The sequence below is a fragment of the Ovis canadensis genome, chromosome 6 (genome assembly GCF_042477335.2).
Source record: "Ovis canadensis isolate MfBH-ARS-UI-01 breed Bighorn chromosome 6, ARS-UI_OviCan_v2, whole genome shotgun sequence".
In the NCBI taxonomy this organism is placed as follows: Eukaryota; Metazoa; Chordata; class Mammalia; order Artiodactyla; family Bovidae; genus Ovis; species Ovis canadensis.
Window position 1 is genome coordinate 21,191,592 of NC_091250.1, and position 234,905 is coordinate 21,426,496.

The following is a 234,905-nucleotide window of genomic DNA, read 5'->3' on the forward strand; positions in this document are numbered from 1 at the left end:
CTCCAGTATTAATATCCGGGACATCCACAGACAGGAGCCTGACAGGCTATAGTCACGGGGTCGCATTGTTGGACACGACAGAACACATGAGCACCATACTTTTCATGGCTATACTATATATTTTTCTTGGTCACAGAGCCAACAAGAACTCTAACCCCAACCAATGTACATAACGAAAAGTCCATCTAGGCCTGAAAATAAAAGTATAGGGCTTAATGTCTATTTTGCTTTCCGACTAAGTTTATAAATGAGCTGGACGTATAGCTTTGTAGCAACAAATAGAGTTTTCTTCCTACGAATATTCTTATTAAAGCTGAACAATGAATGAATACATTTGGAATATATGCATACCTGTGGGTAGCTTAGAAATAAAAGAATCAGGTTAAGAGTAGGGAAACCAGGGTGCATAAAGCAACTCAACCCATATAAACATGTATTTTTGTTTAACATTTGTACATGTTAACTGGGAGAATCTCTTCCTGAATTTAAGAATGCATTTGCTTTCTTCATTATCTCCTTTTAAAATGATGGCAGTATCACAGTCATCAAGACAGTATGGTACTGGCACAAAGACAGACATATAGATCAATGGAACAAAATAGAAAGCCCAGAGATAAATCCACACACATATGGACACCTTATCTTTGACAAAGGAGGCAAGAATATACAATGGAGTAAAGACAATCTCTTTAACAAGTGGTGCTGGGAAAACTGGTCAACCACTTGTAAAAGAATGAAACTAGATCACTTTCTAACACCGCACACAAAAATAAACTCAAAATGGATTAAAGATCTAAATGTAAGATCAGAAACTATAAAACTCCTAGAGGAGAACATAGGCAAAACACTCTCAGACATAAATCACAGCAGGATCCTCTATGATCCACCTCCCAGAATGCTGGAAATAAAAGCAAAAATAAACAAATGGGATCTAATTAAAATTAAAAGCTTCTGCACAACAAAGGAAAATATAAGCAAGGTGAAAAGACAGCCTTCTGAATGGGAGAAAATAATAGCTAATGAAGCAACTGACAAACAACTAATCTCAAAAATATACAAGCAACTTCTGCAGCTCAACTCCAGAAAAATAAACGACCCTATCAAAAAATGGGCCAAAGAACTAAATAGACATTTCTCCAAAGAAGACACACGGATGGCTAACAAACACATGAAAAGATGCTCAACATCACTCATTATTAGAGAAATGCAAATCAAAACCACAATGAGGTACCACTTCACACCAGTCAGAATGGCTGCGATCCAAAAATCTGCAAGCAATAAATGCTGGAGAGGGTGTGGAGAAAAGGGAACCCTCCTACACTGTTGGTGGGAATGCAAACTAGTACAGCCACTATGGAGAACAGTGTGGAGATTCCTTAAAAAATTGCAAATAGAACTACCTTATGACCCAGCAATCCCACTGCTGGGCATACACACCGAGGAAACCAGAATTGAAAGAGACACATGTACCCCAATGTTCATCGCAGCACTGTTTATAATAGCCAGGACATGGAAACAACCTAGATGTCCATCAGCAGATGAATGGATAAGAAAGCTGTGGTACATATACACAATGGAGTATTACTCAGCGGTTAAAAAGAATTCATTTGAATCAGTTCTGATGAGATGGATGAAACTGGAGCCGATTATACAGAGTGAAGTAAGCCAGAAAGAAAAACACCAATACAGTATACTAACACATATATATGGAATTTAGGAAGATGGCAATGACGACCCTGTATGCAAGACAGGGAAAGAGACACAGATGTGTATAACGGACTTTTGGACTCAGAGGGAGAGGGAGAGGGTGGGATGATTTGGGAGAATGACAGTCTAACATGTATACTATCATGTGAATTGAATCGCCAGTCTATGTCTGACGCAGGATGCAGCATGCTTGGGGCTGGTGCATGGGGATGACCCAGAAAGATGTTCTGGGGAGGGAGGTGGGAGGGGGGTTCATGTTTGGGAATGCATGTAAGAATTAAAGATTTTAAAATGTAAAAAATAAAAAACTAAAAATAAAAAAATAAATAAATTAAAAAAAAAAATGATGGCAGTATGAATCGCAGGGCAGGAGGAGCCTAAGGCAAAATGATGGCATTCCTCTAGGAATGTACACCTTCTGGAGGCTGCAAAAGCAAATGGAGAATGGGGGTCGAGTCTGCTTGGGGGAAGGTGACTGATGTCTAGGCTGCCTTAGGCCCTTTCAAGGAGGGAAATTACCTTTATTAAGGCTGCTATGTGCCAAGTCTTGTGTTGAGTAGTACCTGATGTTATGTAGTCCAGTGAGGTGTAAGTAGCATCATTTCTGTTAAGTCTGAGCAAAGTGAAGCTCAAAGACTTTTAGGCAACTTATCCAATTAAGAGGCAGAATAGGAGCCTTCTAGTTCTCTCACCCAGCACCACAGTGCTTCAGTCCCTTGAAAGGACATGGTGATGTACTCTCTATGTCTCAGAACAGACAAGAGGATGGGCATTTTAAAATATTTGGTTACATTCTCCTGTTGATTTTTCTACAACTTGGCTCCTCTGTTGACTTCTTTAGCTGGATATTTAAGCAGGTTATTTAAGGAAATATTAAGCAGGTTTATTGAGCAAATACCAGGGAAACATGCTTAGCTGGGCATGAGAAACTCTGAACTCCATTTTTCATTGCTGATCACTCTTTCTTTGAAAAGCCCTTCATCTGCATTCCTTTGACAGGGGCTGTTGGTAGTTAACATTCATCTTTGGGTTAGCTGAGTAAGGTGTTACAGACAAATGGCCAACTGTAATCCTACCAAGTAGTCTGCATTTAATGACTACTTCCCAAGGACCCTGAGGGCAGGAAGTCATCCCTGGAGCTGACTGAGGTGTGTGGCCTCCCAGAGGAGAGGTCCAGAGGCTGACTGAAAAGCAGGATGAGGCAGTATGTCTCAGGAAAGGTGATTCTTTTGATGGGAGAAAATTGGGCATGACTGGTGTTCAGAAAGCCAAACAGGTCATTGAACCGAGGAAGGAAACTTACTACAAAAGTAAATGATAACCAAATGCTGCTTGATTTGAATATTAAATATTTTGGCTTTTAAAATGAGATCTGATACTGGAATCCACTGATAATAGTTACCATTAGGAAACCTGTATAACTACAGCTTAAGTGCCTCATGACACAGGGCAAAGGGAATAGATAGCACTGTCTGGGGAGTACTGTCACAGGGAGAATCACCCCTGAGTCTGATCACGCCTCTAGGTTTGCAGAATATGGGGAAGAAGAACATGTTAACACCACAAGGATGCAATTAGCCTGTTTCAGAGTGTGGGGAATTCTATATAACAAATGGTTCAGTTTCTCTCTTTCAGCCTCTGCCATGAACATGCTGCTGAAAGTAACTGGTGGAAATAGGCTAAATAAGCTCAATTACTACTACTGAAAATCTCTCTTTTACATTTGACTCAGACAAGAAGACAGTTAATAAGAGTTCTGTCAAAAACTGGGCCTTCTGGTGTCGCTCCAGGACTCGCGAGGACAACCAACACCCACCTCTCCCACCCAGAAAGCAAAAACAGCTCTTTGGAGTTGCTCTTGAGGAAGTATGTGATAATGACACCCTGCCCACCCCAATTCTGGTAGGTCTTCTTTTGGTTTTGGTAACCTTCCTGAGGAGGGGAGTTCGCAGAGATCAAGTGTTCTCTTCCCAATCTACTCCACATGAAGAAGTCTGGCTTTGTCCGATAAATTTCACAATGTTATTTCAAAGAAAAAGATCTGATTTAGGTACTGCAGAGTCAGAAGGCAAATACAAGATGAAAAGTTACTCTCATCCATTCCACCGATTTCAACAAAGACCCATCTATACCAGCTCAGACCAGTTAATGTGGGCTCTTTGAAGTAAGGCAGTTAGAGAAGGCGAGGTTGAGAAAAAGAATGAGACCTGGCACTTTACAGATCAGCTTTAATGAGGCGAGACGGGGCAGCAGTCAGATTAGGGAGCTGCTGCCCTTACCCAAGAAGAGGAAGTCTATATAGGCATGGATGTGGAAAGCTACTGTCTTAAGGGTGCCGATTCTTCTGCAAGGTTATTCAGAGTAGTTATCTCTTAAACAGCTGGGGCAAGGAATTTTGGAGCTGGGCCAGAGGCTGGGACCGGGTGGGAGCCGGGCGTAATCAACCCAATGTCCATTTTTTTCTTTGGGTGAGAGAGCTCTTGGTTTTGCATAGAATGGTGGGGAGGACCTGGAGGGGAGTTTAACTCCAGGCTATGTTGAGCCCTGTAACTTTCCTCAGACTCTGTGTGTAAGAAGCTCTGAGAGTCCACCTCATCCTCACACTGTCTCCTGGTCTCCTCCCTTGAAGTCCACACTAGTCTCAAGTCTCCTTCAGCTGAGTCTGCTCGCCCTATGACTCAAAATGTCTCACACGGATTCGATATGTAACTCAAGTGTTTAAGCATAAAGTAGGCATCCTCTGGCAAAGATGAATCCTTTGATCCTGCCAGAATGTGTCAAAAGAGAGTCACAGAGTTTGGACTGTGTATTGAACTGGAGTAGTGTATTGAAGTGTAAGCATTAACTCTTGTTCACTGTCCACTCTCTCTCCAAGCACTACACTAGATGCAGGGAATTGTATGCTATATATGGAGAAATTTATCATACCAGTTATGTGCTAGCTACTACCCCAGACCTTGGGCTTTCACAGAAAATTTAGGCGGTAGCCATGACTATCACCACCCTCACTTCATAAATGAAAAACAAAAGAGCCTCACCCAAGAATGTGCTATGCCCAAAGTCACACAGTGGATGAGGAGCATAACAGATTCCACAATCCTTGAAACACCTGGTTCCAATATCTGTTATCTCTCTAACTTTGCAGACAGCAGAGGACATGAAAATACAGGAAAAGGAACTAGAAAGGCTGATGAGAAAGGAATGAGATCAGAGGAGGAGGAGCCTGATTAAGCCTGAGGTTGAGGGGAGGGAATACAGGAAACAGGAATGAATGGGGTGGACAGTCCCTGGAAGGGGAATAAACAAATGGCGCATGAATATGGCAAAAAGATTTCCACACTCAGGGAAGAGCATCTATAATAGGGAATAATGAGAAAGCAGCGGTGAAGGAGGAGAGGGTGACTCCTCAAAGGCCTCAAAGCAGAGACAGTTAATACAGTAAATTCACTGAAACAGAAAATCTGACTACACAAGTGTTTAAAATGTTTCAGTGTATGACTCAAATCGATTGTTGGGTAGAAAATATATTTAGAGACGCTGAAGAATAAAAGTCAAATTGACTTTGGTGCTGTTCTAGAACTCTACCCTCATTTACCACAGCTCTCTCAAAACAGGAGCAAGCTTGTGCTCTGGGCTTCTAGATAGGAAATGTCCCACAGTTTTTTTCTCTTTCCTTCCCTATAGGAGATGCTTTCCTTTATCAATCAAAAAGGGCCATTCACAGAAGGCATCTTCAGAGAACCAGCCAGTATAAAATCCTGCATAGCTTTAAAGAAGAAACTCAATGCTGGACACAACGTGAACTTGGATGATGAATCCGTTCTCGTAGTATCGTCTGTCTTAAAGGTAAGGAAAGTTTGAGCATCGTCCACACACAGAGTCAGTGTAAAGCTGTATGACTGGACCTTCACTATGAATGCCCAAGAAGCATAATAGGCATAAGAGAGGAAGGATCTGAAACGTGGAAAACACTTCACAAAGTCAAAAGTGAAGGAAGGTACCTCAAATGTTATGAGCCCCATACATTAGATATTTTCCTTTTTCATTGCACGTTCGGTCCTGAACACTCCATGCAGTAGAGGAAGAATAAATTTCAAAATACCCACTTACACATTGAGCGTTTACCAAAACAAGCTTCCAGCTTTGGATGACTTCCTCATCACCTTCCTAATGAAGGCAACATTTCCAAAATAAAATTCATATGAAGCTTTTGGAAACAGTTAACAGAAGTAGCTTCCCAGGTGGCTCAGACAGTGAAGAATCTGCCTGCAATGCAAGAAACCTGGGTTTGATCCCTGGGTTGGAAGGATCCCCTGGCACAGGGACTGGCATACGACTCCAGTCGTATGGACGGAGGAGTCTGGCAGGTTATAGTTTATGAGGGGGCCCAGAACTGGACACGGCTGTGGCAAGTGAGCATGGATGCAAGACAGATGTTTACTCACTATGGTAAACTCGTGTGTGTGTCTGTGTGTGTTAGTCGCCTAGTTGCATCCGACTCTCTGTGATCCCATTGACTGTAGCCCAGCAGACTCCTCTGTCCATGCAACCCTCCAGGCAAGAATCCTAGAGTGGGTTGCCATGCTCGACTCCAGGGGATCTTCCTGCCAGGGATCGAACCTGCCTCTCTTGCATCTCCTGCATTGGCAGGCAGGTTCTTTACCACTAGCCCCACCTGGGAAGCCCATTTGTGTTACAATGAATCAAAAAATGCCTAGTGAGGCCCCCCAAATCTCTGATCACTTCATCATCCTTCCTTCCCCTGTCTCTCAATGCCTTTTATTTTAAAACTAGTGTAGGGATGACTCCAACATTTGTTCCACCTTTTCCTCCTTTTTTCTCCCTTTCCATCTTTAACAACCTTTGTAGTTAAAGGTACGTTTATATCTGTACGTTTAACCCATCACCCAAGGTTACAGTTACATGGTAACCAGTTTTAGTATATGCCCCATCTTATAAATCTATTTTTTAAAGTGAGTCCAACAGTCAAAATCAGTTTGTAATTAGGAAAAGTTCCATCAATTTATACAAAAAATAGACTGAGTTTGAAATGATACAGCTAAATCACAAGGGTATAGTTAAATATCTACCAGGGTGATAACAGAACAGAAAAAAAAATTAATCAATCCATCCTGGAACTTGTTAGCAGCTATGAAGAAAACTATATTGATACAGTAGGTTATTAAAATTATCTTAGAAGCTAAATAACATGTGGTATTTCCTTGTCCCCTGTTAATGTTCGATTGTATGATAATAGCAACAGTGCAGATATGACTTAGAGGTGAGCCCTAGAACACTTGCACCATCATAATACACACTAGGGATGCAAATAGCAAGTAGAGTGCTACCCTCTATAAGGTGCACACTTGGAACTGATTTGATTTGTGAGCAAGTGTTACCATGCTCTTGCTGGTTTCCATGCTATAAGCGTACAGGTCTTAGACAATCCCAGAGTTTTCTCTTCCTAAAGTTGATTGATCTTGGTGGGGAATCAAACTTTGCACCTTTGGCCTTGAGAATACCATATGTCCAAGCAACCACAGAGGTGGTCTAAATCAGAAGTGAATACATCATCAGAACCACATTGAGTTTTCCATTAAACTGTCTATAAACAGAGGGCCAATAGCAAATAGCCATGGCATATTCCATATGAGTCATGTCCTGGCTTAACCACAAAGGGCCTGCTGCACACCCCCAGACTCCCAGAAGCCAAAGCCAGATGAGATGGTTGAATGGCATCACCAACTCGATGGACATGAATCTGAACAAGACCCAATTGATGGACAGGAAAGCCTGGTGTGCAGTGCATGGGGTCGCAAAGAGTAGGACAGGACTGAACGGCTGAACTGAAATGGAGTGCTTCCTCCCTCCCAATACACTGTGGACACTCCATAAGAAGCATAGAGAAAACCTAACGACCATGATTGGGTACTGAATACGAATCACTAGAAAAAGTATGAGAGGACTGAGACTCTGTACGTTATCTTCATACTCTATCCTCAGTACTCAAAAGAGTGCCAGACACAAACAGCAGCTCAGTAAGTACTGAAACAAGTGAACGCTGACAGGATTATAATCATGACAGTTGCCGCAGAAACACTGCCTGAAGCAGATACTCTTCAGAGAAGTCAGGCTGTATATTAAGACCAGTGGAAGCAAGTTGTGCCTTTGAAACTGGCAAGGCAATGCAATCATTTCCCCTCAGGCTTGCACAATAGTTTACAACTTCATCCATTTTACTAGGCCCCATTCTGTCATATTAAGACTTGGTCACCAGGATAAACTTTCCAGGCCTCCACTTAGGAAGCTTACATTTGCAGATTCTATCCCACAGGTGTGAAGTTGCCATGTATGTAAATTTTCAGCTTCCTCTTTGGGGAGGATATATTCCATTCAAAGAGTTGCAAGGGTAAAGTGTAGTTTACCCATTGGGGCTTTTGGTTTATTTCTAACACCTGCTGCTTAAAGTCTGTAGAACTGAACTTTTATATGTTTTTTTTTTTAACAAAAGAATAAGATCGAAGCGATTTCGATACTAGCTTTTTCCCAAAGAGAACACATACCTCCGGTTTCTCTTAATATGTGTATAAGAGCATGTAGGGGTGTAGTCTTGTTTTATTTCAGAACTTCTCTTTCTTGAATTCAGAGCAAGCACTGTGTCTGAAGCAAACAAACAAAATGGGTATGTGCATTTCTTTTCAGGAAACGAATAGGATTTCGGGTGAGTTATCACCAGACCTTGCCAGTTTGTACTAATGTGTTAACATGTACACAAAGAGTAAGCTCCAGGTGATAGAAGGAGCTTTAGCCTCATTCTCACCACAGCCTAGACTCTACTTTTAGGCTTCCAATTTTAGCTGGGGAAAATCCAACCAGTACTTCTGAGTGTGCAAGGCTGTGGAGAATCACAGCCAAGCTCTGTGTGAATCAGTCTGCGTGGCTGTGAAGGAATTGCGGACTGAACTGAATTTTTCAACTAAATATTTTCTTTGCAATTTCTCCACTGAACTTATCATAAAATAATATATATTTTTCTGATCTACATAAGGATTTTCTTCGAAATATCCAAGGAAGTGTATTTTCAGCCCATCTCTATGATAAATGGCTTGATGTTACTGATCAAGGGAATGAGGAGGAGAAAATAACTGCGACCCAGAGGTAATGATGCAATAATTACTCAACTCTGAGAAAATGCAACCAACATACTCTTAGGAAAATATTAGCTTATAGTTTACAGCCGTGTCCTCTGAAATAATGAGCAGTATCAAGTGCTTTCACTTGAGGATACCCCTGGAAGCCAGTTTGAAAAGAGATGCATGCCTTATTGGTGACACTGTATTTTTCTCTTTATCTATTAACATGGAATGCTTGACCATTTTACACCTTCTGAATACATGAAACTGTTGGAGATGAAATCCACTGGCGTAGAAAGAGATGATAAAGAACCAATCCGCCAGGGGTATGATCTTAAATACAAACACATAACTAACCAGAGTAGGGCTTATCTGGTTCAGGAATTAAAATCAGTGAAACATTTTTGTGTGCATCCATGCCTGGCACTGTGAGAATGGACTGTGTACCTGGTAGAAAAAGGAGTACTGTGTTCTCTGTATTTCCACTTACTAAGCAAAATGACTCGCTTTATTCATAAGTGCTTTTTCTGTCATTAGGCTTGTAGACCAGCTACCAAGAGCCAATGTAGTGTTTTTGAGATACCTTTTTGGAGTGTTACACAACATTGAGCAACATTCTTCATCCAATCAGATGACACCTTATGATTTATCCGTGTGTCTCACCCCAAGCATCCTTTGTCTGCTTAATTCTGGCAGCTCAGCATTTGAAAACTTCACCAAAAAGGTAACAAGATCTCTCATTTTATGCCTTGTGGGGCAGAGTCTCCATTTTGAACCTGAAGTCTGTGGTATTAACACTGGTGAACCCATGTTTTAAAGTGCACATTTTAATTACACCGCCTTGGAGTGGCAGAGTCCTACTCTGGTTGGGCATGGGAAGGTGTCTTTTAACTGAGAACAGTTGAGTCACTTCTCCTTTGCCATCCAAGGGATTAAACAACAGAGAGGTAAGAGTAGGACGATATGATAGAAAAGAACCTGGCTTTGGAACCGGAGAGCCAAGGTTCAACTCTCAGCCTCATCACTGAGGGTGTAAGAGCCTCCAAACTGGGAGCTCATCATTACACAACGATGACAGACCCAATACATCTGGTCCCTGTCGGCACATCTTAGGCGGCCTGGGCCATACAAGCACCCGAGGCTCCACACACGCTGGCCGCACTCTGCCAGTTGTGGCTCATTCAGGAAAATACTTGGCTTCTATTGTGTCTCCGCTAGAGGATGAGCAAGCTAGTAAAATATTTCAGAACATCCTAACAGAGCCATAACATGCCTAATAAGATCACAGCTCTTCTCCAAGCTCCCCTAGACAGCAAGTGGGAGGCAAGGCAAGGTAGATAGACAGACAGACAGACAGACATGTTTTCTCTCCAGATGCTTTCTTCCTTCACAACCTCCCTCCCACCCCCCACCTCACACAGAAACCTCTGCTACCTAACTTTCAGATATTTCTTCATTGAAGTGAATTTCACAATTTGTGTGTATTTGAAACTTAATAAGTTTTAATAAGATGCTATATATAAATTCCTTATCTATAAATCTAGAAAAACTTTAATAAAACTAAATAAAACTTAAAGAGAGAATATGCACTTTTGTCCCAAATTTCCTATGTGGGCTACTTGCAGATAATCCTAGTTTTAAGCATGTAAGCATGATTAGAAAATTTTAGCTATTAAACCAGCCCACATATTATAACTTTAGCCCAATGACTAAAAGAATGTTAAAGTTGGTGCCCAATGTACTCTTGAAAGTATCAGTTATTTCTTAGAAAAAACTGATGTATATATATAATATGTATATCTATATATACATATATTTAATCGTCTGAATTTTTCTCAGACATCTTTTGCATTTTGTGTAAGAGCCCAGGTTCACGTATGAAATGTGATTTACTATTATGCCATATGTACAGTAATACACCTTTTTTTTTTTTGCCCCTTTGTGTTACAGGTTTCTCTGATACAATTCCTCATTGAAAACTGTCTCAAGATATTTGGAGAAGATATCACTTCTCTCTTTGGAGAGAACTCAGTGAGTTGTGATAACAGTGATATCACTGATAACAGTGAGATTTCAGGTAGGTGAATAATGTAACTGGCTTTCATGCAAAAGACAGCAAGGCTGCCAGGGCTCCATGGGAGATCCTAGAGCCCAAATCACATTGTAAGGGCAGTCATTTCCATCAGCTCCAAGACATGGGAAGTTTCCCACTTGTGAGATCAAAGAAAGGATAACACTGTTCTGATTTCAAGAAGCAACTAGTACAGCTTTAGGAGACATCACGGTTCAGTTGAGTTCAGTTGCTCAGTCGTGTCCGACTCTTTGTGACCCCAAGGACTACAGTGCCCCCAAGTCCTTGGGGTCGAGGACTGCAGCGTGCCAGGCCTCCCTGTGCATCACCAACTCCCGGAGCTTACTCAAACTCATGTCCATCGAATCGGTGATGCCATCCAACCATCTCATCCTCTCTCGTCCCCTTCTCCTCCTGCCTTCAATCTTTCCCAGCATCAGAGTCTTTTCCAAAGAGTCAGTTCTTCACATCAGGTGGCCAAAACAGTGGAGTTTCAGCTTCAGCTACAGTGAGATTGTTGTGTTTGGGGTGGCCTTTCTGTATTCTGGCAGCTTGTGGTTCCTCTTTATTGTGGAGGTTCCTCACTGTGGCTGGGGTTTTGCAGGCGGCTTCTCAAGGTTTCCTGGTTAGGGAAGCTTGCGTCCATGTTCTGGTGGGTGGGGCTGGATTTCTCTCTGGAGTGGAATGAAGTGTCCAGTAGTGAGTTTTGAGATGACTGTGGGTTTGGTGTGACTTAGGGCAGCCTGTATATTGATGCTCGGGGCTATGTTCTTGCATTGCTAGAGAATTTGTGTGGTATGTCTTGCTCTGGAACTTGTTGGCTCTTGGGTGGTGCTTGGTTTCAGTGTAGGTACGAAGGCTTTGGATGAGCTCTTATCCATTAATGTTCCCTGGAGTCAGGAGTTCTCTGGTGTTCTCAGGATTTGGACTTAAGCCTCCTGCCTCTGGTTTTCAGTCTTATTCTTACAGTAGCCTCGAGACTTCTCTATCTGTACAGCACCAATGATAAAACATCTAGGTTAATGATGAAAAGCTTCTCCACAGTGAGGGACACCCGGAGAGGTTCACAGAGTGAGACGGAGAAGAGAAGAGGGAGGAGGGAGATAGAGTTGACCAGGAGAAGAAGAGGGGGACTCAAACGGGGAGAGTGCAAGCTAGCCAGTAGTCAATTCCCTGTGTGCTCTCCTCGGTCTGGACCCCTCAGAGAGATTCATGGAGTTACACAGAGAAGAGAAGAGAAGTAGGAGGAAGGAGACAGAGGTGACCGGGAGGAGAATAGAGGGATTCAAAAGGAGAGAGACAGATCCAGCCAGTAATCAGCTCCCTAAGTGTTCTCCACAGCCCGGGACACACAAAGAGATTCACAGAGTTGGGTAGGGAAGAGAAGGGTGAGGTGGAGATAGAAGTTACCTGGTGGAGAAAAAGGAGAGTGAAAAGGGGGGGGGAGCCATCAAGCCAGTAATCACACTCCCAACTAAAAATGGGTAGAGAAGATTGGGTTCCTAAAGGTACAAAATTGATAACAAATACCCAAAAGCACAGATTAAAAGTCTAGAGTTAATGTGACACTCCCCAAAATACAATATTTTAAAAAAAGTCACAAAAAATGATAAAAAATATATATATGTACTTTGATTACAAATAGGGTCCTTTTTCTGGAAGATAATAGTAGGTTATAAAAATGAAAATGAAGGGAGTACTAGAGGACTTAAAAATTAAGAAAAAAAATTTTTTAATGACAATGGTAAAAATATATCTAGGAATTTTTCTGGAGCTGTTGTGGGCAGTGTGGGGTTAATTCAGTTTCAGATAGTTCCTTGATCCAGCTTATACATCTCAAGATCTATAGGCCCCTTCCAATGTAGTCAGTGCTAACTACAAGGTTTGAATCTGTTGCACCTGTCATTTGCAGAGCGGTTCCCTCTGTTTATTTTAGCTTCTTCTGTTTGCTGGTCTCTTCAGTGTCTAATTTCCGCCCTGACATAGGGGATCGAAGGTGGTCACTCATTTAGGCTAACTGATTCAGTCGTGCTCTGGGCAGGTTGGAACACTGCAAACAAATATCACTGGCATATGCTCACAAGGTCCCGGCCGCACTGGGGTTGCCAACAAGAACTCTAACACCAACCAATGTACATAACGAAAGGTCCTTCTAGACCTGAAAATAAAAGTACAGGGCTTAATGTCTATTTTGCTTTCCGTCTATGCTTATAGACGAGCTGGACATACACCTTTGTAACAACTGATAGAGCTTTCTTCCTAAGAGTATTCTTATTAAAGCTGAACAATGCATGAATACATTTGGAATATATGAATACCTGTGGGTAGCTTAGAAATAAAAGAATCAGGTTAAGAGTAGGGAAACCAGGGTGCATAAAGCAACTCACCCCATATAAACATGTATTTTTTTAAACATTTGCACATATTAATTAGGAGATTCTCTTCCTGAATTTAAGAATGCATTTGCTTTCTTCATTATCTCCTTTTAAAATGATGGCAGTATGAATCGCAGGGCAGGAGGAGCCTAATGCCATTTTGATGGCATTCCTCTAGGAATGTACACCTTCTGGAGGCTGCAAAAGCAAATGGAGAATGGGGGTCGAGTCTGCTTGGGGGGAGGTGACTGATGTCTAGGCTGCCTTAGGCCCTTTGAAGGATGGAAATGACCTTTATTAAGGCTGCTATGTGCCATGTCTTGTGATGAGTAGTACCTGATGTTATGTAGTCCAGTGAGGTGTAAGTAGCATCATTTCTGTTAAGTCTGAGCAAAGTGAAGCTCAAAGACTTTTAGGCAACTTATCCAATTAAGAGGCAGAATAGGAGCCTTCTAGTTCTCTCACCCAGCACCACAAGTGGTTCAGTCCCTTGAAAGGACATGGTGATGTACTCACTATGTCTCAGAACAGACAAGAGGATGGGCATTTTAAAATATTTGGTTACATTCTCCTGTTGATTTTTCTACAACTTGGCTCCTCTGTTGACTTCTTTAGCTGGATATTTAAGCAGGTTATTTAAGGAAATATTAAGCAGGTTTATTGAGCAAATACCAGGGAAACATGCTTAGCTGGGCATGAGAAACTCTGAACTCCATTTCTCATTGCTGATCACTCTTTCTTTGAAAAGCCCTTCATCTGCATTCCTTTGACAAGGGCTGTTGGTAGTTAACATTCATCTTTGGGTTAGCTGAGTAAGGTGTTACAGACAAATGGCCAACTGTAATCCTACCAAGTAGTCTGCATTTAATGACTACTTCCCAAGGACCCTGAGGGCAGGAAGTCATCCCTGGAGCTGACTGAGGTGTGTGGCCTCCCAGAGGAGAGGTCCAAAGACTGACTGAAAAGCAGGATGAGGCAGGATGTCTCATGAAAGGCGATTCTTTTGATGGGAGAAATTTGGGCATGACTGGTGTTCAGAAAGCCAAAGAGGTCATTGAACCGAGGAAGGAAACTTACTACAAAAGTAAATGATAACCAAATGCTGCTTGATATGAATATTAAATATTTTGCTTTTAAAATGTGATCTGATACCAGAATCCACTGATAATACTTACCATTAGGAAATCTGTATAACTACAGCTTAAGTGCCTCATGACACAGGGCAAAGGGAATAGTTAGCACTGTCTGGGGAGTACTGTCACAGGGAGAATCACCCCTGAGTCTGATCACGCCTCTAGGTTTGCAGAATATGGGGAAGAAGAACATGTTAACACCACAAGGATGCAATTAGCCTGTTTCAGAGTGTGGGGAATTCTATATAACAAATGGTTCAGTTTCTCTCTTTCAGCCTCTGCCATGAACATGCTGCTGAATGTAACTGGTGGAAATAGGCTAAATAAGCTAAAGTACTACTACTGAAAATCTCTCTTCTACATTTGATTCAGACAAGAAGACAGTTAATAAGAGTTCTGTCAAAACCTCGGCCTTTTGGTGTAGCTCCAGGACTCGCGAGGACAACCAACACCCACCTCTACCACCCAGAAAGCAAAAACAGCTCTTTGGAGCTCCTCTTGAAGCTGTATGTGATAATGACACCCTGCCCACCCCAATTCTGGTAGGTCTTCTTTTGGTTTTGGTAACCTTCCTGAGGAGGGGAGTTCGCAGAGATCAAGTGTTCTCTTCCCAATCTACTCCACATGAAGAAGTCTGGCTTTGTCCGATAAGTTTCACAATGTTATTTCAAAGAAAAAGATCTGATTTAGGTACTGCAGTGTCAGAAGGCAAATACAAGATGAAAAGTTACTCTCATCCATTCCACTGATTTCAACAAAGACCATCTATACCAGCTCAGACCAGTTAACGTGGGCTCTTTGAAGTAAGGCAGTTAGAGAAGGCGAGGCTGAGAAAAACGATGACACCTGGCACCTTACAAATCACCTTTAATGAGGCGAGACGGGGCAGCAGTCAGATTAGGGAGCTGCTGCCCTTACCCAAGAAGAGGAAGTCTATGTAGGCATGCATGTGGAAAGCTACTGTCTTAAGGGCGCCCATTCTTCTGCAAGGTTATTCAGAGTAGTTATCTCTTAAACATCTGGGGCAAGGAATTTTGGAGATCGGCCAGAGGCTGGGACCGGGTGGGAGCCGGGCATAATCAACCCTATGTCCATTTTTTTCTTTGGGTGAGAGAGCTCTTGGTTTTGCATAGAATGGTGGGGAGGACCTGGAGGGGAGTTTAACTCCAGGCTATGTTGAGCCCTGTAACTTTCCTCAGACTCTGTGTGTAAGAAGCTCTGAGAGTCCACCTCATCCTCACATTGTCTCCTGGTCTCCTCCCTTGAAATCCACACTAGTCTCAAGTCTCCTTCAGCTGAGTCTGCTCGCCCTATGACTCAAAATGTCTCACACGGATTTGATATGTAACTCAAGTGTTTAAGCATAAAGTAGGCATCCTCTGGCAAAGATGAATCCTTTGATCCTGCCAGAATGTGTCAAAAGAGAGTCACAGAGTTTGGACTGTGTATTGAACTGGAGTAGTGTATTGAAGTGTAAGCATTAACTCTTGTTCACTGTCCACTCTCTCTCCAAGCACTACACTAGATGCAGGGAATTGTATGCTATATATGGAGAAATTTATCATACCAGTTATGTGCTAGCTACTACCCCAGACCTTGCGCTTTCACAGAAAATTTAGGCAGTAGCCATGACTATCACCACCCTCACTTCATAAAAGAAAAACAAAAGAGCCTCACCCAAGAATGTGCTATGCCCACAGTCACACAGTGGATGAGGAGCATAACAGATTCCACAATCCTTGAAACACCTAGCTCCAATATCTGTTATCTCTCTAACTTTGCAGACAGCAGAGGACATGAAAATACAGGAAAAGGAACTAGAAAGGCTGATGAGAAAGGAATGAGATCAGAGGAGGAGGAGCCTGATTAAGCCTGAGGTTGAGGGGAGGGAATACAGGAAACAGGAATGAATGGGGTGGACAGTCCCTGGAAGGGGAATAAACAAATGGCGCATGAATATGGCAAAAAGATTTCCACACTCAGGGAAGAGCATCTATAATAGGGAATAATGAGAAAGCAGCGGTGAAGGAGGAGAGGGTGACTCCTCAAAGGCCTCAAAGCAGAGACAGTTAATACAGTAAATTCACTGAAACAGAAAATCTGACTACACAAGTGTTTAAAATGTTTCAGTGTATGACTCAAATCGATTGTTGGGTAGGAAATATATTTACAGACACTGAAGTAAAAATTTCAAATTGACTTGGGTGCTGTTCTAGAACTGTACCCTCATATACCACAACTCTGTCAAAACAGGAGCAAGCTTGTGCTCTGGGCTTCTAGATAGGAAATGTCCCACAGTTTTCTTCTCTTTCCTTCCCTATAGGAGATGCTTTCCTTTATCAATCAAAAAGGGCCGTTCACAGAAGGCATCTTCAGAAAACCAGCCAGTATAAAATCCGCAATAGCCCTGAAGGAGAAACTAAACGCTGGACACAAAGTTAACTTGGATGATGAATCCATTCTCGTAGTATCGTCGGTCTTAAAGGTAAGGAAAGCTTGAGCATCGTCCACACACAGAGTCAGTCTAAAGCTGTATGACTGGTCCTTCACTATGAATGCCCAAGAAGCATAATAGGCATAAGAGAGGAAGGATCTGAAACGTGGAAAACACTTCACAAAGTCAAAAGTGAAGGAAGGTACCTCAAATGTTATGAGCCCTGCCGCGGCCAGCACAAGCAAGAGTCGCACCTGCACAGGGAGAGAACGGAGCGTCCCCGCTAAGAAAATCAGAGAGAGACAAAAGATGGGGTTGAGAGGATCAGCCCCAAATGGCTGATACCTTGCTTTATTGTGCTGCGGTATATATAGGGTAAAGTACGTGACTTAAGGCACTCACAAGGTTGTTTTTTAATCTCAGGATACAATCACCAGACCCTTACCATTGTATACAGAACACAATCAGAATATCTATCTTCTATGAAATATACACAATAAGATAATCTATCTTCTATGAAATGTTGCCGAAACCAAACATCTTGGAGCCTTAAGGGTTATAAAAACTCTTGAGGGTGGCGGGACAGGGAGCTTAGGCACGTGTCCTAGGGCCCGGCATACCTGCCAGGGAGCTCCCAAGACTTAACCCTTCACGGGTCGTCCCCCGCAGCTCCCCTCTCTTTATTTTTTAAAAGCTCCATAAGATGTTGGTGTTGCAACATGTTTTTATGTATTAAAACCCTCATATGTAAAAATTCTTTAACAATGCTACGAATAAGGCAAGGAGCTAAACAAATTATGATAAGCACAACTGTCAGAACCGCGCCCATAGCAATTATACTTCGCCACAGTGAATGAAGGCTAGGAAAGTTAGAAAATAAATTTTGTAAAAAATTATCGACGGTATCAGCTATATTCAAAGTAGCTTTTGGAGAAATTTCGATGTCAAGAATTTCATTATGCAGTTGTAAAAGATCTAAAGAAACATTAGTATTAAACCAAATTCCTTGCAGATGTTTTTTCACCTTATCCCACGGAAAGTCAGAAGTATTGTAAGGCTTTTTTGTAACACAAATCCATTTATAATTAGCATGGCATTGAATTTTCACGCGAAAATTAATGCTCTGAACTTGTTCTCCTAAAACTCTAACTACATCATATAAAGCTGATAATCTATCTTCTATTTTTTTATCTATATCTTCTTGAGTTCCCATTACTTTAGTAACATTATATGACAAGGAATCTACAGTATGAGCAGCTTGAATGGATTGTGCTAAAGATACAGAAGCAGTAACAGCAGTTGCTATAAGGGTGATTAAAGACATTATACCCAGAATAATCAGGCTCAGACCTCTTTTAGGACGGCTAAGAGCCGTATTAATGCGTTGTAACAATTCTAAAGCAGTCTCATCATACCATTCTTCAGTTATTTCAACAGGTAACATTACAAAAGCAGGTTGTTTTACTATTATAACTTGTTCTCCTTTGGCTACACCTCTAATGCAATTAGTAAGTATGCAATTAGAACAATTTAAATGATAAATATTCAATGACAGTGTTATTTCCATATGGCCTTGTATCAACATGAATGGGTAAGGAACACAAGCTCGGGGATATAAAAATCCTGTAACTCCCACATCACCATATTTACTCCCACTAATATTGGGCTGTAAATATAGACTATTGCCATGACCAAAAGCAGCCAAATGTTTCCATAGTTCTGTCTGATATATAGGAGCAGTGTTTACAGAAAAAATGGGTGGATGCTGTCCTCGATATTCGGGGAAATCAGGTGTTCCTCCAGGTGCCCAGTCCCATAAAAGGGTGGTATTGGCATTGTTGATGTTATACACCGATGCAATTCGTGCTCGACATAAAGTCCAAGGAGTGTCTATTCCTATGCCGATGCTTAAATGTTTGTCACAAAACGGAATGTCGAGGGGTCCGGTTCCGTCACGGTACGATCTCTTTCCGGTTTTTTCATCAATGCCTGAAATAGTCACTCGAGGATAGGATATATCAGCTGACACCTGTATACAATGAGGATGCTGTGATTGATAAGAAAAGCACATAGGGTATTGAGTAGTAAGACCATAAAAGGAGATATTGGCTTGCTGAGGAGAAATGTGAATATCTGATTTTCCTCCTAAAAGACTTGTATCATTAACATATACAGGTACTGTTTCTTTATCCCATCCTAAGGATTGAATCATAGGCGGATCAGGAATGTATGCCCAAAAAGCCGCAGCCGCCCCGTTTTGTACCCGCTGTAACAATAATAACAAGATCAGTATATTAGTAGGTGTCACTGGAGGTTGTACATGAGCCTCATTCCAAGCATATCGCATCAGCGCCTCAATTTGCCTCTGAGTAGGCAGCTCACTCGTGGGCTCGCTCAGTGTCATGCGTTGCATTTGATGTGTCAGGGAGTTCCTCTGCCGCGCGTACCAGCCTTTCCGGAATCCAGCGCGGCGCTTCGGCATCCTGTGGAAAAACACAAACATGCCCTCGTCCCCATATTAGTACAGGGTCTGGCCCATACCACAGATTGGTAAGTGGATCCTTCCATCGTACAAGTGGTTTTTTGCATGAGGATCGTTCTCCCCAAAAACGCTGGGCTGCTGAATTGCCTTCTGCGTCTAAAGTTAAAAAATTTAAAACATAAAGAGCATGGTTTAAGGCGTTATGCGGTGAGGGGCTATACAGTTCATTCCCCTTTTTTTGTTTTAATAATTGATGTTTAAGGCGTTGATGGGCTCGTTTCACAATACCTTGTCCCTGTGGATTATAAGGAATTCCTGTTTTATGATGAATTTGGAAAGAAAGACAAAAACGTTGAAAAGAACGGCTAGTATAACCAGGTCCATTATCTGTTTTAAGGGTTTGTGGGATTCCTGAAGTAGAAAAGCAAAACAGCAAATGTTGAATACAGTGACGTGTCGATTCTCCAGTGTGAAGGGAGGCCATGAGAAAATTGGAAAAAGTGTCAATAGAGACATGAACATATTTAAGACGCCCAAATTGAGGAATGTGAGTAACATCTGTTTGCCAGAGGTGATTAGGGCGTAAACCTCGAGGGTTGACACCATATTGAGGAAGAACAAAGAATTGAGGACAAGTAGAGCAAGATTTAACAATTTGCCGTGCAGCTTCACGGGAAATTTTAAATTGCAACCGTAAAGAATGACTATTTTGGTGATGTAAATCATGGGACTTTCGGGCTGCATCAATAGCTGATTGAAAAAACACTTGTTTAGTAAGAACGTCCGCAGTGTGATTGCCTTGTACCAGGGCACCAGGAAGGGTGGAATGTGCACGAATATGTCCAAAGAAACAGGGGTGTTGGCGGCAATGGAGAACCTGTTGAATCAATGTAAATAAGTTAAGAACTTCAGGAGAGGTGGTGCCGATAATTGGAACAGTTTCAATCATCTGTAAGGCACCGACCACATAGGAGCTGTCTGTAAATAAATTGAAGGAAGTAGGTACAGTTAGCAACGCTTGGTGGACTGCAAATAATTCCACAACTTGAGCAGAAGAAAAACTGGTTTGTGCGTAATAGGTTTGATGGTTAATGATTAAAGCTGCAGTTCCATTAGAAGATCCATCTGTAAATATAAGTGTCGCTTCGGGAATAGGTTGTCGGCGAACTATTTTTGGAAAAATAAAGGCATGAGAGCTAGCAAATTGTAACAATTTATCAGAAGGGTAATGATGAGTAATCCGTCCCGGGTAATTTGCAAAAGCTATAGACCAATTATCTGAAAATTGAAAAAGCCAATCTTGTTGTTCTAAAGCATAAGGAACACAAATGAAGGGGGGTTCCATACCAAAATATTGGATGGCCTCGTGACGTCCCTTTGCTACAATTTTTGCAACAAGTTCATAGTAAGGGAGCAGATGTTTAGTTGGAGTAGCAGACAAATATATCCATCGCAAAGGTTTATCTTGATAGAGAACCCCTGTGGGTGCTCGGGGGGTAGGAAGTATATACAAACCCCATGATTGTTGGTAATCACAATAAGTAATCTGTTGTTGTCTAATAGCTTCTTCTATTGATTGTAAAGCTGTTCGTCCTTCTAAAGAAAGTGTTCGGGGTGACGCAGGATCAGAGTCACCTTTAAGGATGTCAAATAATGGCTGCAAGGTATAAGTGGGTAATTTTAAATAAGGACGTATCCAATTAATGTCTCCTAAAAGTTTTTGAAAGTCATTTAGAGTTTTTAAATGGTCAGTCTGTAATTTTACTAATTGGGTATTATAAACGCGAGGATATAAGGAGAAACCCAAATAATTATAAGGAAAATGAGTCTGAATTTTTTCATCAGCAATAACAAGACCATTAAGGCTTAAATGTTGTTTTAGAATCGAAAAAGCTTGATACAATAGATGTTCGTCAGCATGAGCTAGTAATATGTCATCCATATAATGAACCAAATATAGCTGAGGAAAACGTTGACGAACCGGAGCTATTGCTGTAGCAACAAATTTTTGGCACAGCGTAGGGCTATTAGTCATTCCTTGCGGGAGAACTCTCCATTGATAGCGTTGCATAGGCTCTTTAAAATTAACAGAGGGTAAACTGAAAGCAAATCTTTTGCAATCTTGAGGTGCAAGAGGAATAGTGTAAAAACAATCTTTTAAATCTATAACAATGATATAGGATTTATCAGGTATAGCAGAAGGAGTGGGCAACCCAGGTTGTAGGGCTCCCATATGCATCATTGTTTCATTTACCTTACGAAGATCTTGTAGCAATCTCCATTTCCCAGACTTCTTTTTAATAACAAAAATTGGGGAATTCCAAGCAGAGGTAGAGGGTTCAATATGCCCAAGTCTCAGCTGTTCCTGCACCAGCTGTTGTGCGGCAGAAAGTTTTTCCTGTGTTAGGGGCCACTGATCGACCCATACCGGTTCCTCAGATTTCCAATCAATAGGATCGGCATGTGTCACAGGAGAATCAGAGGTCCCTAGGGAAAACACCCCAAGCCTTTTCGGTCTTGATTAGATTTTAAATCAAGGGGCAAAATGATGCCTTGATGTTGTTTACCTAAACCTTGATTTGGAAGTAAGCCCTGATCTAACATCAAATCTGTCACAGTGGGTGAAGGACTATATAAATAAACACCCATTTTGCTTAATATATCACGCCCCCATAGATTAACTGGAAGATAGGGCAGAATATAAGGTTTAAATTGGCCTGTATGTCCGTCCTTATCCGTCCAAGTAAGAAGGGACGAACTTTGTTCTGGATTGGTAGTTTGGCCAATACCCTGGAGAGTGGAAATAGCCATCTGTTTTGGCCATGTAGTAGGCCAATATTTATCAGAAATAACACTAATATCGGCCCCTGTATCAAGCACTCCGCGGAAAAGCTTACCATCAATGCGTAGCTCAAGTTCTGGTCGTGCCTCGGTAACATTTTGCACCCAAAAGGCGTCAGAGGACCCGAAACCTTTATCTTGACGGTCTCGGTTAATTGTTTTTCCTTGTATGACTAATGGAACTAAAAGAAGTTGAGCTATACGCTGTCCTGCATTGATCACAATAATTTTGTTAGGAGCGGAGGCTAATATTTTTATCTCTCCTGTATAATCAGAGTCAATCACACCAGGATGAATAAGTATTCCTTTTAAAGACGCACTGCTGCGCCCTAAAAGCAGTCCAGCTGTCCCTGGAGGTAAAGGCCCAAACACTCCTGTGGCAAGGGTTTGGACCCCCATCTCGGGAGTTAATACTGTGTAGGAGGTGGCACAGAGGTCCAATCCCGCGCTGCCTCTTGTGGCTCGACAGAGGTCTGCAATGGTCCTTTTGGAACCTGCAGTGTTGCCCCATAACATTGTTTCGGGGCCAGGGGCTGGCCCCTCACCCAGTTTCCCGAAACCGGGGGCAAAGGATTACCTTGAACATCCGTTTTGGAATGGCAATCCCGCGCCCAATGCTTTCCTTTTTTACAGCGTGGGCACAAATTAGGAGTGTTAACAGGGCTTTGTTGTTTTTGAGGGCACACTGCAGCCCGATGGCCAGGCTGACCACAAACAAAGCAACCCGAATTACCTGACTTTTGAAGTCCTTTCTTGTTCCGGGCTTGCTGCTGAAAAAGTACCTCTTTTATGCTTTTTCCTTGTAATGCTGCTTCCATAGCAATGCCTTGCATGTAGGAGGGTCCAATGTCAGCACAAATGCGAATAAAATCAGACAGATCTCCTTTTTTTCGATAAGGTCTTAAAGCAGCTTGACAAGCAGAGTTAGCGTTTTCAAAAGCCAATTGTTTTGCCAATACCATCCCAGCCTTTTCATCTGACATTATCTTACCTATAGTATCTAAAAGTCGTGCCACGAAGTCCTGGTAAGGCTCATCAGGTCCCTGCCGGACTTTTGAAAGATCCTCTGTCTTAGTACTGGAGCTAGGAAGTTTTTTCCATGCCTGCCGAGCCGCATTTGATATTTGTGCATATGCACCAGGTAAGAAATTAAGTTGAGTATCAGTAGCCTGGTAAGGGCCTTCACCAATCAACATTTCATAGGAGGTCTGTATACCTTGCTGTCGGTTAACATCAGCTATACGAGCACACTGTTCAAAAAATTCAGATTTCCATAATAAATAATCTCCCCCTGAGAGACATGCCCTAGCTGTCTGCTTCCAATCATTTGGAGGTAAAGCTTGAGTACCCAAATTTTCTATCATAGCAATGGTGAATGGAGCGGTAGGACCATATTGTGAGCAAGCAATCTTTAACTCTTTCAGTTGTTTAAAAGGCAGTGATTCATAATAACGCTGGTTGTTATTTTCAAAGACAGGAAAAGCAAGAGAAAAATCAGAGACAACCTCACCAAGTCGCTGTGCCTGTCTCAATGCCTTTTGCAGCGGAGACATGTTCTCAGACGGTGGAGGGGGCCCTGGAGGGGGATCGAGACCAGCCACAACAGAAGGAGCATAAGCAGGGGGAAGAGGCGGAGCAGAAGGAGATTTGGCATTGTTACTAGGAAGCTTGATTCCTGCGTTCTGTAAAGCAATAGTGAGGTTTTTAAAACATTCAACCAATTCATCTTTAGATGTTAACGCCCCTTTTTCTTGTGCTAAAAAACCCCAATCTTCTTGATGGTATTTAGCAGCTTCTTCGTCTAATTCTGCCTCATCTGTGGATGAAAGTAAATCATCATTATCCGAAGGACGCAATAAGTTAGAAAACGGAGGGTCGCTTTTAACCCCCTCGGGAACAGCATATCTGGGTTCCGAATCAGGAACATGGAGAGGATCTTCTTCCTGTTTTAATAAATTTCCTAAACGTTTTAATTCATCATTATCAAAGTCCAGGCAGTCACGAATTAGTGTCCAAAAGGATAAAGTTTCGACAGGGATTTTTTCAGGGCCATGTAACGTATAATGAGTCCGAATTTGTTCCCCTACCTTCTTCCATGTCTCTAAATTTACTGTACCTTCTCTGGGGAACCAAGGGCAAACTTCCTCGATGAATGAAAGAAAATTGATTAATTTAGGTTTAGAAACAGTAATTCCCCTATGTTTTAACATTACAGATAACATATGCACAAACAACTGGCGACTATGCGTCTGTCCCATATTTATACTCTCAACTATATACCTTACTACTCCTCCTCAATTTAATTCACTTGTGTACTCATATACTCACTCTTTTCAATCAATAAGAGTAGTGGCGAGGAGAACTGTCGAGCTCGAGCCCCACGTTGGGCGCCACCTGCCGCGGCCAGCACAAGCAAGAGTCGCACCTGCACAGGGAGAGAACGGAGCGTCCCCGCTAAGAAAATCAGAGAGACAAAAGATGGGGTTGAGAGGATCAGCCCCAAATGGCTGATACCTTGCTTTATTGTGCTGCGGTATATATAGGGTAAAGTACGTGACTTAAGGCACTCACAAGGTTGTTTTTTAATCTCAGGATACAATCACCAGACCCTTACCATTGTATACAGAACACAATCAGAATATCTATCTTCTATGAAATATACACAATAAGATAATCTATCTTCTATGAAATGTTGCCGAAACCAAACATCTTGGAGCCTTAAGGGTTATAAAAACTCTTGAGGGTGGCGGGACAGGGAGCTTAGGCACGTGTCCTAGGGCCCGGCATACCTGCCAGGGAGCTCCCAAGACTCAACCCTTCACGGGTCGTCCCCCGCAAGCCCCATACATTAGATATATTCCTTTTTCATTGCACATCTTGGCTCCTGAACACCCCATGAAGAAGAAGAATAAATTTCAAAATACCCGCCTACCACGTTGATCGTTTACCAAACAAGCTTCCAGCTTTGGATGACTTCCTCATCAGCTTCCTAATGAAGGCAACATTTCCAAAATAAAATTCATATTAAGCTTTTGGAAACAGTTAACAGAAGTAACTTCCAGGTGGCTCAGACAGTGAAGAATCTGCCTGCGATGCAAGAAACCTGGGTTTGATCCCTGGGTTGGAAGGATCCCCTGGAACAGGGACTGGCATACGACTCCAGTCGTATGGACGGAGGAGTCTGGCAGGTTATAGTTTATGAGGGGGCCCAGAACTGGACACGGCTGTGGCAAGTGAGCATGGATGCAAGACAGATGTTTACTCACTATGGTAAACTCATGAGTGTGTGTGTTAGTCGCCTAGTCGCATCCGACTCTCTGTGATCCCATTGACTGTAGCCCAGCAGACTCCTCTGTCCATGCAACCCTCCAGGCAAGAATCCTAGAGTGGGTTGCCATGCTCGACTCCAGGGGATCTTCCTGCCAGGGATCGAACCTGCCTCTCTTGCATCTCCTGCATTGGCAGGCAGGTTCTTTACCACTAGCCCCACCTTGGAAGCCCATTTCTCTTACAATGAACCAAACAATGCTCTGATCACTTCGAAAATCTCTGATCACTTCATCATCCTTCCTTCCCCTGTCTCTCAATGGTTTTTACTTTAAAATTAGTGTAGGGATGACTCCACCATTTGTTCCCCATTTTCCTCCTTTTCTCTCCCTTCCCATCTTTAACAACCTTTGTTAATATCTGTACGTTTTATCCACCGCCCAAGGTTACAGTTACATGGTAACCAGTTTTACTATATGCCCCATCTTATAAATCTAATTTTTAAAGTGAGTCCAACAGTCAAAATCAGTTTAGAATTTGGAAAAGTTCCATCGATTTATACAAAAAATAGACTGAGGTTGAAATGATACAGCTAAATCACAAGCGTGTAGTTAAATTTCTACCAGGGCGATAACAGAACAGAAAAAAAAAATTAATCAATCCATCTTTGAATCTGTTAGCAGCTATGAACAAAAATATATTGATGTAGTAATAACTATAAACAGGTTCAAAATTATGTTAGAAACTAAATAACATGTGGTGTTTCCTTGTCCCCTGTTAATGTTCGATTGTATGATAATAGCAACAGTACAGATATGACTTAGAGGTGAGCCCTAGTACACTTGCATCATCATAATACACACTAGGGATGCAAATAGCAAGTAGAGTGCTACCCTGTATAAGGTGCACACTTGGAACTGATTTGATTTGTGAGCAGGTGTTACTAGGCTCTTGCCTGTTTCCATGCTATAAGCGTACAGGTCTTAGACAATCTCAAAGCTTTCTCTTCCTAAAGTTGATTGATCTTGGTGGGGAATCAAACTTTGCACCTTCGGCCTTGAGAATACCATATGTCCAAGCAACCACAGAGTTGCTCTGAATTAGAAGTGAATATCATCAGAACCACATTGAGTTTTCCATTAAACTATCTATAAACAGAGGGCCAATAGCAAATAGCCACGGCATATTCTGTATGAGTCATGTCCTGGCTTAAGCACAAAGGGCCTGCTGCACACCCCCAGACTCCCAGAAGCCAAAGCCAGATGAGATGGTTGAATGGCATCACCAACTCGATGGACATGAATCTGAACAAGACCCAGGTGTTGGTGATGGACAGGAAAGCCTGGTGTGCAGTGCATGGGGTCGCAAAGAGTAGGACAGGACTGAACGGCTGAACTGAAATGGAGTGCTTCCTCCCTCCCAATACACTGTGGACACTCCATAAGAAGCATAGAGAAAACCTAATGACCATGATTGGGTACTGTATACCAATCACAAGAAAAAGTATGAGAGGACTGAGACTCTGTACGTTATCTTCATACTCTATCCTCAGTACTCAAAGGAATGCCGGACAGAAACAGCAGCTCAGTAAGTACTGAAACAAGTGAACACTGACGGGATTATAATCATGACAGTTGCCGTAGAAACACTGCCTGAAGCAGATACTCTTCAGAGAAGTCAGGCTGTATATTAAGACCAGTGGAAGCAAGTTGTGCCTTTGAAACTGGCAAGGCAATGCAATCATTTCCCCTCAGGCTTGCACAACAGTTTACAACTTCATCCATTTTCATAGGCCCCATTCTATCATATTAAGACTTGGTCACCAGGATAAACTTTCCAGGCCTCCACTTAGGAAGCTTACATTTGCAGATTCTATCCCACAGGTGTGAAGTTGCCATGTATGTAAATTTTCAGCTTCCTCTTTGGGGAGGATATATTCCATTCAAAGAGTTGTAAGGGTAACGTGTAGTTTACCCATTGGGGCTTTTGGTTTATTACTAACACCTGCTGCTTAAAAGTCTGTAGAACTGAACTTTTATATGTTTTTTTTTTTTTTTAAGAAAAAGATCGAAGCGATTTCCATACTAGCTTTTTCCCAAAGAGCACACATACCTCCGGTTTCTCTTAATATGTGTATAAGAGCATGTAGGGGTGTAGTCTTGTTTTATTTCAGAACTTCTCTTTCTTGAATTCAGAGCAAGCACTGTGTCTGAAGTAAACAAACAAAATGGGTATGTGCATTTCTTTTCAGGAAACGAATAGGATTTCGGGTGAGTTATCACCAGACCTTGCCAGTTTGTACTATTGTGTTAACATGTACACAAAGAGTAAGCTCCAGGTGATAGAAGGAGCTTTAGCCTCATTCTCACCACAGCCTAGACTCTACTTTTAGGCTTCTAATTTTAGCTGGGGAAAATCCAACCAGTACTCGGAGTGTGCAAGGCTGTGGAGAGTCACAGTCAAGCTCCGTGTGAATCAGTCTGTGTGGCTGTGATGGAATTGCGGACTGAATTGAATTTTTCAACTAAATATTTTCTTTGCAATTTCTCCATTGAATTTATCATAAGAATAAAACATATTTTTCTGATCTACATAAGGATTTTCTTCGAAATATCCAAGGGAGCATCTTTTCAGCCCGTCTCTACGATAAATGGCTTGATGTTATTGATCAAGGGAATGAGGAGGAGAAAATAACTGCGACCCAGAGGTAATGATGCAATAATTACTCAACTCTGAGAAAATACAACCAACATACTCTTAGGAAAATATCAGCTTATAGTTTACAGCTGTGTCCTCTGAAATAATGAGCAGTATCAAGTGCTTTCACTTGATACCCCTGGAAGCCAGTTTGAAGAGAGATGCAGGCCTTATTGGCGACACTGTGTTTTTCTCCTAATCTTATTAACATGGAATGCTTGACCATTTTACACCTTCTGAATACATGAAACTGTTGGAGATGAAATCCACTGGCGTAGAAAGTGATGATAAAGAACCAATCCGCCAAGGGTATGATCTTAAATACAAACACATAACTAACCAGAGTAGGGCTTATCTGGTTCAGGAATTAAAATCAGTGAAACATTCTTGTATGCATTCATGCCTGGCACTGTGAGAATGGACTGTGTACCTGGTAGGAAAAGAAGTACTGTGTTCTCTGTATTTCCACTTACTAAGCAAAATGACTCGCTTTATTCATAAGTGCTTTTTCTGTCATTAGGCTTGTAGACCAGCTACCGAAAGCCAATGTAGTTTTTTTGCGACACCTTTTTGGAGTGTTACACAACATTGAGCAACATTCCTCATCCAGTCAGATGACAGCTCATGATTTATCCTTGTATCTCACCCCAAGCATCCTTTGTCTGCTTAATTCTGGCAGCTCAGCATTTGAAAACGTCAGCAAAAAGGTAACAAGATCTCTCATTTTATGCCTTGTGGGGCAGAGTCCCCATTTTGAACCTGAAGTCTATGGTATTAACGCTGGTGAATCCGTGTTTTAAAGTGCACATTTTAATTACACCGCCTTGGAGTGGCAGAGTCCTACTCTGGTTGGGCATGGGAAGGTGTATTTTAACTGAGAACAGCTGAGTCACTTCTCCCTTGCCATCCAAGGGATTAAACAACAGAGAGGTAAGAGTAGGACGATATGATAGAAAAGAACCTGGCTTTGGAACCGGAGAGCCAAGGTTCAACTCTCAGCCTCATCACTGAGGGTGTAAGAGCCTCCAAACTGGGAGCTCATCATTACACAACGATGACAGACCCAATACATCTGGTCCCTGTCGGCACATCTTAGGCGGCCTGGGCCATACAAGCACCCGAGGCTCCACACACGCTGGCCGCACTCTGCCAGTTGTGGCTCATTCAGGAAAATACTTGGCTTCTATTGTGTCTCCGCTAGAGGATGAGCAAGCTAGTAAAATATTTCAGAACATCCTAACAGAGCCATAACATGCCTAATAAGATCACAGCTCTTCTCCAAGCTCCCCTAGACAGCAAGTGGGAGGCAAGGCAAGGTAGATAGACAGACAGACAGACATGTTTTCTCTCCAGATGCTTTCTTCCTTCACAACCTCCCTCCCGCCCCCCACCTCACAGAGAAACCTCTGCTACCTAACTTTCAGATATTTCTTCACTGAAGTGAATTTCACCATTTCTGCTGTATTTGATACTTAATAAGTTTTAGTAAGATGCTATATATAAATACTATATCATTAAAACTAGAAAGATTTTAATAAAACTAAAACTTAATACGACAATATACATTTTTGTCCCAAACATCCTATGTGGGCTACTTACAAATCATCCTAGTTTTAAGCATGTAACCATCATTACAAAATTTTAGCTATTAAACCAGCCCACATATTATAACTTTAGCCCACCGATTAAAACAATTTTAATACTTGTGCCCAAAGTACTCTTGAAAGTATCAGTTATTTCTAAGAAAAAACTGATACATATATATTATATATATATATGTGTCCATATATACATATATTTAATCAAGTCTGAATTATTTTCATACCTCTTTTGGATTTTGTGTTAGAGCCCAGGTTCATCTATGAAGTGTGATTTACTATTACACCATACATACAGTAATACACCATTTTTTTTGCCCCATTGTGTTACAGGTTTCTGTGATACAATTCCTCATTGAAAACTGTCTCAAGATATTTGGAGAAGATATCACTTCTCTCTTTGGAGAGAACTCAGTGAGTTGTGATAACAGTGATATCACTGATAACAGTGAGATTTCAGGTAGGTGAATAATGTAACTGGCTTTGATGCAAAAGACAGCAAGGCTGCCAGGGCTCCATGGGAGATCCTAGAGCCCAAATCACATTGTAAGGGCAATAATTTCCATCAGCTCTAAGACATGGGAAGTTTCCCACTTGTGAGATCAAAGAAAGAATAACGCTGTTCTGATTTCAAGAAGCAACTAGTACAGCTTTAGGTGACATCACGGTTCAGTTGAGTTCAGTTGCTCAGTCGTGTCCGACTCTTTGTGACCCCAAGGACTACAGTGCCCCCGAGTCCTTGGGGTCGAGGACTGCAGCGTGCCAGGCCTCCCTGTGCATCACCAACTCCCGGAGCTTACTCAAACTCATGTCCATCGGATCGGTGATGCCATCCAACCATCTCATCCTCTCTCGTCCCCTTCTCCTCCTGCCTTCAATCTTTCCCAGCATCAGAGTCTTTTCCAAAGAGTCAGTTCTTCACATCAGGTGGCCAAAACAGTGGAGTTTCAGCTTCAGCTACAGTGAGATTGTTGTGTTTGGGGTGGCCTTTCTGTATTCTGGCAGCTTGTGGTTCCTCTTTATTGTGGAGGTTCCTCACTGTGGCTGGGGTTTTGCAGGCGGCTTCTCAAGGTTTCCTGGTTAGGGAAGCTTGCGTCCATGTTCTGGTGGGTGGGGCTGGATTTCTCTCTGGAGTGGAATGAAGTGTCCAGTAGTGAGTTTTGAGATGACTGTGGGTTTGGTGTGACTTAGGGCAGCCTGCATATTGATGCTCGGGGCTATGTTCCTGCATTGCTAGAGAAGTTGTGTGGTATGTCTTGCTCTGGAACTTGTTAGCTCTTGGGTGGTGCTTGGTTTCAGTGTAGGTACGGAGGCTTTTGGATGAGCTCTTATCCATTAATGTTCCCTGGAGTCAGGAGTTCTCTGGTGTTCTCAGGATTTGGACTTAAGCCTCCTGCCTCTGGTTTTCAGTCTTATTCTTACAGTAGCCTCGAGACTTCTCTATCTGTACAGCACCAATGATAAAACATCTAGGTTAATGATGAAAAGCTTCTCCACAGTGAGGGACACCCGGAGAGGTTCACAGAGAGACGGAGAGAGGGAGAAGGGTAGATGATAGAGTTGACCAGGTGAAGAAGAGGGGGAATCAAAAGGGGAGAGAGCAAGCTAGCCAGTAGTCAATTCCCTGTGTGCTCTCCTCGGTCTGGACCCCTCAGAGAGGTTCATGCAGTAGTTAAACAGAGAAGAGAAGAAGGAGGAAGGAGGCGGAGGTGACCGGGAGGAGAAAAGAGGGATTCAAAAGGAGAGAGACCAGATCCAGCCAGTAATCAGTTCCCTAAGTGTTCTCCACAGCCCGGAACACACAAAGAGATTCACAGAGTTGGGTAGGGAAGAGAAGGCTGAAGTGGAGATAGAAGTTACCTGGTGGAGAAAAAGGAGAGTCAAAAGAGGGAGAGAGCCATTAAGCCAGTAATCACACTTCCCAACTAAAAATGGGTAGAGAAGATTGGGTTCCTAAAGGTACAAAATTGGTAACAAATACCAAAAAGCACAGATTAAAAGTCTAGAGTTAACGTGACACTCCCCAAAATACAATATTTTTTAAAAAGTCACAATATATGATAAAATATATATATGAAGTTTACTTTTAAAATAGGGACTTTTTTTTGCAAGGTAATAGTAGATTATAAAAATGAAAATTAAAGGAGTAATAGAGGACTTAAAAATTTAAAGAAAATTTTTAAATGATAATAGTAAAAATATATCTAGGAATTTTTCTGGAGCTGTTGTGGGCAGTGTGGGGTTAGTTCGGTTTCAGATAGCTCCTAGATCCAGCTTATACTTCTCAAGATCTATAGGCCCCTTCCAATGTAGTCAGTGCTAACTACAAGGTTTGAATCCGTTGCACCTGTCATTTGCAGAGTGGTTCCCGGTGTTTATTTTAGCTTCTTCTGTTTGCTGGTCTCTTCAGTGTCTAATTTCCGCCCTGACATAGGGGATCGAAGGTGGTCACTCATTTAGGCTAACTGATTCAGTCGTGCTGTGGGCAGGTTGGAACACTGCAAACCTATATCACTGGCGTATGCTCACCAGGTCCCGGCCGCACTGGGTTTGCCCCCGCTCACGGTGTGTGTGCTTTCTCAGTCTACACTGCTCAGGCTCCAGGTTGCTCTGCCTGGAACTGTCTGAGGTGGGCCCTGGATTGCGTGCACTTCCCAGGTCTAAGCCACTCAGGTTCAGGTTGGTTCTCAGGCAGTCCTCAAAGGCTCAGACTCGGTTGGACTTAATACTTGTGCCCTTCCCCGGTCCGAGCAGCTTAGGCGGTTGGCGGGCAGAGTCACCCCCAGGTGTGGTGCGTCTTATCACGTCCTCCATCCCAGCCGCTCGGTTTACTGGGTGGCAGCAGGTGTGCCCGTCTCAGGTATGCCATGTGTCTCTTTTGGGGAGCTGACCCCTGTTGCGACGCTCTCGGTGGATGTCAACCACCCAGAATTCCAAGAAGTCTTGGTAGGCAAATGGGAGCCTGCTTGCAGTTTTGTAGAGGATGCTCCTCTGGGGCTGAGATTGCCCCTTTCTGGCTCTGGCTGTCCCCGCCTGCCTCCCTGTCTCCAGGCAGTGCACAGCCAGCTAGCACTCCTGTGCTCAGTCCTATGTTCTCTGAGGGGGCCAGGAAGTGCCTTAGGTTAGGGCTTTTCCCAGGATAATAGGGCTTTTCCCAGGATAGTTCTCTCTCTCTTTTTACTTTCTGTCTGGCTATCCCACAGTTTGGGTCAGATTGCCCTCAGGGCATTCAGGCCAGGTGCCTACAATGCAGCCCACACCTCCCTGTTCAGCCCCCTGCTTGCTGGTGGCAAATGTGAATGTCTGGACTACTTCTCTGCTGGAAGTTGCTGTTAGGCACCTAAGTGGTGGGTTTTGTTTATTTATTTAGCATTCCTCCCTGTTACGTTGCCCTCGGAGATTCCAAAACTCCCCACTGATCTGCCAGTGAGAGTGTTTCCTGGTGTTTGGAAACTTCTCCTCTTTTAAGACTCCCTTCCTGGGACAGATCTCTGTCCCTACGTCTTTTGTCTCTCTTTTTACCTTTTATATTTTTTCTTACCTCCTTTCGAAGATAATGGGCTGCCTTTCTGGGTGCCTGATGTCCTCTGCCAGCATTCAGAAGTTGTTTTGTGGAATTTGCTCAGGCTCAAAAGTTCATTCCATTAAGTTGTGGGGAGAAAGTGATCTTTCCATCCTATTCCCTCCGCCATCTTAGGACCGCCCCTGAGACTTGAACTCTGGATTCTACCTCCACAGCAAGCTCACTTTCCATCCTCTTCAGACCCAGGTTGCAAATGGAACTGGACTGAATGTTTATATGTCTGTTTGTTTGCTTTAAAATCTTTCCTCTGCAATGATCCCTGCTACCACACCAATATTGTCCCATGGACATTTCTTTATCTGAATAAAACGTCCTACTAATTTTGGAAGTATTCGGGCCAGAACAGAATTACTACTGAAAGTATTTTTCTCCTTATAGTTGTTATTCTACACCCACAACATTTCAAATTTCACTTCTTAATGTTCAAACCCTAATTTGAGCATGAGGAAACACCAACCTAAATCTTGTGAGGACTGTTTAAGAAAGATGAGGATATAAAGTTAACCTGTTTAACAGTCCCTGGCAACCAACTCCAGTTTTATTATCTGGGACATCAACGGACAGGAGCCTGACAGGCTATATTTATGGGGTCGCAAGAGTTGGACACAACTGAACAACTGAGCACCATACTTTTCATGGTTATACTGTATATTTTTATTGGTCACAGAGCCAACAAGAACTCTAACACCAACCAATGTACATAACGAATGGTCCATCTAGACCTGAAAATAAAAGTACAGGGCTTAATGTCTCTTTTGCTTTGCATCTATGCTTATAGACGAGCTGGACATACACCTTTGTAGCAACTGATAGAGCTTTCTTCCTAAGAGTATTCTTATTAAAGCTGAACAATGAATGAATACATTTGGAATATATGAATACCTGTGGGTAGCTTAGAAATAAAAGAATCAGGTTAAGACTAGGGAAACCAGGGTGCATAAAGCAACTCACCCCATATAAACATGTATTTTTTTAAACATTTGCACATATTAATTAGGAGATTCTCTTCCTGAATTTAAGAATGCATTTGCTGTCTTCATTATCTCCTTTTAAAATGATGGCAGTATGAATCGCAGGGCAGGAGGAGCCTAAGGCAAAATGATGGCATTCCTCTAGGAATGTACACCTTCTGGAGGCTGCAAAAGCAAATGGAGAATGGGGGTCGAGTCTGCTTGGGGGGAGGTGACTGATGTCTAGGCTGCCTTAGGCCCTTTCAAGGAGGGAAATGACCTTTATTAAGGCTGCTATGTGCCATGTCTTGTGATGAGTAGTACCTGATGTTATGTAGTCCAGTGAGGTGTAAGTAGCATCATTTCTGTTAAGTCTGAGCAAAGTGAAGCTCAAAGACTTTTAGGCAACTTATCCAATTAAGAGGCAGAATAGGAGCCTTCTAGTTCTCTCACCCAGCACCACAAGTGGTTCAGTCCCTTGAAAGGACATGGTGATGTACTCACTATGTCTCAGAACCGACAAGAGGATGGGCATTTTAAAATATTTGGTTACATTCTCCTGTTGATTTTTCTACAACTTGGCTCCTCTGTTGACTTCTTTAGCTGGATATTTAAGCAGGTTATTTAAGGAAATATTAAGCAGGTTTATTGAGCAAATACCAGGGAAACATGCTTAGCTGGGCATGAGAAACTCTGAACTCCATTTCTCATTGCTGATCACTCTTTCTTTGAAAAGCCCTTCATCTGCATTCCTTTGACAGGGGCTGTGGTAGTTAGAATTCATCTTTGGGTTAGCTGAGTAAGGTGTTACACAAAAATGGCCAACTGTAATCCTACCAAGTAGTCTGCATTTAATGACTACTTCCCAAGACCCTGAGGACAGGAAGTCATCCCTGGAGCTGACTGAAGTGTGTGGCCTCCCAGAGGAGAGGTCCAGAGGCTGACTGAAAAGCAGGATGAGGCAGGATGTCTCATGAAAGGCGATTCTTTTGATGGGAGAAAATTGGGCATGACTGGTGTTCAGAAAGCCAAACAGGTCATTGAACCGAGGAAGGAAACTTACTACAAAAATAAATGATAACCAAATGCGGATTGATTTGAATATTAAATACTTTGCTTTTAAAATGAGATCTGATACCAGAACTGTCTGATAATACTTACCATTAGGAAACCTGTATAACTACAGCTTAAGTGCCTCATGACACAGGGCAAAGGGAATAGATAGCACTGTCTGGGGAGAACTGTCACAGGGAGAATCACCCCTGAGTCTGATCACGCCTCTAGGTTTGCAGAATATGGGGAAGAAGAACATGTTAACACCACAAGGATGCAATTAGCCTGTTTCAGAGTGTGGGGAATTCTATATAACAAATGGTTCAGTTTCTCTCTTTCAGCCTCTGCCATGAACATGCTGCTGAATGTAACTGGTGGAAATAGGCTAAGTAAGCTAAACTACTACTACTGAAAATCTCTCTTCTACATTTGATTCAGACAAGAAGACAGTTAATAAGAGTTCTGTCAAAAACTCGGCCTTTTGGTGTAGCTCCAGGACTCGCGAGGACAACCAACACCCACCTCTACCACCCAGAAAGCAAAAACAGCTCTTTGGAGTTGCTCTTGAGGAAGTATGTGATAATGACACCCTGCCCACCCCAATTCTGGTAGGTCTTCTTTTGGTTTTGGTAACCTTCCTGAGGAGGGGAGTTCGCAGAGATCAAGTGTTCTCTTCCCAATCTACTCCACATGAAGAAGTCTGGCTTTGTCCGATAAGTTTCACAATGTTATTTGAAAGAAAATTCTGATTTAGGTACTGCAGCGTCAGAAGGCAAATACAAGATGAAAAGTTACTCTCATCCATTCCACTGATTTCAACAAAGACCCATCTATACCAGCTCAGACCAGTTAACGTGGGCTCTTTGAAGTAAGGCTGTTAGAGAAGGCGAGGCTGAGAAAAACGATGACACCTGGCACCTTACAAATCACCTTTAATGAGGCGAGACGGGGCAGCAGTCAGATTAGGGAGCTGCTGCCCTTACCCAAGAAGAGGAAGTCTATATAGGCATGGATGTGGAAAGCTACTGTCTTAAGGGCGCCCATTCTTCTGCAAGGTTATTCAGAGTAGTTATCTCTTAAGCAGCTGGGGCAAGGAATTTTGGAGATCGGCCAGAGACTGGGACCGGGTGGGAGCCGGTCGTAATCAACCCAATGTCCATTTTTTTGTTTGGGTGAGAGCTCTTGGTTTTGCATAGAATGGTGGGGAGGACCTGGAGGGGGTTTAACTCCAGGCTATGTTGAGCCCTGTAACTTTCCTCAGACTCTGTGTGTAAGAAGCTCTGAGAGTCCACCTCATCCTGACATTGTCTCCTGGTCTCCTCCCTTGAAGTCCACACTAGTCTCAAGTCTCCTTCAGCTGAGTCTGCACGCCCTATGACTCAAAATGTCTCACACGGATTTGATATGTAACTCAAGTGTTTAAGCATAAAGTAGGCATCCTCTGGCAAAGATGAATCCTTTGATCCTGCCAGAATGTGTCAAAAGAGAGTCACAGAGTTTGGACTGTGCTATATCAAGCTAGTGTATTGAAGTGTAAGCATTAACTCTTGTTCACTGTCCACTCTCTCTCCAAGCACTACACTAGATGCAGGGAATTGTATGCTATATTTGGAGAAATTTATCATACCAGTTATGTGCTAGCTACTACCCCAGACCTTGGGCTTTCACAGAAAATTTAGGCAGTAGACATTACTATCACCACCCTCACTTCATAAAAGAAAAACAAAAGAGCCTCACCCAAGAATGTGCTATGCCCAAAGTCACACAGTGGATGAGGAGCATAACAGATTCCACAATCCTTGAAACACCTGGCTCCAATATCTGTTATCTCTCTACCTTTGCAGACAGCAGAGGACATGAAAATACAGGAAAAGGAACTAGAAAGGCTGATGAGAAAGGAATGAGATCAGAGGAGGAGGAGCCTGATTAAGCCTGAGGTTGAGGGGAGGGAATACAGGAAACAGGAATGAATGGGGTGGAGAGTCCCTGGAAGGGGAATAAACAAATGGCGCATGAATATGGCAAAAAGATTTCCACACTCAGGGAAGAGCATCTATAATAGGGAATAATGAGAAAGCAGCGGTGAAGGAGGAGAGGGTGACTCCTCAAAGGCCTCAAAGCAGAGACAGTTAATACAGTAAATTCACAGAAACAGAAAATCTGACTACACAAGTGTTTAAAATGTTTCAGTGTATGACTCAAATCGATTGTTGGGTAGGAAATATATTTACAGACAGTGAAGTAAAAATTTCAAATTGACTTTGGTGCTGTTCTAGAACTATACCCTCATTTACCACAGCTCTGTCAAAACAGGAGCAAGCTTGTGCTCTGGGCTTCTAGATAGGAAATGTCCCACAGTTTTCTTCTCTTTCCTTCCCTATAGGAGATGCTTTCCTTTATCAATCAGAAAGGGCCGTTCACAGAAGGCATCTTCAGAAAACCAGCCAGTATAAAATCCGCAATAGCCCTAAAGGAGAAACTAAACGCTGGACACAAAGTTAACTTGGATGATGAATCCGTTCTCGTAGTATCGTCGGTCTTAAAGGTAAGGAAAGCTTGAGCATCGTCCACACACAGAGTCAGTCTAAAGCTGTATGACTGGTCCTTCACTATGAATGCCCAAGAAGCATAATAGGCATAAGAGAGGAAGGATCTGAAACGTGGAAATCACTTCACAAAGTCAAAAGTGAAGGAAGGTACCTCAAATGTTATGAGCCCCAAACATTAGATATTTTCCTTTTTCATTGCACATCTTGCCTCCTGAACACTCCATGAAGAAGAATAATAAATTTCAAAATAACTTCTTACCACGTTGAGGGTTTACCTAAACAAGCTTCCTGCTTTGGATGACTTCCTCATCACCTTCCTAATGAAGGCAACATTTCCAAAATAAAATTCATATTAAGCTTTTGGAAACAGTTAACAGAAGTAGCTTCCCAGGTGGCTCAGACAGTAAAGAATCTGCCTGCAATGCAAGAAACCTGGGTTCGATCCCTGGGTTGGAAGGATCCCCTGGAACAGGGAGTGGCATACGACTCCAGTCGTATGGACGGAGGAGTCTGGCAGGTTATAGTTTATGAGGGTGCCCAGAACTGGACACGGCTGTGGCAACTTAGCATGGATGCAAGACAGATGTTTACTCACTATGGTAAACTCGTGTGTGTGTGTGTGTTTGTGTGTGTGTGTGTGTTAGTCGCCTAGTCGCATCGGATTCTCTGTAATCCCATTGACTGTAGCCCAGCAGACTCCTCTGTCCATGCAACCCTCCAGGCAAGAATCCTAGAGTGGGTTGCCATGCTCGACTCCAGGGGATCTTCCTGCCAGGGATCGAACCTGCCTCTCTTGCATCTCCTGCATTGGCAGGCAGGTTCTTTACCACTAGCCCCACCTGGGAAGTCCATTTGTCTTACAATGAATCAAAAAATGCTTAGTGAGGCGACCAAAATCTCTGATCACTACATCATCCTACCTTTTCCTGTCTCACAATGCCTTTTATTTTACAATTAGTGTAGGGATGTCTCCACAATTTGTTCCCCCTTTTTCCTCTTTTTTTCTCCCTTCCCATCTTTAACAACCTTTGTTAATATCTGTAAGTTTAACCCACCAAGCAAGGGTATATTTATATGGTAACCAGTTTTACTATATGCCCCATCTAAAAATCTTATTTTTAGAGTGAGTCCAACAGTCAAAATTAGTTTGGAATTTGGAAAAGTTCCATACATTTATACAAAAATAGACTGAGTTTGAAATGATACAGCTAAATCACAAGCATGTAGTTAAATTTCTACCAGGGCGATAACAGAACAGAAACAAAAAAATTAATCAATCCATGTTGGAACTTGTTAGCAGCTATGAAGAAAACTATATTGATGTAGTAATAACTATAGACAGGTTATTAAAATTATCTTAGAAACTAAATAACATGTGGTGTTTCCTTGTCCCCTGTTAATGTTCGATTGTATGATAATAGCAACAGTGCAGATATGACTTAGAGGTGAGCCCTAGAACACTTGCACCATCATAATACACACTAGGGATGCAAATAGCAAGTAGAGTGCTACCCTCTATAAGGTGCACACTTGGAACTGATTTGATTTGTGAGCAGGTGTTACTAGGCTCTTGCCTGTTTCCATGCTATAAGCGTACAGGTCTTAGACAATCTCAAAGCTTTCTCTTCCTAAAGTTGATTGATCTTGGTGGGGAATCAAACTTCGCACCTTTGGCCTTGAGAATACCATATGTCCAAGCAACCACAGAGGTGGTCTAAATCAGAAGTGAATACATAATGAGAACCACATTGAGTTTTCCATTAAACTGTCTATAAACAGAGGGCCAATAGCAAATAGCCACGGCATATTCTGTATGAGTCATGTCCTGGCTTAACCACAAAGGGCCTGCTGCACACCCCTAGACTCCCAGAAGCCAAAGCCAGATGAGATGGTTGAATGGCATCACCAACTCGATGGACATGAATCTGAACAAGACCCAGGTGTTGGTGATGGACAGGAAAGCCTGGTGTGCAGTGCATGGGGTCGCAAAGAGTAGGACAGGACTGAACGGCTGAACTGAAATGGAGTGCTTCCTTCCTCCCAATATACTGCGGACACTCCATAAGAAGCATAGAGAAAACCTAATGACCATGATTGGGTACTGTATACCAATCACAAGAAAAAGTATGAGAGGACTGAGACTCTGTACGTTATCTTCATACTCTATCCTCAGTACTCAAAGGAATGCCGGACAGAAACAGCAGCTCAGTAAGTACTGAAACAAGTGAACGCTGACAGGATTATAAGCATGACAGTTGCCGCAGAAACACTGCCTGAAGCAGATACTCTTCAGAGAAGTCAGGCTGTATATTAAGACCAGTGGAAGCAAGTTGTGCCTTTGAAACTGGCAAGGCAATGCAATCATTTCCCCTCAGGCTTGCACAACAGTTTACAACTTCATCCATTTTCATAGGCCCCATTCTATCATATTAAGACTTGGTCACCAGGATAAACTTTCCAGGCCTCCACTTAGGAAGCTTACATTTGCAGATTCTATCCCACAGGTGTGAAGTTGCCATGTATGTAAATTTTCAGCTTCCTCTTTGGGGAGGATATATTCCATTCAAAGAGTTGCAAGGGTAACGTGTAGTTTACCCATTGGGGCTTTTGGTTTATTTCTAACACCTACTGCTTAAAACTCTGTACAACTGAACTTTTATATATATATATAGATTTTTTTTTAAGAAAAAGATCGAAGCGATTTCGATACTAGCTTTTTCCCAAAGACCACACATACCTCCGGTTTTCTCTTAATATGTGTATAAGAGCATGTAGGGGTGTAGTCTTGTTTCAGAACTTCTCTTTCTTGAATTCAGAGCAAGCACTGTGTCTGAAGTAAACAAACAAAATGGGTATGTGCATTTCTTTTCAGGAAACGAATAGGATTTCGGGTGAGTTATCACCAGACCTTGCCAGTTTGTACTATTGTGTTAACATGTACACAAAGAGTAAGCTCCAGGTGATAGAAGGAGCTTTAGCCTCATTCTCACCACAGCCTAGACTCTACTTTTAGGCTTCCAATTTTAGCTGGGGAAAATCCAACCAGTACTTCTGAGTGTGCAAGGCTGTGGAGAGTCACAGCCAAGCTCTGTGTGAATCAGTATGTGTGGCTGTGATGGAATTGCGGACTGAATTGAATTTTTCAACTAAATATTTTCTTTGCAATTTCTCCATTGAACTTATCATAAGATAATATTTATTTTTCTGATCTACATAAGGATTTTCTTCGAAATATCCAAGGAAGCATCTTTTCAGCCCGTCTCTACGATAAATGGCTTGATGTTATTGATGAAGGGAATGAGGAGGAGAAAATAACTGCGACCCAGAGGTAATGATGCAATAATTACTCAACTCTGAGAAAATGCAACCAACATACTCTTAGGAAAATATTAGCTTATAGTTTACAGCTGTGTCCTCTGAAATAATGAGCAGTATCAAGTGCTTTCACTTGAGGATACCCCTGGAAGCCAGTTTGAAAAGAGATGCATGCCTTATTGGCGACACTGTGTTTTTCTCCTAATCTTATTAACATGGAATGCTTGACCATTTTACACCTTCTGAATACATGAAACTGTTGGAGATGAAATCCACTGGCGTAGAAAGAGATGATAAAGAACCAATCCGCCAGGGGTATGATCTTAAATACAAACACATAACTAACCAGAGTAGGGCTTATCTGGTTCAGGAATTAAAATCAGTGAAACATTATTGTATGCATTCATGCCTGGCACTGTGAGAATGGACTGTGTACATGGTAGGAAAAGAAGTACTGTGTTCTCTGTATTTCCACTTACTAAGCAAAATGACTCACTTTATTCATAAGTGCTTTTTCTGTCATTAGGCTTGTAGACCAGCTACCGAAAGCCAATGTAGTTTTTTTGCGACACCTTTTTGGAGTGTTACACAACATTGAGCAACATTCCTCATCCAGTCAGATGACAGCTCATGATTTATCCTTGTATCTCACCCCAAGCATCCTTTGTCTGCTTAATTCTGGCAGCTCAGCATTTGAAAACGTCAGCAAAAAGGTAACAAGATCTCTCATTTTATGCCTTGTGGGGCAGAGTCCCCATTTTGAACCTGAAGTCTATGGTATTAACGCTGGTGAACCTGTGTTTTAAAGCGCACATTTTAATTACAGCACCTTGGAGTGGCAGAGTCCTACTCTGGTTGGGCATGGGAAGGTGTATTTTAACTGAGAACAGCTGAGTCACTTCTCCCTTGCCATCCAAGGGATTAAACAACAGAGAGGTTAGAGTAGGACGATATGATAGAAAAGAACCTGGCTTTGGAACCGGAGAGCCAAGGTTCAACTCTCAGCCTCATCACTGAGGGTGTAAGAGCCTCCAAACTGTGAGTTCACCATTACACAACGATGACAGACCCAATACATCTGGTCCCTGTTGGCACATCTTAGGCGGCCTGGGCCATACAAGCACCCGAGGCTCCACACACGCTGGCCGCACTCTGCCAATTGTGGCTCATTCAGGAAAATACTTGGCTTCTATTGTGTCTCCGCTAGAGGATGAGGAAGCTAGTAAAATATTTCAGAACATCCTAACAGAGCCATACCATGCCTAATAAGATCACAGCTCTTCTCCAAGCTCCCCTAGACAGCAAGTGTGAGGCAAGGAAATGTAGCCAGACAGACAGACATGTTTTCTCTCCAGATGCTTTCTTCCTTCACAGCCCCCCTCCCGCCCTCCACTCCACACAGAAACCTCTCCAACCTAACTTTCTGATATTTCTTCACTGAAGTGAATTTCGCAATTTGTGTTGTATTTGATACTTTATAAGTTTTAATAAGATGCTATATATAAATTGTATATCATTAAAACTAAAAAAAATTTATAAAACTAAATAAAACTCAATAAGACAATATACATCTTTTCCCAAACATCCTATGTGGGCTACTTACAAATCATCCTAGTTTTAAGCATGTAACCATCATTACAAAATTCTAGCTATTAAACCAGCCCACATATTATAACTTTAGCCCAATGACTAAAAGAATTTTAAAATTATTGCCCAATGTACTCTTGCAACTATCATTTATTTCTTAGAATAACTGATGTATATACATAATATATATATAATGTATGTATATATACATCCATATATACATATATTTAATCAAGTCTGAATTTTTCTCAGACCTCTTTTGCATTTTGTGTAAGAGCCCAGGTTCACGTATGAAATGTGATTTACTATTATGCCATATGTACAGTAATACACCTTTTTTTTTTTTTGCCCCTTTGTGTTACAGGTTTCTTTGATACAATTCCTCATTGAAAACTGTCTCAAGATATTTGGAGAAGATATCACTTCTCTCTTTGGAGAGAACTCAGTGAGTTGTGATAACAGTGATATCACTGATAACAGTGAGATTTCAGGTAGGTGAATAATGTAACTGGCTTTCATGCAAAAGACAGCAAGGCTGCCAGGGCTCCATGGGAGATCCTAGAGCCCAAATCACATTGTAAGGGCAGTCATTTCCATCTGCTCCAAGACATGGGAAGTTTCCCACTTGTGAGCTCAAAGAAAGGATAACACTCTTCTGATTTCAAGAAGCAACTAGTACAGCTTTAGGAGACATCATGGTTCAGTTGAGTTCAGTTGCTCAGTCGTGTCTGACTCTTTGTGACCCCAAGGACTACAGTGACCCCGAGTCCTTGGGGTCGAGGACTGCAGCGTGCCAGGCCTCCCTGTGCATCACCAACTCCCGGAGCTTACTCAAACTCATGTCCATCGAATCGGTGATGCCATCCAACCATCTCATCCTCTCTCGTCGCCTTCTCCTCCTGCCTTCAATCTTTCCCAGCATCAGAGTCTTTTCCATAGAGTCAGTTCTTCACATCAGGTGGCCAAAACAGTGGAGTTTCAGCTTCAGCTACAGTGAGATTGTTGTGTTTGGGGTGGCCTTTCTGTATTCTGGCAGCTTGTGGTTCCTCTTTATTGTGGAGGTTCCTCACTGTGGCTGGGGTTTTGCAGGCGGCTTCTCAAGGTTTCCTGGTTAGGGAAGCTTGCATCCATGTTCTGGTGGGTGGGGCTGGATTTCTCTCTGGAGTGGAATGAAGTGTCCGGTAGTGAGTTTTGAGATGACTGTGGGTTTGGTGTGACTTAGGGCAGCCTGTATGTTGATGCTCGGGGCTATGTGCCTGCATTGCTAGAGAATTTGTGTGGTATGTCTTGCTCTGGAACTTGTTGGCTTGTGAGTGGTGCTTATTTTCAGTGTAGGTACGGAGGCTTTTGGATGAGCTCTTATCCATTAATGTTCCCTGGAGTTAGGAGTTCTCTGGTGTTCTCAGGGTTTGGACTTAAGCCTCCTGCCTCTGGTTTTGTCTTATTCTTACAGTAGCCTCGAGACTTCTCTATCTGTACAGCACCGATGATAAAACATCTAGGTTAATGACGAAAAGCTTCTCCACAGTGAGGGACACCCGGAGAGGTTCACAGAGTGAGACGGAGAAGAGAAGAGGGAGGAGGGAGATAGAGTTGACCAGGAGAAGAAGAGGGGGAATCAAAAGGGGAGAGAGCAAGCTAGCCAGTAGTCAATTCCCTGTGTGCTCTCCACAGTCTGGACCCCTCAGAGAGGTTCATGGAGTTACACAGAGAAGAGAAGAAGGAGGAAGGAGACAGAGGTGACCGGGAGGAGAAAAGAGGGATTCAAAAGGAGAGAGACAGATCCAGCCAGTAATCAGTTCCCTAAGTGTTCTCCACAGCCCAGAACACACAAAGAGATTCACAGAGTTGGGTAGGGAAGAGAAGGCTGAGGTGGAGATAGTGGTCACCTGGTGGAGAAAAAGGAGAGTCAAAAGGGGGAGAGAGACATCAAGCCAGTAATCACTCTCCCAAATAAAAATAGGTAGAGAAGATTGGGTTCCTAAAGGTACAAATTGATCCCAAATACCAAAAAGCACAGATTAAAAGTCTAGAGTAAAGGTGACACTCCCCAAAATACAATCTTTAAAAAATGGAGAAGGAAATGGCAACCCACTCCAGTACTCTTGCCTGGAGAATCCCATGGAGGGAGGAGCCTGGTAGCCTTCAGTCCATGGGGTCGCAAAGAGTCGACACAACTGAGCGACTTCACTTTCACTTTCACTTTTCCAAGACAGGGCCTAAAATACAAAGAAAGTAAGATCCCTATCTTTAATGATCTTATGGTTCAGGTGGAGAACTCAAACAAACCTGTATTTCTCAAATTAGGATATGATTAATACCAGAGTCACACCAAGGCACAGAATAAGCATGACACATCTTTTGGGATGTCTGTTTTCTTTAGAAGTCTGGGGGACTTCTAATTCCAGGAGTAGAATGAAATAATTAAACTGGTCAACTCCTATGCGAAAAATAAAACTATGTCTATGTTGAAATTTAAAAGACCCTTTTATGAAAAATAACACAATTGTTATGTGTTTTTAAAGCAAAATATCAGCCCTCAGAGAAAGATGTAAGCCAGTAAACCAATAAGGACTATACCCTCAATACTAATAAACTGATTCTCTTCTGTTGTTTAGGGGTTCTTAGGTACAGAAGTTTGAGAAGTGTTAATGTATGTAAGTTAAATAAAATGTGTCCAAAAAAGAAACAAAAAAGTCACAATAAATGTTAAATTATATATATGAATTTTGCTTTACAAATACGGTCTTTTTTTTTTTTTGCAAGGTAATAGTAGGGCATAAAAATGAAAATTAAAGGAGTAATAGAGGACTTAAAAATTTAAAGAAAATTTTTAAATGGTAATAGTAAAAATATATCTAGGAATTTTTCTGGAGCTGTTGTGGGCAGTGTGGGGTTAGTTCAGTTTCAGATAGCTCCTTGATCCAGCTTATACTTCTCAAGATCTATAGGCCCCTTCCAATGTAGTCAGTGCTAACTACAAGGTTTGAATCTGTTGCACCTGTCATTTCCAGAGCGGTTCCCCCTGTTTATTTAGCTTCTTCTGTTTGCTGGTCTCTTCAGTGTCTAATTTCCGCCCTGACATAGGGGATCGAAGGTGGTCACTCATTTAGGCTAACTGATTCAGTCGTGCTGTGGGCAGGTTGGAACACTGCAAACAAATATCACTGGCGTATGCTCACCAGGTCCCGGCCGCACTGGGTTTGCCCCCGCTCACGGTTTGTGTGCTTTCCCAGTCTACACTGCTCAGGCTCCAGGTTGCTCTGCCTGGAACTGTCTGAGGTGGGCCCTGGATTGCGTGCACTTCCCAGGTCTAAGCCACTCTGGTTCAGGTTGGTTCTCAGGTAGTCCACAAAGGCTCAGACTCGGTTGGACCTGCCTCTTGTGCCCTTCCCCGGTCCAAGCAGCTCAGGCAACCAGGTGCTTGGCGAGCACAGTCACCCCCAGGTGTGGTGCGTCTTTTCACCTCCTCCATCCCAGCCGCTCGGTTTCCTGGGTGGCAGCAGGTGTGCCCGTCTCAGGTATGCCTTGTGTCTCTTCTGGGGAGCTGATCCCTGGCTGCAACCCTCCCTGAGAATGTCAACCACTCAGAATCCCAAGAAGTCTTGGTAGGCAAATGGGAGCCTGCTTGAGGTTTTGTAGAGGATGCTCCTCTGGGGCTGAGATTGCCCCTTTCTGGCTCTGGCTGCCCCCGCCTGCCTCCCTGTCTCCAGCCAGTGCACAGCCAGCTAGCTCTCCTGTGCTCAGTCCTTTGTTCTGTGAGTGGGCCAGGAAGTGCCTTAGGTTAGGGCTTTTCCCAGGATACTTCTGTCTCTCTCTTTTTACTTTCTGTCTGGCTATCCCACAGTTTGGGTCAGATTGCCCTCAGGGCATTCAGGCCAGGAGCTTACAATGCAGCCCACACCTCCCTGTTCAGCCCCCTGCTTGCTGGTGGCAAATGTGAGTGTCTGGACTACTTCTCTGCTGGAAGTTGCTGTTAGGCACCTAATTGGTGGGTTTTATTTATTTATTTAGTGTTCCTCCAGGTTATGTTGCCCTCTGAGGTTCCAAAACTCCCCACTGACCTGCCAGTGAGACTGTTTCCTGGTGTTTGGAAACTTCTCCTCTTTTCAGATTCCCTTCCTGGGACAGATCTCCGTCCCTACGTCTTTTGTCTCTCTTTTTATCTTTTATATTTTTTCTTACCGCCTTTCGAAGACAATGGGCTGCCTTTCTGGGTGCCCGATGTCCTCTGCCAGCATTCAGAAGTTGTTTTGTGGAATTTGCTCCGGCTCAAATGTTCTTACCATGAAGCTGTGGGGAGAAAGAGATCTTTCCTTGCTATTCCCTCCTCCGTCTTAGGACCACCCCTGAGACGTGAACTCTCCATTCTACCTCCACAGCAAGCTCACTTTCCATTCTGCTTCAGACCCAGGTTGCTAATGGAATGGGACTGAATATTTATATGTCTGTTTGTTTGTTTTAAAATCTTTCCTCTCGCAATGATACCTGCTACCACTCCAATATTGTCCCATGGACATTTCTTTATCTGAATAAAATATCCTACTAATTTAGGAAGTATTTGAGCCATAATATAACTTCTACTGAAAGTATTTGTCTTTTATAGTTGTTATTCTACACCCACAACATTTCAAAATTTCACTTCTTGATGTTTAAACCCTAATTTGAGCATGAGGAAACACTAACCTAAATCTTGCCAGGACTGTTTAAGAAAGATGAGGTTATAAAGTTAACCTTTTTAACAGTCCCTGGCAACCCATTCCAGTATTATTATCCAGGACATCCACGGACAGGAGCCTGACAGGCTATACTCCATGGGGTTGCAGGAGTTGGACATGACTGAACAACTGAGCACCATACTTTTCATGGCTGTACTGTATATTTTTATTGGTCACAGAGCCAACAAGAACTCTAACACCAACCAATGTACATAACGAAAGGTCCATCTAGACCTGAAAATTGAAGTACAGGGCTTAATGTCTATTTTGCTTTCCATCTATGCTTACAGAGGAGCTGGATGTATAGCTTTGTAGCTACTGATAGAGCTTTCTTCCTAAGAGTATGCTTATTAAAGCTGAACAATGCATGAATACATTTGGAATATATGAATACCTCTGGAAGGTTAGAAATAAAAAAATCAGGTTAAGAGTAGGGAAACCAGAGTGCGTAAAGCAACTCACCCCATATAAACATGTATTTTTTCTTAACATTTGTACATATTAATTAGGAGAATCTCTTGCTGAATTTAAGAATGCATTTGCTTTCTTCATTATCTCCTTTTAAAATGATGGCAGTATGAATCGCAGGGCAGGAGGAGCCTAAGGCAAAATGATGGCATTCCTCTAGGAATGTACACCTTCTGGACACTGCAAAAGCAAATGGAGAATGGGGGTGGAGTCTGCTTGGGGGGAGGTGACTGATGTCTAGGCTGCCTTAGGCCCTTTCAAGGAGGGAAATTACCTTTATTAAGGCTGCTATGTGCCATGTCTTGTGATGAGTAGTACCTGATGTTATGTAGTCCAGTGAGGTGTAAGTAGCATCATTTCTGTTAAGTCTGAGCAAAGTGAAGCTCAAAGACTTTTAGGCAACTTATCCAATTAAGAGGCAGAATAGGAGCCTTCTAGTTCTCTCACCCAGCCCCACAGTGCTTCAGTCCCTTGAAAGCACATGGTGATATACTCACTATGTCTCAGAACAGACAAGAGGATGGGCATTTTAAAATATTTGGTTACATTCTCCTGTTGATTTTTCTACAACTTGGCTCCTCTGTTGACTTCTTTAGCTGGTTATTTAAGCAGGTTATTTAAGGAAATATTAAGCAGGTTTATTGAGCAAATACCAGGGAAACATTCTCAGCGGGCATGAGAAACTCTGAACTCCATTTCTCATTGCTGATCACTCTTTCTTTGAAAAGCCCTTCATCTGCATTCCTTTGACAGGGGCTGTTGGTAGTTAACATTCATCTTTGGGTTAGCTGAGTAAGGTGTTACACAAAAATGGCCAACTGTAATCCTACCAAGTAGTCTGCATTTAATGACTACTTCCCAAGACCCTGAGGGCAGGAAGTCATCCTTGGAGCTGACTGAGGTGTGTGGCTGACTGAGGTCCAGAGGCTGACTGAAAAGCAGAATCAGGCAGGATGTCTCAGGAAAGGCGATTCTTTTGATGGGAGAAAATTGGGCATGACTCGTGTTCAGAAAGCCAAACAGGTAATTGAACCGAGGAAGGAAACTTACTACAAAAGTAAATGATAACCAAATGCTGCTTGATTTGAATATTAAATATTTTGGGTTTTAAAAGGAGATCTGATACCGGAATCCTCTGATAATACTTACCATTAGGAAACCTGTATAACTACAGCTTAAGTGCCTCATGACACAGGGCAAAGGGAATAGATAGCACTGTCTGGGGAGTACTGTCACAGGGAGAATCACCCCTGAGTCTGATCACGCCTCTAGGTTTGCAGAATATGGGGAAGAAGAACATGTTAACACCACAAGGATGCAATTAGCCTGTTTCTGAGTGTGGGGAATTCGATATAACAAATGGTTCAGTTTCTCTCTTTCAGCCTCTGCCATGAACATGCTGCTGAATGTAACTGGTGGAAATAGGCTAAATAAGCTAAACTACTACTACTGAAAATCTCTCTTCTACATTTGATTCAGACAAGAAGACAGTTAATAAGAATTCTGTCAAAAACTGGGCCTTCTGGTGTAGCTCCAGGACTCGCGAGGACAACCAACACCCACCTCTACCACCCAGAAAGCAAAAACAGCTTTTCGGAGCTCCTCTTGGTGATGTATGTGATAATGACACCCTGCCGACCCCAATTCTGGTAGGTCTTCTTTTGGTTTCGGTAACCTTCCTGAGGAGGGGAGTTCGCAGAGATCAAGTGTTCTCTTCCCAATCTACTCCACATGAAGAAGTCTGGCTTTGTCCGATAAATTTCACAATGTTATTTGAAAGAAAAAGATCTGATTTAGGTACTGCAGAGTCAGAAGGCAAATACAAGATGAAAAGTTACTCTCATCCATTCCACAGATTTCAACAAAGACCTATCTATACCAGCTCAGACCAGTTAACATGGACTCTGAAGAAAGGCAATCAGAGAAGGCGAGGTTGAGAAAAAGAATGAGACCTGGCACTTTACAGATCAGCTTTAATGAGGCGAGATGGGGCAGCAGTCAGATTAGGGAGCTGCTGCCCTTACCCAAGAAGAGGAAGTCTATATAGGCACGGATGTGGAAAGCTACTGTCTTAAGGGCGCCCATTCTTCTGCAAGGTTATTCAGAGTAGTTATCTCTTAAACAGCTGGGGCAAGGAATTTTGGAGATCGGCCAGAGACTGGGACCGGGTGGGAGCCGGGCGTAATCAACCCTATGTGCATTTTTTTCTTTGGGTGAGAGAGCTCTTGGTTTTGCATAGAATGGTGGGGAGGACCTGGAGGGGAATTTAACTCCAGGCTATGTTGAGCCCTGTAACTTTCCTCAGACTCTGTGTGTAAGAAGCTCTGAGAGTCCACCTCATCCTCACACTGTCTCCTGGTCTCCTCCCTTGAAGTCCACACTAGTCTCAAGTCTCCTTCAGCTGAGTCTGCTCGCCCTATGACTCAAAATGTCTCACACGGATTTGATATGTAACTCAAGTGTTTAAGCATACAGTAGGCATCCTCTGGCAAAGATGAATCCTTTGATCCTGCCAGAATGTGTCAAAAGAGAGTCACAGAGTTTGGACTGTGCTATATCCAGCTAGTGTATTGAAGTGTAAGCATTAACTCTTGTTCACTGTCCACTCTCTCTCCAAGCACTACACTAGATGCAGGGAATTGTATGCTATATATGGAGAAATTTATCATACCAGTTATGTGCTAGCTACTACCCCAGACCTTGGGCTTTCACAGAAAATTTAGGCAGTAGCCATGACTATCACCACCCTCACTTCATAAATGAAAAACAAAAGAGCCTCACCCAAGAATGTGCTATGCCCGAAGTCACACAGTGGATGAGGAGCATAACAGATTCCACAATCCTTGAAACACCTGGTTCCAATATCTGTTATCTCTCTAACTTTGCAGACAGCAGAGGACATGAAAATACAGGAAAAGGAACTAGAAAGGCTGATGAGAAAGGAATGAGATCAGAGGAGGAGGAGCCTGATTAAGCCTGAGGTTGAGGGGAGGGAATACAGGAAACAGGAATGAATGGGGTGGACAGTCCCTGGAAGGGGAATAAACAAATGGAGCATGAATATGGCAAAAAGATTTCCACACTCAGGGAAGAGCATCTATGATAGGGAATAATGAGAAAGCAGCGGTGAAGGAGGAGAGGGTGACTCCTCAAAGGCCTCAAAGCAGAGACAGTTAATACAGTAAATTCACTGAAACAGAAAATCTGACTACACAAGTGTTTAAAATGTTTCAGTGTATGACTCAAATCGATTGTTGGGTAGGAAATATATTTACAGACACTGAAGAAAAAGTTTCAAATTGACTTGGGTGCTGTTCTAGAACTGTATCCTCATAAACGCACCTCTGTCAAAACAGGAGCAAGCTTGTGCTCTGGGTTTCTAGATAGGAAATGTCCCACAGTTTTCTTCTCTTTCCTTCCCTATAGGAGATGCTTTCCTTTATCAATCAAAAAGGGCCGTTCACAGAAGGCATCTTCAGAAAACCAGCCAGCATAAAATCATGCAGAGCCCTAAAGAAGAAACTAAACGCTGGACACAAAGTTAACTTTGATGATGAATCCATTCTCGTAGTATCATCGGTCTTAAAGGTAAGGAAAGCTTGAGCATCGTCCACACACAGAGTCAGTCTAAAGCTGTATGACTGGACCTTCACTATGAATGCCCAAGAAGCATAATAGGCATAAGAGAGGAAGGATCTGAAACGTGGAAAACACTTCACAAAGTCAAAAGTGAAGGAAGGTACCTCAAATGTTATGAGCCCCAAACATTAGATATTTTCCTTTTTCATTGCACATCTTGCCTCCTGAACACTCCATGAAGAAGAAGAATAAATTTCAAAATAACTTCTTACCACGTTGAGGGTTTACCTAAACAAGCTTCCTGCTTTGGATGACTTCCTCATCACCTTCCTAATGAAGGCAACATTTCCAAAATAAAATTCATATTAAGCTTTTGGAAACAGTTAACAGAAGTAGCTTCCCAGGTGGCTCAGACAGTAAAGAATCTGCCTGCAATGCAAGAAACCTGGGTTCGATCCCTGGGTTGGAAGGATCCCCTGGAACAGGGAGTGGCATACGACTCCAGTCGTATGGACGGAGGAGTCTGGCAGGTTATAGTTTATGAGGGTGCCCAGAACTGGACACGGCTGTGGCAACTTAGCATGGATGCATGACAGATGTTTACTCACTATGGTAAACTCGTGAGTGTGTGTGTGTGAGTCGCCTAGTCGCATCCGATTCTCTGTAATCCCTTTAACTGTTGCCCAGCAGACTCCTCTGTCCATGCAACCCTCCAGGCAAGAATCCTAGAGTGGGTTGCCATGCTCGACTCCAGGGGATCTTCCTGCCAGGGATCGAACCTGCCTCTCTTGCATCTCCTGCATTGGCAGGCAGGTTCTTTACCACTAGCCCCACCTGGGAAGTCCATTTGTCTTACAATGAATCAAAAAATGCTTAGTGAGGCCCCCAAAATCTCTGATCACTTCATCATCCTTCCTTCCCCAGGCTCTCAATACCTTTTACTTTAAAATTAGTGTAGGGATGACTCCACCATTTGTTCGTCCTTTTTCCTCCTTTTTTCTCCCTTCCCATCTTTAACAACCTTTGTTAACATCTGTATGTTTAACCCATCACCCAAAGTTACAGTTACATGGTAACCAGTCTTACTACATGCCTCATCTTATAAAGCTTATTTTTTAGAGTGAGTCCAACAGTCAAAATCAGTTTGGAATTTGGAAAAACTCGATAGATTTATCCAACAGATAGACTGAGTTTGAAATGATACAGCTAAGTGACAGGCGTGTAGTTAAATTTCTACCAGTATAAAAGAAAAGAAAAAAAATTAATCAATCCATCTTAGAACTTGTTAGCAGCTATGAAGAAAAATATATTGACCCGTGGTGGATTAATGTCAATGTATGGCAAAACCAATACAGTACTGTAAACTAAAATAAAGAAAAAAAAAATTAAGAAAAAAAAGAAAACTAAAAAAAAAATTAAAATCATTTCATTAAAAATGCTATGTATCTAAACTGGAAAATATTATTCTTATATGGTAATTAAATAAAAGAAGGAAAAGCTGGGCAAAAAAAAATATATATATATAGATGTCATAATAACTATAGACAGGTTATTAAAATTATCTTAGAAACTAAATAACATGTGGTATTTCCTTGTCCCCTGTTAATGTTCGATTGTATGATAATAGCAACAGTGCAGATATGACTTAGAGGTGAGCCCTAGAACACTTGCACCATCATAATACACACTAGGGATGCAAATAGCAAGTAGAGTGCTACCCTCTATAAGGTGCACACTTGGAACTGATTTGATTTGTGAGCAGGTGTTACTAGGCTCTTGCCTGTTTCCATGCTATAAGCATACAGGTCTTAGACAATCCCAGAGTTTTCTCTTCCTAACGTTGATTGATCTTGGTGGGGAATCAAACTTCGCACCTTTGGCCTTGAGAATACCATATGTCCAAGCAACCACAGAGGTGGTCTAAATCAGAAGTGAATACATCGTCAGAACCACATTGAGTTTTCCATTAAACTGTCTATAAACAGAGGGCCAATAGCAAATAGCCATGGCATATTCCGTATGAGTCATGTCCTGGCTTAACCACAAAGGGCCTGCTGCACACCCCCAGACTCCCAGAAGCCAAAGCCAGATGAGATGGTTGAATGGCATCACCAACTCGATGGACATGAATCTGAACAAGACCCAGGTGTTGGTGATGGACAGGAAAGCCTGGTGTGCAGTGCATGGGGTCGCAAAGAGTAGGACAGGACTGAATGGCTGAACTGAAATGGAGTGCTTCCTCCCTCCCAATACACTGTGGACACTCCATAAGAAGCATAGAGAAAACCTAATGACCATGATTGGGTACTGAATACCAATCACTAGAAAAAGTATGAGAGGACTGAGACTCTGTACATTATCTTCATACTCTATCCTCAGTACTCAAAAGAGTGCCAGACACAAACAGCAGCTCAATAAGTACTGAAACAAGTGAACGCTGACAGGATTATAATCATGACAGTTGCCGCAGAAACACTGCCTGAAGCAGATACTCTTCAGAGAAGTCAGGCTGTATATTAAGACCAGTGGAAGCAAGTTGTGCCTTTGAAACTGGCAAGGCAATGCAATCATTTCCCCTCAGGCTTGCACAACAGTTTACAACTTCATCCATTTTCATAGGCCCCATTCTATCATATTAAGACTTGGTCACCAGGATAAACTTTCCAGGCCTCCACTTAGGAAGCTTACATTTGCAGATTCTATCCCAAAGGTGTGAAGTTGCCATGTATGTAAATTTTCAGCTTCCTCTTTGGGGAGGATATATTCCATTCAAAGAGTTGCAAGGGTAACGTGTAGTTTACCCATTGGGGCTTTTGGTTTATTTCTAACACCTGCTGCTTAAAACTCTGTACAACTGAACTTTTATATTTTTTTTTTTTTAAAGAAAATGATCGAAGCGATTTCGATACTAGCTTTTTCCCAAAGAGCACACATACCTCCGGTTTTCTCTTAATATGTGTATAAGAGCATGTAGGGGTGTAGTTTTGTTTTATTTCAGAACTTCTCTTTCTTGAATTCAGAGCAAGCACTGTGTCTGAAGCAAACAAACAAAATGGGTATGTGCATTTCTTTTCAGGAAACGAATAGGATTCGGGTGAGTTATCACCAGACCTTGCCAGTTTGTACTAATGTGTTAACATGTACACAAAGAGTAAGCTCCAGGTGGTAGAAGGAGCTTTAGCCTCATTCTCACCACAGCCTAGACTCTACTTTTAGGCTTCCAATTTTAGCTGGGGAAAATCCAACCAGTACTTCTGAGTGTGCAAGGCTGTGGAGAATCACAGCCAAGCTCTGTGTGAATCAGTCTGCGTGGCTGTGAAGGAGTTGCGGACTGAACTGAATTTTTCAACTAAATATTTTCTTTGCAATTTCTCCATTGAACTTATCATAAGAATAATAAACATTTTTTTGATCTACATAAGGATTTTCTTCGAAATATCCAAGGAAGCATCTTTTCAGCCCGTCTCTACGATAAATGGCTTGATGTTATTGATCAAGGGAATGAGGAGGAGAAAATAACTGCGACCCAGAGGTAATGATGCAATAATTACTCAACTCTGAGAAAATGCAACCAACATACTCTTAGGAAAATATCAGCTTATAGTTTACAGCTGTGTCCTCTGAAATAATGAGCAGTATCAAGTGCTTTCACTTGAGGATACCCCTGGAAGCCAGTTTGAAGAGAGATGCATGCCTTATTGGCGACACTGTGTTTTTCTCCTAATCTTATTAACATGGAATGCTTGACCATTTTACACCTTCTGAATACATGAAACTGTTGGAGATGAAATTCACTGGCCTAAAAAGAGATTATAAAGAACCAATCCGCCAGGGGTATGATCTTAAATACAAACACATAACTAACCAGAGTAGGGCTTATCTGGTTCAGGAATTAAAATCAGTGAAACATTCTTGTATGCATTCATGCCTGGCACTGTGAGAATGGACCGTGTACATGGTAGGAAAAGAAGTACTGTGTTCTCTGTATTTCCACTTACTAAGCAAAATGACTCGCTTTATTCATAAGTGCTTTTTCTGTCATTAGGCTTGTAGACCAGCTACCAAGAGCCAATGTAGTGTTGTTGCGATACCTTTTTGGAGTGTTACACAACATTGAGCAACATTCCTCATCCAATCAGATGACACCTTATAATTTATCCGTATGTCTCGCCCCAAGCATCCTTTGTCTGCTTAATTCTGGCAGCTCAGCATTTGAAAACTTCACCAAAAAGGTAACAAGATCTCTCATTTTATGCCTTGTGGGGCAGAGTCCCCATTTTGAACCTGAAGTCTATGGTATTAATGCTGGTGAACCTGTGTTTTAAAGTGCACATTTTAATTACACCGCCTCGGAGTGGCAGAGTCCTACTCTGGTTGGGCATGGGAAGGTGTATTTTAACTGAGAACAGTTGAGTCACTTCTCCTTTGCCATCCAAGGGATTAAACAACAGAGAGGTAAGAGTAGGACGATATGATAGAAAAGAACCTGGCTTTGGAACCGGAGAGCCAAGGTTCAACTCTCAGCCTCATCACTGAGGGTGTAAGAGCCTCCAAACTGTGAGTTCATCATTACACAACCATGACAGACCCAATACATCTGGTCCCTGTCGGCACATCTTAGGCAGCCTGGGCCATACGACCACCCGAGGCCCCACACACGCTGGGCTCACTCTGCCAGTTGTGGCTCATTCATGAAAATATTTGGCTTCTATTGTGTCTCCCGGAGAAGGCAATGGCACCCCACTCCAGTATTCTTGCCTGCAAAATCCCATGGATGGAGGAGCCAGGTAGGCTGCAGTACATGGGGTCGCTAAGAGTCAGGCATGACTGAGCGATTTCACTTTTGCTTTTCACTTTCATGCATTGGAGAAGGTAATGGCAACCCACTCCAGTGTTCTTGCCTGGAGGATCCCAGATACGGGGCGGCTGCCGTCTGTGGGGTCGCACAGAGTCGGACACGACTGAAGCGACTCAGCAGCAGCAGCAGCAGCAGCATTGTGTCTCCGCCAGAGGATGAGGAAGCTAGGTAAATATTTCAGAATATCCTAACAGAGCCATAGCATACCTAATATATCAAGCTCTTCTCAAAGCTCCCCCAGACAGCAAGTGTGAGGCAAGGCAATGTAGACAGACAGACAGACATGTTTTCTCTCCAGATGCTTTCTTCCTTCACAACCCCCATCCAGCCCCCAAACCCAGACAGAAACCTGTGCTACCCAAGTTTCAGATATTTCTTCACTGAAGTAATTTCACAATTTGTGTTGTATCTGATACTTTATAAGTTTTAATAAGATGTTATGTATAAATTATCAGTAAAACAAGAAAAATTTTAATAAAACTAAATAAAACTTAATAATATACATTTTTGTCGCAAACATCCTATGTGGGCTACTTACAAATCATCCTAGTTTTAAGCATGTAACCATCATTACAAATTTTTAGCTATTAAACCAGCCCACATATTATAACTTTAGCCGAATGACTAAAGAATTTTAAAATGTGTGCCCAAAGTACTCTTGAATGTATCAGTTATTTCTTAGAAAAAACTGATACATATATATTATATATATATACATCCATATATACATATATTTTATCAAGTCTGAATGTTTCTCAGACCTCTTTTGCATTTTGTGTAAGAGCCCAGGTTCACGTATGAAACCTGATTTACTATTACGCCATATGTACAGTAATATGCCATTTTTTTTTTGCCCCATTGTGTTACAGGTTTCTTTGATACAATTCCTCATTGAAAACTGTCTCAAGATATTTGGAGAAGATATCACTTCTCTCTTTGGAGAGAACTCAGTGAGTTGTGATAACAGTGATATCACTGATAACAGTGAGATTTCAGGTAGGTGAATAATGTAACTGGCTTTCATGCAAAAGACAGCAAGGCTGCCAGGGCTCCATGGGAGATCCTAGAGCCCAAATCACATTGTAAGGGCAGTCATTTCCATCTGCTCCAAGACATGGGAAGTTTCCCACTTGTGAGATCAAAGAAAGGATAACACTCTACTGATTTCGAGAAGCAACTAGTACAGCTTTAGGAGACATCACGGTTCAGTTGAGTTCAGTTGCTCAGTCGTGTCCGACTCTTTGTGACCCCAAGGACTACAGTGACCCCGAGTCCTTGGGGTCGAGGACTGCAGCGTGCCAGGCCTCCCCTGTGCATCACCAACTCCCGGAGCTTACTCAAACTCATGTCCATCGAATCGGTGATGCCATCCAACCATCTCATCCTCTCTCGTCCCCTTCTCCTCCTGCCTTCAATCTTTCCCAGCATCAGAGTCTTTTCCATAGAGTCAGTTCTTCACATCAGGTGGCCAAAACAGTGGAGTTTCAGCTTCAGCTACAGTGAGATTGTTGTGTTTGGGGTGGCCTTTCTGTATTCTGGCAGCTTGTGGTTCCTCTTTATTGTGGAGGTTCCTCACTGTGGCTGGGGTTTTGCAGGTGGCTTCTCAAGGTTTCCTGGTTAGGGAGGCTTGCGTCCATGTTCTGGTGGGTGGGGCTGGATTTCTCTCTGGAGTGGAATGAAGTGTCCAGTAGTGAGTTTTGAGATGACTGTGGGTTTGGTGTGACTTAGGGCAGCCTGTATATTGATGCTCGGGCCTATGTTCCTGCATTGCTAGAGAATTTGTGTGGTATGCCTTGCTCTGGAACTTGTTGGCTCTTGGGTGGTGCTTGGTTTCAGTGTAGGTACGGAGGCTTTGGATGAGCTCTTATCCATTAATGTTCCCTGGAGTCAGGAGTTCTCTGGTGTTCTCAGGATTTGGACTTAAGCCTTCTGCCTCTGGTTTTCAGTCTTATTCTTACAGTAGCCTCGAGACTTCTCTATCTATACAGCACCGATGATAAAACATCTAGGTTAATGATGAAAAGCTTCTCCACAGTGAGGGACACCCAGAGAGGTTCACAGAGTGAGACAGAGAAGGGAAGAGGGAGGAGGGATATAGAGTTGACCAGGAGAAGAAGAGGCGGACTCAAACGGGGAGAGAGCAAGCTAGCCAGTAGTCAATTCCCTGTGTGCTCTCCACAGTGTGGACCCCTCAGAGAGGTTCATGCAGTAGTTAAACAGAGAAGAGAAGAAGGAGGAAGGAGACAGAGGTGACCAGGAGGAGAAAAGAGGGATTCAAAAGGAGAGAGACCAGATCCAGCCAGTAATCAGTTCCCTAAGTGTTCTCCACAGCCCGGAACACACATAGAGATTCACAGAGTTGGGTAGGGAAGAGAAGGGTGAGGTGGTGACCTGGTGGAGAAAAAGGAGAGTGAAAAGGGGGAGAGAGCCATCAAGCCAGTAATCACACTCCCAACTAAAAATGGGTAGAGAAGATTGGGTTCCTTAAAGGTACAAAATTGATAACAAATACCAAAAAGCACAGATTAAAAGTCTAGAGTAAAGGTGATACTCCCCAAACTACAATCTTTAAAAAAAAGTCAAAATAAATGTTAAAATATATGTATGAACTTTGCTTTACAAATAGGGTTTTTTTTTTTTTGCAAGGTAATAGTAGGTTATAAAAATGAAAATTAAAGGAGTAATAGAGGACTAAAAAATTTAAAGAAAATTTTTAAATGATAATATTAAAAATATATCTCGGAATTTTTCTGGAGCTGTTGTGGGCAGTGTGGGGTTAGTTCAGTTTCAGATAGTTCCTTGATCCAGCTTATACTTCTCAAGATCTATAGGCCCCTTCCAATGTAGTCAGTGCTAACTACAAGGTTTTAAACTTTTGCACCTGTCATTTCCAGAGCGGTTCCCTCTGTTTATTTTAGCTTCTTCTGTTTGTTGGTCTCTTCAGTGTCTAATTTCTGCCCTGACATAGGGGATCGAAGGTGGTCACTCATTTAGGCTAACTGATTCAGTCGTGCTGTGGGCAGGTTGGAACACTGCAAACCAATATCACTGGCGTATGCTCACCAGGTCCCGGCCGCACTGGGTTTGCCCCTGCTCACGGTGTGTGTGCTTTCCCAGTCTACACTGCTCAGGCTCCAGGTTGCTCTGCCTGGAACTGTCTGAGGTGGGCCCTGGGTTGCAAGCACTTCCCAGGTCTAAGCCACTCAGGTTCAGGTTGCTTCTCAGGTAGTCCACAAAGGCTCTGACTCAGTTGGACCTGCCTCTTGTGCACTTCCCCGGTCCAAGCAGCTCAGGCAACCAGGTGCTTGGCGAGCACAGTCACCCCCAGGTGTGGTGCGTCTTATCACCTCCTCCATCCCAGCCACTCGGTTTCCTGGGTGGCAGCAGGTGTGCCCGTCTCAGGTATGCCTTGTGTCTCTTCTGGGGAGCTGATCCCTGGCTGCGACCCTCCCTGAGAATATCAACCACCCAGAATCCCAAGAAGCCTTGGTAGGCAAATGGGAGCCTGCTTGCGGTTTTGTACAGGATGCCCCTCTGGGGCTGAGATTGCCCCTTTCTGGCTCTGGCTGCCCCTGCCTGCCTCCCTGTCTCCAGCCAGTGCACAGCCAGCTAGCTCTCCTGTGCTCAGTCCTTTGTTCTGTGAGTGGGCCAGGAAGTGCCTTAGGTTAGGGCTTTTCCCAGGATAGTTCTCTCTCTTTTTACTTTCTGTCTGGCTATCCCACAGTTTGGGTCAGATTGCCCTCAGGGCATTCAGGCCAGGTGCCTACAATGCAGCCTGCACCTCCCTATCCAGCCCCCTGATTGCTGGTGGCAAATGTGAGTGTCTGGACTACTTCTCTGCTGGAAGTTGCTGTTAGGCAGGTAATTGGTGGGTTTTATTTATTTATTTAGCATTCCTCCCCGTTATGTTGCCCTCTGAGGTTCCAAAACTCCCCACTGATCTGCCAGTGAACTGGTGTTTGGAAACTTCTCCTGTTTTAAGACTCCCTTCTCAGGACAGATCTCCGTCCCTACCTCTTTTGTCTCTCTTTTTATCTTTTATATTTTTTCTTACCGCCTTTCGAAGACAGTGGGCTGCCTTTCTGGGTGCCCGATGTCCTCTGCCAGCATTCAGAAGTTGTTCTGTGGAATTTGCTCCGGCTCAAATGTTCTTTCCATAACGTTGTGGGGAGAAAGAGATCTTTCCATCCTATTCCCTCCGCCGTCTTAGGACCGCCCCTGAGACTTGAACTCTGGATTCTACCTCCACAGCAAGCTCACTTTCCATTCTGCTTCAGACCCAGGTTGCAAATGGAACTGGACTGAATGTTTATATGTCTGTTTGTTTGTTTTAAAATCTTTCCTCTCACAATGATCCCTGCTACCACTCCAATATTGTCCCATGGACATTTCTTTATCTGAATAAAATGTCCTACTAATTTAGGAAGTATTCGGGCCAGAATAGAATTACTACTGAAATTATTTGTCTTCTTATAGTTGTTATTCTACACCCACAACATTTGAAAATTTCACATCTTAATGTTCAAACCTTAATTTGAGCATGAGGAAACATTAACCATTGCAAGGACTGTTTAAGAAAGATGAGGATATAAAGTTAACCTGTTTAACAGTCCCTGGCAACCCACTCCAGTATTATTATCCGGGACATCCACGGACAGGAGCCTGACAGGCTATAGTCCATGGGGTCGCAAGAGCTGGACACGACTGAACACTTGAGCACCATACGTTTCATGGCTATACTGTATATTTTTATTGCTCACAGAGCCAACAAGAACTCTAACACCAACCAATGTACTTGACGAATGGTCCATCTAGACCAGAAAATAAAAGTATAGGGCTTAATGTCTATTTTCCTTTCCGTCTATTCTTCTAAACGAGCTGGACGTATAGCTTTCTATCAACTGATAGAGCTTTCTTCCTAAGAGTATGCTTATTAAAGCTGAACAATGCATGAATACATTTGGAATATATGAATACCTGTGGGTAGCTTAGAAATAAAAGAATCAGGTTAAGAGTAGGGAAACCAGGGTGCATAAAGCAACTCAACCCATATAAACGTGTATTTTTAAAAAATATTTGTACATATTAATTAGGAGAATCTCTTCCCGAATTTAAAATGCATTTGCTTTCTTCATTATCTCCTTTTAAAATGATGGCAGTATGAATCGCAGGGCAGGAGGAGCCTAAGGCAAAATGATGGCATTCCTCTAGGAATGTACACCTTCTGGAGGCTGCAAAATCAAATGGAGAATGGGGGTGGAGTCTGCTTGGGGGGAGGTGACTGATGTCTAGGCTGCCTTAGGCCCTTTGAAGGACGGAAATGACCTTTATTAAGGCTGCTATGTGCCATGTCTTGTGTTGAGTAGTACCTGATGTTATGTAGTCCAGTGAGGTGTAAGTAGCATCATTTCTGTTAAGTCTGAGCAAAGTGAAGCTCAAAGACTTTTAGGCAACTTATCCAATTAAGAGGCAGAATAGGAGCCTTCTAGTTCTCTCACCCAGCACCACAAATGCTTCAGTCCCTTGAAAGCACATGGTGATGTACTCTCTATGTCTCAGAACAGACAAGAGGATGGGCATTTTAAAACATTTGGTTACATTCTCCTGTTGATTTTTCTACAACTTGGCTCCTCTGTCGACTTCTTTAGCTGGTTATTTAAGCAGGTTATTTAAGGAAATATTAAGCAGGTTTATTGAGCAAATACCAGGGAAAAATTCTCAGCGGGCATGAGAAACTCTGAACTCCATTTCTCATTGCTGATCACTCTTTCTTTGAAAAGCCCTTCATCTGCATTCCTTTGAACATGGGCTGTTGGTAGTTAACATTCATCTTTGCGTTAGCTCAGTAAGGTGTTATACAAAAATGGCCAGCTGTAATCCTACCAAGTAGTCTGCATTTAATGACTACTTCCCAAGACCCTGAGGGCAGGAAGTCATCCTTGGAGCTGACTGAGGTGTGTGGCTGACTGAGGTCCAGAGGCTGACTGAAAAGCAGGATCAGGCAGGATGTCTCAGGAAAGGCGATTCTTTTGATGGGAGAAAACTGGGCATGACTGGTGTTCAGAAAGCCAAACAGGTCATTGAACCGAGGAAGGAAACTTACTACAAAAGTAAATGATAACCAAATGCTGCTTGATTTGAATATTAAATATTTTGGGTTTTAAAAGGAGATCTGATACCGGAATCCTCTGATAATACTTACCATTAGGAAACCTGTATAACTACAGCTTAAGTGCCTCATGACACAGGGCAAAGGGAATAGATAGCACTGTCTGGGGAGTACTGTCACAGGGAGAATCACCCCTGAGTCTGATCACGCCTGTAGGTTTGCAGAATATGGGGAAGAAGAACATGTTAACACCACAAGGATGCAATTAGCCTGTTTCAGAGTGTGGGGAATTCTATATAACAAATGGTTCAGTTTCTCTCTTTCAGCCTCTGCCATGAACATGCTGCTGAATGTAACTGGTGGAAATAGGCTAAGTAAGCTAAACTACTACTACTGAAAATCTCTCTTCTACATTTGATTCAGACAAGAAGACAGTTAGTAAGAGTTCTGTCAAAAACTGGGCCTTCTGGTGTCGCTCCAGGACTCGCGAGGACAACCAACACCCACCTCTACCACCCAGAAAGCAAAAACAGCTCTTTGGAGTTGCTCTTGAGGAAGTATGTGATAATGACACCCTGCCCACCCCAATTCTGGTAGGTCTTCTTTTGGTTTTGGTAACCTTCCTGAGGAGGGGAATTCGCAGAGATCAAGTGTTCTCTTCCCAATCTACTCCACATGAAGAAGTCTGGCTTTGTCCGATAAATTTCACAATGTTATTTCAAAGAAAAAGATCTGATTTAGGTACTGCAGAGTCAGAAGGCAAATACAAAATGAAAAGTTACTCTCATCCATTCCACCGATTTCAACAAAGACCCATCTATACCAGCTCAGACCAGTTAACATGGACTCTTTGAAGTAAGGCAGTTAGAGAAGGCGAGGTTGAGAAAAAGAATGAGACCTGGCACTTTACAGACCACCTTTAATGAGGCGAGACGGGGCAGCAGTCAGATTAGGGAGCTGCTGCCCTTACCCAAGAAGAGGAAGTCTATATAGGCATGGATGTGAAAAGCTACTGTCTTAAGGGCGCCCATTCTTCTGCAAGGTTGTTCAGAGTAGTTACCTCTTAAACAGCTGGGGCAAGGAATTTGGAGATTGGCCAGAGGCTGGGACCGGGTGGGAGCCAGTCCGTAATCAACCCAATGTCAATTTTTTTTCTTTGGGTGAGAGAGCTCTTGGTTTTGCATAGAATGGTGGGGAGGACCTGGAGGGGAGTTTTAACTCCAGGCTATTTTGAGCCCTGTAACTTTCCTCAGACTGTGTGTGTAAGAAGCTCTGAGAGTCCAACTTGACTCTTGAGTCTCCTCCCTTGAAGTCCACACTAGTCTCAAGTCTCCTTCAGCTGAGTCTGCTCGCCCTATGACTCAAAATGTCTCACACGGATTTGATATGTAACTCAAGTGTTTAAGCATAAAGTAGGCATCCTCTGGCAAAGATGAATCCTTTGATCCTGCCAGAATGTGTCAAAAGAGAGTCACAGAATTTGGACTGTGTATTGAACTGTAGTAGTGTATTGAAGTGTAAGCATTAACTCTTGTTCACTGTCCACTCTCTCTCCAAGCACTACACTAGATGCAGGGAATTGTATGCTACATATGGAGAAATTTATCATACCAGTTATGTGCTAGCTACTACCCCAGACCTTGGGCTTTCACAGAAAATTTAGGCGGTAGCCGTGACTATCACCACCCTCACTTCATAAAAGAAAAACAAAAGAGCCTCACCCAAGAATGTGCTATGCCCAAAGTCACACAGTGGATGAGGAGCATAACAGATTCCACAATCCTTGAAACACCTGGCTCCAATATCTGTTATCTCTCTACCTTTGCAGATAGCAGAGGACCTGAAAATACAGGAAAAGGAACTAGAAAGGCTGATGAGAAAGGAATGAGATCAGAGGAGGAGAAGCCTGGTTAAGCCTGAGTTTGAGGGAAGGGAATACAGGAAACAGGAATGAATGGGGTGGACAGTCGCTGGAAGGGGAATAAACTAATGGCGCATCAATACGGCAAAAAGATTTCCACACTCAGGGAAGAGCATCTATAATAGGGAATAATGAGAAAGCAGCCGTGAAGGAGGAGAGGGTGACTCCTCAAAGGCCTCAGAGCAGAGACAGTTAATACAGTAAATTCACTGAAACAGAAAATCTGACTACACAAGTGTTTAAAATGTTTCAGTGTATGACTCAAATCGATTGTTGGGTAGGAAATATATTTACAGACACTGAAGTAAAAATTTCAAATTGACTTGGGTGCTGTTCTAGAACTGTACCCTCATATACCACAGCTCTGTCAAAACAGGAGCAAGCTTGTGCTCTGGGCTTCTAGATAGGAAATGTCCCACAGTTTTCTTCTCTTTCCTTCCCTATAGGAGATGCTTTCCTTTATCAATCAAAAAGGGCCGTTCACAGAAGGCATCTTCCGAAAATCAGCCAGTATAAAATCATGCAGAGCCCTAAAGAAGAAACTAAACGCTGGACACAAAGTTAACTTTGATGATGAATCCGTTCTCGTAGTATCGTCTGTCTTAAAGGTAAGGAAAGTTTGAGCATCGTCCACACACAGAGTCAGTGTAAAGCTGTATGACTGGACCTTCACTATGAATGCCCAAGAAGCATAATAGGCATAAGAGAGGAAGGATCTGAAACGTGGAAAACACTTCACAAAGTCAAAAGTGAAGGAAGGTACCTCAAATGTTATGAGCCCCATACATTAGATATTTTCCTTTTTCATTGCACATCTTGCCTCCTGAACACTCCATGAAGAAGAATAATAAATTTCAAAATACCCACTTACACATTGAGCGTTTACCAAAACAAGCTTCCTGCTTTGGATGACTGCCTCATCACCTTCCTAATGAAGGCAACATTTCCAAAATAAAATTCATATTAAGCTTTTGGAAACAGTTAACAGAAGTAGCTTCCCAGGTGGCTCAGACAGTAAAGAATCTGCTTGCAATGCAAGAAACCTGGGTTCGATCCCTGGGTTGGAAGGATTCCCTGGAACAGGGACTGACATACGACTCCAGTCGTAAGGACACAGGAGTCTAGCAGGTTATAGTTTATGAGGGGGCCCAGAACTGGACACGGCTATGGCAGGTTAGCATGGATGCAAGACAGATGTTTACTCACTATGGTAAACTCGTGTGTGTCTTTGTGTGTGTGCGTGTGTGTTATTCACCTAGTCGCATCCGACTCTCTGTGATCCCATTGACTGTAGCCCAGCAGACTCCTCTGTCCATGCAACCCTCCAGGCAAGAATCCTAGAGTGGGTTGCAATGCTCGACTCCAGGCGATCTTCCTGCCAGGGATCGAACCTGCCTCTCTTGCATCTCCTGCATTGGCAGGCAGGTTCTTTACCACTAGCCCCACCTGGGAAGTCCATTTGTCTTACAATGAATCAAAAAATGCTTAGTGAGGCCCCCAACATCTCTGATCACTTCATCATCCTTCCTTCCCCTGTCTCTCAATACCTTTTACTTTAAAATTAGTGTAGGGATGACTCCACCATTTGTTCCTCCTTTTTCCTCCTTTTTTCTCCCTTCCCATCTTTAACAACCTTTGTTAATATCTGTACGTTTAACCCATCACCCAAGGTTACAGTTACACGGTAACCAGTCTTACTACATGCCTCATCTTAAAAGCTTATTTTCAAAGTGAGCCCAACAGTCAAAATCAGTTGGGAATTTGGAAAAATTCGATCGATTTATACAAAAAATAGACTGAGTTTGAAATGATACACCTAAATTACAAGCGTGTAGTTAAATTTCTACCAGGGCAATAATAGAACAGGAAAAAAAAAATCACTACATCTTGGAATTTAGGAGCTATGAACAAAATTATATTGATGTAGTAATAACTATAGACAGGTTATTAAAATTATCTTAGAAACTAAATAACATGTGGTATTTCCTTGTCCCCTGTTAATGTTCGATTGTATGATAATAGCAACAGTGCAGATATGACTTAGAGGTGAGCCCTAGAACGCTTGCACCATCATAATACACACTAGGGATGCAAATAGCAAGTAGAGTGCTACCCTCTATAAGGTGCACACTTGGAACTGATTTGATTTGTGAGCAGATGTTACTAGGCTCTTGCCTGTCTCCATGCTATAAGCATACAGGTCTTAGACAATCCCAGAGTTTTCTCTTCCTAAAGTTGATTGATCTTGGTGGGGAATCAAACTTCGCACCTTCGGCCTTGAGAATACCATATGTCCAAGCAACCACAGAGGTGGTCTAAATCATAAGTGAATACATCGTCAGAACCACATTGAGTTTTCCATTAAACTGTCTATAAACAGAGGGCCAATAGCAAATAGCCATGGCATATTCTGTATGAGTCATGTCCTGGCTTAACCACAAAGGGCCTGCTGCACACCCCCAGACTCCCAGAAGCCAAAGCCAGATGAGATGGTTGAATGGCATCACCAACTCGATGGACATGAATCTGAACAAGACCCAGGTGTTGGTGATGGACAGGAAAGCCTGGTGTGCAGTGCATGGGGTCGCAAAGAGTAGGACAGGACTGAATGGCTGAACTGAAATGGAGTGCTTCCTCCCTCCCAATACACTGTGGACACTCCATAAGAAGCATAGAGGAAACCTAATGACCATGATTGGGTACTGAATACCAATCACTAGAAAAAGTATGAGAGGACTGAGACTCTGTACGTTATCTTCATACTCTATCCTCAGTACTCAAAAGAGTGCCAGACACAAACAGCAGCTCAGTAAGTACTGAAACAAGTGAACGCTGACAGGATTATAATCATGACAGTTGCCGCAGAAACACTGCCTGAAGCAGATACTCTTCAGAGAAGTCATGCTGTATATTAAGACCAGTGGAAGCAAGTTGTGCCTTTGAAACTGGCAAGGCAATGCAATCATTTCCCCTCAGGCTTGCACAACAGTTTACAACTTCATCCATTTTCATAGGCCCCATTCTATCATATTAAGACTTGGTCACCAGGATAAACTTTCCAGGCCTCCACTTAGGAAGCTTACATTTGCAGATTCTATCCCACAGGTGTGAAGTTGCCATGTATGTAAATTTTCAGCTTCCTCTTTGGGGAGGATATATTCCATTCAAAGAGTTGCAAGGGTAACGTGTAGTTTACCCATTGGGGCTTTTGGTTTATTTCTAACACCTGCTGCTTAAAACTCTGTACAACTGAACTTTAATTTTTTTTTTTTTTAAAGAAAATGATCGAAGCGATTTTGATACTAGCTTTTTCCCAAAGAGCACACATACCTCCGGTTTCTCTTAATATGTGTATAAGAGCATGTAGGGGTGTAGTCTTGTTTTATTTCAGAACTTCTCTTTCTTGAATTCAGAGCAAGCACTGTGTCTGAAGTAAACAAACAAAATGGGTATGTGCATTTCTTTTCAGGAAACGAATAGGATTTCGGGTGAGTTATCACCAGACCTTGCCAGTTTGTACTAATGTGTTAACATGTACACAAAGAGTAAGCTCCAGGTGATAGAAGGAGCTTTAGCCTCATTCTCACCACAGCCTAGACTCTACTTTTAGGCTTCCAATTTTAGCTGGGGAAAATCCAACCAGTACTTCTGAGTGTGCAAGGCTGTGGAGAATCACAGCCAAGCTCTGTGTGAATCAGTCTGCGTGGCTGTGAAGGAATTGCGGACTGAACTGAATTTTTCAACTAAATATTTTCTTTGCAATTTCTCCATGGAATTTATCATAAGAATAACAAATATTTTTTTGATCTACATAAGGATTTTCTTCAAAATATCCAAGGGAGCATATTTTCAGCCCGTCTCTACGATAAATGGCTTGATGTTATTGATCAAGGGAATGAGGAGGAGAAAATAACTGCGACCCAGAGGTAATGATGCAATAATTACTCAACTCTGAGAAAATACAACCAACATACTCTTAGGAAAATATCAGCTTATAGTTTACAGCTGTGTCCTCTGAAATAATGAGCAGTATCAAGTGCTTTCACTTGAGGATACCCCTGGAAGCCAGTTTGAAAAGAGATGCATGCCTTATTGGCGACACTGTGTTTTTCTCCTAATCTTATTAACATGGAATGCTTGACCATTTTACACCTTCTGAATACATGAAACTGTTGGAGATGAAATCCACTGGCGTAGAAAGAGATGATAAAGAACCAATCCGCCAGGGGTATGATCTTAAATACAAACACATAACTAACCAGAGTAGGGCTTATCTGGTTCAGGAATTAAAATCAGTGAAACATTTTTGTGTGCATCCATGCCTGGCACTGTGAGAATGGACTGTGTACATGGTAGGAAAAGAAGTACTGTGTTCTCTGTATTTCCACTTACTAAGCAAAATGACTCGCTTTATTCATAAGTGCTTTTTCTGTCATTAGGCTTGTAGACCAGCTACCAAGAGCCAATGTAGTGCTGTTGCGATACCTTTTTGGAGTGTTACACAACATTGAGCAACATTCCTCATCCAATCAGATGACATCTTATAATTTATCCATGTGTCTCGCCCCAAGCATCCTTTGTCTGCTTAATTCTGGAAGCTCAGCATTTGAAAACGTCAGCAAAAAGGTAACAAGATCTCTCATTTTATGCCTTGTGGGGCAGAGTCCCCATTTTGAACCTGAAGTCTATGGTATTAACGCTAGTGAACCCGTGTTTTAAAGTGCACATTTTAATTACACCGCCTTGGAGTGGCAGAGTCCTACTCTGGTTGGGCATGGGAAGGTGTATTTTAACTGAGAACAGCTGAGTCACTTCTCCCTTGCCATCCAAGGGATTAAACAACAGAGAGGTAAGAGTAGGACGATATGATAGAAAAGAACCTGGCTTTGGAACCGGAGAGCCAAGGTTCAACTCTCAGCCTCATCACTGAGGGTGTAAGAGCCTCCAAACTGTGGGTTCACCATTACACAACGATGACAGACCCAATACATCTGGTCCCTGTCGGCACATCTTAGGCGGCCTGGGCCATACAACCACCCGAGGCTCCACACACGCTGGCCGCACTCTGCCAGTTGTGGCTGATTCAGGAAAATACTTGGCTTCTATTGTGTCTCTGCTAGAGGATGAGGAAGCTAGTAAAATATTTCAGAACATCCTAACAGAGCCATAACATGCCTAATAAGATCACAGCTCTTCTCCAAGCTCCCCTAGACAGCAAGTGTGAGGCAAGGCAACGTAGACAGACAGACAGACATGTTTTCTCTCCAGATGCTTTCTTCCTTCACAACCCTCCTCCCCCCACCCAGCCCACACAGAAACCTTTGCTACCTAACTTTCAGATATTTCTTCAACTGAAGTGAATTTCACAATTTGTGTTGTATTTGATACTTTATAAGTTTTAATAAGATGCTATATATAAATTCTATGTCATTAAAACTAGAAAGATTTTAACAAAACTAAATAAAACGTAGTAAGAGACTATACATTTTTGTCCCAAACATCCGATGTGAGCTACTTACAAACCATCCTAGTTTTAAGCATGTAAGCATGATTAGAAAATTTTAGCTATTAAACCAGCCCACATATTATAACTTTAGCCCACTGACTAAAAGAATTTTAAAATTTGTGCCCAAGGTACTCTTGAAAGTATCAGTTATTTCTTAGAAAAAACTGATATATATAGACTATATATACATATACACACATACATATATATATATTTAATCAAGTCTGAATTTTTCTCAGACCTCTTTTACATTTAGTATTAGAGCCCAGATTCACGTATGAAACGTGATTTACTATTACGCCATATGTACAGTAATACGCTATTTTTTTGCCCAATTGTGTTACAGGTTTCTTTGATACAATTCCTCATTGAAAACTGTCTCAAGATATTTGGAGAAGATATCACTTCTCTCTTTGGAGAGAACTCAGTGAGTTGTGATAGCAGTGATATCACTGATAACAGTGAGATTTCAGGTAGGTGAATAATGTAACTGGCTTTCATGCAAAAGACAGCAAGGCTGCCAGGGCTCCATGGGAGATCCTAGAGCCCAAATCACATTGTAAGGGCAGTCATTTCCATCTGCTCCAAGACATGGGAAGTTTCCCACTTGTGAGATCAAAGAAAGGATAAGGCTGTTCTGATTTCAAGAAGCAACTAGTACAGCTTTAGGAGACATCACGGTTCAGTTGAGTTCAGTTGCTCAGTCGTGTCTGACTCTTGTGACCCCAGGACTACAGTGACCCCGAGTCCTTGGGGTCGAGGACTGCAGCGTGCCAGGCCTCCCTGTGCATCACCAACTCCCGGAGCTTACTCAAACTCATGTCCATCGAATCAGTGATGCCATCCAACCATCTCATCCTCTCTCGTCCCCTTCTCCTCCTGCCTTCAATCTTTCCCAGCATCAGAGTCTTTTCCATAGAGTCAGTTCTTCACATCACGTGGCCAAAACCGTGGAGTTTCAGCTTCAGCTACAGTGAGATTGTGTTTGGGGTGGCCTTTCTGTATTCTGGCAGCTTGTGATTCCTCTTTATTGTGGAGGTTCCTCACTGTGGCTGGGGTTTTGCAGGTGGCTTCTCAAGGTTTCCTGGTTAGGGAAGCTTGCGTCCATGTTCTGGTGGGTGGGGCTGGATTTCTCTCTGGAGTGGAATGAAGTGTCCAGTAGTGAGTTTTGAGATGATTGTGGGTTTGGTGTGACTTAGGGCAGCCTGTATATTGATGCTCAGGGCTATGTTCCTGTATTGCTAGAGAATTTGTGTGGTATGCCTTGCTCTGGAACTTGTTGGCTCTTGGGTGGTGCTTGGTTTCAGTGTAGGTATGGAGGCTTTTGGATGAGCTCTTATCCATTAATGTTCCCTGGAGTCAGGAGTTCTCTGGTGTTCTCAGGATTTGGACTTAAGCCTCCTGCCTCTGGTTTTCAGTCTTATTCTTACAGTAGCCTCGAGACTTCTCTATCTGTACAGCACCGATGATAAAACATCTAGGTTAATGATGAAAAGCTTCTCCACAGTGAGGGACACCCAGAGAGGTTCACACAGTGAGACGGAGAAGAGAAGAGGGAGGAGGGAGATAGAGTTGACCAGGAGAAGAAGAGGGGGAATCAAAGAGGGGAGAGAGCAAGCTAGCCAGTAATCAGATTCCTATGTGCTCTCCACAGTCTGGACCCCTCAGAGATGTTCATGGAGTTACACAGAGAAGAGAAGAAGGAGGAAGGAGACAGAGGAGACCGGGAGGAGAATAGAGGGATTCAAAAGGAGAGAGACAGATCCAGCCAGTAATCAGCTCCCTAAGTGTTCTCCACAGCCCGGGACACACAAAGAGATTCACAGAGTTGGGTAGGGAAGAGAAGGGTGAGGTGGAGATAGAGGTGACCTGGTGGAGAAAAAGGAGAGTGAAAAGGGGGAGAGAGCCATCAAGCCAGTAATCACACTCCCAACTAAAAATGGGTAGAGAAGATTGGGTTCCTAAAGGTACAAAATTGATAACAAATACCAAAAAGCACAAATTAAAAGTCTAGAGTAAAGGTGACACTCCCCAAACTACAATATTTTTTAAAAAGTCACAATAAATGTTAAATTATATATATGAAGTTTGCTTTACGAATAGGATCTTTTTTCTTTTCTTTGCAAGGTAATAGTAGGTTATAAAAATGAACATTAAAGGAGTAATAGAGGACTTAAAAATTTAAAGAAAATTTTTAAATGATAATATTAAAAATATATCTAGGAATTTTTCTGGAGCTGTTGTGGGCAGTGTGGGGTTAGTTCAGTTTCAGATAGCTCCTTGATCCAGCTTATATTTCTCAAGATCTATAGGCCCCTTCCAATGTAGTCAGCGCTAACTACAAGGTTTGAATCTGTTGCACCTGTCATTTGCAGAGCGGTTCCCTCTGTTTATTTTAGCTTCTTCTGTTTGCTGGTCTCTTCAGTGTCTAATTTCCGCCCTGACATAGGGGATCGAAAGTGGTCACTCATTTAGGCTAACTGATTCAGTCGTGCTGTGGGCAGGTTGGAACACTGCAAACCAATATCACTGGCGTATGCTCACCAGGTCCCGGCCGCACTGGGTTTGCCCCCGCTCACGGTGTGTGTGCTTTCCCAGTCTACACTGCTCAGGCTCCAGGTTGCTCTGCCTGGAACTGTCTGAGGTGGGCCCTGGATTGCGTGCACCTCCCAGGTCTAAGCCACTCTGGTTCACGTTGGTTCTCAGGTAGTCCACAAAGGCTCAGACTCGGTTGGACCTGCCTCTTGTGCCCTTCCCCAGTCCGAGCAGCTCAGGCGACCAGGTGCTTGGAAAGCATAGTCACCCTCAGGTGTGGTGCGTCTTTTCACCTCCTCCATCCCAGCCGCTCAGTTTCCTGGGTGGCATCAGGTGTGCCCGGCTCAGGTATGCCTTGTGTCTCTTCTGGGGAGCTGATCCCTGGCTGCGACCCTCCCTGAGAATGTCAACCACCCAGAATCCCAAGAAGCCTTGGTAGGCAAATGGGAGCCTGCTTGCGGTTTTGTAGAGGATGCCCCTCTGGGGCTGAGATTGCCCTTTTCTGGCTCTGGCTGCCCCCACCTGCCTCCCTGTCTCCAGCCAGTGCATAGCCAGCTAGCTCTCCTGTGCTCAGTCCTTTGTTCTGTGAGTGGGCCAGGAAGTGCCTTAGGTTAGGGCTTTTCCCAGGATAGTTCTCTCTCTCTCTTTTTACTTTCTGTCTGGCTATCCCACAGTTTGGGTCAGACTGCCCTCAGGGCATTCAGTCCAGGTGCCTACAATGCAGCCCATACCTCCCTGTTCAGCCCCCTGCTTGCTGGTGGCAAATGTGAGTGTCTGGACTACTTCTGTGCCGGGGGCCAGCGTGAGGAATTCCGCCCATGGCAAAGGTCATGAGGAAGAAGGCTTGGCATACGCAAAGGCGTGATCAAGCCTCAGGAAACCCCCTGTTCCCGAGCATCTAGCCCCAAAACCAGAGTCTGTTTTATGCTCTCACCTACACCTCTGACTTTACGGGGGGCTCTCCCCCATAACAGTTTTTCTCTGAGAAGGAGTAAACGTGCAGCTCCAAGGCAATGAAAATTCTTGGGCATGACAAGAGTGTTTCAGCTTACGGACTCCTCTGAAGGTTATCTAGCCCACTTGTATAGGTTTGTCCGGCCACATGTGATTGCTTACAGCCTCCCAACCTGAGAGGCACGAGATGTTTTAGACTTACTAAAGGCAAATTCTTTTGGGGAGTTAGAAATTATTAGTATAGTTGGTTAGGAATTATATTGGTGAAGGGTCTCTTCATTTGTTGTGTCAATAATTGCTGCTAATTCCCTGCTCTGGGTGGGACAAGGATGTCTCAGGTCAAACCTCTCTGCTGACAGACTAGCTTGTGTGACAGGATTATCCTTACTGCCACCACTAGGCACATGATTGTTTACTACCTCTCAACCATAAACAGCACAGAGAGTTTTGGAGTATTTTGAGAGTCTTAATTAGCGTAGGACTTTTTCTTCTTGTTGAGTAAATGATCGCCGCCAGGCCTCTATATCCTTAGGTACCTGGGAATATATTAATCAATGTATTTGGAATATAGCAAAGGAAATATGGTAGTTTTTGATGTTAGCAATACTAGACTTTTTGAGTTAATGGATTTTCTCTTTTGTAATAGATCACTGTACTTTGTTATATATCACTGTGTCCTTGCTGTGTAAGAATGTAACTTTATCATATCTTAAGACTAAATAGATCTTAAGGGGAGCATTGGTGAAAGGATTTTCATTTGTTGGGTTGATGTTTGCTGCTAAATCTCCATGTTCCCTACCCTTATAATGAATATAACTAGCATATAGGAAGAAATAAGTATTAACCTTTAAGCATATAGGAGAAATAAGTATTAACCTCTAAGACTAATCATGTTAACCTTGGGTTGAATAAATTCCTTTCTTGATTGTAACTCACTACACCCTCACCCTATAGGAATGTAACTTTATTTGGAGGGTGGTGCCTGGTTTAAGAAAAAACACCCTTGGAAGAAATAAGTTTTTTTGGTTATCAGAAAGAAAGGATCATAAAATGTCAGCAGGTCTCACTCATGGCCAGAAGATGATGTAATATCCCTAAGACCTTTTTTTAAATACATTTATGTGAAGCACCTGATTTTGACAAAGGTCAGGACTGCTGACCCCCACGTGACTCTGTATTCATCCCTATGTGTAACAAAAGGTATATAAGCAAACCCCAAAATAAAGAAATCGGATCAGTTTCCCTTTCTTGCTCCCGTTTTTCTGGCTGAATTCCCATCTGGAGCATGGATGCTATTCCACGTAATCCAAGTTATTCAGCCTCTTTTTCTCCACTGATCTTCCTACTACACTATCCATTTCTAATCTCTCTATATCTGTGATTACATATGTATTTTTCCAAAGACGCCGACTCCGTCCCCACCTTCGAATCACCCTGGATCCACCGGGGCTGGACCCCAGCACTTCTCTGCTGGAAGTTGCTGTTAGGCACCTAAGTGGTGGGTTTTATTTATTTATTTACGGTTCCTCCCCATTATGTTGCCCTCTGAGATTCCAAAACTCCCCACTGATCTGCCAGTGAGAGTGTTTCCTGGTGTTTGGAAACTTCTCCTCTTTTAAGACTCCCTTCCCAGATCAGATCTCTGTCCCTACGTCTTTTGTCTCTCTTTTTATCTTTTATAATTTTTCTTACCTCCTTTCGAAGACAGTGGGCTGCCTTTCTGGGTGCCCGATGTCCTCTGCCAGCATTCAAAAGTTGTTTTGTGGAATTTGCCCCGGCTCAAATGTTCATTCCATAAAGTTGTGGGGAGAAAGAAATCTTTCCATCCTATACCCTCCGCCATCTTAGGACCGCCCCTGAGACTTGAACTCTGGATTCTACCTCCACAGCAAGTTCACTTTCCATTCTGCTTCAGACCCAGGTTGCAAATGGAACTGGACTGAATGTTTACATGTCTGTATGTTTATTTTAAAATCTTTCCTCTCACAATGATCCCTGCTACCACTCCAATATTGTCCCATGGACATTTCTTTATCTGAATAAAATGTCCTACTAATTTAGGAAGTATTCAGGCCAGAATAGAATTTCTACTGAAATTATTTGTCTTCTTATAGTTGTTATTCTACACCCACAACATTTCAAAATTTCACTTCTTAATGTTCAATCCCTAATTTGAGCATGAGGAAACACTAACCTAAATCTTGCCAGGACTGTTTAAGAAAGATGAGGTTATAAAGTTAACCTGTTTAACAGTCCCTGAAAACCCACTCCAGTATTATTATCTGGGACATCCACGGACAGGAGCCTGACAGGCTATAGTCCATGGGGTCGCAAGAGTTGGACACGACTGAAAAACTGAGCACCATACTTTTCATGGCTATACTATATATTTTTATTGGTCACAGAGCCAACAAGAACTCTAACACCAACCAATGTGCATGACGAATGGTCCATCTAGACCAGAAAATAAAAGTATAAGGCTTAATGTCTATTTTGCTTTCCGTCTCTGCTTCTAAATGAGCTGGACGTATAGCTTTGTAGCAACTGATAGAGCTTTCTTCCTAAGAGTATTCTTATTAAAGCTGAACAATGCATGAATACATTTGGAATATATGAATACCTGTGGGTAGCTTAGAAATAAAAGAATCAGGTTAAGAGTAGGGAAACCAGGGTGCATAAAGCAACTCCCCCAATATAAACATGTATTTTTGTTTAACATTTGTACATGTTAATTGGGAGAATCTCTTCCTGAATTTAAGAATGCATTTGCTTTCTTCATTATCTCCTTTTAAAATGATGGCAGTGGAATCTCAGGGCAGGAGGAGCCTAAGGCAAAATGATGGCATTCCTCTAGGAATGTGCACCTTCTGGAGGCTGCAAAATCAAATGGAGAATGGGGGTGGAGTCTGCTTGGGGGGAGGTGACTGATGTCTAGGCTGCCTTAGGCCCTTTCAAGGAGCGAAATTACCTTTATTAAGGCTGCTATGTGCCATGTCTTGTGATGAGTAGTACCTGATGTTATGTAGTCCAGTGAGGTGTAAGTAGCATCATTTCTGTTAAGTCTGAGCAAAGTGAAGCTCAAAGACTTTTAGGCAACTTATCCAATTAAGAGGCAGAATAGGAGCCTTCTAGTTCTCTCACCCAGCACCACAGTGCTTCAGTCCCTTGAAAGGACATGGTGATGTACTCACTATGTCTCAGAACAGACAAGAGGATGGGCATTTTAAAATATTTGGTTACATTCTCCTGTTGATTTTTCTACAACTTGGCTCCTCTGTTGACTTCTTTAGCTGGTTATTTAAGCAGGTTATTTAAGGAAATATTAAGCAGGTTTATTGAGCAAATACCAGGGAAACATTCTCAGCGGGCATGAGAAACTCTGAACTTCATTTTTCATTGCTGATCACTCTTTCTTTGAAAAGCCCTTCATCTGCATTCCTTTGACAGGGGCTGTTGGTAGTTAACATTGGTCTTTGGGTTAGCTGAGTAAGGTGTTACAGACAAAGGGCCAGCTGTAATCCTACCAAGTAGTCTGCATTTAATGACTACTTCCCAAGACCCTGAGGGCAGGAAGTCATCCTTGGAGCTGACTGAGGTGTGTGGCCTCCCAGAAGAGAGGTCCAGAGGCTGACTGAAAAGCAAAATCAGGCAGGATGTCTCATGAAAGGCGATTCTTTTGATGGGAGAAATTTGGGCATGACTGGTGTTCAGAAAGCCAAACAGGTCATTGAACCGAGGAAGGAAACTTACTACAAAAGTAAATGATAACCAAATGCTGCTTGATATGAATATTAAATATTTTGCTTTTAAAATGAGATCTGATACCCGAATCCACTGATAATACTTACCATTAGGAAACCTGTATAACTACAGCTTAAGTGCCTCATGACACAGGGCAAAGGGAATAGATAGCACTGTCTGGGGAGTACTGTCACAGGGAGAATCACCCCTGAGTCTGATCACGCCTGTAGGTTTGCAGAATATGGGGAAGAAGAACATGTTAACACCACAAGGATGCAATTAGCCTGTTTCAGAGTGTGGGGAATTCTATATAACAAATGGTTCAGTTTCTCTCTTTCAGCCTCTGCCATGAACATGCTGCTGAATGTAACTGGTGGAAATAGGCTAAGTAAGCTAAACTACTACTACTGAAAATCTCTCTTCTACATTTGATTCAGACAAGAAGACAGTTAGTAAGAGTTCTGTCAAAAACTGGGCCTTCTGGTGTCGCTCCAGGACTCGCGAGGACAACCAACACCCACCTCTACCACCCAGAAAGCAAAAACAGCTCTTTGGAGTTGCTCTTGAGGAAGTATGTGATAATGACACCCTGCCCACCCCAATTCTGGTAGGTCTTCTTTTGGTTTCGGTAACCTTCCTGAGGAGGGGAGTTCGCAGAGATCAAGTGATCTACTCCACATGAAGAAGTCTGGCTTTGTCCGATAAGTTTCACAATGTTATTTCAAAGAAAAAGATCTGATTTAGGTACTGCAGAGTCAGAAGGCAAATACAAGATGAAAAGTTACTCTCATCCATTCCACTGATTTCAACAAAGACCCATCTATACCAGCTCAGACCAGTTAACGTGGATCTTTGAAGTAAGGCAGTTAGAGAAGGCGAGGTTGAGAAAAAGAATGAGACCTGGCACTTTACAGATCACCTTTAATGAGGTGAGAAGGGGCAGCAGTCAGATTAGGGAGCTGCTGCCCTTACCCAAGAAGAGGAAGTCTATATAGGCATGGATGTGGAAAGCTACTGTCTTAAGGGCGCGGATTCTTCTGCAAGGTTGTTCAGAGTAGCTATCTCTTAAGCAGCTGGGGCAAGGAATTTTGGAGATCGGCCAGAGGCTGGGACCGGGTGGGAGCCGGGCGTAATCAACCCAATGTCCATTTTTTTCTTTGGGTGAGAGAGCTCTTGGTTTTGCATAGAATGGTGGGGAGGACCTGGAGGGGAGTTTAACTCCAGGCTATGTTGAGCCCTGTAACTTTCCTCAGACTCTGTGTGTAAGAAGCTCTGAGAGTCCACCTCATCCTCACATTGTCTCCCGGTCTCCTCCCTTGAAGTCCACACTAGTCTCAAGTCTCCTTCAGCTGAGTCTGCTCGCCCTATGACTCAAAATGTCTCACACGGATTCGATATGTAACTCAAGTGTTTAAGCATACAGTAGGCATCCTCTGGCAAAGATGAATCCTTTGATCCTGCCAGAATGTGTCAAAAGAGAGTCACAGAGTTTGGACTGTGCTATATCCAGCTAGTGTATTGAAGTGTAAGCATTAACTCTTGTTCACTGTCCACTCTCTCCAAGCACTACACTAGATGCAGGGAACTGTATGCTATATATGGAGAAATTTATCATACCAGTTATGTGCTAGCTACTACCCCAGACCTTGGGCTTTCACAGAAAATTTAGGCGGTAGCCGTGACTATCACCACCCTCACTTCATAAAAGAAAAACAAAAGAGCCTCACCCAAGAATGTGCTATGCCCAAAGTCACACAGTGGATGAGGAGCATAACAGATTCCACAATCCTTGAAACACCTGGTTCCAATATCTGTTATCTCTCTAATTTTGCAGAGAGCAGAGGACATGAAAATACAGGAAAAGGAACTAGAAAGGCTGATGAGAAAGGAATGAGATCAGAGGAGGAGAAGCCTGGTTAAGCCTGAGTTTGAGGGGAGGGAATACAGGAAACAGGAATGAATGGGGTGGACAGTCCCTGGAAGGCGAATAAACAAATGGCGCATGAATATGGCAAAAAGATTTCCACACTCAGGGAAGAGCATCTATAATAGGGAATAATGAGAAAGCAGCGGTGAAGGAGGAGAGGGTGACTCCTCAAAGGCCTCAAAGCAGAGACAGTTAATACAGTAAATTCACTGAAACAGAAAATCTGACTACACAAGTGTTTAAAATGTTTCAGTGTATGACTCAAATCGATTGTTGGGTAGGAAATATATTTACAGACACTGAAGTAAAAATTTCAAATTGACTTGGGTGCTGTTCTAGAACTGTACCCTCATTTACCACAGCTCTGTCAAAACAGGAGCAAGCTTGTGCTCTGGGCTTCTAGATAGGAAATGTCCCACAGTTTTCTTCTCTTTCCTTCCCTATAGGAGATGCTTTCCTTTATCAATCAAAAAGGGCCGTTCACAGAAGGCATCTTCCGAAAATCAGCCAGCATAAAATCATGCAGAGCCCTAAAGAAGAAACTAAACGCTGGACACAAAGTTAACTTTGATGATGAATCCGTTCTCGTAGTATCGTCTGTCTTAAAGGTAAGGAAAGTTTGAGCATCGTCCACACACAGAGTCAGTGTAAAGCTGTATGACTGGACCTTCACTATGAATGCCCAAGAAGCATAATAGGCATAAGAGAGGAAGGATCTGAAACGTGGAAAACACTTCACAAAGTCAAAAGTGAAGGAAGGTACCTCAAATGTTATGAGCCCCATACATTAGATATTTTCCTTTTTCATTGCACATCTTGCCTCCTGAACACTCCATGAAGAAGAATAATAAATTTCAAAATACCCACTTACACATTGAGCGTTTACCAAAACAAGCTTCTTGCTTTGGATGACTGCCTCATCACCTTCCTAATGAAGGCAACATTTCCAAAATAAAATTCATATTAAGCTTTTGGAAACAGTTAACAGAAGTAGCTTCCCAGGTGGCTCAGACAGTAAAGAATCTGCCTGCAATGCAAGAAACCTGGGTTCGATCCCTGGGTTGGAAGGATCCCCTGGAACAGGGACTGACATACGACTCCAGTCGTATGGACGGAGGAGTCTGGCAGGTTATAGTTTATGAGGGGGCCCAGAACTGGACTCGGCTATGGCAAGTGTGCATGGATGCAAGACAGATGTTTACTCACTATGGTAAACTCGTGTGTGTCTTTGTGCGTGTGCGTGCGTGTTATTCACCTAGTTGCATCCGACTCTCTGTGATCCCATTGACTGTAGCCCAGCAGACTCCTCTGTCCATGCAACCCTCCAGGCAAGAATCCTAGAGTGGGTTGCCATGCTCGACTCCAGGCGATCTTCCTGCCAGGGATCGAACCTGCCTCTCTTGCATCTCCTGCATTGGCAGGCAGGTTCTTTACCACTAGCCCCACCTGGGAAGTCCATTTGTCTTACAATGAATCAAAAAATGCTTAGTGAGGCCCCCAACATCTCTGATCACTTCATCATCCTTCCTTCCCCTGTCTCTCAATGCCTTTTACTTTAAAATTAGTGTAGGGATGACTCCACCATTTGTTCGTCCTTTTTCCTCCTTTTTTCTCCCTTCCCATCTTTAACAACCTTTGTTAATATCTGTACGTTTAACCCATCACCCAAGGTTACAGTTACACGGTAACCAGTTTACTACATGCCTCATCTTAAAAGCTTATTTTCAAAGTGAGCCCAACAGTCAAAATCAGTTGGGAATTTGGAAAAATTCGATAGATTTATACAAAAATAGACTGAGTTTGAAATGATACACCTAAATTACAAGCGTGTAGTTAAATTTCTACCAGGGCAATAATAGAACAGAAAAAAAAATACCTCTTGGAACTTTAGCAGCTATGAACAAAAATATATTGATGTAGTAATAACTATAGACAGGTTATTAAAATTATCTTAGAAACTAAATAACGTGGTATTTCCTTGTCCCCTGTTAATGTTCGATTGTATGATAATAGCAACAGTGCAGATATGACTTAGAGGTGAGCCCTAGAACGCTTGCACCATCATAATACACACTAGGGATGCAAATAGCAAGTAGAGTGCTACCCTCTATAAGGTGCACACTTGGAACTGACTTGATTTGTGAGCAGGTGTTACTAGGCTCTTGCCTGTTTCCATGCTATAAGCATACAGGTCTTAGACAATCCCAGAGTGTTCTCTTCCTAAAGTTGATTGATCTTGGTGGGGAATCAAACTTTGCACCTTCGGCCTTGAGAATACCATATGTCCAAGCAACCACAGAGGTGGTCTAAATCATAAGTGAATACATCGTCAGAACCACATTGAGTTTTCCATTAAACTGTCTATAAACAGAGGGCCAATAGCAAATAGCCATGGCATATTCTGTATGAGTCATGTCCTGGCTTAACCACAAAGGGCGTGCTGCACACCCCCAGGCTCCCAGAAGCCAAAGCCAGATGAGATGGTTGAATGGCATCACCAACTCGATGGACATGAATCTGAACAAGACCCAGGTGTTGGTGATGGACAGGAAAGCCTGGTGTGCAGTGCATGGGGTCGCAAAGAGTAGGACAGGACTGAACGGCTGAACTGAAATGGAGTGCTTCCTCCCTCCCAATACACTGTGGACACTCCATAAGAAGCATAGAGAAAACCTAATGACCATGATTGGGTACTGAATACCAATCACTAGAAAAAGTATGAGAGGACTGAGACTCTGTACGTTATCTTCATACTCTATCCTCAGTACTCAAAAGAGTGCCAGACACAAACAGCGGCTCAATAAGTACTGAAACAAGTGAACGCTGACAGGATTATAATCATGACAGTTGCCGCAGAAACACTGCCTGAAGCAGATACTCTTCAGAGAAGTCAGGCTGTATATTAAGACCAGTGGAAGCAAGTTGTGCCTTTGAAACTGGCAAGGCAATGCAATCATTTCCCCTCAGGCTTGCACAACAGTTTACAACTTCATCCATTTTCATAGGCCCCATTCTATCATATTAAGACTTGGTCACCAGGATAAACTTTCCAGGCCTCCACTTAGGAAGCTTACATTTGCAGATTCTATCCCACAGGTGTGAAGTTGCCATGTATGTAAATTTTCAGCTTCCTCTTTGGGGAGGATATATTCCATTCAAAGAGTTGCAAGGGTAACGTGTAGTTTACCCATTGGGGCTTTTGGTTTATTTCTAACACCTGCTGCTTAAAACTCTGTACAACTGAACTTTTATATGTTTTTTTTTTTTTAAAGAAAATGATCGAAGCGATTTCGATACTAGCTTTTTCCCAAAGAGCACACATACCTCCGGTTTCTCTTAATATGTGTATAAGAGCATGTAGGGGTGTAGTCTTGTTTTATTTCAGAACTTCTCTTGCTTGAATTCAGAGCAAGCACTGTGTCTGAAGTAAACAAACAAAATGGGTATGTGCATTTCTTTTCAGGAAACGAATAGGATTTCGGGTGAGTTATCACCAGACCTTGCCAGTTTGTACTAATGTGTTAACATGTACACAAAGAGTAAGCTCCAGGTGGTAGAAGGAGCTTTAGCCTCATTCTCACCACAGCCTAGACTCTACTTTTAGGCTTCCAATTTTAGCTGGGGAAAATCCAACCAGTACTTCTGAGTGTGCAAGGCTGTGGAGAATCACAGCCAAGCTCTGTGTGAATCAGTCTGCGTGGCTGTGAAGGAATTGTGGACTGAATTGAATTTTTCAACTAAATATTTTCTTTGCAATTTCTCCATTGAACTTATCATAAGAATAATATATATTTTTTGATCTACATAAGGATTTTCTTCAAAATATCCAAGGAAGCATCTTTTCAGCCCGTCTCTACGATAAATGGCTTGATGTTATTGATCAAGGGAATGAGGAGGAGAAAATAACTGCGACCCAGAGGTAATGATGCTATAATTACTCAACTCTGAGAAAATGCAACCAACATACTCTTAGGAAAATATCAGCTTATAGTTTACAGCTGTGTCCTCTGAAATAATGAGCAGTATCAAGTGCTTTCACTTGAGGATACCCCTGGAAGCCAGTTTGAAAAGAGATGCATGCCTTATTGGCGACACTGTATTTTTCTCCTAATCTTATTAACATGGAATGCTTGGCCATTTTACACCTTCTGAATACATGAAACTGTTGGAGATGAAATCCACTGGCGTAGAAAGAGATGATAAAGAACCAATCCGCCAGGGGTATGATCTTAAATACAAACACATAACTAACCAGAGTAGGGCTTATCTGGTTCAGGAATTAAAATCAGTGAAACATTTTTGTGTGCATCCATGCCTGGCACTGTGAGAATGGACTGTGTACCTGGTAGAAAAAGGAGTACTGTGTTCTCTGTATTTCCACTTACTAAGCAAAATGACTCGCTTTATTCATAAGTGCTTTTTCTGTCATTAGGCTTGTAGACCAGCTACCAAGAGCCAATGTAGTGCTGTTGCGATACCTTTTTGGAGTGTTACACAACATTGAGCAACATTCCTCATCCAATCAGATGACATCTTATAATTTATCCGTGTGTCTTGCCCCAAGCATCCTTTCTCTGCTTAATTCTGGAAGCTCAGCATTTGAAAAAGTCACCAAAAAGGTAACAAGATCTCTCATTTTATGCCTTGTGGGGCAGAGTCCCCATTTTGAACCTGATATCTGTGGTATTAACACTGGTGAACCCGTGTTTTAAAGTGCACATTTTAATTACACCGCCTTGGAGTGGCAGAGTCCTACTCTGGTTGGGCATGGGAAGGTGTCTTTTAACTGAGAACAGTTGAGTCACTTCTCCCTTGCCATCCAAGGGATTAAACAACAGAGAGGTAAGAGTAGGACGATATGATAGAAAAGAACCTGGCTTTGGAACCGGAGAGCCAAGGTTCAACTCTCAGCCTCATCACTGAGGGTGTAAGAGCCTCCAAACTGTGAGTTCATCATTACACAACGATGACAGACCCAATACATCTGGTCCCTGTCGGCACATCTTAGGCGGCCTGGGCCATACAACCACCCGAGGCTCCACACACGCTGGCCGCACTCTGCCATTTGGGGCTCATTCAGGAAAATACTTGGCTTCTATTGTGTCTCCGCTAGAGGATGAGGAAGCTAGTAAAATATTTCAGAACATCCTAACAGAGCCATACCATGCCTAATAAGATCACAGCTCTTCTCCAAGCTCCCCTAGACAGCAAGTGTGAGGCAAGGAAATGTAGCCAGACAGACAGACATGTTTTCTCTCCAGATGCTTTCTTCCTTCACAACCCTCCTCCCACCCCCCACCCCACACAGAAACCTCTGCTACCTAACTTTCAGATATTTCTTCACTGAAGTGAATTTCACAATTTGTGTTGTATTTGATACTTTATAAGTTTTAATAAGATGCTATACATAAATTCTATATCATTGAAACTAGAAATATTTTAATAGAACTAAATAAAACGCAATAAGAGAATATACATTTTTGTCCCAAACATCCTATGTGGGCTACTTACATACCATCCTAGTTTTAAGCATGTAAGCATCATTACAAAATTTTTGCTATTAAACCAGCCCACATATTATAACTTTAGCCCACTGACTAAAAGAATTTTAAAATTTGTGCCAAAAGTACTCTTGAAAGTATCACTTATTTCTTAGAAAAAACTGATATATATATATAATATATATATATATACACACATACATATATATATATTTAATCAAGTCTTAATTTTTCTCAGACCTCTTTTGCATTTTGTGTTAGAGCCCAGATTCACATATGAAACGTGATTTACTATTACGCCATATGTACAGTAATACGCTATTTTTCCCCCAAACTGTGTTACAGGTTTCTTTGATACAATTCCTCATTGAAAACTGTCTCAAGATATTTGGAGAAGATATCACTTCTCTCTTTGGAGAGAACTCAGTGAGTTGTGATAACAGTGATATCACTGATAACAGTGAGATTTCAGGTAGGTGAATAATGTAACTGGCTTTCATGCAAAAGACAGCAAGGCTGCCAGGGCTCCATGGGAGATCCTAGAGCCCAAATCACATTGTAAGGGCAGTCATTTCCATCTGCTCCAAGACATGGGAAGTTTCCCACTTGTGAGCTCAAAGAAAGGATAACACTCTTCTGATTTCAAGAAGCAACTAGTACAGCTTTAGGAGACATCATGGTTCAGTTGAGTTCAGTTGCTCAGTCGTGTCTGACTCTTTGTGACCCCAAGGACTACAGTGACCCCGAGTCCTTGGGGTCGAGGACTGCAGCGTGCCAGGCCTCCCTGTGCATCACCAACTCCCGGAGCTTACTCAAACTCATGTCCATCGAATCGGTGATGCCATCCAACCATCTCATCCTCTCTCGTCGCCTTCTCCTCCTGCCTTCAATCTTTCCCAGCATCAGAGTCTTTTCCATAGAGTCAGTTCTTCACATCAGGTGGCCAAAACAGTGGAGTTTCAGCTTCAGCTACAGTGAGATTGTTGTGTTTGGGGTGGCCTTTCTGTATTCTGGCAGCTTGTGGTTCCTCTTTATTGTGGAGGTTCCTCACTGTGGCTGGGGTTTTGCAGGCGGCTTCTCAAGGTTTCCTGGTTAGGGAAGCTTGCATCCATGTTCTGGTGGGTGGGGCTGGATTTCTCTCTGGAGTGGAATGAAGTGTCCGGTAGTGAGTTTTGAGATGACTGTGGGTTTGGTGTGACTTAGGGCAGCCTGTATGTTGATGCTCGGGGCTATGTGCCTGCATTGCTAGAGAATTTGTGTGGTATGTCTTGCTCTGGAACTTGTTGGCTTGTGAGTGGTGCTTATTTTCAGTGTAGGTACGGAGGCTTTTGGATGAGCTCTTATCCATTAATGTTCCCTGGAGTTAGGAGTTCTCTGGTGTTCTCAGGGTTTGGACTTAAGCCTCCTGCCTCTGGTTTTGTCTTATTCTTACAGTAGCCTCGAGACTTCTCTATCTGTACAGCACCGATGATAAAACATCTAGGTTAATGACGAAAAGCTTCTCCACAGTGAGGGACACCCGGAGAGGTTCACAGAGTGAGACGGAGAAGAGAAGAGGGAGGAGGGAGATAGAGTTGACCAGGAGAAGAAGAGGGGGAATCAAAAGGGGAGAGAGCAAGCTAGCCAGTAGTCAATTCCCTGTGTGCTCTCCACAGTCTGGACCCCTCAGAGAGGTTCATGGAGTTACACAGAGAAGAGAAGAAGGAGGAAGGAGACAGAGGTGACCGGGAGGAGAAAAGAGGGATTCAAAAGGAGAGAGACAGATCCAGCCAGTAATCAGTTCCCTAAGTGTTCTCCACAGCCCAGAACACACAAAGAGATTCACAGAGTTGGGTAGGGAAGAGAAGGCTGAGGTGGAGATAGTGGTCACCTGGTGGAGAAAAAGGAGAGTCAAAAGGGGGAGAGAGACATCAAGCCAGTAATCACTCTCCCAAATAAAAATAGGTAGAGAAGATTGGGTTCCTAAAGGTACAAATTGATCCCAAATACCAAAAAGCACAGATTAAAAGTCTAGAGTAAAGGTGACACTCCCCAAAATACAATCTTTAAAAAATGGAGAAGGAAATGGCAACCCACTCCAGTACTCTTGCCTGGAGAATCCCATGGAGGGAGGAGCCTGGTAGCCTTCAGTCCATGGGGTCGCAAAGAGTCGACACAACTGAGCGACTTCACTTTCACTTTCACTTTTCCAAGACAGGGCCTAAAATACAAAGAAAGTAAGATCCCTATCTTTAATGATCTTATGGTTCAGGTGGAGAACTCAAACAAACCTGTATTTCTCAAATTAGGATATGATTAATACCAGAGTCACACCAAGGCACAGAATAAGCATGACACATCTTTTGGGATGTCTGTTTTCTTTAGAAGTCTGGGGGACTTCTAATTCCAGGAGTAGAATGAAATAATTAAACTGGTCAACTCCTATGCGAAAAATAAAACTATGTCTATGTTGAAATTTAAAAGACCCTTTTATGAAAAATAACACAATTGTTATGTGTTTTTAAAGCAAAATATCAGCCCTCAGAGAAAGATGTAAGCCAGTAAACCAATAAGGACTATACCCTCAATACTAATAAACTGATTCTCTTCTGTTGTTTAGGGGTTCTTAGGTACAGAAGTTTGAGAAGTGTTAATGTATGTAAGTTAAATAAAATGTGTCCAAAAAAGAAACAAAAAAGTCACAATAAATGTTAAATTATATATATGAATTTTGCTTTACAAATACGGTCTTTTTTTTTTTTTGCAAGGTAATAGTAGGGCATAAAAATGAAAATTAAAGGAGTAATAGAGGACTTAAAAATTTAAAGAAAATTTTTAAATGGTAATAGTAAAAATATATCTAGGAATTTTTCTGGAGCTGTTGTGGGCAGTGTGGGGTTAGTTCAGTTTCAGATAGCTCCTTGATCCAGCTTATACTTCTCAAGATCTATAGGCCCCTTCCAATGTAGTCAGTGCTAACTACAAGGTTTGAATCTGTTGCACCTGTCATTTCCAGAGCGGTTCCCCCTGTTTATTTAGCTTCTTCTGTTTGCTGGTCTCTTCAGTGTCTAATTTCCGCCCTGACATAGGGGATCGAAGGTGGTCACTCATTTAGGCTAACTGATTCAGTCGTGCTGTGGGCAGGTTGGAACACTGCAAACAAATATCACTGGCGTATGCTCACCAGGTCCCGGCCGCACTGGGTTTGCCCCCGCTCACGGTTTGTGTGCTTTCCCAGTCTACACTGCTCAGGCTCCAGGTTGCTCTGCCTGGAACTGTCTGAGGTGGGCCCTGGATTGCGTGCACTTCCCAGGTCTAAGCCACTCTGGTTCAGGTTGGTTCTCAGGTAGTCCACAAAGGCTCAGACTCGGTTGGACCTGCCTCTTGTGCCCTTCCCCGGTCCAAGCAGCTCAGGCAACCAGGTGCTTGGCGAGCACAGTCACCCCCAGGTGTGGTGCGTCTTTTCACCTCCTCCATCCCAGCCGCTCGGTTTCCTGGGTGGCAGCAGGTGTGCCCGTCTCAGGTATGCCTTGTGTCTCTTCTGGGGAGCTGATCCCTGGCTGCAACCCTCCCTGAGAATGTCAACCACTCAGAATCCCAAGAAGTCTTGGTAGGCAAATGGGAGCCTGCTTGAGGTTTTGTAGAGGATGCTCCTCTGGGGCTGAGATTGCCCCTTTCTGGCTCTGGCTGCCCCCGCCTGCCTCCCTGTCTCCAGCCAGTGCACAGCCAGCTAGCTCTCCTGTGCTCAGTCCTTTGTTCTGTGAGTGGGCCAGGAAGTGCCTTAGGTTAGGGCTTTTCCCAGGATACTTCTGTCTCTCTCTTTTTACTTTCTGTCTGGCTATCCCACAGTTTGGGTCAGATTGCCCTCAGGGCATTCAGGCCAGGAGCTTACAATGCAGCCCACACCTCCCTGTTCAGCCCCCTGCTTGCTGGTGGCAAATGTGAGTGTCTGGACTACTTCTCTGCTGGAAGTTGCTGTTAGGCACCTAATTGGTGGGTTTTATTTATTTATTTAGTGTTCCTCCAGGTTATGTTGCCCTCTGAGGTTCCAAAACTCCCCACTGACCTGCCAGTGAGACTGTTTCCTGGTGTTTGGAAACTTCTCCTCTTTTCAGATTCCCTTCCTGGGACAGATCTCCTTCCCTACGTCTTTTGTCTCTCTTTTTATCTTTTATATTTTTTCTTACCGCCTTTCGAAGACAATGGGCTGCCTTTCTGGGTGCCCGATGTCCTCTGCCAGCATTCAGAAGTTGTTTTGTGGAATTTGCTCCGGCTCAAATGTTCTTACCATGAAGCTGTGGGGAGAAAGAGATCTTTCCTTGCTATTCCCTCCTCCGTCTTAGGACCACCCCTGAGACGTGAACTCTCCATTCTACCTCCACAGCAAGCTCACTTTCCATTCTGCTTCAGACCCAGGTTGCTAATGGAATGGGACTGAATATTTATATGTCTGTTTGTTTGTTTTAAAATCTTTCCTCTCGCAATGATACCTGCTACCACTCCAATATTGTCCCATGGACATTTCTTTATCTGAATAAAATATCCTACTAATTTAGGAAGTATTTGAGCCATAATATAACTTCTACTGAAAGTATTTGTCTTTTATAGTTGTTATTCTACACCCACAACATTTCAAAATTTCACTTCTTGATGTTTAAACCCTAATTTGAGCATGAGGAAACACTAACCTAAATCTTGCCAGGACTGTTTAAGAAAGATGAGGTTATAAAGTTAACCTTTTTAACAGTCCCTGGCAACCCATTCCAGTATTATTATCCAGGACATCCACGGACAGGAGCCTGACAGGCTATACTCCATGGGGTTGCAGGAGTTGGACATGACTGAACAACTGAGCACCATACTTTTCATGGCTGTACTGTATATTTTTATTGGTCACAGAGCCAACAAGAACTCTAACACCAACCAATGTACATAACGAAAGGTCCATCTAGACCTGAAAATTGAAGTACAGGGCTTAATGTCTATTTTGCTTTCCATCTATGCTTACAGAGGAGCTGGATGTATAGCTTTGTAGCTACTGATAGAGCTTTCTTCCTAAGAGTATGCTTATTAAAGCTGAACAATGCATGAATACATTTGGAATATATGAATACCTCTGGAAGGTTAGAAATAAAAAAATCAGGTTAAGAGTAGGGAAACCAGAGTGCGTAAAGCAACTCACCCCATATAAACATGTATTTTTTCTTAACATTTGTACATATTAATTAGGAGAATCTCTTGCTGAATTTAAGAATGCATTTGCTTTCTTCATTATCTCCTTTTAAAATGATGGCAGTATGAATCGCAGGGCAGGAGGAGCCTAAGGCAAAATGATGGCATTCCTCTAGGAATGTACACCTTCTGGACACTGCAAAAGCAAATGGAGAATGGGGGTGGAGTCTGCTTGGGGGGAGGTGACTGATGTCTAGGCTGCCTTAGGCCCTTTCAAGGAGGGAAATTACCTTTATTAAGGCTGCTATGTGCCATGTCTTGTGATGAGTAGTACCTGATGTTATGTAGTCCAGTGAGGTGTAAGTAGCATCATTTCTGTTAAGTCTGAGCAAAGTGAAGCTCAAAGACTTTTAGGCAACTTATCCAATTAAGAGGCAGAATAGGAGCCTTCTAGTTCTCTCACCCAGCCCCACAGTGCTTCAGTCCCTTGAAAGCACATGGTGATATACTCACTATGTCTCAGAACAGACAAGAGGATGGGCATTTTAAAATATTTGGTTACATTCTCCTGTTGATTTTTCTACAACTTGGCTCCTCTGTTGACTTCTTTAGCTGGTTATTTAAGCAGGTTATTTAAGGAAATATTAAGCAGGTTTATTGAGCAAATACCAGGGAAACATTCTCAGCGGGCATGAGAAACTCTGAACTCCATTTCTCATTGCTGATCACTCTTTCTTTGAAAAGCCCTTCATCTGCATTCCTTTGACAGGGGCTGTTGGTAGTTAACATTCATCTTTGGGTTAGCTGAGTAAGGTGTTACACAAAAATGGCCAACTGTAATCCTACCAAGTAGTCTGCATTTAATGACTACTTCCCAAGACCCTGAGGGCAGGAAGTCATCCTTGGAGCTGACTGAGGTGTGTGGCTGACTGAGGTCCAGAGGCTGACTGAAAAGCAGAATCAGGCAGGATGTCTCAGGAAAGGCGATTCTTTTGATGGGAGAAAATTGGGCATGACTCGTGTTCAGAAAGCCAAACAGGTAATTGAACCGAGGAAGGAAACTTACTACAAAAGTAAATGATAACCAAATGCTGCTTGATTTGAATATTAAATATTTTGGGTTTTAAAAGGAGATCTGATACCGGAATCCTCTGATAATACTTACCATTAGGAAACCTGTATAACTACAGCTTAAGTGCCTCATGACACAGGGCAAAGGGAATAGATAGCACTGTCTGGGGAGTACTGTCACAGGGAGAATCACCCCTGAGTCTGATCACGCCTCTAGGTTTGCAGAATATGGGGAAGAAGAACATGTTAACACCACAAGGATGCAATTAGCCTGTTTCTGAGTGTGGGGAATTCGATATAACAAATGGTTCAGTTTCTCTCTTTCAGCCTCTGCCATGAACATGCTGCTGAATGTAACTGGTGGAAATAGGCTAAATAAGCTAAACTACTACTACTGAAAATCTCTCTTCTACATTTGATTCAGACAAGAAGACAGTTAATAAGAATTCTGTCAAAAACTGGGCCTTCTGGTGTAGCTCCAGGACTCGCGAGGACAACCAACACCCACCTCTACCACCCAGAAAGCAAAAACAGCTTTTCGGAGCTCCTCTTGGTGATGTATGTGATAATGACACCCTGCCGACCCCAATTCTGGTAGGTCTTCTTTTGGTTTCGGTAACCTTCCTGAGGAGGGGAGTTCGCAGAGATCAAGTGTTCTCTTCCCAATCTACTCCACATGAAGAAGTCTGGCTTTGTCCGATAAATTTCACAATGTTATTTGAAAGAAAAAGATCTGATTTAGGTACTGCAGAGTCAGAAGGCAAATACAAGATGAAAAGTTACTCTCATCCATTCCACAGATTTCAACAAAGACCTATCTATACCAGCTCAGACCAGTTAACATGGACTCTGAAGAAAGGCAATCAGAGAAGGCGAGGTTGAGAAAAAGAATGAGACCTGGCACTTTACAGATCAGCTTTAATGAGGCGAGATGGGGCAGCAGTCAGATTAGGGAGCTGCTGCCCTTACCCAAGAAGAGGAAGTCTATATAGGCACGGATGTGGAAAGCTACTGTCTTAAGGGCGCCCATTCTTCTGCAAGGTTATTCAGAGTAGTTATCTCTTAAACAGCTGGGGCAAGGAATTTTGGAGATCGGCCAGAGACTGGGACCGGGTGGGAGCCGGGCGTAATCAACCCTATGTGCATTTTTTTCTTTGGGTGAGAGAGCTCTTGGTTTTGCATAGAATGGTGGGGAGGACCTGGAGGGGAATTTAACTCCAGGCTATGTTGAGCCCTGTAACTTTCCTCAGACTCTGTGTGTAAGAAGCTCTGAGAGTCCACCTCATCCTCACACTGTCTCCTGGTCTCCTCCCTTGAAGTCCACACTAGTCTCAAGTCTCCTTCAGCTGAGTCTGCTCGCCCTATGACTCAAAATGTCTCACACGGATTTGATATGTAACTCAAGTGTTTAAGCATACAGTAGGCATCCTCTGGCAAAGATGAATCCTTTGATCCTGCCAGAATGTGTCAAAAGAGAGTCACAGAGTTTGGACTGTGCTATATCCAGCTAGTGTATTGAAGTGTAAGCATTAACTCTTGTTCACTGTCCACTCTCTCTCCAAGCACTACACTAGATGCAGGGAATTGTATGCTATATATGGAGAAATTTATCATACCAGTTATGTGCTAGCTACTACCCCAGACCTTGGGCTTTCACAGAAAATTTAGGCAGTAGCCATGACTATCACCACCCTCACTTCATAAATGAAAAACAAAAGAGCCTCACCCAAGAATGTGCTATGCCCGAAGTCACACAGTGGATGAGGAGCATAACAGATTCCACAATCCTTGAAACACCTGGTTCCAATATCTGTTATCTCTCTAACTTTGCAGACAGCAGAGGACATGAAAATACAGGAAAAGGAACTAGAAAGGCTGATGAGAAAGGAATGAGATCAGAGGAGGAGGAGCCTGATTAAGCCTGAGGTTGAGGGGAGGGAATACAGGAAACAGGAATGAATGGGGTGGACAGTCCCTGGAAGGGGAATAAACAAATGGAGCATGAATATGGCAAAAAGATTTCCACACTCAGGGAAGAGCATCTATGATAGGGAATAATGAGAAAGCAGCGGTGAAGGAGGAGAGGGTGACTCCTCAAAGGCCTCAAAGCAGAGACAGTTAATACAGTAAATTCACTGAAACAGAAAATCTGACTACACAAGTGTTTAAAATGTTTCAGTGTATGACTCAAATCGATTGTTGGGTAGGAAATATATTTACAGACACTGAAGAAAAAGTTTCAAATTGACTTGGGTGCTGTTCTAGAACTGTATCCTCATAAACGCACCTCTGTCAAAACAGGAGCAAGCTTGTGCTCTGGGTTTCTAGATAGGAAATGTCCCACAGTTTTCTTCTCTTTCCTTCCCTATAGGAGATGCTTTCCTTTATCAATCAAAAAGGGCCGTTCACAGAAGGCATCTTCAGAAAACCAGCCAGCATAAAATCATGCAGAGCCCTAAAGAAGAAACTAAACGCTGGACACAAAGTTAACTTTGATGATGAATCCATTCTCGTAGTATCCTCGGTCTTAAAGGTAAGGAAAGCTTGAGCATCGTCCACACACAGAGTCAGTCTAAAGCTGTATGACTGGACCTTCACTATGAATGCCCAAGAAGCATAATAGGCATAAGAGAGGAAGGATCTGAAACGTGGAAAACACTTCACAAAGTCAAAAGTGAAGGAAGGTACCTCAAATGTTATGAGCCCCAAACATTAGATATTTTCCTTTTTCATTGCACATCTTGCCTCCTGAACACTCCATGAAGAAGAAGAATAAATTTCAAAATAACTTCTTACCACGTTGAGGGTTTACCTAAACAAGCTTCCTGCTTTGGATGACTTCCTCATCACCTTCCTAATGAAGGCAACATTTCCAAAATAAAATTCATATTAAGCTTTTGGAAACAGTTAACAGAAGTAGCTTCCCAGGTGGCTCAGACAGTAAAGAATCTGCCTGCAATGCAAGAAACCTGGGTTCGATCCCTGGGTTGGAAGGATCCCCTGGAACAGGGAGTGGCATACGACTCCAGTCGTATGGACGGAGGAGTCTGGCAGGTTATAGTTTATGAGGGTGCCCAGAACTGGACACGGCTGTGGCAACTTAGCATGGATGCATGACAGATGTTTACTCACTATGGTAAACTCGTGAGTGTGTGTGTGTGAGTCGCCTAGTCGCATCCGATTCTCTGTAATCCCTTTAACTGTTGCCCAGCAGACTCCTCTGTCCATGCAACCCTCCAGGCAAGAATCCTAGAGTGGGTTGCCATGCTCGACTCCAGGGGATCTTCCTGCCAGGGATCGAACCTGCCTCTCTTGCATCTCCTGCATTGGCAGGCAGGTTCTTTACCACTAGCCCCACCTGGGAAGTCCATTTGTCTTACAATGAATCAAAAAATGCTTAGTGAGGCCCCCAAAATCTCTGATCACTTCATCATCCTTCCTTCCCCAGGCTCTCAATACCTTTTACTTTAAAATTAGTGTAGGGATGACTCCACCATTTGTTCGTCCTTTTTCCTCCTTTTTCTCCCTTCCCATCTTTAACAACCTTTGTTAACATCTGTATGTTTAACCCATCACCCAAAGTTACAGTTACATGGTAACCAGTCTTACTACATGCCTCATCTTAAAAGCTTATTTTTTAGAGTGAGTCCAACAGTCAAAATCAGTTTGGAATTTGGAAAAACTCGATAGATTTATCCAACAGATAGACTGAGTTTGAAATGATACAGCTAAGTGACAGGCGTGTAGTTAAATTTCTACCAGTATAAAAGAAAAGAAAAAAAATTAATCAATCCATCTTAGAACTTGTTAGCAGCTATGAAGAAAAATATATTGACCCGTGGTGGATTAATGTCAATGTATGGCAAAACCAATACAGTACTGTAAACTAAAATAAAGAAAAAAAAAATTAAGAAAAAAAAGAAAACTAAAAAAAAAATTAAAATCATTTCATTAAAAATGCTATGTATCTAAACTGGAAAATATTATTCTTATATGGTAATTAAATAAAAGAAGGAAAAGCTGGGCAAAAAAAAATATATATATATAGATGTCATAATAACTATAGACAGGTTATTAAAATTATCTTAGAAACTAAATAACATGTGGTATTTCCTTGTCCCCTGTTAATGTTCGATTGTATGATAATAGCAACAGTGCAGATATGACTTAGAGGTGAGCCCTAGAACACTTGCACCATCATAATACACACTAGGGATGCAAATAGCAAGTAGAGTGCTACCCTCTATAAGGTGCACACTTGGAACTGATTTGATTTGTGAGCAGGTGTTACTAGGCTCTTGCCTGTTTCCATGCTATAAGCATACAGGTCTTAGACAATCCCAGAGTTTTCTCTTCCTAACGTTGATTGATCTTGGTGGGGAATCAAACTTCGCACCTTTGGCCTTGAGAATACCATATGTCCAAGCAACCACAGAGGTGGTCTAAATCAGAAGTGAATACATCGTCAGAACCACATTGAGTTTTCCATTAAACTGTCTATAAACAGAGGGCCAATAGCAAATAGCCATGGCATATTCCGTATGAGTCATGTCCTGGCTTAACCACAAAGGGCCTGCTGCACACCCCCAGACTCCCAGAAGCCAAAGCCAGATGAGATGGTTGAATGGCATCACCAACTCGATGGACATGAATCTGAACAAGACCCAGGTGTTGGTGATGGACAGGAAAGCCTGGTGTGCAGTGCATGGGGTCGCAAAGAGTAGGACAGGACTGAATGGCTGAACTGAAATGGAGTGCTTCCTCCCTCCCAATACACTGTGGACACTCCATAAGAAGCATAGAGGAAACCTAATGACCATGATTGGGTACTGAATACCAATCACTAGAAAAAGTATGAGAGGACTGAGACTCTGTACATTATCTTCATACTCTATCCTCAGTACTCAAAAGAGTGCCAGACACAAACAGCAGCTCAATAAGTACTGAAACAAGTGAACGCTGACAGGATTATAATCATGACAGTTGCCGCAGAAACACTGCCTGAAGCAGATACTCTTCAGAGAAGTCAGGCTGTATATTAAGACCAGTGGAAGCAAGTTGTGCCTTTGAAACTGGCAAGGCAATGCAATCATTTCCCCTCAGGCTTGCACAACAGTTTACAACTTCATCCATTTTCATAGGCCCCATTCTATCATATTAAGACTTGGTCACCAGGATAAACTTTCCAGGCCTCCACTTAGGAAGCTTACATTTGCAGATTCTATCCCAAAGGTGTGAAGTTGCCATGTATGTAAATTTTCAGCTTCCTCTTTGGGGAGGATATATTCCATTCAAAGAGTTGCAAGGGTAACGTGTAGTTTACCCATTGGGGCTTTTGGTTTATTTCTAACACCTGCTGCTTAAAACTCTGTACAACTGAACTTTTATATTTTTTTTTTTTTAAAGAAAATGATCGAAGCGATTTCGATACTAGCTTTTTCCCAAAGAGCACACATACCTCCGGTTTTCTCTTAATATGTGTATAAGAGCATGTAGGGGTGTAGTTTTGTTTTATTTCAGAACTTCTCTTTCTTGAATTCAGAGCAAGCACTGTGTCTGAAGCAAACAAACAAAATGGGTATGTGCATTTCTTTTCAGGAAACGAATAGGATTCGGGTGAGTTATCACCAGACCTTGCCAGTTTGTACTAATGTGTTAACATGTACACAAAGAGTAAGCTCCAGGTGGTAGAAGGAGCTTTAGCCTCATTCTCACCACAGCCTAGACTCTACTTTTAGGCTTCCAATTTTAGCTGGGGAAAATCCAACCAGTACTTCTGAGTGTGCAAGGCTGTGGAGAATCACAGCCAAGCTCTGTGTGAATCAGTCTGCGTGGCTGTGAAGGAGTTGCGGACTGAACTGAATTTTTCAACTAAATATTTTCTTTGCAATTTCTCCATTGAACTTATCATAAGAATAATAAACATTTTTTTGATCTACATAAGGATTTTCTTCGAAATATCCAAGGAAGCATCTTTTCAGCCCGTCTCTACGATAAATGGCTTGATGTTATTGATCAAGGGAATGAGGAGGAGAAAATAACTGCGACCCAGAGGTAATGATGCAATAATTACTCAACTCTGAGAAAATGCAACCAACATACTCTTAGGAAAATATCAGCTTATAGTTTACAGCTGTGTCCTCTGAAATAATGAGCAGTATCAAGTGCTTTCACTTGAGGATACCCCTGGAAGCCAGTTTGAAGAGAGATGCATGCCTTATTGGCGACACTGTGTTTTTCTCCTAATCTTATTAACATGGAATGCTTGACCATTTTACACCTTCTGAATACATGAAACTGTTGGAGATGAAATTCACTGGCCTAAAAAGAGATTATAAAGAACCAATCCGCCAGGGGTATGATCTTAAATACAAACACATAACTAACCAGAGTAGGGCTTATCTGGTTCAGGAATTAAAATCAGTGAAACATTCTTGTATGCATTCATGCCTGGCACTGTGAGAATGGACCGTGTACATGGTAGGAAAAGAAGTACTGTGTTCTCTGTATTTCCACTTACTAAGCAAAATGACTCGCTTTATTCATAAGTGCTTTTTCTGTCATTAGGCTTGTAGACCAGCTACCAAGAGCCAATGTAGTGTTGTTGCGATACCTTTTTGGAGTGTTACACAACATTGAGCAACATTCCTCATCCAATCAGATGACACCTTATAATTTATCCGTATGTCTCGCCCCAAGCATCCTTTGTCTGCTTAATTCTGGCAGCTCAGCATTTGAAAACTTCACCAAAAAGGTAACAAGATCTCTCATTTTATGCCTTGTGGGGCAGAGTCCCCATTTTGAACCTGAAGTCTATGGTATTAATGCTGGTGAACCTGTGTTTTAAAGTGCACATTTTAATTACACCGCCTCGGAGTGGCAGAGTCCTACTCTGGTTGGGCATGGGAAGGTGTATTTTAACTGAGAACAGTTGAGTCACTTCTCCTTTGCCATCCAAGGGATTAAACAACAGAGAGGTAAGAGTAGGACGATATGATAGAAAAGAACCTGGCTTTGGAACCGGAGAGCCAAGGTTCAACTCTCAGCCTCATCACTGAGGGTGTAAGAGCCTCCAAACTGTGAGTTCATCATTACACAACCATGACAGACCCAATACATCTGGTCCCTGTCGGCACATCTTAGGCAGCCTGGGCCATACGACCACCCGAGGCCCCACACACGCTGGGCTCACTCTGCCAGTTGTGGCTCATTCATGAAAATATTTGGCTTCTATTGTGTCTCCCGGAGAAGGCAATGGCACCCCACTCCAGTATTCTTGCCTGCAAAATCCCATGGATGGAGGAGCCAGGTAGGCTGCAGTACATGGGGTCGCTAAGAGTCAGGCATGACTGAGCGATTTCACTTTTGCTTTTCACTTTCATGCATTGGAGAAGGTAATGGCAACCCACTCCAGTGTTCTTGCCTGGAGGATCCCAGATACGGGGCGGCTGCCGTCTGTGGGGTCGCACAGAGTCGGACACGACTGAAGCGACTCAGCAGCAGCAGCAGCAGCAGCATTGTGTCTCCGCCAGAGGATGAGGAAGCTAGGTAAATATTTCAGAATATCCTAACAGAGCCATAGCATACCTAATATATCAAGCTCTTCTCAAAGCTCCCCCAGACAGCAAGTGTGAGGCAAGGCAATGTAGACAGACAGACAGACATGTTTTCTCTCCAGATGCTTTCTTCCTTCACAACCCCCATCCAGCCCCCAAACCCAGACAGAAACCTGTGCTACCCAAGTTTCAGATATTTCTTCACTGAAGTAATTTCACAATTTGTGTTGTATCTGATACTTTATAAGTTTTAATAAGATGTTATGTATAAATTATCAGTAAAACAAGAAAAATTTTAATAAAACTAAATAAAACTTAATAATATACATTTTTGTCGCAAACATCCTATGTGGGCTACTTACAAATCATCCTAGTTTTAAGCATGTAACCATCATTACAAATTTTTAGCTATTAAACCAGCCCACATATTATAACTTTAGCCGAATGACTAAAGAATTTTAAAATGTGTGCCCAAAGTACTCTTGAATGTATCAGTTATTTCTTAGAAAAAACTGATACATATATATTATATATATATACATCCATATATACATATATTTTATCAAGTCTGAATGTTTCTCAGACCTCTTTTGCATTTTGTGTAAGAGCCCAGGTTCACGTATGAAACCTGATTTACTATTACGCCATATGTACAGTAATATGCCATTTTTTTTTTGCCCCATTGTGTTACAGGTTTCTTTGATACAATTCCTCATTGAAAACTGTCTCAAGATATTTGGAGAAGATATCACTTCTCTCTTTGGAGAGAACTCAGTGAGTTGTGATAACAGTGATATCACTGATAACAGTGAGATTTCAGGTAGGTGAATAATGTAACTGGTTTTCATGCAAAAGACAGCAAGGCTGCCAGGGCTCCATGGGAGATCCTAGAGCCCAAATCACATTGTAAGGGCAGTCATTTCCATCTGCTCCAAGACATGGGAAGTTTCCCACTTGTGAGATCAAAGAAAGGATAACACTCTACTGATTTCGAGAAGCAACTAGTACAGCTTTAGGAGACATCACGGTTCAGTTGAGTTCAGTTGCTCAGTCGTGTCCGACTCTTTGTGACCCCAAGGACTACAGTGACCCCGAGTCCTTGGGGTCGAGGACTGCAGCGTGCCAGGCCTCCCCTGTGCATCACCAACTCCCGGAGCTTACTCAAACTCATGTCCATCGAATCGGTGATGCCATCCAACCATCTCATCCTCTCTCGTCCCCTTCTCCTCCTGCCTTCAATCTTTCCCAGCATCAGAGTCTTTTCCATAGAGTCAGTTCTTCACATCAGGTGGCCAAAACAGTGGAGTTTCAGCTTCAGCTACAGTGAGATTGTTGTGTTTGGGGTGGCCTTTCTGTATTCTGGCAGCTTGTGGTTCCTCTTTATTGTGGAGGTTCCTCACTGTGGCTGGGGTTTTGCAGGTGGCTTCTCAAGGTTTCCTGGTTAGGGAGGCTTGCGTCCATGTTCTGGTGGGTGGGGCTGGATTTCTCTCTGGAGTGGAATGAAGTGTCCAGTAGTGAGTTTTGAGATGACTGTGGGTTTGGTGTGACTTAGGGCAGCCTGTATATTGATGCTCGGGCCTATGTTCCTGCATTGCTAGAGAATTTGTGTGGTATGCCTTGCTCTGGAACTTGTTGGCTCTTGGGTGGTGCTTGGTTTCAGTGTAGGTACGGAGGCTTTGGATGAGCTCTTATCCATTAATGTTCCCTGGAGTCAGGAGTTCTCTGGTGTTCTCAGGATTTGGACTTAAGCCTTCTGCCTCTGGTTTTCAGTCTTATTCTTACAGTAGCCTCGAGACTTCTCTATCTATACAGCACCGATGATAAAACATCTAGGTTAATGATGAAAAGCTTCTCCACAGTGAGGGACACCCAGAGAGGTTCACAGAGTGAGACAGAGAAGGGAAGAGGGAGGAGGGATATAGAGTTGACCAGGAGAAGAAGAGGCGGACTCAAACGGGGAGAGAGCAAGCTAGCCAGTAGTCAATTCCCTGTGTGCTCTCCACAGTGTGGACCCCTCAGAGAGGTTCATGCAGTAGTTAAACAGAGAAGAGAAGAAGGAGGAAGGAGACAGAGGTGACCAGGAGGAGAAAAGAGGGATTCAAAAGGAGAGAGACCAGATCCAGCCAGTAATCAGTTCCCTAAGTGTTCTCCACAGCCCGGAACACACATAGAGATTCACAGAGTTGGGTAGGGAAGAGAAGGGTGAGGTGGTGACCTGGTGGAGAAAAAGGAGAGTGAAAAGGGGGAGAGAGCCATCAAGCCAGTAATCACACTCCCAACTAAAAATGGGTAGAGAAGATTGGGTTCCTTAAAGGTACAAAATTGATAACAAATACCAAAAAGCACAGATTAAAAGTCTAGAGTAAAGGTGATACTCCCCAAACTACAATCTTTAAAAAAAAGTCAAAATAAATGTTAAAATATATGTATGAACTTTGCTTTACAAATAGGGTTTTTTTTTTTTTGCAAGGTAATAGTAGGTTATAAAAATGAAAATTAAAGGAGTAATAGAGGACTAAAAAATTTAAAGAAAATTTTTAAATGATAATATTAAAAATATATCTCGGAATTTTTCTGGAGCTGTTGTGGGCAGTGTGGGGTTAGTTCAGTTTCAGATAGTTCCTTGATCCAGCTTATACTTCTCAAGATCTATAGGCCCCTTCCAATGTAGTCAGTGCTAACTACAAGGTTTTAAACTTTTGCACCTGTCATTTCCAGAGCGGTTCCCTCTGTTTATTTTAGCTTCTTCTGTTTGTTGGTCTCTTCAGTGTCTAATTTCTGCCCTGACATAGGGGATCGAAGGTGGTCACTCATTTAGGCTAACTGATTCAGTCGTGCTGTGGGCAGGTTGGAACACTGCAAACCAATATCACTGGCGTATGCTCACCAGGTCCCGGCCGCACTGGGTTTGCCCCTGCTCACGGTGTGTGTGCTTTCCCAGTCTACACTGCTCAGGCTCCAGGTTGCTCTGCCTGGAACTGTCTGAGGTGGGCCCTGGGTTGCAAGCACTTCCCAGGTCTAAGCCACTCAGGTTCAGGTTGCTTCTCAGGTAGTCCACAAAGGCTCTGACTCAGTTGGACCTGCCTCTTGTGCACTTCCCCGGTCCAAGCAGCTCAGGCAACCAGGTGCTTGGCGAGCACAGTCACCCCCAGGTGTGGTGCGTCTTATCACCTCCTCCATCCCAGCCACTCGGTTTCCTGGGTGGCAGCAGGTGTGCCCGTCTCAGGTATGCCTTGTGTCTCTTCTGGGGAGCTGATCCCTGGCTGCGACCCTCCCTGAGAATATCAACCACCCAGAATCCCAAGAAGCCTTGGTAGGCAAATGGGAGCCTGCTTGCGGTTTTGTACAGGATGCCCCTCTGGGGCTGAGATTGCCCCTTTCTGGCTCTGGCTGCCCCTGCCTGCCTCCCTGTCTCCAGCCAGTGCACAGCCAGCTAGCTCTCCTGTGCTCAGTCCTTTGTTCTGTGAGTGGGCCAGGAAGTGCCTTAGGTTAGGGCTTTTCCCAGGATAGTTCTCTCTCTTTTTACTTTCTGTCTGGCTATCCCACAGTTTGGGTCAGATTGCCCTCAGGGCATTCAGGCCAGGTGCCTACAATGCAGCCTGCACCTCCCTATCCAGCCCCCTGATTGCTGGTGGCAAATGTGAGTGTCTGGACTACTTCTCTGCTGGAAGTTGCTGTTAGGCAGGTAATTGGTGGGTTTTATTTATTTATTTAGCATTCCTCCCCGTTATGTTGCCCTCTGAGGTTCCAAAACTCCCCACTGATCTGCCAGTGAACTGGTGTTTGGAAACTTCTCCTGTTTTAAGACTCCCTTCTCAGGACAGATCTCCGTCCCTACCTCTTTTGTCTCTCTTTTTATCTTTTATATTTTTTCTTACCGCCTTTCGAAGACAGTGGGCTGCCTTTCTGGGTGCCCGATGTCCTCTGCCAGCATTCAGAAGTTGTTCTGTGGAATTTGCTCCGGCTCAAATGTTCTTTCCATAACGTTGTGGGGAGAAAGAGATCTTTCCATCCTATTCCCTCCGCCGTCTTAGGACCGCCCCTGAGACTTGAACTCTGGATTCTACCTCCACAGCAAGCTCACTTTCCATTCTGCTTCAGACCCAGGTTGCAAATGGAACTGGACTGAATGTTTATATGTCTGTTTGTTTGTTTTAAAATCTTTCCTCTCACAATGATCCCTGCTACCACTCCAATATTGTCCCATGGACATTTCTTTATCTGAATAAAATGTCCTACTAATTTAGGAAGTATTCGGGCCAGAATAGAATTACTACTGAAATTATTTGTCTTCTTATAGTTGTTATTCTACACCCACAACATTTGAAAATTTCACATCTTAATGTTCAAACCTTAATTTGAGCATGAGGAAACATTAACCATTGCAAGGACTGTTTAAGAAAGATGAGGATATAAAGTTAACCTGTTTAACAGTCCCTGGCAACCCACTCCAGTATTATTATCCGGGACATCCACGGACAGGAGCCTGACAGGCTATAGTCCATGGGGTCGCAAGAGCTGGACACGACTGAACACTTGAGCACCATACGTTTCATGGCTATACTGTATATTTTTATTGCTCACAGAGCCAACAAGAACTCTAACACCAACCAATGTACTTGACGAATGGTCCATCTAGACCAGAAAATAAAAGTATAGGGCTTAATGTCTATTTTCCTTTCCGTCTATTCTTCTAAACGAGCTGGACGTATAGCTTTCTATCAACTGATAGAGCTTTCTTCCTAAGAGTATGCTTATTAAAGCTGAACAATGCATGAATACATTTGGAATATATGAATACCTGTGGGTAGCTTAGAAATAAAAGAATCAGGTTAAGAGTAGGGAAACCAGGGTGCATAAAGCAACTCAACCCATATAAACGTGTATTTTTAAAAAATATTTGTACATATTAATTAGGAGAATCTCTTCCCGAATTTAAAATGCATTTGCTTTCTTCATTATCTCCTTTTAAAATGATGGCAGTATGAATCGCAGGGCAGGAGGAGCCTAAGGCAAAATGATGGCATTCCTCTAGGAATGTACACCTTCTGGAGGCTGCAAAATCAAATGGAGAATGGGGGTGGAGTCTGCTTGGGGGGAGGTGACTGATGTCTAGGCTGCCTTAGGCCCTTTGAAGGACGGAAATGACCTTTATTAAGGCTGCTATGTGCCATGTCTTGTGTTGAGTAGTACCTGATGTTATGTAGTCCAGTGAGGTGTAAGTAGCATCATTTCTGTTAAGTCTGAGCAAAGTGAAGCTCAAAGACTTTTAGGCAACTTATCCAATTAAGAGGCAGAATAGGAGCCTTCTAGTTCTCTCACCCAGCACCACAAATGCTTCAGTCCCTTGAAAGCACATGGTGATGTACTCTCTATGTCTCAGAACAGACAAGAGGATGGGCATTTTAAAACATTTGGTTACATTCTCCTGTTGATTTTTCTACAACTTGGCTCCTCTGTCGACTTCTTTAGCTGGTTATTTAAGCAGGTTATTTAAGGAAATATTAAGCAGGTTTATTGAGCAAATACCAGGGAAAAATTCTCAGCGGGCATGAGAAACTCTGAACTCCATTTCTCATTGCTGATCACTCTTTCTTTGAAAAGCCCTTCATCTGCATTCCTTTGAACATGGGCTGTTGGTAGTTAACATTCATCTTTGCGTTAGCTCAGTAAGGTGTTATACAAAAATGGCCAGCTGTAATCCTACCAAGTAGTCTGCATTTAATGACTACTTCCCAAGACCCTGAGGGCAGGAAGTCATCCTTGGAGCTGACTGAGGTGTGTGGCTGACTGAGGTCCAGAGGCTGACTGAAAAGCAGGATCAGGCAGGATGTCTCAGGAAAGGCGATTCTTTTGATGGGAGAAAACTGGGCATGACTGGTGTTCAGAAAGCCAAACAGGTCATTGAACCGAGGAAGGAAACTTACTACAAAAGTAAATGATAACCAAATGCTGCTTGATTTGAATATTAAATATTTTGGGTTTTAAAAGGAGATCTGATACCGGAATCCTCTGATAATACTTACCATTAGGAAACCTGTATAACTACAGCTTAAGTGCCTCATGACACAGGGCAAAGGGAATAGATAGCACTGTCTGGGGAGTACTGTCACAGGGGGAATCACCCCTGAGTCTGATCACGCCTCTAGGTTTGCAGAATATGGGGAAGAAGAACATGTTAACACCACAAGGATGCAATTAGCCTGTTTCAGAGTGTGGGGAATTCTATATAACAAATGGTTCAGTTTCTCTCTTTCAGCCTCTGCCATGAACATGCTGCTGAATGTAACTGGTGGAAATAGGCTAAGTAAGCTAAACTACTACTACTGAAAATCTCTCTTCTACATTTGATTCAGACAAGAAGACAGTTAGTAAGAGTTCTGTCAAAAACTGGGCCTTCTGGTGTCGCTCCAGGACTCGCGAGGACAACCAACACCCACCTCTACCACCCAGAAAGCAAAAACAGCTCTTTGGAGTTGCTCTTGAGGAAGTATGTGATAATGACACCCTGCCCACCCCAATTCTGGTAGGTCTTCTTTTGGTTTTGGTAACCTTCCTGAGGAGGGGAATTCGCAGAGATCAAGTGTTCTCTTCCCAATCTACTCCACATGAAGAAGTCTGGCTTTGTCCGATAAATTTCACAATGTTATTTCAAAGAAAAAGATCTGATTTAGGTACTGCAGAGTCAGAAGGCAAATACAAAATGAAAAGTTACTCTCATCCATTCCACCGATTTCAACAAAGACCCATCTATACCAGCTCAGACCAGTTAACATGGACTCTTTGAAGTAAGGCAGTTAGAGAAGGCGAGGTTGAGAAAAAGAATGAGACCTGGCACTTTACAGACCACCTTTAATGAGGCGAGACGGGGCAGCAGTCAGATTAGGGAGCTGCTGCCCTTACCCAAGAAGAGGAAGTCTATATAGGCATGGATGTGAAAAGCTACTGTCTTAAGGGCGCCCATTCTTCTGCAAGGTTGTTCAGAGTAGTTACCTCTTAAACAGCTGGGGCAAGGAATTTGGAGATTGGCCAGAGGCTGGGACCGGGTGGGAGCCAGTCCGTAATCAACCCAATGTCAATTTTTTTTCTTTGGGTGAGAGAGCTCTTGGTTTTGCATAGAATGGTGGGGAGGACCTGGAGGGGAGTTTTAACTCCAGGCTATTTTGAGCCCTGTAACTTTCCTCAGACTGTGTGTGTAAGAAGCTCTGAGAGTCCAACTTGACTCTTGAGTCTCCTCCCTTGAAGTCCACACTAGTCTCAAGTCTCCTTCAGCTGAGTCTGCTCGCCCTATGACTCAAAATGTCTCACACGGATTTGATATGTAACTCAAGTGTTTAAGCATAAAGTAGGCATCCTCTGGCAAAGATGAATCCTTTGATCCTGCCAGAATGTGTCAAAAGAGAGTCACAGAATTTGGACTGTGTATTGAACTGTAGTAGTGTATTGAAGTGTAAGCATTAACTCTTGTTCACTGTCCACTCTCTCTCCAAGCACTACACTAGATGCAGGGAATTGTATGCTACATATGGAGAAATTTATCATACCAGTTATGTGCTAGCTACTACCCCAGACCTTGGGCTTTCACAGAAAATTTAGGCGGTAGCCGTGACTATCACCACCCTCACTTCATAAAAGAAAAACAAAAGAGCCTCACCCAAGAATGTGCTATGCCCAAAGTCACACAGTGGATGAGGAGCATAACAGATTCCACAATCCTTGAAACACCTGGCTCCAATATCTGTTATCTCTCTACCTTTGCAGATAGCAGAGGACCTGAAAATACAGGAAAAGGAACTAGAAAGGCTGATGAGAAAGGAATGAGATCAGAGGAGGAGAAGCCTGGTTAAGCCTGAGTTTGAGGGAAGGGAATACAGGAAACAGGAATGAATGGGGTGGACAGTCGCTGGAAGGGGAATAAACTAATGGCGCATCAATACGGCAAAAAGATTTCCACACTCAGGGAAGAGCATCTATAATAGGGAATAATGAGAAAGCAGCCGTGAAGGAGGAGAGGGTGACTCCTCAAAGGCCTCAGAGCAGAGACAGTTAATACAGTAAATTCACTGAAACAGAAAATCTGACTACACAAGTGTTTAAAATGTTTCAGTGTATGACTCAAATCGATTGTTGGGTAGGAAATATATTTACAGACACTGAAGTAAAAATTTCAAATTGACTTGGGTGCTGTTCTAGAACTGTACCCTCATATACCACAGCTCTGTCAAAACAGGAGCAAGCTTGTGCTCTGGGCTTCTAGATAGGAAATGTCCCACAGTTTTCTTCTCTTTCCTTCCCTATAGGAGATGCTTTCCTTTATCAATCAAAAAGGGCCGTTCACAGAAGGCATCTTCCGAAAATCAGCCAGTATAAAATCATGCAGAGCCCTAAAGAAGAAACTAAACGCTGGACACAAAGTTAACTTTGATGATGAATCCGTTCTCGTAGTATCGTCTGTCTTAAAGGTAAGGAAAGTTTGAGCATCGTCCACACACAGAGTCAGTGTAAAGCTGTATGACTGGACCTTCACTATGAATGCCCAAGAAGCATAATAGGCATAAGAGAGGAAGGATCTGAAACGTGGAAAACACTTCACAAAGTCAAAAGTGAAGGAAGGTACCTCAAATGTTATGAGCCCCATACATTAGATATTTTCCTTTTTCATTGCACATCTTGCCTCCTGAACACTCCATGAAGAAGAATAATAAATTTCAAAATACCCACTTACACATTGAGCGTTTACCAAAACAAGCTTCCTGCTTTGGATGACTGCCTCATCACCTTCCTAATGAAGGCAACATTTCCAAAATAAAATTCATATTAAGCTTTTGGAAACAGTTAACAGAAGTAGCTTCCCAGGTGGCTCAGACAGTAAAGAATCTGCTTGCAATGCAAGAAACCTGGGTTCGATCCCTGGGTTGGAAGGATTCCCTGGAACAGGGACTGACATACGACTCCAGTCGTAAGGACACAGGAGTCTAGCAGGTTATAGTTTATGAGGGGGCCCAGAACTGGACACGGCTATGGCAGGTTAGCATGGATGCAAGACAGATGTTTACTCACTATGGTAAACTCGTGTGTGTCTTTGTGTGTGTGCGTGTGTGTTATTCACCTAGTCGCATCCGACTCTCTGTGATCCCATTGACTGTAGCCCAGCAGACTCCTCTGTCCATGCAACCCTCCAGGCAAGAATCCTAGAGTGGGTTGCCATGCTCGACTCCAGGCGATCTTCCTGCCAGGGATCGAACCTGCCTCTCTTGCATCTCCTGCATTGGCAGGCAGGTTCTTTACCACTAGCCCCACCTGGGAAGTCCATTTGTCTTACAATGAATCAAAAAATGCTTAGTGAGGCCCCCAACATCTCTGATCACTTCATCATCCTTCCTTCCCCTGTCTCTCAATGCCTTTTACTTTAAAATTAGTGTAGGGATGACTCCACCATTTGTTCGTCCTTTTTCCTCCTTTTTTCTCCCTTCCCATCTTTAACAACCTTTGTTAATATCTGTACGTTTAACCCATCACCCAAGGTTACAGTTACACGGTAACCAGTTTACTACATGCCTCATCTTAAAAGCTTATTTTCAAAGTGAGCCCAACAGTCAAAATCAGTTGGGAATTTGGAAAAATTCGATAGATTTATACAAAAATAGACTGAGTTTGAAATGATACACCTAAATTACAAGCGTGTAGTTAAATTTCTACCAGGGCAATAATAGAACAGAAAAAAAAATACCTCTTGGAACTTTAGCAGCTATGAACAAAAATATATTGATGTAGTAATAACTATAGACAGGTTATTAAAATTATCTTAGAAACTAAATAACGTGGTATTTCCTTGTCCCCTGTTAATGTTCGATTGTATGATAATAGCAACAGTGCAGATATGACTTAGAGGTGAGCCCTAGAACGCTTGCACCATCATAATACACACTAGGGATGCAAATAGCAAGTAGAGTGCTACCCTCTATAAGGTGCACACTTGGAACTGACTTGATTTGTGAGCAGGTGTTACTAGGCTCTTGCCTGTTTCCATGCTATAAGCATACAGGTCTTAGACAATCCCAGAGTGTTCTCTTCCTAAAGTTGATTGATCTTGGTGGGGAATCAAACTTTGCACCTTCGGCCTTGAGAATACCATATGTCCAAGCAACCACAGAGGTGGTCTAAATCATAAGTGAATACATCGTCAGAACCACATTGAGTTTTCCATTAAACTGTCTATAAACAGAGGGCCAATAGCAAATAGCCATGGCATATTCTGTATGAGTCATGTCCTGGCTTAACCACAAAGGGCGTGCTGCACACCCCCAGGCTCCCAGAAGCCAAAGCCAGATGAGATGGTTGAATGGCATCACCAACTCGATGGACATGAATCTGAACAAGACCCAGGTGTTGGTGATGGACAGGAAAGCCTGGTGTGCAGTGCATGGGGTCGCAAAGAGTAGGACAGGACTGAACGGCTGAACTGAAATGGAGTGCTTCCTCCCTCCCAATACACTGTGGACACTCCATAAGAAGCATAGAGAAAACCTAATGACCATGATTGGGTACTGAATACCAATCACTAGAAAAAGTATGAGAGGACTGAGACTCTGTACGTTATCTTCATACTCTATCCTCAGTACTCAAAAGAGTGCCAGACACAAACAGCGGCTCAATAAGTACTGAAACAAGTGAACGCTGACAGGATTATAATCATGACAGTTGCCGCAGAAACACTGCCTGAAGCAGATACTCTTCAGAGAAGTCAGGCTGTATATTAAGACCAGTGGAAGCAAGTTGTGCCTTTGAAACTGGCAAGGCAATGCAATCATTTCCCCTCAGGCTTGCACAACAGTTTACAACTTCATCCATTTTCATAGGCCCCATTCTATCATATTAAGACTTGGTCACCAGGATAAACTTTCCAGGCCTCCACTTAGGAAGCTTACATTTGCAGATTCTATCCCACAGGTGTGAAGTTGCCATGTATGTAAATTTTCAGCTTCCTCTTTGGGGAGGATATATTCCATTCAAAGAGTTGCAAGGGTAACGTGTAGTTTACCCATTGGGGCTTTTGGTTTATTTCTAACACCTGCTGCTTAAAACTCTGTACAACTGAACTTTTATATGTTTTTTTTTTTTTAAAGAAAATGATCGAAGCGATTTCGATACTAGCTTTTTCCCAAAGAGCACACATACCTCCGGTTTCTCTTAATATGTGTATAAGAGCATGTAGGGGTGTAGTCTTGTTTTATTTCAGAACTTCTCTTGCTTGAATTCAGAGCAAGCACTGTGTCTGAAGTAAACAAACAAAATGGGTATGTGCATTTCTTTTCAGGAAACGAATAGGATTTCGGGTGAGTTATCACCAGACCTTGCCAGTTTGTACTAATGTGTTAACATGTACACAAAGAGTAAGCTCCAGGTGGTAGAAGGAGCTTTAGCCTCATTCTCACCACAGCCTAGACTCTACTTTTAGGCTTCCAATTTTAGCTGGGGAAAATCCAACCAGTACTTCTGAGTGTGCAAGGCTGTGGAGAATCACAGCCAAGCTCTGTGTGAATCAGTCTGCGTGGCTGTGAAGGAATTGTGGACTGAATTGAATTTTTCAACTAAATATTTTCTTTGCAATTTCTCCATTGAACTTATCATAAGAATAATATATATTTTTTGATCTACATAAGGATTTTCTTCAAAATATCCAAGGAAGCATCTTTTCAGCCCGTCTCTACGATAAATGGCTTGATGTTATTGATCAAGGGAATGAGGAGGAGAAAATAACTGCGACCCAGAGGTAATGATGCTATAATTACTCAACTCTGAGAAAATGCAACCAACATACTCTTAGGAAAATATCAGCTTATAGTTTACAGCTGTGTCCTCTGAAATAATGAGCAGTATCAAGTGCTTTCACTTGAGGATACCCCTGGAAGCCAGTTTGAAAAGAGATGCATGCCTTATTGGCGACACTGTATTTTTCTCCTAATCTTATTAACATGGAATGCTTGGCCATTTTACACCTTCTGAATACATGAAACTGTTGGAGATGAAATCCACTGGCGTAGAAAGAGATGATAAAGAACCAATCCGCCAGGGGTATGATCTTAAATACAAACACATAACTAACCAGAGTAGGGCTTATCTGGTTCAGGAATTAAAATCAGTGAAACATTTTTGTGTGCATCCATGCCTGGCACTGTGAGAATGGACTGTGTACCTGGTAGAAAAAGGAGTACTGTGTTCTCTGTATTTCCACTTACTAAGCAAAATGACTCGCTTTATTCATAAGTGCTTTTTCTGTCATTAGGCTTGTAGACCAGCTACCAAGAGCCAATGTAGTGCTGTTGCGATACCTTTTTGGAGTGTTACACAACATTGAGCAACATTCCTCATCCAATCAGATGACATCTTATAATTTATCCGTGTGTCTTGCCCCAAGCATCCTTTCTCTGCTTAATTCTGGAAGCTCAGCATTTGAAAAAGTCACCAAAAAGGTAACAAGATCTCTCATTTTATGCCTTGTGGGGCAGAGTCCCCATTTTGAACCTGATATCTGTGGTATTAACACTGGTGAACCCGTGTTTTAAAGTGCACATTTTAATTACACCGCCTTGGAGTGGCAGAGTCCTACTCTGGTTGGGCATGGGAAGGTGTCTTTTAACTGAGAACAGTTGAGTCACTTCTCCCTTGCCATCCAAGGGATTAAACAACAGAGAGGTAAGAGTAGGACGATATGATAGAAAAGAACCTGGCTTTGGAACCGGAGAGCCAAGGTTCAACTCTCAGCCTCATCACTGAGGGTGTAAGAGCCTCCAAACTGTGAGTTCATCATTACACAACGATGACAGACCCAATACATCTGGTCCCTGTCGGCACATCTTAGGCGGCCTGGGCCATACAACCACCCGAGGCTCCACACACGCTGGCCGCACTCTGCCATTTGGGGCTCATTCAGGAAAATACTTGGCTTCTATTGTGTCTCCGCTAGAGGATGAGGAAGCTAGTAAAATATTTCAGAACATCCTAACAGAGCCATACCATGCCTAATAAGATCACAGCTCTTCTCCAAGCTCCCCTAGACAGCAAGTGTGAGGCAAGGAAATGTAGCCAGACAGACAGACATGTTTTCTCTCCAGATGCTTTCTTCCTTCACAACCCTCCTCCCACCCCCCACCCCACACAGAAACCTCTGCTACCTAACTTTCAGATATTTCTTCACTGAAGTGAATTTCACAATTTGTGTTGTATTTGATACTTTATAAGTTTTAATAAGATGCTATACATAAATTCTATATCATTGAAACTAGAAATATTTTAATAGAACTAAATAAAACGCAATAAGAGAATATACATTTTTGTCCCAAACATCCTATGTGGGCTACTTACATACCATCCTAGTTTTAAGCATGTAAGCATCATTACAAAATTTTTGCTATTAAACCAGCCCACATATTATAACTTTAGCCCACTGACTAAAAGAATTTTAAAATTTGTGCCAAAAGTACTCTTGAAAGTATCACTTATTTCTTAGAAAAAACTGATATATATATATAATATATATATATATACACACATACATATATATATATTTAATCAAGTCTTAATTTTTCTCAGACCTCTTTTGCATTTTGTGTTAGAGCCCAGATTCACATATGAAACGTGATTTACTATTACGCCATATGTACAGTAATACGCTATTTTTCCCCCAAACTGTGTTACAGGTTTCTTTGATACAATTCCTCATTGAAAACTGTCTCAAGATATTTGGAGAAGATATCACTTCTCTCTTTGGAGAGAACTCAGTGAGTTGTGATAACAGTGATATCACTGATAACAGTGAGATTTCAGGTAGGTGAATAATGTAACTGGCTTTCATGCAAAAGACAGCAAGGCTGCCAGGGCTCCATGGGAGATCCTAGAGCCCAAATCACATTGTAAGGGTAGTAATTTCCATCAGCTCCAAGACATGGGAAGTTTCCCACTTGTGAGATCAAAGAAAGGATAAGGCTGTTCTGATTTCAAGAAGCAACTAGTAGAGCTTTAGGAGACATCACGGTTCAGTTGAGTTCAGTTGCTCAGTCGTGTCTGACTCTTTGTGACCCCAAGGACTACAGTGCCCCCGAGTCCTTGGGGTCGAGGACTGCAGCGTGCCAGGCCTCCCCTGTGCATCACCAACTCCCGGAGCTTACTCAAACTCATGTCCATCGAATCGGTGATGCCATCCAACCATCTCATCCTCTCTCGTCCCCTTCTCCTCCTGCCTTCAATCTTTCCCAGCATCAGAGTCTTTTCCAAAGAGTCAGTTCTTCACATCAGGTGGCCAAAACCGAGGAGTTTCAGCTTCAGCTACAGTGAGATTGTTGTGTTTGGGGTGGCCTTTCTGTATTCTGGCAGCTTGTGGTTCCTCTTTATTGTGGAGGTTCCTCACTGTGGCTGGGGTTTTGCAGGTGGCTTCTCAAGGTTTCCTGGTTAGGGAAGCTTGCGTCCATGTTCTGGTGGGTGGGGCTGGATTTCTCTCTGGAGTGGAATGAAGTGTCCGGTAGTGAGTTTTGAGATGACTGTGGGTTTGGTGTGACTTAGGGCAGCCTGTATATTGATGTTTGGGGCTATGTTCCTGCATTGCTGGAGAATTTGTGTGGTATGTCTTGCTCTGGAACTTGTTGGCTCTTGGGTGGTGCTTGGTTTCAGTGTAGGTATGGAGGCTTTTGGATGAGCTCTTATCCATTAATGTTCCCTGGAGTTAGGAGTTCTCTGGTGTTCTCAGGATTTGGACTTAAGCCTCCTGCCTCTGGTTTTCAGTCTTATTCTTACAGTAGCCTCGAGACTTCTCTATCTGTACAGCACCGATGATAAAACATCTAGGTTAATGATGAAAATCTTCTCTACAGTGAGGGACACCTGGAGAGGTTCACAGAGTGAGACGGAGAAGAGAAGAGGGAGGAGGGAGATAGAGTTGACCAGGAGAAGAAGAGGGGGAATCAAAGGGGGGAGAGCAAGCTAGCCAGTAATCAATTCCCTGTGTGCTCTCCACAGTCTGGACCCCTCAGAGAGGTTCATGGAGTTACACAGAGAAGAGAAGAAGGAGGAAGGAGACAGAGGTGACCGGGAGGAGAATAGAGGGATTCAAAAGGAGAGAGACAGATCCAGCCAGTAATCAGCTCCCTAAGTGTTCTCCACAGCCCGGAACACACAAAGAGATTCACAGAGTTGGGTAGGGAAGAGAAGGGTGAGGTGGAGATAGAGGTGACCTGGTGGAGAAAAAGGAGAGTGAAAAGGGGGAGAGAGCCATCAAGCCAGTAATCACACTCCCAACTAAAAATGGGTAGAGAAGTTTGGGTTCCTAAAGGTACAAAATTGATAACAAATACCAAAAAGCACAGATTAAAAGTCTAGAGTTAACGTGAACTCCCCAAAATACAATATTCAAAAAAAAGTCACCAAAAATGATAAAAAATATATATATGTACTTTGATTACAAATAGGGTCCTTTTTCTGGAAGATAATAGTAGGTTATCAAAATGAAAATTAAAGGAGTACTAGAGGACTTAATAATTAAGAAAAAAATATTTTTAATGACAATGGTAAAAATATATCTAGGAATTTCTCTGGAGCTGTTGTGGGCAGTGTGGGGTTAGTTCAGTTTCAGATAGTTCCTTGATCCACCTTATACTTCTCAAGATCTATAGGCCCCTTCCAATGTAGTCAGTGCTAACTACAAGGTTTGAATCTGTTGCACCTGTCATTTCCAGAGCGGTTCCCTCTGTTTATTTTAACTTCTTCTGTTTGCTGGTCTCTTCAGTGTCTAATTTCCGCCCTGACATAGGGGATCGAAGGTGGTCACTCATTTAGGCTAACTGATTCAGTCGTGCTGTGGGCAGGTTGGAACACTGCAAACCAATATCACTGGCGTATGCTCACCAGGTCCCGGCCGCACTGGGTTTGCACCCGCTCACGGTGTGTGTGCTTTCCCAGTCTACACTGCTCAGGCTCCAGGTTGCTCTGCCTGGAACTGTCTGAGGTGGGCCCTGGATTGCGTGCACTTCCCAGGTCTAAGCCACTCTGGTTCACGTTGGTTCTCAGGTAGTCCACAAAGGCTCAGACTCGGTTGGACCTGCCTCTTGTGCCCTTCCCCAGTCCGAGCAGCTCAGGCGACCAGGTGCTTGGCGAGCTCAGTCACCCCCAGGTGTGGTGCGTCTTATCACCTCCTCCATCCCAGCCGCTCGGTTTCCTGGGTGGCAGCAGGTGTGCCCGTCTCAGGTATGCCTTGTGTCTCTTCTGGGGAGCTGATCTCTGGCTGCGACCCTCCCTGAGAATGTCAACCACCCAGAATCCCAAGAAGCCTTGGTAGGTAAATGGGAGCCTGCTTGCGGTTTTGTAGAGGATGCTCCTCTGGGGCTGACATTGCCCCTTTCTGGCTCTGGCTGCCCCCGCCTGCCTCCCTGCCAGCTAGCTCTCTGGTGCTCAGTCCTTTGTTCTGTGAGTGGGCCAGGAAGTGCCTTAGGTTAGGGCTTTTCCCAGGATAGTTCTCTCTCTGTCTTTTTACTTTCTGTCTGGCTATCCCACAGTTTGGGTCAGATTGCCCTCAGGGCATTCAGGCCAGGTGCTTACAATGCAGCCCACACCTCCCTGTTCAGCCCCCTGCTTGCTGGTGTCAAATGTGAGTGTCTGGACTACTTCTCTGCTGGAAGTTGCTGTTAGGCACCTAAGTGGTGGGTTTTATTTATTTATTTACGGTTCCTCCCCATTATGTTGCCCTCTGAGATTCCAAAACTCCCCACTGATCTGCCAGTGAGAGTGTTTCCTGGTGTTTGGAAACTTCTCCTCTTTTAAGACTCCCTTCCCGGATCAGATCTCTGTCCCTATGTCTTTTGTCTCTCTTTTTATCTTTTATATTTTTTCTTACCTCCTTTCGAAGACAGTGGTCTGCCTATCTGGGTGCCCGATATCTTCTGCCAGCATTCAGAAGTTGTTTTGTGGAATTTGCCCCGGCTCAAATGTTCATTCCATAAAGTTTTGGGGAGAAAGAAATCTTTCCATCCTATTCCCTCCGCCGTCTTAGGACCGCCCCTGAGACTTGAACTCTGGATTCTACCTCCACAGCAAGCTCACTTTCCATTCTGCTTCAGACCCAGGTTGCAAATGGAACTGGACTGAATGTTTACATGTCTGTATGTTTGTTTTAAAATCTTTCCTCTCACAATGATCCCTGCTACCACTCCAATATTGTCCCATGGACATTTCTTTATCTGAATAAAATGTCCTACGAATTTAGGAAGTATTCGGGCCAGAATAGAATTTCTACTGAAATTATTTGTCTTCTTATAGTTGTTATTCTACACCCACAACATTTCAAAATTTCACTTCTTAATGTTCAAACCCTAATTTGAGCATGAGGAAACACTAACCTAAATCTTGCCAGGACTGTTTAAGAAAGATGAGGTTATAAAGTTAACCTGTTTAACAGTCCCTGAAAACCCACTCCAGTATTATTATCTGGGACATCCACGGACAGGAGCCTGACAGGCTATAGTCCATGGGGTCGCAAGAGTTGGACACGACTGAAAAACTGAGCACCATACTTTTCATGGCTATACTATATATTTTTATTGGTCACAGAGCCAACAAGAACTCTAACACCAACCAATGTGCATGACGAATGGTCCATCTAGACCAGAAAATAAAAGTATAAGGCTTAATGTCTATTTTGCTTTCCGTCTCTGCTTCTAAATGAGCTGGACGTATAGCTTTGTAGCAACTGATAGAGCTTTCTTCCTAAGAGTATTCTTATTAAAGCTGAACAATGCATGAATACATTTGGAATATATGAATACCTGTGGGTAGCTTAGAAATAAAAGAATCAGGTTAAGAGTAGGGAAACCAGGGTGCATAAAGCAACTCCCCCCATATAAACATGTATTTTTGTTTAACATTTGTACATGTTAATTGGGAGAATCTCTTCCTGAATTTAAGAATGCATTTGCTTTCTTCATTATCTCCTTTTAAAATGATGGCAGTGGAATCTCAGGGCAGGAGGAGCCTAAGGCAAAATGATGGCATTCCTCTAGGAATGTGCACCTTCTGGAGGCTGCAAAAGCAAATGGAGAATGGGGGTCGAGTCTGCTTGGGGGGAGGTGACTGATGTCTAGGCTGCCTTAGGCCCTTTCAAGGAGCGAAATTACCTTTATTAAGGCTGCTATGTGCCATGTCTTGTGATGAGTAGTACCTGATGTTATGTAGTCCAGTGAGGTGTAAGTAGCATCATTTCTGTTAAGTCTGAGCAAAGTGAAGCTCAAAGACTTTTAGGCAACTTATCCAATTAAGAGGCAGAATAGGAGCCTTCTAGTTCTCTCACCCAGCACCACAGTGCTTCAGTCGCTTGAAAGGACATGGTGATGTACTCACTATGTCTCAGAACAGACAAGAGGATGGGCATTTTAAAATATTTGGTTACATTCTCCTGTTGATTTTTCTACAACTTGGCTCCTCTGTTGACTTCTTTAGCTGGTTATTTAAGCAGGTTATTTAAGGAAATATTAAGCAGGTTTATTGAGCAAATACCAGGGAAACATTCTCAGCGGGCATGAGAAACTCTGAACTTCATTTTTCATTGCTGATCACTCTTTCTTTGAAAAGCCCTTCATCTGCATTCCTTTGACAGGGGCTGTTGGTAGTTAACATTCGTCTTTGGGTTAGCTGAGTAAGGTGTTACAGACAAAGGGCCAGCTGTAATCCTACCAAGTAGTCTGCATTTAATGACTACTTCCCAAGACCCTGAGGGCAGGAAGTCATCCTTGGAGCTGACTGAGGTGTGTGGCCTCCCAGAAGAGAGGTCCAGAGGCTGACTGAAAAGCAAAATCAGGCAGGATGTCTCATGAAAGGCGATTCTTTTGATGGGAGAAATTTGGGCATGACTGGTGTTCAGAAAGCCAAACAGGTCATTGAACCGAGGAAGGAAACTTACTACAAAAGTAAATGATAACCAAATGCTGCTTGATATGAATATTAAATATTTTGCTTTTAAAATGAGATCTGATACCCGAATCCACTGATAATACTTACCATTAGGAAACCTGTATAACTACAGCTTAAGTGCCTCATGACACAGGGCAAAGGGAATAGATAGCACTGTCTGGGGAGTACTGTCACAGGGAGAATCACCCCTGAGTCTGATCACGCCTCTAGGTTTGCAGAATATGGGGAAGAAGAACATGTTAACACCACAAGGATGCAATTAGCCTGTTTCAGAGTGTGGGGAATTCTATATAACAAATGGTTCAGTTTCTCTCTTTCAGCCTCTGCCATGAACATGCTGCTGAATGTAACTGGTGGAAATAGGCTAAGTAAGCTAAACTACTACTACTGAAAATCTCTCTTCTACATTTGATTCAGACAAGAAGACAGTTAGTAAGAGTTCTGTCAAAAACTGGGCCTTCTGGTGTCGCTCCAGGACTCGCGAGGACAACCAACACCCACCTCTACCACCCAGAAAGCAAAAACAGCTCTTTGGAGTTGCTCTTGAGGAAGTATGTGATAATGACACCCTGCCCACCCCAATTCTGGTAGGTCTTCTTTTGGTTTCGGTAACCTTCCTGAGGAGGGGAGTTCGCAGAGATCAAGTGTTCTCTTCCCAATCTACTCCACATGAAGAAGTCTGGCTTTGTCCGATAAGTTTCACAATGTTATTTCAAAGAAAAAGATCTGATTTAGGTACTGCAGAGTCAGAAGGCAAATACAAGATGAAAAGTTACTCTCATCCATTCCACTGATTTCAACAAAGACCCATCTATACCAGCTCAGACCAGTTAACGTGGACTCTTTGAAGTAAGGCAGTTAGAGAAGGCGAGGTTGAGAAAAAGAATGAGACCTGGCACTTTACAGATCACCTTTAATGAGGTGAGACGGGGCAGCAGTCAGATTAGGGAGCTGCTGCCCTTACCCAAGAAGAGGAAGTCTATATAGGCATGGATGTGGAAAGCTACTGTCTTAAGGGCGCCGATTCTTCTGCAAGGTTGTTCAGAGTAGCTATCTCTTAAGCAGCTGGGGCAAGGAATTTTGGAGATCGGCCAGAGGCTGGGACCGGGTGGGAGCCGGGCGTAATCAACCCAATGTCCATTTTTTTCTTTGGGTGAGAGAGCTCTTGGTTTTGCATAGAATGGTGGGGAGGACCTGGAGGGGAGTTTAACTCCAGGCTATGTTGAGCCCTGTAACTTTCCTCAGACTCTGTGTGTAAGAAGCTCTGAGAGTCCACCTCATCCTCACATTGTCTCCCGGTCTCCTCCCTTGAAGTCCACACTAGTCTCAAGTCTCCTTCAGCTGAGTCTGCTCGCCCTATGACTCAAAATGTCTCACACGGATTCGATATGTAACTCAAGTGTTTAAGCATAAAGTAGGCATCCTCTTGCAAAGATGAATCCTTTGATCCTGCCAGAATGTGTCAAAAGAGAGTCACAGAGTTTGGACTGTGCTATATCCAGCTAGTGTATTGAAGTGTAAGCATTAACTCTTGTTCACTGTCCACTCTCTCTCCAAGCACTACACTAGATGCAGGGAACTGTATGCTATATATGGAGAAATTTATCATACCAGTTATGTGCTAGCTACTACCCCAGACCTTGGGCTTTCACAGAAAATTTAGGCGGTAGCCGTGACTATCACCACCCTCAGTTCATAAATGAAAAACAAAAGAGCCTCACCCAAGAATGTGCTATGCCCAAAGTCACACAGTGGATGAGGAGCATAACAGATTCCACAATCCTTGAAACACCTGGTTCCAATATCTGTTATCTCTCTAACTTTGCAGACAGCAGAGGACATGAAAATACAGGAAAAGGAACTAGAAAGGCTGATGAGAAAGGAATGAGATCAGAGGAGGAGAAGCCTGGTTAAGCCTGAGTTTGAGAAGGGGAATACAGGAAACAGGAATGAATGGGCTGGACAGTCCCTGGAAGGCGAATAAACAAATGGCGCATGAATATGGCAAAAAGATTTCCACACTCAGGGAAGAGCATCTATAATAGGGAATAATGAGAAAGCAGCGGTGAAGGAGGAGAGGGTGACGCCTCAAAGCAGAGACAGTTAATACAGTAAATTCACTGAAACAGAAAATCTGACTACACAAGTGTTTAAAATGTTTCAGTGTATGACTCAAATCGATTGTTGGGTAGGAAATATATTTACAGACACTGAAGTAAAAATTTCAAATTGACTTGGGTGCTGTTCTAGAACTGTACCCTCATATACCACAGCTCTGTCAAAACAGGAGCAAGCTTGTGCTCTGGGCTTCTAGATAGGAAATGTCCCACAGTTTTCTTCTCTTTCCTTCCCTATAGGAGATGCTTTCCTTTATCAATCAAAAAGGGCCGTTCACAGAAGGCATCTTCCGAAAATCAGCCAGCATAAAATCATGCAGAGCCCTAAAGAAGAAACTAAACGCTGGACACAAAGTTAACTTTGATGATGAATCCGTTCTCGTAGTATCGTCTGTCTTAAAGGTAAGGAAAGTTTGAGCATCGTCCACACACAGAGTCAGTGTAAAGCTGTATGACTGGACCTTCACTATGAATGCCCAAGAAGCATAATAGGCATAAGAGAGGAAGGATCTGAAACGTGGAAAACACTTCACAAAGTCAAAAGTGAAGGAAGGTACCTCAAATGTTATGAGCCCCATACATTAGATATTTTCCTTTTTCATTGCACATCTTGCCTCCTGAACACTCCATGAAGAAGAATAATAAATTTCAAAATACCCACTTACACATTGAGCGTTTACCAAAACAAGCTTCCTGCTTTGGATGACTGCCTCATCACCTTCCTAATGAAGGCAACATTTCCAAAATAAAATTCATATTAAGCTTTTGGAAACAGTTAACAGAAGTAGCTTCCCAGGTGGCTCAGACAGTAAAGAATCTGCCTGCAATGCAAGAAACCTGGGTTCGATCCCTGGGTTGGAAGGATCCCCTGGAACAGGGACTGACATACGACTCCAGTCGTATGGACGGAGGAGTCTGGCAGGTTATAGTTTATGAGGGGGCCCAGAACTGGACTCGGCTATGGCAAGTGAGCATGGATGCAAGACAGATGTTTACTCACTATGGTAAACTCGTGTGTGTCTTTGTGCGTGTGCGTGCGTGTTATTCACCTAGTCGCATCCGACTCTCTGTGATCCCATTGACTGTAGCCCAGCAGACTCCTCTGTCCATGCAACCCTCCAGGCAAGAATCCTAGAGTGGGTTGCCATGCTCGACTCCAGGCGATCTTCCTGCCAGGGATCGAACCTGCCTCTCTTGCATCTCCTGCATTGGCAGGCAGGTTCTTTACCACTAGCCCCACCTGGGAAGTCCATTTGTCTTACAATGAATCAAAAAATGCTTAGTGAGGCCCCCAACATCTCTGATCACTTCATCATCCTTCCTTCCCCTGTCTCTCAATACCCTTTACTTTAAAATTAATGTACGGATGACTCCACCATTTGTTCGTCCTTTTTCCTCCTTTTTTCTCCCTTCCCATCTTTAACAACCTTTGTTAATATCTGTACGTTTAACCCATCACCCAAGGTTACAGTTACACGGTAACCAGTCTTACTACATGCCTCATCTTAAAAGCTTATTTTCAAAGTGAGCCCAACAGTCAAAATCAGTTGGGAATTTGGAAAAATTCGATAGATTTATACAAAAATAGACTGAGTTTGAAATGATACACCTAAATTACAAGCGTGTAGTTAAATTTCTACCAGGGCAATAATAGAACAGAAAAAAAAATACCTCTTGGAACTTTAGCAGCTATGAACAAAAATATATTGATGTAGTAATAACTATAGACAGGTTATTAAAATTATCTTAGAAACTAAATAACGTGGTATTTCCTTGTCCCCTGTTAATGTTCGATTGTATGATAATAGCAACAGTGCAGATATGACTTAGAGGTGAGCCCTAGTACACATGTACCATCATAATACACACTAGGGATGCAAATAGCAAGTAGAGTGCTACCCTCTATAAGGTGCACACTTGGAACTGACTTGATTTGTGAGCAGGTGTTACTAGGCTCTTGCCTGTTTCCATGCTATAAGCATACAGGTCTTAGACAATCCCAGAGTGTTCTCTTCCTAAAGTTGATTGATCTTGGTGGGGAATCAAACTTTGCACCTTCGGCCTTGAGAATACCATATGTCCAAGCAACCACAGAGATGGTCTAAATCATAAGTGAATACATCGTCAGAACCACATTGAGTTTTCCATTAAACTGTCTATAAACAGAGGGCCAATAGCAAATAGCCATGGCATATTCTGTATGAGTCATGTCCTGGCTTAACCACAAAGGGCGTGCTGCACACCCCCAGGCTCCCAGAAGCCAAAGCCAGATGAGATGGTTGAATGGCATCACCAACTCGATGGACATGAATCTGAACAAGACCCAGGTGTTGGTGATGGACAGGAAAGCCTGGTGTGCAGTGCATGGGGTCGCAAAGAGTAGGACAGGACTGAACGGCTGAACTGAAATGGAGTGCTTCCTCCCTCCCAATACACTGTGGACACTCCATAAGAAGCATAGAGAAAACCTAATGACCATGATTGGGTACTGAATACCAATCACTAGAAAAAGTATGAGAGGACTGAGACTCTGTACGTTATCTTCATACTCTATCCTCAGTACTCAAAAGAGTGCCAGACACAAACAGCGGCTCAATAAGTACTGAAACAAGTGAACGCTGACAGGATTATAATCATGACAGTTGCCGCAGAAACACTGCCTGAAGCAGATACTCTTCAGAGAAGTCAGGCTGTATATTAAGACCAGTGGAAGCAAGTTGTGCCTTTGAAACTGGCAAGGCAATGCAATCATTTCCCCTCAGGCTTGCACAACAGTTTACAACTTCATCCATTTTCATAGGCCCCATTCTATCATATTAAGACTTGGTCACCAGGATAAACTTTCCAGGCCTCCACTTAGGAAGCTTACATTTGCAGATTCTATCCCACAGGTGTGAAGTTGCCATGTATGTAAATTTTCAGCTTCCTCTTTGGGGAGGATATATTCCATTCAAAGAGTTGCAAGGGTAACGTGTAGTTTACCCATTGGGGCTTTTGGTTTATTTCTAACACCTGCTGCTTAAAACTCTGTACAACTGAACTTTTATATGTTTTTTTTTTTTTAAAGAAAATGATCGAAGCGATTTCGATACTAGCTTTTTCCCAAAGAGCACACATACCTCCGGTTTCTCTTAATATGTGTATAAGAGCATGTAGGGGTGTAGTCTTGTTTTATTTCAGAACTTCTCTTGCTTGAATTCAGAGCAAGCACTGTGTCTGAAGTAAACAAACAAAATGGGTATGTGCATTTCTTTTCAGGAAACGAATAGGATTTCGGGTGAGTTATCACCAGACCTTGCCAGTTTGTACTAATGTGTTAACATGTACACAAAGAGTAAGCTCCAGGTGGTAGAAGGAGCTTTAGCCTCATTCTCACCACAGCCTAGACTCTACTTTTAGGCTTCCAATTTTAGCTGGGGAAAATCCAACCAGTACTTCTGAGTGTGCAAGGCTGTGGAGAATCACAGCCAAGCTCTGTGTGAAGCAGTCTGCGTGGCTGTGAAGGAATTGTGGACTGAATTGAATTTTTCAACTAAATATTTTCTTTGCAATTTCTCCATTGAACTTATCATAAGAATAATATATATTTTTTGATCTACATAAGGATTTTCTTCAAAATATCCAAGGAAGCATCTTTTCAGCCCGTCTCTACGATAAATGGCTTGATGTTATTGATCAAGGGAATGAGGAGGAGAAAATAACTGCGACCCAGAGGTAATGATGCAATAATTACTCAACTCTGAGAAAATGCAACCAACATACTCTTAGGAAAATATCAGCTTATAGTTTACAGCTGTGTCCTCTGAAATAATGAGCAGTATCAAGTGCTTTCACTTGAGGATACCCCTGGAAGCCAGTTTGAAAAGAGATGCATGCCTTATTGGCGACACTGTATTTTTCTCCTAATCTTATTAACATGGAATGCTTGGCCATTTTACACCTTCTGAATACATGAAACTGTTGGAGATGAAATCCACTGGCGTAGAAAGAGATGATAAAGAACCAATCCGCCAGGGGTATGATCTTAAATACAAACACATAACTAACCAGAGTAGGGCTTATCTGGTTCAGGAATTAAAATCAGTGAAACATTTTTGTGTGCATCCATGCCTGGCACTGTGAGAATGGACTGTGTACCTGGTAGAAAAAGGAGTACTGTGTTCTCTGTATTTCCACTTACTAAGCAAAATGACTCGCTTTATTCATAAGTGCTTTTTCTGTCATTAGGCTTGTAGACCAGCTACCAAGAGCCAATGTAGTGCTGTTGCGATACCTTTTTGGAGTGTTACACAACATTGAGCAACATTCCTCATCCAATCAGATGACATCTTATAATTTATCCGTGTGTCTTGCCCCAAGCATCCTTTCTCTGCTTAATTCTGGAAGCTCAGCATTTGAAAAAGTCACCAAAAAGGTAACAAGATCTCTCATTTTATGCCTTGTGGGGCAGAGTCCCCATTTTGAACCTGATATCTGTGGTATTAACACTGGTGAACCCGTGTTTTAAAGTGCACATTTTAATTACACCGCCTTGGAGTGGCAGAGTCCTACTCTGGTTGGGCATGGGAAGGTGTCTTTTAACTGAGAACAGTTGAGTCACTTCTCCCTTGCCATCCAAGGGATTAAACAACAGAGAGGTAAGAGTAGGACGATATGATAGAAAAGAACCTGGCTTTGGAACCGGAGAGCCAAGGTTCAACTCTCAGCCTCATCACTGAGGGTGTAAGAGCCTCCAAACTGTGAGTTCATCATTACACAACGATGACAGACCCAATACATCTGGTCCCTGTCGGCACATCTTAGGCGGCCTGGGCCATACAACCACCCGAGGCTCCACACACGCTGGCCGCACTCTGCCATTTGGGGCTCATTCAGGAAAATACTTGGCTTCTATTGTGTCTCCGCTAGAGGATGAGGAAGCTAGTAAAATATTTCAGAACATCCTAACAGAGCCATACCATGCCTAATAAGATCACAGCTCTTCTCCAAGCTCCCCTAGACAGCAAGTGTGAGGCAAGGAAATGTAGCCAGACAGACAGACATGTTTTCTCTCCAGATGCTTTCTTCCTTCACAACCCTCCTCCCACCCCCCACCCCACACAGAAACCTCTGCTACCTAACTTTCAGATATTTCTTCACTGAAGTGAATTTCACAATTTGTGTTGTATTTGATACTTTATAAGTTTTAATAAGATGCTATACATAAATTCTATATCATTGAAACTAGAAATATTTTAATAGAACTAAATAAAACGCAATAAGAGAATATACATTTTTGTCCCAAACATCCTATGTGGGCTACTTACATACCATCCTAGTTTTAAGCATGTAAGCATCATTACAAAATTTTTGCTATTAAACCAGCCCACATATTATAACTTTAGCCCACTGACTAAAAGAATTTTAAAATTTGTGCCAAAAGTACTCTTGAAAGTATCACTTATTTCTTAGAAAAAACTGATATATATATATAATATATATATATATACACACATACATATATATATATTTAATCAAGTCTTAATTTTTCTCAGACCTCTTTTGCATTTTGTGTTAGAGCCCAGATTCACATATGAAACGTGATTTACTATTACGCCATATGTACAGTAATACGCTATTTTTCCCCCAAACTGTGTTACAGGTTTCTTTGATACAATTCCTCATTGAAAACTGTCTCAAGATATTTGGAGAAGATATCACTTCTCTCTTTGGAGAGAACTCAGTGAGTTGTGATAACAGTGATATCACTGATAACAGTGAGATTTCAGGTAGGTGAATAATGTAACTGGCTTTCATGCAAAAGACAGCAAGGCTGCCAGGGCTCCATGGGAGATCCTAGAGCCCAAATCACATTGTAAGGGTAGTAATTTCCATCAGCTCCAAGACATGGGAAGTTTCCCACTTGTGAGATCAAAGAAAGGATAAGGCTGTTCTGATTTCAAGAAGCAACTAGTAGAGCTTTAGGAGACATCACGGTTCAGTTGAGTTCAGTTGCTCAGTCGTGTCTGACTCTTTGTGACCCCAAGGACTACAGTGCCCCCGAGTCCTTGGGGTCGAGGACTGCAGCGTGCCAGGCCTCCCCTGTGCATCACCAACTCCCGGAGCTTACTCAAACTCATGTCCATCGAATCGGTGATGCCATCCAACCATCTCATCCTCTCTCGTCCCCTTCTCCTCCTGCCTTCAATCTTTCCCAGCATCAGAGTCTTTTCCAAAGAGTCAGTTCTTCACATCAGGTGGCCAAAACCGAGGAGTTTCAGCTTCAGCTACAGTGAGATTGTTGTGTTTGGGGTGGCCTTTCTGTATTCTGGCAGCTTGTGGTTCCTCTTTATTGTGGAGGTTCCTCACTGTGGCTGGGGTTTTGCAGGTGGCTTCTCAAGGTTTCCTGGTTAGGGAAGCTTGCGTCCATGTTCTGGTGGGTGGGGCTGGATTTCTCTCTGGAGTGGAATGAAGTGTCCGGTAGTGAGTTTTGAGATGACTGTGGGTTTGGTGTGACTTAGGGCAGCCTGTATATTGATGTTTGGGGCTATGTTCCTGCATTGCTGGAGAATTTGTGTGGTATGTCTTGCTCTGGAACTTGTTGGCTCTTGGGTGGTGCTTGGTTTCAGTGTAGGTATGGAGGCTTTTGGATGAGCTCTTATCCATTAATGTTCCCTGGAGTTAGGAGTTCTCTGGTGTTCTCAGGATTTGGACTTAAGCCTCCTGCCTCTGGTTTTCAGTCTTATTCTTACAGTAGCCTCGAGACTTCTCTATCTGTACAGCACCGATGATAAAACATCTAGGTTAATGATGAAAATCTTCTCTACAGTGAGGGACACCTGGAGAGGTTCACAGAGTGAGACGGAGAAGAGAAGAGGGAGGAGGGAGATAGAGTTGACCAGGAGAAGAAGAGGGGGAATCAAAGGGGGGAGAGCAAGCTAGCCAGTAATCAATTCCCTGTGTGCTCTCCACAGTCTGGACCCCTCAGAGAGGTTCATGGAGTTACACAGAGAAGAGAAGAAGGAGGAAGGAGACAGAGGTGACCGGGAGGAGAATAGAGGGATTCAAAAGGAGAGAGACAGATCCAGCCAGTAATCAGCTCCCTAAGTGTTCTCCACAGCCCGGAACACACAAAGAGATTCACAGAGTTGGGTAGGGAAGAGAAGGGTGAGGTGGAGATAGAGGTGACCTGGTGGAGAAAAAGGAGAGTGAAAAGGGGGAGAGAGCCATCAAGCCAGTAATCACACTCCCAACTAAAAATGGGTAGAGAAGTTTGGGTTCCTAAAGGTACAAAATTGATAACAAATACCAAAAAGCACAGATTAAAAGTCTAGAGTTAACGTGAACTCCCCAAAATACAATATTCAAAAAAAAGTCACCAAAAATGATAAAAAATATATATATGTACTTTGATTACAAATAGGGTCCTTTTTCTGGAAGATAATAGTAGGTTATCAAAATGAAAATTAAAGGAGTACTAGAGGACTTAATAATTAAGAAAAAAATATTTTTAATGACAATGGTAAAAATATATCTAGGAATTTCTCTGGAGCTGTTGTGGGCAGTGTGGGGTTAGTTCAGTTTCAGATAGTTCCTTGATCCACCTTATACTTCTCAAGATCTATAGGCCCCTTCCAATGTAGTCAGTGCTAACTACAAGGTTTGAATCTGTTGCACCTGTCATTTCCAGAGCGGTTCCCTCTGTTTATTTTAACTTCTTCTGTTTGCTGGTCTCTTCAGTGTCTAATTTCCGCCCTGACATAGGGGATCGAAGGTGGTCACTCATTTAGGCTAACTGATTCAGTCGTGCTGTGGGCAGGTTGGAACACTGCAAACCAATATCACTGGCGTATGCTCACCAGGTCCCGGCCGCACTGGGTTTGCACCCGCTCACGGTGTGTGTGCTTTCCCAGTCTACACTGCTCAGGCTCCAGGTTGCTCTGCCTGGAACTGTCTGAGGTGGGCCCTGGATTGCGTGCACTTCCCAGGTCTAAGCCACTCTGGTTCACGTTGGTTCTCAGGTAGTCCACAAAGGCTCAGACTCGGTTGGACCTGCCTCTTGTGCCCTTCCCCAGTCCGAGCAGCTCAGGCGACCAGGTGCTTGGCGAGCTCAGTCACCCCCAGGTGTGGTGCGTCTTATCACCTCCTCCATCCCAGCCGCTCGGTTTCCTGGGTGGCAGCAGGTGTGCCCGTCTCAGGTATGCCTTGTGTCTCTTCTGGGGAGCTGATCTCTGGCTGCGACCCTCCCTGAGAATGTCAACCACCCAGAATCCCAAGAAGCCTTGGTAGGTAAATGGGAGCCTGCTTGCGGTTTTGTAGAGGATGCTCCTCTGGGGCTGACATTGCCCCTTTCTGGCTCTGGCTGCCCCCGCCTGCCTCCCTGCCAGCTAGCTCTCTGGTGCTCAGTCCTTTGTTCTGTGAGTGGGCCAGGAAGTGCCTTAGGTTAGGGCTTTTCCCAGGATAGTTCTCTCTCTGTCTTTTTACTTTCTGTCTGGCTATCCCACAGTTTGGGTCAGATTGCCCTCAGGGCATTCAGGCCAGGTGCTTACAATGCAGCCCACACCTCCCTGTTCAGCCCCCTGCTTGCTGGTGTCAAATGTGAGTGTCTGGACTACTTCTCTGCTGGAAGTTGCTGTTAGGCACCTAAGTGGTGGGTTTTATTTATTTATTTACGGTTCCTCCCCATTATGTTGCCCTCTGAGATTCCAAAACTCCCCACTGATCTGCCAGTGAGAGTGTTTCCTGGTGTTTGGAAACTTCTCCTCTTTTAAGACTCCCTTCCCGGATCAGATCTCTGTCCCTATGTCTTTTGTCTCTCTTTTTATCTTTTATATTTTTTCTTACCTCCTTTCGAAGACAGTGGTCTGCCTATCTGGGTGCCCGATATCTTCTGCCAGCATTCAGAAGTTGTTTTGTGGAATTTGCCCCGGCTCAAATGTTCATTCCATAAAGTTTTGGGGAGAAAGAAATCTTTCCATCCTATTCCCTCCGCCGTCTTAGGACCGCCCCTGAGACTTGAACTCTGGATTCTACCTCCACAGCAAGCTCACTTTCCATTCTGCTTCAGACCCAGGTTGCAAATGGAACTGGACTGAATGTTTACATGTCTGTATGTTTGTTTTAAAATCTTTCCTCTCACAATGATCCCTGCTACCACTCCAATATTGTCCCATGGACATTTCTTTATCTGAATAAAATGTCCTACGAATTTAGGAAGTATTCGGGCCAGAATAGAATTTCTACTGAAATTATTTGTCTTCTTATAGTTGTTATTCTACACCCACAACATTTCAAAATTTCACTTCTTAATGTTCAAACCCTAATTTGAGCATGAGGAAACACTAACCTAAATCTTGCCAGGACTGTTTAAGAAAGATGAGGTTATAAAGTTAACCTGTTTAACAGTCCCTGAAAACCCACTCCAGTATTATTATCTGGGACATCCACGGACAGGAGCCTGACAGGCTATAGTCCATGGGGTCGCAAGAGTTGGACACGACTGAAAAACTGAGCACCATACTTTTCATGGCTATACTATATATTTTTATTGGTCACAGAGCCAACAAGAACTCTAACACCAACCAATGTGCATGACGAATGGTCCATCTAGACCAGAAAATAAAAGTATAAGGCTTAATGTCTATTTTGCTTTCCGTCTCTGCTTCTAAATGAGCTGGACGTATAGCTTTGTAGCAACTGATAGAGCTTTCTTCCTAAGAGTATTCTTATTAAAGCTGAACAATGCATGAATACATTTGGAATATATGAATACCTGTGGGTAGCTTAGAAATAAAAGAATCAGGTTAAGAGTAGGGAAACCAGGGTGCATAAAGCAACTCCCCCCATATAAACATGTATTTTTGTTTAACATTTGTACATGTTAATTGGGAGAATCTCTTCCTGAATTTAAGAATGCATTTGCTTTCTTCATTATCTCCTTTTAAAATGATGGCAGTGGAATCTCAGGGCAGGAGGAGCCTAAGGCAAAATGATGGCATTCCTCTAGGAATGTGCACCTTCTGGAGGCTGCAAAAGCAAATGGAGAATGGGGGTCGAGTCTGCTTGGGGGGAGGTGACTGATGTCTAGGCTGCCTTAGGCCCTTTCAAGGAGCGAAATTACCTTTATTAAGGCTGCTATGTGCCATGTCTTGTGATGAGTAGTACCTGATGTTATGTAGTCCAGTGAGGTGTAAGTAGCATCATTTCTGTTAAGTCTGAGCAAAGTGAAGCTCAAAGACTTTTAGGCAACTTATCCAATTAAGAGGCAGAATAGGAGCCTTCTAGTTCTCTCACCCAGCACCACAGTGCTTCAGTCGCTTGAAAGGACATGGTGATGTACTCACTATGTCTCAGAACAGACAAGAGGATGGGCATTTTAAAATATTTGGTTACATTCTCCTGTTGATTTTTCTACAACTTGGCTCCTCTGTTGACTTCTTTAGCTGGTTATTTAAGCAGGTTATTTAAGGAAATATTAAGCAGGTTTATTGAGCAAATACCAGGGAAACATTCTCAGCGGGCATGAGAAACTCTGAACTTCATTTTTCATTGCTGATCACTCTTTCTTTGAAAAGCCCTTCATCTGCATTCCTTTGACAGGGGCTGTTGGTAGTTAACATTCGTCTTTGGGTTAGCTGAGTAAGGTGTTACAGACAAAGGGCCAGCTGTAATCCTACCAAGTAGTCTGCATTTAATGACTACTTCCCAAGACCCTGAGGGCAGGAAGTCATCCTTGGAGCTGACTGAGGTGTGTGGCCTCCCAGAAGAGAGGTCCAGAGGCTGACTGAAAAGCAAAATCAGGCAGGATGTCTCATGAAAGGCGATTCTTTTGATGGGAGAAATTTGGGCATGACTGGTGTTCAGAAAGCCAAACAGGTCATTGAACCGAGGAAGGAAACTTACTACAAAAGTAAATGATAACCAAATGCTGCTTGATATGAATATTAAATATTTTGCTTTTAAAATGAGATCTGATACCCGAATCCACTGATAATACTTACCATTAGGAAACCTGTATAACTACAGCTTAAGTGCCTCATGACACAGGGCAAAGGGAATAGATAGCACTGTCTGGGGAGTACTGTCACAGGGAGAATCACCCCTGAGTCTGATCACGCCTCTAGGTTTGCAGAATATGGGGAAGAAGAACATGTTAACACCACAAGGATGCAATTAGCCTGTTTCAGAGTGTGGGGAATTCTATATAACAAATGGTTCAGTTTCTCTCTTTCAGCCTCTGCCATGAACATGCTGCTGAATGTAACTGGTGGAAATAGGCTAAGTAAGCTAAACTACTACTACTGAAAATCTCTCTTCTACATTTGATTCAGACAAGAAGACAGTTAGTAAGAGTTCTGTCAAAAACTGGGCCTTCTGGTGTCGCTCCAGGACTCGCGAGGACAACCAACACCCACCTCTACCACCCAGAAAGCAAAAACAGCTCTTTGGAGTTGCTCTTGAGGAAGTATGTGATAATGACACCCTGCCCACCCCAATTCTGGTAGGTCTTCTTTTGGTTTCGGTAACCTTCCTGAGGAGGGGAGTTCGCAGAGATCAAGTGTTCTCTTCCCAATCTACTCCACATGAAGAAGTCTGGCTTTGTCCGATAAGTTTCACAATGTTATTTCAAAGAAAAAGATCTGATTTAGGTACTGCAGAGTCAGAAGGCAAATACAAGATGAAAAGTTACTCTCATCCATTCCACTGATTTCAACAAAGACCCATCTATACCAGCTCAGACCAGTTAACGTGGACTCTTTGAAGTAAGGCAGTTAGAGAAGGCGAGGTTGAGAAAAAGAATGAGACCTGGCACTTTACAGATCACCTTTAATGAGGTGAGACGGGGCAGCAGTCAGATTAGGGAGCTGCTGCCCTTACCCAAGAAGAGGAAGTCTATATAGGCATGGATGTGGAAAGCTACTGTCTTAAGGGCGCCGATTCTTCTGCAAGGTTGTTCAGAGTAGCTATCTCTTAAGCAGCTGGGGCAAGGAATTTTGGAGATCGGCCAGAGGCTGGGACCGGGTGGGAGCCGGGCGTAATCAACCCAATGTCCATTTTTTTCTTTGGGTGAGAGAGCTCTTGGTTTTGCATAGAATGGTGGGGAGGACCTGGAGGGGAGTTTAACTCCAGGCTATGTTGAGCCCTGTAACTTTCCTCAGACTCTGTGTGTAAGAAGCTCTGAGAGTCCACCTCATCCTCACATTGTCTCCCGGTCTCCTCCCTTGAAGTCCACACTAGTCTCAAGTCTCCTTCAGCTGAGTCTGCTCGCCCTATGACTCAAAATGTCTCACACGGATTCGATATGTAACTCAAGTGTTTAAGCATAAAGTAGGCATCCTCTTGCAAAGATGAATCCTTTGATCCTGCCAGAATGTGTCAAAAGAGAGTCACAGAGTTTGGACTGTGCTATATCCAGCTAGTGTATTGAAGTGTAAGCATTAACTCTTGTTCACTGTCCACTCTCTCTCCAAGCACTACACTAGATGCAGGGAACTGTATGCTATATATGGAGAAATTTATCATACCAGTTATGTGCTAGCTACTACCCCAGACCTTGGGCTTTCACAGAAAATTTAGGCGGTAGCCGTGACTATCACCACCCTCAGTTCATAAATGAAAAACAAAAGAGCCTCACCCAAGAATGTGCTATGCCCAAAGTCACACAGTGGATGAGGAGCATAACAGATTCCACAATCCTTGAAACACCTGGTTCCAATATCTGTTATCTCTCTAACTTTGCAGACAGCAGAGGACATGAAAATACAGGAAAAGGAACTAGAAAGGCTGATGAGAAAGGAATGAGATCAGAGGAGGAGAAGCCTGGTTAAGCCTGAGTTTGAGAAGGGGAATACAGGAAACAGGAATGAATGGGCTGGACAGTCCCTGGAAGGCGAATAAACAAATGGCGCATGAATATGGCAAAAAGATTTCCACACTCAGGGAAGAGCATCTATAATAGGGAATAATGAGAAAGCAGCGGTGAAGGAGGAGAGGGTGACGCCTCAAAGCAGAGACAGTTAATACAGTAAATTCACTGAAACAGAAAATCTGACTACACAAGTGTTTAAAATGTTTCAGTGTATGACTCAAATCGATTGTTGGGTAGGAAATATATTTACAGACACTGAAGTAAAAATTTCAAATTGACTTGGGTGCTGTTCTAGAACTGTACCCTCATATACCACAGCTCTGTCAAAACAGGAGCAAGCTTGTGCTCTGGGCTTCTAGATAGGAAATGTCCCACAGTTTTCTTCTCTTTCCTTCCCTATAGGAGATGCTTTCCTTTATCAATCAAAAAGGGCCGTTCACAGAAGGCATCTTCCGAAAATCAGCCAGCATAAAATCATGCAGAGCCCTGAAGAAGAAACTAAACGCTGGACACAAAGTTAACTTTGATGATGAATCCGTTCTCGTAGTATCGTCTGTCTTAAAGGTAAGGAAAGTTTGAGCATCGTCCACACACAGAGTCAGTGTAAAGCTGTATGACTGGACCTTCACTATGAATGCCCAAGAAGCATAATAGGCATAAGAGAGGAAGGATCTGAAACGTGGAAAACACTTCACAAAGTCAAAAGTGAAGGAAGGTACCTCAAATGTTATGAGCCCCATACATTAGATATTTTCCTTTTTCATTGCACATCTTGCCTCCTGAACACTCCATGAAGAAGAATAATAAATTTCAAAATACCCACTTACACATTGAGCGTTTACCAAAACAAGCTTCCTGCTTTGGATGACTGCCTCATCACCTTCCTAATGAAGGCAACATTTCCAAAATAAAATTCATATTAAGCTTTTGGAAACAGTTAACAGAAGTAGCTTCCCAGGTGGCTCAGACAGTAAAGAATCTGCCTGCAATGCAAGAAACCTGGGTTCGATCCCTGGGTTGGAAGGATCCCCTGGAACAGGGACTGACATACGACTCCAGTCGTATGGACGGAGGAGTCTGGCAGGTTATAGTTTATGAGGGGGCCCAGAACTGGACTCGGCTATGGCAAGTGAGCATGGATGCAAGACAGATGTTTACTCACTATGGTAAACTCGTGTGTGTCTTTGTGCGTGTGCGTGCGTGTTATTCACCTAGTCGCATCCGACTCTCTGTGATCCCATTGACTGTAGCCCAGCAGACTCCTCTGTCCATGCAACCCTCCAGGCAAGAATCCTAGAGTGGGTTGCCATGCTCGACTCCAGGCGATCTTCCTGCCAGGGATCGAACCTGCCTCTCTTGCATCTCCTGCATTGGCAGGCAGGTTCTTTACCACTAGCCCCACCTGGGAAGTCCATTTGTCTTACAATGAATCAAAAAATGCTTAGTGAGGCCCCCAACATCTCTGATCACTTCATCATCCTTCCTTCCCCTGTCTCTCAATACCCTTTACTTTAAAATTAATGTACGGATGACTCCACCATTTGTTCGTCCTTTTTCCTCCTTTTTTCTCCCTTCCCATCTTTAACAACCTTTGTTAATATCTGTACGTTTAACCCATCACCCAAGGTTACAGTTACACGGTAACCAGTCTTACTACATGCCTCATCTTAAAAGCTTATTTTCAAAGTGAGCCCAACAGTCAAAATCAGTTGGGAATTTGGAAAAATTCGATAGATTTATACAAAAATAGACTGAGTTTGAAATGATACACCTAAATTACAAGCGTGTAGTTAAATTTCTACCAGGGCAATAATAGAACAGAAAAAAAAATACCTCTTGGAACTTTAGCAGCTATGAACAAAAATATATTGATGTAGTAATAACTATAGACAGGTTATTAAAATTATCTTAGAAACTAAATAACATGTGGTATTTCCTTGTCCCCTGTTAATGTTCGATTGTATGATAATAGCAACAGTGCAGATATGACTTAGAGGTGAGCCCTAGTACACATGTACCATCATAATACACACTAGGGATGCAAATAGCAAGTAGAGTGCTACCCTCTATAAGGTGCACACTTGGAACTGACTTGATTTGTGAGCAGGTGTTACTAGGCTCTTGCCTGTTTCCATGCTATAAGCATACAGGTCTTAGACAATCCCAGAGTGTTCTCTTCCTAAAGTTGATTGATCTTGGTGGGGAATCAAACTTTGCACCTTCGGCCTTGAGAATACCATATGTCCAAGCAACCACAGAGATGGTCTAAATCATAAGTGAATACATCGTCAGAACCACATTGAGTTTTCCATTAAACTGTCTATAAACAGAGGGCCAATAGCAAATAGCCATGGCATATTCTGTATGAGTCATGTCCTGGCTTAACCACAAAGGGCGTGCTGCACACCCCCAGGCTCCCAGAAGCCAAAGCCAGATGAGATGGTTGAATGGCATCACCAACTCGATGGACATGAATCTGAACAAGACCCAGGTGTTGGTGATGGACAGGAAAGCCTGGTGTGCAGTGCATGGGGTCGCAAAGAGTAGGACAGGACTGAATGGCTGAACTGAAATGGAGTGCTTCCTCCCTCCCAATACACTGTGGACACTCCATAAGAAGCATAGAGGAAACCTAATGACCATGATTGGGTACTGTATACCAATCACTAGAAAAAGTATGAGAGGACTGAGACTCTGTACATTATCTTCATACTCTATCCTCAGTACTCAAAAGAGTGCCAGACACAAACAGCAGCTCAATAAGTACTGAAACAAGTGAACGCTGACAGGATTATAATCATGACAGTTGCCGCAGAAACACTGCCTGAAGCAGATACTCTTCAGAGAAGTCAGGCTGTATATTAAGACCAGTGGAAGCAAGTTGTGCCTTTGAAACTGGCAAGGCAATGCAATCATTTCCCCTCAGGCTTGCACAACAGTTTACAACTTCATCCATTTTCATAGGCCCCATTCTATCATATTAAGACTTGGTCACCAGGATAAACTTTCCAGGCCTCCACTTAGGAAGCTTACATTTGCAGATTCTATCCCACAGGTGTGAAGTTGCCATGTATGTAAATTTTCAGCTTCCTCTTTGGGGAGGATATATTCCATTCAAAGAGTTGCAAGGGTAACATGTAGTTTACCCATTGGGGCTTTTGGTTTATTTCTAACACCTGCTGCTTAAAACTCTGTACAACTGAACTTTTATATGTTTTTTTTTTTTTTTAAAGAAAATGATCGAAGCGATTTCGATACTAGCTTTTTCCCAAAGACCACACATACCTCCGGTTTCTCTTAATATGTGTATAAGAGCATGTAGGGGTGTAGTCTTATTTCAGAACTTCTCTTTCTTGAATTCAGAGCAAGCACTGTGTCTGAAGCAAACAAACAAAATGGGTATGTGCATTTCTTTTCAGGAAACGAATAGGATTTCGGGTGAGTTATCACCAGACCTTGCCAGTTTGTACTAATGTGTTAACATGTACACAAAGAGTAAGCTCCAGGTGGTAGAAGGAGCTTTAGCCTCATTCTCACCACAGCCTAGACTCTACTTTTAGGCTTCCAATTTTAGCTGGGGAAAATCCAACCAGTACTTCTGAGTGTGCAAGGCTGTGGAGAATCACAGCCAAGCTCTGTGTGAATCAGTCTGCGTGGCTGTGAAGGAATTGCGGACTGAATTGAATTTTTCAACTAAATATTTTCTTTGCAATTTCTCCATTGAACTTATCATAAGAATAATATATATTTTTTGATCTACATAAGGATTTTCTTCAAAATATCCAAGGAAGCATCTTTTCAGCCCGTCTCTACGATAAATGGCTTGATGTTATTGATCAAGGGAATGAGGAGGAGAAAATAACTGCGACCCAGAGGTAATGATGCAATAATTACTCAACTCTGAGAAAATGCAACCAACATACTCTTAGGAAAATATCAGCTTATAGTTTACAGCTGTGTCCTCTGAAATAATGAGCAGTATCAAGTGCTTTCACTTGAGGATACCCCTGGAAGCCAGTTTGAAAAGAGATGCATGCCTTATTGGCGACACTGTGTTTTTCTCCTAATCTTATTAACATGGAATGCTTGACCATTTTACACCTTCTGAATACATGAAACTGTTGGAGATGAAATCCACTGGCGTAGAAAGAGATGATAAAGAACCAATCCGCCAGGGGTATGATCTTAAATACAAACACATAACTAACCAGAGTAGGGCTTATCTGGTTCAGGAATTAAAATCAGTGAAACATTTTTGTGTGCATCCATGCCTGGCACTGTGAGAATGGACTGTGTACCTGGTAGAAAAAGGAGTACTGTGTTCTCTGTATTTCCACTTACTAAGCAAAATGACTCGCTTTATTCATAAGTGCTTTTTCTGTCATTAGGCTTGTAGACCAGCTACCAAGAGCCAATGTAGTGCTGTTGCGATACCTTTTTGGAGTGTTACACAACATTGAGCAACATTCCTCATCCAATCAGATGACATCTTATAATTTATCCGTGTGTCTTGCCCCAAGCATCCTTTGTCTGCTTAATTCTGGAAGCTCAGCATTTGAAAAAGTCACCAAAAAGGTAACAAGATCTCTCATTTTATGCCTTGTGGGGCAGAGTCCCCATTTTGAACCTGATATCTGTGGTATTAACACTGGTGAACCCGTGTTTTAAAGTGCACATTTTAATTACACCGCCTTGGAGTGGCAGAGTCCTACTCTGGTTGGGCATGGGAAGGTGTCTTTTAACTGAGAATAGTTGAGTCACTTCTCCCTTGCCATCCAAGGGATTAAACAACAGAGAGGTAAGAGTAGGACGATATGATAGAAAAGAACCTGGCTTTGGAACCGGAGAGCCAAGGTTCAACTCTCAGCCTCATCACTGAGGGTGTAAGAGCCTCCAAACTGTGAGTTCATCATTACACAACCATGACAGACCCAATACATCTGGTCCCTGTCGGCACATCTTAGGCGGCCTGGGCCATACAACCACCCGAGGCTCCACACACGCTGGCCGCACTCTGCCATTTGGGGCTCATTCAGGAAAATACTTGGCTTCTATTGTGTCTCCGCTAGAGGATGAGGAAGCTAGTAAAATATTTCAGAACATCCTAACAGAGCCATACCATGCCTAATAAGATCACAGCTCTTCTCCAAGCTCCCCTAGACAGCAAGTGTGAGGCAAGGAAATGTAGCCAGACAGACAGACATGTTTTCTCTCCAGATGCTTTCTTCCTTCACAACCCTCCTCCCGCCCCCCACCCCACACAGAAACCTCTGCTACCTAACTTTCAGATATTTCTTCACTGAAGTGAATTTCACAATTTGTGTTGTATTTGATACTTTATAAGTTTTAATAAGATGCTATATATAAATTCTATATCATTAAAACTAGAAAGATTTTAATAAAACTGAATAAAACTTATTAAGAGAATTTACATCTTTGTCCCAAACATCCTATGTGGGCTACTTACATACCATCCTAGTTTTATGCATGTAAGCATCATTACAAAATTTTAGCTATTAAACCAGCCCACATATTATAACTTTAGTCACTGACTAAAAGAATTTTAAAATTTGTGCCCAAGGTACTCTTGAAAGTATCAGTTATTTCTTAGAAAAAACTGATATATACATATAATATATATATATACACACACATACATATATATATATTTAATCAAGTCTTAATTTTTCTCAGACCTCTTTTGCATTTTGTGTTAGAGCCCAGATTCATGTATGAAACGTGATTTACTATTACGCCATATGTACAGTAATACACCATTTTTTTGCCCCATTGTGTTACAGATTTCTTTGATACAATTCCTCATTGAAAACTGTCTCAAGATATTTGGAGAAGATATCACTTCTCTCTTTGGAGAGAACTCAGTGAGTTGTGATAACAGTGATATCACTGATAACAGTGAGATTTCAGGTAGGTGAATAATGTAACTGGCTTTCATGCAAAAGACAGCAAGGCTGCCAGGGCTCCATGGGAGATCCTAGAGCCCAAATCACATTGTAAGGGTAGTAATTTCCATCAGCTCCAAGACATGGGAAGTTTCCCACTTGTGAGATCAAAGAAAGGATAAGGCTGTTCTGATTTCAAGAAGCAACTAGTAGAGCTTTAGGAGACATCACGGTTCAGTTGAGTTCAGTTTCTCAGCCGTGTCCGACTCTTTGTGACCCCAAGAAGTACAGTGACCCCAAGTCTTTGGCGTCAAGAACTGCAGCGTGCCAGGCCTCCCTGTGCATCCCAACTCCCAGAGCTTACTCAAACTCATGTCCATCAAATCGGTGATGCCATCCAACCTTCTCATCCTCTCTCGTCCCCTTCTCCTCCTGCCTTCAATCCTTCCCAGCATCAGGGTCTTTTCCGAAGAGTCAGTTCTTCACATCAGGTGGCCAAAACAGTGGAGTTTCAACTTCAGCATCAGTCCTTCCAATGAATATTCAGGACTGATTTCCTTTAGGATGCACTGGTTGGTTCTCCTTGCAGTCCAAAGGACTCTCAAGAGTCTTCTCCAATACCACAGTTCACAATGTACATCTCAGTATTTTATTGCATTTGGTAATATTTAAAATAAAACTTTAAATGCAACTCATGTATAAAAGATGTGCTCTGGCTGAACCTAGGGTGAGGGGCTCAGAGCACTGCCTGGTTTATTCTCCTCTCCTTCCTTTTTCTGGTCAGTGGTCCCTGAGGCACTGCAGGTTTCTAGTGCCTTTGAAGTAGTTTGAAAAGAACCAGCATCACTGAGGAAAAAAAGGACTAATATCGGAATAACTTTCCAGGCTATAAACTCTTGTACCACTATTCACCAGTTGCGTTAACTTTGGCCAATTATTCTAGCTCAGTTTCAGTTTCTTCATCTCTAAGATGTGAATAATAAATATCTAAATCTTAGGGTTGCTGTAAAGATTAAATATATAACTGATATAAAATAAATCCTTAAAGAAGCAATTCATAGGGCTAGTAGAAGTTTTCATGAGATTAGAGTTAGTACTACTTGAGCCTAGCTAATCACAGCTTACTGGTAGCAGTCCATTTTTACAAGGCAGCATTTAGATTCAGAACCTGAGGACATGAATCATTGGTCCCTTTATATTTTTAATATATCTTGGTTTTATGACACTTATCTCATTGCTTTGAGGAAATCTTTAGGACAATCCATTTAATTAGGCATTTAAATGTGTCTAATATCTGAGAACATGCTCAAACTAAGACAACTATTTGCTTTCATTTCATCAGGGACAACAGAACAATCTCTTGAATCCAAGCCGGTGAGGGTGACAATGATTTACGAGAAGGTACAACTGCAATATGATGCTATGACCTCATCAAGGATGGGTCCACCCACTGACCTGTCTACAGTATTCTAAATCCCTGAAGATTACAGTCCCCATAATCACACTTTACCCTTCCTTTTTCTTTATCCTATAATATCTCACTTCAAGAACACTTAGTTATAAAACATTTGCACGATTTTGTTGAGTTTGAATTAAATGCTCAGATATATCCAGAAATAAATGAATCTCCTGGCACAAGAATGAACATGAGGCACTTATTCCAAGAAAACCACTTTGGATCATTCAGTGAAAAAGAAGACCTTTCAAGGTCCCAGCTTATACCATTTCAGTTTTTCTTGACCCTGTATATCCATATTTGAGAAAATATTCCCCCCAGAGTATCTCTTCTTTCATTCCTACCATATTATATTATTTTTTGTACGGTATTATACATTTTTATATTGATGCAATAAAAATAGGTTAGAAAACCATTTCATTTGCTTATGATTCATTTTAACACTTTGGTAGAGGCTCAACTGGCAGTTTGGGTCTCAACTAAGATCGCTTATGAACCTGTAATCAGTTGGCAGCTCAACCTGGAGTAAGCTACATGTCTGCTGTTTGAAGTTGGCTCTGGGTTGATCCCCATGTCTTCAACAAGAAAACTGGTCTACTTCATATGGTGGAAGAAGAGTTCCCAACAGCAAGAGAGGCTTTTCAAGAGTCAGCGTAGAAAAGGGCTCCACAGAAGACTACAGAGACAATGAGTTATTCATTATTTACTGAGGAAAGTAAGGGAGTTCCGGAAAAACATCTCTGTCTGTTTCAGTGACTATGCTAAAGCCTTGGACTGTATGTATGCATGGTGCTCAGTTGTGTCAGGCATGTCTGACTCTTTGCAACCCTATGGACGGTAGCCCACCAGCCCGTCTGTTCATGGGGCTTTCCAGGCAAGAATACTGGAGTGGGTTGCCATTTCCTCCTCCAGGGGAATCTTCCTGATCCAGGGATCAAATCCATGTTTCTTGAGACTCCTGTGCTGGAGGTGGTATCTTTACCTGTTGAGCTATCAGGGAAGTCCTTTGACCATATGGATCACAACAAACTGAAAGATGATTAAAGAGATGGGAGTACCAGACCACCTTCTCCTGGGAAACCTGTATGCCAGTCGAGAAGCAACAGTTAGAATCGAACATGGAACAGAGGACTGGTTCATAATTTAGAAAGGCTGTATATCATCACTCTGCTTATTTAATTGATATGCAGAGTATATCATGTGAAGTGCTGTGCTAGATGAATCAAGTTGGAATCAAGATTTCTGGGAGAATTATCAACAACCTCAGATATACAGATGATACCACTCTAATGGCAGAAAGTGAAGACAAACTAAAGAGTCTCTTGAAAAGGGTGAAAGAGGAGAGTGAAAAAGCTGGTTTGAAACTAACCATTAGAAAAACTAAGGGACAGCTAGATCATTTCCTCAGAGGAGAGGAAATTACAGAAGTATAAGAGAAAAAGAGAGCATTTTGTGGCTTCTGAGTTTTGAAAACTTAGTTTCCTAGGAAACAAAAACAATGCATGGCAGAGGGTAAAGATCTAGGTAGAAACCTCATGGGAAAAGCCTCAAATCATTAGGTGTATGGAACACATGCCACATTTCATAAATAGAAACCAAGGGGAAATAGGAAGCCCCCAGAGAACAATTAAATAACATGTCTAAGAAAGATGGGGCATTGTACATTCATACAGAATTACTGGTACCTCAACATGGAACAGATCAGTGAAGTTATTCCCATCAACATGAGAATTACCATATGGAAGGAACAAAGAGAACCACTGGATCTGAGTAACACATGTCTCAGTAAGAGTGGTACAGGCCAGTCACCTGGGACAAGAGAGCAAGTAGGACATTCCAGCAGATGTCCAGCATACACAGATGACACAGTGGATAAATGTCATGCCTCACTCCACAATCACCTAACTCCTTAGCATTAGAAGACTCCAGAACATGGGTACATTCATGGAGAAAATGGAAAGACCTTGAATTTCTGCCAATCTGGGAACAAAGGATTACACTAGAAATAAAATGTACCATTTAAAACTATACAACAGTACGTATCAATATATCACAGTTTGTAGACTGAGATTGATACCAACATATATAGAATGCTCGATCCATGCATTGTTTCCCTAGCAAGGGTTCCAGGGTCAAACGGGTTTGAGAAATGCTGTATTTTCCTACTGGAAATCAAAATGCCCAGTAACATATTAATGTCTTAGAGAAGACTCAACAGTAAAGAAACCCAGTATTTTCCACATCTGACCTGAGAGGTTGTTTTGGAGGAACCCTATTAATGAACGATCCTAGGAACATACATAAATAAACACTGCTCTATCGACTTAGGTCACCGAAGATCCTCTGCAATGCGACCTGCTCCAGTAATCCATTTTTTCTTCACTATGCCTCAGTGTAGATCCTTTTCTTTAGCTAGGTCAGACACTTCACTGTTTCCTGAACAAGATACACACATATCTCTAAGTATAATTATCAACTCCTCTTTGTCTCTAAATATACACAAACTAGATAGCTACTTGGGTTCTACTCACTCAGAAATTTCACGAAAGATATCCGTGACCATTCCAGCTCAAATTAATTGCTCTTTTATAATGCATAAACATTTGACCCCATTAGATACTGGCTCACATGCTGCTATGCACCATCAGGAACTACACTGGTATTTTTATACATAGCTCAACAATCCAAATTCCTGTGGTAAATGATTATTTGTTGTGTTAGTTTTATATTACTTTTAATGCCTGGGTAAATGATTATTCGTTGTGTTAGTTTTATATTACTTTTATTTATTTATTTATTTTCTTTTTTTTTTTTTGGTTGGTCTTTTATTTATTTATTTATTTTTTTATTTTTTAAATTTTAAAATCTTTAATTCTTACATGCGTTCCCAAACATGAACCCCCTCCCACCTTCTTCCCCATTATATTACTTTTAATGCCTGGGTAAATGTCTACTAAAAAAGGTATAAATGAATTTGTGAATTTTTCTAAGTATGGAAATTTTACATTAACTGGTAATGACTGCAAATTTTAAAACTGAAGAGGTAGAAAACAACGCAAATGGAATTTTAGTGAGTAGCAGTAAGACATAAGTTTTAGATAGTCACTCTTTTTATTCATCTAGCAAAAATGGGATACTGGTGTGACATATTTGGGGATAATTGCATGCTTGTATAAATTTTCTTTTAAGTAGAAACAATTCCATAACAAAAAGGGGTAAAAACATGGCTGGGCAGTGTATCTGTGAGTTTTTAGGCCAAGAAAGATAAACAAAAGTCTCTCAAATCTGAAAAGGAGAAATAACAGGCGATAAAGAAAAGCTGAAAATAGTCTGTCAACTGTAACTCACAGAGGAGATTCTTGCCATGTAGAAATGGCAAATAAAGGTTAGCTTTCCCATAGGAGACTCACCAAGAAAATCAAGTTATTAATTTTTAGAAAAGATTCTAGGAACTGATAAACTATAAAAGGACCCACTTGTCTAATGTAGAATGAATAAAAGGCAATTCGATTTTCTGATATTAGTCTTTACTATAGCTAGTAAGATCTGTGTAATCATCAGACAACTTTCACTTAGTGATGTAATTAAGGTTAAATATTTTCAAAAGCAAAGCAAAGATACTAAGGATGAAAATATTGATTTATTCCAGAAAGAAAGCTATTCAAAGGCTTTAAGAGGAAACTAATTCTTTATGGTGATTAATAATTATGATATATTGCTAGAATATGAATGTAATACAAATATTCAATTTTTATTCCACTGCATTAGCTATATCATAATTATTTTTATTTTTTAGTATTTTAGTTTTTTAATCATTCAGTTAATACATGTTATAATTTTGTGAATTATTCTTTAATCCATACATTGTTTATACTTTCCTTTTTTTCAGGTTCCTATACTGAAGAATTTTCATCACTATTTGTAATAGTTAATTTATAATTTTAATAGAGTAGTGACTAGATAATATGTGAATGATTGTGATTCTTTGTGACTGCAAGTATATAGTAAATTGTAAACTTTTAAATGTTGTATGCATGCTTTAGAAGAGTGTATATTCTCTGTTGGGTTCTCTTTTGGGTACAAAGATGCATATATATTTAAAATTGTGCTATATATGTTACTCTGGAGAAGGACATGGCAACCCACTTCTGTACTCTTGCCTGAAAAATCCCATGGATGGAGGGGCCCTGGTGGGCTGCAGTCCATGAGATCGCGAAGAGTTAGACACGACTGAGCAACTTCACTTTCACTTTCACTTTCCTGCATTGGAGCAGGAAATGGCAGCCCACTCCAGTGTTCTTGCCTGGAGAATCCTAGGGACAGGGGAGCCTGGTGGGCTGCCGTCTATGGGGTCACACAGAGTCGGACACGACTGAAGCGACTTAGCAGCAGCATATGTTTTACTCAAATCCTCTTTGTACATTCTCCAAATTAGTAGTTTCTAAGAGAGATGTTAAACTCTCCCATTATGATAATAAGTTTGTCAATTTTATTTTGTAATTCTGAGTTTTTATAGTTGTTTTTGGAGGGGGCTTACAGCCTACATCTATATGAAGCATACACAAAGTTATAATTTTTATACTCTTTTCATAAATATTCTTTATTAACGTTAATGCATCTGCCTTATATTCTATTCTGAATAATATTTTTATTTCAGCTCTTCTTTTGGTCCATATATGCCTGGAATATCCCTTTTGCTTTTTCTCTTTTTAAATTTTCCGTGTTGGGGTGGGTACGCACCGATTTGGTGGTGTGTGTGTTTTTGCGTCAGTGTCTCCTATAAACACCATATAACTGATTTTTTAAATATCTAAGCTAGTAATTTTATTTTGAATTTAACCAGAGTCATGTAATCTATTTACATTTGTTGTCACTACAATGTATTTTGAGTTACACCATTTTATTCCATAGTTTGCTTTCATCAGCAGTTTATAATGGCTTCATTTGTCCTCCTTCTTCTAACTTTTCTTGGATTAGTACACTGTAGATGAGTATTTTTCCTATTTATACATATTAAAACTTCTCAGACATTATCTCACTGAATATGTTGCTGTAACATTCCTCTATTGAACATCATATCTCAAAATTTTTTCAATTTTTTTCTTTATACTGCATCTTGGGTACAATTCTTAGTTCTCTCTTCCAGTTTGTTAGGTCTTTAAGTTTGTCCCATTCCAGAGTTTATGTTTTAAATTTTATGAGTTTTCAAATGCTGATATATTTTCTAGGGTTACCAACTAGATCTTTTCCCTATCCAAATGATTATATATACATATATTTTAATACAGATCATTCCTTTTCCTTTCCAATTCTGGTACCAAGAAGTAGGCTGCTGCTGTAACAATACCTAAAAATGTGGAAGGTAAACTGGATAGTGAGCAGAGGCTTGGAGGAGTTTTTGAGATATATGCTAATAAAAGCCTGAGTTACTGTGACGACAATATTGTTAGAACTATAGAAGTTAGAGGTGATTCTAGTAAGGATTCAGAAAGGAAAGAGGAGAGCTTGAGAGGCAGTCTATCTTCTTAGAGAATAAACAAATAATTATGAACAGAATGTTAGTAGAAATATGGACATTCAAGGTCATCCTGGTGAACCCTCAGATGGAAATGAAGAACATGTTACTGGAAACTAAGAAAAGATAACCACGTGATAAAAGGCAAAGAACTTGGTTGAACTGGTGTTCTACTTCTGTGAAAAAAAGAACTTGCAAGCAATAAAAATGGGTACTTAGTTCAGCGGCAGTGATTTGCACTACTCTGTCTTCGGGCTCACTGATCTGTTGCCCTGTATCATTCAATCTACTGTTGATTCCTTCGAGTGTATTTCTATTTCAGTTACTGTGCTCTTCACCTCTATTTGGTTGTTTGACTCTTTGTTAAAAGCTTTTAACTTCTCACGTAGTGCATCCACTCATACTGTGGAAAACACTGTGGAGGTTTCTAAGCAAAACTAAAAAGAGAACTACCATATGACTCAGCAATCTCACTCCTGGTTATATATCTGGAAAATACAAAAATTCCCTCGAAAATATACATGCACCCCAATGTTCATAGCAGTATTATTCCACTTTCAAGACACAGAAGCAACCTAAGGTCCATTGACAGATGAATGGAATGCACATATATACAATGGAATACCACTCAGCCATAAAAAAGAATACAGTTTTTCCATTTTCAGCAATATGGATGGACCTGGGGCAGAGCATTATGCTAAGCGAAATAAGACAAAGAAAAATACTGGATGATATCACTGATATGTGGAATCTAGTGAATAAAAGGAAAAAGCAGCAGACTTACAGATATAGAGAGCAAATAGTGGTTACAAACTGGGAAAAGGAAGAGGGGAAGGGCACGATAAGAATAGGGAATTAGGTACAAGCTATTAAGGATAAAATCAGCTACAAGGGTATACTGTACAATAAGCAAATAACAGTGAATATTTTATGATAACTATAAATGGAATATAACCTTTACAAATTGTGAACTATTATATCAGACACTGACAACATGTAGCAACTATACTTAAAAAATTGATTTTTATAATAAAATAAAATGGAATATCCAAAAAAGTGGGTTTTTAGCTGTACAGGTTGCTCAGCAAAGTGTTAAAGGACCAGTGTGGTTCCTCCTGACTGCTCACAGTAAAATGCAAGAAGAGGGAGCGGGAATGAAGAAGGAACTGTTGCGCAAAAAGGAAGCAGCACTTGAACACTTAGAAAATTTTCCATCTATGCATTTTACAAAAAAAAAAAAGATTAAGGTTTTCTACAGAAAAAACAGAGGGTATGGCTATACAACCTTTGACAATAAGACTACTAGGGATTAGAATCACAAAATTATCCACCACCTCAGCAAAAACCAGGAACAGATACAGGATTTTATTAGCAGAAACACTGCCAATTAGGGATACTGAAACAGGGTGAGATGAAAGAAGGCTGTTAAACTGCTTAGATTCTGTAAGAGGGAAGCACAGAGCTATCTGGCTGCAAATGTACACTCTTCTTTAAGAAACAAAGAGAGACTCCAAAGGCCATTCAGAGATCATCAGATTCCTTCTTAAGCTTGAAAGCAGGGCCATCACCTTGGTTTCAACAGGTCATATGGCCTCCAACTGAAGCCTTGGGGATGAGACCTCCACCTGGCAAAGCCACAGGACTGCCACCCCAGTGGGTCCAGGAGGTGGGGCATGGAGCCAAAGAGGATTATTCCCAAGATATATGCTGGAGAGGGTATGGAGAAAAGGGAACACTCTTACACTGTTGCTGGGAATATAAATTGATACAGCCACTGTATCAGCTGTGGAGAACAGTATAGAGGCTCCTTAAAAAATTAAAAATAGAACTATCATATGACCCAGAAATCCCACTCTTGGCATACGCCTGGAGAAAACCATAATTCCAAAAGATACGTGCCCCTCAATGTTCATTGCCGCACTAGTTACAATAGCCAGGACATGAAAGCATCCTAAACATCCATCAACAGAGGAATGGATAAAGCGTGGATAGATATGTATGTATGTATGTACGCATGCATGTTAAGTTGCTTTAGTTGTCTTTGACTCTTTGCAACCCTATGGACTATAGCCCACCATCCTCTGTCCATGGGATTCTCCAGGCAAGAATACTGGAGGGGATTGCCATGCTGTCCTCCAGGGGGTCTTCCAGACCCAGGGATCGAACCCGCATTTCTAACATCTCCTGGCAGGCAGGTTCCTCACCACTAGCACCACCTGGGAAACCTAATGTGTGTGTGTGTGTGTAAGTTCAGTTCAGTAGAGTTGCTCAGTTGCGCACCAGGCTTCCCTGTCCGTCACTAACTCCCAGAGCTTGCTCAAACTCATGTCCATCAAGTCAGAGATGTCATCCAACCATCTCATCCTCTGTTGTCCCCTTCTTCTCCCACCTTCAGGCTTTCCCAGGATCAGGGTATTTTCAAGTGAGTCAGTTCTTTTTATCACGTGGCCAGAGTATTGGACTTTCCGCTTCCACATCAGTGCTTCCAAAGAATATTCAGGACTGAATTCCTTTAGGATTGATTCATCTCCTTGCAGTCCAAGGGACTCTCAAGAGTCTTATTCAACACCACAGTTCAAAAGCATCACTTCTTTGGCACTCAGCTCTTTATAGTCCAACTCTCACATCCATACATGACTACTGGAAAAACCATAGCTTTGACTAAACAGACCTTTGTTGGCAAACTAATGTCTCTGCTTTTTAATATGCTGTCATAACTTTTCTTCCAAGGAACAAGTGACTTTTAATTTCATGGCTGCAGTCGCCATCTGCAGTGATTTTGGAGCCCCCCAAAATAAAGTCTGTCATTGTTCCCACTGTTTCCCCATCTATTTGCCATGAAGTGATAGGACCAGATGCCATGACCTTACCTTTCTGAATACTTAGCTTTAAGCCAACTTTTTCACTCTCCTCTTTCACTTTCATCAAGAGGCTCTTTAGTTCTTCTTCACCTTCTGCCACAAGGGTGCTGTCATCTGTGTATCACGAGGTTGTTGATATTTCTCCTGGCAAACTTGATTCCAGCTTGTGCTTCATCCAGCCTGGTATTTTGCATGATGTACTGTGCATGTAAGTTAAATAAGCAGGATGACAATATACAGCCTTAACGTACTGCTCTCCCGATTTGGAACCAGTCTGTTGTTCCATGTCCAGTTCTGACTGTTGCTTCCTGACCTGCATACAGATTTCTCAAGAGGCAGGTCAGGTGGTCTGGTATTCCCATCTCTTTAAGAATTTTCCAGTTTGATGTGGTCCACACAGTCTGCATAGTAAATAAAGCAGAAGTAGATGTTTTTCTGAAACCTTCTTGCTCTTTGGATGATCCAACAGATGTCAGCAATTTGATCTCTGGTTCCTCTGCTTTTTAAATCCAGCTCGAACATCAGGAAGTTCATGGCTCATGTACAGTTGAAGCCTGGCTTGGAGAATTTTGAGTATTACTTTGCTAATGTGTGAAATGAGTCCAATTTTGCAGTAGTTTGAACATTCTCTGGCATTGCCTTTCTTTGGGATTGGAATGAAAACTGACCTATTCCAGTCCTGTGGCCACTGCTGAGTTTTCCAAACTTACTGGCATATTGAGTGCAACACTTTCACAGCATCATCTTTCAGGATTTGAAATAGCTCAACTGGAATTCTATCACCTCCACTAGCTTGGTTCACAGTGATGCTTCCTAAGACCCATTTGATTTTGCATTCCAGGATATCCGGCTCTAGGTGAGTGATCACACCATTAGGATTATATGGGTCATGAAGATCTTTTCAGTATACTTCTTCTGTGTAATCTTGCCACCTCTTCTTAATATCTTCTGCTTCTGTTAGGTCCATACCATTTCTGGCCTTTATTGAGCCCATCTTTGCAAGAAATTTTCCCTTTGTACCTCTAATTTTCTTGAAGAGATCTCTAGTCTTTCCCATTCTCTGTTTCCCTCTATTTCTCTGCACCAATCACTGAGGAAGGCTTTCTAATCTTCCCTTGCTATTCTTTGGCAAGGTGTATTCAAATGGGTATATCTTTCCTTTTCTCCTTTGCCTTTCACTTCTCTTCTTTTCACAGCTATTTGTAAGGCCTCCTCAGACAACCATTTTCCTTTTTGCATTTCTTTTCCTTGGGCATGTTCTTGTTCCCTGCCTCCTGTACAATGTCATGAACCTCTATGCATAGTTCTTCAGGCACTCTGTCTAACATATCTAACCCCTTGAATCTATTGGTCACTTCCACTGTTATCAGTTCAGTTCAGTTCAGTTGCTCAGTCTTGTCTGACTCTTTGCGACCCCATGAATCGCAGCACGCCAGGCCTCCCGATTCATCACCATCTCCTGGAGTTCACTCAGACTCACATCCATCGAGTCAGTGATGCCATCCAGCCATCTCATCCTCTGTCATCCCCTTCTCCTCCTGCCCCCAATCCCTCCCAGCATCAGAGTCTTTTCCAATGAGTCAACTCTTCGCATGAGGTGGCCAAAGTACTGGGGTTTCAGCTTTAGCATCATTCCTTCTAAAGAAATCCCAGGGCTGATCTCCTTGAAGTCCAAGGGACTCTCAAGAGTCTTCTCCAACACCACAGTGCAAAAGCATCAAGTCTTCGGCACTCAGCATTCTTTATGGTCCAACTCTCACATCCATACATGACTCCTGGAAAACCATAGCTTTGACTAGACAGACTTTTGTTGGCAAAGTAATGTCTCTGCTTTTTAATATGCCATCAAGGTTGGTCATAGATTTTCTTCCAAGGGACAAGGGTCTTTTAATTTAATGGCTGCAATCACCATCTGCAGTGATTTTGGAGCCCCCCAAAATAAAGTCACTGTTTCCACTGTTTCCCTATCTATTTGCCATGAAGTGATGGGACCGGATGCCATGATCTTAGTTTTCTGCATCTTGATCTGTAAGCCAAATTTTCACTCTCGTCTTTCACTTTCATCAAGAGGCTTTTTAGTTCTTCTTTGCTTTCTGCCATAAGGGTAGTGTCATTTGTATATCTGAGGTTATTGATGTTTCTCCCTGCAATCTTGATTCCAGCTTGTACTTCATCACAGCCTGGCATGTCTCATGATATACTCTGCATATAAGTTAAATGAACAGGGTGACAATATACAGGCTTAACATAGTCCTTTTCCAATTTGGAACCAGTCTGTTGTTCCATGTCCAGTTCTAACTGTTGCTTCTTGACCTGCATACAGATTTCTCAAGAGGCTAGTCAGGTGGTCTGCTATTCCCATCTCTTTAAGAATTCTCCACAGTTTTGTATGGTCCACACAGTCAAAGGCTTTGGCATAGTCAATAAAGCAGATGTTTTCTGGAACTCTCTTGCTTTTTTGATGATCCAACAGATGTGGGCAATTTGATGTCTGGTTCCTCTGCCTTTTCTAAATCCAGTTTGAACATCTGGAAATTCATGGTTCACATACTGTAGAAACCTGGCTTGGAGAATTTTGAGTATTACTTTGCAACTGTGTGGGATGAGTGCAATTGTGCAACAGTTTGAACATTCTTTGGCATTGCCTTTCTTTGAGATTGGAATGAAAACTGATCTTTTCCAGTCCTGTGGCCACTGCTGAGTTTTCCAAATTTGCTGGCATATTGAGTGCAGCACTTTCACAGTGTCATCTTTTAGGATCTGAAATAGCTCAACTGGAATACCATCACCTCCAGAAGCTTTGTTCATAGTGATGCTTCCTAGGGCCCACTTGACTTTGCATTCCAGGATGTCTGGCTCTAGATGGGTGATCACACCATTGTGTTTATCCGGGTCATGAAGACCTTTTTGTATCGTTCTTCTGTGTATTTTGTGTATCAATGCAAAGAAATAGAGGAAAACCATAGAATGGGAAAGACTAGAGCTCTCTTCAAGAAAATTAGAGATACCAAGGGAGCATTTCCTGGAAAGATGGGCATAATAAAGGACAGAAATGGTATGGACCTAACAGAAGCAGAAGATATTAAGAAGAGGTGGCAAGAATACACAGAACATTAATAATACATAGTTTAAATATGAGACCTATAAGAGGAAATAGCACAATATACTCGTCTAATTTAGAAAGATGTTGCTCTCCCATTACCTCCTGAATCAAATAAAATTTCCTCATTTTACATATAATTTTAAACATCCACTATGTATTGGGTAAAGCTATAAGTGCTGGATGTTTACAGGTAACCCAGTACTTCAGGGTCTCAATCTTTCCAGATGTGTTTCAACTAGTACTCATTGTGCAGGCTCTTTGTTCTGCATGGTCAGTCTCCCAATATCAAGTTCCATCATTCCAGCTCCAGCACTGGTGTTCTCGCTGTCGCCACTCCTCTGTGGTTCCCTTCTTGTCCTCTTCTCCTGTCCAGATTCAGCATACAGAGTGTCAGCTTCCCAGTAAAGTCTGTCTTGATTTGTTCAGTCAGACTGGCATTTCCTCTTCTGAATTTCTACAGCCTTGTAATCATTTTCACATAATTTTTGTGAAATGTAGTCTTAAGGCACATGTTTTTTTTTTTATTTTTAAAAAATTTTGTGAAATTGAAATATTTCTTTATATATACATGAGTGCCGAGGTCCAGCCTCAGCAGAGTCCAGGGATATCCTCAGGATGGACGACGTCGGCGAATGAAGAAAGATAGATAAAGAGATAAAGAGACAACACGGGGTGACTAAGCTTTTTCAGTGAGCGAGGCCCATTTACTTTATTTTTGGGGGGGTGTTTATACCCTGAGTTATACATACAGCAAGGTGAAAAATGCAGAGTCAACTCAACATTTTATCAGTAATAATTTTTGTCAATATCAGGTTCCTTCTTGTAAGAGTCTTATTCTCTGTACATCATCTTTTGTTTCGGAGGCCTGTTGATATTTCATGACCTCCTTTTGATAAAGGTTGGTCAGCCAGAACACCAGAACAATGATTTTCCCTTAAAGTGTTTTTTCTTAAAGTCTTAGCCTTCATCACCCTTAAAGTACAGAGTTACATTTTTATGGAGCAAAGATTTAGCAGGTTACAGCAAAAAAAGAACTTATTAACTCAAAGTCTAATGTTGCTAATGTTAAAGCTGCTGCTTATTATTTTTATATCTTAACTATATGCACTCCCAGGAACACAATGGATAAGGGATGTGAGAACCTGGCAGCAAGCATAGGCTCAACAATGTTGCAAGAGTCTGGATAAATCTGCCAAGTAAGCTAGAATGCTAACAGAGGATTTGAAACACTCCTTTTATGCCCAGGAGATTTATTAACTAAAGCCCTAAGTTAACTCTTTTGGTCAGGGACAGCCCCCTGCTAATGTCAGAAGAGCTGGTGAAAGACATAAAATAGGAAGACAGACAGATTCTGGTTCAGGGTAGATGCTCGAGCAGGTCCCGGGGGTCCGTCAAGTCCTGAGGCCTTGCTCATCAGAACTCTTTTGCATGGCCTTGTCATGGGTCGGATGGCCCAGGGATTCCCTCGAGTCCTGCATGACCTTGTCATGGGTGGGATCTCCCGTGCTGGCTCCCGGCACATGAGTAGTTTTTTTTTTCCCCAGTGATTCTCTGCCTCCAAGCAAATGTGTTCAAGTGAATGCGTACATATAATCCATGGGCTCTAGAAACTGGGAAAATAGGAAATCTTGACCTCTCAATGGCTCTCAGGTGGTGTTCCACAGCACCTCCAGGAGCCACCAGGAACAGGGCTGAAACAGTGAGAAACCAAGATACACCAGTGAAGCCCTGCTCTGGTCACTCCTATAACTTCAACAAGCAGCTCAACTTATTCTCTTTTTTAAATATAATTTTTGCTTTATTATTTTATTCATGCATATGAACAAAAGATTTTGTGAACCTAGAAATATGTATGTAAATGCTTCGTATGTTTCAGCTTTGTCTTTCTCATTAGATTCCAGGCTTCTGCACCCAAAGGGCCTGGCACAGTAATTGCTAGATGACTGGGTCAGCTTGTTCCCGATGGGCTCCTCTGCACATGTACAGATGACAACCATAGTGATCACGTCTCTTAATCTTTTCAAACAACTCTACTCTAGTCTCCTAAATGCTAGTTCCTTTCTGTGTTCTCTCATTTTCTTAAATAATGGTGTCTTTTCACAAGTACAGGTTCTTGGGATCTGATGGCTCAGAACCTCTGGAGGAGGACAGCCTAAAAAGTCTGAAACAGATCAAAACCGATTACCAGTGAATAGATTCCAGAAGGGGAATTTTCCTGGCTCGAAGTGCTCCAAAAGAGAAAGACAAGAGAGAGGAGATAATCTGGGAATTGGGGAAAGTGCAGAGATATGTCTGTCTACATTTCTTGCCTTGAATAGACTCTGCCAGACCCTTGATGAGAGGCCAGGACGTGTTGCCCGATGGGCCTCTACGGTTCTAAATGCCGTCAAGCATGTCGAGCAGCACCGTCCCTTCGGAAGCAGTAAGCAGTCTCTGGAGGCCACTGTCCGTCTGCTGCTTCCATGCTTGGGTTTCCCCGGTGGTGCTAGTGGAAAGGAACCTGCCTGCCACGCTAGTTTGGCTTTAAGATGATAGGCCTTAACAAGGTCAGAAAAAACTACAAAGACCTTTACTTCTGGCTTCCACCACCTTTTCAGACTTACTTCACCTTCTTATACCTCTTGTTTTTGTCTCCACCCAGTAAACTCTTTCCTGTCTCTGAAATGTCATAGATCCAAGTTCTATCCCTTTGGCATGAAATTTGAAACACCGTCTCGCCGAACAGCCAAACGCTTTTTTCTCCGTCTTCTCTCTCTTTCCGTTTCTCATTCTCCCTCTTTGTCTCTCTCCCTCCCCTGCCTCACCAGTTCTCTAATTAATTCCAAATTAACTTAAAAGCTCATTTCGAATGAGTCCTTCAAAGAAGCCTTCCTCGCCTGCCCTCTCCACAAAGTCAGGTGTCTGGTCTCAGTGGTAATTGCTCATCTCACTCTAATTTTTCTTTGTAGCGCCTACCAGAGTCTGGCATTAAGACTTACTGGTGAGACTGTTTAATTTCTGTCTCCTCCACCTAAATCTAGAGTTGAGCTAGAATCCCTTTTGCTCCCTTTGCCCAGACCTAACCAAATGCCTTTCCTTTAGTGCAGGTTTAAACACCGTTGAACAAATGAAGTGAAAGAGAGACTACTTTAGATGATCATTTGTCCCCTACAACCACGGCAGAAAGCTATCTCACTGATTGATTCAATAAAATGTTGTAAATTCTTCCCATGTGCCAATGCCTGTGAGAATTAAATGATAAATCACAAACAGACCCATTCCTTGAAGTCCTTAAGAGTCTGCATGCATCCTCAATCGCTTCGGTCATGTCTGACTTTGTGACCCTACGGACTGTTGCCCGCCAGGCTCCTATAGTCCATGGGATTCTCCAGACAAGAATACTGGAGTGGGTTGCCATGCCCTCCTCCAGGGAATCTTCCCCACCCAGGAACTGAATCCATATCTCCTGTGCCTTCTGCATTGCAGGTGGATTCTTTACCCACTTTGCCACCTTGGAAGCCCCCTTAAGAGAAAGCTGTGGTACATATACACAATGGATTATTACTCAGCCATTAGAAAGAATACATTTGAATCAGTTCTAATGAGGTGAATGAAACCGGAGCCTATTATACAGAGTGAAGTAAGTCAGAATGAAAAACACCAATACAGTATACTAAAACATATATATGGAATTTAGAAGGATGGTAATGATGACCCTATATGCAAGGCAGCAAAAGAGACATAGATGTATAGAACAGTCTTTTGGACTCTGTGGGAGAAGGCAAGGGTGGGATGATTTGAGAGGGTAGCATTGAAACATGTATATTGTCACATGTGAAACAGATCACCAGCCCAGGTTCGATGCATGAGACAGGGTGCTCAGGGCTGGTGCACTGGGATGACCCAGAGGGATGGCACGGGGAGGGAGGTGGGAGGGGGGTTCAGGATGGGGAACACATGTACACTCATGGCTGATTCATGTCAATGTATGGCAAAACCCACTACAATATTGTAAAGTAATTAGCCTCCAATTAAAATAAATAAAAGAAAATTAAAAATTAAAAAAAAGTCTAGTGGGGAATATAAAATATGTATTCAGATAACTATTATAAGAGCCGACAAGAGAAACCACAAACTGCCGTATGGTCAAATTTCAGTTCTCCGCCATTGTCAAAGGAAACAGACCGTCCTCAGAAGAGGTTAAGGGCCTCGCTGCCCAGAAGCCGTGTGACTCCTGGGTTGGGTGGAGCTGATCCTTCATTACTATTATACTGGGCTTCTTGACCTCACAGGTACCCAGACTAACTGAGTGGCAGCCTCCTTAACTGTACAATGGTCAATTTTCTACTGGAACGAGAATACCGTCTTTACATAAAATGCTTTTAGCAGAAGACTGTAGGTTCCATAACACTGAAGAAGACACACTGAAGGCAAATAAGCACATGAAAAGATGCCCAACATCATTAACTATTAGGGAAATGCAAATTAAATCCACAATGAGATGGCACTACACAGCTATCAGAATGCCTCAAAACGACACCACCAAATGCTTATGTGGGGAAGCTCAATCACTCATACAGTGCCAGCGAGCATGTGAGATGGTACAGCCACTCTGGAAAACAGTTTGACATTTTCTTTAAAAACAAGATATCAAAAAAAATAAATAAATAAATAAAATAAAAACAAGATATCACTGCTGTTGTTATCTGCTAAGTTATGTCCAACTCTTCGTGACCTCGTAGACTGTAGACCACCAGGCTCCTCTGTCCTGGGGATTCTCCAGGGAAGAATCGTGGAGTGGGTTGCCTTGTCCTCCAGAGAATCAACCCCTCCTCTCCTGCATTTGCAGACAGATTCTTTACCCCTGAGTCACCAGGGAAGACCTACAACTACCATACAATCGGGCATTTACACTCCTAGGCCTTTAACCTAGAGAAATGGATACTTTGACACCAAAAAAAGTGTACACAAATGTTTGCTGCAGCTTTATTTGTAATGGCCCCGAACTGAAGACAGCACAGGCGTTCCACAACATGGTTAAACAAACCGTAATACATAATTCTCATGGACTGCTGCTGAGAGTTACAAGGAAATGAACTGTTAATACCTGCAACAGTCTAGATGAATCTCCAACTATGCTGAGCAAGGAGCAAAACAGGAGCAAATCCCAAAATGTTACATCCTGTGTGATCCCATTGATATAACATTCTTGAAATGGCAAAATTAAAGAAAAATTAGTGGCTGCAGGGATTAAAGAGGTGGCAGAAGTGGAGGGGAGTCTGTGTGGCTGTAAAGGACCATCGAGGTGATGGAGATGTGCTGTATCTGGACAGTTTCAATGTTAATATCCTAGTTATGTTGTACTATAGTTTAGAGAGAGACTACCATCATGGGAAGCTGGGTAAAAGGTTATAGACTCTGTGTTATTTCTTGTAACTGCAGGTGAATCTGCAGTTATTTCAAAATAAAAACATTACTTAAAAAGAGGAGAAAGATAGACATAAAGTCAGGGCAACAAATATTGAGGCTTGTCAGTTATGGCATGAGCCTCAGAACGATGACATCATAATGGCCAGTGGCCTAGGCTACTACAGAATCCTGTGGCTTCATAGGTTTGTCCACAGTACTCTGCCAAGTGCTGAAGACATACTCAGCTTTCAGTGCCGAGAATTGGAGAAAAAAAGGATTTTCACGGCAATCAAAAAGCACTTTGAGCTTTTTGGTTGTCATTCAAGGTTTTACCACATCAGGTAATCCTTTAATATACTATTTTTTTAATCATCAAACAAACTGGTGGTCACATGATGAATTTTATTTTGTTTCTTCTAAGACATATGAACTAATTGTTAACTTCAGCATGGGTTTCAAGAAAAGCTATGCGTGTTCCTAAGATTCATACTGTGGAACACAAGTGAGCAGCTTTACATCTTCAGGGTGGGCCAGGGTGTAGGGGGACATTTTCTTGGCTTCAAGGCTAGAATTTTCTGTAGATCTATGAAAATATCTGCTCTATTTATCAAAGAGTCTTTATGTTCAGTTCAATTTAGTTGTTTTGATCAGGCAGTTCTGTGAGACCTTAGTCATAGCTCAATCAACTAATAACTAGGCACTGCCTAGTATTTAGAAACTTTTTTGATGTTTCCAGTATTATTTAGCTGATCTTAGAGAATTTTCCCCAAAATTTGAATATTGATTTAGATATGATTGAAGTCCATTTTCCAGAATCCTCGGTTATCTAAAATTTTAGGCTATCATGAAACCAAGTTGTAATTACTTCTTGGCAAATCTCCATATCTCTTTATCTATAATAGGCCACACATTACCCTATTTTGTGTGGTTATTGGGTTTTTACTGTTGTCTGTTTTTGCCTTCCTGCCATCTTCTCTACCTTTGGCCTCTTGGTTCTCCTCTTCCTAGCAGTTCATGACCAGCTCCGCTCCTTTCTCTGTTCCCTGCCTCGAAGAGTCCACATGCCCAGGGGCTTTGTCCTTGAACTTGTTGCCTGTCCACATCAACTCCCCAAGTGACCTCATTTCTCTCAGTAACTTTCTATAGCTTGCCAATTCCTGGATTTGAGCTGTGAAGCTCTGTTTGAGAGACTGAGGCTTATTTTCAGAGTTGTGTCAATCTTGGCATGTAACATAAACCCCATCGTATATCTGACCAGTGACTCGTTGTTCTGTGGTGTTTGATGTTTTTCAGAAGCCCTTCTGTTGAGGTGGGCAACAAGAGTGAGAATACGTCATCATCCGAGGGAGCTACTGGTGCCCTGCTGATCCACAGCCCCGCAGGACTCAAAAGCGGCTAGAGGAAGCAGAAGCGGTACCGCTCCTTATTTAGTGATTCGTCGCTTGTGTCTAATACCAAGTGTGTACATATTACATGCTTTCCTAATTATTATAAAATGGCACTTTTGCTAACCTTGAAGAAAATATGACAGGCAGGGTCTCTCTTCTCTGTGGCTTACAGACAGATGATAAAAAACAAGGGGAGGGAAGGAGAGATTGACTAGAGCTTGTGATACAAGGTAGATACCATGAGCGTCATGCAGGGGACCATGAAGAAGATGGGACCATATTAGCAAGGGCTTGTCCAGGAGGACCTCTCGAGAAGGCAGCCTCTAAACTAGACCTGCGCATTGAGAAGCAGCCGCCATTCCCAGCCGAGGAGGATGAGCCTTCCAGGCTGAGGGAGCAGCGGGCTTGACTGGGTGCAGCTGGGCCCCGTTGATGGGGGTAGTTCTGGGAAGGCCAAGGTGATTGGAGCCTAAAGTGAGGGGCATGACACCTGTAGTCAGGGGTCCAGCCACACAGGGTCCCCACAGGCCACAGTAAGGGGGTAGAATACTCTGCTGAAAGGTGTTTAACTAGGATAGTAACCGTATCTGGCGTATACTTTTCAGCAAAGCTTTCTGGCTATTGGTAGACGACAGATTTCGGGGCAAGCAAGGCTGGAAGCAGGGAGACTGGTTAGGGAGGCAACAGTCCTAGGAACAGTGCCAAGGACTCCACCCTGTGGTTGGCAGTAAAAACAAAAGATCCAGCCACACAGATGTGGAATATATGTTGGGGACAGAACCAGCGGGGTGTACTTTCCTCTCAACCCTCAACAGAGATGCAGCTAACACCATCGACTTGGTGGCTTAACAAAAGAAATGTATTTTCTTATAGTTCTGGAGGCTGGAAATCCAAGATCAGGTACCAGTCTGGTGAGGCTCTAGTGAGAGCCCGCTTCCTGCCTTGCAGATGGCTATCTTCTCATTGTGTGCTCACAAGGCATTTCCTTGGTGCCAATAAGCCCACCAATCCTACTGGATTTGAATCTTACCCTTTATGACTTCATTAGCCTCCATGACATCCCCCAAAGCTCTATCTCCAAATATAGTCATATTTGCACTGAGGGTGTCACTGTATTAAGGACTTTAGCAGCCAGTGGGGGGGACACAATTCCCCCACTACAGTAACTACAGTACTGAGTACTTGTACTTCACCACAAGTTTTAGAAAAAGACCTAGAAGATCATTCCCACAGTAACATTTAGGTATATTCATGATCATTTTTAATATTAAAAAAATTTTCAGAAGGAAACAACTAAAAAGAAATCACTTCCTGTGATAACAAACATATTTCTTCCCTGTCATGCTTCATTCTTAGATGGAATAGCGTATCCTGCCTTGAATCAATCTGTTCAAATTAATAATCTGAGTATAGCACCTAATTTTGGCACTTAGCCATAAGAAGAGGTAGGGGCACTGAGGTTCCCTATTGCCTCAGCTCACCTTCAGACTTCAGCAGAAAACTCACTCATCTTGAGGCTGATGCTATAGAAATTAACACAAATGGAATAAATAGTTTACTAACTTCTCCCTATGGATTTGATCAGAATAAGTACATTTTAGTTTCTAGGTAATAAGGGGGATTTAAATATTTATTTCTTCACAGAGAAATTATATTTCTCCAATTGTGGGATGTTAATATTCAGTGAAAATTATTTTGAGATTTTTTTGGTCATTTTTTCCCATACTACAAACATTAGAAATGTCTATTCTCAAGAATTCTTCAACATCATTTCGATATTCATTAGAATGCTAATAAGCTATCTTTCAAATAAAATTATTACTTTTATTTTTTATAATAGGATCTACTTTATAAATACTAAGATATTAATACTAGTAGAGGCCTATGAAGAATTAACAAACAGGAAGGGACTATACATAGCCAACACCATTTTTAGACATCACTATCCTCACATTTAGTTGTTACAGAATATAGAAACAATAAAAAAAGGAATTTACTTAGATCAAAAGATGATTACTATTAACTTATCAGTGAAACAGAAGATACTTACACACTATACCACAATCTCGATTTCCAAGCATCTAAGGGGGGAACAGTCCTGTGTTAGAATAGGGGAAGTCTGCCTAGAATCCCAGAAACTCCACAAACCAAAAAAAAAGAGAGAGAGGGGAGTAATTTAGCAAGTACTATGTGAGAACACATATTTTCCCATAAAAAGATGAGTGTCTTTACATTGTGGTCTGGATTGTTTCCACTGTTTTGTTTTGTTTTGTTTTGTTTTCCTGTGTTGTTTTTATTTGGAACAATTGTAAACTTACAGAAAAGTTACAAAAATAGTACAAAGAACACACCGTATGACATTTACCTAGATTCACCTATTTATGAACCTTTTGTTCCATTTGTTCGATCATTTATTTGTTTCCTCTCTCTCTCTCTCTCTCTCTCTCTATATATATATATATATATATATGTGTGTGTATTTATATATATATTTGTGTGTGTGTCTAACTATTTTTGAGGGTCATCCATACACCATGCCTTTTCTCCTTAAATAATTACGTATGTCCTAAGAATAAGGATGGTCTCTCATATAACCATCACACAGCTATGACCTTTAGTAAATTACCATACATGTAATACTTTAATCAACCATTTACTTTTCCATTTTGTTAGCTGATCTCAATAATGCCCCTTTCCATCACAGGATTAAGAGGAAGGTAATGCTAAATGCAGAAGACTTCTGAAAGGTCTTCCATTCTGAGGAATGTCCGGATAGAACTGAGCCAAAAGGGATGATGCTTTGAAAGGATCAGCATATCTCTACCTACCTCATTTTGTTTATGCTACTGAGGGGAAGAAAATCATACCATTAGCCCCAGTTATTTGCATGTAATTTGATTTCTGAAAGTGTAGTGCTGTAGCCTAGACATTTGTGATGAAAACATATTCTGGATTTTTTTTTTTAATCATACTTTGTTCCACTGTAGTTTACAGTAACTCTAGATGACACAAAACAGTATTGGAAGATAGAAAAAGGAAGTTATTTAAGACAGTTATTTCCTGGGCAAGAGCAAAGCCAGGCAAAATCCCAATCTATTCCTGAGCACCAGATAAATGCAATGCTGTTAAGAGATGGAACTAGAGGGTTCTCCTGCAGCAAAGCACACTTTCATCTCCGCCTACTTTGATTTGTGACAATGGGTTACATTCAGAATTTTTCACCTAGAAATTTTTAAAAATCACCTTTATTTATGTGTAACTTACACAAAATAAACATTTCTGATGTTCTTCATTCCTGAAGATTCAAGTTTTCTTCTAGTACTTCATTTTATCCTGGAGAACGTTCCTTGTACATATCTGGTACCAACAGGTTTTCTTACTTTCTTTCACCTGAAATGTCTTTATTTCACCTTCACTCTTGAAGGGTATTTTTGCTGGATATAGAATTTTGTTTGCAAATGTTTTCCTTTCAACACTGTAAAGATGTTTCACTTTTAATCTCTGTGTTTCCTGATGAGTACTCTGTGCTCACTCAAACACCAACCCTCTATATGTGACTTGTCATTTTTCCTCAGCTGCTCTCAAGATTTTCTCTTTAGTTTTGGTTTTTAGCTGTGTGGCTATGAAGTGTCAAAGCATGATTTTCTTTTAATCTACCTGTTTGGTATTTTCTGAACCTCTTGAATTTATAAATTTATGTCTTTCACCAAGTTTGAGAAATTTTAGTCATCATTCTCTTGTATTAATTTTCTATAAGTTGTCGTCCTATTTTTATGGAGCATTTTTTAATGTGTTGTGTGGTCAAGAGCTATTATAAACACCCTGTTCACTGGCAGAGTTTAGAATGGAACTTACATTTTAAAAATTTTCAACCTCATTTCCTAGATTCATTGGTTTTATTTGATTCATTAGATTTCAATCATGAAAATCTTAGTAATCGTGACACCTGACAAAAAGAAAGTAATCACTGAATAGTAGTTAAAAAGTTTTTTTTAATAACCAGTTCTCATTCTAATTTCACTAAAACTGACTATGTAACAACGAAGAAATAAATCCATATTATAAAGGCACAACTCGGGAAGACCAAGATGGTACGTTTTTTTAAACTGTCTTTCCACCATTATGGAAGCAGCCTGAAGGTGCTGAGGGTAGCCTTTGTGCCCTTGTGGAATTCTCTGTCTTACTAGTTCTTGCTTAAGCTGTTATGTTTTGTGTGCCTCAAATCCTTTAACAGAAATATCTGTTTTACTGAAATGCTTTCTTCTAGCTTCATGTTATATAAAGGAATGGAAATAGATTATAATTAGGGGCTTATATTCGATATACAAGCATTTTACTTCGTCATTACCTGAATTATAAGCTTTGCCTTTAGAATATAGATAATAATTTAACAATAGTTATTTACTCACTTGTTTAAAAATGTTTAATTTATAGCAGCTTTTCTCGCTTCTTTTTTTACAGTCTGTTACTATAACAGTGACAAATTCAGACACAGTGAGTGATGTTATCAATATGTCACTTTCAAAGCTACGAATAACTGTAAGTTACCTGCAAGTTATTTTTAGTTAAAAAACCAACTTTGATTTTTGAGATTTGTGTGTGTGTGTCTGTGTTTGTGTATAATGTATCTGTTATCACAAGATAGCCGATTATTTCAGATAAGTCCATCATATTTTGTAGAATTCGAAGGCAGCCAAACTATATTTAATAACCTATGTGTGTGTTAGTCACTTAGTCATGTCCGACTGGTTGAGAGCCCATGGATTATAGCCCACCAGGCTGATCTGTCTATGGAATTCTCCAGGCAAGAATACTAAAGTAGGTTGCCATTCCCTTCTTTGAGGATCTTCCCAACCAAGGGATCAAACCTGGGTCTACCATACTGTAGGCAGATTCTTTACTGTCTGAGCCACCAAGAAAGCCCCTTAATAATCTATACAGATGTGTTTCTTGTGTATTCCCACTGTAAATTTTGTGTGAACTGAAGTCATAGCATAATGAAATCAGGCTATAATTTTACAGTGTTAATGAAAAAATTTATTTTATTATATATATATATGTATATATATATATATATATACACACACACACATAGACAAGAAAATATTTATGATTCTAAATATTTCCTCCTCTATTGGATTATTCTTTTTGTATCTTCTTTCCTGATTCCTCTTGTCCCATCTCCATTTACCCCGATTGCACCTGAGGACTCAATCTCAGTATGAGAAAATCCTAAATGATATGTTTTTTGTTGTAAATTTGACTTAAAGACCACCTGGCAAGAGGCTACATCCCCTTGCTGCAGGTCCTAGAATGCAATCGCTAATGCTTCTTGTGAACTGCTGAAGAAGACAAGTTCTGAATAAGACCATGGGTCTGGGGGTGTTTGTGTACACATCTCTTTCATCTCATTTTGTTTTCAAGGGTCTGCTCTTTTATGTTTCGATAGGACTGTTATGCTTGTTAAAAACTTTTTAGTGAAAGAGATGGCTATGTTTGAGGATGAGGGAAAGAGGAAAGAGGAGTGGAACATTCAGATGGACAGAACTGAAGAAAGCACTTGTAAAGCATAGATCCTTATATAAAATTATATCTCTCTATATATATCAATGTGTAAAATGTACATATAAATATAATTATGAAAACATACTTATACATAAATGTGAAAATGTCTTGCTATTGTGATATGACATAATTATAATATTTGTATTTGTGTTTCTCAATGGTATAATAAAGCCCCTTAAAACCTCAAGGCAGCCAGAATTTGGCATAAGACATCAAGATTTCTGTAAAAATATAATTTAATAATACATTTTAGATAAAATTGAATTCATATGCATCGAGTACAGCACCCCTCTGCACTGATTTCTAATCTATATGATATATATGCCCTGAATGAGAATTAAATCTTAGAAGAAAGTGGCTTTAGGGATAAGGTTGGGGAGACTGATTAATGTTAAAACTCATTTTATTTCATTTTTGTAACTTTCCTTTGCTTAACGTGGTCAATCTCACTAGACAAAAATTTCTATTTCAGTGAATAACTAAGGTTATTTGCCTATATACATATGCCTGATTTAAGGGATTCCATCATAGTTTTTCCAATTTTTATCTTAAAAGATTTTTATCAGCTCTCTCATTTCTATTTGCAATGCAATTTTGAGCCTATTTAGTTACGTGTGTGTTTGTGTGTGTGAGATTGCGTCCATGCCTGGGAGTTTGCTTCCTTCGTGGCAAGGCCATGATTTTTAATCAGGAGTCAAAGGTAAGCATAATACCTAGTACCTATCACCAACAACTCTATTTCAAACATTTTTTGCTTCTCTTCTCCTGGAGGGCTCCTTAATTGAGCAGTCTTTGTAATTTATACTTGTTTCAAATGGAATATTCAGAATTCCTAGGCAGTGATTCTGCTGGAAGAAACTGTTTTCTTCATCTGACTCCTTCTTCAGGTTAGAGTCCTTGTCCCTTCTCTCTCTTGAGTGGTGCTTGCCTACATCACAGCCAGTAGGCTGCCATCTACTCAAAGCCTCTTGGGCATCTGTCTCATTTTGTTAACGGTTGCTGAGCTAATGCTGCCTTTCAAGTTTTACTTTGTTCAGGAATAGTCATGGCAGAGTATGTGGCTTTCTGGACAACATGCTTGACTGGGCAGGGGCATTTTAAGGCAAAAGCCAGCATTCTCCAAGGAGTCTCAAAACAGCAGAAAGCAGGGTTCTTGAGATTAGACTTCTGTTGCATAGTGAAGAGAGGTTTTTTTATTTTTAACTTATAAATTCTATTTATAGATTTATTTATAATTTTATTTAAAATTACTATGATTTTTTTATACATGGACCACCCACAAAGTGAGAGGCTGACTGTGACTGCACTGTGGTTCCACAGATCCTCACCCTTTATCAAAAAGGACAAGAATCTCATGGTCCATTGGAGGCTATGAGAAAGGGACAGGGGCTACTGGAATCAGCACTGTTAACTCAAAAATTGTTGCCACTCCCATGGACCCAAAAGCATTTATACTGGCCCCAATTCTCCTTTTGAAAGTGTAGAAATGCTAAGGAAATGAGCTCTTCAAGTACCTACTATGCACTGCTACTGCTACTGTGACACCTAGTTTCGCTTTCTTTCCCAGGGCTCTAAGAAAGGTTACCAGTGGGTCAGTTTCGGTGAGAAAAGGGCCTTATATCCACTTACTGGTAAGTGTCAGGGAAAACCTAGGATGGAGCTGGTTGGGACCCAAATTGCAACTTTAAAATCTCAAAGTAATGGTTGATCAGTCTTAAGCTTAAATGCCCTTAAACTGAAAATCTCTTGCACTATTCATTCATACATGTCTTAAATAATTCTAAGCACCTGCTCTATCCCAAGCACAGAGAGCATCTCTTCATGCAGCAGCTGATGGTCTATTTGGGAACAGCAGTGTAAATTTTTCTTTACTTTTTCCACTTGACAAACAGAGTTGTCTTGAAAACAATTACTTACTTACTCTTTATTTACTCACTTAGGTATGAAAGCAACACAAGCGGGAATTTCTTTTGCTCATACATTATTTTTCATATTCCAGTCTTGACGTTCTCAGTTCCACTTTCTAACTACTAAGTTGTCTCTATTTTGTGATAATCTTCTAAAATCCAGCCATACCTCTGACTTGAAATACATTTATTTAATACCTATTCTGTGCCCAAATCTTTTTTCAGCATCATAAAGAAAATGAAATAATCACCCTCAGATGCTTAGATTCTTCACTGACTAAACCACCTGCATGCGCTTTGCTGTTTCTCAAGCTGAGTTCACTAGCACTGCTCTTGAAATTTTTGATAAATAGACTACATCTTTCCTAAAGTAGTTATCATAGCTAGTTAACTACAAATAATAATGCCCATTCTTGGATGAGCAAATCTGGCAGGGTGGTCAGTGAAAAAAGGAGGGATTAAAACAAGGGAAAAGACAAAATCTGTAGTGGAACTTGCAATATGGTCACGGTGACAATGACTTCTGCTAGAAACCTTAGAGCATTTCTTCTTTTAACTTTTTTCATCTGTTCAACAATCCTGTGAGTCTGTTACTCCATCTGAGAAACATTTTCATGTGGTCTGGAGAATCTAAACAACTAAGTTTTTTCTGTGATACGTATATTCCCAGTCTTAGAATACATGGAGTCACCAAGTAGAAAGCTAAAGACAAAAAATCACCTCACCCATTTCATGTGTTTTTCTTGTCTTGTTGACATCCTTGTAAAAGTCAGTCAGCAGTAAATTGAATATTTAAACATATTTAGTTTAATAAAATGTATTAATTTAAATAAAACCATGTAGGCGACAACTTTTAAGCTTAGAACAGCTTCAAACACCATGGCTGGCTCTAAGGACTCCTCAGAGGCTGTCTTTCATGATGCTGCCTCAGCAGTCATTCTGAATGCATTTCTTAACATGTCCTCAGTTCACAATTATGGATTAGCTCCTGGTTATCCTGGTGACTTGGTTGTATTTTATTACTCTCACAGAAGCTTCTTTTGCCTTAAAGGATGGAAGTCGCTGTGATTCTTGTTCTGAATAGAGCACGGACATTGTGTTTATGCCAGATATAAAGCGAAAGCAAGAACTCCAGTTGCATTTAATAAATCAGAAACAAAAGAAAAGGAGCTTTCATGCAATTCTTTAAAGATGGAATCCACAGGACAGCACAGGGTCTTAGAGAATTCTATGGAAAGGAAGCAATCTATAGCATGAAAGAGCAAAACAAATCACTTGGCAGGCACCTCCCGATGATTTCTGGTGTGGTTTTCCACCATGTAAACGCTGTTTTGCACTTTACTTCTGGGTTTTCTCAGCCGTGCAGGCTTGTCTCTGATCACTGCCTCGTAGGAAACCCCTTAGAGGGAAGCAGCAGTGGGAGGGAAACATTAAGGCAAACCACCCCACTGCACTCTGCCTGCTGAACTGACAATAGGAAATGGAAAATCTGTTAAACTGACATGTGGGGCAGAACACTGATCAGAGCCATTCTTAACATAATAGTCTGATTATTTTAAAAATATTAAGCACCAATGCTTATTAATATATTTACTTTGATCCTTGTGAGTCTATGTGTGAGGGTCAGTGTTTCAAAGGAGGAATGTTAAGGCTAGCACTTTGCCTAAGATGTACAGGTGTAGTGTGTCAAGGCAGAAGCTAGAAGGCCACAAATATTCTCGGATGGAAACATGATGAAAGTCAATACTGTGCAATTCACTGATGAATATATACCTTCCAAGCCAAGCAAGGTGTCTAAAAACATTCTTCTTGTTATGTTTTAAACTCTTCTGCGTGGGCACCTGCTTTTTGCAGCACGTCCCCTTGAGAGTGCACATTGTGCTTACTCGGGAGTCACAGCCTTCTCTATCTAGAAGCCCCTGAAGGTCAGCAGTCACACCAGTGTGGCACACTCGCTCACGGTAAGGTGGGTTTGATCACACCATCACCATCGGTCTGAATCTATATTTAGATTTTTCTCCATATAGGTCGTGGACATCCCTATGGAATTAAAATGAGAGATGTTCCAGATACTGGGCTGCTGCAGCAGGGACTGGAGGGCTCCATTTCTGCTTCTGCCCTCCAGGAGGCCTTACTGGAGGGGCCCCAAGAGACCCAAGAACAGTTTATCCTGAAACCCAGGCACTCAGCCACGAACCAAGCCTGGAAGCAGCAAGGGAAAGGTGAGCCCCTTCCCTTCCTGCAAGTGGCTTCTCTCGGCTCGTCTCTACTCCTGAAAACAAACTCTTGACGTTCAGACAGTTCTCCAGGTGGGGCTGGAGGGCAGTAGAGGCAGGCACCAATTCCACCCAGAATCAGGCCCAGCGAAGCCCCAGAGGTTTGAAATCAAGACCCAATTCACTTCTAGGAAGGCTTTTTTTTATATTAAATTCCTCGAGGTAGACAGCATAGCACTTCCTACATATAATTACGTATTCACACATCTGTGTGGGCTTTGCTGTGGCCTAGATGGTAAAGCATCTGCCTGCAACACAGGAGACCTGAGTTCAATCCCTGGGTCAGGAAGATCCCATGGCAAAGGGAATGACTATCAGCCACACCAATATTCTTGACTGGAGAATCCCACTGACAGAGGAGCCTGGCAGCCTACAGTCCATGGGATCATAAAGAGTCGGGCACAACTGAAAAACTTAAAGACACATACATGCATACACACACACACACACACACACACACACACACATCTATGTATCTTATTAAAACATGAGCTTCTTATGGCCTGGGAACACACGTTCCCCATCCCAAGGTTTTGTCCAGTATCTTGGGCCCCTCACAAGGAGGTACTTAGATGACTGTGTGTTTTAGATAAAACCCAGAATCTATTCTGGGCTTAGGCTGAAGTGTCCTTGGTCATTCTGGTTAGACTTGAACTCTCTCTCTTTTTTTTTTTTTTAGTGTTAGTATAGTTATTGAAGAAATATGTTTCAAAAAAAACAGTAACTAAACCATTTGCTATTTGCTAGCAATATTAATTTTCTCTCAGTGTATTTTGTAATTATGAAAGTCCAAATGCTCCTGCATATACACTATAAGCATAGAAGGTAAATTAGCAAGCACCTTGGTCACATATCTATTTATAGAAAATCTAATATTTGGTTTTAACTAGTTTAACTTAGAGTCTTGCAATATAATTCAGTTATCAACATTCCTGTTTTTCCTGTCAGTAAACTGAATGTGCTAGTTCTCTCTGGGGGAAGACTATTTTACTCAATATTTTCCTATGCTTTTGATTTTCAAGAGAAGAGAAATCTTAAGACACTTGTGTTCAAATGTCTGGTACTGTGCCTACTGAATACTTTACTAATACTAATTAATGTTATCATTAGTAAAATGTTCATTCTGATTACTTATGCTGGTTTAAAGTGACCTATGATAAAAGACATATATCAATTAGGTATGTTTGGGGTTGACATGTACACACTGCTCTGTTTAAATGGATAACCAACAAGGACCTATTCTGTACCACAGGGAACTATGCTGAATACTCTGTAAGAACCTAAATAGGAAAAGAATTTGAAAAAAAATAGATATATGTATAATTGAATCATTTTGCTGTACACCAGAAGCCACCACAACATTACTAACCAGTTATACTCCAATATAAAATACAGCATTAAAAAAAGAAAATAAACTTTCGCAGAAGACAAAAATAGCAATAAAAACTAAACAACATTGTTCAGTTCAGTTCAGCTCAGTCACTCAGTCATGGCCAACTCTTTGCCACCCCATGGACTGCAACACGCCAGGCCTCCCTGTCCATGACCAATGCCCAGAGTTTACTCAAACCTGTGTCCATCGAGTCGGTGATGCCATCCAACCATCTCATCCTCTGTCGCCCCTTCTCATCCTGCCTTCAATGTTTGCCAGGATCAGGGTCTTTTCAAATGAGATAGTTCTCTGCATCATGTGGCCAAAATACTGACGTTGCATCTTCAGCAACAGTCCTTCCAATGAACATTCAGGAATGATTTCCTTTATAATGGACAGGTTGGTTCTCCTTGCTGTCCAAGGGACTCTGAGGAGTCTTCTCCAACAGCACAGTTCAAAAGCATCAATTCTTTGGTGCTCAGCTTTCTTTATTGGAGAAGGCAATGGCAACCCACTCCAGTACTCTTGCCTGGGAAATCCCATGGACGGAGGAGCCTGGTGTAGGCTACAGTCCTTGGAGTCGTGAAGAGTCAGACACGACTGAGCGACTTCACTTTCACTTTTCACTTTCATACACTGGAGAAGGAAATGGCAACCCACTCCAGTGTTCTTGCCTGGAGAATCCCAGGGACAGGAGCCTGGTGGGCTACCATCTGTGGGGTCGCACAGAGTTGGACATGACTGACGTGACTTAGCAGCAGCGGCTTTCTTTATAGTCCAACTCTCACGTACATTCATGCCTACTGGAAACATCATAGCTTTGATTAGACGGACCTTTGTCGGCAAAGTAATGTCTCTGCTTTTCAATATGCTGTCTAGGTTGCTCATAACTTTTCTTTCAAGGAGCAAGCATCTTTTAATTTCATGGCTGCAGTCACCATCTGCAGTGATTTGGGCACCCAAAAACATAAAGTCTGTCACTGTTTCCCCATCTATTTGCCGTGAAGTAATGGAACTAGATGCCATGATCCTAGCTTTCGGAATGTTGAGTTTTAAGCCAACTTTTTCACTTTCCTCTTTCACTTTCATCAAGAGGCTCTTTAGTTCTTCTTCACTTTCTGCCATAAGGATGGTGTCATCTGCATATCTGAGGTTATTGATATTTCTCCTGGCAATCTTTTTTCTTTTTTAAAAGATTTATTTATTTTAATTGGAGGCTAATTACTTTACAATATTGTATTGGTTTTGCCATACATTGATATGAATCCACGACAGGTGTACATGTGTTCCCCATCCTGAGCCCCCCTCCCACCTCCCTTGCCATCCCATCCCTCTGGGTCATCCTAGTGCACCAGCCCTGAGCACCCTGTCTCATGCATCAGACCTGGACTGGCGATCTGTTTCACATATGATAATATGCATGTTTCAGTGTTATTCTCTCAGATCATCCCACCAGCAATCCCACGGTGTGTATGCCCAGAAGTGGGATTGCTGAATCACATGGCAGTTCTATTTCCAGTTTTTTAAGGAATCTCCACACTGTTCTCCATAGTGGCTGTACTAGTTTGCACTTCCACCAACAGTGTAAGAGGGTTCCCTTTTCTCCACATCCTCTCCAGCATTTATTGTTTGTAGGCTTTTTGATATCAGCCATTTTGACCAGTATAAGATGGCACCTCATTGTGGTTTTGATTTGTATTTCTCTGATAATGAGTGATGTTGAGCATCTTTTCATGTGTTTGTTACCCATCTGTATGTCTTCTCTGGAGAAATGTCTGCTTAATTCTTTGGCCCATTTTTTGATTGGGTGGTTTATTTTTCTGGAATTGAGCTGCAGGAGTTGCTTGTCAATTTTTGAGATTAATTCTTTGTCAGCTGCTTCGTTTGCTATTATTTTCTCCTATTCTGAAGGCTGTCTTTTCACCTTGCTTATAGTTTCCTTCATTGTGCAAAAGCTTTTACGTTTAATTAGGTCCCATTTGTTTATTTTTGCTTTTATTTCCATTACTCTGGGAGGTGGGTCATAGAGGATCCTGCTATGATTTATATCAGAGACTGTTTTGCTTATGATTTCCTCTAGGAGTTTTATAGTTTCTGATCTTACATTTAGATCTTTAATCCATTTTGAGCTTATTTTTACGTATGGTGTTAGAAAGTTTTCTAGTTTCATTCTTTCATTCATTCATTGGTTGGCCAATTTTCCCAGCACCACCTTTTTAAAGAGATTGTCTTTCCTCCATCGTGTATTTTTTCCTGCTTTGTCAAAGATAAGGTGTCCATAGGTGTGTGGATTTATCTCTGGGCTTTCTATTTTGTTTTATTGATTGATATTTCTGTCTTCGTGCCAGTACCATACTGTCTTGATGACTGTGGCTTTGTAGTAGAGCCTGAAGTCAGGCAGGTTGATTCCTCCAGTTCGAGTCTTCTTTCCCAAGAATACTGTGGCTATTCAAGGTTTTTTTGTATTTCCATACAAATTGTGAAATTATTTGTTCTAGTTCTGTGAAAAAATACCATTGGTAGCTTGATAGGGAGCATCCCAGGGACAGGGGAGCCTGGTGGGCTGCCGTCTATGGGGTCACACAGAGTCGGACACGACTGGAGTAACTTAGCAGCAGCAGCAGCTTGATAGGGATTGCATTGAATCTATAGATTGCTTTGGGTAGTATACTCATTTTCACTATATTGATTCTTCCAATCTATGAACATGATATTTCTCCATCTATTTGTGTCCTCTTTGATTTCTTTCATCAGTGTTTTATAGTTTTCTACATATAGGTCTTTTATTTCTTTGAAAGTGAAAGTGAAGTTTCTCGTGTCTGACTCTTTGCAATCACGTGGACTGTAGCCCACCAGGCTCCTCTGTCCATGAGATTCTCCAGGCAAGAATACTGGAGTGGGTTGCTATTTCCTTCTCCAGGGGATCTTCCCAACCCAGGGATCGAACCCAGGTCTCCTGCATTGCAGGCAGACGCTTTGACCTCTGAGCCACCAGGGAAGCAGGTAGATATATTCCTAAGTATTTTATTCTTTTTGTTGCAATGATTAATGGAATTGCTTCCTTAATTTCTCTGTTTTCTCAGTGTTAGTGTATAGGAGTGCAAGGGATTTCTGTGTGTTAGTTTTATATCCTGCAACTTTACTATATTCATTGATTAGCTCTAGTAATTTTCTGGTGGAGTCTTTATGGTTTTCTATATAGAGGAGCATGTATTCTGCAGACAGTGAGAGTTACTTCTTCTTTTCCAACCTGGATTCCTTTTATTTCTTTTTCTGCTCTGATTGCTGTGGCCAAAACTTCCAAAACTATGTTGAATAGTACTGGTGAGAGTGGGCACACTTGCCTTGTTCCTGACTTTAGGGGAAATGCTTTCAATTTTTCACCGTTGAGGATATGTTTACTGTGGGTTTGTCACTATGTTGAGGTATGTTCCTTCTATTCCTGCTTTCTGGAGGGTTTTTATCATAAATGGTTGTTGAATTTTGTCAAAGGCTTTCTCTGCATCTATTGAGATAATCATATGGTTTTTATTTTTCAGTTTGTTAATGTGGTGTATTACATTGATTGATATGTAGATATTGGAGAATCCTGTATCCCTGGGATAAAGCCCATTTGGTCATGATGTATGATCTTTTTAATATGTTGTTGGATTCTGTTTGCTAGAATTTTGTTAAGGATTTTTGCATCTATGTTCATTGGTGATATTGGCCTGTAGTTTCCTTTTTTGTGACATCTCTGTCTGGTTTTGGTATTAGGGTGATGGTAGCCTCATAGAATGAATTTGGAAGTTTATCTTCCTCTGCAAATTTCTGGAAGAGTTTGCATAGGATAGGTGTGAGCTCTTCTCTAAATTTTTGGTAGAATTCGGCTGTGAAGCCGTCTGGTCCTGGGCTTTTGTTTGCTGGAAGATTTCTGATTACAGTTTTAATTTCCGTGCTTGTGGTGGGTCTGTTAAGATTTTCTATTTCTTCCTGTTCAGTTTTGGAAACTTATACTTTTCTAAGAATTTGTCCATTTCTTCCAAGTGGTCCGTTTTATTGGCATATAGTTGCTGATAGTAGTCTCTTGTGATCCTTTGTACTTCTGTGTTGTCTGTTGGGATTTCTCCATTTTCATTTCTAATTTTGTTGATTTGATTCTTCTCCCTTTGTTTCTTGATGAGTCTGGCCAACGGTTTGTCAATTTTATTTATCCTCTCAACGAACCGGCTTTTTGCTCTGTTGATTTTTTTCTATGGTCCCTTTTGTTTCTTTTGCACTTATTTCTGCCCTAATTTTTAAGATGTCTTTCCTTCTAACCCTGGGGTTCTTCATTTCTTCCTTTTCTAGTTGCTTTAGGTGTAGAGTTGGGTTATTTGTTTGACGTTTTTCTTGTTTCTTGAGGTAAGCGTGTATTGCTATGAACCTTCCTCTTAGTACTGCTTTTACACTGTCCCATACATTTTTAGGTTGTTGTGTTTTCATTTTCATTCATTTCTATGCATATTTTGATTTCTTCTGTGATTTGTTGGTTATTCAGAAGCGTGTTGTTCAGCCTCCATATGTTAGAATTTTTAATAGTTTTTTTTCCTGTAATTGACATCTAATCTTACTGCATTGTGGTCAGAAAAGATGCTTGGAATGACTTCAATTTTTTTGAATTTACCAAGGCTAGATTTATGGCCCAGGACGTGATCCATCCTGGAGAAGGTTCCGTGTGCACTTGAGAAAAAGGTGAAATTCATTGTTTGGGGCTTGAAATGTCCTATAGATATCAATTAGGTCTAATTGGTCCATTGTGTCATTTAAAGTTTGTGTTTCTTTGTTAATTTTCTATTTAGTTGCTCTATCCATAGGTGTGATTGGGTATTAAAATCTTCCACTTTCATTGTGTTACTGTTAATTTCCCCTTTCATACTTGTTATATTTATAATTGTTAAGTCTTCTTGGATTGATCCTTTGAGCAGTATGTAGTGTCCTTCTTTGTCTCTTTTCACGGCCTTTATTTCAAAGTCTATTTTAATTGATATGAGTATTGCTACTCCTGCTTTCTTTTGGTCTCTATTTGCATGGAATCTCTTTTTCCAGCCCTTCACTTTCAGTCTGTATGTGTCCCTTGTTTTGAGGTGGATCTCTTGTAGACAGGATATATAGGGGGCTTGTTTTTGTATCCATTCAGTCAGTCTTTGTCTTTTGGTTGGGACATTCAACCCATTTACATTTAAGGTAATTATTGATAAGTATGACCCCGTTGCCATTTACTTTGTTGTTTGGGGTTCGAGTTTATATACCCTTTCTGTGTTTCCTGTCTAGAGAAGATCCTTTAGCATTTGTTGGAGAGCGGGTTTGGTGGTGCTGAATTCTCTCAACTTTTGCTTGTCTGTAAAGCTTTTGATTTCTCCTTCATATTTGAATGAGACCCTCACTGCATACAGTAATCTGGGTTGTAGGTTTTTCTCTTTCATCACTTTTAGTATGTCTTGCCATTCCTTCTGGCCTCAAGAGTTTCTATTGAAATATCAGCTGTTATCCTTATGGGAATCCCCTTGTGTGTTATTTGTAGTTTTTCCCTTGCTGCTTTTAATATTTGTTCTTTATGTTTGGTCTTCATTAATTGGATTAGTATGTGTCTTGGGGTGTTTTGCCTTGGGTTTATCCTGTTTGGGACTCTGGGTTTCTTGGACTTGTGTGACTATTTCCTTCCCCATTGTAGGGAAGTTTTAAACTACTATCTTCTTGAGTATTTTCTCATGGCCTCTCTTTTTGTCTTCTTCTTCTGGGACACCGATGATACAGATGTTGGGGTGTTTCACATTGTCCCAGAGGTCTCTGAGGTTGTCCTCATTTCTTATAATTCTTTATACTTGTTTCCTCTCTGCTTCGTTTATTTCTACCATTCTCTTTTCTACCTCACTTCTCCTACCTTCTGCCTCTGTTATTCTACTGCTGGTTCCCTCCAGAGTGTTTTTGATCTCATTTATTGCAGTATTCATTATATATTGACTATTTTTTATTTCTTCTAGGTCCTTGTTACCTTTCCTGCATCTTCTCAATCCTTGTCTCCAGGCTATTTATCTATAATTCCAATTTGTTTTCAAAATTGTGGATCATTTTTACTATCATTACTCTAAATTCTTTTTCAGGTAGACTCCCTGTCTCCTCCTTTTTTGTTTGGTTTGGTGGGCATTTATCATGCTTCTATACCTGCTGAGTATTTCTCAGCCTTTTTATCTTGTTTAGATTGCTGTGTTGGGTTGGCCTTTCTGTATTTTGGCAGCTTGTGGTTCCTCTTTATTGTGGAGGTTCCTCACTGTGGCTGGGGTTGTGCGGGTGGCTTCTCAAGGTTTCCTGGTTAGGGAAGCTTGCATCCATGTTCTCTTGGGAGGAGCTGGATTTCTCTCCAGAGTACAATGAAGTGTCCAATAGTGAGTTTTGAGATGTCTATGGGTTTGATGTGACTTTGGGCAGCCTATATATTAAAGATCAGGGCTATGTTATTGAGTTCCTGCAAAATTTGTGTGGTATGTCTTGCTCTGGAAATGTTGGCTGTTGGGTGGTGCTTGGTTTCACTGTATGGAGGCTTTTGGATGAGCTCTTATCCATTAATGTTCCCTGGAGTCAGGAGTTCTCTGGTGTTCTCAGGATTTGGACTTAAGCCTCCTGCCTCTGGTTTTCAGTCTTATTCTTACAGTAGCCTCGAGACTCCTCTATCTGTACAGCACCAATGATAAAACATCTAGGTTAATGATGAAAAGCTTCTCCACAGTGAGGGACACCCGGAGAGGTTCACAGAGTGAGACGGAGAAGAGAAGAGGGAGGAGGGAGATAGAGTTGACCAGGAGAAGAAGAGGGGGACTCAAAAGGGGAGAGAGCAGGCTAGCCAGTAATCAATTGCCTGTGTGCTCTCCTCGGTCTGGACCCCTCAGAGAGGTTCATGGAGTTACACAGAGAAGAGAAGAAGGAGGAAGGAGACAGAGGTGACCAGGAGGAGAAAACAGGGATTCAAAAGGAGAGAGACAGGTCCAGCCAGTAATCAGTTCCCTAAGTGTTCTCCACAGCCCGGAACACACAGAAATTCACAGAGTTGGGTAGGGAAGAGAAGGGTGAGGTGGAGATAGAGGTGACCTGGTGGAGAAAAAGGAGCGTGAAAAGGGGGAGAGAGCCATCAAGCCAATAATCACCCCCAACTAAAAATGGGTAGAGAAGATTGGGTTCCTAAAGGTACAAAATTGACAACAAATACCAAAAAGCACAGATTAAAAGTCTAGAGTTAACGTGAACTCCCCAAAATACAATATTTTTAAAAAAAGGTCACAAAAAATGATAAAATATATATATGAAGCTTGTTTTAAAAATAGGGTCCTTTTTTTTTTGCAAGGTAATAGTAGGTTATAAAAATGAAAATGAAAGGAGTAATAGAAGACTTAAAAATTAAAATAAATTTTTTTAAATGACAATGGTAAAAATATATCTAGGAATTTTTCTGGAGCTGTTGTGGGCAGTGTGGGGTTAATTCACTTTCAGATAGTTCCTTGATCCAGCTTATACTTCTCAAGATCTATAGGCCCCTTCCAATGTAGTCAGTGCTAACTACAAGGTTTGAATCTGTTGCATCTGTCATTTGCAGAGCGGTTCCCTCTGTTTATTTTAGCTTCTTCTGTTTGCTGGTCTCTTCAGTGTCTAATTTCCGCCCTGACATAGGGGATCGAAGGTGGTCACTCATTTAGGCTAACTGATTCAGTCGTGCTGTGGGCAGGTTGGAACACTGCAAACCAATATCACTGGCGTATGCTCACCAGGTCCCGGCCGCACTGGGGTTGCCCCCGCTCACGGTGTGTGTGCTTTCCCAGTCTACACTGCTCAGGCTCCAGGTTGCTCTGCCTGGAACTGTCTGAGGTGGGCCCTGGGTTGCATGCACTTCCCAGGTCTAAGCCACTCAGGTTCAGGTTGCTTCTCAGGTAGTCCACAAAGGCTCAGACTCGGTTGGACCTGCCTCTTCTGCACTTCCCCAGTCTGAGCAGCTTAGGCGACCAGGTGGTGGGTGAGCACAGTCACCCCCAGGTGTGGTGCGTCTTATCACGTCCTCCATCCCAGCCGCTCAGTTTCCTGGGTGGCAGCAGGTGTGCCCGTCTCAGGTATGCCTTGTGTCTCTTCTGGGGAGCTGATCCCTGGCTGCGACCCTCTCGGCGGATGTCAACCACCCGGAATCCTAAGAAGTCTTGGTTAGCAAATGAGAGCCTGCTTACAGTTTTGTAGAGGATGCCCCTCTGGGGCTGAGATTGCCCCTTTCTGGCTCTGGCTGCCCCCGCCTGCCTCCCTGTCTCCAGCCAGTGCACAGCCAGCTAGCTCTCCTGTGCTCAGTCCTTTGTTCTGTGAGTGGGCCAGGAAGTGCTTTAGGTTAGGGCTTTTCCCAGGATAGTTCTCTCTCTCTTTTTACTTTCTGTCTGGCTATCCCACAGTTTGGGTCAGATTGCCCTCAGGGCATTCAGGCCAGGTGCTTACAATGCAGCCCACACCTCCCTGTTCAGCCCCCTGCTTGCTGGTGGCAAATGTGAGTGTCTGGACTACTTCTCTGCTGGAAGTTGCTGTTAGGCACGTAATTGGTGGGTTTTATTTATTTATTTAGTGTTCCTCCCCGTTATGTTGCCCTCTGAGATTCCAAAACTCCTCACTGACCTGCCAGTGAGAGTGTTTCCTGGTGTTTGGAAACGTCTCCTCTTTTAAGACTCCCTACCTGGGACAGATCTCCGTGCCTACCTCTTTTGTCTCTCTTTTTACCTTTTATATTTTTTCTTACCTCCTTTCGAAGACAATGGGCTGCCTTTCTGGGTGCCCGATGTCCTCTGCCAGCATTCAGAAGTTGTTTTGTGGAATTTGCTCCGGCTCAAATGTGCTTTCCATGAAGTTGTGGGGAGAAAGTGATCTTTCCATCCTATTCCTCTGCCATCTTAGGACCGCCCCTGAGCCTTGAACTCTGGATTCTACCTCCACAGCAAGCTCACTTTCCATTCTGCTTCAGACCCAGGTTGCAAATGGAACTGGACTGAATGTTTATATGTCTGTTTGTTTGCTTTAAAATCTTTCCTCTCACAATGATCCCTGATACCACCGCAATTTTGTCTCATGGACATTTCTTCATCTGAATAAAATGTCTGACTATTTAAGGATATATTCAGGCCAGAATAGAATTTCTCCTGAAAGTATTTGTCTTCTTATAATTGTTATTCTACACCCACAACATTTCACAATTTCACTTCTTAACGTTCAAACCCTAATTTGAGCATGAGGAAACACCAACCTAAATCTTGCCAGGACTGTTTAGGAAAGATGAGGTTATAAAGTTAACCTTTTTAACAGTCCCTGGCAACCCACTCCAGTATTAATATCCGGGACATCCACAGACAGGAGCCTGACAGGCTATAGTCACGGGGTCGCATTGTTGGACACGACAGAACACATGAGCACCATACTTTTCATGGCTATACTATATATTTTTCTTGGTCACAGAGCCAACAAGAACTCTAACCCCAACCAATGTACATAACGAAAGGTCCATCTAGGCCTGAAAATAAAAGTATAGGGCTTAATGACTATTTTGCTTTCCGACTAAGTTTATAAATGAGCTGGACGTATAGCTTTGTAGCAACAAATAGAGTTTTCTTCCTACGAATATTCTTATTAAAGCTGAACAATGAATGAATACATTTGGAATATATGCATACCTGTGGGTAGCTTAGAAATAAAAGAATCAGGTTAAGAGTAGGGAAACCAGGGTGCATAAAGCAACTCAACCCATATAAACATGTATTTTTGTTTAACATTTGTACATGTTAACTGGGAGAATCTCTACCTGAATTTAAGAATGCATTTGCTTTCTTCATTATCTCCTTTTAAAATGATGGCAGTATGAATCGCAGGGCAGGAGGAGCCTAAGGCAAAATGATGGCATTCCTCTAGGAATGTACACCTTCTGGAGGCTGCAAAAGCAAATGGAGAATGGGGGTCGAGTCTGCTTGGGGGGAGGTGACTGATGTCTAGGCTGCCTTAGGCCCTTTCAAGGAGGGAAATTACCTTTATTAAGGCTGCTATGTGCCAAGTCTTGTGTTGAGTAGTACCTGATGTTATGTAGTCCAGTGAGGTGTAAGTAGCATCATTTCTGTTAAGTCTGAGCAAAGTGAAGCTCAAAGACTTTTAGGCAACTTATCCAATTAAGAGGCAGAATAGGAGCCTTCTAGTTCTCTCACCCAGCACCACAGTGCTTCAGTCCCTTGAAAGGACATGGTGATATACTCTCTATGTCTCAGAACAGACAAGAGGATGGGCATTTTAAAATATTTGGTTACATTCTCCTGTTGATTTTTCTACAACTTGGCTCCTCTGTTGACTTCTTTAGCTGGATATTTAAGCAGGTTATTTAAGGAAATATTAAGCAGGTTTATTGAGCAAATACCAGGGAAACATGCTTAGCTGGGCATGAGAAACTCTGAACTCCATTTCTCATTGCTGATCACTCTTTCTTTGAAAAGCCCTTCATCTGCATTCCTTTGACAGGGGCTGTTGGTAGTTAACATTCATCTTTGGGTTAGCTGAGTAAGGTGTTACAGACAAATGGCCAACTGTAATCCTACCAAGTAGTCTGCATTTAATGACTACTTCCCAAGGACCCTGAGGGCAGGAAGTCATCCCTGGAGCTGACTGAGGTGTGTGGCCTCCCAGAGGAGAGGTCCAGAGGCTGACTGAAAAGCAGGATGAGGCAGCATGTCTCAGGAAAGGTGATTCTTTTGATGGGAGAAAATTGGGCATGACTGGTGTTCAGAAAGCCAAACAGGTCATTGAACCGAGTAAGGAAACTTACTACAAAAGTAAATGATAACCAAATGCTGCTTGATTTGAATATTAAATATTTTGGCTTTTAAAATGAGATCTGATACTGGAATCCACTGATAATAGTTACCATTAGGAAACCTGTATAACTACAGCTTAAGTGCCTCATGACACAGGGCAAAGGGAATAGATAGCACTGTCTGGGGAGTACTGTCACAGGGAGAATCACCCCTGAGTCTGATCACGCCTCTAGGTTTGCAGACTATGGGGAAGAAGAACATGTTAACACCACAAGGATGCAATTAGCCTGTTTCAGAGTGTGGGGAATTCTATATAACAAATGGTTCAGTTTCTCTCTTTCAGCCTCTGCCATGAACATGCTGCTGAAAGTAACTGGTGGAAATAGGCTAAATAAGCTCAACTACTACTACTGAAAATCTCTCTTTTACATTTGACTCAGACAAGAAGACAGTTAGTAAGAGTTCTGTCAAAAACTGGGCCTTCTGGTGTCGCTCCAGGACTCGCGAGGACAACCAACACCCACCTCTCCCACCCAGAAAGCAAAAACAGCTCTTTGGAGTTGCTCTTGAGGAAGTATGTGATAATGACTCCCTGCCCACCCCAATTCTGGTAGGTCTTCTTTTGGTTTTGGTAACCTTCCTGAGGAGGGGAGTTCGCGGAGATCAAGTGTTCTCTTCCCAATCTACTCCACATGAAGAAGTCTGGCTTTGTCCGATAAATTTCACAATGTTATTTCAAAGAAAAAGATCTGATTTAGGTACTGCAGAGTCAGAAGGCAAATACAAGATGAAAAGTTACTCTCATCCATTCCACCGATTTCAACAAAGACCCATCTATACCAGCTCAGACCAGTTAACGTGGGCTCTTTGAAGTAAGGCAGTTAGAGAAGGCGAGGTTGAGAAAAAGAATGAGACCTGGCACTTTACAGACCACCTTTAATGAGGCGAGACGGGGCAGCAGTCAGATTAGGGAGCTGCTGCCTTACCCAAGAAGAGGAAGTCTATATAGGCACGGATGTGGAAAGCTACTGTCTTAAGGGTGCCAATTCTTCTGCAAGGTTATTCAGAGTAGTTATCTCTTAAACATCTGGGGCAAGGAATTTTGGAGCTGGGCCAGAGGCTGGGACCGGGTGGGAGCCGGGCGTAATCAACCCTATGTCCATTTTTTTCTTTGGGTGAGAGAGCTCTTGGTTTTGCATAGAATGGTGGGGAGGACCTGGAGGGGAGTTTAACTCCAGGCTATGTTGAGCCCTGTAACTTTCCTCAGACTCTGTGTGTAAGAAGCTCTGAGAGTCCACCTCATCCTCACACTGTCTCCTGGTCTCCTCCCTTGAAGTCCACACGAGTCTCAAGTCTCCTTCAGCTGAGTCTGCTCGCCCTATGACTCAAAATGTCTCACACGGATTCGATATGTAACTCAAGTGTTTAAGCATAAAGTAGGCATCCTCTGGCAAAGATGAATCCTTTGATCCTGCCAGAATGTGTCAAAAGAGAGTCACAGAGTTTGGACTGTGTATTGAACTGTAGTAGTGTATTGAAGTGTAAGCATTAACTCTTGTTCACTGTCCACTCTCTCTCCAAGCACTACACTAGATGCAGGGAATTGTATGCTATATATGGAGAAATTTATCATACCAGTTATGTGCTAGCTACTACCCCAGACCTTGGGCTTTCACAGAAAATTTAGGCGGTAGCCATGACTATCACCACCCTCACTTCATAAAAGAAAAACAAAAGAGCCTCACCCAAGAATGTGCTATGCCCAAAGTCACACAGTGGATGAGGAGCATAACAGATTCCACAATCCTTGAAACACCTGGTTCCAATATCTGTTATCTCTCTAACTTTGCAGACAGCAGAGGACATGAAAATACAGGAAAAGGAACTAGAAAGGCTGATGAGAAAGGAATGAGATCTGAGGAGGAGGAGCCTGATTAAGCCTGAGGTTGAGGGGAGGGAATACAGGAAACAGGAATGAATGGGGTGGACAGTCCCTGGAAGGCGAATAAACAAATGGAGCATGAATATGGCAAAAAGATTTCCACACTCAGGGAAGAGCATCTATAATAGGGAATAATGAGAAAGCAGCGGTGAAGGAGGAGAGGGTGACTCCTCAAAGGCCTCAAAGCAGAGACAGTTAATACAGTAAATTCACTGAAACAGAAAATCTGACTACACAAGTGTTTAAAATGTTTCAGTGTATGACTCAAATCGATTGTTGGGTAGGAAATATATTTAGAGACGCTGAAGAATAAAAGGCAAATTGACTTTGGTGCTGTTCTAGAACTCTACCCTCATTTACCACAGCTCTGTCAAAACAGGAGCAAGCTTGTGCTCTGGGCTTCTAGATAGGAAATGTCCCACAGTTTTTTTCTCTTTCCTTCCCTATAGGAGATGCTTTCCTTTATCAATCAAAAAGGGCCATTCACAGAAGGCATCTTCAGAGAACCAGCCAGTATAAAATCCTGCATAGCCTTAAAGAAGAAACTCAATGCTGGACACAACGTGAACTTGGATGATGAATCCGTTCTCGTAGTATCGTCGGTCTTAAAGGTAAGGAAAGCTTGAGCATCGTCCACACACACAGTCAGTCTAAAGCTGTATGACTGGACCTTCACTATGAATGCCCAAGAAGCATAATAGGCATAAGAGAGGAAGGATCTGAAACGTGGAAAACACTTCACAAAGTCAAAAGTGAAGGAAGGTACCTCAAATGTTATGAGCCCCATACATTAGATATTTTCCTTTTTCATTGCACGTTCGGTCCTGAACACTCCATGCAGTAGAGGAAGAATAAATTTCAAAATACCCACTTACACATTGAGCGTTTACCAAAACAACCTTCCAGCTTTGGATGACTTCCTCATCACCTTCCTAATGAAGGCAACATTTCCAAAATAAAATTCATATGAAGCTTTTGGAAACAGTTAACAGAAGTAGCTTCCCAGGTGGCTCAGACAGTGAAGAATCTGCCTGCAATGCAAGAAACCTGGGTTTGATCCCTGGGTTGGAAGGATCCCCTGGCACAGGGAGTGGCATACGACTCCAGTCGTATGGACGGAGGAGTCTGGCAGGTTATAGTTTATGAGGGGGCCCAGAACTGGACACGGCTGTGGCAACTTAGCATGGATGCAAGACAGATGTTTACTCACTATGGTAAACTCGTGTGTGTGTCTGTGTGTGTTAGTCGCCTAGTTGCATCCGACTCTCTGTGATCCCATTGACTGTAGCCCAGCAGACTCCTCTGTCCATGCAACCCTCCAGGCAAGAATCCTAGAGTGGGTTGCCATGCTCGACTCCAGGGGATCTTCCTGCCAGGGATTGAACCTGCCTCTCTTGCATCTCCTGCATTGGCAGGCAGGTTCTTTACCACTAGCCCCACCTGGGAAGCCCATTTGTGTTACAATGAATCAAAAAATGCCTAGTGAGGCCCCCAAAATCTCTGATCACTTCATCATCCTTCCTTCCCCTGTCTCTCAATGCCTTTTATTTTAAAACTAGTGTAGGGATGACTCCAACATTTGTTCCACCTTTTCCTCCTTTTTTCTCCCTTTCCATCTTTAACAACCTTTGTAGTTAAAGGTACGTTTATATCTGTACGTTTAACCCATCACCCAAGGTTACAGTTACATGGTAACCAGTTTTACTATATGCCCCATCTTATAAATCTATTTTTTAAAGTGAGTCCAACAGTCAAAATCAGTTTGTAATTAGGAAAAGTTCCATCAATTTATACAAAAAATAGACTGAGTTTGAAATGATACAGCTAAATCACAAGGGTATAGTTAAATTTCTACCAGGGTGATAACAGAACAGAAAAAAAAATTAATCAATCCATCCTGGAACTTGTTAGCAGCTATGAAGAAAACTATATTGATACAGTAGGTTATTAAAATTATCTTAGAAGCTAAATAACATGTGGTATTTCCTTGTCCCCTGTTAATGTTCGATTGTATGATAATAGCAACAGTGCAGATATGACTTAGAGGTGAGCCCTAGAACACTTGCACCATCATAATACACACTAGGGATGCAAATAGCAAGTAGAGTGCTACCCTCTATAAGGTGCACACTTGGAACTGATTTGATTTGTGAGCAAGTGTTAGCATGCTCTTGCTGGTTTCCATGCTATAAGCGTACAGGTCTTAGACAATCCCAGAGTGTTCTCTTCCTAAAGTTGATTGATCTTGGTGGGGAATCAAACTTTGCACCTTTGGCCTTGAGAATACCTTATGTCCAAGCAACCACAGAGGTGGTCTAAATCAGAAGTGAATACATCGTCAGAACCACATTGAGTTTTCCATTAAACTATCTATAAACAGAGGGCCAATAGCAAATAGCCATGGCATATTCCATATGAGTCATGTCCTGGCTTAACCACAAAGGGCCTGCTGCACACCCCCAGACTCCCAGAAGCCAAAGCCAGATGAGATGGTTGAATGGCATCACCAACTCGATGGACATGAATCTGAACAAGACCCAATTGATGGACAGGAAAGCCTGGTGTGCAGTGCATGGGGTCGCAAAGAGTAGGACAGGACTGAACGGCTGAACTGAAATGGAGTGCTTCCTCCCTCCCAATACACTGTGGACACTCCATAAGAAGCATAGAGAAAACCTAATGACCATGATTGGGTACTGAATACGAATCACTAGAAAAAGTATAAGAGGACTGAGACTCTGTACGTTATCTTCATACTCTATCCTCAGTACTCAAAAGAGTGCCAGACACAAACAGCAGCTCAGTAAGTACTGAAACAAGTGAACGCTGACCGGATTATAATCATGACAGTTGCCGCAGAAACACTGCCTGAAGCAGATACTCTTCAGAGAAGTCAGGCTGTATATTAAGACCAGTGGAAGCAAGTTGTGCCTTTGAAACTGGCAAGGCAATGCAATCATTTCCCCTCAGGCTTGCACAACAGTTTACAACTTCATCCATTTTCATAGGCCCCATTCTATCATATTAAGACTTGGTCACCAGGATAAACTTTCCAGGCCTCCACTTAGGAAGCTTACATTTGCAGATTCTATCCCACAGGTGTGAAGTTGCCATGTATGTAAATTTTCAGCTTCCTCTTTGGGGAGGATATATTCCATTCAAAGAGTTGCAAGGGTAACGTGTAGTTTACCCATTGGGGCTTTTGGTTTATTTCTAACACCTGCTGCTTAAAGTCCTTAGAACTGAACTTTTATATGTTTTTTTTTTTTTAACAAAAGAATAAGATCGAAGCGATTTCGATACTAGCTTTTTCCCAAAGAGAACACATACCTCCGGTTTCTCTTAATATGTGTATAAGAGCATGTAGGGGTGTAGTCTTGTTTTATTTCAGAACTTCTCTTTCTTGAATTCAGAGCAAGCACTGTGTCTGAAGCAAACAAACAAAATGGGTATGTGCATTTCTTTTCAGGAAACGAATAGGATTTCGGGTGAGTTATCACCAGACCTTGCCAGTTTGTACTAATGTGTTAACATGTACACAAAGAGTAAGCTCCAGGTGATAGAAGGAGCTTTAGCCTCATTCTCACCACAGCCTAGACTCTACTTTTAGGCTTCCAATTTTAGCTGGGGAAAATCCAACCAGTACTTCTGAGTGTGCAAGGCTGTGGAGAATCACAGCCAAGCTCTGTGTGAATCAGTCTGCGTGGCTGTGAAGGAATTGCGGACTGAACTGAATTTTTCAACTAAATATTTTCTTTGCAATTTCTCCACTGAACTTATCATAGAATAACATATATTTTTCTGATCTACATAAGGATTTTCTTCGAAATATCCAAGGAAGTGTATTTTCAGCCCATCTCTATGATAAATGGCTTGATGTTATTGATCAAGGGAATGAGGAGGAGAAAATAACTGCGACCCAGAGGTAATGATGCAATAATTACTCAACTCTGAGAAAATGCAACCAACATACTCTTAGGAAAATATTAGCTTATAGTTTACAGCCGTGTCCTCTGAAATAATGAGCAGTATCAAGTGCTTTCACTTGAGGATACCCCTGGAAGCCAGTTTGAAAAGAGATGCATGCCTTATTGGTGACACTGTATTTTTCTCTTTATCTATTAACATGGAATGCTTGACCATTTTACACCTTCTGAATACATGAAACTGTTGGAGATGAAATCCACTGGCGTAGAAAGAGATGATAAAGAACCAATCCGCCAGGGGTATGATCTTAAATACAAACACATAACTAACCAGAGTAGGGCTTATCTGGTTCAGGAATTAAAATCAGTGAAACATTTTTGTGTGCATCCATGCCTGGCACTGTGAGAATGGACTGTGTACCTGGTAGAAAAAGGAGTACTGTGTTCTCTGTATTTCCACTTACTAAGCAAAATGACTCGCTTTATTCATAAGTGCTTTTTCTGTCATTAGGCTTGTAGACCAGCTACCAAGAGCCAATGTAGTGTTTTTGAGATACCTTTTTGGAGTGTTACACAACATTGAGCAACATTCTTCATCCAATCAGATGACACCTTATGATTTATCCGTGTGTCTCACCCCAAGCATCCTTTGTCTGCTTAATTCTGGCAGCTCAGCATTTGAAAACTTCACCAAAAAGGTAACAAGATCTCTCATTTTATGCCTTGTGGGGCAGAGTCTCCATTTTGAACCTGAAGTCTGTGGTATTAACACTGGTGAACCCATGTTTTAAAGTGCACATTTCAATTACACCGCCTTGGAGTGGCAGAGTCCTACTCTGGTTGGGCATGGGAAGGTGTCTTTTAACTGAGAACAGTTGAGTCACTTCTCCTTTGCCATCCAAGGGATTAAACAACAGAGAGGTAAGAGTAGGACGATATGATAGAAAAGAACCTGGCTTTGGAACCGGAGAGCCAAGGTTCAACTCTCAGCCTCATCACTGAGGGTGTAAGAGCCTCCAAACTGGGAGCTCATCATTACACAACGATGACAGACCCAATACATCTGGTCCCTGTCGGCACATCTTAGGCGGCCTGGGCCATACAAGCACCCGAGGCTCCACACACGCTGGCCGCACTCTGCCAGTTGTGGCTCATTCAGGAAAATACTTGGCTTCTATTGTGTCTCCGCTAGAGGATGAGCAAGCTAGTAAAATATTTCAGAACATCCTAACAGAGCCATAACATGCCTAATAAGATCACAGCTCTTCTCCAAGCTCCCCTAGACAGCAAGTGGGAGGCAAGGCAAGGTAGATAGACAGACAGACAGACAGACATGTTTTCTCTCCAGATGCTTTCTTCCTTCACAACCTCCCTCCCACCCCCCACCTCACACAGAAACCTCTGCTACCTAACTTTCAGATATTTCTTCATTGAAGTGAATTTCACAATTTGTGTGTATTTGAAACTTCATAAGTTTTAATAAGATGCTATATATAAATTCCTTATCAATAAATCTAGAAAAACTTTAATAAAACTAAATAAAACTTAAAGAGAGAATATGCACTTTTGTCCCAAATTTCCTATGTGGGCTACTTGCAGATAATCCTAGTTTTAAGCATGTAAGCATGATTAGAAAATTTTAGCTATTAAACCAGCCCACATATTATAACTTCAGCCCAATGACTAAAAGAATGTTAAAGTTGGTGCCCAATGTACTCTTGAAAGTATCAGTTATTTCTTAGAAAAAACTGATGTATATATATAATATGTATATCTATATATACATATATTTAATCGTCTGAATTTTTCTCAGACATCTTTTGCATTTTGTGTAAGAGCCCAGGTTCACGTATGAAATGTGATTTACTATTATGCCATATGTACAGTAATACACCTTTTTTTTTTTTGCCCCTTTGTGTTACAGGTTTCTCTGATACAATTCCTCATTGAAAACTGTCTCAAGATATTTGGAGAAGATATCACTTCTCTCTTTGGAGAGAACTCAGTGAGTTGTGATAACAGTGATATCACTGATACCAGTGAGATTTCAGGTAGGTGAATAATGTAACTGGCTTTCATGCAAAAGACAGCAAGGCTGCCAGGGCTCCATGGGAGATCCTAGAGCCCAAATCACATTGTAAGGGCAGTCATTTCCATCAGCTCCAAGACATGGGAAGTTTCCCACTTGTGAGATCAAAGAAAGGATAACACTCTTCTGATTTCAAGAAGCAAATAGTACAGCTTTAGGAGACATCACGGTTCAGTTGAGTTCAGTTGCTCAGTCGTGTCCGACTCTTTGTGACCCCAAGGACTACAGTGCCCCCAAGTCCTTGGGGTCGAGGACTGCAGCGTGCCAGGCCTCCCTGTGCATCACCAACTCCCGGAGCTTACTCAAACTCATGTCCATCGAATCGGTGATGCCATCCAACCATCTCATCCTCTCTCGTCCCCTTCTCCTCCTGCCTTCAATCTTTCCCAGCATCAGAGTCTTTTCCAAAGAGTCAGTTCTTCACATCAGGTGGCCAAAACAGTGGAGTTTCAGCTTCAGCTACAGTGAGATTGTTGTGTTTGGGGTGGCCTTTCTGTATTCTGGCAGCTTGTGGTTCCTCTTTATTGTGGAGGTTCCTCACTGTGGCTGGGGTTTTGCAGGCGGCTTCTCAAGGTTTCCTGGTTAGGGAAGCTTGCGTCCATGTTCTGGTGGGTGGGGCTGGATTTCTCTCTGGAGTGGAATGAAGTGTCCAGTAGTGAGTTTTAAGATGACTGTGGGTTTGGTGTGACTTAGGGCAGCCTGTATATTGATGCTCGGGGCTATGTTCTTGCATTGCTAGAGAATTTGTGTGGTATGTCTTGCTCTGGAACTTGTTGGCTCTTGGGTGGTGCTTGGTTTCAGTGTAGGTACGAAGGCTTTGGATGAGCTCTTATCCATTAATGTTCCCTGGAGTCAGGAGTTCTCTGGTGTTCTCAGGATTTGGACTTAAGCCTCCTGCCTCTGGTTTTCAGTCTTATTCTTACAGTAGCCTCGAGACTTCTCTATCTGTACAGCACCAATGATAAAACATCTAGGTTAATGATGAAAAGCTTCTCCACAGTGAGGGACACCCGGAGAGGTTCACAGAGTGAGACGGAGAAGAGAAGCGGGAGGAGGGAGATAGAGTTGACCAGGAGAAGAAGAGGGGGACTCAAACGGGGAGAGTGCAAGCTAGCCAGTAGTCAATTCCCTGTGTGCTCTCCTCGGTCTGGACCCCTCAGAGAGATTCATGGAGTTACACAGAGAAGAGAAGAGAAGTAGGAGGAAGGAGACAGAGGTGACCGGGAGGAGAATAGAGGGATTCAAAAGGAGAGAGACAGATCCAGCCAGTAATCAGCTCCCTAAGTGTTCTCCACAGCCCGGGACACACAAAGAGATTCACAGAGTTGGGTAGGGAAGAGAAGGGTGAGGTGGAGATAGAAGTTACCTGGTGGAGAAAAAGGAGAGTGAAAAGGGGGAGAGAGCCATCAAGCCAGTAATCACACTCCCAACTAAAAATGGGTAGAGAAGATTGGGTTCCTAAAGGTACAAAATTGATAACAAATACCAAAAAGCACGATTAAAAGTCTAGAGTTAACGTGACACTCCCCAAAATACAATATTTTAAAAAAAGTCACCAAAAATGATAAAAAATATATATATGTACTTTGATTACAAATAGGGTCCTTTTTCTGGAAGATAATAGTAGGTTATAAAAATGAAAATGAAGGGAGTACTAGAGGACTTAAAAATTAAGAAAAAAATTTTTTTAATGACAATGGTAAAAATATATCTAGGAATTTTTCTGGAGCTGTTGTGGGCAGTGTGGGGTTAATTCAGTTTCAGATAGTTCCTTGATCCAGCTTATACATCTCAAGATCTATAGGCCCCTTCCAATGTAGTCAGTGCTAACTACAAGGTTTGAATCTGTTGCACCTGTCATTTGCAGAGCGGTTCCCTCTGTTTATTTTAGCTTCTTCTGTTTGCTGGTCTCTTCAGTGTCTAATTTCCGCCCTGACATAGGGGATCGAAGGCGGTCACTCATTTAGGCTAACTGATTCAGTCGTGCTCTGGGCAGGTTGGAACACTGCAAACAAATATCACTGGCATATGCTCACAAGGTCCCGGCCGCACTGGGGTTGCCAACAAGAACTCTAACACCAACCAATGTACATAACGAAAGGTCCTTCTAGACCTGAAAATAAAAGTACAGGGCTTAATGTCTATTTTGCTTTCCGTCTATGCTTATAGACGAGCTGGACATACACCTTTGTAACAACTGATAGAGCTTTCTTCCTAAGAGTATTCTTATTAAAGCTGAACAATGCATGAATACATTTGGAATATATGAATACCTGTGGGTAGCTTAGAAATAAAAGAATCAGGTTAAGAGTAGGGAAACCAGGGTGCATAAAGCAACTCACCCCATATAAACATGTATTTTTTTAAACATTTGCACATATTAATTAGGAGATTCTCTTCCTGAATTTAAGAATGCATTTGCTTTCTTCATTATCTCCTTTTAAAATGATGGCAGTATGAATCGCAGGGCAGGAGGAGCCTAATGCCATTTTGATGGCATTCCTCTAGGAATGTACACCTTCTGGAGGCTGCAAAAGCAAATGGAGAATGGGGGTCGAGTCTGCTTGGGGGGAGGTGACTGATGTCTAGGCTGCCTTAGGCCCTTTGAAGGATGGAAATGACCTTTATTAAGGCTGCTATGTGCCATGTCTTGTGATGAGTAGTACCTGATGTTATGTAGTCCAGTGAGGTGTAAGTAGCATCATTTCTGTTAAGTCTGAGCAAAGTGAAGCTCAAAGACTTTTAGGCAACTTATCCAATTAAGAGGCAGAATAGGAGCCTTCTAGTTCTCTCACCCAGCACCACAAGTGGTTCAGTCCCTTGAAAGGACATGGTGATGTACTCGTATGTCTCAGAACAGACAAGAGGATGGGCATTTTAAAATATTTGGTTACATTCTCCTGTTGATTTTTCTACAACTTGGCTCCTCTGTTGACTTCTTTAGCTGGATATTTAAGCAGGTTATTTAAGGAAATATTAAGCAGGTTTATTGAGCAAATACCAGGGAAACATGCTTAGCTGGGCATGAGAAACTCTGAACTCCATTTCTCATTGCTGATCACTCTTTCTTTGAAAAGCCCTTCATCTGCATTCCTTTGACAGGGGCTGTTGGTAGTTAACATTCATCTTTGGGTTAGCTGAGTAAGGTGTTACAAACAAATGGCCAACTGTAATCCTACCAAGTAGTCTGCATTTAATGACTACTTCCCAAGGACCCTGAGGGCAGGAAGTCATCCTTGGAGCTGACTGAGGTGTGTGGCCTCCCAGAGGAGAGGTCCAAAGACTGACTGAAAAGCAGGATGAGGCAGGATGTCTCATGAAAGGCGATTCTTTTGATGGGAGAAAATTGGGCATGACTGGTGTTCAGAAAGCCAAAGAGGTCATTGAACCGAGTAAGGAAACTTACTACAAAAGTAAATGATAACCAAATGCGGATTGATTTGAATATTAAATACTTTGCTTTTAAAATGAGATCTGATACCAGAACTGTCTGATAATACTTACCATTAGGAAACCTGTATAACTACAGCTTAAGTGCCTCATGACACAGGGCAAAGGGAATAGATAGCACTGTCTGGGGAGAACTGTCACAGGGAGAATCACCCCTGAGTCTGATCACGCCTCTAGGTTTGCAGAATATGGGGAAGAAGAACATGTTAACACCACAAGGATGCAATTAGCCTGTTTCAGAGTGTGGGGAATTCTATATAACAAATGGTTCAGTTTCTCTCTTTCAGCCTCTGCCATGAACATGCTGCTGAATGTAACTGGTGGAAATAGGCTAAATAAGCTAAAGTACTACTACTGAAAATCTCTCTTCTACATTTGATTCAGACAAGAAGACAGTTAATAAGAGTTCTGTCAAAAACTCGGCCTTTTGGTGTAGCTCCAGGACTCGCGAGGACAACCAACACCCAACTCTACCACCCAGAAAGCAAAAACAGCTCTTTGGAGCTCCTCTTGAAGCTGTATGTGATAATGACACCCTGCCCACCCCAATTCTGGTAGGTCTTCTTTTGGTTTTGGTAACCTTCCTGAGGAGGGGAATTCGCAGAGATCAAGTGTTCTCTTCCCAATCTACTCCACATGAAGAAGTCTGGCTTTGTCCGATAAGTTTCACAATGTTATTTCAAAGAAAAAGATCTGATTTAGGTACTGCAGCGTCAGAAGGCAAATACAAGATGAAAAGTTACTCTCATCCATTCCACTGATTTCAACAAAGACCATCTATACCAGCTCAGACCAGTGAACGTGGGCTCTTTGAAGTAAGGCAGTTAGAGAAGGCGAGGCTGAGAAAAACGATGACACCTTGCACCTTACAAATCACCTTTAATGAGGCGAGACGGGGCAGCAGTCAGATTAGGGAGCTGCTGCCCTTACCCAAGAGGAGGAAGTCTATATAGGCATGCATGTGGAAAGCTACTGTCTTAAGGGCGCCCATTCTTCTGCAAGGTTATTCAGAGTAGTTATCTCTTAAACATCTGGGGCAAGGAATTTTGGAGATCGGCCAGAGGCTGGGACCGGGTGGGAGCCGGGCATAATCAACCCTATGTCCATTTTTTTCTTTGGGTGAGAGAGCTCTTGGTTTTGCATAGAATGGTGGGGAGGACCTGGAGGGGAGTTTAACTCCAGGCTATGTTGAGCCCTGTAACTTTCCTCAGACTCTGTGTGTAAGAAGCTCTGAGAGTCCACCTCATCCTCACATTGTCTCCTGGTCTCCTCCCTTGAAATCCACACTAGTCTCAAGTCTCCTTCAGCTGAGTCTGCTCGCCCTATGACTCAAAATGTCTCACACGGATTTGATATGTAACTCAAGTGTTTAAGCATAAAGTAGGCATCCTCTGGCAAAGATGAATCCTTTGATCCTGCCAGAATGTGTCAAAAGAGAGTCACAGAGTTTGGACTGTGTATTGAACTGTAGTAGTGTATTGAAGTGTAAGCATTAACTCTTGTTCACTGTCCACTCTCTCTCCAAGCACTACACTAGATGCAGGGAATTGTATGCTATATATGGAGAAATTTATCATACCAGTTATGTGCTAGCTACTACCCCAGACCTTGGGCTTTCACAGAAAATTTAGGCGGTAGCCATGACTATCACCACCCTCACTTCATAAAAGAAAAACAAAAGAGCCTCACCCAAGAATGTGCTATGCCCACAGTCACACAGTGGATGAGGAGCATAACAGATTCCACAATCCTTGAAAAACCTAGCTCCAATATCTGTTATCTCTCTAACTTTGCAGACAGCAGAGGACATGAAAATACAGGAAAAGGAACTAGAAAGGCTGATGAGAAAGGAATGAGATCTGAGGAGGAGGAGCCTGATTAAGCCTGAGGTTGAGGGGAGGGAATACAGGAAACAGGAATGAATGGGGTGGACAGTCCCTGGAAGGGGAATAAACAAATGGAGCATGAATATGGCAAAAAGATTTCCACACTCAGGGAAGAGCATCTATAATAGGGAATAATGAGAAAGCAGCGGTGAAGGAGGAGAGGGTGACTCCTCAAAGGCCTCAAAGCAGAGACAGTTAATACAGTAAATTCACTGAAACAGAAAATCTGACTACACAAGTGTTTAAAATGTTTCAGTGTATGACTCAAATCGATTGTTGGGTAGGAAATATATTTACAGACACTGAAGTAAAAATTTCAAATTGACTTGGGTGCTGTTCTAGAACTGTACCCTCATATACCACAACTCTGTCAAAACAGGAGCAAGCTTGTGCTCTGGGCTTCTAGATAGGAAATGTCCCACAGTTTTCTTCTCTTTCCTTCCCTATAGGAGATGCTTTCCTTTATCAATCAGAAAGGGCCGTTCACAGAAGGCATCTTCAGAAAACCAGCCAGTATAAAATCCGCAATAGCCCTAAAGGAGAAACTAAACGCTGGACACAAAGTTAACTTGGATGATGAATCCGTTCTCGTAGTATCGTCGGTCTTAAAGGTAAGGAAAGCTTGAGCATTGTCCACACACAGAGTCAGTGTAAAGCTGTATGACTGGTCCTTCACTATGAATGCCCAAGAAGCATAATAGGCATAAGAGAGGAAGGATCTGAAACGTGGAAAACACTTCACAAAGTCAAAAGTGAAGGAAGGTACCTCAAATGTTATGAGCCCTGCCGCGTCCAGCACAAGCAAGAGTCGCACCTGCACAGGGAGAGAACAGAGCGTCCCCGCTAAGAAAATCAGAGAGAGACAAAAGATGGGGTTGAGAGGATCAGCCCCAAATGGCTGATACCTTGCTTTATTGTGCTGCGGTATATATAGGGTAAAGTACGTGACTTAAGGCACTCACAAGGTTGTTTTTTAATCTCAGGATACAATCACCAGACCCTTACCATTGTATACAGAACACAATCAGAATATCTATCTTCTATGAAATATACACAATAAGATAATCTATCTTCTATGAAATGTTGCCGAAACCAAACATCTTGGAGCCTTAAGGGTTATAAAAACTCTTGAGGGTGGCGGGACAGGGAGCTTAGGCACGTGTCCTAGGGCCCGGCATACCTGCCAGGGAGCTCCCAAGACTCAACCCTTCACGGGTCGTCCCCCGCAAGCCCCATACATTAGATATATTCCTTTTTCATTGCACATCTTGGCTCCTGAACACCCCATGAAGAAGAAGAATAAATTTCAAAATACCCGCCTACCACGTTGATCGTTTACCAAACAAGCTTCCAGCTTTGGATGACTTCCTCATCAGCTTCCTAATGAAGGCAACATTTCCAAAATAAAATTCATATTAAGCTTTTGGAAACAGTTAACAGAAGTAACTTCCAGGTGGCTCAGACAGTGAAGAATCTGCCTGCAATGCAAGAAACCTGGGTTTGATCCCTGGGTTGGAAGGATCCCCTGGAACAGGGACTGGCATACGACTCCAGTCGTATGGACGGAGGAGTCTGGCAGGTTATAGTTTATGAGGGGGCCCAGAACTGGACACGGCTGTGGCAAGTGAGCATGGATGCAAGACAGATGTTTACTCACTATGGTAAACTCATGAGTGTGTGTGTTAGTCGCCTAGTTGCATCCGACTCTCTGTGATCCCATTGACTGTAGCCCAGCAGACTCCTCTGTCCATGCAACCCTCCAGGCAAGAATCCTAGAGTGGGTTGCCATGCTCGACTCCAGGGGATCTTCCTGCCAGGGATCGAACCTGCCTCTCTTGCATCTCCTGCATTGGCAGGCAGGTTCTTTACCACTAGCCCCACCTTGGAAGCCCATTTCTCTTACAATGAACCAAACAATGCTCTGATCACTTCGAAAATCTCTGATCACTTCATCATCCTTCCTTCCCCTGTCTCTCAATGCCTTTTACTTTAAAATTAGTGTAGGGATGACTCCACCATTTGTTCCCCATTTTCCTCCTTTTCTCTCCCTTCCCATCTTTAACAACCTTTGTTAATATCTGTACGTTTTATCCACCGCCCAAGGTTACAGTTACATGGTAACCAGTTTTACTATATGCCCCATCTTATAAATCTAATTTTTAAAGTGAGTCCAACAGTCAAAATCAGTTTAGAATTTGGAAAAGTTCCATCGATTTATACAAAAAATAGACTGAGGTTGAAATGATACAGCTAAATCACAAGCGTGTAGTTAAATTTCTACCAGGGCGATAACAGAACAGAAAAAAAAAATTAATCAATCCATCTTTGAATCTGTTAGCAGCTATGAACAAAAATATATTGATGTAGTAATAACTATAAACAGGTTCAAAATTATGTTAGAAACTAAATAACATGTGGTGTTTCCTTGTCCCCTGTTAATGTTCGATTGTATGATAATAGCAACAGTACAGATATGACTTAGAGGTGAGCCCTAGTACACTTGCACCATCATAATACACACTAGGGATGCAAATAGCAAGTAGAGTGCTACCCTGTATAAGGTGCACACTTGGAACTGATTTGATTTGTGAGCAGGTGTTACTAGGCTCTTGCCTGTTTCCATGCTATAAGCGTACAGGTCTTAGACAATCTCAAAGCTTTCTCTTCCTAAAGTTGATTGATCTTGGTGGGGAATCAAACTTTGCACCTTCGGCCTTGAGAATACCATATGTCCAAGCAACCACAGAGTTGCTCTGAATTAGAAGTGAATATCATCAGAACCACATTGAGTTTTCCATTAAACTATCTATAAACAGAGGGCCAATAGCAAATAGCCACGGCATATTCTGTATGAGTCATGTCCTGGCTTAAGCACAAAGGGCCTGCTGCACACCCCCAGACTCCCAGAAGCCAAAGCCAGATGAGATGGTTGAATGGCATCACCAACTCGATGGACATGAATCTGAACAAGACCCAGGTGTTGGTGATGGACAGGAAAGCCTGGTGTGCAGTGCATGGGGTCGCAAAGAGTAGGACAGGACTGAACGGCTGAACTGAAATGGAGTGCTTCCTCCCTCCCAATACACTGTGGACACTCCATAAGAAGCATAGAGAAAACCTAATGACCATGATTGGGTACTGTATACCAATCACAAGAAAAAGTATGAGAGGACTGAGACTCTGTACATTATCTTCATACTCTATCCTCAGTACTCAAAAGAGTGCCAGACACAAACAGCGGCTCAATAAGTACTGAAACAAGTGAACGCTGACAGGATTATAATCATGACAGTTGCCGCAGAAACACTGCCTGAAGCAGATACTCTTCAGAGAAGTCAGGCTGTATATTAAGACCAGTGGAAGCAAGTTGTGCCTTTGAAACTGGCAAGGCAATGCAATCATTTCCCCTCAGGCTTGCACAACAGTTTACAACTTCATCCATTTTCATAGGCCCCATTCTATCATATTAAGACTTGGTCACCAGGATAAACTTTCCAGGCCTCCACTTAGGAAGCTTACATTTGCAGATTCTATCCCACAGGTGTGAAGTTGCCATGTATGTAAATTTTCAGCTTCCTCTTTGGGGAGGATATATTCCATTCAAAGAGTTGTAAGGGTAACGTGTAGTTTACCCATTGGGGCTTTTGGTTTATTACTAACACCTGCTGCTTAAAACTCTGTAGAACTGAACTTTTATATGTTTTTTTTTTTTTTTTAAGTAAAAGATCGAAGCGATTTCCATACTAGCTTTTTCCCAAAGAGCACACATACCTCCGGTTTCTCTTAATATGTGTATAAGAGCATGTAGGGGTGTAGTCTTGTTTTATTTCAGAACTTCTCTTTCTTGAATTCAGAGCAAGCACTGTGTCTGAAGTAAACAAACAAAATGGGTATGTGCATTTCTTTTCAGGAAACGAATAGGATTTCGGGTGAGTTATCACCAGACCTTGCCAGTTTGTACTAATGTGTTAACATGTACACAAAGAGTAAGCTCCAGGTGATAGAAGGAGCTTTAGCCTCATTCTCACCACAGCCTAGACTCTACTTTTAGGCTTCTAATTTTAGCTGGGGAAAATCCAACCAGTACTCGGAGTGTGCAAGGCTGTGGAGAGTCACAGTCAAGCTCCGTGTGAATCAGTCTGCGTGGCTGTGATGGAATTGCGGACTGAATTGAATTTTTCAACTAAATATTTTCTTTGCAATTTCTCCATTGAACTTATCATAAGAATAAAACATATTTTTCTGATCTACATAAGGATTTTCTTCGAAATATCCAAGGGAGCATCTTTTCAGCCCGTCTCTACGATAAATGGCTTGATGTTATTGATCAAGGGAATGAGGAGGAGAAAATAACTGCGACCCAGAGGTAATGATGCAATAATTACTCAACTCTGAGAAAATGCAACCAACATACTCTTAGGAAAATATTAGCTTATAGTTTACAGCTGTGTCCTCTGAAATAATGAGCAGTATCAAGTGCTTTCACTTGATACCCCTGGAAGCCAGTTTGAAGAGAGATGCAGGCCTTATTGGCGACACTGTGTTTTTCTCCTAATCTTATTAACATGGAATGCTTGACCATTTTACACCTTCTGAATACATGAAACTGTTGGAGATGAAATCCACTGGCGTAGAAAGTGATGATAAAGAACCAATCCGCCAAGGGTATGATCTTAAATACAAACACATAACTAACCAGAGTAGGGCTTATCTGGTTCAGGAATTAAAATCAGTGAAACATTCTTGTATGCATTCATGCCTGGCACTGTGAGAATGGACTGTGTACCTGGTAGGAAAAGAAGTACTGTGTTCTCTGTATTTCCACTTACTAAGCAAAATGACTCGCTTTATTCATAAGTGCTTTTTCTGTCATTAGGCTTGTAGACCAGCTACCGAAAGCCAATGTAGTTTTTTTGCGACACCTTTTTGGAGTGTTACACAACATTGAGCAACATTCCTCATCCAGTCAGATGACAGCTCATGATTTATCCTTGTATCTCACCCCAAGCATCCTTTGTCTGCTTAATTCTGGCAGCTCAGCATTTGAAAACGTCAGCAAAAAGGTAACAAGATCTCTCATTTTATGCCTTGTGGGGCAGAGTCCCCATTTTGAACCTGAAGTCTATGGTATTAACGCTGGTGAATCCGTGTTTTAAAGTGCACATTTTAATTACACCGCCTTGGAGTGGCAGAGTCCTACTCTGGCTGGGCATGGGAAGGTGTATTTTAACTGAGAACAGCTGAGTCACTTCTCCCTTGCCATCCAAGGGATTAAACAACAGAGAGGTTAGAGTAGGACGATATGATAGAAAAGAACCTGGCTTTGGAACCGGAGAGCCAAGGTTCAACTCTCAGCCTCATCACTGAGGGTGTAAGAGCCTCCAAACTGGGAGCTCATCATTACACAACGATGACAGACCCAATACATCTGGTCCCTGTCGGCACATCTTAGGCGGCCTGGGCCATACAAGCACCCGAGGCTCCACACACGCTGGCCGCACTCTGCCAGTTGTGGCTCATTCAGGAAAATACTTGGCTTCTATTGTGTCTCCGCTAGAGGATGAGCAAGCTAGTAAAATATTTCAGAACATCCTAACAGAGCCATAACATGCCTAATAAGATCACAGCTCTTCTCCAAGCTCCCCTAGACAGCAAGTGGGAGGCAAGGCAAGGTAGATAGACAGACAGACAGACATGTTTTCTCTCCAGATGCTTTCTTCCTTCACAACCTCCCTCCCGCCCCCCACCTCACAGAGAAACCTCTGCTACCTAACTTTCAGATATTTCTTCACTGAAGTGAATTTCACCATTTCTGCTGTATTTGATACTTAATAAGTTTTAGTAAGATGCTATATATAAATACTATATCATTAAAACTAGAAAGATTTTAATAAAACTAAAACTTAATACGACAATATACATTTTTGTCCCAAACATCCTATGTGGGCTACTTACAAATCATCCTAGTTTTAAGCATGTAACCATCATTACAAAATTTTAGCTATTAAACCAGCCCACATATTATAACTTTAGCCCACCGATTAAAACAATTTTAATACTTGTGCCCAAAGTACTCTTGAAAGTATCAGTTATTTCTAAGAAAAAACTGATACATATATATTATATATATATATGTGTCCATATATACATATATTTAATCAAGTCTGAATTATTTTCATACCTCTTTTGGATTTTGTGTTAGAGCCCAGGTTCATCTATGAAGTGTGATTTACTATTACACCATACATACAGTAATACACCATTTTTTTTGCCCCATTGTGTTACAGGTTTCTGTGATACAATTCCTCATTGAAAACTGTCTCAAGATATTTGGAGAAGATATCACTTCTCTCTTTGGAGAGAACTCAGTGAGTTGTGATAACAGTGATATCACTGATAACAGTGAGATTTCAGGTAGGTGAATAATGTAACTGGCTTTGATGCAAAAGACAGCAAGGCTGCCAGGGCTCCATGGGAGATCCTAGAGCCCAAATCACATTGTAAGGGCAATAATTTCCATCAGCTCTAAGACATGGGAAGTTTCCCACTTGTGAGATCAAAGAAAGAATAACACTGTTCTGATTTCAAGAAGCAACTAGTACAGCTTTAGGTGACATCACGGTTCAGTTGAGTTCAGTTGCTCAGTCGTGTCCGACTCTTTGTGACCCCAAGGACTACAGTGCCCCCGAGTCCTTGGGGTGGAGGACTGCAGCGTGCCAGGCCTCCCTGTGCATCACCAACTCCCGGAGCTTACTCAAACTCATGTCCATCGGATCGGTGATGCCATCCAACCATCTCATCCTCTCTTGTCCCCTTCTCCTCCTGCCTTCAATCTTTCCCAGCATCAGAGTCTTTTCCAAAGAGTCAGTTCTTCACATCAGGTGGCCAAAACAGTGGAGTTTCAGCTTCAGCTACAGTGAGATTGTTGTGTTTGGGGTGGCCTTTCTGTATTCTGGCAGCTTGTGGTTCCTCTTTATTGTGGAGGTTCCTCACTGTGGCTGGAGTTTTGCAGGCGGCTTCTCAAGGTTTCCTGGTTAGGGAAGCTTGCGTCCATGTTCTGGTGGGTGGGGCTGGATTTCTCTCTGGAGTGGAATGAAGTGTCCAGTAGTGAGTTTTGAGATGACTGTGGGTTTGGTGTGACTTAGGGCAGCCTGCATATTGATGCTCGGGGCTATGTTCCTGCATTGCTAGAGAATTTGTGTGGTATGTCTTGCTCTGGAACTTGTTAGCTCTTGGGTGGTGCTTGGTTTTAGTGTAGGTACGGAGGCTTTTGGATGAGCTCTTATCCATTAATGTTCCCTGGAGTCAGGAGTTCTCTGGTGTTCTCAGGATTTGGACTTAAGCCTCCTGCCTCTGGTTTTCAGTCTTATTCTTACAGTAGCCTCGAGACTTCTCTATCTGTACAGCACCAATGATAAAACATCTAGGTTAATGATGAAAAGCTTCTCCACAGTGAGGGACACCCGGAGAGGTTCACAGAGAGACGGAGAGAGGGAGAAGGGTAGATGATAGAGTTGACCAGGTGAAGAAGAGGGGGAATCAAAAGGGGAGAGAGCAAGCTAGCCAGTAGTCAATTCCCTGTGTGCTCTCCTCGGTCTGGACCCCTCAGAGAGGTTCATGCAGTAGTTAAACAGAGAAGAGAAGAAGGAGGAAGGAGGCGGAGGTGACCGGGAGGAGAAAAGAGGGATTCAAAAGGAGAGAGACCAGATCCAGCCAGTAATCAGTTCCCTAAGTGTTCTCCACAGCCCGGAACACACAAAGAGATTCACAGAGTTGGGTAGGGAAGAGAAGGCTGAAGTGGAGATAGAAGTTACCTGGTGGAGAAAAAGGAGAGTCAAAAGAGGGAGAGAGCCATTAAGCCAGTAATCACACTTCCCAACTAAAAATGGGTAGACAAGATTGGGTTCCTAAAGGTACAAAATTGGTAACAAATACCAAAAAGCACAGATTAAAAGTCTAGAGTTAACGTGACACTCCCCAAAATACAATATTTTTTAAAAAGTCACAATATATGATAAAATATATATATGAAGTTTACTTTTAAAATAGGGACTTTTTTTTGCAAGGTAATAGTAGATTATAAAAATGAAAATTAAAGGAGTAATAGAGGACTTAAAAATTTAAAGAAAATTTTTAAATGATAATAGTAAAAATATATCTAGGAATTTTTCTGGAGCTGTTGTGGGCAGTGTGGGGTTAGTTCGGTTTCAGATAGCTCCTAGATCCAGCTTATACTTCTCAAGATCTATAGGCCCCTTCCAATGTAGTCAGTGCTAACTACAAGGTTTGAATCCGTTGCACCTGTCATTTGCAGAGTGGTTCCCGGTGTTTATTTTAGCTTCTTCTGTTTGCTGGTCTCTTCAGTGTCTAATTTCCGCCCTGACATAGGGGATCGAAGGTGGTCACTCATTTAGGCTAACTGATTCAGTCGTGCTGTGGGCAGGTTGGAACACTGCAAACCTATATCACTGGCGTATGCTCACCAGGTCCCGGCCGCACTGGGTTTGCCCCCGCTCACGGTGTGTGTGCTTTCTCAGTCTACACTGCTCAGGCTCCAGGTTGCTCTGCCTGGAACTGTCTGAGGTGGGCCCTGGATTGCGTGCACTTCCCAGGTCTAAGCCACTCAGGTTCAGGTTGGTTCTCAGGCAGTCCTCAAAGGCTCAGACTCGGTTGGACTTAATACTTGTGCCCTTCCCCGGTCCGAGCAGCTTAGGCGGTTGGCGGGCAGAGTCACCCCCAGGTGTGGTGCGTCTTATCACGTCCTCCATCCCAGCCGCTCGGTTTCCTGGGTGGCAGCAGGTGTGCCCGTCTCAGGTATGCCATGTGTCTCTTCTGGGGAGCTGACCCCTGTTGCGACGCTCTCGGCGGATGTCAACCACCCAGAATTCCAAGAAGTCTTGGTAGGCAAATGGGAGCCTGCTTGCAGTTTTGTAGAGGATGCTCCTCTGGGGCTGAGATTGCCCCTTTCTGGCTCTGGCTGTCCCCGCCTGCCTCCCTGTCTCCAGGCAGTGCACAGCCAGCTAGCACTCCTGTGCTCAGTCCTATGTTCTTTGAGGGGGCCAGGAAGTGCCTTAGGTTAGGGCTTTTCCCAGGATAATAGGGCTTTTCCCAGGATAGTTCTCTCTCTCTTTTTACTTTCTGTCTGGCTATCCCACAGTTTGGGTCAGATTGCCCTCAGGGCATTCAGGCCAGGTGCCTACAATGCAGCCCACACCTCCCTGTTCAGCCCCCTGCTTGCTGGTGGCAAATGTGAATGTCTGGACTACTTCTCTGCTGGAAGTTGCTGTTAGGCACCTAAGTGGTGGGTTTTGTTTATTTATTTAGCATTCCTCCCTGTTACGTTGCCCTCGGAGATTCCAAAACTCCCCACTGATCTGCCAGTGAGAGTGTTTCCTGGTGTTTGGAAACTTCTCCTCTTTTAAGACTCCCTTCCTGGGACAGATCTCTGTCCCTACGTCTTTTGTCTCTCTTTTTACCTTTTATATTTTTTCTTACCTCCTTTCGAAGATAATGGGCTGCCTTTCTGGGTGCCTGATGTCCTCTGCCAGCATTCAGAAGTTGTTTTGTGGAATTTGCTCAGGCTCAAAAGTTCATTCCATTAAGTTGTGGGGAGAAAGTGATCTTTCCATCCTATTCCCTCCGCCATCTTAGGACCGCCCCTGAGACTTGAACTCTGGATTCTACCTCCACAGCAAGCTCACTTTCCATCCTCTTCAGACCCAGGTTGCAAATGGAACTGGACTGAATGTTTATATGTCTGTTTGTTTGCTTTAAAATCTTTCCTCTGCAATGATCCCTGCTACCACACCAATATTGTCCCATGGACATTTCTTTATCTGAATAAAACGTCCTACTAATTTTGGAAGTATTCGGGCCAGAACAGAATTACTACTGAAAGTATTTTTCTCCTTATAGTTGTTATTCTACACCCACAACATTTCAAATTTCACTTCTTAATGTTCAAACCCTAATTTGAGCATGAGGAAACACCAACCTAAATCTTGTGAGGACTGTTTAAGAAAGATGAGGATATAAAGTTAACCTGTTTAACAGTCCCTGGCAACCAACTCCAGTTTTATTATCTGGGACATCAACGGACAGGAGCCTGACAGGCTATATTTATGGGGTCGCAAGAGTTGGACACAACTGAACAACTGAGCACCATACTTTTCATGGTTATACTGTATATTTTCATTGGTCACAGAGCCAACAAGAACTCTAACACCAACCAATGTACATAACGAATGGTCCATCTAGACCTGAAAATAAAAGTACAGGGCTTAATGTCTCTTTTGCTTTGCATCTATGCTTATAGACGAGCTGGACATACACCTTTGTAGCAACTGATAGAGCTTTCTTCCTAAGAGTATTCTTATTAAAGCTGAACAATGAATGAATACATTTGGAATATATGAATACCTGTGGGTAGCTTAGAAATAAAAGAATCAGGTTAAGAGTAGGGAAACCAGGGTGCATAAAGCAACTCACCCCATATAAACATGTATTTTTTTAAACATTTGCACATATTAATTAGGAGATTCTCTTCCTGAATTTAAGAATGCATTTGCTGTCTTCATTATCTCCTTTTAAAATGATGGCAGTATGAATCGCAGGGCAGGAGGAGCCTAAGGCAAAATGATGGCATTCCTCTAGGAATGTACACCTTCTGGAGGCTGCAAAAGCAAATGGAGAATGGGGGTCGAGTCTGCTTGGGGGGAGGTGACTGATGTCTAGGCTGCCTTAGGCCCTTTCAAGGAGGGAAATGACCTTTATTAAGGCTGCTATGTGCCATGTCTTGTGATGAGTAGTACCTGATGTTATGTAGTCCAGTGAGGTGTAAGTAGCATCATTTCTGTTAAGTCTGAGCAAAGTGAAGCTCAAAGACTTTTAGGCAACTTATCCAATTAAGAGGCAGAATAGGAGCCTTCTAGTTCTCTCACCCAGCACCACAAGTGGTTCAGTCCCTTGAAAGGACATGGTGATGTACTCACTATGTCTCAGAACAGACAAGAGGATGGGCATTTTAAAATATTTGGTTACATTCTCCTGTTGATTTTTCTACAACTTGGCTCCTCTGTTGACTTCTTTAGCTGGATATTTAAGCAGGTTATTTAAGGAAATATTAAGCAGGTTTATTGAGCAAATACCAGGGAAACATGCTTAGCTGGGCATGAGAAACTCTGAACTCCATTTCTCATTGCTGATCACTCTTTCTTTGAAAAGCCCTTCATCTGCATTCCTTTGACAGGGGCTGTGGTAGTTAGAATTCATCTTTGGGTTAGCTGAGTAAGGTGTTACACAAAAATGGCCAACTGTAATCCTACCAAGTAGTCTGCATTTAATGACTACTTCCCAAGACCCTGAGGACAGGAAGTCATCCCTGGAGCTGACTGAAGTGTGTGGCCTCCCAGAGGAGAGGTCCAGAGGCTGACTGAAAAGCAGGATGAGGCAGGATGTCTCATGAAAGGCGATTCTTTTGATGGGAGAAAATTGGGCATGACTGGTGTTCAGAAAGCCAAACAGGTCATTGAACCGAGGAAGGAAACTGACTACAAAAATAAATGATAACCAAATGCGGATTGATTTGAATATTAAATACTTTGCTTTTAAAATGAGATCTGATACCAGAACTGTCTGATAATACTTACCATTAGGAAACCTGTATAACTACAGCTTAAGTGCCTCATGACACAGGGCAAAGGGAATAGATAGCACTGTCTGGGGAGAACTGTCACAGGGAGAATCACCCCTGAGTCTGATCACGCCTCTAGGTTTGCAGAATATGGGGAAGAAGAACATGTTAACACCACAAGGATGCAATTAGCCTGTTTCAGAGTGTGGGGAATTCTATATAACAAATGGTTCAGTTTCTCTCTTTCAGCCTCTGCCATGAACATGCTGCTGAATGTAACTGGTGGAAATAGGCTAAGTAAGCTAAACTACTACTACTGAAAATCTCTCTTCTACATTTGATTCAGACAAGAAGACAGTTAGTAAGAGTTCTGTCAAAAACTGGGCTTTCTGGTGTAGCTCCAGGACTCGCGAGGACAACCAACACCCACCTCTACCACCCAGAAAGCAAAAACAGCTTTTCGGAGCTCCTCTTGAAGATGTATGTGATAATGACACCCTGCTGACCCCAATTCTGGTAGGTCTTCTTTTGGTTTCGGTAACCTTCCTGAGGAGGGGAGTTCGCAGAGATCAAGTGTTCTCTTCCCAATCTACTCCACATGAAGAAGTCTGGCTTTGTCCGATAAATTTCACAATGTTATTTGAAAGAAAAAGATCTGATTTAGGTACTGCAGAGTCAGAAGGCAAATACAAGATGAAAAGTTCTCTCATCCATTCCACTGATTTCAACAAAGACCTATCTATACCAGCTCAGACCAGTTAACATGGACTCTGAAGAAAGGCAATCAGAGAAGGCGAGGTTGAGAAAAAGAATGAGACCTGGCACTTTACAGATCAGCTTTAATGAGGCGAGATGGGGCAGCAGTCAGATTAGGGAGCTGCTGCCCTTACCCAAGAAGAGGAAGTCTATATAGGCACAGATGTGGAAAGCTACTGTCTTAAGGGCGCCCATTCTTCTGCAAGGTTATTCAGAGTAGTTATCTCTTAAACAGCTGGGGCAAGGAATTTTGGAGATCGGCCAGAGACTGGGACCGGGTGGGAGCCGGGCATAATCAACCCTATGTCCATTTTTTTCTTTGGGTGAGAGAGCTCTTGGTTTTGCATAGAATGGTGGGGAGGACCTGGAGGGGAGTTTAACTCCAGGCTATGTTGAGCCCTGTAACTTTCCTCAGACTCTGTGTGTAAGAAGCTCTGAGAGTCCACCTCATCCTCACACTGTCTCCTCATCTCCTCCCTTGAAGTCCACACTAGTCTCAAGTCTCCTTCAGCTGAGTCTGCTCGCCCTATGACTCAAAATGTCTCACACGGATTCGATATGTAACTCAAGTGTTTAAGCATAAAGTAGGCATCCTCTGGCAAAGATGAATCCTTTGATCCTGCCAGAATATGTCAAAAGAGAGTCACAGAGTTTGGACTGTGCTATATCCAGCTAGTGTATTGAAGTGTAAGCATTAACTCTTGTTCACTGTCCACTCTCTCTCCAAGCACTACACTAGATGCAGGGAATTGTATGCTATATATGGAGAAATTTATCATACCATTATGTGCTAGCTACTACCCCAGACCTTGGGCTTTCACAGAAAATTTAGGCAGTAGCCATGACTATCACCACCCTCACTTCATAAATGAAAAACAAAAGAGCCTCACCCAAGAATGTGCTATGCCCGAAGTCACACAGTGGATGAGGAGCATAACAGATTCCACAATCCTTGAAACACCTGGTTCCAATATCTGTTATCTCTCTAACTTTGCAGACAGCAGAGGACATGAAAATACAGGAAAAGGAACTAGAAAGGCTGATGAGAAAGGAATGAGATCAGAGGAGGAGGAGCCTGATTAAGCCTGAGGTTGAGGGGAGGGAATACAGGAAACAGGAATGAATGGGGTGGACAGTCCCTGGAAGGGGAATAAACAAATGGAGCATGAATATGGCAAAAAGATTTCCACACTCAGGGAAGAGCATCTATGATAGGGAATAATGAGAAAGCAGCGGTGAAGGAGGAGAGGGTGACTCCTCAAAGGCCTCAAAGCAGAGACAGTTAATACAGTAAATTCACTGAAACAGAAAATCTGACTACACAAGTGTTTAAAATGTTTCAGTGTATGACTCAAATCGATTGTTGGGTAGGAAATATATTTACAGACACTGAAGAAAAAGTTTCAAATTGACTTGGGTGCTGTTCTAGAACTGTATCCTCATAAACGCACCTCTGTCAAAACAGGAGCAAGCTTGTGCTCTGGGTTTCTAGATAGGAAATGTCCCACAGTTTTCTTCTCTTTCCTTCCCTATAGGAGATGCTTTCCTTTATCAATCAAAAAGGGCCGTTCACAGAAGGCATCTTCAGAAAACCAGCCAGCATAAAATCATGCAGAGCCCTAAAGAAGAAACTAAACGCTGGACACAAAGTTAACTTTGATGATGAATCCATTCTCGTAGTATCGTCGGTCTTAAAGGTAAGGAAAGCTTGAGCATCGTCCACACACAGAGTCAGTCTAAAGCTGTATGACTGGACCTTCACTATGAATGCCCAAGAAGCATAATAGGCATAAGAGAGGAAGGATCTGAAACGTGGAAAACACTTCACAAAGTCAAGTGAAGGAAGGTACCTCAAATGTTATGAGCCCCAAACATTAGATATTTTCCTTTTTCATTGCACATCTTGCCTCCTGAACACTCCATGAAGAAGAATAATAAATTTCAAAATAACTTCTTACCACGTTGAGGGTTTACCTAAACAAGCTTCCTGCTTTGGATGACTTCCTCATCACCTTCCTAATGAAGGCAACATTTCCAAAATAAAATTCATATGAAGCTTTTGGAAACAGTTAACAGAAGTAGCTTCCCAGGTGGCTCAGACAGTAAAGAATCTGCCTGCAATGCAAGAAACCTGGGTTCGATCCCTGGGTTGGAAGGATCCCCTGGAACAGGGAGTGGCATACGACTCCAGTCGTATGGACGGAGGAGTCTGGCAGGTTATAGTTTATGAGGGTGCCCAGAACTGGACACGGCTGTGGCAACTTAGCATGGATGCAAGACAGATGTTTACTCACTATGGTAAACTCGTGAGTGTGTGTGTGTTAGTCGCCTAGTCGCATCCGATTCTCTGTAATCCCTTTAACTGTAGCCCAGCAGACTCCTCTGTCCATGCAACCCTCCAGGCAAGAATCCTAGAGTGGGTTGCCATGCTCGACTCCAGGGGATCTTCCTGCCAGGGATCGAACCTGCCTCTCTTGCATCTCCTGCATTGGCAGGCAGGTTCTTTACCACTAGCCCCACCTGGGAAGTCCATTTGTCTTACAATGAATCAAAAAATGCTTACTGAGGCCCCCAAAATCTCTGATCACTTCATCATCCTTCCTTCCCCAGGCTCTCAATACCTTTTACTTTAAAATTAGTGTAGGGATGACTGCACCATTTGTTCGTCCTTTTTCCTCCTTTTTCTCCCTTCCCATCTTTAACAACCTTTGTTAACATCTGTATGTTTAACCCATCACCCAAAGTTACAGTTACATGGTAACCAGTCTTACTACATGCCTCATCTTAAAAGCTTATTTTTTAGAGTGAGTCCAACAGTCAAAATCAGTTTGGAATTTGGAAAAACTCGATAGATTTATCCAACAGATAGACTGAGTTTGAAATGATACAGCTAAGTGACAGGCGTGTAGTTAAATTTCTACCAGTATAAAAGAAAAGAAAAAAAATTAATCAATCCATCTTAGAACTTGTTAGCAGCTATGAAGAAAAATATATTGACCCGTGGTGGATTAATGTCAATGTATGGCAAAACCAATACAGTACTGTAAACTAAAATAAAGAAAAAAAAATTAAGAAAAAAAAGAAAACTAAAAAAAAAATTAAAATCATTTCATTAAAAATGCTATGTATCTAAACTGGAAAATATTATTCTTATATGGTAATTAAATAAAAGAAGGAAAAGCTGGGCAAAAAAAAATATATATATATATAGATGTCATAATAACTATAGACAGGTTATTAAAATTATCTTAGAAACTAAATAACATGTGGTATTTCCTTGTCCCCTGTTAATGTTCGATTGTATGATAATAGCAACAGTGCAGATATGACTTAGAGGTGAGCCCTAGAACACTTGCACCATCATAATACACACTAGGGATGCAAATAGCAAGTAGAGTGCTACCCTCTATAAGGTGCACACTTGGAACTGATTTGATTTGTGAGCAGGTGTTACTAGGCTCTTGCCTGTTTCCATGCTATAAGCATACAGGTCTTAGACAATCCCAGAGTTTTCTCTTCCTAACGTTGATTGATCTTGGTGGGGAATCAAACTTCGCACCTTTGGCCTTGAGAATACCATATGTCCAAGCAACCACAGAGGTGGTCTAAATCAGAAGTGAATACATCGTCAGAACCACATTGAGTTTTCCATTAAACTGTCTATAAACAGAGGGCCAATAGCAAATAGCCATGGCATATTCCGTATGAGTCATGTCCTGGCTTAACCACAAAGGGCCTGCTGCACACCCCCAGACTCCCAGAAGCCAAAGCCAGATGAGATGGTTGAATGGCATCACCAACTCGATGGACATGAATCTGAACAAGACCCAGGTGTTGGTGATGGACAGGAAAGCCTGGTGTGCAGTGCATGGGGTCGCAAAGAGTAGGACAGGACTGAATGGCTGAACTGAAATGGAGTGCTTCCTCCCTCCCAATACACTGTGGACACTCCATAAGAAGCATAGAGGAAACCTAATGACCATGATTGGGTACTGAATACCAATCACTAGAAAAAGTATGAGAGGACTGAGACTCTGTACATTATCTTCATACTCTATCCTCAGTACTCAAAAGAGTGCCAGACACAAACAGCAGCTCAATAAGTACTGAAACAAGTGAACGCTGACAGGATTATAATCATGACAGTTGCCGCAGAAACACTGCCTGAAGCAGATACTCTTCAGAGAAGTCAGGCTGTATATTAAGACCAGTGGAAGCAAGTTGTGCCTTTGAAACTGGCAAGGCAATGCAATCATTTCCCCTCAGGCTTGCACAACAGTTTACAACTTCATCCATTTTCATAGGCCCCATTCTATCATATTAAGACTTGGTCACCAGGATAAACTTTCCAGGCCTCCACTTAGGAAGCTTACATTTGCAGATTCTATCCCACAGGTGTGAAGTTGCCATGTATGTAAATTTTCAGCTTCCTCTTTGGGGAGGATATATTCCATTCAAAGAGTTGCAAGGGTAACGTGTAGTTTACCCATTGGGGCTTTTGGTTTATTTCTAACACCTGCTGCTTAAAACTCTGTACAACTGAACTTTTATATGTTTTTTTTTTTTTTAAAGAAAATGATCGAAGCGATTTCGATACTAGCTTTTTCCCAAAGAGCACACATACCTCCGGTTTCTCTTAATATGTGTATAAGAGCATGTAGGGGTGTAGTCTTGTTTTATTTCAGAACTTCTCTTTCTTGAATTCAGAGCAAGCACTGTGTCTGAAGTAAACAAACAAAATGGGTATGTGCATTTCTTTTCAGGAAACGAATAGGATTTCGGGTGAGTTATCACCAGACCTTGCCAGTTTGTACTAATGTGTTAACATGTACACAAAGAGTAAGCTCCAGGTGGTAGAAGGAGCTTTAGCCTCATTCTCACCACAGCCTAGACTCTACTTTTAGGCTTCCAATTTTAGCTGGGGAAAATCCAACCAGTACTTCTGAGTGTGCAAGGCTGTGGAGAATCACAGCCAAGCTCTGTGTGAATCAGTCTGCGTGGCTGTGAAGGAATTGCGGACTGAATTGAATTTTTCAACTAAATATTTTCTTTGCAATTTCTCCATTGAACTTATCATAAGAATAATAAACATTTTTTTGATCTACATAAGGATTTTCTTCGAAATATCCAAGGAAGCATCTTTTCAGCCCGTCTCTACGATAAATGGCTTGATGTTATTGATCAAGGGAATGAGGAGGAGAAAATAACTGCGACCCAGAGGTAATGATGCAATAATTACTCAACTCTGAGAAAATGCAACCAACATACTCTTAGGAAAATATCAGCTTATAGTTTACAGCTGTGTCCTCTGAAATAATGAGCAGTATCAAGTGCTTTCACTTGAGGATACCCCTGGAAGCCAGTTTGAAGAGAGATGCATGCCTTATTGGCGACACTGTGTTTTTCTCCTAATCTTATTAACATGGAATGCTTGACCATTTTACACCTTCTGAATACATGAAACTGTTGGAGATGAAATCCACTGGCGTAGAAAGAGATGATAAAGAACCAATCCGCCAGGGGTATGATCTTAAATACAAACACATAACTAACCAGAGTAGGGCTTATCTGGTTCAGGAATTAAAATCAGTGAAACATTATTGTATGCATTCATGCCTGGCACTGTGAGAATGGACTGTGTACATGGTAGGAAAAGAAGTACTGTGTTCTCTGTATTTCCACTTACTAAGCAAAATGACTCGCTTTATTCATAAGTGCTTTTTCTGTCATTAGGCTTGTAGACCAGCTACCAAGAGCCAATGTAGTGTTGTTGCGATACCTTTTTGGAGTGTTACACAACATTGAGCAACATTCCTCATCCAATCAGATGACACCTTATAATTTATCCGTATGTCTCGCCCCAAGCATCCTTTGTCTGCTTAATTCTGGCAGCTCAGCATTTAAAAACTTCACCAAAAAGGTAACAAGATCTCTCATTTTTATGCCTTGTGGGGCAGAGTCCCCATTTTGAACCTGAAGTCTATGGTATTAATGCTGGTCAACCTGTGTTTTAAAGTGCACATTTTAATTACACCGCCTCAGAGTGGCAGAGTCCTACTCTGGTTGGGCATGGGAAGGTGTATTTTAACTGAGAACAGTTGAGTCACTTCTCCTTTGCCATCCAAGGGATTAAACAACAGAGAGGTAAGAGTAGGACGATATGATAGAAAAGAACCTGGCTTTGGAACCGGATAGCCAAGGTTCAACTCTCAGCCTCATCACTGAGGGTGTAAGAGCCTCCAAACTGTGAGTTCATCATTACACAACCATGACAGACCCAATACATCTGGTCCCTGTCGGCACATCTTAGGCAGCCTGGGCCATACGACCACCCGAGGCCCCACACACGCTGGGCTCACTCTGCCAGTTGTGGCTCATTCAGGAAAATATTTGGCTTCTATTGTGTCTCCCGGAGAAGGCAATGGCACCCCACTCCAGTATTCTTGCCTGCAAAATCCCATGGATGGAGGAGCCAGGTAGGCTGCAGTCCATGGGGTCGCTAAGAGTCGGGCATGACTGAGCGACTTCACTTTTGCTTTTCACTTTCATGCATTGGAGAAGGTAATGGCAACCCACTCCAGTGTTCTTGCCTGGAGGATCCCAGATACGGGGCGGCTGCCGTCTGTGGGGTCGCACAGAGTCGGACACGACTGAAGCGACTCAGCAGCAGCAGCAGCAGCAGCATTGTGTCTCCGCCAGAGGATGAGGAAGCTAGGTAAATATTTCAGAATATCCTAACAGAGCCATAGCATACCTAATATATCAAGCTCTTCTCAAAGCTCCCCCAGACAGCAAGTGTGAGGCAAGGCAATGTAGACAGACAGACAGACATGTTTTCTCTCCAGATGCTTTCTTCCTTCACAACCCCCATCCAGCCCCCAACCCCAGACAGAAACCTGTGCTACCCAAGTTTCAGATATTTCTTCACTGAAGTAATTTCACAATTTGTGTTGTATCTGATACTTTATAAGTTTTAATAAGATGTTATGTATAAATTATCAGTAAAACAAGAAAAATTTTAATAAAACTAAATAAAACTTAATAATATACATTTTTGTCGCAAACATCCTATGTGGGCTACTTACAAATCATCCTAGTTTTAAGCATGTAACCATCATTACAAATTTTTAGCTATTAAACCAGCCCACATATTATAACTTTAGCCGAATGACTAAAGAATTTTAAAATGTGTGCCCAAAGTACTCTTGAATGTATCAGTTATTTCTTAGAAAAAACTGATACATATATATTATATATATATACATCGATATATACATATATTTTATCAAGTCTGAATGTTTCTCAGACCTCTTTTGCATTTTGTGTAAGAGCCCAGGTTCACGTATGAAACCTGATTTACTATTACGCCATATGTACAGTAATATGCCATTTTTTTTTTGCCCCATTGTGTTACAGGTTTCTTTGATACAATTCCTCATTGAAAACTGTCTCAAGATATTTGGAGAAGATATCACTTCTCTCTTTGGAGAGAACTCAGTGAGTTGTGATAACAGTGATATCACTGATAACAGTGAGATTTCAGGTAGGTGAATAATGTAACTGGCTTTCATGCAAAAGACAGCAAGGCTGCCAGGGCTCCATGGGAGATCCTAGAGCCCAAATCACATTGTAAGGGCAGTCATTTCCATCTGCTCCAAGACATGGGAAGTTTCCCACTTGTGAGATCAAAGAAAGGATAACACTCTACTGATTTCGAGAAGCAACTAGTACAGCTTTAGGAGACATCACGGTTCAGTTGAGTTCAGTTGCTCAGTCGTGTCCGACTCTTTGTGACCCCAAGGACTACAGTGACCCCGAGTCCTTGGGGTCGAGGACTGCAGCGTGCCAGGCCTCCCCTGTGCATCACCAACTCCCGGAGCTTACTCAAACTCATGTCCATCGAATCGGTGATGCCATCCAACCATCTCATCCTCTCTCGTCCCCTTCTCCTCCTGCCTTCAATCTTTCCCAGCATCAGAGTCTTTTCCATAGAGTCAGTTCTTCACATCAGGTGGCCAAAACAGTGGAGTTTCAGCTTCAGCTACAGTGAGATTGTTGTGTTTGGGGTGGCCTTTCTGTATTCTGGCAGCTTGTGGTTCCTCTTTATTGTGGAGGTTCCTCACTGTGGCTGGGGTTTTGCCAGGTGGCTTCTCAAGGTTTCCTGGTTAGGGAGGCTTGCGTCCATGTTCTGGTGGGTGGGGCTGGATTTCTCTCTGGAGTGGAATGAAGTGTCCAGTAGTGAGTTTTGAGATGACTGTGGGTTTGGTGTGACTTAGGGCAGCCTGTATATTGATGCTCGGGCCTATGTTCCTGCATTGCTAGAGAATTTGTGTGGTATGCATTGCTCTGGAACTTGTTGGCTCTTGGGTGGTGCTTGGTTTCAGTGTAGGTACGGAGGCTTTGGATGAGCTCTTATCCATTAATGTTCCCTGGAGTCAGGAGTTCTCTGGTGTTCTCAGGATTTGGACTTAAGCCTTCTGCCTCTGGTTTTCAGTCTTATTCTTACAGTAGCCTCGAGACTTCTCTATCTATACAGCACCGATGATAAAACATCTAGGTTAATGATGAAAAGCTTCTCCACAGTGAGGGACACCCAGAGAGGTTCACAGAGTGAGACAGAGAAGGGAAGAGGGAGGAGGGATATAGAGTTGACCAGGAGAAGAAGAGGCGGACTCAAACGGGGAGAGAGCAAGCTAGCCAGTAGTCAATTCCCTGTGTGCTCTCCACAGTGTGGACCCCTCAGAGAGGTTCATGCAGTAGTTACACAGAGAAGAGAAGAAGGAGGAAGGAGACAGAGGTGACCAGGAGGAGAAAAGAGGGATTCAAAAGGAGAGAGACCAGATCCAGCCAGTAATCAGTTCCCTAAGTGTTCTCCACAGCCCGGAACACACATAGAGATTCACAGAGTTGGGTAGGGAAGAGAAGGGTGAGGTGGTGACCTGGTGGAGAAAAAGGAGAGTGAAAAGGGGGAGAGAGCCATCAAGCCAGTAATCACACTCCCAACTAAAAATGGGTAGAGAAGATTGGGTTCCTTAAAGGTACAAAATTGATAACAAATACCAAAAAGCACAGATTAAAAGTCTAGAGTAAAGGTGATACTCCCCAAACTACAATCTTTAAAAAAAAGTCAAAATAAATGTTAAAATATATGTATGAACTTTGCTTTACAAATAGGGTTTTTTTTTTTTTGCAAGGTAATAGTAGGTTATAAAAATGAAAATTAAAGGAGTAATAGAGGACTAAAAAATTTAAAGAAAATTTTTAAATGATAATATTAAAAATATATCTCGGAATTTTTCTGGAGCTGTTGTGGGCAGTGTGGGGTTAGTTCAGTTTCAGATAGTTCCTTGATCCAGCTTATACTTCTCAAGATCTATAGGCCCCTTCCAATGTAGTCAGTGCTAACTACAAGGTTTTAAACTTTTGCACCTGTCATTTCCAGAGCGGTTCCCTCTGTTTATTTTAACTTCTTCTGTTTGTTGGTCTCTTCAGTGTCTAATTTCTGCCCTGACATAGGGGATCGAAGGTGGTCACTCATTTAGGCTAACTGATTCAGTCGTGCTGTGGGCAGGTTGGAACACTGCAAACCAATATCACTGGCGTATGCTCACCAGGTCCCGGCCGCACTGGGTTTGCCCCTGCTCACGGTGTGTGTGCTTTCCCAGTCTACACTGCTCAGGCTCCAGGTTGCTCTGCCTGGAACTGTCTGAGGTGGGCCCTGGGTTGCAAGCACTTCCCAGGTCTAAGCCACTCAGGTTCAGGTTGCTTCTCAGGTAGTCCACAAAGGCTCTGACTCAGTTGGACCTGCCTCTTGTGCACTTCCCCGGTCCAAGCAGCTCAGGCAACCAGGTGCTTGGCGAGCACAGTCACCCCCAGGTGTGGTGCGTCTTATCACCTCCTCCATCCCAGCCACTCGGTTTCCTGGGTGGCAGCAGGTGTGCCCGTCTCAGGTATGCCTTGTGTCTCTTCTGGGGAGCTGATCCCTGGCTGCGACCCTCCCTGAGAATATCAACCACCCAGAATCCCAAGAAGCCTTGGTAGGCAAATGGGAGCCTGCTTGCGGTTTTGTACAGGATGCCCCTCTGGGGCTGAGATTGCCCCTTTCTGGCTCTGGCTGCCCCTGCCTGCCTCCCTGTCTCCAGCCAGTGCACAGCCAGCTAGCTCTCCTGTGCTCAGTCCTTTGTTCTGTGAGTGGGCCAGGAAGTGCCTTAGGTTAGGGCTTTTCCCAGGATAGTTCTCTCTCTTTTTACTTTCTGTCTGGCTATCCCACAGTTTGGGTCAGATTGCCCTCAGGGCATTCAGGCCAGGTGCCTACAATGCAGCCTGCACCTCCCTATCCAGCCCCCCCGATTGCTGGTGGCAAATGTGAGTGTCTGGACTACTTCTCTGCTGGAAGTTGCTGTTAGGCAGGTAATTGGTGGGTTTTATTTATTTATTTAGCATTCCTCCCCGTTATGTTGCCCTCTGAGGTTCCAAAACTCCCCACTGATCTGCCAGTGAACTGGTGTTTGGAAACTTCTCCTGTTTTAAGACTCCCTTCTCAGGACAGATCTCCGTCCCTACCTCTTTTGTCTCTCTTTTTATCTTTTATATTTTTTCTTACCGCCTTTCGAAGACAGTGGGCTGCCTTTCTGGGTGCCCGATGTCCTCTGCCAGCATTCAGAAGTTGTTCTGTGGAATTTGCTCCGGCTCAAATGTTCTTTCCATAACGTTGTGGGGAGAAAGAGATCTTTCCATCCTATTCCCTCCGCCGTCTTAGGACCGCCCCTGAGACTTGAACTCTGGATTCTACCTCCACAGCAAGCTCACTTTCCATTCTGCTTCAGACCCAGGTTGCAAATGGAACTGGACTGAATGTTTATATGTCTGTTTGTTTGTTTTAAAATCTTTCCTCTCACAATGATCCCTGCTACCACTCCAATATTGTCCCATGGACATTTCTTTATCTGAATAAAATGTCCTACTAATTTAGGAAGTATTCGGGCCAGAATAGAATTACTACTGAAATTATTTGTCTTCTTATAGTTGTTATTCTACACCCACAACATTTGAAAATTTCACATCTTAATGTTCAAACCCTAATTTGAGCATGAGGAAACATTAACCATTGCAAGGACTGTTTAAGAAAGATGAGGATATAAAGTTAACCTGTTTAACAGTCCCTGGCAACCCACTCCAGTATTATTATCCGGGACATCCACGGACAGGAGCCTGACAGGCTATAGTCCATGGGGTCGCAAGAGCTGGACACGACTGAACACTTGAGCACCATACTTTTCATGGCTATACTGTATATTTTTATTGCTCACAGAGCCAACAAGAACTCTAACACCAACCAATGTACTTGACGAATGGTCCATCTAGACCAGAAAATAAAAGTATAGGGCTTAATGTCTATTTTCCTTTCCGTCTATTCTTCTAAACGAGCTGGACGTATAGCTTTCTATCAACTGATAGAGCTTTCTTCCTAAGAGTATGCTTATTAAAGCTGAACAATGCATGAATACATTTGGAATATATGAATACCTGTGGGTAGCTTAGAAATAAAAGTATCAGGTTAAGAGTAGGGAAACCAGGGTGCATAAAGCAACTCAACCCATATAAACGTGTATTTTTAAAAAATATTTGTACATGTTAATTAGGAGAATCTCTTCCCGAATTTAAAATGCATTTGCTTTCTTCATTATCTCCTTTTAAAATGATGGCAGTATGAATCGCAGGGCAGGAGGAGCCTAAGGCAAAATGATGGCATTCCTCTAGGAATGTACACCTTCTGGAGGCTGCAAAATCAAATGGAGAATGGGGGTGGAGTCTGCTTGGGGGGAGGTGACTGATGTCTAGGCTGCCTTAGGCCCTTTGAAGGACAGAAATGACCTTTATTAAGGCTGCTATGTGCCATGTCTTGTGTTGAGTAGTACCTGATGTTTTGTACTCCAGTGAGGTGTAAGTAGCATCATTTCTGTTAAGTCTGAGCAAAGTGAAGCTCAAAAACTTTTAGGCAACTTATCCAATTAAGAGGCAGAATAGGAGCCTTCTAGTTCTCTCACCCAGCACCACAAATGCTTCAGTCCCTTGAAAGCACATGGTGATGTACTCTCTATGTCTCAGAACAGACAAGAGGATGGGCATTTTAAAACATTTGGTTACATTCTCCTGTTGATTTTTCTACAACTTGGCTCCTCTGTCGACTTCTTTAGCTGGTTATTTAAGCAGGTTATTTAAGGAAATATTAAGCAGGTTTATTGAGCAAATACCAGGGAAACATTCTCAGCGGGCATGAGAAACTCTGAACTCCATTTCTCATTGCTGATCACTCTTTCTTTGAAAAGCCCTTCATCTGCATTCCTTTGAACATGGGCTGTTGGTAGTTAACATTCATCTTTGGGTTAGCTGAGTAAGGTGTTATACAAAAATGGCCAGCTGTAATCCTACCAAGTAGTCTGCATTTAATGACTACTTCCCAAGACCCTGAGGGCAGGAAGTCATCCTTGGAGCTGACTGAGGTGTGTGGCTGACTGAGGTCCAGAGGCTGACTGAAAAGCAGGATCAGGCAGGATGTCTCAGGAAAGGCGATTCTTTTGATGGGAGAAAACTGGGCATGACTGGTGTTCAGAAAGCCAAACAGGTCATTGAACCGAGGAAGGAAACTTACTACAAAAGTAAATGATAACCAAATGCTGCTTGATTTGAATATTAAATATTTTGGGTTTTAAAAGGAGATCTGATACCGGAATCCTCTGATAATACTTACCATTAGGAAACCTGTATAACTACAGCTTAAGTGCCTCATGACACAGGGCAAAGGGAATAGATAGCACTGTCTGGGGAGTACTGTCACAGGGGGAATCACCCCTGAGTCTGATCACGCCTGTAGGTTTGCAGAATATGGGGAAGAAGAACATGTTAACACCACAAGGATGCAATTAGCCTGTTTCAGAGTGTGGGGAATTGTATATAACAAATGGTTCAGTTTCTCTCTTTCAGCCTCTGCCATGAACATGCTGCTGAATGTAACTGGTGGAAATAGGCTAAGTAAGCTAAACTACTACTACTGAAAATCTCTCTTCTACATTTGATTCAGACAAGAAGACAGTTAGTAAGAGTTCTGTCAAAAACTGGGCCTTCTGGTGTCGCTCCAGGACTCGCGAGGACAACCAACACCCACCTCTACCACCCAGAAAGCAAAAACAGCTCTTTGGAGTTGCTCTTGAGGAAGTATGTGATAATGACACCCTGCCCACCCCAATTCTGGTAGGTCTGCTTTTGGTTTTGGTAACCTTCCTGAGGAGGGGAATTCGCAGAGATCAAGTGTTCTCTTCCCAATCTACTCCATATGAAGAAGTCTGGCTTTGTCCGATAAGTTTCACAATGTTATTTCAAAGAAAAAGATCTGATTTAGGTACTGCAGAGTCAGAAGGCAAATACAAAATGAAAAGTTACTCTCATCCATTCCACCGATTTCAACAAAGACCCATCTATACCAGCTCAGACCAGTTAACATGGACTCTTTGAAGTAAGGCAGTTAGAGAAGGCGAGGTTGAGAAAAAGAATGAGACCTGGCACTTTACAGACCACCTTTAATGAGGCGAGACGGGGCAGCAGTCAGATTAGGGAGCTGCTGCCCTTACCCAAGAAGAGGAAGTCTATATAGGCATGGATGTGAAAAGCTACTGTCTTAAGGGCGCCCATTCTTCTGCAAGGTTGTTCAGAGTAGTTACCTCTTAAACAGCTGGGGCAAGGAATTTGGAGATTGGCCAGAGGCTGGGACCGGGTGGGAGCCAGTCCGTAATCAACCCAATGTCAATTTTTTTTCTTTGGGTGAGAGAGCTCTTGGTTTTGCATAGAATGGTGGGGAGGACCTGGAGGGGAGTTTTAACTCCAGGCTATTTTGAGCCCTGTAACTTTCCTCAGACTGTGTGTGTAAGAAGCTCTGAGAGTCCACCTCATCCTCACATTGTCTCCCGGTCTCCTCCCTTGAAGTCCACACTAGTCTCAAGTCTCCTTCAGCTGAGTCTGCTCGCCCTATGACTCAAAATGTCTCACACGGATTTGATATGTAACTCAAGTGTTTAAGCATAAAGTAGGCATCCTCTGGCAAAGATGAATCCTTTGATCCTGCCAGAATGTGTCAAAAGAGAGTCACAGAGTTTGGACTGTGTATTGAACTGTAGTAGTGTATTGAAGTGTAAGCATTAACTCTTGTTCACTGTCCACTCTCTCTCCAAGCACTACACTAGATGCAGGGAATTGTATGCTACATATGGAGAAATTTATCATACCAGTTATGTGCTAGCTACTACCCCAGACCTTGGGCTTTCACAGAAAATTTAGGCGGTAGCCGTGACTATCACCACCCTCACTTCATAAAAGAAAAACAAAAGAGCCTCACCCAAGAATGTGCTATGCCCAAAGTCACACAGTGGATGAGGAGCATAACAGATTCCACAATCCTTGAAACACCTGGCTCCAATATCTGTTATCTCTCTACCTTTGCAGACAGCAGAGGACCTGAAAATACAGGAAAAGGAACTAGAAAGGCTGATGAGAAAGGAATGAGATCAGAGGAGGAGAAGCCTGGTTAAGCCTGAGTTTGAGGGAAGGGAATACAGGAAACAGGAATGAATGGGGTGGACAGTCGCTGGAAGGGGAATAAACTAATGGCGCATCAATACGGCAAAAAGATTTCCACACTCAGGGAAGAGCATCTATAATAGGGAATAATGAGAAAGCAGCCGTGAAGGAGGAGAGGGTGACTCCTCAAAGGCCTCAAAGCAGAGACAGTTAATACAGTAAATTCACTGAAACAGAAAATCTGACTACACAAGTGTTTAAAATGTTTCAGTGTATGACTCAAATCGATTGTTGGGTAGGAAATATATTTACAGACACTGAAGTAAAAATTTCAAATTGACTTGGGTGCTGTTCTAGAACTGTACCCTCATATACCACAGCTCTGTCAAAACAGGAGCAAGCTTGTGCTCTGGGCTTCTAGATAGGAAATGTCCCACAGTTTTCTTCTCTTTCCTTCCCTATAGGAGATGCTTTCCTTTATCAATCAAAAAGGGCCGTTCACAGAAGGCATCTTCCGAAAATCAGCCAGCATAAAATCATGCAGAGCCCTAAAGAAGAAACTAAACGCTGGACACAAAGTTAACTTTGATGATGAATCCGTTCTCGTAGTATCGTCTGTCTTAAAGGTAAGGAAAGTTTGAGCATCGTCCACACACAGAGTCAGTGTAAAGCTGTATGACTGGACCTTCACTATGAATGCCCAAGAAGCATAATAGGCATAAGAGAGGAAGGATCTGAAACGTGGAAAACACTTCACAAAGTCAAAAGTGAAGGAAGGTACCTCAAATGTTATGAGCCACATACATTAGATATTTTCCGTTTTCATTGCACATCTTGCCTCCTGAACACTCCATGAAGAAGAATAATAAATTTCAAAATACCCACTTACACATTGAGCGTTTACCAAAACAAGCTTCCTGCTTTGGATGACTGCCTCATCACCTTCCTAATGAAGGCAACATTTCCAAAATAAAATTCATATTAAGCTTTTGGAAACAGTTAACAGAAGTAGCTTCCCAGGTGGCTCAGACAGTAAAGAATCTGCCTGCAATGCAAGAAACCTGGGTTCGATCCCTGGGTTGGAAGGTTCCCCTGGAACAGGGAGTGGCATACGACTCCAGTCGTATGGACGGAGGAGTCTGGCAGGTTATAGTTTATGAGGGTGCCCAGAACTGGACACGGCTGTGGCAACTTAGCATGGATGCAAGACAGATGTTTACTCACTATGGTAAACTCGTGAGTGTGTGTGTGTTAGTCGCCTAGTCGCATCCGATTCTCTGTAATCCCTTTAACTGTAGCCCAGCAGACTCCTCTGTCCATGCAACCCTCCAGGCAAGAATCCTAGAGTGGGTTGCAATGCTCGACTCCAGGCGATCTTCCTGCCAGGGATCGAACCTGCCTCTCTTGCATCTCCTGCATTGGCAGGCAGGTTCTTTACCACTAGCCCCACCTGGGAAGTCCATTTGTCTTACAATGAATCAAAAAATGCTTAGTGAGGCCCCCAACATCTCTGATCACTTCATCATCCTTCCTTCCCCTGTCTCTCAATGCCTTTTACTTTAAAATTAGTGTAGGGATGACTCCACCATTTGTTCCTCCTTTTTCCTCCTTTTTTCTCCCTTCCCATCTTTAACAACCTTTGTTAATATCTGTACGTTTAACCCATCACCCAAGGTTACAGTTACACGGTAACCAGTCTTACTACATGCCTCAACTTATAAAGCTTATTTTCAAAGTGAGCCCAACAGTCAAAATCAGTTGGGAATTTGGAAAAATTCAATCGATTTATACAAAAAATAGACTGAGTTTGAAATGATACACCTAAATTACAAGCGTGTAGTTAAATTTCTACCAGGGCAATAATAGAACAGGAAAAAAAAAATCACTACATCTTGGAATTTAGGAGCTATGAACAAAATTATATTGATGTAGTAATAACTAGAGACAGGTTATTAAAATTACCTTAGAAACTAAATAACATGTGGTATTTCCTTGTCCCCTGTTAATGTTCGATTGTATGATAATAGCAACAGTGCAGATATGACTTAGAGGTGAGCCCTAGAACGCTTGCACCATCATAATACACACTAGGGATGCAAATAGCAAGTAGAGTGCTACCCTCTATAAGGTGCACACTTGGAACTGATTTGATTTGTGAGCAGATGTTACTAGGCTCTTGCCTGTCTCCATGCTATAAGCATACAGGTCTTAGACAATCCCAGAGTTTTCTCTTCCTAAAGTTGATTGATCTTGGTGGGGAATCAAACTTCGCACCTTCGGCCTTGAGAATACCATATGTCCAAGCAACCACAGAGGTGGTCTAAATCATAAGTGAATACATCGTCAGAACCACATTGAGTTTTCCATTAAACTGTCTATAAACAGAGGGCCAATAGCAAATAGCCATGGCATATTCTGTATGAGTCATGTCCTGGCTTAACCACAAAGGGCCTGCTGCACACCCCCAGACTCCCAGAAGCCAAAGCCAGATGAGATGGTTGAATGGCATCACCAACTCGATGGACATGAATCTGAACAAGACCCAGGTGTTGGTGATGGACAGGAAAGCCTGGTGTGCAGTGCATGGGGTCGCAAAGAGTAGGACAGGACTGAATGGCTGAACTGAAATGGAGTGCTTCCTCCCTCCCAATACACTGTGGACACTCCATAAGAAGCATAGAGAAAACCTAATGACCATGATTGGGTACTGAATACCAATCACTAGAAAAAGTATGAGAGGACTGAGACTCTGTACGTTATCTTCATACTCTATCCTCAGTACTCAAAAGAGTGCCAGACACAAACAGCAGCTCAGTAAGTACTGAAACAAGTGAACGCTGACAGGATTATAATCATGACAGTTGCCGCAGAAACACTGCCTGAAGCAGATACTCTTCAGAGAAGTCAGGCTGTATATTAAGACCAGTGGAAGCAAGTTGTGCCTTTGAAACTGGCAAGGCAATGCAATCATTTCCCCTCAGGCTTGCACAACAGTTTACAACTTCATCCATTTTCATAGGCCCCATTCTATCATATTAAGACTTGGTCACCAGGATAAACTTTCCAGGCCTCCACTTAGGAAGCTTACATTTGCAGATTCTATCCCAAAGGTGTGAAGTTGCCATGTATGTAAATTTTCAGCTTCCTCTTTGGGGAGGATATATTCCATTCAAAGAGTTGCAAGGGTAACGTCTAGTTTACCCATTGGGGCTTTTGGTTTATTTCTAACACCTGCTGCTTAAAACTCTTTACAACTGAACTTTAATTTTTTTTTTTTTTTAAAGAAAATGATCGAAGCGATTTCGATACTAGCTTTTTCCCAAAGAGCACACATACCTCCGGTTTCTCTTAATATGTGTATAAGAGCATGTAGGGGTGTAGTCTTGTTTTATTTCAGAACTTCTCTTTCTTGAATTCAGAGCAAGCACTGTGTCTGAAGTAAACAAACAAAATGGGTATGTGCATTTCTTTTCAGGAAACGAATAGGATTTCGGGTGAGTTATCACCAGACCTTGCCAGTTTGTACTAATGTGTTAACATGTACACAAAGAGTAAGCTCCAGGTGATAGAAGGAGCTTTAGCCTCATTCTCACCACAGCCTAGACTCTACTTTTAGGCTTCCAATTTTAGCTGGGGAAAATCCAACCAGTACTTCTGAGTGTGCAAGGCTGTGGAGAATCACAGCCAAGCTCTGTGTGAATCAGTCTGCGTGGCTGTGAAGGAATTGCGGACTGAACTGAATTTTTCAACTAAATATTTTCTTTGCAATTTCTCCATGGAATTTATCATAAGAATAACAAATATTTTTTTGATCTACATAAGGATTTTCTTCAAAATATCCAAGGAAGCATCTTTTCAGCCCGTCTCTACGATAAATGGCTTGATGTTATTGATCAAGGGAATGAGGAGGAGAAAATAACTGCGACCCAGAGGTAATGATGCAATAATTACTCAACTCTGAGAAAATACAACCAACATACTCTTAGGAAAATATCAGCTTATAGTTTACAGCTGTGTCCTCTGAAATAATGAGCAGTATCAAGTGCTTTCACTTGAGGATACCCCTGGAAGCCAGTTTGAAAAGAGATGCATGCCTTATTGGCGACACTGTGTTTTTCTCCTAATCTTATTAACATGGAATGCTTGACCATTTTACACCTTCTGAATACATGAAACTGTTGGAGATGAAATCCACTGGCGTAGAAAGAGATGATAAAGAACCAATCCGCCAGGGGTATGATCTTAAATACAAACACATAACTAACCAGAGTAGGGCTTATCTGGTTCAGGAATTAAAATCAGTGAAACATTTTTGTGTGCATCCATGCCTGGCACTGTGAGAATGGACTGTGTACATGGTAGGAAAAGAAGTACTGTGTTCTCTGTATTTCCACTTACTAAGCAAAATGACTCGCTTTATTCATAAGTGCTTTTTCTGTCATTAGGCTTGTAGACCAGCTACCAAGAGCCAATGTAGTGTTGTTGCGATACCTTTTTGGAGTGTTACACAGCATTGAGCAACATTCCTCATCCAATCAGATGACATCTTATAATTTATCCATGTGTCTCGCCCCAAGCATCCTCTGTCTGCTTAATTCTGGAAGCTCAGCATTTGAAAAAGTCACCAAAAAGGTAACAAGATCTCTCATTTTATGCCTTGTGGGGCAGAGTCCCCATTTTGAACCTGAAGTCTATGGTATTAACGCTAGTGAACCCGTGTTTTAAAGTGCACATTTTAATTACACCGCCTTGGAGTGGCAGAGTCCTACTCTGGTTGGGCATGGGAAGGTGTATTTTAACTGAGAACAGCTGAGTCACTTCTCCCTTGCCATCCAAGGGATTAAACAACAGAGAGGTAAGAGTAGGACGATATGATAGAAAAGAACCTGGCTTTGGAACCGGAGAGCCAAGGTTCAACTCTCAGCCTCATCACTGAGGGTGTAAGAGCCTCCAAACTGTGAGTTCACCATTACACAACGATGACAGACCCAATACATCTGGTCCCTGTCGGCACATCTTAGGCGGCCTGGGCCATACAACCACCCGAGGCTCCACACACGCTGGCCGCACTCTGCCAGTTGTGGCTGATTCAGGAAAATACTTGGCTTCTATTGTGTCTCTGCTAGAGGATGAGGAAGCTAGTAAAATATTTCAGAACATCCTAACAGAGCCATACCATGCCTAATAAGATCACAGCTCTTCTCCAAGCTCCCCTAGACAGCAAGTGTGAGGCAAGGCAACGTAGACAGACAGACAGACATGTTTTCTCTTCAGATGCTTTCTTCCTTCACAACCCTCCTCCCCCCCCCCCAGCCCACACAGAAACCTTTGCTACCTAACTTTCAGATATTTCTTCACTGAAGTGAATTTCACAATTTGTGTTGTATTTGATACTTTATAAGTTTTAATAAGATGCTATATATAAATTCTATGTCATTAAAACTAGAAAGATTTTAACAAAACTAAATAAAACGTAGTAAGAGACTATACATTTTTGTCCCAAACATCCGATGTGAGCTACTTACAAACCATCCTAGTTTTAAGCATGTAAGCATGATTAGAAAATTTTAGCTATTAAACCAGCCCACATATTATAACTTTAGCCCACTGACTAAAAGAATTTTAAAATTTGTGCCCAAGGTACTCTTGAAAGTATCAGTTATTTCTTAGAAAAAACTGATATATATAGACTATATATACATATACACACATACATATATATATATTTAATCAAGTCTGAATTTTTCTCAGACCTCTTTTACATTTAGTATTAGAGCCCAGATTCACGTATGAAACGTGATTTACTATTACGCCATATGTACAGTAATACGCTATTTTTTTGCCCAATTGTGTTACAGGTTTCTTTGATACAATTCCTCATTGAAAACTGTCTCAAGATATTTGGAGAAGATATCACTTCTCTCTTTGGAGAGAACTCAGTGAGTTGTGATAACAGTGATATCACTGATAACAGTGAGATTTCAGGTAGGTGAATAATGTAACTGGCTTTCATGCAAAAGACAGCAAGGCTGCCAGGGCTCCATGGGAGATCCTAGAGCCCAAATCACATTGTAAGGGTAGTAATTTCCATCAGCTCCAAGACATGGGAAGTTTCCCACTTGTGAGATCAAAGAAAGGATAAGGCTGTTCTGATTTCAAGAAGCAACTAGTACAGCTTTAGGAGACATCACGGTTCAGTTGAGTTCAGTTGCTCAGTCGTGTCTGACTCTTGTGACCCCAGGACTACAGTGACCCCGAGTCCTTGGGGTGGAGGACTGCAGCGTGCCAGGCCTCCCTGTGCATCACCAACTCCCGGAGCTTACTCAAACTCATGTCCATCGAATCAGTGATGCCATCCAACCATCTCATCCTCTCTCGTCCCCTTCTCCTCCTGCCTTCAATCTTTCCCAGCATCAGAGTCTTTTCCATAGAGTCAGTTCTTCACATCACGTGGCCAAAACCGTGGAGTTTCAGCTTCAGCTACAGTGAGATTGTGTTTGGGGTGGCCTTTCTGTATTCTGGCAGCTTGTGATTCCTCTTTATTGTGGAGGTTCCTCACTGTGGCTGGGGTTTGCAGGTGGCTTCTCAAGGTTTCCTGGTTAGGGAAGCTTGCGTCCATGTTCTGGTGGGTGGGGCTGGATTTCTCTCTGGAGTGGAATGAAGTGTCCAGTAGTGAGTTTTGAGATGATTGTGGGTTTGGTGTGACTTAGGGCAGCCTGTATATTGATGCTCAGGGCTATGTTCCTGTATTGCTAGAGAATTTGTGTGGTATGCCTTGCTCTGGAACTTGTTGGCTCTTGGGTGGTGCTTGGTTTCAGTGTAGGTATGGAGGCTTTTGGATGAGCTCTTATCCATTAATGTTCCCTGGAGTCAGGAGTTCTCTGGTGTTCTCAGGATTTGGACTTAAGCCTCCTGCCTCTGGTTTTCAGTCTTATTCTTACAGTAGCCTCGAGACTTCTCTATCTGTACAGCACCGATGATAAAACATCTAGGTTAATGATGAAAAGCTTCTCCACAGTGAGGGACACCCAGAGAGGTTCACAGAGTGAGACGGAGAAGAGAAGAGGGAGGAGGGAGATAGAGTTGACCAGGAGAAGAAGAGGGGGAATCAAAGAGGGGAGAGAGCAAGCTAGCCAGTAATCAGATTCCTATGTGCTCTCCACAGTCTGGACCCCTCAGAGATGTTCATGGAGTTACACAGAGAAGAGAAGAAGGAGGAAGGAGACAGAGGTGACCGGGAGGAGAATAGAGGGATTCAAAAGGAGAGAGACAGATCCAGCCAGTAATCAGCTCCCTAAGTGTTCTCCACAGCCCGGGACACACAAAGAGATTCACAGAGTTGGGTAGGGAAGAGAAGGCTGAGGTGGAGATAGAGGTGACCTGGTGGAGAAAAAGGAGAGTGAAAAGGGGGAGAGAGCCATCAAGCCAGTAATCACACTCCCAACTAAAAATGGGTAGAGAAGATTGGGTTCCTAAAGGTACAAAATTGATAACAAATACCAAAAAGCACAAATTAAAAGTCTAGAGTAAAGGTGACACTCCCCAAACTATAATATTTTTTAAAAAGTCACAATAAATGTTAAATTATATATATGAAGTTTGCTTTACGAATAGGGTCTTTTTTCTTTTCTTTGCAACGTAATAGTAGGTTATAAAAATGAACATTAAAGGAGTAATAGAGGACTTAAAAATTTAAAGAAAATTTTTAAATGATAATATTAAAAATATATCTAGGAATTTTTCTGGAGCTGTTGTGGGCAGTGTGGGGTTAGTTCAGTTTCAGATAGCTCCTTGATCCAGCTTATACTTCTCAAGATCTATAGGCCCCTTCCAATGTAGTCAGCGCTAACTACAAGGTTTGAATCTGTTGCACCTGTCATTTGCAGAGCGGTTCCCTCTGTTTATTTTAGCTTCTTCTGTTTGCTGGTCTCTTCAGTGTCTAATTTCCGCCCTGACATAGGGGATCGAAAGTGGTCACTCATTTAGGCTAACTGATTCAGTCGTGCTGTGGGCAGGTTGGAACACTGCAAACCAATATCACTGGCGTATGCTCACCAGGTCCCGGCCGCACTGGGTTTGCCCCCGCTCACGGTGTGTGTGCTTTCCCAGTCTACACTGCTCAGGCTCCAGGTTGCTCTGCCTGGAACTGTCTGAGGTGGGCCCTGGATTGCGTGCACCTCCCAGGTCTAAGCCACTCTGGTTCAGGTTGGTTCTCAGGTAGTCCACAAAGGCTCAGACTCGGTTGGACCTGCCTCTTGTGCCCTTCCCCGGTCCGAGCAGCTCAGGCGACCAGGTGCTTGGAAAGCATAGTCACCCTCAGGTGTGGTGCGTCTTTTCACCTCCTCCATCCCAGCCGCTCAGTTTCCTGGGTGGCATCAGGTGTGCCCGGCTCAGGTATGCCTTGTGTCTCTTCTGGGGAGCTGATCCCTGGCTGCGACCCTCCCTGAGAATGTCAACCACCCAGAATCCCAAGAAGCCTTGGTAGGCAAATGGGAGCCTGCTTGAGGTTTTGTAGAGGATGCCCCTCTGGAGCTGAGATTGCCCTTTTCTGGCTCTGGCTGCCCCCACCTGCCTCCCTGTCTCCAGCCAGTGCATAGCCAGCTAGCTCTCCTGTGCTCAGTTCTTTGTTCTGTGAGTGGGCCAGGAAGTGCCTTAGGTTAGGGCTTTTCCCAGGATAGTTCTCTCTCTCTCTTTTTACTTTCTGTCTGGCTATCCCACAGTTTGGGTCAGACTGCCCTCAGGGCATTCAGGCCAGGTGCCTACAATGCAGCCCATACCTCCCTGTTCAGCCCCCTGCTTGCTGGTGGCAAATGTGAGTGTCTGGACTACTTCTGTGCCGGGGGCCAGCGTGAGGAATTCCGCCCATGGCAAAGGTCATGAGGAAGAAGGCTTGGCATACGCAAAGGCGTGATCAAGCCTCAGGAAACCCCCTGTTCCCGAGCATCTAGCCCCAAAACCAGAGTCTGTTTTATGCTCTCACCTACACCTCTGACTTTACGGGGGGCTCTCCCCCATAACAGTTTTTCTCTGAGAAGGAGTAAACGTGCAGCTCCAAGGCAATGAAAATTCTTGGGCATGACAAGAGTGTTTCAGCTTACGGACTCCTCTGAAGGTTATCTAGCCCACTTGTATAGGTTTGTCCGGCCACATGTGATTGCTTACAGCCTCCCAACCTGAGAGGCACGAGATGTTTTAGACTTACTAAAGGCAAATTCTTTTGGGGAGTTAGAAATTATTAGTATAGTTGGTTAGGAATTATTTTGGTGAAGGGTCTCTTCATTTGTTGTGTCAATAATTGCTGCTAATTCCCTGCTCTGGGTGGGACAAGGATGTCTCACGTCAAACCTCTCTGCTGACAGACTAGCTTGTGTGACAGGATTATCCTTACTGCCACCACTAGGCACATGATTGTTTACTACCTCTCAACCATAAACAGCACAGAGAGTTTTGGAGTATTTTGAGAGTCTTAATTAGCGTAGGACTTTTTCTTCTTGTTGAGTAAATGATCGCCGCCAGGCCTCTATATCCTTAGGTACCTGGGAATATATTAATCAATGTATTTGGAATATAGCAAAGGAAATATGGTAGTTTTTGATGTTAGCAATACTAGACTTTTTGAGTTAATGGATTTTCTCTTTTGTAATAGATCACTGTACTTTGTTATATATCACTGTGTCCTTGCTGTGTAAGAATGTAACTTTATCATATCTTAAGACTAAATAGATCTTAAGGGGAGCATTGGTGAAAGGATTTTCATTTGTTGGGTTGATGTTTGCTGCTAAATCTCCATGTTCCCTACCCTTATAATGAATATAACTAGCATATAGGAAGAAATAAGTATTAACCTTTAAGCATATAGGAGAAATAAGTATTAACCTCTAAGACTAATCATGTTAACCTTGGGTTGAATAAATTCCTTTCTTGATTGTAACTCACTACACCCTCACCCTATAGGAATGTAACTTTATTTGGAGGGTGGTGCCTGGTTTAAGAAAAAACACCCTTGGAAGAAATCAGTTTTTTTGGTTATCAGAAAGAAAGGATCATAAAATGTCAGCAGGTCTCACTCATGGCCAGAAGATGATGTAATATCCCTAAGACCTTTTTTTAAATACATTTATGTGAAGCACCTGATTTTGACAAAGGTCAGGACTGCTGACCCCCACGTGACTCTGTATTCATCCCTAGGTGTAACAAAAGGTATATAAGCAAACCCCAAAATAAAGAAATCGGATCAGTTTCCGGAAAGACTGATTCCCCCATGTCGCTTCTTTCTTGCTCCCGTTTTTCTGGCTGAATTCCCATCTGGAGCATGGATGCTATTCCACGTAATCCAAGTTATTCAGCCTCTTTTTCTCCACTGATCTTCCTATTACACTATCCATTTCTAATCTCTCTATATCTGTGATTACATATGTATTTTTCCAAAGACGCCGACTCCGTCCCCACCTTCGAATCACCCTGGATCCACCGGGGCTGGACCCCAGCACTTCTCTGCTAGAAGTTGCTGTTAGGCACCTAAGTGGTGGGTTTTATTTATTTATTTACGGTTCCTCCCCATTATGTTGCCCTCTGAGATTCCAAAACTCCCCACTGATCTGCCAGTGAGAGTGTTTCCTGGTGTTTGGAAACTTCTCCTCTTTTAAGACTCCCTTCCCAGATCAGATCTCTGTCCCTACGTCTTTTGTCTCTCTTTTTATCTTTTATAATTTTTCTTACCTCCTTTCGAAGACAGTGGGCTGCCTTTCTGGGTGCCCGATGTCCTCTGCCAGCATTCAAAAGTTGTTTTGTGGAATTTGCTTCGGCTCAAATGTTCATTCCATAAAGTTGTGGGGAGAAAGAGATCTTTCCATCCTATTCCCTCCGCCGTCTTAGGACCGCCCCTGAGACTTGAACTCTGGATTCTACCTCCACAGCAAGTTCACTTTCCATTCTGCTTCAGACCCAGGTTGCAAATGGAACTGGACTGAATGTTTACATGTCTGTATGTTTATTTTAAAATCTTTCCTCTCACAATGATCCCTGCTACCACTCCAATATTGTCCCATGGACATTTCTTTATCTGAATAAAATGTCCTACTAATTTAGGAAGTATTCAGGCCAGAATAGAATTTCTACTGAAATTATTTGTCTTCTTATAGTTGTTATTCTACACCCACAACATTTCAAAATTTCACTTCTTAATGTTCAAACCCTAATTTGAGCATGAGGAAACACTAACCTAAATCTTGCCAGGACTGTTTAAGAAAGATGAGGTTATAAAGTTAACCTGTTTAACAGTCCCTGAAAACCCACTCCAGTATTATTATCTGGGACATCCACGGACAGGAGCCTGACAGGCTATAGTCCATGGGGTCGCAAGAGTTGGACACGACTGAAAAACTGAGCACCATACTTTTCATGGCTATACTATATATTTTTATTGGTCACAGAGCCAACAAGAACTCTAACACCAACCAATGTGCATGACGAATGGTCCATCTAGACCAGAAAATAAAAGTATAAGGCTTAATGTCTATTTTGCTTTCCGTCTATGCTTCTAAATGAGCTGGACGTATAGCTTTGTAGCAACTGATAGAGCTTTCTTCCTAAGAGTATTCTTATTAAAGCTGAACAATGCATGAATACATTTAGAATATATGAATACCTGTGGGTAGCTTAGAAATAAAAGAATCAGGTTAAGAGTAGGGAAACCAGGGTGCATAAAGCAACTCCCCCCATATAAACATGTATTTTTGTTTAACATTTGTACATGTTAATTGGGAGAATCTCTTCCTGAATTTAAGAATGCATTTGCTTTCTTCATTATCTCCTTTTAAAATGATGGCAGTGGAATCTCAGGGCAGGAGGAGCCTAAGGCAAAATGATGGCATTCCTCTAGGAATGTGCACCTTCTGGAGGCTGCAAAAGCAAATGGAGAATGGGGGTGGAGTCTGCTTGGGGGGAGGTGACCGATGTCTAGGCTGCCTTAGGCCCTTTCAAGGAGCGAAATTACCTTTATTAAGGCTGCTATGTGCCATGTCTTGTGATGAGTAGTACCTGATGTTATGTAGTCCAGTGAGGTGTAAGTAGCATCATTTCTGTTAAGTCTGAGCAAAGTGAAGCTCAAAGACTTTTAGGCAACTTATCCAATTAAGAGGCAGAATAGGAGCCTTCTAGTTCTCTCACCCAGCACCACAGTGCTTCAGTCCCTTGAAAGGACATGGTGATGTACTCACTATGTCTCAGAACAGACAAGAGGATGGGCATTTTAAAATATTTGGTTACATTCTCCTGTTGATTTTTCTACAACTTGGCTCCTCTGTTGACTTCTTTAGCTGGTTATTTAAGCAGGTTATTTAAGGAAATATTAAGCAGGTTTATTGAGCAAATACCAGGGAAACATTCTCAGCGGGCATGAGAAACTCTGAACTTCATTTTTCATTGCTGATCACTCTTTCTTTGAAAAGCCCTTCATCTGCATTCCTTTGACAGGGGCTGTTGGTAGTTAACATTCATCTTTGGGTTAGCTGAGTAAGGTGTTACAGACAAAGGGCCAGCTGTAATCCTACCAAGTAGTCTGCATTTAATGACTACTTCCCAAGACCCTGAGGGCAGGAAGTCATCCTTGGAGCTGACTGAGGTGTGTGGCCTCCCAGAAGAGAGGTCCAGAGGCTGACTGAAAAGCAAAATCAGGCAGGATGTCTCATGAAAGGCGATTCTTTTGATGGGAGAAATTTGGGCATGACTGGTGTTCAGAAAGCCAAACAGGTCATTGAACCGAGGAAGGAAACTTACTACAAAAGTAAATGATAACCAAATGCTGCTTGATATGAATATTAAATATTTTGCTTTTAAAATGAGATCTGATACCCGAATCCACTGATAATAGTTACCATTAGGAAACCTGTATAACTACAGCTTAAGTGCCTCATGACACAGGGCAAAGGGAATAGATAGCACTGTCTGGGGAGTACTGTCACAGGGAGAATCACCCCTGAGTCTGATCACGCCTCTAGGTTTGCAGAATATGGGGAAGAAGAACATGTTAACACCACAAGGATGCAATTAGCCTGTTTCAGAGTGTGGGGAATTCTATATAACAAATGGTTCAGTTTCTCTCTTTCAGCCTCTGCCATGAACATGCTGCTGAATGTAACTGGTGGAAATAGGCTAAGTAAGCTAAACTACTACTACTGAAAATCTCTCTTCTACATTTGATTCAGACAAGAAGACAGTTAGTAAGAGTTCTGTCAAAAACTGGGCCTTCTGGTGTCGCTCCAGGACTCGCGAGGACAACCAACACCCACCTCTACCACCCAGAAAGCAAAAACAGCTCTTTGGAGTTGCTCTTGAGGAAGTATGTGATAATGACACCCTGCCCACCCCAATTCTGGTAGGTCTTCTTTTGGTTTCGGTAACCTTCCTGAGGAGGGGAGTTCGCAGAGATCAAGTGTTCTCTTCCCAATCTACTCCACATGAAGAAGTCTGGCTTTGTCCGATAAGTTTCACAATGTTATTTCAAAGAAAAAGATCTGATTTAGGTACTGCAGAGTCAGAAGGCAAATACAAGATGAAAAGTTCTCTCATCCATTCCACTGATTTCAACAAAGACCCATCTATCCCAGCTCAGACCAGTTAACGTGGATCTTTGAAGTAAGGCAGTTAGAGAAGGCGAGGTTGAGAAAAAGAATGAGACCTGGCACTTTACAGATCACCTTTAATGAGGTGAGACGGGGCAGCAGTCAGATTAGGGAGCTGCTGCCCTTACCCAAGAAGAGGAAGTCTATATAGGCATGGATGTGGAAAGCTACTGTCTTAAGGGCGCCGATTCTTCTGCAAGGTTGTTCAGAGTAGCTATCTCTTAAGCAGCTGGGGCAAGGAATTTTGGAGATCGGCCAGAGGCTGGGACCGGGTGGGAGCCGGGCGTAATCAACCCAATGTCCATTTTTTTCTTTGGGTGAGAGAGCTCTTGGTTTTGCATAGAATGGTGGGGAGGACCTGGAGGGGAGTTTAACTCCAGGCTATGTTGAGCCCTGTAACTTTCCTCAGACTCTGTGTGTAAGAAGCTCTGAGAGTCCACCTCATCCTCACATTGTCTCCCGGTCTCCTCCCTTGAAGTCCACACTAGTCTCAAGTCTCCTTCAGCTGAGTCTGCTCGCCCTATGACTCAAAATGTCTCACACGGATTCGATATGTAACTCAAGTGTTTAAGCATACAGTAGGCATCCTCTGGCAAAGATGAATCCTTTGATCCTGCCAGAATGTGTCAAAAGAGAGTCACAGAGTTTGGACTGTGCTATATCCAGCTAGTGTATTGAAGTGTAAGCATTAACTCTTGTTCACTGTCCACTCTCTCTCCAAGCACTACACTAGATGCAGGGAACTGTATGCTATATATGGAGAAATTTATCATACCAGTTATGTGCTAGCTACTACCCCAGACCTTGGGCTTTCACAGAAAATTTAGGCGGTAGCCGTGACTATCACCACCCTCACTTCATAAAAGAAAAACAAAAGAGCCTCACCCAAGAATGTGCTATGCCCAAAGTCACACAGTGGATGAGGAGCATAACAGATTCCACAATCCTTGAAACACCTGGTTCCAATATCTGTTATCTCTCTAACTTTGCAGACAGCAGAGGACATGAAAATACAGGAAAAGGAACTAGAAAGGCTGATGAGAAAGGAATGAGATCAGAGGAGGAGAAGCCTGGTTAAGCCTGAGTTTGAGGGGAGGGAATACAGGAAACAGGAATGAATGGGGTGGACAGTCCCTGGAAGGCGAATAAACAAATGGCGCATGAATATGGCAAAAAGATTTCCACACTC

The 234,905-nt window shown here is 42.3% G+C and overlaps 7 protein-coding genes across 10 annotated transcripts; 6 read left to right on the forward strand and 1 right to left on the reverse strand.

The window, feature by feature from the left end:
• Positions 1–17,163: 17,163 nt before the first annotated feature.
• On the reverse strand, positions 17,164–142,284 carry LOC138442267 (endogenous retrovirus group K member 9 Env polyprotein-like). 4 transcript variants are annotated; one of them, XM_069593377.1, is made up of 3 exons: positions 25,105–25,165; positions 24,505–24,601; positions 17,164–19,336 (listed from the first exon to the last, which is right to left on the reverse strand). In XM_069593377.1, exon 3 carries the CDS (start codon positions 19,333–19,335, stop codon positions 17,503–17,505), a length of 1,833 nt encoding a protein of 610 aa, XP_069449478.1. In that variant the 5' UTR covers position 19,336; positions 24,505–24,601; positions 25,105–25,165; the 3' UTR covers positions 17,164–17,502. The 4 variants fall into 4 exon arrangements, with proteins under 4 accessions (XP_069449478.1, XP_069449477.1, XP_069449480.1 ...); XM_069593376.1 differs by lacking the exons at positions 24,505–24,601; positions 25,105–25,165 and adding an exon at positions 142,176–142,284; XM_069593379.1 differs by lacking the exons at positions 24,505–24,601; positions 25,105–25,165 and adding an exon at positions 23,687–23,777.
• LOC138442813 (rho GTPase-activating protein 20-like) lies at positions 28,385–43,274 on the forward strand. The gene is made up of 9 exons (XM_069594987.1): positions 28,385–28,449; positions 28,661–28,847; positions 30,072–30,198; positions 32,434–32,598; positions 35,763–35,932; positions 37,708–37,869; positions 41,092–41,201; positions 41,715–41,901; positions 43,140–43,274. Exons 1-9 carry the CDS (start codon positions 28,385–28,387, stop codon positions 43,272–43,274), a joined length of 1,308 nt encoding a protein of 435 aa, XP_069451088.1.
• On the forward strand, positions 50,168–64,395 carry LOC138442814 (rho GTPase-activating protein 20-like). Its single transcript, XM_069594988.1, has 6 exons — positions 50,168–51,549; positions 54,963–55,072; positions 55,586–55,772; positions 57,268–57,394; positions 62,931–63,100; positions 64,336–64,395. The coding sequence occupies exons 1-6, from the start codon at positions 51,391–51,393 to the stop codon at positions 64,393–64,395; spliced, it is 813 nt and encodes a 270-aa protein (XP_069451089.1). The 5' UTR covers positions 50,168–51,390.
• On the forward strand, positions 63,660–79,058 carry LOC138442815 (rho GTPase-activating protein 20-like). Its single transcript, XM_069594989.1, has 6 exons — positions 63,660–65,036; positions 68,245–68,354; positions 68,868–69,054; positions 70,281–70,407; positions 77,602–77,771; positions 78,999–79,058. Exons 1-6 carry the CDS (start codon positions 64,878–64,880, stop codon positions 79,056–79,058), a joined length of 813 nt encoding a protein of 270 aa, XP_069451090.1. The 5' UTR covers positions 63,660–64,877.
• On the forward strand, positions 77,608–140,059 carry LOC138442266 (uncharacterized). The gene is made up of 26 exons (XM_069593375.1): positions 77,608–77,771; positions 79,538–79,699; positions 82,901–83,010; positions 83,524–83,710; positions 84,938–85,064; positions 91,239–91,408; positions 93,186–93,347; positions 96,759–96,868; positions 97,382–97,568; positions 99,064–99,190; positions 104,727–104,896; positions 106,671–106,832; positions 110,034–110,143; positions 110,657–110,843; positions 112,071–112,197; positions 117,739–117,908; positions 119,679–119,840; positions 123,043–123,152; positions 123,666–123,852; positions 125,080–125,206; positions 130,748–130,917; positions 132,688–132,849; positions 136,051–136,160; positions 136,674–136,860; positions 138,087–138,213; positions 139,531–140,059. The coding sequence occupies exons 2-26, from the start codon at positions 79,541–79,543 to the stop codon at positions 139,659–139,661; spliced, it is 3,738 nt and encodes a 1,245-aa protein (XP_069449476.1). The 5' UTR covers positions 77,608–77,771; positions 79,538–79,540; the 3' UTR covers positions 139,662–140,059.
• Positions 142,285–179,799: 37,515 nt separating the features above from the next.
• Positions 179,800–193,761, forward strand: LOC138442859 (rho GTPase-activating protein 20-like). The gene is made up of 8 exons (XM_069595006.1): positions 179,800–179,839; positions 180,283–180,452; positions 182,234–182,395; positions 185,600–185,709; positions 186,222–186,408; positions 187,635–187,761; positions 191,634–191,803; positions 193,585–193,761. The coding sequence occupies exons 1-8, from the start codon at positions 179,800–179,802 to the stop codon at positions 193,759–193,761; spliced, it is 1,143 nt and encodes a 380-aa protein (XP_069451107.1).
• LOC138442269 (rho GTPase-activating protein 20-like) lies at positions 193,591–214,737 on the forward strand. The gene is made up of 9 exons (XM_069593381.1): positions 193,591–193,746; positions 197,392–197,501; positions 198,012–198,198; positions 199,423–199,549; positions 205,114–205,283; positions 207,059–207,220; positions 210,634–210,743; positions 211,257–211,443; positions 212,940–214,737. Exons 3-9 carry the CDS (start codon positions 198,106–198,108, stop codon positions 213,072–213,074), a joined length of 984 nt encoding a protein of 327 aa, XP_069449482.1. The 5' UTR covers positions 193,591–193,746; positions 197,392–197,501; positions 198,012–198,105; the 3' UTR covers positions 213,075–214,737.
• The last annotated feature ends 20,168 nt before the right edge of the window (positions 214,738–234,905 follow it).

Excerpts from the sequence above, each read along its gene's own strand:
- LOC138442269 (XM_069593381.1), top strand. The coding sequence starts at position 198,106 with ATGACAGCTCATGATTTATCCTTGTATCTCACCCCAAGCATCCTTTGT. Across the intron at positions 198,199-199,422 it reads TTGAAAACGTCAGCAAAAAG|GTTTCTGTGATACAATTCCT; the intron begins GTAACAAGATCT and ends ATTGTGTTACAG. Across the intron at positions 211,444-212,939 it reads TTAAAAACTTCACCAAAAAG|GTTTCTTTGATACAATTCCT; the intron begins GTAACAAGATCT and ends ATTGTGTTACAG.
- LOC138442813 (XM_069594987.1), top strand. The coding sequence starts at position 28,385 with ATGAAACTGTTGGAGATGAAATCCACTGGCGTAGAAAGTGATGATAAA. Across the intron at positions 28,450-28,660 it reads AAAGAACCAATCCGCCAAGG|GCTTGTAGACCAGCTACCGA; the intron begins GTATGATCTTAA and ends TTCTGTCATTAG. Across the intron at positions 32,599-35,762 it reads AGCAGGTGTGCCCGTCTCAG|ACAAGAAGACAGTTAATAAG; the intron begins GTATGCCATGTG and ends CATTTGATTCAG.
- LOC138442859 (XM_069595006.1), top strand. The coding sequence starts at position 179,800 with ATGACTGGTGTTCAGAAAGCCAAACAGGTCATTGAACCGA. Across the intron at positions 179,840-180,282 it reads CAAACAGGTCATTGAACCGA|ACAAGAAGACAGTTAGTAAG; the intron begins GTAAGGAAACTT and ends CATTTGACTCAG. Across the intron at positions 180,453-182,233 it reads CCCTGCCCACCCCAATTCTG|GAGATGCTTTCCTTTATCAA; the intron begins GTAGGTCTTCTT and ends CCTTCCCTATAG.
- LOC138442267 (XM_069593376.1), bottom strand. The coding sequence starts at position 142,207 with ATGGTCACGGATATCTTTCGTGAAATTTCTGA. Across the intron at positions 19,337-142,175 it reads ATCTTTCGTGAAATTTCTGA|GATGCCGAAGCGCCGCGCTG; the intron begins GTGAGTAGAACC and ends GTTTTTCCACAG.
- LOC138442814 (XM_069594988.1), top strand. The coding sequence starts at position 51,391 with ATGCTTTCCTTTATCAATCAAAAAGGGCCGTTCACAGAAGGCATCTTC. Across the intron at positions 55,773-57,267 it reads TTGAAAACTTCACCAAAAAG|GTTTCTTTGATACAATTCCT; the intron begins GTAACAAGATCT and ends ATTGTGTTACAG. Across the intron at positions 63,101-64,335 it reads CCCTGCCCACCCCAATTCTG|ATAGCAGAGGACCTGAAAAT; the intron begins GTAGGTCTTCTT and ends CTACCTTTGCAG.
- LOC138442815 (XM_069594989.1), top strand. The coding sequence starts at position 64,878 with ATGCTTTCCTTTATCAATCAAAAAGGGCCGTTCACAGAAGGCATCTTC. Across the intron at positions 69,055-70,280 it reads TTGAAAACGTCAGCAAAAAG|GTTTCTTTGATACAATTCCT; the intron begins GTAACAAGATCT and ends ATTGTGTTACAG. Across the intron at positions 70,408-77,601 it reads TGATAACAGTGAGATTTCAG|ACAAGAAGACAGTTAGTAAG; the intron begins GTAGGTGAATAA and ends CATTTGATTCAG.
- LOC138442266 (XM_069593375.1), top strand. The coding sequence starts at position 79,541 with ATGCTTTCCTTTATCAATCAAAAAGGGCCGTTCACAGAAGGCATCTTC. Across the intron at positions 119,841-123,042 it reads TAGTATCGTCTGTCTTAAAG|GATTTTCTTCAAAATATCCA; the intron begins GTAAGGAAAGTT and ends GATCTACATAAG. Across the intron at positions 123,153-123,665 it reads AAAATAACTGCGACCCAGAG|GCTTGTAGACCAGCTACCAA; the intron begins GTAATGATGCAA and ends TTCTGTCATTAG.